The sequence below is a fragment of the Medicago sativa genome, chromosome 4 (assembly GCF_051527215.1).
Source record: "Medicago sativa cultivar Bolivia chromosome 4, Bolivia_mono, whole genome shotgun sequence".
Classification (NCBI taxonomy): domain Eukaryota; kingdom Viridiplantae; phylum Streptophyta; class Magnoliopsida; order Fabales; family Fabaceae; genus Medicago; species Medicago sativa.
Window position 1 is genome coordinate 5586382 of NC_140752.1, and position 251182 is coordinate 5837563.

Genomic DNA, 251182 nt, shown 5'->3' on the forward strand with positions numbered 1-251182 from the left:
CCATATCTGGGTGCTATAATATAATTAATTGGACGTGGACATGGTTGAGAAAAACTTGTCCATTCGTGTGAACATGCCGTGATAAATTTTAACTTCTTTGTGCTTTATATTTCTAGATTCAATTAATTCAATGGACTATCCAATAATTAGTTAGCTGAATATGCAGAGATTTTGTTATAGCTAGCTTGATTAATTTGGTCACGGTCCATCAGTGGGTCTCAATATGTTTCTGACTTTTTAATGTTGCAAAACTAAAGTCTTGTCTATTTTGCGATTTTTAAAGAGTGCTAAATGATATAATAATTTGCAGAGAAAAGAGCTGTTTTTTTTAAGTAGTCTAATAGTTAGAACTCACACATTTTAGATGTGGAGAAGTGAGGTGTCGGGGGTTCGAACCCCGACCTCTGCATATAATATGCAATATCTCTACCAACCGAGTTAAGCTCACGTACGGGGATGCAGAGAAAAGAGTTGTTATTGCTTGTTTATGTTCACAACAATGAGTTGTCGGTACATCGATCCAATTTCATGTTGATAATTGGGTTTGTTGGAAATCAAGTGTGAGTGTTAATGTCCCACATCGACTAAAAATGGAGCAAACGTTGGATATAAGAGAGGAGACTCATAAACCCACTGCCTTAGGGTTTTGGGTAAGAGTGTGGTGTCTCTATCTTTTAGCGGGTCCTAGACGTTTAGTCCATTGCCGCTCCAAGTGCTCCCCAGATTCCCCAACAGGGTTCTTTCATCAGATTTTATGAAGATCTAGTTTTGTGCTTGAAAATGGTTATACACCATTTTTTTTTCAATTTCATGTATGCGGGTTCATTGGGTTGTATCCGTGTCGAGTGTTTGTTTATTAGGGTTGATTATGGTTGTATTATCTATTAGAATGACCTACACTTTTGAGTAGATTTATTAGGTCAAGTTTACAACCTCCTTCTTTGCACTTCTTTAATTTTACTAAATCTATTTTTTCTTTTGCTTAAAAAAAGTGCTGAGAAAAACATAAGTAAAACATAATGAAAATAAAATAAGGGTTGCGAGCAAAAATATGTTTTGATCTATGAAAGATGGACTTTTTTCCTGATAAATATGAAAGATGGACTTAGACTCAGACATTTCACACGGATAATGTATAATATATAGGACACTAACACGAATACACATAATTAAATAAAATATAATATTAAAGTTGTTCACTCCAAAGAAGGGATTGCAATATGTTAGAGAAAGTATGTCTTGACCTTCTGCATGACACAAGATTGCTATGAGCCAAACTCGCTAAAAAAAACCTCTTGATCATTCTGTGAAATTTCACCAAGACTCAGAAAAACGTTTGGTGATATTGCAAGCTACAAAAGATTGGTCGGAAAATTGTTGAATCTCACAATACCCAGACAAGATATAGCTTTTGTAACACAACAATTAAGTCAATTTCTTACTACATCAACAATCATTCATTATGAAACATCTTGCAGAGTTTGCGGGAGATTTCTTCTTTTTATTTATATAAGGCTAAAATATGGTATTGGTCCATACAAAATAGGTCAGTTTTGGTTTTAGTCCCTGCAATTTTTTTTTATGGTTTTTGGTCCCTGCAAAAATAGGACAGTTTTGGTTTTAGTCCCTGCAATTTTTTTTTATAGTTTTTGGTCCCTGCAAAAAATAGGTCAGTTTTGGTTTTAGTCCCTACAATTTTTTTTTTTATAGTTTTTGGTCCCTGCAAAAATTTTTGTTTTTGAAAATAGTCCCTGACCCCAATTATGTGATGATTTGTCACTTTTGTGCATATGTGGCATATGTGCTTACTTAATAAAAAGAATATTATTTTTTATAATTTATATAACAATAATTATTTTTTAATTAAAAAATAATAATAAAACAGATACAATAATTATTTTTTAATTTATAAAAGTGACAAATCATCACATAAATGGGGTCAGGGACTATTTCCAAAAATAAATTTTTTTGCAGGGACCAAAAACTATAAAAAAAAAATTTGCAGGGACTAAAACCAAAACTGGTCTATTTTTGCAGGGACCAAAAACTATAAAAAAAATTGCAGGGACTAAAACCAAAACTGGCCTATTTTGCAGGGACCAATACCATATTTAAGCCTTTATATAATAATGATTCGTCATTAAAAAAAAACGTCTTGTAGAGTTGTGAAGTATCTCAAAGAGGTTTTTTATTTTGAAGGGATTGCACATCCCTAACTTATTGGATTATTGCATATATTGATTAATGGGGCATGTTGCATTGATTCTAGAATGTCAACCTCAAGATATTGTTTCTTTCTTGAATTCTCCTTGATCTCTTAGTGAGCCAAGAAGCAACATACAATGTCATGAATATATCTTCCGAAGCTGATTATAGGGCATTGCCATTTGCTACTTGTGAGTTATAGTGGCTACTAAAACTATTGAATAATTTGGGAGTACACTGCACTATATTGGGCAACCAAAGTGCAATACATATTGTAGCCATTAGCCAATCTTCTCTTTCATGGAAGAACAAAACATCTAGGAATCGATTGTCACTCCGTCATAAAATAACCATAACCCCAAAAAACACATCATGTGGGATTTGAACACATACAATGACACATATAAGAAGTTTCCACCACGGTTTAAGAGTGTTTAATCAATTAATCTCTTCTCTTTTTAATACATGCAAAATGCAAAACTGTCGCAAAAGTGTGTGTGTACGCGTAGGAGATACTCCTTTAATAATTATATGCAATATGCAACATGGAAAACGTTTGAAATAGTAAACGTGAAAACAAAGAAAGAGAAGGGGCCACATGCAGAAACCCACTAGCTACTTCTTAATTTGATCTATTAGTAGTATATATATGTGCTAATAAGACTAAGTTGATGTAAAAGAATTAGGCTGGAAAAGAATGACGGCAAGTGCTTTCGGTCAATATACAACTTCTAATATTGACCCAATAAGAGGAAAAGAAATTATACAAACCCTAATAAAAGTGCTAAGTTTCTAGGCACAACAAACATCATACGAATTTTTCATATATATACATATATGATGAAAAGAGACTTTTTCTATACGTGCAATTTATATATATATTAGGAAACAAATATATTTTATTACAACGATTTTTAACGAAATTAACTAGCACTTGTGAAAGTTCTTGTAAAAAAATAACTTGTGAAAGTAAAAAAGAGTTATCACCTAATTTTTTGTACAAATTTCCCAATCTTGTAAGGTGACATGTGGGTCCAATTAAGTCAAAAAGTAATAATATTGTTGTCGTTTTATATAGTTTTATAATAATCATTTGATTTAGTATTGGTTTGGAGGAGTGGTTTGACTTTGAAATTTGATTTCAATCGTTTTGTTGTATGATCAGGAATCCACCGTCGACACCAATATTCCTTTTTATATTTTATTATACTACTTTTGATTTATAAAAAAACAATACAGTCACGTTCTTCTTATCCAGCTAGCACTACTCGTCTACTAAACTAAATATGAAAATAATAGTCCATGTGTTTTACCATTTTGCCCTTCTGAGGGGCATTTTGGTAAATCGGTAAATTGTACCCCCCTGCCTATATATATGTGAGAAGCAACAAAAAAAAAAAGGGAGAGAGAAACGGAACGGGAGAAGAAACGGAACGGGAGAAGAGAAAGAAGGGGGAACGGGAACAGGAAAGGGAAAGGGAAAGGGAGGAGAATCGATTCTCCTCCGTCACAACTGCGGCGCCGGTGAGGAAGAGTAAGAGAGAGACGGTAACGGGAACGGGAGAAGAGAAAGAAGGGGGAACGGGAACGGAACGGGAAAGGGAGGAGAATCCATTCTCCTCCGTCACAGCTGCGGCGAAAAACGGCGGCGCCGGTGAGGAAGAGTAAGAGAGAGACGGTTGTATCCAATCTAAAGCCATGCATGTATAAGTCTTTCCCTCCGACCAGGTATCATTCTTCTTCTCTTTCAATCCCTAATTCCCCATTTCATTCACAGATTAGGGGTATTATATCATTCTTCTTTCAATTTTAGTTTTCTATCCCGAATCTGTTATCTGTGTTTGTTGGACATATTTGATTCTTCTCCAATTTGTGGGATTAGGGTTTCGAACCTTTGAATTGGGGTTTTCTTTTTTGATTTAGTGAAATTGAATGTTTTGTGATGGAATTACATACATTGATTTTATTTCCTTTTTTTTTTCGATTGAAGGGTTTGATGGCATGGGAGAGAGGAACTGGAGAAGCAAAACTAGAAATTGATTGAAGGGGTTGTGCGTGGGATTTGAGAATGGGTTTTAAGGGACACTAAAAATTAATTTGGGTTTTTAATTTCATTAAAAAATAAATTTTTAAAATTTAGGATTTTTTTTGTTTTGTTGGTTGAATATGGATTTGTGATGCAGGGTTTGAATCACAGGCCAAAGACCAAGATTCATGTGGTTGGAACAGGTTCTATGAATTTAGCTGAGTATGCATCTGTTGTTGATCAGAAGGATTTTGATTTGAGCATCCCACTTACAATTCCTGGTGGTTTTGCTGTTGACCCTTTTCTTTCACTCACTGTATGTTCAACAATCTCCCACAGTCAAAGTTCTAAGGAATCCAAGCCAAGCCTTCTCGGTGAGTTATTGTAATTGAACAAAGATATAAGAGTTAATCGATCAATATATAGTTGTCACTGTAGAATTTGAAGCTTCATCCCCCACAGTTTTTATTACTTTTCTCTTTTATTGATCTTCCTTTGCAAGTTGCAACTATCATTTTTGTCATGATCTACACTCATAAAGTTTGTTGACTTAACTTTTTTCATCTTTCATTTATAATAGACACATGAGAGTTTATCCCTAACCTTATTTTTACCAGCTGAAATGTCAGTTAATCAGACTAAAATTGATAGTTGCGTTTGGAGTTCCCTTTATACTATGGTAGCAATAGTATCTGCACTATATTGTTAAGCTGTTAAATCTTTATTGGTTGTATGTTCTGGTCTTCAAATACTTCCTAAGGGCTTATTTGCGCATTGATTTGCTTAGATCTGTAATTGACTTCAGAAGTTAGTGTTTTGCAGGATGGTAAGGATCGCATTTTCATTATGATTTGATTTTATAAATTGATTTTTTTTATATTTAGATGTTTTCAACCCGTGAGAAAGATGTTTCTGCCAAGGGTTTTGAGTTGTTTACAAGAGATGATAGTTATGTGAGCAAATACAAGTCTACATTATTGTTGTTGAATGTTTTAACAAATGTTTGATCTTAAATAAATTTATGACCTCTAATGTGTCTGTTTGTGATCTATTGCATTGATTGTTGTTTCTGAAAGCTTTTTCTGGGTTTGTGTTTTTGGCTCAGATAATGCAAATGATGGGTGGTATCCTCCGGTGTCTCAAAGTTCATGTAATCTTGGCTTAGTAATGGCGAATCTAAGGAGGAGATCAGCTCCTGTTCGCACATTACTTGGAATCAACGAGAATTTGGCCTAATAACAGTGAGAATCTCACATTATTGTGTTATTTATAGAATGCTTAGTTGATTTGCATAGTACAATGGACTTTCCTGTATCAGTGTTAAGTTTTTTTATATTTCCATGGCTTTTTCTTAATAGCAATTTAGAGGACTCCCATTTTTTTACATAAAAAGTGTTGATTATGTTTGTTTTTGTTTTTTTAAGCTGCTCGCGGAGGAGAAAAACTATTATTGAAGGGCCTTTATTCTGGATTGGCAGGGAACCTTGCTGGTGTCTTACCGTGAGATCCTTGTGGATAGCATGATATTTCAAACATTCTAGGTTTTGTATGTTAGTTAGAAATTTTGAAAACTCTAACTCGAAAAGAAGCCAAAAGTTATTGGCAAGCATAGGGCACGCACACACACACACAGTATACAACTTTCAGTAGGATTTGAAATATGATTTATCTAATTCTTGGTTGTGATTTGTCTGTTAACTGCACTTATCATTCTTGATACTTCTTACAATCTATGGTATGGATCATTTAGCTATATATGGTTGTCTGGATCATGTTCTATTCTAATTTTATAAAAGGGGGGTTGAGCTTGACTCAACACCAACTATTAAATTCTCGAACCCTCTCCTTATATTAAATTTTGTTTGGAACAATAGTATCTTTTATAGAAACGATTATTTATTCTAAATTAAATGTTTTATGCATACTTAAATTGAAGGAGATATATATTTCACAGATTATTTAAGCGGTTTTCAAGAATTATTGTTCTATGCATATTAATATTGATTCATGAATCATACCTAGGTTTTTTCATTAACATCTTGTGTTGTTTTATTGTTTGTAGATTTTTCTTTAACGGTCCCTTCTGAGTTGGAATCGGTTTTGAGGTTGAAGACTGTTAACTACTTTGTTACAAGGAGGCCATGGCTTGGTATGTACAACGCTGCTAGCTACCATGGTTATTTACTATTGTGCTGTATTTTTTGCTTAGTCAGATTCACTTATAGTTTTTATGTGTTTTGGTTAAAGATCTTTATGGGGTTAATGTGATACCTGTTGTGCCATTTTGAAGTGCAAGTAGAAAGCCTCATGTTGATTCTTCCCTTTTTCGCTGTTGCTTATCAGATGAGCTGCTCTTTGAGGTATTGTATTTCACATGATATATGTAACTACACTATTTGGTCATGACTTTTTGATATGGTGTGAGACCAGTTACAATGTGCGGGAGTAGTTGGTTTGTTTGCGGTTGTATGCTCCTACTTCAGATAACTCATGTGCGATATTTGGTGTGGGTCTGTTTGGTCATTTTATGAAACAACGCTAGAAGACATTAACAAAGCTCTTCGTACACTTGAAACTTAAAAGAAGGCATCATTTTTACAATATTAAATTAAAAAATCATCTTTGTCTCTCACTTGCACAACTTATTGATGGTATTTAGTGCATTATCGTTGATTCTAACGGCTTTGAGAACAGAAACTGTTCTTAAAATAAGCAACAGAAAGGTTTATGGTTAAAAAATCATTATTAAATACAAGAACAATGTCTCAGAGAAATTTATTGAATACACCTTGCAGGTATTTGCTCGAATGACTTCATATGATATGGGAAAAGCCTCTTGTGTGTGTTGAAAATGGCGGTATACAATTCGTAACCCTGTATTTTGGCGCAATGCATGCTTGAAGGGTTGGCAGGTAATGTCATTGGAGGTTTTGAATATGGATCTTCTACTGCTTATAAGTCTAATTTTTGACTACAGTCTTTTTATGAAGCTCTCTAGAGCGGTTGAAAACTATAAGATACTTCAATCAAAATACGACGGCTCATGGCGGAAAATGTGGCTCTTACGGCCAAGGTTGCGATTTGACGGTAAGCAGAACTATCTCTTATTTCATAGCCTTATTTCCTGCTCTTCATATTGACTGGTTACCTTAGTACAGTGTGTCTAACTCTATGCATAAATACGAGGTCCCACATTAGCTGAATTGTTTATGGCTACAAAGAATATAATCATTCCCTATGTAAAAAATTTGTCCAATATATGCAGGATAATATTCTGCGCTACAATGAAGAATCAATCAAGAAAATGAATGGTTCTAATCACATATTTTCTTAGTCAGTGAAATCTCAACTGTTAGATAGTTCTCAACTGTTAGATGGCTTTGTTAATAAAATGCATAAATCTGGTGAGCCACATACTCTTAGTGTTACTGCCCAGGATATAGAGATGCCCCTTCCACCTTTAGCTCTCACTCCACTATGACATGGAATCAGGTAGGTTTGATTAGTTGATTAGTGAAAATATCTCTTTCAATAATGGCATGATCTAATACCACCTTCAATGTGTATATATGTTCCATTCTGTCAATTCTGAAGTCCTATAAATTCCAATTTTGCATCAAAAATATTTTAAAAAAATATTACCTTTAGGGTATTTTCCTTTTGAGGTTTAGTTTTAGACATGTTTTTCTCTTTTCTTTAAAGTATAAACATTCAGATGATTTATGCATTTCTTATAATTTATGCATTTCTTATGCTTTTTTATTGATGTCAGGAAGACTGTGCAATTTTTCCAAAGTATTGGCAGACTTGGTTGATACAATCAAACCTCTTGCTCAGAATCAAAAACGTGTAATAGAACATAGTCTGCTCTCATCACCTTTGCTAGCTGCTGTAGAAGAACCTGCTCTGCGCCAGGCTTTCAGCAACCTTATTGAAGGTGCTTTACTCCGAGTTAAAATGTTTTTAAATCTTCTCAACATAGATTGCATAGACTAAGTTACATAGCTTCCCACCTTGATACTTGGAACTGTTAATTAAGCCTGTGTTGTTATTGTAGAACTCTTATGTTAATCATGGCCACAGCTCCGACACTCTTTGGAATATTCCCATACGCGGGTTTGAAATTCTACTTCTATGAGGAAATGAAGCGCCATGTACCTGAGGATTACAAAAAAAGCATCGTGGCGAAACTCACATGTGGATCCGTGGCAGGTTTATTGGGCCAGACATTCACATCCTCTTGAAGCTGTCAGGAGGCAAATGCAGGTAACATGCTTTATTTGGTCTCCTGGAAATTATAGATGGATATTGAGTAACATGATACAAAGTTAACCTGACAAGGTTCAAAACCTTGCGGCATCTGAAGAAGCCGAATTGAAAGGGACTATGAGATCCATGGTTTTGATTGCTCAAAAGCAAGGCTGGAAGACCCTGTTTTTAGGGCTGAGTATCAGTTGGATAGAAGAATCATAGAACATTAAAGTAATTCACATGCTAGAACTGTTATGTATAACTAATTTTTTTTTTTGCAATTCAGGTTGTTCCATCTGCGGCCATCGGCTTCACCGTGTATGATACTATGAAATCATGCCTGAGAGTACCATCAAGAGATGAAGTGGACTAAGAAAAATCTGTCAACCATCCTCACATTAGGAATAAGCTCCTAACTTCTTGCAAGCTTCAACCTGGCTTCTTCTCATTCTATTCACATTGTTTTCACATATTATTTTAGCTACACATTGCATTCTTTCGGATTGTAAATAGAGATAGAGGTTATTATGCACTATACCAACAAACAATACCCTGATTCAGATCTCATTGATTTCATTAAAGTAGGAAATAGTTTCTATGTGGTTTAGACAGGACAAACTGTGTATGTACAATTAACAAATAAATTGCACTTTTTGAATGTGCAAGTAGAGGGAATGGTATAGAATTGTTGACATATAGTCACATCCTTTCACTGTGTTCAGTTTATCTATGCAGCCACTGAAGTTCTATTACATTCCAATTATTGTTGGTTATTTTGGTTCTAAATTCAACAAGCAATGCTCAATAATATATCCACATAACTGCTTTTTGTTTTTTGCAAATCTAACAAACATGTACGGTATGACAGAAAGAAAGAAAACTATATAGGTTAATTCTTTGTTATTTGTAGTCTAACAAACATGGACGATACCACAGAAAGAAATAAATAAAGAAAGAAAAAAAAATGCTATATAGGTTAATTCATACATGAAACAAACTTTGCTTGATCTTCCCAAACAAGGATTTCAACTTCACATATTTGGGCAGCATACAAAACGATAGTGTCTACATTTGAGTACATTTTACCAACACTACAAATAATCTCCACAAGAACATTCTTCTTTTTGTTTTAGCTTCACATTGCATTAAATTTTATGTTGTTTAGACGGGACAAACTATGTATGTACAATTAAAGGATAAATTGCATTTTTTTAATGTACAAGTAGCGGGAATGTATTTGGTTTATTCTATACAACCACCATATTTCATGTATGCAAAAATCCTATTCAGGATTTAGTGTTTTGGTTAGTATATGACAATGCCAAACTCTTATAAGCCTAACGTAATAGTACTCTGCATTTTGGTGGTTCCTTCATTGGTCCTAATTAGTATCATGATAGTTATAACACTCTTTTCCTATGCTCTTTTCCTGCACCAAAGGTTTACAGTGCTCTACAATGCAACAATTCATTTATAATATATAGTTAGGAATTGTGCGGTATGAAAATTGCATTTATGAAGTTTGCATCTTCCCTAATTTTCATCATATATGTGCAATAATCCTATTATACACTTTTTCCTTAGAACAAAATTTCTATAAAATCGGCAAATTGGGATATGCCTTCAATATGCGTGATCCTTTAACAGGAGGAGGAATGACTGTGGCTTTGTCTGACATTGTTTTGCTAAGGAATCTACTTAAACCTCTGTGTAATCTGCATGATATGTGATTTTTAGAGAGAGAGCTAGAGATATGTGATTGAAGGGAGTAATTCAAATTTATTTTCAAAACCATAGTATTCTAAATGCCCATGGGTACCCGTGGGTAAAATCCGTCACGGGTATGGAGCGGGTACCCATACCCGATAATAAATTAAGTAAATTACTGAAATATCTTTATATATCATATCTTATTACTTAAAGTTGTTACCTTATTGAAGAAAATTTTACCGCCCACCTAAAAATCCTCAATAATAACCTATTTTTATTTTAAATTTTTTTAATTCATCTTATTAGGTTCACCGTTTCCACTTCATTCACATCATAAAACATATAGATTATCTAAGAATCATGAATTTCCTATGGATTATGTATGATTTATGAAATTTTGAAAGTTGATGTTTTTTGGTAATTAAAAAAGTTTTTATTTGTACCAAAAAATAAATAAATTCAAAACTCCATGGGTACCCATGGATACCTGAATACCCACGAGTACCCGTATAGTGGGTACCCACGAGGTTAGATTGACTCTGCATAGTGCATGGGTGGTGGATCAGATCAAGTACACAGTTCACAATTATTCTACTAAATTAACTTTAGAGTTATTGAGTTGTTGAAAGCCACTACTTTTCCAATGCACGTTTAGCCTTCTTAATTGTTGTCTTCGCTGCAACTTGCTTTGTATCTCTCTCTACAAAAAAAGTCCTTGAACATTTCATTTTCTAAGCCGTGATGCAGATAATTATGACTTATAATTATCTGTCATTTCGCAATCTATCCATCCGATATAATATTTTGTCAAAAAAGTAGCTAACCCCCGTGCGAAGCACGGGTTTGTAACTAGTTTGGTGTTAAAAATATGAAAAATGATTTTAACAATAAAATTTGACAACAATTTAGTATCCTCTCAATTTCTTCTATTTGAAGAGATAAAACACAATGGAGTTTGAAAAAAAATATAAATAATTAATAGTTGTGGGATACATTTAGCGGCATCTACTCTTTTTTTTTTTTTTTGTATCTATATTTTCATTAAATAACATTCTTCATTTATTTTAAACAAATGGAGAGGATACTTACTCAATAATAATAATATAGTTTAAATTTTTTTGTTATACTAAAAAAAAAATTATTATAATATGTCGTAACTTGTTAATTATCCACTCAACACATTTAATCACGATTTTGAACATCATTAACCTAATTTTCAAGCATATATTTGAACAAAAATTTTGTTTAAAGAGTATCACGTATATTTGTTTAAAATCATGATTAATTAATGATTGCACACTTTCTTATGTTTATTAACTATTTGTTAAAGTAATTAATCGTATATTTAAAATAGGCTAATCGTTTAAAATACGATCAAATCTTATATTCAAATTTATGTCAAAATAACACAACGCTTAGAATATATATATATATGGGTTATGATAGAAGACACCTTTTATGAAGGTGTCTTTTATCAAGTTACTCTATGAGCATTTGCGAAAAGACACCAACTTACTTTTAGGAAGGTGTCTTTTATCAAAGTTATAACTAAAAAGTGAAAATCACACCTTAAGGTGTGACTTGATAAAAGACACCACCAAAGGGTGGCTTGTAACATAACCATATATATATATATATATATATATATATATATATATATATATATATATAAAACCTACATTAGAAAAATAAAGAGCAACTTCCTTTTGTTAACACATTTTTCTTTAACAAACAATTGTAAACATATAATACTTGAATGCGATGGTAAGTGTGATCCCGAGTTCGAATCTAACACCATAGATGAAAGTGTGTTAAATCTTTTGAGAAAGATATTGTCGTCTATTGTAAGGTTATCTAGATGATCATATTAGTTTCTACAATCACATGTAGAAGATATTCAATCAAAAAATGACTAATTCTCGAAGCTACATGAAATTCTCAAATAAACAATAAATAATATTTTTAAGAGTTTAAATAATGTTACATTATCGTACACAAATTGAAATCCTAACTTATGATTAAATTAATGGAGAATGCTAATGAGTACCTTTGCGATATTGGTTTAAGTACTAAAAATGGTAAATTTATATCAAAAGGTGTGTAAAATTGCATTGACTAATGTGATAACTTCTAGTACTATTTTCAAGACAAAGTTTTCTTTAATGAAATTCTTAAACAATGTCGTTATGACACTCGTTATTAAAACCTTACATTATTGTACACAAACTGAAATCCTCCTAAGACGAAAGTATATATGATTTTGTCATCCAAACACCACTTCTTTCTTGATACAAGACGGGTGGCACTTTGGTGACATTAATGTCACCGTGCCATTGCATCTGGACCACACATTGTCATTGTCATTGCATCTGGACCACACAACACATCTAATGTCACTCAATGTGTGGCCCAGATTTAATGTCACCGTGACATTAATGTCACACAAGTATTTCCCATACAAGACCAAGGTCTTTGTTTAATGTTCGCGTATGACAGCTCTTGAATTAATAAATAAGCAAGTGGGATATACATTTCCCACATGTCATGTGTCTCCTTCCACTCACTTTCCTTCTTCAACTTGAGTTTCTCAACTACTAGCTATCATCTATCTATTTATATCAATATATATATGCTTTATCTTAGTTCATGCACTCTAAAATTCTAATACCTTAAGCCACTTCTCTTATCTTTAATATTCATACTTCATTTTTTGTGTGTTTTGCTTCATACAACTCTTTTGTCTTTGACCTTGAACAATATTTTTGGATTTATTTGGTAAACATGGATTGTTCATCATATATCAACACTTCCTTGGATCTCAACATTATTCCCTATAGAGCTCATGAAGAAGTTCCTGTAAGTATAAAAATTGATATATATATATATATATATATATGCACTTTCACATGCTCTTGTTTGAAATGTTTGGCTCACAATATTTTCATTGTTTGTGTTTATTTATAGAAGAAAGAGGTGGAAAGCAACTTTTTCTCCTTGGGGATGACCAACTTTGCTGTGAAAGATGAGGTTAGTTTAGTTTAACAATTGTTGAATTATGTCATGTTTGGATAGACAGCTTAATTAGATGTTTATAGTAGAACCACTTATGTATATTTCTCTATTACAAAAAGATTGAAAAAGTTCAAATTGTTTTCATAAGTTATCTTAGAGACTTAGTTTAGTTTAGCCAATTGTTGAAGTATGCACTATTTAGATAAAGATCTTAATTATGCACTATTTCTAATACTAAAGATGAAATAAAATCAAATTGTTTCCATATAAGCTATAACTTGTTTACATAAGCTATCTTGGAAAGCTTTTGAACATATATCATAAGTTGTTTTCTTAAGCTATCTAAAACAATTGCACAAGTGCTTATGTCAGTAGATAAACTCAAATAGGTCGATTCAAGCGTGCCCTTGAATTAATAATTGATGATTAATTGCACATAGCTATTTCATATTTGATACCATTAGTTTGAATGGTGATTATTTTGTTTATTAGTCCATTATGGAATGACCCTTTTGGCTAAAAACTCTTAAAATGATTCTAACATATGCTATTGATTTCAAATTTCAGTCCATCGATGAATTGGAGGAGGAATTGAGAAGGGTAACCTTAGAAAACAAGAAATTGGTGGAAATGCTCTCAGTGGTTTGTGAGAATTACAACACTTTGAGAAGTCATTTGATGGAATACATGAAGAGAAATCCTGAGAAAGAAGTAAGCACATCATCAAAGAAAAGGAAATCTGAAAGCAGCAATAATAACAATAGTAATTTGATTGGAATTAACAATGGAAATTCCGAGAGTAGCTCTACCGATGAAGAATCGTGTAAGAAACCAAGGGAAGAAGAAAATATTAAAGCCAAAATTTCAAGAGCTTATGTTAGGACTGAAGCTTCTGATACAGGCCTTGTAAGATACTTAACTTACATTTATTATTCCCTTAAATATACGCAAAAGCGATGTTTTAAAAACCAAACCGGACATCGAACCATTAAAAACTCCAAGGATGGCTTAAAACTGTTCAAATAACCGAACTGAAAACAATGTTGGTTCACGGCTCAACTGGTTGAACCGTTTGTTCGGTTTTTAAAACATTCTTGAAAATACTAAAGTTTGTATAAGTGTTGGAGTTTGACATGTTTTTTTTCTTCTGTGTTTTCAGATTGTGAAGGATGGATATCATTGGAGGAAATATGGACAAAAAGTAACCAGAGATAACCCTTGTCCAAGAGCTTATTTCAAATGCTCTTTTGCTCCAAGCTGCCCTGTCAAAAAGAAGGTAAAGCTAAGTTCTAACTTTTGATTAAGTGTGTGTTTGCTTTTACGTCTTACCAAACATGACTTTAACAAATTTGATTTTGTCTTGAGGCATCTGTTTGACTAGAAAAGATAAATAGTATCGTTTGCATTGAGTTGAAAAATTTACACTACTTTTCATATCAAAAACACATTCATTATGGAATCAAACAAGCTTAAACTACTTTACTTCAAACTCAATGATAATGAATTCAATTATATTCAAAATTGCGTTTATCAAATGCTCATCCAAACGTGCACTACGAAGATTTTTCTCATGTTTGGTTATTTATTTATTCAGGTGCAAAGAAGTGTAGATGATCAATCCATGCTTGTTGCTACTTATGAAGGGGAGCACAATCATCCTCAACCTCCTCAAATTGAGTCAACATCTGGTTCTGGCCGTAGCGTGAACCACAGTTCGGTACCTTGTTCGGCGTCCCTCACCTCACCAGCAGCACCAAAAGTGGTTACACTAGACTCAACAACTTCTAAGAATAGTAAAGATTCCAAGAGTATTGAACCAAGAAAAGATTCACCTAAGGTACCAAAGAATTTGGTGGAACAAATGGCTACTTCATTGACAACTGATCCAAATTTTAGAGCAGCACTTGTTGCAGCCATTTCAGGAAGATTGGTGCACAATAATTAAGAGGAGATTTCATGAATTTTTTAGCTTACTTAATTTCAACTATTAAGTATATTCCATAAAATGGACCAGTTTTTTTTTAGAGCAATAGGATCTCTATGTAAATACATAGAAGATTGAGATATATTTTATCAATTTGATCATTTTTGGGGCCAAAGTATCTAGGATACCTCAAATGAGATTCCAAATTGTTATTGCAAAAATTCCATGGATGAAAAAGAATTTCTCATTTCTCAAAGTATAGTACATAGTCTCATGTTACTTTAGTTTAATATTTTCTATTTTAGAAATTATATTACATATCAATTGTGCATTGTTAATGATGGAATATAATTTATTAAAGCATGGAAGGTGATATAATTTCAGATTTCAGGCTTTCTAGGGAAAAGGTTTATTAAGCATGCATTTGGTTTCACATTTGCACATGATTCAATTCATGTTCAATAAGAGAGCTACAAATTGATATAATATGGATTTGACATGCTTTGCATTAATTTAAAGGAAAATGTTAACTAGTGCCCCAGGGCTAATATGTGGAAACAAACACGTTTTTAAGATTCAGATCGTTCTTTAAATTAAAGCAAAGACTATGAATTTAAAAGCAATGATTTAAAAATAAAGTATATGAACCAAAAGTCTATTGTTCTATGTTATCTTTGATCAAGAGTGCAAGAATATTAAGACTATAATCTTAGCTGTTAACAAAAATTAATGTTTGTTAGTATTTGTGGTAATAGTAATACAAATTGATTCTACCAACGACCAATGACCAAGTAGTAATACTACTTGTTAGTTGTGTTGTTCATAGTTGACGGTGAGACTTAAACAAATAGAAAGCATGTGCCAAAGTGAATGAAAAATCTCAAGAGAGGTCTTGTTTGGTCCCCTTAACAAATTATAAAATAAAAGGAAGCAATTAAATGGCATGAACTGATAATGTGATGATTTTTTACACTGTCAATAAATCACAGCCATTGAATTATGGGAATTATTTTACTTTCATGAAATCTAACTAAAAGTCATACAAAGGACGACTTGCGATTTGTTGACAGTGTAAAAAGTTTTACGCTGACAATGCATCAAAGTTCATCTCTAAAAGGAGAAGGGTATGAGAAATTCAACAACAACTATGACTACTTTGCAGCATATCTTTTAATACACAAGAACATGAAGAATTACCAAAGGTCAATTTGGTATTCAAATACAACTGCCTTCTGGCTATTTCACTCACTCATATCTGTATGGATTTTGTACACAACCTACCCAACTTCCCTAACAACTACCAGATTAATAACAACATAGCCAATGTAACCAAGGCCATTGTGGTAATAAGAGGAGGGACCCTGATCCCCTGCAGTTGAAATTTCCTACAGTAACCGTAGTCAGCTCACCGCGATTTTGATAAATCAGAAACTCGGAATCTCAACTATACAATCTTGACCAACAGTTGAGATAACCAAGTATGACTGTATAGTGACCACTGACTGTAGCGAATCTGTTTCCTAGGAGGAGAAGCTCAACTTGTTCACAGCTAGCAACAGACCGACATTGGTTGGATCCTCATTTGACTTCTCCTTGACCTTAGAGTTGAGGGAGCTGCTCTCTTTGCCTTCTGCTTCTGCATTGGAGAAGCTACACTCCTTGAATCTGAAGCAACCGATAAGGTGGTCATTTGTTAGTCCAGCCACTTGCATGAAAGTGTAGATGACTGTCGGTCCCACGCTCCTGAATCCTCTCTTTACGAGGTCTTTACTTATGAATTCTGCTTTTGGAGATTTGGCAGGTACCTGGCGCGGGTACCGGAATTGGCTGACTATAGGCTTATTGTTCACAAAGTTCCAAATGTAGCTGTCAAAGGACCCGAACTCTTCTATTACCTGCATTGGAATGAGAAAAAATGTAGATAAAGACAATAAAAAACCTTGATGTTTGAATATTGTAGACTAGTTGAATATGTTTTTTCAACCTAGTCTTCATTTCATAACACATATGTTATGTGGGTCAGGAAGCAGGTTTCTTTCTTTCTTCTCACAAAATTTTCCATAGTAGGTAGCAGATAAGTTTGAAAATTAACATTCAAGTCTCATTCAATTCAGGTAGAGCCTTTTGATTCAGAAGAAAAACACAAAAAAAAAAAAAAAAAATTGAAACTTTTGCACATGCTAAGTATGATGTCGGAGTTTTACCTTACACATCTGACGTGCATTTTCAATTATGGATCGCAGCCTGAGTTCTGACAACAATGAGCTGGCAGGACTTCCGGGTGCAACTACTACCTCCGTTCCTTTTTAATTGTCACATTTTGACATTTTACACAAACCAAGACAATCAATAAATGTTGCTACTTTTGATACAATAATTTTTATTTTTACTATAATAACCTTATTTATTTAATGTCTCATTACATATATTTCTCTCTCTCCACATTAATAAATAAGGGTAATATTAGTAAAATAACATTTAATGTTGCATTGAACTATGTAAAGTGACACTTAAATAGGAACAAAAAAATTCTCCAAAAGTGACACTTAAAAAGGAACGGAGGGAGTATCTTTTTCTCATTCATTCTTGAAACAGCACATGGATCAAAATCCAAAAATACTTTCCTGTGTTAATGGATACATCATAGCCATTAATTCAAAGCTAGATTTTTAGGACATTTTCTACATACAACATCATCTGAATCCATCAAAAACCACATAGAAGAACATTAAAGGAAATATAACGAGTAAATTTTCTAATTTATGAATGTAAAGTGCCAACTGTATAATTATATATCGCAGAATATGTAACAGTACCGAAATAACTGCCTTTTCCCAAGAATGGTAGGCCACGAGAGTTCCGCCAAGGCTCCAGAGAAGCTGAGCAACTCAAACAGTTTCCTGCACAAAAGCCAAATTCTTGCATTGAGAGACAGTTGCAACCTGGAAGCTGAACGAAATAGGTTGTGCCAACACCATAACTAACCCACATACTTATCATCGTGAATAGGAACTCCCCACTCTTCGTCATGAAAAGCAATATAACATGGTTCTGAAACAAATGAGCACAAATTAGGAAAAATCGTAATTATAATGTAACAGAATTTTTTTTTTTTTTTTTATATATTAAAAAAACACTCCAAGCATTAAAGATTCCATCTATCCTTCTACTGTAGGCCAACAGGTATTGGAATTTCAATCATGAAAATCAAGGACTGTGAAATTATGAAGCACGTGATTATAATGTCTAGCCATTTCATTTAGAAATAATGGTTGCTAAACGTGAATATTTGCCTCAGATGGCCAAAGCCATAGAAGAATGAAAGAAAATTAGTCATGCTAAGAGGAAGTACAGTATCTTTACTAGACTTTCATCAGCAAATTTGCAAGACAAAATAGCAATGATAACTAACAACTTCAGTTACTCCACTACAACAAAATAAACTAAAGAGGGAGCGATTAAGGCAAGAAGAACCCTTGCATGCTATGAAGCTCAAACATGACACTGAAAAGAAACCGGACATGGAGTACACCAAACACTAAATATTGTAGGACATGCACAACGGACACACATTGAGATCTAGGAGGGTAGATATTGACTTACAGCTGCAAGTTAACAGATTGTTTCCAAGATTTGAACATGTAACCTCTGCTTTACAAGGCAGCAACCTTGCCACTGCGCCAAGGCTTGCACACTTTCTCACACACGCACGCGCGTGCGCGCGCACACACATACAAGTTTCATGATTGACATTTTTCGAACGGTCCTAAACGAACTTGTCATTTTAGAATTAGCCATGTGCGAGTACAACTATACCTTTTTCTTTTTCAAAATGTATATGTCCATAATGTGTATCCAGTGGCTTCTTATATGAATGTGATGATTTTTTAAATGGAAAGTTATACATGCGTTGGACATATGTCCTCAAAGTTGCATATGATTATCTGTCAACATACAGGCACAGCACCATAACAATGTGTTCATGCTTTATAGCTTGCATAGTTGAATGTAATCTACTATAACTGAAGGCACAAATTCAGGGGTAGCAAGAATTATGGGATACCGTCTGTAGAATCATAAGCCAAGTAGACTGGACTAACTGCCAAATATTGATTTCCTAATGTAGGTTGTAAGTATGAATATGCAGATGAAGTGATGCAGGTATGATAAGATGACACGAACATGGGTATGCCAAATTTTACAAGTTAAAGAGCATGAGTTGAATAGAACGTATAAAATTAATGCACAGATCTTAAATCAAAGAGAGAAACAATACTTTAAATCTGAGCATGAGTTTTTATAGACACAATAAAATGGTACTATTTCTCCAATTATTATTGGTATGTTCAAAAAGTACATGTGAAAAAAATTAGCAAATGAAGTTAGGAATATCTGAAGTTTCTGTCAAGTGTCAACACAGGTACGACACCAATATATATACTATTTTGAAGTTTTTAAGCTTCCTTAACCAGAGGTATGAACCTTCCAAGCTAACATTAAAAATGGTTGACTAATAAGCATCCGTAACATAATCAGACTCGCTGCAACCCTTGTTAAGCATATCAGTAGCAATCCCAAACTATCTAAAGTTGCAACCTTTAAATCTTAATCACTACTACGGGCAGTCACGTCGTGCAGAAAACCATTACATATGAAACAAATCGTGGATGGACATGGAACTATTTATGCATGACTAACTATGATTCAGTCTTAAAAGATATGCAGTGTATTGCCAAAGAATGATTTTTGCACTAACTATGATTCAGTCTTAAAAGATATGCAGTGTATTGCCAAAGAATGATTTTTGCTGTTTATGAATATTTAATGGTAAGCAAAAAAGTAACAAAAAAGACTTTGATGAGTGTGAAAACCAACCTTGATAAACTGGCAGATCGAGAATCCAATTGGATCAGACATTTAACTGTTTATAATGTTTAATGTTCAATTTAATTGGTACTAGAATACGCTTTGTATCAATCAAGCGACCACAATCAGTGAGTTATGTAGAAACATTAATTAACAATTATCTTGTTCTATAGAACCTAAAAATGAATTTTACAAAGACACAATCTCATATTTTGGAAGGCCTAACCTATAAAATCAAAACCAAAATAATATCTCAAGATCAAGCCATCATACTCCACTCAAACATGATATGATGTCTCCATACGGTCTGCTACAGCCAAAGTTCCACATAATTTCCATTTCAAATACTAATTAACTTATTATATTGCTAATGACAAAATGGCTCACTAAACCTAAGTACATTACATAGCGTTATGAACAATGTTGTCAAATAATGGCTATAGCAGCAATATAGCACTATAGCATAACGGAAATTGAACAAACGACTATTGTTCTACGATACGGGAGTTAGAACATTTCTGTTGTCAATAGAGGCCGCTATAGCGGAGCGTAGCAGAAAAATCAGGACCACCGCGCCAGGCCGCGTCGGCGCGTGCCATAAGTGGAATGCGGTCAAAGCGGACCTATCAATAGTAAAACGATAACTTGTACTAGTTGTATATAATTGTTATTAGCGATTTTCGATTTTGCTATCCCTTTTATTTCATATTATGAATACTTGATGAAATTTTGAGTAATGTTTAAGGTATTTTAGTATTTCTTTTTGAATAGTATGGTATTTAGTATTAAATTTATTAGTGGCCACACCACCGAAATAGCGCCCGCTACGCACCCCGCTCCCGCACCACGCCAATTTTTGCGTTGGCCACACCGCGCCGCATTTCCGCATTGAAAACATACAAAGTATTGACAAATAGCGGCCATAGTTATATGGGTGTAATGTAGTGGAATTTGAACAAACCGCTATCTTCAGTGTTCGGCGATCCGTAACACGAGTTTTAAATCTTTCTTATTTGAATAAGTTGTTTTGGATGCGGGAGGGGAACAAAATCCCTCACTTAATTTTGGCTCCCTCCAATTTTGGCGGATTTAGAGACGAGAGAATATGATTTTATAAAATCTTTTTTTTTTTTTTAGGGAATTTTTATAAAATCTTAAAAACCACGAGTAAGATATTCTTACATTAAATGTTATAAGGGTATAAAATGTAAATTAACATTTTTACTTCACAAAAATCTTTCCTCATATACCAAACAATAAAATGGTTATTAATTATTTCCCTTCTACTCTTTTCTCCTCCTCTCAACCAAACCGAATATCTCCCATCCCTTCCCTCTCCAATCTAGAACTTTCTTAAAGTTTTTCTAGTCCCCCCTGCCTTTAGTGATTTAACTACTCTCCATTTGATCTACATTCCTTACTACGAAAACTACATGCCTCATCTCTACATTCCCAAACCACATAAGTTGAGTTTCTACCATCTTTTCACGATAGGTGATACCCCAACTCTTTCTCCAATATTGTTATTTCTAATTCTATCATGTCTAGTCATACCACACATCCAAAGCAACATCTTCCATCACCGCTACGCCTATTTTCCTCTTGTTTGGTTCTTTACCACCTAACCCTCTATCCCATACAACATTGTCGATCTTATAGTTATATGATAAGATTTTCCCTTCAGATTGGGCGGTACTTTTGTATCACATAAAACAATTTTAAAATAATTTAAGTTAATCATGATTATGAAGGAATGAAGATACCTGTATTTGGTGTAACCCAAGCGCACCTTTTCTTGCCCTCTAAGCCATCAATCGATTCTACCTCAACAGGAGCAGGAACAGCAACAACAGCATCAATACTCACCTTCTCAACCTTCAAACCAACCTGCTTCTTCCCCACACGCCTCACCACCTTCCCACTCGACGACGCACCACTACTACAAGCCGAAGAATCCGTCGATGAAGCATCCGACGAACACGAAGCATTCATCGACAAATTCTTCATCCCCGCCACCCCACAATGATCCCGCCGCTTTGAAACCACCGGCGTAACCACCACACATTGCGGCGAAGTTTTCTTCTTCTCCGTTTCTGGCGTCAGCGCCGGTTTCTTCACCGTCTTCACAGGGCGAACCGCCTTGGAATCAGAATCTCCTCCAACAGTGACATTCATGGATCGAACTCTGGGTGGACCCGACATTGCAAAACCCTAGATTCTAGAATCTTCTTCTTGAAATCTCTGTTTAGAAGATCAATGCCAAATACCCAATTGAAAATTTAGAGTTTTCAGAGATGGAATTGAAGTAAAAGATGATAAAAAAGTGATTTTGAATGAAAAATAGAAGAAAGTTAGAATTGAAAATTTGAATTTGAAGTTTGAACACAAAACCCTAGAAAGAAGAATAAAGGGTTTCTTTTTTGGGAAGCATTAAGCTGAAAAAAATAAGGTAAGTTTGTGTGTGAAAAAGGTAGAAGCTTTGCTTTGTGTTGTGTGATTGTGGAGTGTGGTGAGAAAGTTGGAGTTGCAGGGAAAGAGTGAGAAAGTGAAAGTTTAAATAAAGTTTTCAAAAAAATTCTTGGTCTTATTTATAAGACTTTAAGGTATATTTATTGTTTAAAAGACTTTTCTAGCCCTCATTTAATGCTAATCTTTTCAATATTAGTGGGTATATTTAATACTTCATAAATTTTTATGAGGGTATATTTGTAAAAACATTCAAAAAATTACAACTAATAATTGTCTTGGTTTTGATGATTTTTGGTTTCTCTTCTTATAAAAAGGATCGGAGGGAATATTTCTAAATTTATCTTAGAACATTTAAAAGGGAAAGTAAAATAGCTTTTTTTTTAGTTTGATGGATAGAATAACCAATGCTAGAACATTTATTAAAGATTTAAATAAGGAAATAATTGATAAATTTTATCTAAAAGAATTTTTTTTAATGTTTTAATATTTTGAATACACAATTTTTAATATAAATTTTTTACTTTAAACTGTTTATAAACTGTTTAAGAATTTTAATATAAACTGTTTAAGGAGGAAAGAAAGATTTAACATAATTACATTTTCATGATATACGAGAGCATAACATCTGATTTATATGATCTCGTATATCATGAGAATGTTATTATGTTAAATCTTTAGAATGAAAGTTTTTTTTTTAATATTATTTACACTTCTCTTCTAACACTCTATCTTTCTACAGTATCTTTCTTTGGAAGGAATGACTTACTTCCATTTTTAAGTGTTGTATAATGAATGTGAGTTAAAAGTTTTATGTAACCTAACACGACTTTCTCTTTTTCCCACAAAAGTCCTTTATGTATATTTCATAATTATAATTATTTGAGACTAATTATTTTTGGTGAACCAAACAATATTTTATAGTATTTTATTTTGTCTGTATGTTATTATTGATAATTTTAAACTCAAGGTGTGGTGGTTGGATGATAATTTGGCAGTTACAAGTACCATTTATAGTAAAGAATTTCATGTGGCGTGCATCACGCAAATGCATCTCAACCCAAACTAGGTATGAGAAAGGGAAATGTGTTGAAACTCATTGTCCTTTTTTTTCTTTTTGTTACAACTCATTCTCCTAAAGTAACAATAGTTTCAAAACCTCGAATTTATATTTGTTTTATTTAATCTCTTTATTTATTGTCTATTTTACTAGAGAGATTATATACACAAATAATTTTTTACTTATGTTTATGTTTTACTTGTAATGTCCACTTGGATTTTTGAAATATGAGAAATGATATTTGTACAACCATTTTCTAACAACTTTTTGACAACTTTATCTCTCATACTCACATTATCTTCTTATTCGCTCTCTTCCTTTTTCTCCCTCTATTATTTTTGACCAATCAAAGAAGAGAAAACAAAAGTTGTCAAAAGAGTTGTACCAAAAAGTTGTTCAAATATCACTACTCTTGAAATATAACATGCATACTCCCTCCGGTCACTGTTATAAGCAAATTTTGATTTTTTAGGTTCATTCAATAAATGATGTGTGTGGTCTATATTGTAGGCCATATACATTATTTATTGAATGAATCTAAAAAGTAGAAATTTGTTTATAGGCTTAATTACACTTTTGGCCCCCTAAGTATCCAAAAGTTGTGATTTTGGCCCCCTAAAAAAAACAACTCTTTTCAGGCCCCCTAAGTTTACTTTTGGCTGCAATTTTGGCCCCCAAGCCAATTTTAACTTGTTCAATGCTGAATGAGGTGCCACGTGTACTTTTTTTTTTTTTACTTTAATGCCAAGCTGCCTTTTATGAAGATATTAGTCTAGCATATTCTCCCATTTCTTCTTCTCCATTTCAATCCAACAAAATTAGTTTTTATTTGTAGAAATTCATCATCATTTTGCTCCAACAACAAAGATTCATGCCCAAACACCTTTCCCTCTTCACAATCATCATATTCTTGCTGCCCAGAAAGTCATTACTGTTCCTATTCATAATCCTTCATCATCCCCAAATTCCTTCCTTTTCAACCCATCTTGGCGCCTCCATCGCTATTCATTCTTCTCCATACTTGCTGTTGTGGTCAATAAGCTTGATTTATGCAAGCACAGACCTTATAGCATGAACTTTGATGGTACAAGGTCTGTTACGGTAGCAATCCCTTAGCATAGAACTTGTTAAACTTGCTACTGTTAATGTTCATTCTTTAAATCTCAAAAAATATAGCATAAGAATCCCTATTTTCAATATATCAACAGAAGAACCAAGCAAGCAAAAATGGAAAATAAACCCAGATCCAGATACAAAAAACAAGAACAATGTAAATATGAAAATCCTTCAAAAACCACCACCTCCTCTACCTCTGCCGCCTCTTATGTCAACAAGAGTAGACATTATTACCTCATGCAATAAACATCAATTATGTTCATGTCCTCACCCTGCATGCTCTCTATTACTCTCACTACCATCACCACCACAATTACATCCAACGCCATAGCAACCGCCGCTCCGTCGCCCTCTTATTTGTTGCGACAAAAATCAGATCTGGAATTTGTGGGTATTTGTTCATAGAAGATTTGTGAAGAAGATAAACGAAGAAGAGGATTGGTGAAAGAACACGGTGGAGAAGAGGAAAAGGGGAAGAAGGGTCACGAATTGGGGGAAAATCTGAAACCCTAGTTTCAATTTCCCCCTTTCTCCTTTTATGTTTTTTTAATTAAATTAAAATAAAGTTTATTATTTTTTAAATACTAAAAATCATTTTTCTAATTAAAAAATCTATTTTTTATTTTTTAAAATAAAAATTGACACATCAGATGCCACGTGGACTTTTTTTCCACGTGGCACCTCATTCAGCGTTGAACAAGTCAAAATTGGCTTGGGGGGCCAAAATTGCAACCAAAAGTAAACTTAGGGGGCCTGAAAAGAGTTGTTTTTTTTAGGGGGCCAAAATCACAACTTTTGGATACTTAGGGGGCCAAAAATGTAATTAAGCCTTGTTTATAATAGTGACCGGAGGGAGTATGTGTTTAACGAAGTTCATAACACAAACTAGGAATTGATACTTGTGTGCATGATGAATTTGGTATATATTTATAGAGTAATGATATTTTGACATCCATTTGATGACAACTTTGTTGACAACCTTGTTTTTCTCACTTCTTATTGATCAAAAACAATGGAGAGAGAAAAAAGAATAGAGAGGATAACAAATCATGTGAGTATGAGAGAGAAAATTGTCCAAAAATAGTAAAAAGTGGTTGTCAAAATATCATTTCTCATATTTATAAGAGCCAAGATATGGTGGATGCAACCGGCGGTAAAGGTAGTTGTTGCATAGGTGTTTAGTTTATTGAAAGCAATGAAGTGGACTTAAAATTAGGAAAGAGGATTCAACAAGTTATATTTTCTATGGACGTCAAAGTGGTGGTGTGGGGGATTGTTTCAATTTCGTAGTACATGATATCATTGAGTTAGGTTCTATTATCTCGTTCGAAGGACTATTTTGCCTTTTATTTGTAACAACTCTCGTAAGATTCTTTTTCACGAACTCATGTAGAGTTTTCTATATGAAAGGTTGATATGATTGCTCATAACCTAGAAAAATGACAATGTACAATGTCGATTCTAATTTACTTTAGAAATAGATGTACCTAATGATTTTTGTATGACAAATATTATATTATCTTAACCAACACTTGAAGCTAATGGCCAAACCCAAAATGTTATCTCAACCGTCAATCTTATAGTTTTTGTCAAGAGATTCACTAAAAAATTAGTGTTATCGGTGGATTCGGATCGACTGCCTTTAAGTCGAAAAATGCATTATGTATTTATTATCCCTCTCCTACGTTATTTTATCTTTCATCTTATTCATTATCTCTTTTTTTTTTTTTTTGAAGATTTATCTCTCTTTTATCATTCTTTAATCTCATAAAATACACTTAAGTCACGGTAACTTTCTTGTCACAAAGGCAAGCAACTAGCTTCTGATGTTGAGATGACCGGTTATGCTCACTTTCAAATCAATATATGACATGACACAAATCAAAATTTGTGCATATAAAAGAGCATTACTTAGAGAAGTCAATTTTTTTATTAAATCTCAAACCTTCAAGGTTCATTCTTGACTCTTGGTCAAGAGATTCACCCAAAAATTTAGTACTTTCAAAACCTTAACTATAGTGGTAGTCATTTATGACCACAAGTGAAGATTGATCATTGATAACATTAAAGATGCTACACATAATACAAAAAGGATTAAATGGGACCCACTTATCCAACACATTTCCACACATTCTCGTTCTAGTCCTTAACATGTCTAACTTTGTAGCAAGAAAAACAGAACAATGCAAAAAAAGAACCAAATTTGAAAACCTCAAATTCAATGGCTGCAACTGCAACATATTATTTGCATACCAAAATTTCAAAACCATTTTCTCATTTCACTACAAACACATTTTCCATTCCTTCAACTTATCCAACCAATGTTTCATTGTTAACTTCATTAGACCATCCATCACATTGTTACAATTCAACTCGAAGACTAAATCTTCGCGTAAATGCCAAAAAGAACAATCCATGGCTAGACCCTTTTGACGATGGAGAAGACCCGAATATCGAATATGGTTCGTTGTTTTCAGACGGTAAACAAGACGAGGATCCAAGGCCGCCGGATAATCCAAACAACAATCCCTATGGATTCTTGAAGTTTCCAGCTGGTTATATGGTTGAGATAGCTCCTTTAGGATTGAAAGTTAGAGGTGATGTTAGGAGGTGTTGTTGTGTGGTATCAGGTGGTGTTTATGAGAATCTGCTGTTTTTTCCAATGATTCAGTTGATTAAGGATAGGTACCCTGGTGTTCAGATTGATGTTGTGGGTTCTGAGAGAGGGAAACAATGTTATGAGTTGAATAAGAATGTTAGATGGGCTAATGTTTTTGATCCGGACGATGAGTTTCCTGAGCCTGCTGAGTATACTGATTTTGTTGGTCAGCTAAAGGTTGGTTGGCAAGCATATATTTTAAATCGTTTGTGTATAGTTTCGATATTTTTCTTTAGAAATCCGAGACTGAAAATCGATTATACCTTGTAATGCACTGATACCGACGTGTGTCCGACTTCAGGACACGCCTAATCTGAGGAGTGTCTGTGCTTCATAGCTCAAAACTCTTAACAGATTTTTCCTGCTACTTTCTAAGGTACATATATTAGAAATTCTATATAGGAACTGATTTATTGTTATGTTATGCTTACAGAGTAGGTACTATGACATGATCTTGAGCACAAAATTGGCAGGAGTTGGCCATGCAGCATATTTATTCATGACAACCGCGCGAGATAGAGTTAGCTATGTCTACCCAAATGTGAATGCCGCAGGAGCAGGATTGTTTTTATCTGAAACATTCACACCTGATAGTACAAATCTTTCAGAGGGAGGATATCATATGTGAGTTTGTGAATGTTTGAAATCACGGTGTAAACAGTTTTTACACTGCCAATCAATCTTAATCGTTAAATCATTAAAAATGTTTGAAGTTTATCATAACTACTTTTAAAGTCAAACATATGATTGGTTATAATGTGTTGACAGTGTAAAACTTTTTAGCTGATAGTATTTACATTTACATTTGATAGATTTTCACGAAATTTTTCTTTAACTGAGGACCATTTCCGATGAGTTTGTCGAACTAGGTATCATCAAATGGAAGACTGGCTAGGAAGGCCGTTTCGAAGCGTTCCACGGCAGGTTGTGCCACCGCTTAAAATATCACTTTCAAGGAAGTTGAAGGAAGTTGTGGAGGAGAAATACACAAAAGCAGGTGTAAGGAAAGGAAGATATGTTGTGATTCATGGGATACAATCAGACTCAAAGGCCACAATGCAGTCTAGGGGTGACCCTGATAGCTTGCTACCCCTTGAAGTGTGGGCTGAAATTTCTGATGCTGTAAGGTATGAAATGTTGCCCTCTAATATAGAGTCTCTCTTAGCTTATTTTTATAAGTTGTCCATAATAGCTTATGAAAACAGCTTAGAACTTATTTTCAGCTTATTTTTATACATAAACTCTTGTATGATAAACATTTATGCTATAAACGTTTCATTAAGTTGTTTATCAAAATAGAGCGCAAGTAAAAAAGGTATCCTACATCGTTGTGTTCATCAAATGAGTGTTTCTCAAGCAATTTCTCCTTATATTCATTCTGTCATTGTCTGGTATGTATGTTTTGGACAATATTTTTAACAATTAACATATGAATACAGGGAATTTACACCACTTTTCGTCATTCCACATGAGAAAGAAAGGGAAAATGTTGAGGAAATAGTTGGAGAAGATTCCTCCATAATCTTCATCACCACCCCTGGACAGGTACTCAAGTATCCCATAGTTATTATGCATGCAACAAACTTGGAGAGAAAAAATAAGATAGTAAAAAATGTCAAAACATTGAACTATGATGTGCTGAAAATGAATGAACAAATCAATAAAAAAAAATGCTGTTTTAATATTGAAAAAGAAAAATAAGGGGAAAGACAACAATAAGGGACATAGGAGTAGGATTTTGAACATAACTAGTGTCTGTTTCTCATTTTGCAAGCATGGGAATGATTACAAAATGACAAGTATATCTCTCGTTGATTTTTTTTTCTTTGATCGACCGAAAATGGAAAACCACAGTGGCATAGTCTTCATGCAATCCGAATTCTGTTTGGATCTAATTTATTGTAGTTAAAATGTGAGTCTTCAAATCTTCATTTTAACAGTTTTAATTCCCTAACTGTGGTTGTATGGTTTAGTTGGCTGCTCTTATTAATGACTCGGCTGGAGTTATAGCTACCAATACAGCTGCAATTCAACTCGCAAATGCGCGCGAGAAACCTAGGTACTTTTACCGTTCACATAAATTATAATGTTTCCCTAAACAGCACATTATTAAGCTTTGCAAGACAATCACATTGATCCCATAAAACTGTTGCTCAATTTATGCAGTGTTGCACTATTTTGCTCTAAAGAGAAGGGAAACAAGTTTGTTCCGCGGGCAGAAGAGAAGAAATGCATTGTGATATCATCCAAGACGGGGAAGTTGATCGATATAGATGTTGAGGCTGTAAAAAATGCAATTCAAACTTTCAATGTTTCTCTAGCTTTTGCATAGCCTAAGAGAGGGAAGAGAGCGAGGGTTCTGGACTTCAAGTTAAGTCGTTGTGCTAACTGTGGTTAAAACTTATAGTAAAGATGGAATGTATATTATCAACTAATTCATGGTTTCCTTCGGGGATACTGATAAAAAAAGAAGGTACATGAATTAAAACGAAAGTCAAAACACGTAAAAATAAAAGTCGAGAAAGCTTTGGGATGCACAAGCATGAATCTTGTGACAAAAAAAGAAAGGTGAATCCTTTTCAGCAAAACAACAAACAAAAAATGTAAATCCTTATCACATGCACAAGATTGCATTTATTAAAGTTATCACCTAAATCAGTTTAAACTTTGACAAGCTTGTGACATACATATGTCAAGAGCAGTCTCAAGATCTCTTGGTCAATTGGACTGATCCAACGGCTGACCAGTGAATGGAAAGACTGCAGAGAATCAAAAATCCGTGTCGAGAAACAGAAATCAAATAAGTTTACACTTCGCGGTTCATTTGAAATAGTTTTGTGGAATCGGAACATATAAATAGAGATGACATTCCAATGCATTGGCAAGAAACAGAAACATAAAAAGAGTTTGGCACCTTAGATGCTACTGATTCCTCCTAGTTATATCTAATCTACTGAAACAAAATCAGTTCAGTGGCTTTGCACGAGTCGATGGATCTTCCTTTGATTCGACGCGAATCATAAACACATATCCTAAAACCCACAGGAGAATGTACTGAAAAGGAACCCATGGAAGGCATGCAATAAGACTCATGATGCTGCCAATATACTGAGGATCGCTGATGACCCCGAAAGGGAATTCGGTTACCCACGGAATAGTTTTTCCGAAGCGAACACCGTAGTATGTGCCGGCTTCACCAAGAAGCTGATAAACCCTGTCATTTGACAATATCATCATTATGATTAGGCAAGTTTCAAACCAATACAATCAAAAAAAAACGTAATATTGTGTTCAACTTTTACGAAATCATCTTATACAAAATTATGTTTTCTAGGGTCTTTGGTTACTTTGTTTGATAATATTAACAACAAAAAGAGTAGAAACGTCCCTTCTGCAATGATGACATTCTCTCGGCTAAAGGATATAATTAAATTCCTGTTTCCTTAAAACCTATGCAGCACTGATAATTCAGCTTGTGGACGTGTCTGGTACCCACACGTGTCCGTGTCCAACACCGATATATGTGGCTAATTCAATTACTTTATTTTCTTAAATTATTACTAGTTACATGTCGGTGTTGTGTCTAGTATCTTTGCTCCGCAACTTAAAACTATGGCATTCTCTTTACACCATTACACCAATTGGCATAACAAACTGTGACATTTGTTTCATAGGCAATCACAATGTCAGCAGCTTAATACAAAATCCTTTAACATCTGATTTATACACCAATAAACTAAACTAACCGCTGCAAAATCGATTCTACTCGAGAACATTCAGACATGTCAAAATCAATTCTACATCTTTGGAATCAATTTTGTTTTCTCCAAAAGTGGAATCAAGCATATACTTAATCTTGTTTTCTTATCCTAATATTCAGTAATAATGATCATAAAACTTACCTCACATTATTCAACAAATGGCACATTTTTCACCACCCTATAGTTTTATATAAAATGAAAGGAACAAACTTTATAATACCACATTGTTAGATCCACAAATTCCAGAAACCAAAAGAAAACTACCTGAAGTTAAGGAACTGTCCAAAGGCAAAAAGTGGCCAAAAGTAAAAAGGAGGAGGCCAATGAAAAGAAGAGACAGAAAAGAGTGAAATGAACTGAATTATCTTCAAGAAATGACCAGCATAAGCCATCATTTTGGTAGGGTCTCTTCCTTTACCACATAAGTCTACCCATGATTGAGGCCAATTCCATACATAATAGTAGAAAGGAAATTGTGATAACACTATAATAGCCAAAACAATTCCCATTACACTATGCTAGAAAAGAAAAAATCTTTGTTTTTTTCTTGATTGTGTTTCAATTATGGCATTTGCTTTTGATTTTGATCCTTCCTAGAAAAGAGGGTCACAGATCTTCACTTCAATCTTAAGCCACTGATTTATTGACAAAAGCATATAACATTAAATATGACATTTTTGTATAAAAAAACATTAAAAATAATATTATGTCAGTATAATTGTCACATACTACCAAATAAATATAAATGAAACATTATTAGATTTTATATAATTGCATTAACAAATGTAGATACTGTCAAAATATTAATTTTAATATTTTTTTTTTATATAAAAATATCACTTTTGTTGTTATATGTTTGTGTCGGGAAATCAATGGCTAAAGAGTGAGCTGAAGAGTTGTGACCCTCTATTCTTTGAGGGATCAAAATCAAAAGAAAATGCCATAATTAAAACACAATAAAAACAACATAATACATGTTAATTTAACATAATATTTCTTTATTTCATTAGTTTCACATATAATTCATAGTTGTCATTAAAAACCAAATAGCCGTCCCCGTGAGATTAACTCGGTTGACAGGGGCATTGCATAATATATGCAGAGGTTGAGATTCAAACACCAGACAATCCAGCTAGGGTGGTTGGATAGAAGAGGATATAGATGTTATTTGATTTTTTAGGAAACCATGGTAATTAGGATCTTTGTCAACCCTATAGCTCTACACAATATATGTACTCAACCATAGATTTTTAAGATCTGACATGTGAATAATCTGCATCGAAATACATTTAGAGCGTCTCCAATGGAGAGTCCTATTATGTTCCTTAAAATTAGCAACATCCCTTAATTGTTTTTCAATGGAGCTTGATGATGTGGCTAGTTTGATTTCTTAGTTTTTTGAAACATCAATGATAGTTTACACAACCCCTCATTTGATTTCTTAATTTTTTGAAACATCAATGATAGTTTACACAACCCCTCAAAAAAATAATGATAGTTTACACAAAAAAGGAGTTCCTTAACGCTTGAAATAATTTTATTTCATACTAGTTATATATAATCTACTGAACTTGATAGCTTGTTTGGAACCACGGCCACATTTGGCCTAAACTCGCGTCCACCAAGAAGCTACATATTGTGGCTGCTGAATTTTCACGTTCAAAGTGCCTCGGGACGCAAAAATCAAGAGGCAAACGTGCATCCAAACACATGAATCAATTGAGTGGCTTGGCCCGAGTTGATGGATCTTCCTTCGACTCCACACGCATCATAAACACATATCCTAAAATCCACAGGAGAATGTACTGAAAAGGAACCCATGAAATGCATGCAACAAGACTCATGATGCTACCAACATACTGAGGATCACTGATGACGCCGAAAGGGAATTCGGTTACCCATGGAATAGTTTTTCCAAAGCGTACACCGTAGTACGTGCCGGGTTCACCAAGCAGCTGATAAACCCTGTCATTTGACAATGTGATCATTATGATTAGGCAAAATATCCAAGCAATACAGTTAAAAATTAAGGCTCAATGAGAATATTCGGGCACATCGAAACACTTTTGAAGATACAATGACGGAGGATGCTATAATTTCATCAAAAAATACATCAAAAACATAATTTCATCAACACACATCACAGTTTCATCAAAACGGTGGTATTCATCTTGGTGATTCTTCATTTATTATTCTGGGAAAATTAATATTAATATGCAAAACATTTCATAGCTTATTTGGATACATGATTTGCAGAATGAACTGCAGGTAGCAGTCTCTTGCTGGAATACTTCCCAAATTAAAACATACTAATATTTTGTTTTTAACTTTTGTAAAATCACACATAAAAGTTATGTTTTCCAGAGTGCTTTCTTGGTAAGATTGTTTGGTAGTAATGTAGAAAGGAAAGGAGTAAGTGTTATTTTGGTCCTTAAATGTGTCGGGCACTAACCCTATAGTCCTTGAATTAACAAAAGTTATAAAAATATCTTTGAATGTATCTTCTATTAGTTGGCTTGGGTCATCATATTACTAATAGAACATACACTCAATGATGTTTTTGTAATTTCGGTATATAGGCACTACAGTAACACCACTTCATACACATAAGAACCAAAATGAGTGTTCACTCAAAAAAAAGAAAGCAAAAATGTTCCTTCTGCAATTGTGATATTCTCACAGCCAAAGGATCTAATTAAATTCGCGTTGCTTTAAAATTGTAGCATTCTCTACTCAGTATTGAGTCACCAAGAACACAGACATATCAACTCCAAACCATAAAATACGGATATCTTCAAAATGAATTCTATCTCAAATCTAAGCATTATGAATTTACACCATTGCACCAATCGGCATGTCAAATTGAGACGTTTATTTCACATGCAATCACAATGTCATCAGCTTAATACAAAATCCTTTAAGATCTGAATTATACACCACAGCAAAGTGGGGAAAGTATCAAAAAAACCTCAATACTATCATTTCATCATCCAAATAAAAAGAACAAACTTATGTGTTTAATTCTACAGTGGTGAAAATTGATTAGGTTTAATTGATTTTAGTTAATAGTGAGTCTAAAGTAAAATGATATATGTTTGGATATATTCACATGACAGTGATTTGAACAACAAAATTGAGTGTAAAATTCACAATTTGAGGTAAAAGGTAAAAGCTATAAATCCTAATTTCAAGCTGCAATCATTCTAAAGGCGAAATCAATTCGAATTAGGAACCCTGAACATACCAAAAATCAACTTAATGTCTTTGGAAGTCAAAAGTGAATTTAAATATGCACTTAACCTTCTTTTCTAATCCTAATATCATAGAAAATGAAAGGAACATACTTTACAAAACCCCATTATTCGCTACTCACTACTCACTCACACATAAAACACATGCATAGAAACTCCGTATCATGGCATCAGGATATCTTCTTCAAAATAAATTATCGCCTAAATCTCAGTTTTATGAATTTACATCATTCCACCAGTTAGCATATCGAATTGAGACAATTATTTCACAAGCAATCACAATGTCAACATCTTAATACAAAATCCTTTAAGATCTAATGTGTACACGTGCATGTTTGTATCGACGATATATTTGACAGATTCATGGTGTATCACAATGATTGTGGTAAAAACTAAAATTTTGAGCTTTAAGACAATTACAAAGTCACTATGATTTTGTCAAACTCTTTGTAATTCAAACTAAACTAACTACTGCAAAGTCGAAAGAGTACCAAATATTATAACAACAAATTTAGTTGTGTTTGGTTCAAATGTGGTGAAAATTTATTTTGATTAAGTTGACTTTCGTTAAAAGTGAGTTTAAGGCAAAATAATGTATGTTTCGATACATGCACGTGAAAGTGGATTGAACCATAATTTTGAGTAAAAAAATCATGTTTGGAGACAAATGCTACAAATCTTAACCTCAACTCAGAATCAATTGTAGCGAAAAAATCAATGACACAGTCTATCAAAATACGTTTAATTCTTGAAAAGCCAAAAGTGAATCCAAGCATTGACTTAAGCCTGTTTGGATTGGCTTATTTTTTAGCTTATGAAAAATAGCTTCTGCAAATAATAAGCTTGTATGTAATATTCATAAGCTTGTCAAAATAGTTTATGAAAAAACAACTTATTAAGATACAATTTCCGTTAGCGAGAACATATGAATTAACATAAAAGCTTATTTTATTGCATAAGCTATTTTTCATAAGCTCAAAAATATGTCAATCCAAACAGACCCTAAATCTCCTTTTCTTATCCTAATATCCAATAGGGATTATAAAACTAAACTCACATTATTCATCAAACACATTTTTGAAACAAAATTCCTCCAATTCAGCACCATATAGCATTATATAAAAATTAAATAAAAGGAATCAACTTTATAAAACCCCATTACAAGATCCACAAATTCAAACAAAACCCAGAAACCAAAAAGTACAAAAAATGAAAAAGAAAGTTACCTGAAGTTAAGGAACTGTCCAAATGCAAAAAGGGGCCAAAAGTAAAAAGGAGGAGGCCAATGAAAAGAAGAGACAGAAAAGAGTGAAATGAACTGAATTATCTTCAAGAAATGAGCAACATAAGCCATAATCTTTGAAGGGTCTCTTCCTTTACCACAGAAATCAACCCATGATTGTGGCCAATTCCAAAGGTAATAGTAGAATGGAAATGGTGATAACACTCCAATAGCAGCAAAAATACCCATCAGATTCCTCTAAAAAAATCTTTGCTTTTTTCTTCACAGAATCAATAGATCCTTCAATTCTGGCTTTGATTTTGGATTTGATCCTTTGTCGAAAAGAGGGTTACAAATCTTACTCTTTAGTTCACTCTTTGCAAACTCGAATAGACATTGATCTACTGACACAAACATATAACATTAAAAATAATGTTTTTCTATAGAGAAAAAAAGACATTAAAAAAAATGATACTGTGACAATGTAATTATCGTATACTACAAAATAATCATATACGGTTATGTATTTTTTACGAAAACATTCGTAATAATAGTAGCAATATGATTAGGAATTACTTCATACGTATTTGATGAGTTGTTTTAAAGCGCCAGATTTTAAGGGATTTTAAAAGACTTTTTTATTATAAAAAAATCTTGTGGTATTCAATCAAGACTTTTATAAAATATAAATGAATCTTATGGTATTCAATCAAGACAATCAAGACTTTTTTTACAATGCAACGAAATCCGTTGGTATTCAATTAAGATTTCTCACAACTTATAAAATGTCTTTTGGTATTCAAAAATTAATAGATTTTAATGGATTCTTTTATGTAATGGATTTTGAGAGACTTTTTAGTTAAAAATGTGAACACACTACTCATTCAACAATCTCACAAAAATGTGTGAGACTTTGTGAGACTCTCACAATTTTCTTTCCGGGTTGTCCAAGGAGATTTCAGGTTCAAAGAGGAAGGTCGTTTGTTACCAACGGTGGATTGTGAGACTACCTTCATCAAAATAATGTTGGTGGATTGTGAGGCTTCCTGTAATTTCATTCTCGTCAAGTTAAAATCCCTATCAGTACTACTTTTCTTTTTAAGGATTTATTAGTTCTACTAGTGAAAAAACACATAAAAAAGCAACAAGCAAGTGCATAGCCAGCTAACGTAAAAGAACAAAAAACCACCAAAGATTCATAGATTAGAGTCCGTATTTCCAAACAATAAACACCTTAATGGTTTGATCCTTGGATCCTGAATACAACATCTTGGTGCAATTCTATTTGTTCAATTTATCAGTTCTACTTTTCTTATTAAGGATTTATTAGTTCTACTTCAAACAAAAGTTTATTATACTGAAATTACGAAGGGTTCAAAATAGCTGTTGAGATAAAGAGTGATTTGACTTCAATTCTGTGATCAGAGGTGTTCCACACATAGAGTCGTCTTAAAAAAATTGGCAGTAATTGTTAGTAACATAATAGTGTAGTACAGTGTTGAAAAAAAAATTAATAATAGTGTAGTACAGTGTTGGAAAAAATAAAAACATCTATAAGCATCTAGGAAAAACACAATTAACTTCTTTAATATAATCCATTGAAATCTTGATAGTCTTTTAAAATCTTATAAAATCTTAAGATATAAATCCCTTGAAATCCTTGAGAATCTTTTAAAATCCTAAAAGTCATCAAAATCTTGCATAATCTTTTAAAATCCACTAGACTTTTTCATACAAAAATTGTCTTTTAAAATCCTAATCCAATACACCCCCCTAAAAGTATTTTGAGTTATTGTATTCACGTGAACTTTGCGATACTAAAGCCTTTCAACAACAAATATTGTTTTAAGTTGAGTATGGAAAGTTTCATTTTCTGTGTATATATTGGTCTTTGCAGTTAAATAGGAAAACAATGGGAGATAATATCGTCGGGATTAAATTTCATTAACTAATTGTCTAATGTTCTTCAATGATCAATTATATACTCATCATATCTCAATTATACATTCACTTATTATTCATCGTACGTTTTCATGTCTGGCAAACGATGTAGGATCCGGTATTTCTATTAACTTATTATGTCTAACTTAGTTAATAAATACAATGGAATTAAGATCCAAGAGTGGGTGTGATTGTAATGTAACCTAGTTTGATGACTCGTAACTAGCATCCACAAATGCTCTGGCCATGTCCCTCGCAGAAAAAGTCCATATCTAGCACTTCTTAAGTCAAAATATCATTTTCAATTGCACGTCAGGAAAAACTTTAAGTGCGAGAATAAAAACACCAATATATTAAAATAGAATTTATATATAATCGGTCATATAAAGTATCTACATGCATAACAACTACACCTAATCCCAATAATATAGAAGATTTCACTAGACAAACCTTACAGTACAAAACAAGAAGAAGAGAGATTTGACGTCGAAGTTGATTTCTCTATCTCTTTCGATATCTATCTATCTATCTATCTATCTCTCTCTCTCTCTCTCTCTCTCTCTCTCTCTCTCTCTCTCCCCCCCTCCCTCCTTATCTTCTCTACAACATACCTTGGTCATGTGGTATGTGATCATATCTTGAAAAGAAATGAAGACCAATATTTATAGAATTATGATAAGTGGATTTTCACATAGCGAATCTGCGTTTTCTTCAAATAGAGGGACATCGCATCTCATCTAGATATTGGACTAGATATTTTGATCAAATGTCTAAAAAATCAATTAATCAATTCAAACTATATTCATAGTTTGTAGTTACCAAACAAATAACAGAAGAGAATCAAATTGACATAATCCTTCTCCTTAATTTGATCTCATCTCTGTAATTTTTTTCTGCAAACCAAACTTATTGTCTAGTGCAACTCCCCCAATTTACACAACGTAAGAACAATTTATATTATTTAGTTGAAATTACACCATCCATGTTGAGACAAACTTTTATAAATATTATTACTTGATGATGATACAATACACTTTCTATTTTGTTCAACACACCATCCAAAGTGATAGATTTTTCTTGCAAAATACTCCTAGGTTGCATTCAAACCCGATGTAAATTGGTGCGTAGGAAAGTCTTAAATCCGGATGATAATAGACGGTGTGCATTTTGCGATAATCGAGACGAAACATTGACTCACCTATTTCTAAATTGTGAAGTTATATCACAAACCTGGTTAAAAAGTTTTTAGATGGATTGGTGTGGGGTTTATTACCCCCCCCCCCCCCTCTAAATTCTAAATTCTTTTGAACAATTGGAGTGTTTGTATGGCTTAGCAATGACTACAAAAGCTCGCAAAGGTTTTTGGCTTATTTGGCATACAGTTATTTGTCGGTCGAGGAATGAGATAACATTCAATAACAAGGTCAGAAATGTTGAAGAGATGGTAGATGAGATCAAAGTTTTATCTTGGCAATTAGACTTAAGTAGATTAAAGTCATCCACGTGTTTGTTTTATATATGAATGATGTTGGAATCCAAGAGATTTTTTTTATTAGATAATGTATTGCTCCTCTCTTGGTATTCTGTTTTGGAGGCTAGTTGTGTTTCAGTTTCTTGGGCTCGAGTCTTTTCTGTTGTAGTTTTATTTAGCACTAATATGTTTGTTGTTTCGCTTTGGATCATCCCCTTCCAATCACTCTCTATTTCTCCCTCCTTCCAAAATACATGTCCATCAATCTCTTGAGTGCGTCCCTCTCTCTTGATCTTACTTCTTTAAAGTTTCTCTCTCTTGATCTTGTCTCTAAAATTTAAAGAGAGAAAGATACAAATTATGGAAGAAGGGAGAAAAAGAGACTGAATGGAAGGAAATGATCCAAATCTGTTGGCGTATGTGTTTGAGCATTTGTTAAGGTGATAGCTTTGTTGGTGTAAAGGGTTGTTTCAGATCTTGCTAGTTGGTTTTGACTTGTTTTTAATTTGCTTGATTTTTGGTTTTTGTCCCACCATTGGGCAGTTTTTGTGTTTGTATAATTCTTTCAATGTATATATGCTAAAAGAAAGAAAAAAATAAAGTTATTTTTCGAAAGGAAAAGTTCAAGTTTTTATGAATTGTAAAACATGGAAAGATCGTAAGGTGAAAGTTGGTAAACTTAAATAGGGTTCGGACATTCCAAATCATTCATGTTTTTTTTTTATTTCTATTTTCTCTTTTGTTTTTTATTATATTTTTTGGATAAATAAAAAGTAATTCTTGTAAGAAATTTTGTGGGTTTTTTTTATAATGTTTTCAATAAATGAAAATAAATAAGGATTGACATGTTTAATCCGCAACTTGTATGGGGCCGAACTTGGATAGTAATTTTAAAGCTCATATTTAAATATTTTTTTTTCCAATTCGATAAAACTTCAAGCCCGCTATAGCTGGTCCTAAAGGGTGGAGTTGTCCGCTCTGACACCTCTAATTAAGATAAACAATAGATTAGTGGAACCTTCCTTCCAAATTTTTTTTTAGTGGAACCTTCCTTCCAAAAAAAAAAAATAGTGGAACCTATTTTAATAAGTGGATTTCAATAATGAGTCATACTAATTTTTCATCTGTGTCTATCTTTCATAAAATGACGATAAATAGAGGTAGATAAATGTAGCAAACTCGAACTATTATATTAAGTGCATTTTTTTATCAGCATTTTGGGTTGAATAATTTTTAATTTTTTTTTGCTAAAAATTAATGAGTTACAATTTTGTTGTTTCACTTTGGGTGTTTTAAATTGCACTTTGGTTTTTCAATGATAGAAGTTTGGCAAGTGCACCAAATACTATCGAAGTAGTAAAAATATCGATCCCACGGGGACTGTTTTTAACTTCAATAATTCAATTGCGTTATAGAAATAGGATGTATAAAATTTATTTTGTTTTGCCACTAGGCAGTAGATTTGGTTTGATTTTAATTAAATCAAGAAACAGAAAATAAAGATTTGTTAAGAAAATATGGAGAGAGATGAGATCAGATCCTTCGAATCCTCTAAGTTCCCCTAATTGGTCTACTGCACCTATTTGTTATGAATCCTTTTCTAATTTATGATGATTAACAAAATAGCCCTAATCAATCCCTTGAGTTATGACCCTCTTCTTAAACTACAGCCCCTAATTCCTTAGGTGGTCTAATAATTCTTGAAGGTTTTACCGAACGTTAACCTATTATCACTAACAAACGATTATCTATTCCTAGACTAACCATGTTTATTAGAACAATTCAATTAGGTCTAAGTCGAAAGCTATGGTCAGTGGTCATTCGTTCTCACGAAATCAAGTTATATGTGATCAAGATATAAAAAGCATTAAGAACAATTGAATTGAATAAACTAGAATTGAATTCATAAACAAAATAGAGTTTCACAGCAACATGTGTCAATTAGGGTTACAAAGATTCATCTCGGATCTAATCTCTAAGAGATTTAGCTACTCATAATCGAGTTTACAAATAGCATAATCAATGAAATAATTAAAACATACATGAATTGGTAAAAGGATGAAGAAATCGCACTTCTAGCCGTCTCCGATGTCTCAAAATCACACTTTGCTCTCCAAAATCGTCCCTCTTTTTCTTCTGGCTGAGTGCAGTATTTATAGAAGTCATGGGCCTGACCCGTCAAAATCGCGCCGCGCCATGTATATAGGCGTGCCGCGATTTCCCTCAAACAGGGAGGATGTAATTTTGTTTCAAAAATCGCAGCACGGCTTGAAATTGGCGTGGCGCGATTTCCTTTGAACAGACTTCAATATTTAAGCTTTTTGCACTCCAGAACAGTATAAATTGCATGAGAACTCTATCAAAATGTCACAATAAGTCCTAAAAATTACGTAATGACAGCATTTCATCACAACCCCAAACTTAAACCATTCCTTGTCCTCAAGGAATTTGCTTGCAACAGTGACTAACGACAGTAAAATAACAGTTACCTGACAAAACGATAGTACCCAAAAGTTCATTCTCCTTCTAGCTAAAGATGAGCTAGTTTGACTTGTTCGCATCCACCAATGCTCAACTCCTCGCATCAAATTGAAACAGGGTTCTACCAGTCGACATGCAGGTCTACATATTACCATACGCTTGAAAAGTTTCTAAACATCAATCAAAGTCAATATCATTACACACTTTTGAGGTCTTTAGGGTTATAACGGGGCTTAGGTGAAAGGTGGGATATATTTGGATAAGTAGGCTACACAAAATTTGAGTTAGGCATTCCTACGGAAGTTAAAGCACAAAATTCAATCATTTAATCATTCACCTTGTGGAAATACAATGCAAAGGTACTAGAGAATATTTTTATCATTTAGGGACAATCGAGTTTGAAGTTACTCGGATTTTCAATGTTTTGTCCCTTTTTCAGCATTTTTTTTCATTTTTTTTGATACACCATTTTTGTGTATATTTCAACAAGACAATTTCATAATTCTTTCATTTTTGTTCTCTTATTCTCTAGTACCCCCACCCCAAACTTAGTTGGTTGCAAATTCCAATAGCAACCCCAAACTTAATCTTTAGCAACACTCTACAATGCCTTAACTCAGAAAATACATTAAGGGACAAGTCCTAAAAGTTTCTAGGTTTGTAATGTAGTTTGTCACCGAACAAAAAGTTCTAATCCTACCGGCTCACAATTGGTTAAGAAAGGATAAATTCAACAAATAAAACAGGGTAGGCTTCAAAAAGGCTCACAGGACCAAGCACTTTTGCCTCAGTGTGTAATTAACAAAGACCAATCAATAATAGAGAAACAATGCAAGTTCTAGAAATGTAGTTGCATGGAAAACTAATCTAAATATAAGTAAATTGAAAAACAAAATTTGGCAATGAACCTTATGGCTGAGATTTCTGGGAGTATGTGACTACCTAGAAACGCCGTGAAGGTGAGAAAAACACAAGAAGGGGGGTTGAATTGTGTTTTGAAAAATTCTTCGTTTCTCCTAAAAACTGAACACACTGATCAGAAGCTAGGTGAGACAGCTTCTGAAGTGATAATCAGAATCTAAATGCAGCGGAATAAAACAGAGAGAGAGAAGAAGAACGACACAAAGCAATTATACTGGTTCCTTCCACAATCCGGAAGTAGTCCAGTCCCCCTTGCACTTCCAAGGAGATTTCACTATGAGTAATATCTGATTACAAATGCTCAAGCACACAAGCAAGAGACTTCCTTTGCTCAAGCACACAAGCTAGAGACTTCCTTTGCTCAAGAACACAATCAAGAGACTTCCTGCTCAAGCACAACTGCAAGAGACTTCCTAACTAAACAAAATTACACAGAAAATTGTTTAAGGTTGAACACTTGATATACAATCAGAGGTGCTCACAATACAAATCAGATACAGACTCAATGAACTTAAGAATTTCTAAGATATGACTTTGAGACACAGAAATTCTAAGTGAATGCAGAACAATTTCAGCAGAGGTTTGGTACTTGTGAAAATCTTGTGAGTCTTTCGTTTAGCGTTCTTGCATTTCCAATTCTCTAGGTCTTCACTCCTTTATATAGAGGTGTGAAAGAGACGTTATGAAATTGCCAGCACACCAAAGAGTCGTTAGTGAAGCTTGATCTTTCACCAATGATCTTTTGCCTGATTTGGTTGTTGTCCTATAAAGAACCAATTTGAAATCCATTCCTTATCCAAAGGAACATATATGCAGGCGAGACCGTATTCTGGAGCTGTTTTCTTGTCTTGAAGCGTGGACACAAAACAGAGTAGTGGAGAACGTGGTTGTACAATTCGTACAAAGTACAATGTCAACGCTTTCGTCCAAAATGCAAGCACAAGCCTTCAAACACCTTTGAAATGACCGTTGCAAAATTCCACTAATCCTTTGTTTGTGTTTTCGAATCCAATGGACAGCTTTTGCATTGATAATTCTTCAATTCTTGAATCTTTTGCAAATCCAGTTGAGATTCAGCTTCTGGTGAAATAGCTTCTGATGAGGCAGCTTCTGATGATGCAGCTTCTGATGATGTGGCTTCTGGACCTCTTGTCTTCAGAAGCACTATTCTTCAGGAGCAGCTTTACTTCAGGGGCGCTATTTCTTCAGGAGCAGCTTGACTTCAGGAGCGCTTTGCCTTCAGAATCATCTAAGCTTCATTTTCTTTTGCTCTTTATTTGCTCATTCAGAACCAATGATGATGTGACTTTATAATTATGGTCCTGTACACTTGAACAAATATTAGCTAGTCCAATTTACAATTTTTAATACCTTGTTATCATCAAAACTCTTTAAGGTTCATTGTTAAACACATTTTGTTCCAACAATCTCCCCCTTTTTGATGATGACAAACAAAAGTATTTAAAATTGATCAATTGTTGTTAATCTAATTAACAAGTTGACTTTGGGGTTCTAAGGTTTGTAAGCTCAGAATCTGAGGTTTGTAAGCTCAAACTCCCCCTGAGTCTGATAGTATTTAAGGTGAGGTTTGTAAGCTCCCCCTAAGTTCTATCCAGGTTAATTAAATTCATTTTTCGCACAATAAAAAATATCAGAGCTTAAAAACAAAATTGAATCATTGAAAGAATGAACTTATAGATAAGAAGAATGGTTCAATTAATTTTACTTGAATTTTGATACTCCTTCGTTCGTTCATAGCTTATACCAATAAGGTAAAAAAAATGATAGAAGTTTTTCAAAAAATTTCAAATGCCATTAATGGGGCTCAGAGCCTTTAAATACTTGTCACATATAAATGGGGCTCAGAGCCTTTAAATACTTGTCACATATACTCCCCCTTTTGTCATTATCAAAAAAGATAAAAAAAAAAAACATAAAAGACAAAAAGAGAGTATACAAGAAATTAATCAAAAGAGAGTATACAAGAAATTAATCAGATCAAAAATATATGAACATGAATATCTAAAATATCAGAAGCAGCTAAACAGTCAGAATCAGTAAGCATTCAGAAGCAAAGAGAATTAAAACAGAATGGTTTCAGAAGCAAGGACTAGGAATTCAAAACAAACAACAAACAAAAAGAAAAACACAAGGGTGTGCAACTAAGTGTTGGTTTGATGTTGTTTCTTCATCTCCTCCATTTCTTCAATCTTCTTCTGCAACAGTTCTTCAAGCTGTTGTTGCCTCTGGAGAAGAGCCTGTTCCCTTTCCTTAGCTTCTTGCTGCTGCTGTGCCATCTGTTTCTTCAGAAGCTTACACAACCTTGCTTCTCTGGTCAAGTAATCCGTTTCTAAGAAGAAAGGCTGGTTTGCCAGGAGCAGTGTAGAACTTCTTACTCTGAGACTCTGATTCAAATGCTCTATTAGTCTTCTGACTGAAGCTTGCTTGACTCTGATGCATTTAGCCTTGATATCTTCAATAAGCTCAGCTGCCCGGTTCTGAAGAGATGTCCAGGAGTCTTCATATGCACTTGTGAGATCAATTGTCCTTCGTTGATCCACAAGATTATGCAATCTACTAAGGATTGTCAGAAGCTCAGAATTAATATATCCAGATTCCAGGATGTTTGTGGGTGGTTGTTCAAGGATTTCAAGATCAGAATCAATGATTTCCAGATCTTGAACAGGGTTAGGAAGTGGAATGGTAAAGTGTGTTTGTGTGTTTGAAGATGAAGGCTGGTCAGAGGCAATGTGAGTGGTAGAGGTTGAGGCTTGAACATTGACTAGAGAGATGTCAACATCCATGGGAGTTGGTTGTGGGGAGTGTTCAATTTCAGTTGGTGGTTGTTGTGGTGAAGTTGATGTTTGAGTGTTGAGTTGGGGGTCAATGGTAGCTGTTGGTGATTGTGGGGGTGTTGTGGGTTTATGTGGTTCAGGTGTTTGTTGATGGGGGTTTTCTGAAACAACGTTTTCAGAAGCAGCTGCTTCTGGAGTTGCTTCAGAGGCCTTTTCTGAAGTAGATTTGTCTATGGGTAACTCACCTGAGTAATGGAGAGCAAGATTGTCTAAGACAGAAGTGTCTTCTATTGGTTCAGGTACAGATGGTGAAGAAGGTGAAATGGGGATAGAGGTGACTGGAATCTGAATTACCTGATCTGCAGGGCCAGCTTCAGAAGTGATCTTCTGTGGATCAGCAGCTTGAGGAACTACTTCTGAAGTTCCCTCTTCTGGAGCATTTTCAAAAATGAGCATCATATCGTCTTCCTCATTGTCTTCAGTGGGCTTACCAGCAATGGCTCTTACTTCAGCCAATTTATCTTTGTAGAACCTATCACAGTCTTCCAATCCCAAAGCCTTGAGCTTTTCATCTCTTTGATGAGTGTATTGTGCTTTTAGATCCTTTTTGTCTGCAATAAGTTCAGAAGCACGTTCATCTGCCATCCTTTTCCTTATTGGAGTCATCTCAACCATAGGACTCACAAGTTGAAGGGGAGCCTTCTTCTTCTTCAGCTTGGGATCAGCCTCTTCTTTTTCCATTTCTTCAAGAGCTTCCTCCAGCTGCTCTTGAGTGATTACCAAGTCTGCCTTACCTTTTCTTCTCTTCTGAGGAATAGAAGCAGCACCAATCTTCTGCATCTTTCCTTTATCCTTGATAGAAACAGGTTTAGCTTCAAACTTAGCAACTTTAGCAATAGCAGCTTCTGACTCAGTACTGGTTCTGGCCTTCTTTCCTTTAGTAGGAGCAGCATCAGATTCAGAACTAGTTCTGGCCCTTTTCCCTTTAGGTGCATCAGAAACAGCAGCTTCTGACACAGCAACTGCTTTGGCCTTCTTGCGTTTCCCTTTAGCAAGAGCAGCTTCCTCCTGAGACCTCGCATCTTCCTCCAAGACGTACTCAGCTACTAATCTAGCTAAATGTTCAGGATTACTTTCCTTAACTATGGAAGGAAAGTCTCTGATAATTTCAGATTCTTCTGTGGTCAACTCCAACCATTTCTCATCTTTAGGAGCTGTCTTGAAAAAGTGCATTGAATGCAAAGTCTTGCTACTGATAGTCTTCTCTGCAGTAGAAACTTCGAAGCATTTATCAGAAGCATCCCTTGTTCTTCTCAACAAATCCAGCACTTTCCCTTGATAAAAGATCTCAGAGAGCAATCTTTCCATAGGGCACTTGTTTCCTTCCTTTGACTGTGCTTTCATTAATAGCCCAGCAGAGATGATCCAATACATATCTTGGAAAGTTTATCTTTTCCAGATTGGTCATGAAATAGATTGCTAGCTTCTGTTGGTTGTTGGGTTGATCAGACCCACCTGCTCTTTGAAAGAAGCAATCATTGCTGAATTTCACCAACATTCTATTGTGAATCTCCATTTCAGAAGGCTTAGCATCTTTGTTTCCACCCAGAAGAGTGTTGTAGTAGTTTTGCAGAAGGACATCATCCTTCTTAACAATTTCTTGAAACCTTCCTTCTGCATCCATTCTACAAGCTTTAGCAACTATCTCCTCTGTGATGATTACAGGAATACCCATCACTTCAGACCTTATCTCAAGGCTACTGAAGGAAGTGGGATTCAACTCAATCTCCTTCTTTCCTTTCTTCGACCCAGCTGGTTTATCTGCTGCCTTCACAGGCTTTCTATTGACAATTTCAGCCCTTAACCAGAAATCTTTGACCAAGTTCACATATGTTGGCCCATTTAGCATGTTGAAGTAGCCAGACAGTTTCTGAGTTTCTACGTAGCCTTCCATGTCCACTTCGTACTTCTTGAGTGAAGTGAAGTCCACTGGTGATTCTACTTGGACGATTAAGGATTTCCATGGAATATCCATAGTCTTCTCTTTGTAGATGGACCCAGATTCTGATACGCTTTGCTTGTTTGATGTAGATTCTGAAACTTTTGAGCTTGATGATGCCATTTGATGATTGACGAAGATTTGAAGAAGATGAAGATTTTAGGGTTCTAAGGTTGAGAGAATGCGCTTACTTCGCAAGAGGTTTGAGAGCAAATGTGTTTGTTGTGAGTGAGTAGTGTGTGAATTGTCAAAGTGTTAAAAGTAAAACGATTGCAATTCAAAAGAGACAAACAAACATAACATTAATGACAAAATTGGGGGCGCGTGAAAAGTACTTTCAAAGCTATTAAATCATCATTGCCCTTTTAGTTATACACCAACACATACAGGCCACGTAAGAAGTTCACAGAGTGACTACCAAGTTAGTGGGCCAGAAGTTACTTTTTAAAAGGTAACTTCCAACGTTTCCACTAATTCAACTATTCAGAAGCAACAAATCCAGCTTCTGGACTTCAGATGCTGACGTCATCATCAGAAGCGAGTTTTCCTCAGAACCTCAATAAAGAGCTTCTGATGGACTACCGCTTCTGAACTAACTTCAGAACCTAAAATCCTATTCAGGAGCAAGCAAGCATTTAATCAGATACAAAGTGCATGTTCAAATTTTTCTTTATAAAATCAAATCTTTCAACAGTTAAAGGCTTAGTAAATATATCAGCCCATTGATTTTCAGTATCAATGAATTGTATATCTAAAATTCCTTTTTGAACATAATCTCTGATAAAATGGTGTTTGATTTCAATGTGCTTCGCTCTTGAATGCAAAATTGGATTTTTAGACAAACAAATAGCAGCAGTATTATCACAATAAATGGGAATACTGTTAGCAGTCATCTGATAATCTTCCAACTGATGTTTCATCCAGAGTAGTTGTGTACAACAACTTGCAGCTGAAATGTATTCTGCTTCTGCTGTAGACATAGCAATAGTTGTTTGTCTTTTGCTAGCCCAGGATATAAGATTATCACCCAGAAATTGACAGTTGCCACTGGTTGACTTTCTTTCAATCCTATCACCAGCATAATCAGCATCACAGAATCCAATTAGCTTATAATCTAAGGATTTCCTATAAAGGAGTCCAAGATTAGTTGTTCCTTTCAAATACCTGAAGATTCTCTTGACAGAAGTCATATGAGATTCTCTAGGATCTGATTGGAATCTTGCACACAAGCATACACTGAATAAAATATCTGGCCTAGATGCAGTGAGGTATAACAAAGAACCAATCATACCTCTATACAGCTTCTGATCTACTTTAGCTCCTTCATCTTCTTTGCTTAAGTTGCACGTGGGGTGCCTTGGAGTGTTCATCACTTTACAATCTTCAAGTTTGAACTTCTTCAGAAGCTCCTTTGTGTACTTTGATTGATGAACATAGACTCCATCTTTGCATTGATTGATTTGAATGCCAAGGAAGAACTTCAGCTCTCCCATCATGCTCATTTCAAATTCATCCTGCATCAACTCAGAAAATTCCTTGCAAAGAGATGCATTAGTAGAACCGAATATTATATCATCAACATATATTTGCACAACAAGAATATCTTTCCCAAGGGTCCTTCTGAAGAGTGTAGTATCAACCTGTCCTCTTTTAAAATCATTTTTGATTAAGAAATTACTTAGTCTATCATACCAAGCTCTGGGAGCTTGTTTCAAGCCATATAGTGATTTCTTCAGTTTAAAAACATGGTCAGGATATTTAATATCCTCAAATCCAGGAGGTTGCTTGACATACACTTCTTCTTCTATGACACCATTTAGAAAAGCACTCTTGACATCCATTTGATATAATATTATGCCATGATTAACTGCATAGGAAAGAAGTAACCTGATTGCTTCCAATCTTGCAACTGGAGCAAACGTTTCAGTGTAATCAATGCCTTCTTGTTGACTATACCCTTGTGCAACAAGCCTGGCTTTGTTTCTTGTTACTTCACCTTGCTCATTCAGCTTGTTTCTGAATACCCATTTTGTTCCAATAATGTTCTTGTGCTGAGGTTTGGGTACCAGATCCCACACATCATTTCTTTGAAATTGATTCAACTCTTCTTGCATAGCTAGGATCCATCCATCATCTGAAAATGCTTCATCAACTGTTGTAGGTTCAATCATTGAGATTAGTCCAATCATTGACTCCTCTTGTCTGAAATGTGATCTTGTTCTTCTTGGACTATCCTTGTTTCCAATGATTAGCTCCTCAGGATGTGAAGACTTGTGTTTGAATGTGTTTCTGGGAGGATCTGCTTGATGTGAGCCATCTTGTGCTTCATCAGAAGCAGCTTCATCTTGTGCTTCTGATGTGGGTTCAGCTTCTGGACTATCTTCAGACTCAGCTATCTGATCAGGTTCTGGAGTAGCTTCAGGAACCTGTATCTCTGCAGAACTTTCACCTTGCTTTGAAGTTTTATCTTCAAGCTCCTTGTCATCAAATTTAACGTGCATAGATTCTTCAACACAAAGTGTTTCTGAATTATACACTCTGTATGCCTTTGACCTTTCAGAGTAACCTAAAAAGATTCCCCTTTGGGCCTTGGCATCAAATTTCTTTAGGTAGAGCTTGTTGTTCAGAATGTAACATGTACATCCAAATTGATGAAAGTAAGAGATATTGGGTTTTCTTCCTTTAAAGAGTTCATATGCTGTTTTCTCCAAAATAGGTCTAATATAGATCCTGTTCTGAACATAGCATGCTGTATTCACTTCTTCTGCCCAAAAATGTTTTGGTAAATTGTTTTCATGAATCATGGTTCTGGCCATTTCTTGTAAAGTTCTATTCTTTCTCTCTACAACCCCATTTTGTTGTGGTGTTCTAGGAGAAGAGAACTCATGGAAAATTCCATGTTTTTCACAAAAAGCTTCAAATGGCTCATTTTCAAATTCTCCACCATGATCACTTCTGACTTTCAAAATTTTTGATTCTTTTTCAGATTGAATTTGAGTGCAGAAGCTACTGAATACATCACACGCAACATCTTTACTCTTTATGAATTTCACCCAAGTCCATCTGCTGTAATCATCAACAATGACTAATCCATATCTACTTCCATATAGGGATGCAGTACTCACTGGTCCAAATAAATCAATATGTAGTAATTCTAAAGGTCTTGAGGTTGAAACAATGTCTTTGGTTTTAAAAGATGATTTCACAATTTTCCCTCTCTGACATGCACCACAGAGTGCATCTGAATGATAGTCAATGTCTGGTAGCCCTTTCACAAGTTGTAACTTACTAAGCTTAGAGATTAACCTCCAGTTAGCATGTCCCAACCTTCTGTGCCACATCCATTTCTTATCATTCACTGATAGTAGGCAAACCACCTTCTGATCAGCCAGTTCAGAAAAAATGATTTTATAGACATTGTCAACTCTCTTTCCCTTGAACACAATGGATTTGTCTTTCTTGTTGATTACTGTACAGTTGGGTTTTTCAAAAAGCACATCATAACCATTATCACAAAATTGACTAATGCTCAAAAGGTTATGTTCAAGACCATCTACCAACCATACATTATTAATTGAGGTAGAGGAATTACCAATAGTTCCTGTACCTATGATCTTGCCTGACTGGTTGCCCCCAAATTTCACACTTCCTCCCTCTTTCATTGTTAGGCTGAGGAACATGGACTTGTCTCCTGTCATGTGTCTTGAGCAACCGCTGTCTAGGTACCATGATCTTTGCTTTGGCACTGCTCTTAGACATACCTGCATCATTGACATTTTTAGATTTAGGTACCCATTGTTCTATGGGTCCTGGAAGGTTAGTACTTAAGGCTTTACTCTTCACTTCTTGTACCTTGTGCTGTGAGTTGGGTTGCTTCTGATTAACCATCACCTTAGGTTTTGGTACTTCAGAAGCAGTAACTATCTTCTTCTGAAACTTAGACTTCAGAACCCCAGATTTTGGTTTCACCAGACTCTGAGGAATAGGTTCTGATCTTTTCAGGATCCTGACCTTTGAAGTCTTGGAATCAGATTTGATCATAGCCTTTGACTTAGAGTTCTTTGGCGTTGAAGTAATCTTAGCCTTAGGACTAGAAGCTTCAGGTTCTGATTGAACAACAGTTTCCAACTCAGCCCCTTCTGGTACAAAGAATGTTTTCAGACCTTCCTTGATGCATTCACAACAAGATTTTAGATTGGTTTTCTCAAGTTTCACTTCTGGAAAACCAATTCCTCTGCCATTGTTCTTGTAAATGCTATAAATCATAGAAGCTACTCTGCTTCTGTCAATGCCAGATATAATAAAATCTTCAAGAGCAATTTCATGGTTACTTAAAGGTTTTTCATTACACTTTTCTTGTAGCTTCTGACATAAGAACCTGAGCTGATCTTCATATGTTTTCAGCATATTTTTCTTTTAAATCCTTCAACTCATTGGTTCTTACTTCAAAATGTGTAAGAAGTTCTTTAAGTGACTCAACAAGTTCATCTCTGGGAATTTTGGAATATACCTCGTTTTCATCTTCTGAGTCTGAATCTGATCCAGCTTCTGAAGTTGCTGTTGCTACCAACCCAACAGCTACCTTTGCATCTTCATCAGCTTCCTCTTTATCAGATCCAGATTCACTACCCAAATCATCCCAGGTTGCCATTAAACTCTGCTTAATCTGCTTCTTGAGTTTGCTTGGTTTAAATGTAGACCTCTTTGACTTTTCCTTTGACTTTTCTCTTTGAAGATCAGGGCATTCAGCAATGAAGTGTCCAGGCTTCTTACAGTTGAAGCATCCCTTCTGATCTTCTTTCTTTGAGCTTCTGGAGTTACCCCTTCTGGAGAGAAACTTTCTGTTCTTCTTGGCCAGATATTGAAGTCTGTTTGAGAGCATGGCCATTTCAGCAGCATCTGGTTCAGAATCTGAACTTGACTGTTCTTCCTCTTCAGATTCAACTACTTTGAGAGCTTTTGATGACTTGCCTTTGGATGGAAGAGCTATTGATTTACTCTTCTTAGTAGACTCATGTTCATTAAGACTTAACTCATGAACTTTGAGAGAACTAACAAGATCTTCGACACTTAAAGTGTTTAAATCTTTAGCTTCCTCAATGGCAGTCACTTTTGGTCTCCATCTGGCAGGTAAGCTTCTGAGTATCTTGCTTACATGATCAGAAGCAACATAGCTCTTCTTTAGAATCTGTAGCCCAGAAACTAAGGTTTGAAACCTTGAGTACATCTCCTCAATAGTTTCATCATCCTTCATCTTGAATAACTCATACTGATGTACAAGCAGGAGAGCCTTTGCTTCTTTGACCTTCTTGCTCCCTTCATAATTTGAACAGAGAGAAGCAAACATAGCTTTAGCAGTGGATTTGTCACTCATCTTCATATACTCTGCTTTGGGTATGGCAGTTGTTATACCCTAATTTTGGACCTAAAAATACTACCTCAATTTTTCTTTTCTTGCATTACAAGCTATTTGAACTATCTCTGATCAGTTGCATCTTTCTCTGCATTTTATTTCAATTGTTATTTGCAAAATTCACATGTAAGGGTATTTTGGTCATTTCCTATGTCAAGTGTCTCTCAGTCTTTCAAAATTTTGTTTGAAGTCCTTTCAAGTAGTGTGAATAAGTCTTTGTTTCATTCTATGTCAAAATCCATTTCAAAATTTGCATCTGAAGTCATCTTTGAGTCAATTTTGCCCCTAAAGGGCATTTTAGTCTTTTCAAATGTCAAGTCACTGTTTAAATCCTAGAAGTTGTCTCTGAGTCTTTTAATCTTGCTTGTATAAGTCTTTGTTTCATTTTCCTTGTTAAAAATCCATTTTAATTTGCATCTGAGTCATTTTTAGTCGTTTTTAGCCCTAGGGGCATTTTGGTCATTTCACACGAAATCTCGACAGGGAGAGGTTACTTTAAAGTACCTCATTTAGGCCATTGGTTCGTTTTAGTCCGTTTTGTCAATTTTATTCGTTCCACTTTACGTTATTTTCCAATTACCAATTTTAATTCATTTTATTTTTTATTTTTAGTCCTAAAATTCCTAAAAATTGTCTTTTAGTCCTTTTGTCCAAGTCATCAGGTCTGTACACGTGTCAGTTGCTCATTTGTCCATCTGTCCAAAAGTTTGTTACAAGGTCCAGTACAGGTGGCAATATTCTATTGGTCCAGAAGCTACACTTGGCAGCCTATAAAAGGCCCCAATCATTGCAGTGCCATTCAGATTCCAACACCTCATCACAAACACTTCACAATTTCTCTCTCTGCTCAGAACAGATCAAAACCGTAACAAACTCTCAAAAAAAACTCAAGAACATGATGAACAAGTTCATCATCTTCAAACCCTAACCACTTTTCCAGAATCACAATACACACAAATCCTTTCAAATTCGCACCAATTTCCATCGATTCAGCCACAAGCAAAACGAATTCAGCAAACATTTCACCAAATCAGCCCTAATTCAACAAGTATTGAAGGTTCTCAGTGATTCTTTTCCAAGAATCATCATCATCGAACCGTTCTCTCGCAATTCAAGCATATCTGCGATCACGAGAGAAAGAGATCGAGGAAGAGAAGAAGAGGATCGCAGAAGCCAGCACAGAAGCACAACAAAATCTGAAACCCTAGGGTTTCAACACAAGAACTGAAGCATCAACGCAAGAGCGCAAAGAAGAGAAGCAGATCGAAAAGTTCACAGAAGTCAAAAGAAGAAAAACCTCCGAAGAGTTCGTCCTCTCTCTCGTTCAGGTACCAAATCTTTCTTCCCATCCTGTTTTCGCTCTTTCGTTATCAATCATAGCAACTTGTTTCATATACGTGCTTTTTCTTCGCAAATCGACGTAGAAAGGAGTGTCACAGAAAATCTTTCTTCAAAAACATCGTTTGAAAAGAGCTAAAAGCAAAAGAACATCAACGTCGTGTTTAATTTTTCCCCGATCTACGTCGATTTGCAAGTCCTTTGAAAAAATGAGCCTCGAAATCGAAGAGAGGAGGTCAGGAGCTATAGAAACATGTGTTTAAGTCTGAGTTCTGGGCGGTTTAGGGCTCCGACGCGGCGGCGCCACCGCCGGCCACCGCGTCGGAGGAAGGTTGAAGATGACCGGCCTTAGGTCGGAGAAGAGAGAGTCTGCAGACTCTCTCTCTCTCTAAGAACTTTGTAGAGAGAGAAAGAAGTGAGGATTGTGAGGGATTCCTTTGTATTTTGCTTATATACTAGCTCTGTGATTCCACGCGCGCGCGTGCACTGCAGGTCCATGTTCCCCTTGCTTTGAAGCCGTTGGATCTAGGGTTTTAGAGGTTCTGGATCGATCCAACGCCTCCAAGGCCCTTGGATGATCCAGATCCAACCTGTGTTTGGGCCTGGGTCGTTTCTTTGGGTTTTTCTGTATTTTGCTTGTTTTCTTGCTATTTGTCGCACAGTCTTGTGTTTTCACACCCTCACCAGTCCAAATTTCTTCACAAAAATTTCTAATATTTCTTCTAATGTGTTCTTGATATTTTCTTTAACATTTTTGTGATATTTTTTTTGTGCTAAAGCCTCTGAAAAATAATTGAATCTTTTTTTCTTATTTTTGTTAGAATTAATAATTTTCTTGCATTTTTTTAGTCCAAAAAAACCTTTAAAAAATTTCCTAAAAAATTCATATAGGTTTCTTGATAATTTTTTAGCATTTTGTGGTAATTTTTACATGTCAAAATTGGTTAAAAAATTAGGTGTCAATTTTCTTGCTATTTTTGTTATATTTTGTGCTAAAAATAAGTGGATCTTTGCTTGATTTTAATCCAAATTGCTTGATAAATGTTGGTGTTTTAGCTACTTGAGTTAATAGGATTTTTAGCTACTGTTTGTGTTTAATTTTGTTGCATAATTGTGAATTTTGGTAGGTTACTTAGCTTACAAGTCATTAAGTAGTTAAATAATGTAAATATGTTTCAAAACTTGTTTTAAAATGTCAAGTAGATCAAGTAGCCTTAATTCCCATTCCAAGCTTGTTTCTAAAACTTTAAAAATGTAATTGGAATGTGAGGATTATAGGTCACTTGGTTCTTGCATTTTATGAACAAATTTTGGCCATGTTTGCACTTATTTTCTACCTTTTTACATTCTAATATTTCCCTTACTTCACTTCTTTGATATTGCCTTATGCTACTAACCTTTTCCTTTCATATTTCATATCCACCATAAGCATCATCATTGCATCCCATTTTCATCTCTATTTTCTTTCTTGCAACTTAATTTGTACCAAAAGTTAGAATGTAAACACTTAGGAAATTTTGTAATATTCTTTCATGCTTTTATTTTCTTGGCAAAGAGGCCATAGAATGTATCTAGGGTATGATGTAAAGGACAATGGACTCTAAAAATGTACACCGACACAAGCACCGACACATGCACACACATCACTAAGTAGCTAGAATATGCATGTTTAGATGTATGTTTAGGATTGTATGTTTAGATGAATGCCTAGGCTTTTATACTTAGAAAAATCATTTTCCAAAAAACATGAACAAACTTCACTCAAAATCATTTTCATAATAAACCTTGGGATCAAAATCCCATTGTATTTTCCTTTCCTTCTTCTTAATCAAATTTCAATGAAAATAATCATACTTAGACCACACTTTGCAAATGATTAATTCAACCTCACAATTTCATGATCTCATGCCCTTGAGGCCTCTTTCTCTCATTCTTCAAAATTCCATTTTCAAACTTAAAATCAACCAACAAAAACAAAAACATTTTTTGAGAGAGAACTACGGTGGATTTGATCCCTTAATCGGGTACGTAGGCAAGGAATCAAAATTCCTTCAATTCAACTAAAATAAAAATTCAAAAACATTCTTCTCCCTCCAATTCTTCACTTAGAAAACCTTTAGGCTTAATATCACATTTTCAAATAGCATTTAAAAATAAAGCGCGCGCGTAGAAATTAAAGACGGTTCCTATAGGTTACTATAGTCGTTATGGGTGCCTAACACCTTCCCGTAGCGAAAACAACTCCCGGACCTCGATTCTCAAGGGTTTTGCTTACTTTTTCCCTTCCCAAGAAAAAATAAGATATCACCGGTTTAAAAGGTTCAAACGTAATCAATGTTTGACACCCGAAAACCAAGATAAAACAGCTGGCGACTTCACTGGGGAGATTCGAGAGTTACGCCTAGTCTTTATTTCCACGCTTGCGCTTGTATTTTTACTTGCTTCCTTTACTTGTTTTCCTATGTGAATAAATGTTTAAATTCTTGCAAACGTGTGGGGTGAGAATATCAAAAGTCCTGCACCCGGGCTGAGTGAACTTAGGATTTAGGAGGGATATAGTCGACAATTCATTCCGGGGGTTGCCTCGTGTTTTGGATTATGCGATCAATCCCACATAGCTGAGGCATTTTGGGGGTGATGTTGTCGGCGCGAGTTGTCGCGTTTAGGCACTTTACTTCTAATTGTTCTATGACGCTATGAACCGTAGATAACCAAACCCATCCATGGCCATTTTCTAGGACGTAGTGCGGAGGCTAAACCGAGTGTCGTCTCGAGTTTTAGTCGTCACGCGATACTACACTCAAGTTAGACCTTCCACGTATAATCATGGAGCGAGAGTTGTCTCGTGACACCATGAGATACGTCGGAGAGGTTGCAACTTGGGAACCTTCTTAGAACCCGGTTACTATTATCCTAAAGCCCTAGTTTCACCGGACACCGTGTCCACCCATGACTCCTCGACTTTGAACTTCAAACCCACCATGTTTTCTCCGAACTTGAACGTAAACATGCATTCATGCATGCATGCATTCATGCATAAACCTTTTTGTCATGCATTGTTATCGAAGGGCTTAGACAAGTTGAGTTTGTAAACATTGTAGGATGAAGATGACTAAATCCTACAAGTTCAAGGAGGTGGATTTGGCTAGTTTGAGAGATTTGGCACTCAAGATTGAGGATCCGACTGGTTTCCGACGCCGTTACGGGGCTTTACTTCCTATTCTTCATACTAGTGTGGATGAGAAGCTTGTGCACACTCTAGTGCAATTCTATGATCCGGAGTATCGGTGCTTCACTTTTCCAGACTTTCAGTTGGTACCTACTCTAGAGGCTTATTCTTCCTTGATGGGTTTATCTATTGCTAAGGGGATACCTTTCTCAGGACCTGAAGATCCTCTTCCTCCATTGGTTATTGCTAAGGATCTCTATCTCAAGACCACCGATGTCTCCAAGAATCTTGTCACTAAGGCACATATCCGAGGGTTCACTTCAGAGTATCTTCTTGGGAAAGCCAACCTTAATACCACTTGTCAGGACGCCCTCGAGGCTATTCTTGCACTTCTCATCTATGGGCTTATTCTCTTTCCGAATCTTGATGGCTTCGTGGACATGAATGCTATTATGATCTTCCACTCCAAGAATCCGGTTCCTACTTTACTAGCTGACACATACCATGCTATTCACGATCGTTCCAGCAAAGGTCGTGGATACATTCTTTGTTGTGTGCCTCTCCTCTATAGGTGGTTTATTTCGCACCTTCCGCAGTCTTTCCACGACAATCCGAGGAATTGGTCTATTTCACAAAGGATTATGGCTCTCACTCCTAATGAAGTGGTTTGGCTCACTCCCGCTTCTAGGGTCAAGGAAATCATCTTTGGTGGTGGAAAGTTTCTTAATGTACCTCTTCTTGGTACCCGGGGTGGAATCAACTATAACCCGGAGCTTGCTTTGCGACAATTTGGTTTCCCGATGAAAGATAAACCCATCAATCTTGCTACAGCTCCTTACTTCTTTCACTACTCCAATGCTCCCACCGGAATTAGAGAAGATTTCATGCAAGCTTGGACCAAGCTTCGGAAGAAAGAGGTAAAGCATATGGGTGTGAGGTCCGGTATCGCTCATGAGGCCTATACACAATGGGTGATAAACCGAGCTGAGGAGGCTGGTACGCCTTACCCCTCTATGAGATATGTGTCTGCAACTGTTCCTACCATGCCTTTGCCTCTACTCCCACCTACCCAGGAGATGTATCAGGAGCATCTAGCTATGGAGAGTCGGGAGAAGCATCAGTGGAGAGCTAGATACTATGAGGCTGAGAACTTGATCATGACTTTGGATGGAAGGGGTGAGCAGCAGACTCATGAGGTCTTGACACTGAAGAAAGAGTTAGCCGAGGCTAAGAGAGAGATTGAGGAGAAAGATAGATTGCTTATGAGTAACTCCAAGAGAGCTAGGGGGGCCCGTGACTTCTATGCACGATACTGCAGCTATGAGTCCGACTCTGAGGACGATGATTCCACTTCCTATGCTTGAGGATTGCCATTTTCTGTTGTTATTTCCATTTGTTCATGTTGAAATTGTATGTTTAGTAATGTTTACAAGTTTATAATTTGTCTAAAACCCTTCGATAACGTAAAAAGAGTCTTTTTTGCATGCATTTACACATTTCATGCATCATATGCATTCATTGACCACAAAGAACTTCTCTCGTGCTCATTGCCTCCTGGTTTTGTCCGCCGCAGTCTGAAAAGTGGCTCGTGTTCGCAAAGTGTATCAACCAGATAGAATTCATCAAACAAGATTTCACAAGAGAAGGATAATGGCTAACTTTGAAGAAGAAAATGCTCAGCTCCGTGCCGAATTGGCTGCTATGAAAGAAGACTTGGCCAAGGCTCATGATGCTATGTCTGCTATGATGGCTTCACAGGAACAACCAGCCACTTCTGTTCCAGTTACTGCTAAGGTGATTCCCTCTATCCCACTATCTACTGTGGCTACTGATGCTCGTTTTGTTATGCCCAACGGCCGTCCTTATGGCCTCTCAGCTTACTACTCTCCTAATACTGCTGCTGGTGTCTCTGGTTTTGCTGGTCAAGGACAGATTCCTGTGTCTACTGCTATGCCTCAAGTAACTACTGTTGTTACCGACCCTATTGTACACACTGTGCAACAGGTGATTGATGTTGATACTCCGCGTGGACCAGATCCCGCAATGGAAGCTATGAAGAGACAGTTAAGGGAGTTGGCTGGAGAACTCCGTGAGGTCAAGGCTAGCCGAGGAAACAATGGTGCTCCTACTAAAGCTCGTGATCTGTGCTTGGTATCCCGATTTGAAGTTCCTAAGAAATTCAAAGAGCCCGAGTTTGACAAGTATAACGGGACTTCTTGCCCACACAACCATGTTATCCGGTATGTCCGCAAGATGGCTAACTATGCCGACAATGATGCACTGATGATCCACTGCTTTCAGAGTAGCTTGACAGATGATGCAGCAGATTGGTACACTAGTCTGAGCAAAGATAACATCCATACCTTTGAGGAACTTGCTGCTGCTTTCGAAGGTCAATATGAATTCAATACCCGTCTGAGGCCAAACAGGGATTCTCTCAAAGCCCTATCTCAGAAATCAGATGAAACATTCCGTGAATATGCTCAGAGGTGGAGAGGGGCAGCTGCCCGTGTTTCTCCTCGACTTGATGAGGAAGAGTTAACACAGACATTCCTGAAGACTCTGAAGAAGGAATATAAGGAGAGAATGATAGTCTCTGCCCCAAACAACTTCTCTGATATGGTTACAATGGGCACTCGACTAGAGGAGGCTGTCCGAGATGGCATTATTGTCCTTGAGAAGGGTGAATCTTCAAACAGTGCACCAAAGAAGTACGGTAACAGTCATCACAAAAGGAAAGAATCTGACGTAGGGATGGTGTCTGGTAACCCATCTGCGGCCATGCAACTACCTCTGCCTTATCACTACATGCAATACTCTCAGCACCCATTCTTCCCACCATTCTACCAACAATATCCTCTGCCGCCGGGTCAACCACCAATGCCCGTCAATGCCATTCCTCAGCTAGCACAACAACAGCCTCCTGCCCAACAACAACGGCAGCAACAACAGGGTCCCCGATCCAAGCCTTCTTTTCCACCAATACCAATGTCGTATGGTGAGCTGCTCCCAACTCTGCTGGCCAAGGGGCACTGTGTCACCAGACCAGGCAAGCCTCCGCCTAATCCATTGCCTCCCAGGTTCCGACAGGACCTAACATGTGAATTTCATCAGGGTGCTCAAGGCCATGATATTGAAAATTGCTTTGCTCTGAAGTATATTGTGAAAGATCTGATAGAAAAGGGACGGTTGACTTTTGAGAACAGTGTTCCTCATGTCCTTGACAATCCGCTTCCAAACCATGCTGCTGTCAATATGATTGAGGCCTTTGAAAGGGTTCCTGTCCCTCAAGAGGATCCCATGTTGGATGTCCGCAATGTCGTTACTCCCTTGGTGCCATTACATGTCAAGCTCTGCCAGGCCTCTTTGTTCAAACATGATCATGATTCTTGTTCAGAATGTCTGCAAAATCCCATGGGTTGTCGTGTGGTGCAAGATGATATCCAGAGTCTGATGGATGACAAACACTTGACCGTCAGTGATGTATGTGTGATTGTGCCAGTGCTTCAGGATTCTCCGGGTCAAGCAGGGCAAGCTGCTGGCTGGGGCAAAGTGATTCAAATCTTGGAAAACAAGCGTAAAGAGGGCCTTGGATTCTCCCCGACATCTGCTGTTTCAAAGGGAACTTTCTACAGTGCTGGGTTCATCAATGCTATTACTGAAGATGCTGCTGAAGGTGGTCACGTGCCTGCATTTGTTATACCAGGAGGCACTGTGAGAAATTGGGAAGCCATTGATGTTCCTTTAGTCATGCATGCTTCCATGTAATGTGTCTTGTTGCTCATGTTTTTCTTGTTTTTAAAATAACAATCCTTTCGCTCTGCCCAAGGCGAAAGTGATATCTTTGTAAGGGCGTGTTTGTTTCGGCATTGCCGTTAATCAATAAAAAGTTGTCGTCTTTCTCACGACTCTTTGTTTTTTACTTTTAGTGCCTTTTTCTTGGAAATAATGGTAATGCCAGAAAAAACCAAAACATCTGTATTTTTCTTATTAATTTCAAAAATCTGCATAGAAAAACATTTTTCTAAAAAAATCATCCCAATCATATTATGCAGATTGAACCATAATAAACCCGTTGAACACAGTGACCCTATGGTTCCTCCAAATTTTGAATTCCCTGTATATGAAGCTGAAGATGAGGATGATGAAGAGATACCGTATGAGATCACTCGACTGCTTGAGCAAGAAAGAAGAGCCATTCAGCCTCACCAGGAAGAGATTGAACTCGTCAACCTGGGTACTGAAGAGAACAAGCAAGAGATCAAGATTGGTGCTGCACTTGAGCCAGAAGTGAAAAGGAAGATCATTCAGCTTCTCCATGATTATCCAGATGTCTTTGCATGGTCCTATGAAGATATGCCGGGTCTAGATCCCAAGATTGTGGAACATCGGATACCGACAAGACCTGAATGTCCTCCTGTCAAACAGAAATTGAGAAGGTCTCGTCCAGACATGGCTTTTAAGATCAAGGCTGAGGTACAAAAGCAAATTGATGCGGGTTTCCTCATGACAGCTGAATATCCTGAGTGGATTGCCAACATCGTGCCAGTACCAAAGAAAGATGGGAAAGTTCGAATGTGTGTTGATTACAGAGATTTGAATAAAGCTAGTCCAAAAGATAACTTTCCATTGCCTCATATTGATGTGCTTGTTGACAGTACTGCTCAATCCAAAGTGTTCTCTTTCATGGATGGTTTCTCTGGTTATAATCAGATACGAATGTCTCCTGAAGATAGAGAAAAGACGTCCTTCATCACTCCGTGGGGAACGTTCTGTTATAAAGTGATGCCGTTTGGCTTGATAAATGCTGGTGCTACCTATCAAAGGGGTATGACCACTCTGTTTCATGATATGATTCACAAAGAGATTGAAGTATATGTTGACGATATGATTGTAAAGTCAAGTGATGAAGAGCAGCATGTTGTGTATTTGAAAAAGATGTTTGAAAGATTGAGAAAGTACAAGCTGCGGTTGAATCCTAACAAGTGCACATTCGGTGTACGATCCGGAAAGTTGCTAGGCTTCATTGTCAGTCAAAAAGGCATTGAAGTTGATCCTGACAAAGTCCGAGCCATCAGAGAGATGCCGGCCCCTCAAACTGAGAAGCAAGTCAGAGGTTTCCTCGGACGTCTGAATTACATTTCAAGATTCATATCTCACATGACTACTACCTGTGGACCAATTTTCAAATTGCTCAGAAAGAATCAGCCTGTTGTATGGAATGATGAATGTCAGGAAGCTTTTGATAGCATCAAAGAATACCTGTTGGAACCACCTATCCTTGTCCCGCCAGTGGAAGGAAGGCCTTTGATCATGTATCTGTCAGTGTTAGATGATTCAGTTGGTTGTGTTCTCGGTCAACAAGATGAGACTGGTAAGAAAGAGCATGCTATCTACTATCTGAGCAAGAAGTTCACCGACTGCGAGACTCGGTATACAATGCTCGAAAAGACTAGTTGTGCTTTAGCTTGGGCTGCCAAACGCCTGCGTCATTATATGGTGAATCATACAACTTGGTTGATATCCCGAATGGATCCAATCAAGTACATCTTTGAGAAGCCTGCTGTTACTGGAAAGATCGCACGTTGGCAAATGTTATTGTCCGAATATGATATTGTGTACAAAGCTCAGAAAGCAATCAAAGGAAGTGTCCTTGCTGAGCACCTTGCTTGTCAACCTCTTGATGATTACCAGCCGATTAAGTTTGATTTCCCTGATGAGGAAGTTATGTATCTGAAAGCAAAAGACTGTGAAGAGCCACTGATCAATGAAGGGCCGGATCCCAATAGTAAATGGGGCTTAGTGTTTGATGGTGCTGTTAATGTTTATGGTAAAGGAATTGGGGCCATCATTGTAACTCCACAGGGGCACCACATTCCTTTCACCGCTCGAATAACCTTTGACTGCACAAACAATATAGCTAAATATGAAGCATGCATCTTGGGCATTGAAGAAGCCCTTGACCTGAGAATCAAACACCTTGACATCTATGGAGATTCTGCACTTGTTATTAATCAGATAAAGGGTGAATGGGAGACTCATCATGAGAAACTAATCCCATACCGTGACTATGCAAGACGTCTGTTGACATACTTTACAAAGGTGGAGCTGCACCACATCCCTCGGGATGAAAATCAGATGGCTGACGCTCTTGCTACTTTGTCTTCCATGTTTCGTGTCAATCACTGGAATGATGTGCCCATAATCAAAGTGCAGCGTCTTGATAGACCCGCTCATGTGTTTACCATTGAAAATGTGCCAGATCAAGCTGATAGAGATGTGAATGATAAAAAGCCTTGGTATTACAACATCAAGCAATTCTTGCAGAATCGTGAATATCCACCTGGTGCTTCCAACAAGGATAAAAAGACTTTGAGACGATGGGCTAGCAGATTCCTTCTGGACGGAGAAATCCTATACAAGAGGAACTATGACATGGTCTTGTTGAGATGTGTTGACAAACGAGAAGCTGAGAAATTGATGCATGACGTACATGATGGTACTTTTGGGACCCATCCTTCGGGTCACACCATGTCAAGGAAATTGTTAAGAGCCGGCTATTACTGGATAACCATGGAGCGTGATTGCCACAAACATGCTAAAAGATGCCACAAATGTCAAATTTATGCTGACAAGATTCATGTGCCTCCACATGCTCTCAATGTTATCTCTTCCCCATGGCCTTTCTCTATGTGGGGCATCGACATGATCGGAAGAATTGAGCCAAAAGCTTCCAATGGACATCGTTTCATTCTAGTGGCAATTGATTACTTCACCAAGTGGGTTGAAGCTGCTTCCTATGCTAATGTAACCAAGCAAGTGGTTGTCAAGTTTATCAAGAATAACATCATCTGTCGATATGGTGTCCCCAACAAAATTATCACTGACAATGGTTCCAATCTGAACAATAGCATGATGCAGGCTTTATGTGAAGAATTCAAAATTGAACATCACAACTCTTCTCCTTATAGACCTCAGATGAATGGTGCAGTTGAGGCCGCTAACAAGAACATCAAGAAGATTGTTCAGAAGATGGTCACTACTTACAAAGACTGGCATGAAATGCTGCCTTTTGCCTTGCATGGTTATCGTACTACAGTGCGCAGTTCAACCGGGGCAACTCCTTTCTCTCTTGTATATGGTATGGAAGCAGTTCTCCCTCTGGAAGTGGAGATTCCATCTCTTCGAGTGATCATGGAAGCAAAGTTAACTGAGGCTGAATGGTGTCAAAGTCGGTATGACCAGTTGAATCTGATTGAAGAGAAACGTATGGGTGCTATGACTCATGGACAGTTGTATCAAGTGCGAATGAAAAATGCTTTTGACAAGAAAGTCCGACCTCGAGAATTCAAGGAAGGCGAACTTGTATTGAAAAGAAGAATAAGTCAGCAACCCGACCCAAGGGGCAAGTGGACACCTAACTATGAAGGACCTTATGTTGTCAAGAAGGCTTTCTCTGGTGGTGCTTTGATTCTTACACACATGGATGGTGTTGAGCTTCCAAATCCTGTTAATGCCGATGTAGTCAAGAAATACTTTGTCTAGAAAGAAAAGAACAGCGTGGTAGGTTGAAAACCCGAAAGGGCGGCCTAGGCAAAAATGCGCTTCCCGGTGGATCGAAAACCCGAAAGGGCGATCCAGGCAAAAGTTAGGGACAAAAAAAATGAATATGAAAAAGCTCGCTGAGATTGTACGCAACTCAGGCAAGAATGAGCGCCTCGATGAGCCGAAAACCCGAAAGGGCGGTTCATGCAAAAATGAGGTTGACAATAAAAGACAAGTAACTATATCTGGCAAGTCACCATCACCCCTTGGGGCATCTGCAACTGTCAATGTTCATCTTCATCAGAAGTTTCTGTACTTGTGAATTCAAAATTTCTATGAAATGTAGCGGTCATCGTGTTCAATGTATCACCAACCAATAAAATTACCATTTTCCAAGCTTTGTAAATCCGTGAAGTCATGCCTTTGGCTGACCCTCACTCTTCTACATCAATTTGAGCCTTTCTACTGTTTGAAACTCCATTTTTCTTTCTACTTTCAATGCTTTATACACAAAACATTTTCTTTCTATTTTGATAATGTCAATATCTGAAACAAACATTTTTGAAAAATTGAAATATCTTTTTCTGTCTATTTTGAGAGCAAACCTGAGCAACAGGGTACATTTCAATGAAACATGCATGAATGAATGAGCATCAATGTCTATTACAATACATGTTACAAGCAGGTTAATCCCTAGGATGATCTGTGGTCAATGGCAAGAATGAAAAAAAAAACAAAATGAAAAATGAAAAGGAAAAGCTCGCTAAGTTGAAAACCCGAAAGGGCAGCTTAGGCAAGAATGAGCACCCCGCTGATTGACAACCTATGAAGGCAATTCAGGCAAAAATGGGGCAATGAAAAGAATCTAATTCCCCAGTGAATCGAAAACCCGAAAGGGCGGTTCAGGCAAAAGTGGGGTTTGAAAATGAAAAATGAAAAGAATGAAAAAGCATTGACCACAGATGTGAACATCCAATGTTTACCCAGCACTGACACGCCTAGCAACGGCGAACTGTGTCCAAGAACCTTCCAAGGGTCCTCCTTTACAAGTTTTATTGCCCTCAGCCATGGTTTCGATACGTCTCCCAACGACGGTCTCTCCCAAAGAGGTTTTTCCCCTGTGAATATGTTGCAGCACGAGCCACTACGTGCCCAATCTTCCAATGTCTTGTCTGCCTTTGTGAAACTTCTCCGTCAAACTGCCAATCAATCATGCATTTCAAGCATTCATACATGCATAATCATGCATTTTACGTGCTCACGCATCCAATGATCTTGCTATACCATACATACATGTTGCACATCCAACTTTCAACTGCCAAATTCAATGCAAGTTTCAACTCTCCAACTTCAATTCCAATCATGTCAACTGTCAAATTCGAAGCAATTTCCAATCTCCAATGTCAATTCCAATCTCAATTTCAATGTCAAACTGTCAAATTCAACTCAATTCCAATTGTCAAATTCAATGCAATCTCAACTTTCCAATCCCAATTTCAATTTCAAATGTCAAAGTCCGAAGCAATCTCAACGTCCATGACAATTCTAATATTGACATCCAATGACAATGTCAATGTCAATCTCCAATTCCAATGTTGACATCCAATGACAATGTCAATGTCAATCTCCAATTCTAATATTGACATCCAATGACAATGTCAATGTCAATCTCCAATTCCAATGTTGACATCCAATGACAATGTCAATGTCAATCTCCAATTCCAATGTTGACATCCAATGACAATGTCAATGTCAATCTCCAATTCCAATTCCTATGCCAATTTCCAACTCCAATGTCAATTTCAATGTCAAATTCCAATTTCAATCCAATTCCAATGTCAATTTCCAATTTCAATTCCAATTTCAATGTCAATGTCAATTTTCAATTCAATTTCAATCCAATCTCAATGTCAATTGCAACTTTCCAATATCCAATGTCAAATTCAATTCCAATTTCCATGTCAATGTCAATCTTTCAATTCCAATGTTGACATCCAATGACAATGTCAATGTCAATCTTTCAATTCCAATGTTGACATCCAATGACAATGTCAATGTCAATCTCATATTCCAGTGTTGACATCCAATGACAATGTCAATGTCAATCTCCAATTCCAATGTTGACATCCAATGACAATGTCAATGTCAATCTCCAATTCCAATGTTGACATCCAATGACAATGTCAATGTCAATCTCCAATTCCAATGTTGACATCCAATGACAATGTCAATGTCAATCTCCAATTCCAATTCCTATGCCAATTTCCAACTCCAATGACAATTTCAATGTCAAATTCCAATTTCAATCCAATTCCAATGTCAATTTCCAATTTCAATTCCAATTTCAATGTCAATGTCAATGTCAATTTTCAATTCAATTTCAATCCAATTTCAATGTCAATTGCAACTCTCCAATCCAATGTCTATGTCTATGTCTCTGCCAATGTCAATTTTCAATTCAAATCAATGTTAATTTACTCTTGGGCCAACAAAAATGGTCATGTCAATTTTTCAACTCAAATCAATGTCAATTTACTCTCAATTTACTCTTGGGCCAACAAAAATGGTCATGTCTATTTTCAAATCAAGTCAATAACAATTTACCCTCAATTGGTATCTTGTTAAGCCAGACTTTCAATTGGTATCTCATTGCTGGTCAAGTGCCAGGTTCAATCCAAAAAAGAACCACTTGTACCTGCTTATATACCTATGCTTCCGGACAAACGGCAAGTTCGATAAGAACAGTTTGTACCCAGCTTATGCTTTGTTATCGGTCAAACGGCAAGTTCGATAAGAACAGTTTGTACCCAGCTTATGCTTTGTTACCAGTCAGACGGCAAGTTCAATCTGAAGAACAGTTTGTACCCAGCTTATGCTTTGTTATCGGTCAAACGACAAGTTCGTTCTAAGAGAACAGTCTGTACTCTCCCACATGATGTGGTGATAACCCAACAAGCAAGTTCGATCCAAAGAAACAGCTTGTATCAACCCTTTTGTCTATGTCTCCAGCCAAACGGCCAGTTCAATCCAAAAGAACAGTTTGTGTCTGCCTATCTGTTTGTATCTTCAACCAAGTGTCAAGTTCGATCCAAAGAACCGCTTGTATCTGCCTATATGTCTATGTTTCCGGTCAAGTGCCAAGTTCAATCCCTAGAACAGCTTGCACCTATCCCTTGTTTTTGTATTCCTTGGTCAAGTGACTAGTTCGACCCAAAGAACAACTTGTACCCTATTTTCTACTTCCTGGCTTGTCTACCCTGTCAGTGTCTATCTGAATCCCCAGTGACATGATAGGTTCCATAGACTCCAGTTGTTTGTCTTGCATTCATAATCAAATATTGCATAACATTCATGCTTTTGAAAATCTGAAAGCGTATTTTTACGTCCAAAAACAGTGCAAATGTTAATATTTAAGTATCTTCGTCCCGTCAACTCTAAGACTTCGTCTCTTGGCTCTCCGGACAAAGAAACTTAAATAGGGGCAGCTGTTATACCCTAATTTTGGACCTAAAAATACTACCTCAATTTTTCTTTTCTTGCATTACAAGCTATTTGAACTATCTCTGATCAGTTGCATCTTTCTCTGCATTTTATTTCAATTGTTATTTGCAAAATTCACATGTAAGGGTATTTTGGTCATTTCCTATGTCAAGTGTCTCTCAGTCTTTCAAAATTTTGTTTGAAGTCCTTTCAAGTAGTGTGAATAAGTCTTTGTTTCATTCTATGTCAAAATCCATTTCAAAATTTGCATCTGAAGTCATCTTTGAGTCAATTTTGCCCCTAAAGGGCATTTTAGTCTTTTCAAATGTCAAGTCACTGTTTAAATCCTAGAAGTTGTCTCTGAGTCTTTTAATCTTGCTTGTATAAGTCTTTGTTTCATTTTCCTTGTTAAAAATCCATTTTAATTTGCATCTGAGTCATTTTTAGTCGTTTTTAGCCCTAGGGGCATTTTGGTCATTTCACATGAAATCTCGACAGGGAGAGGTTACTTTAAAGTACCTCATTTAGGCCATTGGTTCGTTTTAGTCCGTTTTGTCAATTTTATTCGTTCCACTTTACGTTATTTTCCAATTACCAATTTTAATTCATTTTATTTTTTATTTTTAGTCCTAAAATTCCTAAAAATTGTCTTTTAGTCCTTTTGTCCAAGTCATCAGGTCTGTACACGTGTCAGTTGCTCATTTGTCCATCTGTCCAAAAGTTTGTTACAAGGTCCAGTACAGGTGGCAATATTCTATTGGTCCAGAAGCTACACTTGGCAGCCTATAAAAGGCCCCAATCATTGCAGTGCCATTCAGATTCCAACACCTCATCACAAACACTTCACAATTTCTCTCTCTGCTCAGAACAGATCAAAACCGTAACAAACTCTCAAAAAAAACTCAAGAACATGATGAACAAGTTCATCATCTTCAAACCCTAACCACTTTTCCAGAATCACAATACACACAAATCCTTTCAAATTCGCACCAATTTCCATCGATTCAGCCACAAGCAAAACGAATTCAGCAAACATTTCACCAAATCAGCCCTAATTCAACAAGTATTGAAGGTTCTCAGTGATTCTTTTCCAAGAATCATCATCATCGAACCGTTCTCTCGCAATTCAAGCATATCTGCGATCACGAGAGAAAGAGATCGAGGAAGAGAAGAAGAGGATCGCAGAAGCCAGCACAGAAGCACAACAAAATCTGAAACCCTAGGGTTTCAACACAAGAACTGAAGCATCAACGCAAGAGCGCAAAGAAGAGAAGCAGATCGAAAAGTTCACAGAAGTCAAAAGAAGAAAAACCTCCGAAGAGTTCGTCCTCTCTCTCGTTCAGGTACCAAATCTTTCTTCCCATCCTGTTTTCGCTCTTTCGTTATCAATCATAGCAACTTGTTTCATATACGTGCTTTTTCTTCGCAAATCGACGTAGAAAGGAGTGTCACAGAAAATCTTTCTTCAAAAACATCGTTTGAAAAGAGCTAAAAGCAAAAGAACATCAACGTCGTGTTTAATTTTTCCCCGATCTACGTCGATTTGCAAGTCCTTTGAAAAAATGAGCCTCGAAATCGAAGAGAGGAGGTCAGGAGCTATAGAAACATGTGTTTAAGTCTGAGTTCTGGGCGGTTTAGGGCTCCGACGCGGCGGCGCCACCGCCGGCCACCGCGTCGGAGGAAGGTTGAAGATGACCGGCCTTAGGTCGGAGAAGAGAGAGTCTGCAGACTCTCTCTCTCTCTAAGAACTTTGTAGAGAGAGAAAGAAGTGAGGATTGTGAGGGATTCCTTTGTATTTTGCTTATATACTAGCTCTGTGATTCCACGCGCGCGCGTGCACTGCAGGTCCATGTTCCCCTTGCTTTGAAGCCGTTGGATCTAGGGTTTTAGAGGTTCTGGATCGATCCAACGCCTCCAAGGCCCTTGGATGATCCAGATCCAACCTGTGTTTGGGCCTGGGTCGTTTCTTTGGGTTTTTCTGTATTTTGCTTGTTTTCTTGCTATTTGTCGCACAGTCTTGTGTTTTCACACCCTCACCAGTCCAAATTTCTTCACAAAAATTTCTAATATTTCTTCTAATGTGTTCTTGATATTTTCTTTAACATTTTTGTGATATTTTTTTTGTGCTAAAGCCTCTGAAAAATAATTGAATCTTTTTTTCTTATTTTTGTTAGAATTAATAATTTTCTTGCATTTTTTTAGTCCAAAAAAACCTTTAAAAAATTTCCTAAAAAATTCATATAGGTTTCTTGATAATTTTGTAGCATTTTGTGGTAATTTTTACATGTCAAAATTGGTTAAAAAATTAGGTGTCAATTTTCTTGCTATTTTTGTTATATTTTGTGCTAAAAATAAGTGGATCTTTGCTTGATTTTAATCCAAATTGCTTGATAAATGTTGGTGTTTTAGCTACTTGAGTTAATAGGATTTTTAGCTACTGTTTGTGTTTAATTTTGTTGCATAATTGTGAATTTTGGTAGGTTACTTAGCTTACAAGTCATTAAGTAGTTAAATAATGTAAATATGTTTCAAAACTTGTTTTAAAATGTCAAGTAGATCAAGTAGCCTTAATTCCCATTCCAAGCTTGTTTCTAAAACTTTAAAAATGTAATTGGAATGTGAGGATTATAGGTCACTTGGTTCTTGCATTTTATGAACAAATTTTGGCCATGTTTGCACTTATTTTCTACCTTTTTACATTCTAATATTTCCCTTACTTCACTTCTTTGATATTGCCTTATGCTACTAACCTTTTCCTTTCATATTTCATATCCACCATAAGCATCATCATTGCATCCCATTTTCATCTCTATTTTCTTTCTTGCAACTTAATTTGTACCAAAAGTTAGAATGTAAACACTTAGGAAATTTTGTAATATTCTTTCATGCTTTTATTTTCTTGGCAAAGAGGCCATAGAATGTATCTAGGGTATGATGTAAAGGACAATGGACTCTAAAAATGTACACCGACACAAGCACCGACACATGCACACACATCACTAAGTAGCTAGAATATGCATGTTTAGATGTATGTTTAGGATTGTATGTTTAGATGAATGCCTAGGCTTTTATACTTAGAAAAATCATTTTCCAAAAAACATGAACATGAAGGTGAGAAAAAACACAAGAAGGGGGGTTGAATTGTGTTTTTGGAAAATTCTTCGTTTCTCCTAAAAACTGAACACACTGATCAGAAGCTAAGTGAGACAGCTTCTGAAGTGATAATCAGAATCTAAATGCAGCGGAATAAATCAGAGAGAGAGAAGAAGAACGACACAAAGCAATTATACTGGTTCCTTCCACAATCCGGAAGTAGTCCAGTCCCCCTTGCACTTCCAAGGAGATTTCACTATGAGTAATATCTGATTACAAATGCTCAAGCACACAAGCAAGAGACTTCCAATGCTCAAGCACACAAGCAAGAGACTTCCTTTGCTCAAGAACACAATCAAGAGACTTCCTGCTCAAGCACAACTGCAAGAGACTTCCTAACTAAACAAAATTACACAGAAAATTGTTTAAGGTTGAACACTTGATATACAATCAGAGGTGCTCACAATACAAATCAGATACAGACTCAATGGACTTAAGAATTTCTAAGATATGACTTTGAGACACAGAAATTCTAAGTGAATGCAGAACAATTTCAGCAGAGGTTTGGTACTTGTGAAAATCTTTTTGAGTCTTTCGTTCAACGTTCTTGCATTACCAATTCTCTAGGTCTTCACTCCTTTATATAGAGGTGTGAAAGAGACGTTGTGAAATTGCCAGCACACCAAAGAGTCGTTGTTGAAGCTTGATCTTTCACCAATGATCTTTTGCCTGATTTGGTTGTTGTCCTATGAAGAACCAATTTGAAATCCATTCCTTATCCAAAGGAACATCTATGCAGGCGAGACCGTATTCTGGAGCTGTTTTCTTGTCTTGAAGTGCAGACACAAAACAGAGTAGTGGAGAACGTGGTTGTACAATTCGTACAAAGTACAATGTCAACGCTTTCGTCCAAATTGCAAACACATGCCTTCAAACACCTTTGAAATGACCGTTGCAAACTCCACTAATCCTTTGTTTGTGTTTTCGAATCCAATAGACAGCTTTTGCATTGATGATTCTTCAATTCTTGATTCTTTGCAAATCCAGTTGATATTCAGCTTCTGGTGAAATGGCTTCTGATGAGGCAGCTTCTGATGATGCAGCTTCTGATGAGATGACTTCTGCAGCTTCTGATGATGCAGCTTCTGATGATGTGACTTCTGGACCTCTTGTCTTCAGGAGCACTATTCTTCAGGAGCAGCTTACTTCAGGAGCGCTATTTCTTCAGGAGCAGCTTGACTTCAGGAGCGCTTTTTCTTTAGGAGCAAGTTGCCTTCAGGAGCGTCCAAGCTTCAAATTTTTGTTGTTTCCATAGCTCTTTATTTGCTCATTCAGAACCAATGATGATGTAACTTTATAATTATGGTCCTGTACACTTGAACAAATATTAGCTAATCCAATTTACAATTTTTAATACCTTGTTATCATCAAAACTCTTTAAGGTTTATTGTTAAACACATTTTGTTCCAACAATCTCCCCCTTTTTGATGATGACAAACAAAAGTATTTAAAATTGATCAATTGTTGTTAATCTAATTAACAAGTTGACTTTGGGGTTCTGAGGTTTGTAAGCTCAGAATCTGAGGTTTGTAAGCTCAAACTCCCCCTGAGTCTGATAGTCTTTAAGGTGAGGTTTGTAAGCTCCCCCTAAGTTCTATCCAGGTTAATTAAATTCATTTTGCGCGCAATAATTATTATCAGAGCTTAAAAGCAAAACTGAATCAATGAAAGAATTTACTTATAGATAAGAAGAATGGTTCAATTAACTTTACTTGAATTTTGATACTCCTTCGTTCATTCATAGCTTATACCAATAAGGTAAAAACATAGAAGTTTTTCAAAAATTTCAAATGCCATTAATGGGGCTCAGAGCCTTTAAATACTTGTCACATATACTCCCCCTTTTGTCATTATCAAAAAAAATTAAAAAAAAATCTAAGCACAAAATACAAAAAGATATGAGAAAAACTCAAACGTGAGAGAGTATACTAAGCAATGAACTAAATAAATCAGAGCAAAAATCATGTATATTCAATTGTCAGAAGCAGCTAAACAGTCAGAATCAGTAAGCATTCAGAAGCAAAGAGAATTAAAACAGAATGGTTTCAGAAGCAAGGACTAGGAATTCAAAACAAACAACAAACAAAAAGAAAAACACAAGGGTGTGCAACTAAGTGTTGGTTTGATGTTGTTTCTTCATCTCCTCCATTTCTTCAATCTTCTTCTGCAACAGTTCTTCAAGCTGTTGTTGCCTCTGGAGAAGAGCCTGTTCCCTTTCCTTAGCTTCTTGCTGCTGCTGTGCCATCTGTTTCTTCAGAAGCTTACACAACCTTGCTTCTCTGGTCAAGTAATCCGTTTCTAAAAAGAAAGGCTGGTTTGCCAGGAGCAGTGTAGAACTTCTTATTCTGAGACTCTGATTCAGATGCTCCATTAACTTCCTGACAGAAGCTTCCTTGCTTCTGATGCACTTAGCCCTTAAGCTTTCAATTAGCTCAGTTGCCCGGTTCTGAAGTGATGCCCAGGAGTCTTCATATGCACTTGTGAGATCAATTGTCCTTCGTTGATCCACAAGATTAAGCAATTGACTAAGGATTGTCTGAAGCTCAGAATTGATATATCCAGATTCCAGGATGTTTGTGGGTGGATGTTCAAGGATTTCAAGATCAGAATCACTGATTTCTAAGTCTTGAATAGGGTTAGGAACTGGAATGGTAAGGTGTGTTTGTGTGTTAGAAGATGAGGGCTGGTCAGAATCAATGTGTGTGGTGGAGGTTGAGGCTTGAACATTGACTAGAGAGATGTCAACATCCATGGGAGTTGGTTCAGGAGAGTGTTCAGGTAAAGGTTGAAATTCAGTTTCAGATGGTGGTTGTTGTGGTGAAGTTGATGTTTGAGTGTTGAGTTGGGGGTCAATGGTAGCTGTTGGTGATTGTGGGGGTGTTGTGGGTTTATGTGGTTCAGGTGTTTGTTGATGAGGGTTTTCTGAAACAACATTTTCAGAAGCAGCTGCTTCTGGAGTTGTTTCAGAGGCTTTTTCTGAGGTGGATTTGTCTATGGGTAACTCACCTGAGTAATGGAGAGCAAGATTGTCTAAGACAGAAGTGTCTTCTATTGGTTCAGGTACAGATGTTGAAAAAGGTGAAATGGGGATAGAGGTGACTGGAATCTAAATTACCTGATCTGCAGGGCCAGCTTCAGAAGTGATCTCTTGTGGATCAGCAGCTTGAGGAACTACTTCTGAAGTTCCCTCTTCTGGAGCATTTTCAAACATGAGCATCATATCGTCTTCCTCATTGTCTTCAGTGGGCTTACCAGCAATGGCTCTTACTTCAGCCAATTTATCTTTGTAGAACCTATCACAATCTTCCAATCCCAAGGCCTTGAGCTTTTCATCTCTTTGATGAGTGTATTGTGCTTTTAGATCCTTTTTGTCTGCAATAAGTTCAGAAGCACGTTCATCTGCCATCCTTTTCCTTATTGGAGTCATCTCAACCATAGGACTCACAAGTTGAAGGGGAGCCTTCTTCTTCTTCAGCTTGGGATCAGCCTCTTCTTTTTCCATTTCTTCGAGAGCTTCCTCCAGCTGCTCTTGAGTGATTACCAAGTCTGCCTTACCTTTTCTTCTCTTCTGAGGAATAGAAGCAGCACCAATCTTCTGCATCTTTCCTTTAGTAGGAGCAGCATCAGATTCAGAACTAGTTCTGGCCCTTTTTCCTTTAGGTGCATCAGAAACAGCAGCTTCTGACACAGCAACTGCTTTGGCCTTCTTGCCTTTTCCTTTAGCAAGAGCAGCTTCCTCCTGAGACCTCGCATCTTCCTCCAAGACGTACTCAGCTACTAATCTAGCTAAGTGTTCAGGATTACTTTCCTTAACTATGGAAGGAAAGTCTCTGATAATCTCAGATTCTTCTGTGGTCAACTCCAACCATTTCTCATCTTTAGGAGCTTCTTTGAAGAACTTCATAGAGTGTAAGCTCCTGCTACTGATAGTCCTTTCAGCAGTAGAGACTTTGAAACATTTATCAGAAGCACTCCTTGTCCTTTTTAAGAACTCCAGCACCCTTCCTTGATGAAAGATTTCAGACAGCAATCTTCCATAGGGTACTTGTTTTCTTCCTCTGATAGTGCTTTCATTTATGGCCCAGCAGAGATGATCCATTACATATCTTGGGAAGTTTATCTTTTCCAAAATAGCCATGAAGTAAATTGCTAGCTTCTGTTGATTGTTGGGTTGGTCAGATCCTCCTGCTCTTTGAAAGAAGCAATCATTACTGAATTTCACCAACATCCTGTTGTGAATCTCCATTTCAGAAGGCTTTGCATCCTTCTTCCCACCCAAAAGAGTGTTGTAGTAACCTTGTAGCAGGACATCTTCCTTCCTGACTATTTCTTGGAATCTTCCCTCTGCATGCCTTCTACAAGCTTTAGCTATAACTTCCTCAGTGATGGTTATAGGAATGCCCATCACTTCAGACCTTATTTCTAAGCTGTCAAATGATGTAGGATTCATATCCATGACCATTTTCCCTTTCTTTGACCCAGCTTGTTTGCTTACAACTTTTGCAGGCTTTTCATTGTACACTTCAGCTTTTAACCAAAAGTCCTTGACCAAATTCACATATGTTGGCCCATTTAGCATTCTGAAATACTCAGACAGCTCCTGTGTTTCTATTAAGCCTTCCATGTTTACTTCGTACTTCTTGAGTGAAGTAAAATCCACTGGTGACTCTATTTGGACTATCAAGGATTCCCATGGAATATCCATAGTCTTTTCTTTGTAGATGGACCCAGATTCTGATACGCTTTGCTTGTTTGAAGTAGATTCTGAAACTTTTTGTTGCGAGCTTGATGATGCCATTTGATGATTGACGAAGATTTGAAGAAGATGAAGATTTTTAGGGTTCTAAGGTTGAGAGAATGCGCTTACTTCGCAAACGGTTTGAGAGCAAATGTGTTTGTTGTGAGTGAGTAGTGTGTGAATTGACAAAGTGTTAAAAGTAAAACGATTGCAATTCAAAAGAGACAAACAAACATAACATTAATGACAAAATTGGGGGCGCGTGAAAAGTACTTTCAAAGCTTTTAAATCATCATTGCCCTTTTAGTTATACACCAACACATACAGGCCACGTAAGAAGTTCACAGAGTAACTACCAAGTTAGTGGGCCAGAAGTTACTTTAAAAAGTAACTCCTAACGTTTCCACTAATCCAACTATTCAGAAGCAACAAATCCAGCTTCTGGACTTCAGATGCTGATGTCATCATCAGAGGCGAGTTTTCCTCAGAACCTCAATAAAGAGCTTCTGATGGACTACTGCTTCTGAACTAACTTCAGAACCTAAAATCCTATTCAGGAGCAAGCAAACATTTAATCAGACACGAAGTGCATGTTCAAATTTTTCTTAATAAAATCAAATCTTTCAACAGTTAAAGGCTTAGTAAATATATCAGCCCATTGATTTTCAGTATCAATGAATTGTATATCTAAAATTCCTTTTTGAACATAATCTCTGATAAAATGGTGTTTGATTTCAATGTGCTTAGCTCTTGAATGCAAAATTGGATTTTTAGACAAACAAATAGCAGCAGTATTATCACAATAAATGGGAATACTGTTAGCAGTTATCTGATAATCTTCCAACTGATGTTTCATCCAAAGTAGTTGTGTACAACAACTTGCAGCTGAAATGTATTCTGCTTCTGCTGTAGACATAGCAATAGTTGTTTGTCTTTTGCTAGCCCAGGATATAAGATTATCACCCAGAAATTGACAATTGCCACTGGTTGATTTTCTTTCAATCCTATCACCAGCATAATCAGCATCACAGAATCCAATTAGCTTATAATCTAAGGATTTCCTATAAAGGAGTCCAAGATTAGTTGTTCCCTTCAAATACCTGAAGATTCTCTTGACAGCTGTCATATGAGATTCTCTAGGATCTGATTGGAATCTTGCACACAAGCATACACTGAATAAAATATCTGGCCTAGATGCAGTGAGGTATAACAAAGAACCAATCATACCTCTATACAGCTTCTGATCTACTTTAGCTCCTTCATCTTCTTTGCTCAGGTTGCACGTAGGATGCATTGGAGTGTTCATCACTTTACAATCTTCAAGTTTGAACTTCTTCAGAAGCTCCTTTGTGTACTTTGATTGATGAACATAGACTCCATCTTTGCATTGATTGATTTGAATGCCAAGGAAGAACTTCAGCTCTCCCATCATGCTCATTTCAAATTCATCCTGCATTAACTCAGAAAATTCCTTGCAAAGAGATGCATTAGTAGAACCAAATATTATATCATCAACATATATTTGCACAACAAGAATATCTTTCCCAAGGGTCCTTCTGAAGAGTGTAGTGTCAACCTGTCCTCTCTTAAAATCATTTTTGATTAAGAAATTACTTAGTCTATCATACCAAGCTCTGGGAGCTTGTTTCAAGCCATATAGTGATTTCTTCAATTTAAAAACATGGTCAGGATATTTAATATCCTCAAATCCAGGAGGTTTCTTAACATACACTTCTTCTTCTATGACACCATTGAGAAATGCACTCTTGACATCCATCTGATATAATATTATGCCATGATTAACTGCATAGGAAAGAAGTAACCTGATTGCTTCCAATCTTGCAACTGGAGCAAACGTTTCAGTGTAATCAATGCCTTCTTGTTGACTATACCCTTGTGCAACAAGTCTGGCTTTGTTTCTTGTTACTTCACCTTGCTCATTCAGCTTGTTTCTGAATACCCATTTTGTTCCAATAATGTTCTTGTGCTGAGGTTTGGGTACCAGATCCCACACATCATTTCTTTGAAATTGATTCAACTCTTCTTGCATAGCTAGGATCCATCCATCATCTGAGAGTGCTTCATCAACTGTTGTAGGTTCAATCATTGAGATTAGTCCAATCATTGACTCTTCTTGTCTGAAATGTGATCTTGTTCTTCTTGGACTATCTTTGTTTCCAATGATTAGCTCCTCAGGATGTGAAGACTTGTGTTTGAATGTGTTTCTGGGAGGATCTTCTTGATGTGAGCCATCTTGTGCTTTATCAGAAGCAGTTTCATCTTGCGCTTCTGATGTGGGTTCAGCTTCTGGACTATCTTCAGACTCAGCTATCTGATCAGGTTCTGGAGTAGCTTCAGGAACCTGTATCTCTGCAAAACTTTCACCCTGCTTTGAAGTTTTATCTTCAAGCTCCTTGTCATCAAATTTAACGTGCATAGATTCTTCAACACAGAGTGTTTCTGAATTATACACTCTGTATGCCTTTGACCTTTCAGAGTAACCTAAAAAGATTCCTCTTTGGGCCTTGGCATCAAATTTCTTTAGGTAGAGCTTGTTGTTCAGAATGTAACAAGTACATCCAAATTGATGAAAGTAAGAGATATTGGGTTTTCTTCCTTTAAAGAGTTCATATGCTGTTTTCTCCAAAATAGGTCTAATATAGATCCTGTTTTGAACATAGCATGCTGTATTCACTGCTTCTGCCCAAAAATGTTTTGGTAAATGGTTTTCATGAATCATGGTTCTGGCCATTTCTTGTAAAGTTCTATTCTTTCTCTCTACAACTCCATTTTGTTGTGGTGTTCTAGGAGAAGAGAATTCATGGAAAATTCCATGTTTTTCACAAAAAGCTTCAAATGGCTCATTTTCAAATTCTCCACCATGATCACTTCTGACTTTCAAAATTTTTGATTCTTTTTCAGATTGAATTTGAGTGCAGAAGCTACTGAATACATCACACGCAACATATTTACTCTTTATGAATTTTACCCAAGTCCATCTGCTGTAATCATCAACAATGACTAATCCATATCTACTTCCATATAAGGATGCAGTACTTACTGGTCCAAATAAATCAATATGGAGTAATTCTAAAGGTCTTGAGGTTGAGACAATGTCTTTGGTTTTAAAAGATGATTTCACAATTTTCCCTCTCTGACATGCACCACAAAGTGCATCTGAATGATAGTCAATGTCTGGTAGCCCTTTCACAAGTTGTAACTTACTAAGCTTAGAGATTAACCTCCAGTTAGCATGTCCCAACCTTCTGTGCCACATCCATTTCTTATCATTTACTGATAGTAGGCAGATCACCTTCTGATCAGCCAGTTCAGAAAAATTGATTTTATAGACATTGTCAACTCTCTTTCCCTTGAACACAATGGATTTGTCTTTCTTGTTGATTACTGTACAGTTGGGTTTTTCAAAAAGCACATCATAACCATTATCACAAAATTGACTTATGCTCAAAAGGTTATGTTCAAGACCATCTACCAACCATACATTATTAATTGAGGTAGAGGAATTACCAATAGTTCCTGTACCTATGATCCTGCCTGACTGGTTGCCTCCAAATTTCACATTTCCTCCCTCTTTCATTGTTAGGCTGAGGAACATGGACTTGTCTCCTGTCATGTGTCTTGAGCAACCGCTGTCTAGGTACCATGATCTTTGCTTTGGCACTGCTCTTAGACATACCTGCATCATTGACATTTTTAGATTTAGGTACCCATTGTTCTATGGGTCCTGGAAGGTTAGTACTTAAGGCTTTACTCTTCACTTCTTGTACCTTGTGCTGTGAGTTGGGTTGCTTCTGATTAACCATCACCTTAGGTTTTGGTACTTCAGAAGCAGCAACTGTCTTCTTCTGAAACTTAGACTTCAGAACCCCAGATTTTGGTTTCACCAGACTCTGAGGAATAGGTTCTGATCTTTTCAGGATCCTAACCTTTGAAGTTTTGGAATCAGATTTGATCATAGCCTTTGACTTAGAGTTCTTTGGCTTTGAAGTAATCTTAGCCTTAAAACTGGAAGCTTCAGGTTCTGATTGAACAACAGTTTCCAACTCAGCCCCTTCTGGTACAAAGAATGTTTTCAGACCTTCCTTGATGCATTCACAACAAGACTTTAGATTGGTTTTCTCCAGTTTCACTTCTGGAAAACCAATTCCCCTGCCATTGTTCTTGTAAATGCTATAAATCATAGAAGCCACTCTGCTTCTGTCAATGCCAGATATAATGAAGTCTTCAAGAGCAATTTCATGATTACTTAAAGGTTTTTCATTACACTTTTCTTGTAGCTTCTGACATAAGAACCTGAGCTGGTCTTCATATGTTTTACACATGAAGTCAAAGCCCCTAAGTCCCTGTTCAGAAGCTTTCAGATCCAATAGAGTTGATTTTTGCTGTTGTACCAAATCAGCATATTTTTCTTTTAAATCCTTCAACTCATTGGTTCTTACTTCAAAATGTGTAAGAAGTTCTTTAAGTGACTCAACAAGTTCATCTCTGGGAATTTTGGAATATACCTCATTTTCATCTTCTGAGTCTGAATCTGATCCAGCTTCTGAAGTTGCTGTTGCTACCAACCCAACAGCTACCTTTGCATCTTCATCAGCTTCCTCTTTATCAGATCCAGATTCACTACCCAAATCATCCCAGGTTGCCATTAAACTCTGCTTAATCTGCTTCTTGAGTTTGCTTGGTTTGAAGGTAGACCTCTTTGACTTGTCCTTTGACTTTTCTCTTTGAAGATCAGGGCATTCAGCAATGAAGTGACCTGGCTTCTTACAGTTGAAGCATCCCTTCTGATCTTCTTTCCTTGAGCTTCTGGAGTTACCCCTTCTGGAGAGAAACTTTCTGTTCTTCTTGGCCAGATATTGAAGTCTGTTTGAGAGCATGGCCATTTCTGCAGCATCTGGTTCAGAATCTGAACTTGACTGTTCTTCCTCTTCAGATTCAACCACTTTGAGAGCTTTTGATGACTTGCCTTTGGATGGAAGAGCTATTGATTTACTCTTCTTAGTAGACTCATGTTCATTAAGACTTAACTCATGAACTTTGAGAGAACTAACAAGATCTTCGACACTTAAAGTGTTTAAATCTTTAGCTTCCTCAATGGCAGTCACTTTTGGTCTCCATCTGGCAGGTAAGCTTCTGAGTATCTTGCTTACATGATCAGAAGCAACATAGCTCTTCTTTAGAATCTGTAGACCAGAAACTAAGGTTTGAAACCTTGAGTACATCTCCTCAATAGTTTCATCATCCTTCATTTTGAATAACTCATACTGATGTACAAGCAGGAGAGCCTTTGCTTCTTTGACCTTCTTGCTCCCTTCATAATTTGAACAGAGAGAAGCAAACATAGCTTTAGCAGTGGATTTGTCACTCATCTTCATGTATTCTGCTTTGGGTATGGCAGTGACAAGAGCTCCTCTGATAATATGATGCTTCTTGTAAAGTTTCCTCAGTTCTGGAGTATGTTTCTTTCTATCCACAGCAGCTCCTTCTTCATCAAGGACTAAACTACCAACGCCGTCTTCCAGAATATCCCACAATTCTTCATCTAGGCTCATGATGTAACTGTAAAAATTGGTCTTCCACCAAGAGAACTCTTCAGCATCTCCATTGAACTTTGGAATTTTTCCAACACTGGTTTTCTTACTATCACTATAATCATGTGAGACATTTTTATAGCTAGTATCACCATCAGGAGGAGGAGTAGTCATGTTTTTCTCAGATCTTTGACTGTTGCACGGTTAAGTGATACACAACAGACCAAGGCTCTAGATACCAATTGAAGGTGAGAAAAAACACAAGAAGGGGGGTTGAATTGTGTTTTTGGAAAATTCTTCGTTTCTCCTAAAAACTGAACACACTGATCAGAAGCTAAGTGAGACAGCTTCTGAAGTGATAATCAGAATCTAAATGCAGCGGAATAAATCAGAGAGAGAGAAGAAGAACGACACAAAGCAATTATACTGGTTCCTTCCACAATCCGGAAGTAGTCCAGTCCCCCTTGCACTTCCAAGGAGATTTCACTATGAGTAATATCTGATTACAAATGCTCAAGCACACAAGCAAGAGACTTCCAATGCTCAAGCACACAAGCAAGAGACTTCCTTTGCTCAAGAACACAATCAAGAGACTTCCTGCTCAAGCACAACTGCAAGAGACTTCCTAACTAAACAAAATTACACAGAAAATTGTTTAAGGTTGAACACTTGATATACAATCAGAGGTGCTCACAATACAAATCAGATACAGACTCAATGGACTTAAGAATTTCTAAGATATGACTTTGAGACACAGAAATTCTAAGTGAATGCAGAACAATTTCAGCAGAGGTTTGGTACTTGTGAAAATCTTTTTGAGTCTTTCGTTCAGCGTTCTTGCATTACCAATTCTCTAGGTCTTCACTCCTTTATATAGAGGTGTGAAAGAGACGTTGTGAAATTGCCAGCACACCAAAGAGTCGTTGTTGAAGCTTGATCTTTCACCAATGATCTTTTGCCTGATTTGGTTGTTGTCCTATGAAGAACCAATTTGAAATCCATTCCTTATCCAAAGGAACATCTATGCAGGCGAGACCGTATTCTGGAGCTGTTTTCTTGTCTTGAAGTGCAGACACAAAACAGAGTAGTGGAGAACGTGGTTGTACAATTCGTACAAAGTACAATGTCAACGCTTTCGTCCAAATTGCAAACACATGCCTTCAAACACCTTTGAAATGACCGTTGCAAACTCCACTAATCCTTTGTTTGTGTTTTCGAATCCAATAGACAGCTTTTGCATTGATGATTCTTCAATTCTTGATTCTTTGCAAATCCAGTTGATATTCAGCTTCTGGTGAAATGGCTTCTGATGAGGCAGCTTCTGATGATGCAGCTTCTGATGAGATGACTTCTGCAGCTTCTGATGATGCAGCTTCTGATGATGTGACTTCTGGACCTCTTGTCTTCAGGAGCACTATTCTTCAGGAGCAGCTTACTTCAGGAGCGCTATTTCTTCAGGAGCAGCTTGACTTCAGGAGCGCTTTTTCTTTAGGAGCAAGTTGCCTTCAGGAGCGTCCAAGCTTCAAATTTTTGTTGTTTCCATAGCTCTTTATTTGCTCATTCAGAACCAATGATGATGTAACTTTATAATTATGGTCCTGTACACTTGAACAAATATTAGCTAATCCAATTTACAATTTTTAATACCTTGTTATCATCAAAACTCTTTAAGGTTTATTGTTAAACACATTTTGTTCCAACAGAACAAACTTCACTCAAAATCATTTTCATAATAAACCTTGGGATCAAAATCCCATTGTATTTTCCTTTCCTTCTTCTTAATCAAATTTCAATGAAAATAATCATACTTAGACCACACTTTGCAAATGATTAATTCAACCTCACAATTTCATGATCTCATGCCCTTGAGGCCTCTTTCTCTCATTCTTCAAAATTCCATTTTCAAACTTAAAATCAACCAACAAAAACAAAAACATTTTTTGAGAGAGAACTACGGTGGATTTGATCCCTTAATCGGGTACGTAGGCAAGGAATCAAAATTCCTTCAATTCAACTAAAATAAAAATTCAAAAACATTCTTCTCCCTCCAATTCTTCACTTAGAAAACCTTTAGGCTTAATATCACATTTTCAAATAGCATTTAAAAATAAAGCGCGCGCGTAGAAATTAAAGACGGTTCCTATAGGTTACTATAGTCGTTATGGGTGCCTAACACCTTCCCGTAGCGAAAACAACTCCCGGACCTCGATTCTCAAGGGTTTTGCTTACTTTTTCCCTTCTCAAGAAAAAATAAGATATCACCGGTTTAAAAGGTTCAAACGTAATCAATGTTTGACACCCGAAAACCAAGATAAAACAGCAGTGACAAGGGCTCCTCTGATAATATGATGCTTCTTGTAAAGTTTCCTCAGTTCTGGAGTATGTTTCTTTCTATCCACAGCAGCTCCTTCTTCATCAAGGACTAAATCACCAACACCATCTTCCAGAATATCCCATAATTCTTCATCCAGGCTCATGATGTAACTGTAAAAGTTGGTCTTCCACCAAGAGAACTCTTCAGCATCTCCATTGAACTTTGGAACTTTTCCAACACTGGTTTTCTTACTATCACTATAATCATGTGAGACATGTTTATAGCTAGTATCACTAGGACCAGTAGGAGGAGGAGTAGACATGTTTTTCTCAGATCTTTGACTGTTGCACGGTTAAGTGATACACAACAGACCAAGGCTCTAGATACCAATTGAAGGTGAGAAAAACACAAGAAGGGGGGTTGAATTGTGTTTTGAAAAATTCTTCGTTTCTCCTAAAAACTGAACACACTGATCAGAAGCTAGGTGAGACAGCTTCTGAAGTGATAATCAGAATCTAAATGCAGCGGAATAAAACAGAGAGAGAAGAAGAACGACACAAAGCAATTATACTGGTTCCTTCCACAATCCGGAAGTAGTCCAGTCCCCCTTGCACTTCCAAGGAGATTTCACTATGAGTAATATCTGATTACAAATGCTCAAGCACACAAGCAAGAGACTTCCTTTGCTCAAGCACACAAGCTAGAGACTTCCTTTGCTCAAGAACACAATCAAGAGACTTCCTGCTCAAGCACAACTGCAAGAGACTTCCTAACTAAACAAAATTACACAGAAAATTGTTTAAGGTTGAACACTTGATATACAATCAGAGGTGCTCACAATACAAATCAGATACAGACTCAATGAACTTAAGAATTTCTAAGATATGACTTTGAGACACAGAAATTCTAAGTGAATGCAGAACAATTTCAGCAGAGGTTTGGTACTTGTGAAAATCTTGTGAGTCTTTCGTTTAGCGTTCTTGCATTTCCAATTCTCTAGGTCTTCACTCCTTTATATAGAGGTGTGAAAGAGACGTTATGAAATTGCCAGCACACCAAAGAGTCGTTAGTGAAGCTTGATCTTTCACCAATGATCTTTTGCCTGATTTGGTTGTTGTCCTATGAAGAACCAATTTGAAATCCATTCCTTATCCAAAGGAACATATATGCAGGCGAGACCGTATTCTGGAGCTGTTTTCTTGTCTTGAAGCGTGGACACAAAACAGAGTAGTGGAGAACGTGGTTGTACAATTCGTACAAAGTACAATGTCAACGCTTTCGTCCAAAATGCAAGCACAAGCCTTCAAACACCTTTGAAATGACCGTTGCAAAATTCCATTAATCCTTTGTTTGTGTTTTCGAATCCAATGGACAGCTTTTGCATTGATAATTCTTCAATTCTTGAATCTTTTGCAAATCCAGTTGAGATTCAGCTTCTGGTGAAATAGCTTCTGATGAGGCAGCTTCTGATGATGCAGCTTCTGATGATGTGGCTTCTGGACCTCTTGTCTTCAGAAGCACTATTCTTCAGGAGCAGCTTTACTTCAGGGGCGCTATTTCTTCAGGAGCAGCTTGACTTCAGGAGCGCTTTGCCTTCAGAATCATCTAAGCTTCATTTTCTTTTGCTCTTTATTTGCTCATTCAGAACCAATGATGATGTGACTTTATAATTATGGTCCTGTACACTTGAACAAATATTAGCTAGTCCAATTTACAATTTTTAATACCTTGTTATCATCAAAACTCTTTAAGGTTCATTGTTAAACACATTTTGTTCCAACACGCCGTACACTTCGCCTTTGAATCAAGTCACCCCTCCTTTAGAACTTTTGGAATACCGTTTCATCAAACAACTGTTACTAAACTGGAATAGGTCACATGAAACAAAACAAATTCATTAATTAAACAAGTGCAGGAGCAATTACAATAGGGAAATAAGTTCAATGGACTTCGACATTAAAAAGAAAGTAAAGAAAATACATCAAAAGAAAAATGACTGGAAATAAAATACAAAGCAGAAAATGCTAATCCATCAGTAGATCAGCCCATGTTCACATCATCATCCGAGTGTCCAGCCCCCGGTGTCCTCAATCCTTCAAAGATGCCATCCCCTTGATCTTGCTCGGTGGCATTGAAATCATCAGTGATTTCCCTCCTCATGCGCAGACCATACTCTTCTTGATGTGTAAAATATTGCTCCATGCGCTCACGGGAGCCTCCAAACCTCTCATAAGACCCACTAATCGGACCCATATGCAATTGAGCCTCCGCAGCAAACGCAGCTGAGAACCTAGGACGGTTCACCCACAGCTGGTCCGAAGTCTCATTCATCCAATTAGCTTGCACATGCATGAATTCCTCAAGCTTTGGGTGAAGAGGAGCATAACCCCCTTGGCTACTACTCCCTCTTTGCTCCATTTGTTGTTGCCTTGCTGCCTCCCTCTCTCTCTCTCCTTCATATAGCCCTCATATTTCTTCACAAATCCATCCATTACCGAGTCGGTGATTGGCTTCATATTGCTGGTGTTGAGATCACTATCATAAGCCGGCACAAGCTCTTGCTCACACAACCAATTAATTAGACTTCCATGCCCCAATTGTGTGGTGTTTCCGGTTGCTAGATCATGAAGACTATTGGCCAAGAGGCGGCCAATATCTATAGGGTGCTCCTTGATGATGGCATAGGCAGCAAGCACCCTCTTGAGAGGAATTTCAGAAGTGCAAGATGCACTCTCAAGAGTCTGGACCAAATAGGACACCCACGCCTTGGGTATCGGCAGCATCTCTGCATAGGTAAGCATCCGAAACTTTTTCCAAGTCGACCCAGGCCTACACATGGTGGTGATGATCTCATCAAAGGTATCCTCCGTAATGCCAAATCTCTCCCTCCTCAATTTTTCAACCCAACACTCCTCCGGTGCTTGAACATTCAGCCATGCATTGAGAGCATCCAGGCTGAAATCAATGTATTTGCCTCGCACAAAAGATTGAAAGGGTGTATCGGACACCCTTGCATTTGCAAAGAATTCGACGATCACCGTTTTGTTGTTTGCTTCGTCGATCATCTCATTCAACTTCGTCCACCCCCTCCTTCGTAATTCAGACTCAAAGAAAGGATACTTCACAAGCTTTGTGAAATCAAACTTCCTCTCCCCTATAACTTCGAAACTCTTCATAGATTGATGAAACTCTTGGGCTTGGTCATTGATGAAATGGATGGCGTTTTCGGGTGGTTCGGATGCGGCACGAGGGCGTTTGGATTTGCTTGTGGATGGTTTGGGGTTGGATGTTTTCTTTGAGCGGGTGTTTCTTTGGTTGGAGGCCATTTGTGGTTTAGGAAGATGGTGAAACGGAAGTTTTGGGAAAGTTGGGAATGATGGTGGTTTGATGGTGGTTTCGATTGATGAATTGATGATAGGATTGTGGGTAGATGATGTTTAGGAAGTGAAAAAGGAGATGAAGATGAGAAAAATTCGTGAATGGAAGTTTAGGGAAGTTTTGGTAGAGAAAGGTAGGAAGAAGGGAATGAAAATGATGATGAATAGTGAGGTTTTTATAGGGCTGTTTGGGCAAAATCGTGGCACGCCAATATAGAGGCGAGGCGCGATTTTGAGTTGCAACGGTCAATAACGGGTAAATTTTGTAACGGCTAGTAACGGATGGTTCCAACGGCTATTTTTTTTTTCTCATAACAGCCAAAATCGCGCCGCGGTGGATAATAGGCGTGCCGCGATTTTGGCAAAACAGGGGGTCTTCTTTGCTGCTTGTGAAAATCGCGCTACGGCCATATATAGGCGCGGCGCGATTTTGAATGTACAGGGAGCATTCTTTGCTTCCTCAGGCCAAAAATTTTGTTTTCTTGAAAAATGCCTGAGTTCATTGAATCTTTGAAAAACTTTTGAGGAGAGAATTATGCAAGACATCAGTACCTTGCATGATTTTCTTGGCAAGAAGTATCCTTGAACAAATTTTTAAAACTTTCCTGCCGTGTATTAAAAGAAAAGAAAAAAAAATATTTTTGTGTTTTTGTTTTTGAAAGCAATAAAATCATACCTGAAAAATAAATAGTGGGTTGCCTCCCACCCAGCGCTTCTTTCCCGTCACTAGCTTGACTGATGACGATCCCTAAGGATCAGTTGATGTCACTCCCTCTTCATTGTTTGGGAGTCCTCCTTTACGGTACCGTTTCAGCCTTTGTTCCTTACCCTTGAAAGTTCCTTGTGCACCAGACTTCCTTAGATCCACAGCTTCATCAACAGGCTTGTTCCTTACCAACTTTTTGTCACAATACCTCCCAACCCTTTCTATCGTATCAGAGAGAATTGAAAGCATACACCATTGAAAAGCAGCCGGCCCATTATGCATTCCAAAGGGGATCTTCTTATAAGTAAACACACCACAAGGATTAGTGAAAGTAGTCTTAGGCATGTTGTTCCAAGTTTCCAATCCCCCATTCTTATTGTCAAGGATGTCTCCTGATGATTGTTGTTGCATTTGATCTGTTCTTACTTCAAGTTGCTTAACATGCTCTTTCACCCCAACATCTTCAACCACTTCCTTACTTTCAATAAGCTTAACAATTTCTCCTTCCATAGGTTGAATAGGTTGAGATTCAAGGGAGTTCTCTTCGACTGTTTCTTCAATAACGTCAATCCGGTAACACTTGTGGTTCTCATCTTGGTTCTTCATTGCCTCAAAGATATTGAAAACTACCTGCTCCTTATGGAACCTCAACATTAACTCTCCACGTTCAACATCAATCAAAGCACGACCAGTTGCAAGGAAAGGTCTTCCTAGATGTTATACCCTAATTTTGGACCTAAAAATACTAGTTCAATTCTTCTTTTCTTGCATTTCAAGTCATTTGAACTGTCTCTGATCAATTACATCTTTATTTGCATTTTATTTCAATATTACTTGCAAAATTCACATAAAAGGGCATTTTAGTCATTTCCTATGTTAAAATTTCTTTCAGTCTTTTAAAAATTTGGTTGAGTCCCTTCAAATAGTTTGAATAGTCTTCATTTCAATTCTATGTCAAAATCCATTTCAAAAGTTGCATTTTAAGTCATTTTGAGTCAGTTTAGCCCCTAGGGGCATTTTAGTCTTTACAAGTGTTAAAATCCTGATTAGTCCCTAAAATTTGTCTCTGAGTCTTTTAAATTGCTTGTATAAATTCTTGCTTTAATTCCCTGTCAAAAAACCATTTTAAAATTTGCATCTGAGTCATTTTTAGTCGTTTTAGCCCCAGGGGCATTTTGGTCATTTCACACAAAATTTCGGCAGAGAGAGGTTACTTTAAAGTACCTCATTTAGGTAATTGGTTCATTTTAGTCCGTTTTGTCAATTTTAATCGTTTCACTTTACGTTAATTTCAAATTACCAAATTTTAACCAAATTTTATTTTCATTTTTTATTTTAGTCCTTTTTATTTTTCAGTCCTCAAGGCTTGCAAGTTTTCCTTTTTAGTCCTTTTCACTTAATTACAAAATGGTCCCTTTAGTTTGTTATTTTGCAGAAAGGTCCTTAAAGCATTTTAAGTCCAAGTCCAAGCACAGGTGTCAAGATCCTAATGGTCCAGGTCCACATGGCAGCTCCTGATTCGTCCAGCACTTACACTTGTCAGCTATAAATCCAGTCATCACAAACCAAGTCACAACACACTATTCATTTTTCCAATTTCCCACTCCTCTTCTGCCACATCACCCCATCACCTCTAACAACTTTCTCTCTCTTTTCTCACCAAACCCCACCGTAACTGAATCTCTCTTCCCACTCCACCACCCTAACCAACCTCTAACCACCACTTCCTCTGCCCTAACTAACTCCAACCGCCGTAGCAAACCACCAAATCCACCACATTCATCACCAACTCCGCCATAATTACCAGAATTCATCACTCTTCTCGAAAATCCTCACAAAACCGATCTGTTCTCAACTACCACCATCGTCACTGATTTTTTTTCTGTCAATTCACAAACTGGAAATTCGTTCTAATCATCACTGGGATATCAAAACGTGCCTCAAGCAACTACAAGCGAATTGGAACAATGAATCAGAGCAAGGGACGAAGCTGAAGCCAAGTTCAAAGGGAACAAGTCACAAAACCGAATCGGCGAAAAAGTAGAGGAGCAAGAAGAAGCGAAGAAGTTTTTCGAAGAGCAATTTCTCCAGATCCTAACCGATCAAAAGGAGGTAACGATTGTTTTCAATTTTGTTCATTCTTGTTCTAGGAATTTCCGAAAGTTGAATGCTAGATCTAGGCTTCCCTGTCGATTATCTTTAAAAACCATGCTCATTTTTGAAACGAGGACGAAAAAGGATTTTAGAAAGTGTAAAAAGTTTTGAAAAAAGAGGAGTTTTAAAACTCCGGCACGGTGGCGCCACCACCGGCCACCGCGCCGGAAAATCTTTTCACATCGGAGAAGATGAAGTGTGGCAGCGCTGGTTTTAGAGAGAAGAGAGAGGGTTTGGTGTTAGAGAGAGGAAGATGGGGCTAAAATGAGAAGGGAACCGGTTCTTGAGGTTATATAGGCATGGGGCGGGTCGGTTCAACCCATACCTGCCCCAAACCCGATCCAGTGGCCACCAGAGGCCAAAGTTCCATGCTTTTGCTCTTTGAACCCCCCATCCCTGTGTGTTTCTTGCTATTTCTGCTGTTCATACCCCCCTGTTGTGTAGATTTTCTTGGTAAAAGCTCCTAATAATTTTTTACGTGTTCTTTAACTTTTCCTTAGTATTTTTTGTGGTTTCTTGCATGTTAAAAGATTGTGAAAAATATGTGAAGAATATTTTACAATGTGATCTAATACTTTTGTTTAATTTTGGTGCGAATTTTGTTAAAAAGATTTTTGTAGCTTTTGTGAATCTTTAGTAGTAATTTTAGCTTTTTAAAACCCATCTTTTGGGATGTGACTTCATGCTGAAATCCACTTCAAGACTATGTGCAACCTTCTTGTGCTTTTGGCTCACTTTTTCTTGTAAAACCTTGTGCAATTTTGAAATGATTTTGGCTCTTGAATTTAGCACATAATAGTGACTTTGAATATACATTTTTTTGAGTAAGTTGATCTCTTGATTTTGTATATACTTGCTGTTTGATTTGGTTTCTTATCATGGATTTTGTACTTTGGGAATAATGTGCGTTTCTTGTGTCAAATAAAGTGCAAATAGGCTTGAAAATACTATGATTGTATTGCATGCTAATGTCCCTTAATTTCTCACATCATGATGGATTTAAAACCTTTGGAATTTTACCATTAATGTGAGGATTATAGGCTTTGGTTTTGCCTTAGGATTTTAGTAGTTTTCAAGTACAATTTTCATCATGTTTTTGGTTAGTTTTTTTGCCTATTTCCTTGTTAAGTCCTAGCCACTTTACTATGCCCTTTTGCTTGTTTCTATTCCATTCTACATTTTACACTACTAACCCTTTTTGTTTCATGTTTCATAAGCATCTTATCTTGCATTTCCATTTCATTCCTTACATTTTAAATTGTCATGCTAATAGTTAGAATGTAAAGCTTAGGAATTTTGTAATATTTTACTTTATGCCTTTAAATTTCTTGCAAGACCATAGAATGTACCTAGGCCAATGATGTAATAAGGACAATGGACTCTAATAATGTACACCGACACAAGCACCGACACATGCACACACATCACTTTAGATATATGCTTAGGTTATGCATGTTTAGATGTATGTTTAGGATTGTATGTTTAGATGAATGCTTAGGATTTACACTTAGAAAAATCAATTTTTCCAAAAAAATATGAACAACATCACTCAAATATTTTTCTTAATAAACCTTGGGATCAAAATCCCATTGAATTTTCCTTTTCTTTTCTTAAACAAAAATCTTAAAGAATTTTAATCATACTTAGACCTTTTTGCAATTAACTAATTCCACCTCACTCTTTTCTAATCTCATGCCCTTGAGGCCTCTCTCCCTCATTCTTCAAATCCCAATTTTCAAACTTAAAATCAACCAACAAAAACAAAAACATGTTTTGGAAGAGAACTACGGTGGATTTGATCCCTTAAACGGGTACGTAGGCAAGGAACAAAATTCCTTCAATTCAAATAAAATAAACATTCAAACACATTCTTCTCCCTCCAATTCTCCACTTAGAAACTCTTAGACATAAATAAATACTTTCAAATAGCATTTAAAAATAAAGCGCGCGCGTAGAAATTCAAGACGGTTCCTATAGGATACTATAGTCGTTATGGGTGCCTAACACCTTCCCGTAACGAAAACAACTCCTGGACCTCGATTCTCAAGGGTTTTGCTTACTTTTTCCCTTCCCAAGAAAAAATAAGATATCACCGGTTAAAAATGTTCAAACGTAATCAATGTTTGACACCCGAAAACCAAGATAAAACACTAGAATGAGTGGCATGTCTTCATCTTCAGCCATATCTAAGACCACAAAATCTGCTGGGAACACCAAGTCATTAACCTTGACTAGTACATCTTCGAGAACACCGAAAGGATAAGAGATTGACCGATCAGCTAAAGTTATGGTCATTCTTGTTGGTTTTGGTTCCCCACACTTAAGCTTCTTCATCATTGAAAAGGGCATCAGGTTGATACTTGCTCCCAAGTCACATAAAGCTCTCCCAATGTCTACCGGTCCAATTGAACAAGGGATAGTAAATGCACCAGGATCCTTCAGCTTAGGTGGCAGCTTCTTTTGAAGAATAGCACTACAATTTTCAGAAAGTGCTATGTTCTCATCATCCTTAGGCTTCCTTCGTTTGGTTAACAAGTCTTTCATGAATTTAACATACAACGGCATTTGATCGAGAGCTTCACCGAAAGGAATATTCACCTGAAGTTGTGAGAAAAGTTGCATGAACTTTTTGAATTGACCTTCATCCTTTTCTTTCTTCTTTGAAAGGTGAGGGTATGGAAGCTTCACATATGATGGAATAACTTGTGGTTTGTCTCCATCCTTCAATATTTGACTCTTCGACTTCCTCAAGATTGAATCTTCATCAATTAACTTCTCACTTTTTTCTCCCTCTATTTTTTTCTTCCTTTCTTTTTCAACTACTCCATGATCATCTTCTTTTTCAACTACACCCTCATCATTTTTTTCAACTTCACCATTCTCCTCCACCTCAACTACATCATCAACCTTCTTTGGAGCTTTTGGAACTAAAGGTGTCAAAACCTTTTTGCTCCTCAATTCAATAGCATTACAAGACTCATTCTTAGGGTTGTCTTTAGTGTTACCTGAGAATCCGCCTTTACTTTGTTCAGCCAATTGCTTAGCTAATTGCCCCAGTTGAGTTTCAAGCATCTTCCTAGAAGCTTCATTGTTCTTTCTTTCAGCTTCTTGACTCTTCTTCATCTCTTCAAAGTTGCCTTGAGTCATCTTCATGAAGTTCATCATAGTTTCCTCAAGAGCTGATGGCTTTCTTTGTTGTTGTTGAGGAGGAGTAAGCATCTGAGAATTCAAAGCGTTGTTATTTGAGTAACTGAGATTTGGATGCTTGTTGATACCTGAATTGTAGTATTGGTTTGGCCTTTGATAGCCTCCCATGAAGTTAGCTTCCTCACTTGATCCTTCTGGTACACATTCACCATTTGGATGTTCTTCACCACATAGATCACATTTGATTGCAGCCACTTGTTGTTGCTCATAGCTGCTTGGTTAGCAAGGATAGCAGTTTGTTCACTCACCCCAAACACTCCTCTTTCTTTCTTCTTAGCTTCAGCACGATACTCATTTCCAGCCATGTTCTCGATTAAAGTTTGGACTTCATGATCAGTTTTGCTCTTGAGACTACCTCCCGCGGAAGCATCTAAGAACATCCTAGTGTTTGGTGTTACCCCCTCAGTGAAGATTTGGAGGTATTGTTTCTCGGTGAACTCATGATTAGGGCATCTCTTAAGAAGCAAATTGAATCGCTCCCAAGCATCATATAATGATTCACCTTCTCCTTGCTTGAAGTTAGAGATCTCCATCTTCTTTTCCCAATACTTAGACATAGGGAAATATTTCTCCAAGAACTTCAGCTCTAACTCTTCCCATGTTTGGACAGTCCCGTTTGGTATTGTTAGCAACCAATCTTTTGCTCTTCCCGTCAAGGTGAAAGGAAATAGCCTTAGTTTCTTTTTTGCTTCAGTCACGGTGGCTGGTTGCACACAAAACTCACAAGTTTCAGCAAAGCGGCTCAAGTGTTCATGAGGACTCATCGCTTCAGTCCCATCGAATTGCTTGTCCCTCAAACCGTTGAGGACAATTGTCTTGATGTCGAAGGCTACGGGGTTAGCTGGCTGAAAAGTATGGGTCAGTTGACCGCGATGAGTGGCTAACCCGTAGTCTCCTAGCTTAGGTCTCGGTGGTACAACTCCTTCACCTTCCATAGTTGCAGATTTAGGAGAAGAGATCGTTTCAGATTCTGTTGAGAGTGGCTCCGGTATTTGTTCTCGAACACCCGGTGGAACGGACTGAGCTAACCTTTGCGACCGGACAGCTTTCCGAAGTGCTCTAGCAGTTCTTTCAATTTCCGGATCGTACTCTAAGTCGTCTGAGCTCTGTTTACCTCGCATAAACAGCAAAATACCTTAGTAGCACTGCACAACGCAAAGTAATCAAGTGAATATGAAAACAGAAAAATAAAAATTAAAAACAGAAAATTAAATTGCAAAAACCCTAAATTATAACGTAATTGCCTTGTTGAAATAAATCAACAGTCCCCAGCAACGGCGCCAAAAACTTGATAGAAGTTTGGCAAGTGCACCAAATACTATCGAAGTAGTAAAAATATCGATCCCACGAGGACTGTTTTTAACTTCAATAATTCAATTGCGTTATAGAAATAGGATGTATAAAATTTATTTTGTTTTGCCACTAGGCAGTAGATTTGATTTGATTTTAATTAAATCAAGAAACAGAAAATAAAGATTTGTTAAGAAAATATGGAGAGAGATGAGATCAGATCCTTCGAATCCTCTAAGTTCCCCTAATCGGTCTACTGCACCTATTTGTTATGAATCCTTTTCTAATTTACGATGATTAACAAAATAGCCCTAATCAATCCCTTGAGTTAGGACCCTCTTCTTAAACTACAGCCCCTAATTCCTTAGGTGGTCTAATAATTCTTGAAGGTTTTACCGAACGTTAACCTATTATCACTAACAAACGATTATCTATTCCTAGACTAACCCTGTTTATTAGAACAATTCAATTAGGTCTAAGTCGAAAGCCATGGTCAGTGGTCATTCGTTCTCACGAAATCAAGTTATATGTGATCAAGATATAAAAAGCATTAAGAACAATTGAATTGAATAAACTAGAATTGAATTCATAAACAAAATAGAGTTTCACAGCAACATGTGTCAATTAGGGTTACAAAGATTCATCTCGGATCTAATCTCTAAGAGATTTAGCTACTCATAATCGAGTTTACAAATAGCATAATCAATGAAATAATTAAAACATACATGAATTGGTAAAAGGATGAAGAAATCGCCCTTCTAGCCGTCTCCGATGTCTCAAAATCGTACTTTGCTCTCCAAAATCGTCCCTCCTTTTCTTCTGGATGAGTGCAGTATTTATAGAAGTCATGGGCCTGACCCGTCAAAATCGCGCCGCGTCATGTATATAGGCGTGCCGCGATTTCCCTCAAACAGGGAGGATGTAATTTTGTTTCAAAAATCGTAGCACGGCTTGAAATTGGCGTGGCGCGATTTCCTTTGAACAGACTTCAATATTTAAGCTTTTTGCACTCCAGAACAGTATAAATTGCATGAGAACTCTATCAAAATGTCACAATAAGTCCTAAAAATTACGTAATGACAGCATGTCATCATTCAACTTTCACAAACCGTTGATTTTAACTTCCAAATTTTTAAAGGGTAGTGTAAACTTGTGCCCTTAGGGCACATGTTAAGAAACCTAAAAGAAGAAAAACTTTTTAAAATTTTGTGCATTCAATTAATTAAAAAGTTAAAAATTAAATGCAATGCACACATTCCAATAAATTATTTCTATATTTGAATCATTAACTTGTGCCTTGAGGGCACAAGTTAACATTTCTCATTTTTAAAATAGCAGTTTTGATTCCTCAACTTAGCCCATTTTGTAAAAGTTAAATCCTCCTTGATTTTGATTAGATCAACACATATGTGAACTCCTAATTTAACGACTCATATTCCACATGTGTAATTTATTATTTTGCTAAATTTCACTCTTTCGGCCCATAACTTACACAATCCCGGGATTTTGGCCCACAATACTAGCGTTGACCAAGTCAAAATCAATGATGGCGTCACTTTTTCAAAAGGAGCTAAGTTAAGGGGGCAAAAATACCATTTTTAATGTCGGGGGCTAAAATTGCTTATTTGTGAATTTTGGGGGGTCAAATGCAATTTATCCAAAAAAAATAATAATTTATGAATATGTTTAAAATGCCTTAAAATCTTTTTTTTTTGGGTCATTCTACCATTTTGCGCCTAGGTGCAATGGATCTGTTGAAGACATATTTTGGGTTTGTTGTTTTGCGCTTGGGTGCAAATGCGCAGCTAGGTCTATAAAAAGGCAGTTTCAACACAATTTTAGTTGTTGAGAAAGGCAAACCTAGAGAGATCAAAAGAGGTAACATTTAAGGAATCAATCAATAAGATAAATGTTAAAAGGTTTTTGGGGTAGATTCTAGGGTTTGAAAGTACCACTCAAACACCTTGGGTGTGGAACTATTGAGTCTCTTGGTCACAGGAAGATATTCAGAAAAAGGGTAGAAGTTATGGTTTATGGTTGAAAGCTAATTTCTTGTAAACATTTGGTTTCTCTTTGTAAAAAGTTCATTGATAGTGAATTAGAGAGATCTCTCTCCGCCAAACGTAGGTCAATTTCTGGCTTTGTTATTTGTGCTTGTTTAATCACTTTTGTTTTGGCTCCTGCTAATTTTTGCTCCACACATCAAAGTATTAGTGTGATTTTTTATCTGAATCCACAACAATATATGAAATTTTTTGCTCCACACATCAAAGTATTAGTGTGATTTTTTATCTGAATCCACAACAATATATGAAAGAGAGTACACCCTTTTGGACTGAATTTTTTGTTTCATTTAAACTATTTTATCATTTTTATAATATCATTTAACATATCAATTAAAAAATTAGTTAAATTCCTTTAAAATATGAAAAATCCAAACAATAAGAAGAGCAATCCACAACAATAAGAAAAATATTGAACTTTATAAGAAAAAATCTTGATTTAATTTTTTTAACATTTATTGTGAATAAAAGCATGGCCGTTCTTGGGGGAGCGCAACCTTACAGTCTACACAGTCGGGCCTCTAAAATATTAGGGCCTCAAAAAATTTATTATTTGTATATGTCCAATGACCCTCATCCTATCATTTGATGATAATTTTTCTTTAGGCACCTAGTGAATTTCTCACAAACACCTCATATTAATCCAAATATACCTTCAATGAAAATTAATTATTGTTCGTGTCATTTTCTTTCTTACATTCCAATTGCTAATTAATTCTTCTTCTTTGCTAATTTGTTAATTTAGAATTTTATTTGTTAATTTCTAATTACATCTTAATTTTATTTACTCATTCAACTTCAACTCGATGAAATTGACCAAAGCAGTCAGAAAATATTTATGTTATTGATTTGAATATGGATTTTTTTTTTGTAGTTAGTAATAAATATGACTATTTTATATGTTTATAAATGTTATTTATAATTTAAATAGAAGATTGGCCTTTTAAAAAAAAGTGTTTTTATTTTGTTTTATTAGGGGGCTCATTTTTACTAATGTTGTTGTATTTTGTCCAATTTTAAAAAAAAATACATCAATTTTTTGACACATTTTTAATTATATTTTGTTACATTAAAGTATCGCTCAATTCATTCATGTATAATATATAAGACAAATACGAAGTTACTATTATACTTGCAATTTTTTTTTTTTATAAATGAAAGAGATGCAAAGAGCACCCTTTCATGTCAATAGATAGATAAGAGAAGAAGTACAAGAAAGAATAGGGGGACTAGGTCTCAACCTTTTCAAAAGGAAATAAACCTAAAGTCATGCATTCCCAACCTATTCCTAATTGACCCCATCATTCCCCCCCCCCCCCCCCCCCCCCCCCCCCCCCCCAAAGAGATAGGGATATCAGAAAACCAAACTAAGTCTTTAGAAGGTAGAGATAATCCTATATTAGCAAGACCATCAGCACAAAATAATAATTATTCTTTATTGGCATAAAAAGACCTATAAAGTTTGAGAAACTAGATATTATATTGTAGAATAATGAGGCCCTTGTTTCTCATAATAACATTTGTTTCACCGTCATGATAGACATAAACCCTTGTAAAAGACTATTTTCACCGTTATGATAGACAAAAACCTTTATAAAAGATTAACATGTTGATGACCAGATTTTTCCTGGATCAAAAACTAGCGTGACCATCCTCATGACTAAGGAAAATGGATTTTGTTGGAAATAGTGAAAAAAATTGGGAAGAATGAAGATGTGATGGTGAGGGAAACAATGGTTCGTGTCTTTTTTATTTATAGACGAATGCATTAATTTCACACGAGAAAAGCTCACCGTCTTCATTAATTTTGGTCAATTTCGTTGAATAATATAGTCGTAATTCAAATGATATTTATAAAGTTAAATGTATCTGATCTAAAATTGAGACAAATTCTTTTGACTCTTTGAATATCTTTTTTCACATATATATTATGAAAAGTGATAAGTGAACTTGACGTGTGTATTTTATATATAAATATTTCTAAAATACCATTTTTATGAATGATTTAGCAAGTGTACTAGTTCGTCGAAAAGTAGTAAAATTTATAAAGTTCTTATGCACAAGGATTGCATAATTTCAACTTTGATAATGTACAGGGGAAATGGTTTGGTTGAATTGACTTAAAGAGGGAGATAAAGACAACTAGATAATTGTATATTACCTTCTTTAAACTGTTTGGGTAACTACAAACTATGGATACATCTTGAACTGATTACTCAATTTTAAGACATTTGAACAAAATAGTTAGGTCAATGTCTTGGTTACTGACACTTTTCAATTATCACTACTCCCTTATGTCTTAGGTGAGTCCGTAAGCCTTGAAGGTTCAAGAATGCCAAATAAGTACACAAACCATCTTAATATATAATACAAAGGTTCACAATGCATGGCTAATATGAAAACCCTAAACCTAATTCAAATCTCACAATTACCTTTGTGTCCCCCACTTTAATTAACCCTAATCCTGCCTTTTTTGAGAGGTTTAAAAAATCTTTCTGAAAAATGTCTCTGCAGGGAGTTGAAAAATCTTTCTGAAAACTACTCCCTTATGTCTTAGGTGAGTCCGTAAGCCTTGAAGGTTCAAGAATGCCAAAAAAGTACACAAATCATCTTAATATATAATACAAAGGTCCACAATGCATGGCTAATATGAAAACCCCAAACCTAATTCAAATCTCACAATTACCTTTGTGTCCCCCACTTTAATTAACCCTAATCCTGCCTTTTTTGAGAGGTTTAAAAAATCTTTCTGAAAAATGTTACCTTTGTGTCCCCCACTTTAATAACCCTAATCCTGCCTTTTTTGAGATGTTTAAAAAATCTTAAAAAATCTTTAATGTCTCTGCAGATTAACCCTAATCCTGCCTTTTTTGAGAGGTTTAAAAAATCTTTCTGAAAAATGTCTCTGCATGGAGTTGAACTCGCAACCCATTGCCTCCATCCAAGCACTTTGACCACTTGACCAGTAGCTGTTTTAGTGTTATAATATTGCTTCCACTAATGCATATCCTATACCAAACAGACATTTTAAAAGGCAATTAATCTCTTTTCCTCTCCTTCCCGACTTTAACGTTATACGGTTATGAAGTCATTTTCTCCCCTTATTCATGCAATCTCAACCCAGAAATCAGCCATTTCCATCCCTTTCTTCCCCCTTTTCCTTCGATTTCTCTGCAAAAATATGATTCTGATGCATATTTCGTCCATGATAACTTATTAATGGTATGATCACTAAACTAATTTTGATATCAATGCTATTTTATTATTTTATTCATTTTGATTTTCTGGATAGTGATTAGGGTTTCAAAATTTGGGGATTTTATGATTTTTCAATTCAATTAAAATTGTTTCTCAATCCTTGAATTTTCAAATATACAGTCTTCACGTTTTCTGATATAGGTTAGTGTCATACCCTAATTTTGGACCTAAAAATACTTGTTCAAAATGTTTTCCATCTCTGATATGTGTCTATTACTATTGAGAGATTGCCAATTTGCTATTGTTTTGCCCTGATATTTTACCATGCTTTATCTGCATATTTTACTGTCTTTGTTTTGAAAATATTTTCAACTGTATATTTGTCTGTGTTTTCTTGCATTTAAGGCCATCCAAAAGGTTTTTCTTGCACTCCAAGTCATTTGAAGTTGTCTCTGATCAATTGCATATTTTTCTGCATTTTATTTCAATATTATTTGCAAAAATTCATGAAAAAGGGTATTTTAGTCATTTCCTGCATTCAAACTCATTTTAATCCCTGAAAATTGTCTCTGAGTCATTTCAATTTGTTTGTATAAATCCTTGTTTCAATTCCATGTTAAAATCCATTTCAAAAATTGCATTTGAGTCATTTTGAGTCAGTTTAGCCCCCAGGGGCATTTTGGTCATTTCACATGAAATTTTGACAGAGAGAGGTTACTTTAAAGTACCTCATTTTGTAGTTGGTTCATTTTAGTCCTTTTTGTGTTTTTTAATTGTTTCACTTTACGTTTTTTCCATTTTACCAATTTTATTCCAATTTTATTATTATTTGCATTTTAGTCCTTCACAGTCTTAAAAATTGCATTTTAGTCCTTCACAGTCTTAAAAACTGCATTTAAGTCCTTCTGGTTTTAGAATTGTTTTTTAGTCCTTTTTCTTAATTGCAGATTAGTCCTCCAAGTTTTTAAAAGTGCAATTTTTAGTCTTTTCAAATTTTGCAGTTTAGTCCTTTGAATTTCAAAAATTGCAGAAAGGTCCCAAGTCAGAATTTCAAGTCCAAGGCCGAGCCATTTTAGTCCAGTACAGGTGTCAAGAGCTCATTGGATCAAAAATCACAGCTGGCCTATAAATACAAGCCAACTCATCACATGTGTCAGAATCAATCAATAATCAGAAGCCACATCACACAAACACATGACCATTTTCTCTCTCTGTGCGGTTAGATCAAAGTTCAACAGAATTGAAGAACATTGTTGAAGTTCATCAAGAACTTCATCAATATTCATCATCACCAGAACCCTAACCGTTTTCCAGATTCACAAAAACAAACACAAATCAACAAATTCAACACCAATTCCATCGTTTCATCACAATCCAGAACATTCATCCCCAAATCTAAACCCTAAATCTCCAGAACAAGAAATTGAAGCAGAATTAAACAAATTCATCACAGTTCTCAGAGATTCGAAAGTGAATCTTCATCATCGAACCGAAACAACTGCAATTCAAGCACAAATTCGTCACCAAAACGACGAATTTGTACTATCACAGTTGGGAAGAGTGAGAAGATGAGAGATCGAAGCAAGGTTTGAATCGGTGAAGAAGAAAAAGAAGAACACCGATTTATTATCGGTTCAACAACTTACCAGAAAGCTCACGTGGATCTTTTGTTCGAATCTCCAAAGTTCAAAGAGATAAATCTTTAAACTCACCGTTATTGTCCAGTTTTCATTCGCATGAGTGATATTCTTCACTAATCAGTGTAGATCGAACAAACACGTGAAGGCTTATTTCGAAAATTGTTGAAGACCTTGAAAAATAGTTGAAACCGTAACTTCAAATGTAGATCTACACCGATCTAGTGAGTTTTAAGAAAAAAGAGTTATATATTCTAAGAGATGAGAAGACGACGAACACAACGATGTAAAAAAATTCAGAAAAAACATTCAGGTACGGCGGCGCCACCGGCGAACCACCGTACCTGCACCGTTGTACTCGTCGGAGAAGATGAACGGAGAAGAAGAGAGAAGTTGCAGAGCTTCTCTCTCTAAAACACTTAGAGAGAGAAAGGAGAAGAGGAAATGAAACCAGACCGGTTTCAAACCTTTATATAACCAGTGGACCGGTCTGGTTCACTCTTGGTTCACTCCTGGTTCACTTTTCTTTCAATCTTCACCGTCAGATCTAGGTCTGATCCAATTGGATCAATCCAACGGTCCCTGAGCTCTCCTGTGTGATCCGAATTCGTATGTTTTGGGCTTGGGCATCCAATTTGTTTGTTTCTGCGTTTTTTCTTATTTCCTTGCTATGTGTACCACTGTTTTTGCTATGTGAACCCCCTGCCTACTTGATTTTCATGCAAAAATTCCTAAAAAATTTATTCAATGTTTTCTTGTTATTTCCAATAAATTTTGATGTGTTTTACATATTAATCTTGATAAAAAAATACATGAAACTAAGTTGTTCTTTGGTAATTCAATACTTTTGTTAATTTTGTTAAAAATCTTGCTAAAAAACTTCTAAAATTTTGTGAACAACTCTTGTGATGGATTTGGATACTTAGGACTTGTTTCTTATAATATTTTGGCATGATAAAAATGGATAAAAATATATGTGAATTTGCTTGTGATTTTTTTTTTGGGTGCCTTTTGTCTATATCTGTGAAGTTTTTTGTATGTTTTGATTCCAATATCTTGTCTCATGATGATTGATACTTGATGAATAAATTTTGTGATATGTTTGTCTTTAGTTTAGTGTATTTGGTACTGTTTGTGATGAATGGTGTTAGTTTCTTGTTTTGCAAGTCATGTAAATAATTGTTTGTGAAAATAAAGTGCCAAATGTGTCTAAAAATGTATCATAACTCTTGACTTGAATATGTTCTTATAATTCTCACATTATTGCTGTAATAAAACCTTTTGAAAAATTGTCATGATATGAGGGTTATGGGTCATATACTTGTTTTAATATTATGATAAATTTTAGGTATATTTTGCTACCTTTATGTTAAGAGTTTTGTTACTTCTTTGTCAAGTCTTTGCTACTTTGTTTAGTGTTCCTTTTGCTTATAATTTCTATTCTATTATGCCTTATGCTACTAACCCTTTCATTTCATGTTTCATTCATCCATAAGTATCTCATCCTTCATCTTATATCCTTAGCTTGTATTTTTTGCACTTTAAATTTTGCCAAGACTTAGCATGTATAACCTTAGGTTTTCTTGTACTTTATTTTAGGCAATTTAAATTCTTGCAAGACCATAGCATGTAAACTAGGGCCTATGTAAAGGACAATGGACTCTAATGATGTACACCGACACAAGCACCGACACATGCACACACATCACATGGTTACTTTAGATGTATGCTTAGGGAGTACATGCTTTAGATGTATGCTTAGGGATCACGATACCTAGAAAATTCTCTTTTCCAAAAAATGTGAACAACTTCACTCAAATAATTTTCCAAAGAAACCTTGGGATCAAAATCCCATTGAATTTTCCCTTTATTTTCTTAAACAAAAACCTTAATGAATTTTAATCATACTTAGACCTTTTTTTTGCAAAATAACTAATTCCACCTCACATTTTCCAAATCTTATGCCCTTGAGGCCTCCCTCTCTTATTCTTCAAAATTCCATTTTCAAAATTTAAATCAACCAACAAAAACAAAACATTTTTTTGAAGAGAACTACATGGAGTTTGATCCCTTAAAAGGGTATGTAGGCAAGAAGTCAAAACTTCTCCAAGTCCAATAAAACAAAAATTCAAGCACTTTCTTCTCCCTCCAATTCTTAACCTAGCAAACCCTTAGGTGTAAATAACATTTTGAAATAGCATTTAAAAATAAAGTGCGCACGTAGAAAGTAAAGACGGTTCCTATAGGATACTATAGTCGTTATGGGTGCCTAACACCTTCCCATGACGAAAACAACTCTCGGACCTCGATTCTCAAGGGTTTTTCTTATTTTTCCCTTCCCAAGAAAAAAATGAGATATCAAAGGTTAAAAAGGTTCAAACTTAATCAATGTTTGACACCCGAAAAACCAAGATAAAACAGTTAGGATTGACAATGGTTATAATTTCTAATAGTGATTTAGTCCTAAAATAGGGAAAATTGCCACCTCAACGTATTTTTGTTATTGTATCCTTAAACACTGCTTAGGTAGTTTTTTTTCAGCCTGAACACACGTGCAAATGTTGTTCCTAGAAAATAGCCACGCCAAGCATGACTGATGTGTAGTGGCCTTTCATAAATCCTTGAAAATATAGTCTTGACCCTGAACACGTACAATGTTGTTGCTTGAAAACCCTTGAAAATAGCCACTCCAACCATGACTGATGTGTAGTGGGTTTAGATAAATCCTTGAAAATAGCCACGACTCCAAGCATCGTGGGTGGTTTTTCATGATAACTTTCAAATTCTCACTATCTTCTTATAAATAGGTGTCTTTGTTGTTGCCCTTCATGTTCTGTTTTCCATAATCTCATAAATCATTGAAAATAGGTAACACTCCAAGCATAACTAATGTGTAGTGGGTGGTTTTACATAACTGACTCCCCCTTTATAATTCACTCATATGATGAATCCTTGAAAATTGTCACCACTCCAAGCATAATAACTGATATGTTGTGAATCACAATTTATTTATTTATTTGTACTCACTAATATGAAAACCCTAAACCTAATTCAAATCTCACAATTACCTTTGTGTCCCCCACTTTAATTTCTTTTTCATTTTCCAAAAACGTTACTTTATCTATGTCATCTCTTTTTTCTCAACTTTAATACACCATTTTTTTTTCATTGTTCCATCTCCCTCTCTCTCACTTCTCTGTTCACTATCACCATTCATTATCCACACCATCAGTGCAGTAACCAAACAATAAGTTATCACGCTGTATCCATCTGTCATCACTAACCAACCGACAATATATTTAATGTCAGTTTCAACAAATGAAACACCTATATCTGTTAGTATATGGTGGAGATGGTTCTCATATTTTGGATTGCGGCAAATTTTTGAATCATTCAAATCATCCTAAATACAATGTTGTTCACAAGGAAATTTTTCGTAATGTACCAGCATGATTTGTTCCCTTTTTTTAAGTTGTATTATTATTTTTAACATTGTATTTGCACAAATAGATTATGAATTAACAGTATAATTGAATATTTTGTTTGCCATCAATATGACCCGTGCGGCAGCACGGGTGCAAGATCTAGTTATTAGAATATGTTTAAAGTTAATAACAATTGAAGGATTAAATTAGGTCAAACACCAAAGTTAGGGTTGGTAATCAATGAGATTTATATCAACTTACGAACATTCGTAAACTCATAAAAAACATTAAGTATAAAATTAACCGAATAAAATACCAAATCAATTAGCTAAATTCATGTGATAATTTAAAGATACATGATCAAACAATAACATGAAACTTCATCTTTCATGACCTAACCTAGAAGGAATTAGCCACTCGTGATGCCTAAACATAAACTAATGAATTCGAACCAGAAAGCATAAGCAAAGGATCATCAGTTGATGATTCATTGGCTTATGAATGGCTCCGATCGTTTCTAATATGCCAAAATCGTGTTTCTATTGTCGTCAGGTCGTCAATAGATGTTTTCCACCGACCTAGGTGCTTGCCCTATATAGGTGAGTTAAAACTATAGATGTGAGTTAAAACAAAATGCAAACACCTCGTATTCCTTCATATCTCATGACGTGGAGCTCATATCCCGCGATGCATGATAGGAAGTAGACGATTCTTCTTATTTCATTCTGAATCCACAATGCGTGGCTCGTAACACGCATCACGATTTAAGTAGTGGCTAACTCCAATTATACTCTTCCATCTTGACTATATTTCTTCTCACCAAAATGTTCGTAACAACTATTCCCCAAGAATCACTAAGCATAAACTTGTAAAAAGCTTAACCAAGTCACAAAGTTGTATCGTTCAGGTGGGTTTCCATGGTTTTAAGGTTATTTTCCTTTTTTTTTTCTTTTCTCTTTCATGATTTTTGAATGAATCTTGTACAAAACTCAACTAAAATACATTAAGACCACTTAATTTAACTCTAAAATGACTCAAACTATATACTAAAAATCCTATATGATTTCCTGTTATCACAACCCCACACTTGATTTTGCTTGTCCTCAAGAAAATATACTTTGTTAATTAAAATTCACAGAAAAATAACACACCTCCCAAAATGATAAAAATACCATAAAATAATTTTACCTCTCCCGATAATGTATTTATTGGTGTCTTTTGCATTGTCTTGCTCAGAATAGTATGGTTCACCACATTTCAAATCAATAGGTCTAAAGTAGGGCTGGAAATGAGTCGAGTCGAGTCGAACTTGTCTGAGTTCGACTCGACTCGTTAAGATTTGGTCCGGCTCGAAACTCGACTCGAGTTCGTTACGAACTTTTATTTAAGCTCGAACTCGACTCGGCTGAAGTTCGCAAATAGTTCGGTTCAGCTCGTTAGGTTCATTTCTTTTCTCAATTCATATAATTTAAAAATCATTTTTTTTAGATATTTGACGTTTTAAGATCAAAGGTTCAATATCGATAGTGCACATGAAGATCAAAGGCTAATTGTTGTTCAACATTCATAAAATTCAAATGATTTCATTTAGTCATGTTGTCCAAGACTGACTATGTGGTTGGCTCTATTCTTTTTGTAGAAAGCATACAATTTTCTAAAATTAAATGTTACCAGTTAAAGAACAAGACCTTTTCTGATGTAGAACATAGAGATAATGTATAATAGAAAGTTACAAATCAGCTGACAAGTATTCAAGAGCCTTTCCACTTCCAATTTACCAATTCCTGAACAAACAAATGAATACCAAAACAATCATTGATAGTTGCAACAAAACACAAATTGTTACAAAGACAACCAGGCTGAGAAACAAACTGTATTTCACATAAATTTTCTTAACTAGAGACCTATTCTTGACACTTGATTCTCTATATGAAAGGAATGATTATGCTAGATCCACTAATATTTTCGTTGAGACCAAATAAAATGAGGTAGAGCAAACTTTTCCTATGAAGTTGAGTGCCAAGATAACCAAACCAACTAATGAAGAGCAAACAATGTTGAAATAAAATACAGATGGCGAGTTTCGTTGATGAATTTCTAAAGGATATGTAAATACTAGAGAGACAAAAGAGAAGGTTTTTCTTTGAAGGGAAGAGAAGGAGAGGAAAGGTTTCTCTTTTCATTGGAAAGGAGAATGAAGCCGTGAATGTGTTTTGGGAAAAGGAGAGCAAAGGTTAAAGAATTAAAGCTAGCTAGTCAAATTTTTGGTATAATACAAGTTTTAAAAAAGAATTTAATAAGTCAACAAACCAACATAGATATTTTTTTTTACGGTAAAAAAAAAAGTTAAGATAATTTTTTTAAAAGTGTGTGTGTGTGTGTGTGTGTGTGTGTGTGTGTGTGTATATATATATATATATATATATATATATATAATCGAGTCAGTTCATGAACCAAACGAGTCGAACTATATATAGTTCATGTCCGGCTCATTTAATTAACGAACTTATTTTTCCAGCTCAAGTTCGGCTCATTTGGTTCATGAACCAAGTTCAACGAGTCAATTGTCGAATCGAGTTTCGAACTAAATTCGGGTTGGTTCGGTTCATTGCCAGCCCTAGTCTAAAGGAAGTATCATAGAGAACAACTAAAACACAATCTTTTTCTACCTAAACCTACTTCCTTATCATTGAGTTAGAGTCGCCTTTTTGTCGATATGCACATGCCACTTTGCCATACAATTTGAGAGCCTGCAAACGCGAATCAAAGCGCGCGCGCGCACACACACACACTTGTAGAGTACTTTCACGGGTTATAATTTAGCTTAGGTAATAGGCGGATCATTCTGAAAAGTAGTGTTAAATTGAAGATAGGACTCTACTACTTGTTCTTGATTTATTCAACATTTCCACAATTAGCAAGAAATTGTGCGTAAATCAATTCAGAATGGGTACAAAGAGAACATTATTATTATTTTTTTGTGAAGGGACCAAATTTAAAAGTTTGTGGTATTTTTTCCTTTATTTTTTCTTTTTGAGAGACTTATTTTGATGATGTCTCTTGGTTCTTTTGTACCCAACCCCGACTTAGAATGTTGCTAATTTCATAGGCAACCCCATACTTAGTTTTCAAACTTAAGAAGGTATTTCAGTTCTTCTACGCAACTCCATAGAGGGTAAACAATTCTGAAGGTCTCAATCGACTTATATTGTGGTTTGTCATCGGAAAAAAGGGACTATGGATGAAGGCTCAATTTCAGTTTAGGAAATATATTATAACATATAATGTGGCTTGAAAAAGACTCTAGTTATCAAACAATTGTCTCTGTGTGTGTACGTACAACCAATAATCATGTAAAGAATGAACAAAAATTAAAGAAATGTACATATGGATGGAATCATTTCTCCATAAATAAAAAGTAGACAATGAAAGTAAACATTGCATTTATATATTTGGCTCAAGTATTCATTTGCACTTCTGAGTAGTGATTTTCAAAAATATTTCCACTAACTTGTTCAAAAAAAAAAAATATTTCCACTAAAGTGGAACATTTTATTTTGGCATTCATATCAATCAAACATAAGTATTAGAAAACTGAAATTTCTAATAAGCAAGCAATATCAATCAACACATCAAGTGGTGTAGCTAAAAAACAAGAAATCAAATCAACACTATCTAAGAATAAATGAAATAACAAATTGAATTGAAAAAGCAATAGAAGTCATGGGAAGACAATGTAATCCTCCCTTCTCCAACATAAATTTTTGCTTGTGATATTACTAAAGAAGGTCTTCCCAAAATATTCGGACATTCTTCAATTCCCTTCATACTCAAAAATCTCAAAGTCAACAAGAAATTATAACTTATCTAGAAGAACAAGCATGTTTTCCACTCTCTTAAAAACTTTCTTGCATGATCCATCCGCCAAGGTAGCAAAAGTTGAGATTTCACAATATCAAACCCTTCTAGTTTTCTAGACAAAGATAGTGAGATCAAGTTGATACTAGAACCAAAGTCACATAGAGCCTCCTGGAACATTGCTGATAACACATGCTATTACTAAACCCTTATCTCTTTTATTTTATTTTGTTCTCAAATAAGTAACGCAAATTGTTTGGACGAAACGACAATCCATGTAGAGACGATGCTCTACTTATCACTTTATTACTTGATAAACGATTTGATACACTTACCTAATGTTGTTTTTGGATTTCCAAACTGTTGTATTTGGATTTCCAAATTCTATTATCTACCGAAGTTGTTACTAGGTTGAGTCACGATTAGGTCGCTCTCTTTAAGACGTTTCGTGGCACTACCCAAAATTGTGCAAGGTAGACTATCAACCACGCCGCCTCCAGGATAAAACAAGCTCAGCTACAACTGTGCGGTAACTATTGCACCGTAGAAAACCGTTCGAGAATTACACCTTCAAATATGGTACTAAGACCACTCTTTAATATGATATTATTACCATTCTATTATGGTGCTAAGACCACTCAAATATGGTGTTTCCACCATTCTAACCTTTAAGTTCTCCAAACTATCAATATGGTACTATGACCACTCAAATATGGTGTTACCACCATTACTCCTCAAATAGAAAAATATTGTTATAATATTTATATACCGTTAAGATCATTCTTGATTCCGACGGGACATTATTATTCCAAATAGGGACTATGATCTTAAAAGTACTCTTTATTCCGAAGGGACATATATTACCGAAGGGACTATGTTTTTAAGACCATTCTTAATTCCGAAGGGACATTAAACAGAAAAAGGGACTATGGTCTTAATAACACTCTTAATTCCGAAGGGACAGTAAGGAGTAGAAAAAGGATAAGGACTTGTTAAACAAGTCGAAGGAGGGAGAAGAGAGGAAAGACTCGTCAACACAAGTCAAGAAAGGGAGAAGAGAGAAAGAGTTCCCGACAACTCAATGAAACTCTTTGGTGTGTGGAATGCACTGTGTGAGCTCTCTATTTATAGAAAAAATTCACAACTAATAAGTGAGAAACTTTGGGAACAAGTAATACATTATTTTGTCATTAAGTAATTCACATATTAGATCTAGTACAACAATATCTCAATTGAATAGCAAAATATATTATATTTAGTACAAAAATATATTATATTATGTACCAAAATATATTTCAGATCAAGCACTAAAATATATTAGATTGCCTACCCAAATATTTCAGATTGTGTTCCAAAATATTCTAGATTGCGTTCCAAAAATATTTTAGCAAAACTTGGGGACTAAGAAAGCACTTTCTAATAACGATTAAATTAATTATTTAATTTATCGTTTCCAAATAATAAAATATATATCAATATATATTTTTCTCTAGTGCTTATGTACCCCCATTAATTAGAGGTACACCCCCACTATATAAACACTACTAATGTGTGTGTTCCATCCGACGTGAGACTTCCACTTTTTTCAATTCACACAACACTAGTTCTACCCAACATGGGAATTTGTGTTTAGTCTTTTTACTCAATTTCCACACATGTTCCAACACCTAATCCGACCATCAGTAAACCTTAATTCCTGCCTCACATCTTGCTACCTTTGATGCTTGCTGTTTGGACTGGGCCTCCATCAACTTTTTAGTCATGGCTTCGAATTGGCTAGCCATCAAAATGTTATGAGTGTCTATCTCCAAGGTTCCTTTCTTCTATGCAACCCGGTCATTTTGGTTCTCGTACTCATTTTGTGCCATGTTTTCAACAAGGTTTTTCACTTCAACATTTGACTTTGTCTTCATGGTGCCCCCAATTGAGGTATTTAACAACATCCTTGTTTGCGCTTTAATCCCTTGTGTGAAGATTTGCATATGATAGAGTTAATCGATGGCATGGCCTGTGCATATCCCTTGAGTACTAACTTCGAGAGCTCCCATGCATCATTCTCCTTTAAGAAGCTTTACAAGAGAACTATTTCACTGTTCATTGAATTATTCTTACTAAACAAGAGCATCCATCAAACCCCTAATTCAAGTTGATGAAAATTGAAGTATCAATGGTTTGAGTCACACCATATTGTTAAACTTGGCTCTTTTTCAGATAAATTATCATCTACACCCTCCGGTCACTAATATAAGCAAAAGTTTGATTTTTAGATTCATTCATTAAATGATGTATGTAGTCTTTATTATAGATTACATACGTCCGGAGGGTGTACTTATATTATACTCCCTCCGTCCCTATATCTAAGCACTTTTTTGATTAAAAATAATATAAACCCTTTTCAAATTACTAGAAGCATTTATTATTATTTTTCCTAAACATACCCCTAATTAATACCACTAACTTATCTTGAAATATGAAAAGTCAAATTTAATATACATACAAACAAAAGACAGTTTGGTAATATTAACACACAAAATAGACACATTAATTGCACGGACAACTTTTCTTAAAAAATGTAAAAGATGCAAAGGGAGGTTAGATATAAGGACGAAGTAGTTATTTTAGTTAGTACATTTTGTGTTTGTTGCGAGACGTATTAGTCTACTAAGGTCCTAATGTTATCCTTGGAGGGAATTTGTAAATGAGTTAGGAAAGTTAAATGTCCACTTAATAATGATAAAATATCTATTACACATATATAAATAAAAACTTTTACATCATAAAATCGAAGATAATTTTTTTTTTGACCGAGCAATGTGTGGGTCTTATTCTAGTTTAGTTTATTTTATCAAATACAAATTTAATATTTTCAATAATAATATAGCAGTCTGTACAATAGTTTATCAAACCATTTTTAATAATTGTAGTCCCTTTAAAGTATATTTGTTATGAAAAGATCCCATATAAAGCAAAGCATGATAAATAATTTATAGAATAATAGTGATTTGAGCTAAATAGAAGAGTAAAGAAGAGAGTCTTTTGTAAGCGATTAATTTGTTAGGAGGAGGGATGAATTGTTAGTTAGTAGTAAATATTGATCCTAAATTCTTTCCTAATACTCTTTAACCTCTCAAAATTATATGAGGAGTGATATGGGCCTTCTCACTTTAACACTCACTCTCTTATTGAATGAAATTTATGTGGGTACCACACTTTAGAAATGGATCTCATATAAAGTGGTGAGATTCACATGGATTTCACCAAATGGAAGAGCGAGTGTTAGAAAGTGTGTCAGAAAAAGAGTGTTCCTACCATTGCTCAAATTATATTAATGATAAAGCATTTTAAATAGGACAGTGTCATCAACTTCAGACCCATACGTATGTACATACATATATGCATGAACACCTTATATAGTAGAGATGTACTCTTCAGCGATGTCCACGAAATTTTAATTAGTGGGTATGAGGATGTTTGAGTCTCGTCGAAAAATTGATTCCTCTTGTTGAAGTCAGTTCTGATTAAAGTTGTTTTGTTAGGTTATGAGGGGAATCTAGATCATCCACATTAAGATAAAATTAATTAACCCACTTGGATTGGTCTAGTGGTATTGGCCTGTGACTTGAGAGTGTGCACCTCCTCAAGGTATCAAGTTTGATTCTCTCCAAGTCTATTTAGGTGGGACAATTTAACTTCTTCAAAAAAAAGATAAAAGTAATTACATAAACGACTTTTTTAATTAATGTATCAAAACATAAACTACGTTACATTCAATTCATTCTTAATTAAAATCAATTCTTCAAAATCAAGTTTCACCATCACAAAACTAAACAATCACAAAATTGTTTGAGTAGCTTCCTTTACTGCTCCTTTGCATGCCAGCCGAACAATGTTACTCTCAAAGTGTACCTCTTTTTCTATTATTTAGTCTTTTAATAAACAAACCATGGGAATACTTTGATATCTGTTGTTTGAATGATTATGATAAATATGGTTTAGCCATCCTTTTTCAAATTTTGAGAGTGATGCAGGACCACATTGTTCATGTGATCCCAAACGGCTCAACATAAAGGAAAATGACTTTTATTAAATTACAATATAAATAATTTAATGTATTTCACTAACTTGATCAAAGAAGCTAGCTAGATGCATTCCTATCTCTAATTTGGAATGTTACTTTAAGTAGTGTGCCACATTCTTTGAACATGCACCCCTCTTGCATAATTCCTTTGTCAAGTTTTGTTATATGAAAGATTTGATTCACTCATGTAGTCTATACACTTGACCTACGTACGGTTAGGCTTAGGTTAATTGGAAAAATCCTACAACAACTTAAGATTTGATTCCTTTTTTGGTATGTAGATTGTAGTCACCTTCTACTATCTCCTAAAACCTACGTACGGTTAGGCTTAGGTTAATTGGAAAAATCCTACAACAACTTAAGATTTGATTCCTTTTTTGGTATGTAGATTGTAGTCACCTTCTACTATCTCCTAAAATAACGAAATTATAAAAAAGAAAGAAGCTACTAGAGGATAATTGATTTTTATTTTAATTGCTGAAAAAGTAAAATGAATTAATATATATAAACTAACCCATGCACAAGTGATGCAAAGATTAGGCTATAAAATAATTGAATGAAAATCTCAAGAACAAAATAATGTATTATATTTGGGAATGACCTATGGGTTGGATAGTTCTTTTAGTTAGTTCAGTGGGAAGTCTCTATTAGGGGTGTTCGTGGTGCGGTTTGGTTCGGTTTTGAGGGTAAAAGTCACCCGAACTGCAAGATAAAAAAGCTTGCGGTTTGGTTCGGTTCGGTTTACTTTAAAAATAAAATCCGAACCGAAACAAACCAAACCAAACCAAACCAATGTGGTTTGGGTTGGATCGGTTTGTGCGGTTTTTTTAGACAATACAATCTTTTGTTTCCAACATTAAAATCAAGTTAAAAAGCGTAAACACAACATATTTTCTGCAATGTTTTAAATTTCATCAAATATTACAATTTCATTTTCATTTTACAATGTTTCCAACAACATAAACCAAGTTAAAAACATGGACGAAACATAATCCTATTTAGTAAGAAATGCAAAAGACTAAGATTTAATCTTTCTCTAAAATTTCAAATAGCACATAAATACATTTTTAAATAAAAAGCAAAGAAAGAATCTAACAAGAGAAAAAATATGTCATTTTATAAAGTTTCCATTTAGTTTCTATGAGTATTGGTCTAGGTGAGATATGTTTAATCAACATTTTTCTTATGTTGCGGTTTGGTTTGGTTTGGTTCGGTTGGTAAAATGAAAACCGCAAACCAAACCAAACTATGCGGTTGAGCAAGAAAATGACCCGATTACATCCGAACCAAATGCGGTTTTTTGCGGTTTTGGTTTGGATTGGTTCGTTTTGCGGTTTTTTTTATTGGATTGGTTCGGTTTTGAACACCCCTAGTCTCTATCCTTATCCGGTGGATATATATATATATATATATATATATATATATATATATGCTGACCAGAGGAGTGCTATGTACATTTTCTTTTTAACACTCATTTTAATACTCATTCTTTTATCAGGTGAAATGCATATATGTATCACGTTTTGAAAATAAATTTCATATAAATTAGTGAGACCTGAGGCTTTGTTTGGGAGTTTGAAGGGGAGAGTCTTGGAAAAAAGGAAGGAGCAATTGGAAGAAATAGAAGACATTGGGAGGAGAGGACTTTGGAGGTTAATTTTTTACTCATAATAAAAAATCCCTCTCATTTGGGTGAACTCAAAAATTGCATTGGGGGAGGGTTTTGGGGGGATATGGAGGGTTTATATGAATTTTTCAAATTCAATCTATGTTGTTATAATATTCTTAAAATTAAAAGTATATTAATCATAAATATTAGTTTATCATTCTCTAAAGAACTGTTCTTTCAAAAAATGTGAATTTTTTGACCATTTTTCTATATATTTCCAACCCTCCAAAGCCATCCCCTCCCTTCTCCTCCAAACTCCCAAACAAAGCCTAAATGAGTTTGACCTAGTAAAAATATGGATGTTAAAGAGAACTAGAAATAGAGGTTCTTAACATTTGTCATGGTGACTATCGTGAGTTTAACCTAACAAACACATTCATCGGTAAGATGAAGTAGACTTCTCACAACCTTTCTTCAACCAACGTGAACTACAATGGATTCAACCATGATAGACACACATTTATTGATCAATATGTTTATTATTAGGGTCATGTTAACTTGTGTCCTAAGGGCACAAGTTAAGAAACTAAAAATAAAATTAAAAAGTAACTTTTGTATTGAAAAGACAAAATTCACAACTTTTAATATATTGAATGCACAATTTTTAAGAAGAAGTTTCTATGTTTAGTTTCTAAACTTGTGCCCCAAGGGCACAAATTAACATTTCACATATTATTATAATATGTTATACTCTCTATCTATGATTTTTATCCACCGTTAAAGTCCAACATTTTGTAGATTCATATAAATGCATTGAAAATATATGTATTTACATGTAATAATTGATTTTGTTTATGAATTATTTTATTTTCACTAATTATATTTAAATAATTTACACAATATTAAATGCACTAAAAATACATGTATTTACATGTATTTAAATATATTTGCAAGGATTAAAAATAAAAAAATTGTATATGTATAGAGAAGAAAAGCATATTTAGGGCCTTTGGCCCTCTTTTGTACAAAAAAAAAGCATATTTAAACCTTTAATATTAATATTTAATAAGGAGTGTGGAAAATTCTTATTTCTTATGAGCGGAGGGTGGAAAATTCTTATTTCTTATGAGCATGTGAAAAGCACATATAAAACTATTCCCATTTCCATTTCTAAATGTTGGTAAATGTCAGTTTACTTTTACCCTTGTGATTAATTTAGTATAAAGGGAAGTTACTAGTACTTAGTACCAAAGACTTGGCAGGCTGGTCATATGCAACGGAGAAATGATATTTTGACAACCACTTTTGGACAACTTTCTCTCTCATACTCATATGATATTGTTATCCTCTCTCTTTCTTTTTCTCTCTCCATTGTTTTTGACCAATAAGAAGTGAGAAAAACAAAGTTGTCAACAAAGTTGTCATCAAATGGATGTCAAAATATCATTACTCTACGCAACATTATCACTTCCATTAATGCAGTCACATCATTTTTCCTTTGTTCTGTAGACATCAAGTTTCTGCAAAAGATTGGCATTAAAACTTAAGGATAAATACGTGTGGCTTTGATAATTAGACCATTTTGGTTTATTTTATAGATTACTACTTTTTATGTTCACCATTTGCCTATATTGTTTTTAAAGAGAAAAAATCAACCAAACAATAATGTAACATATTTGAAAGTTACAAGAAAAAATAGTTCATTAACCATAAGATTTTTATGTGTTAAAATATCATATGGTTGTTATGATCAAATAATATATATTGACTGCAATTTGGATCATATAACTCTTTGAGAAATGCTCTTTAATACTAGATAACTCAAATCAAAAGAAAAAAAAAATCTACATTTTTTCCTTCAACAAAAATTAACTTAGGGTCATATAATTTAAATTAGGCCCAATGATCAATTTTCATAGAGAAATGATATTTGTAGAACCATTTTCTAACAACTTTTTGACAACTTTCTCTCTCATACTCACATTATTTTCTTATCCTCTCTCTTCCTTTTTCTCTCTCTACTCCCTCCGTCCCATATTACTTGACCTAGTTGACTCTGTCACGTATGTCAATGCACAATTTTAAACTTAAATTTCTTTAATAATCTAGTAGAAAAAATTACGAAAATTTGATATTTTAAAAATATTAATCGAGACGAATCTAACAACATCTTATATGCTATATTTTGTTTTTATATATTAGTAGAAAAATAGAGTCAAAACATGTTACATGAATAGTGCAAATATTCTAAATAGGTCAAGTAATATGGGACGGAGGGAGTATTATTTTTGACCAATCAAAAGAGAGAAAACCAAAGTTGTCATGAAAGTTGTACAAATATCACCACTCATTTTCATAGATCACAAAATTTCTCAATTTCACAATGAAAAAAATACAAAGGCTATGAGATCAATTGTTATTTCTTACTCCCATGTTTTCTTCCAAGATGACTATTTGAGATAATACTCAAAGTGAGATTGCATCAACCATATGTTATTATTTTCGTAGTTACAAATCTTAGACATTTTTGTAGTATGAGGTCAAAATAACACAGTTTCCTCATATTGAAAGTATGAAAATCATCATAAGCATGGGATAAATCATTAATATGGAAAATCAAAGTTTGCAACTTAGTCTTGACTAGCTTCACATTTTGGTTATAGTTATTGGTATATTTCTTTTTTGCTTTTGTACCATTTGTATGTATCGTTTGAAGCAAGTAGTTCTAGAGATAATTCTTAAAGTGTTCAAAATTTTGGATCAAATTTTCTATTCCCAAATAGGTAAGTTATAGTACATTAGGACCACAATATTGGAGATATAAAAAAACAGAAGTCATCTCAATTTAGAAAAAGAAGACACATCAACTTAATTAATTATATGATATGGGGGGTGGCATGAAAGTTCTAGGGAAGTGCATAGACATTTGAAAACTTGCTTTCTTTATAACACTTGGCACCATCAATTGAAAACAATAAACAAACACTAGAGTAGTGCGATTTTTTTTTTTTAGTTGACAAAACCCTAGAGTAGTACGATTAACAATTGAAAAATGTGACTTAATATGTGTATATGATGATGGTGTGATCGACAACACACTCCGCCACTCTGAATTAATCCTCACATTACCATCCCACATGTTCACCAAAAACGTGGTGAAAGCATGCTTTTCACAACTTAGCTCAATAATTGGTGAAGCAAAGTAATAAGATAAGGGGGGTTTTGTACTTCTCTAAGGGTAAGGGTTGTGATTTTCAAACACTTGTCATCATGATCCTAAGTGTGTTTTGGTTAACACATTTGTTAAACATGATTTCTAATGAATTGTATTTTGTAAAATTGATTAATTATATGATTGGATTCACTTTCTATGAGAGGTAAACATGATTTTAGAATTCTAAAAATGATTTTGTCATATGTGTGAGTATTCACTTTCCACAAATCATAAACGTATAGCTCTTTTTTACCATGGTACGAAGTTTTTACCGTTGGTTAACAATGATTAATCTCTATTAGAAGATATGTGAGATACATAAAATGAGTACTCCCATCTTAACCGATTTTTTTCATATGCAAGAGCTGGGGATGCAACCCTAACTGCTTGTTTAAGAAGCAGAGTTTTAGAGCTTCTCTGAAGACAAATCAATTTTATACTTAAATTTATTGTTCATTTCACTTGCAAATGCAATTAAATGTATCAACACCCAAACCTTCTTGTGTCCGAATTAACTTCAAGAGCATGACTTTCATGTACGGTACTAACCTTGAAATAAACAACTTTTAAACATACACTTCTTACGTTCAACTCACCTTTAAATAAAATTTAATTTTACTAAATCATTTCAATCATAATGAATTTTCACCACCCTATAGTCAAACACATTAACTTTGAGTTAAATTGAAATGATTTAGGGGATAATTTCATTATGAAATCATGTGTGATGTAAAACTTGACATGTGTTTGGAGCCACATGATTAGTGCATATTTAAAACCAAATAAAAGTTATATTTATTCACTTTTAGACAAACAACTTAATGTTCTCGTGAGCTTAGCTCAGTTGATAAGGACAATATATAATATATGCAAGGTCCGAGGTTCAAACCCCGACCACCAAAAAAAGACAAATGACTTTTTTTTTTTGAAGGAAAGACAAACGACTTAATGTTTGAATTGATCAATATTATTAATTTTACCAAGACACTACTAACTATTCACCGTGATAATCTCAAAGTGATAAATTGGCAAGCTAACCATATTTATTTATTTTTACTAAAACCATACATTTGACAATGAAAATTAACTATACACTAAAGACCATTCATGACACCCCACCTACACATGCTCTTTCAATTACTAAATGAGTAAATTTTGATCTCATGTAGTTTTATTTCCAAGTTGAATAAAGCCTCACTCATTTCAAACCTGGAAAAAAAAATTCATTTCATACCTTGAAATTTTAGATAAGGATATAACTAGTCATCTATCATTAGGATAAAAGGACAATTAATTACATAGCTAGCCTACTACTTTGACTGTCGATAAGTTTACCTTAAATTGTTATATTTCTGTCATTGTTGTTATTGTCATTATAAAGACATCACATTCCTTTTGTGGCCATTCCACATTGTGAACATGAAGACTAAAGTAGTGTAACTATTTTTGCTATTTCACTTCCTTATGCACATTTAATGTGAACAAAAATGTTAAATTTGCAATTTCATAATTAATTAATAATAACCAAAGATAATATATGGCATAAGTTGTATTACTAAGCGTGTAGACAGAAGTGATTGAGTTCAAGTGACTAACAAACTTCAGTTAAGGACGGATCGTTCGGAAGAATCCAAGTTTAAATTCTTACTGAAAAACAATCATTGATCAAATTTTATTTACTTTTCGATCGAACGTCATATTACAATAACTCCTTTTCTCTAACGAATCGGAGGGTTAAGATAAAAAAAAAATGCTCGCATATTCAGCAGTAAATGTTTAGTTTCCATATGTATATGTTGTATTGAAATTTGGATCACTCACTATAAACAAAAGACACGAACATGAGCATGATGTAACATTTACTATGTAATAGAAAAACATAATCCAAGCTAAGATTTCTTTCCCTTTTAATTTATTTTCTTCATTATTTTGCCAAAAGAAAAATGTGCACTAAACTTTGGGGATGTGCCACGTCTTCATATTCTTGAGTGTCCTAAATTCTAATATATGTGTGTATATATAGCAACAAGAAGAAGAAGAAGCATTGAAAGTTCATAGAAGCAAATCACTACCAACAAGAACAAATTCATACATCATAAATATTTTTTTTCATACATCATAAATATTAAACACAATATTATTTTGCTAACTATTATTTTAAACTTTATATTATACACAATGTCTTTGAAGATAGCAGCTGAAACTTGGCAAAAACCATCAACAAAGAAGGTTGAAGAAGCAAAGATAGTGATAAGAAGTTATGATGAAGAGAAACACAAAGTGGCAGTAGAAAAATTGGAAAGGCTTTGTGAGGTTGGACAAAGAGGAAAACCTTCTCTTGTTACTGACCTATTGGGTGATCCTATATGCAGAATTCGTCACTTTCAATTACATGTTATGCTGGTAACTATATCTACATGTTTCTTATTATACTCATAACTGTTTTTCATTTTCTTGATTTTTTTATTTTTTTAAAGTTGATCGAAGAGTCCTCGAAGATATTTGAATTTTTTTCTTACTGAGTCAAGCTCTTACCACGAGCTGATATCTCGTAAACACGTTATCTTGAAGTTGACTCATATAACAACGAAAAGATTATATTGACATATAAATGTGCACACTAAGAGTTGACACACCATATTGATGTATACCTAATGCGACATTATGATTTAGTGTTGAATATCGTAGTTGAACACAACAAATTGTAAATTGTAATGAATATATATTTTTTTCCGATGATTTTCTCCCCGTGTCTTGAGTCATAAATACTACTAGTTTCACAGTTTGATATTGGACTAATCAATGTTATATTTGTTCCAAACAGGTTGCAGAATATGGAGAAGAAGGAGAAGTTGTAGGAGTGATAAGGGGTTGTGTGAAAACAGTTACAAGAGGGAATTCAGCTTATGTAAAACTTGCTTATGTTTTAGGACTCAGAGTCTCTCCCAAACACAGGTTCTATTTTCAACTCTCATAAGTTTTTTGTACATTACCTAACTAAAAGCATAAAAAAATAATTAATAGTTTAGGATGTTAAATTTGCATGAGTTTTATTTTTGAGATAAAAATATCAAAAGCATGAGTCAAAGTATATATTTTTTCTCTCTATCTTAATCCACACAAGTCATTTCAAAACTTTTGCTTCTATTCTGTTTGTCAAGTTGTTATGTGCATTCTTGGCTCTAAAAAATGTCATTATGAACCTTATAAAAACTAAGGGATATTAAAACAATAGAGAAAGAAGTGGTGGGGGATTAGATTCTTTGTAAGAAAAATAAAAGGTTAATGTTTCTCGTATCATAGAAAGATGAAAAAAGTATAGTTAAGCATGCTACTCTGTCATTGACACATGTATATGATGTATCCACTATGATTACTTTACTAAGAAACTATAGTAAATGGATAGGATGTCTTATTCTTATTTGCAACTTTCTCATACTTCATTTGGTACCAAGTTCTTCATCTAGACAATAAGGTCCACAAAAAACCTTACTTTAGGCATCATCCTATTCTTACTTCTAATTCTTGTTTGATTTTTATTTTTTTAATCTATAAATCCACTTCTATGAATAAATAAATGTTTTTTTGTCTTAACCTCTATTTTATAGAGGAAGAGACTCTTGATAATCTTGAATTCAACCGTAAAATAAGAAAAGTCTTGACCGAACTATTTCAACCATGATTCAAACTCGAATTCTCTCGTATGATAAATAAATGTTTTCGTATATTTTTATAGACAAATATTAGTTGTCAGCATGTTAGGTTAATAGTTAGAGTTTGGACTCTAAACCTTCTTTTTGAACAACTTTGGAGGCAACAATAAACTAATAACTAAAAGATTGTCTTTGGCACATACAGGAGATTTGGCATTGGCACAAAATTAGTTGAACATTTAGAAGAGTGGTGCAAACAAAAAGGGGCTAAGTATGCATATATGGCAACTGATTGTACAAATGAGCCATCAATCAATTTGTTCACAAAAAAATGTGAGTACTCAAAATTCAGGACTCTAACAATGCTAGTCCAGCCTGTTCATGCTCACTACAAGCCAATCAGCACAAACATTGCTGTCCTTCGCCTACCATCGCGCTTGGCCGGGCCGACATACAACCATATGTTTGCCAATGCAGAATTTTTCCCAAGAGACATAGATTTGATTTTGTCAAACAAACTTAATTTGGGCACATTTATGGCCATACCTAAAAAAGACCTAACAAAATGTGATCCAAAAAATGGTATTTTCCCTCCAAGCTATGCAATATTAAGTGTGTGGAACACAAAAGAAGTGTTCAAATTGCAAGTTAAAGGAGCTTCACCATTTGTACATGCATGTTGTGTAGGTACAAGATTATTAGATGAATGTATGCCATGGCTAAGGTTACCTTCATTTCCTAATGTTTTTAGGCCATTTGGGATTTATCTAATGTATGGATTACACATGGAGGGTAAATGTGGAAAACAACTTATGAAGTCATTATGTGGATTTGTACATAATATGGCTAGAGATGATGGTGGTTGTGGGGCCATTGTGACTGAAGTGAGTCAAAGGGACCCAGTTAGAGAAGTGATCCCACATTGGAGGAAATTATCTTGGGCTGAGGACATGTGGTGCATTAAGAGTCTTGAGCACATGAAGAAGGATAGTATACATGAAAAATGTGGACCCTCAGATTGGTACAATTATAGATCCTCTTCATCAGTAATTTTTGTTGATCCTCGTGATTTTTAACCCTAGCTCATGTCATTTTATGTGTATGTACATCTATATCTATAGAGAGAAAGAGGGTCTTGGTTGCTACTAATTACTAATTTGGAATGTATCGTTCTTGAATGGCCAAAATGCAAATGTTTGTAAAATATTTTCTTTTTGCCATTGTTAAATGTAAAGCAAGTAACTATCTCATCAAGTGTTAATGAATTATGATTAATTAAGTTGAATGTCTCTTTTTTATTTTATTTTATGGGAATTAGGAATCCATAAGTCTTTTTATCAATTCCAATTATATTTGAAAAGTTGTCAAATGATAAATATAAACACATTGTTGGATCGTGAAAATTTGAATTGTGGTTTGTAATAATAGAGTAATTAAGCTAATAATAATAATGTTTTAATCAATTCTTTTAAATTTTTATGCTAATGATTGAAATACATAGAAGCCCATTTTTCTTTTTTGACCAAAGGATAGAGTTATTTTAGTTCAGAAAGACCCTTATTTTTATTTTTTTAAGAATAAAGATGAAAACTGAAAATACTTTGTAATATATTATTGTAAAGTATAAAAAAATGTTTTTCTTTCCCTCCAAACCTCTCGGCGTTCTACGATTTAACCATTTACCTTTGTTCGGATTTCAAAATTTGAAGCGAGTTTTAATGTTTTAGATTTTATAAACCGAATCTACCATGTATATCATTTGAACCCATCCTTTGCCAATTTAATTTTTTTTTTGTTGACAAAATTCACCATTTCAAATTCCATCTATTGAAATGTGTCTTGTGGTTTCGACTTCTTTAATTCGAAACACCTTAATATTTATGCATGAGCATGTTTCCCATAATTGTAAGAAAAATTTCTAAAATATAAATTTGAAAAGTTACAATGGTTAAATAGAGATTTTTCAATCACGTTCTCTATACTTCTTCAAAAAAAAAAATCATGTTCTCTATGTTTGGTTAGTATAGTTTGAAGGGACTGATCAAGTTAGACGATTCTTTGATGGGATATTTTCATGATATTCGGTAAAGTTTGATCCGGACCCGGACATACGAAAGAATCAAGCCATACATGAAGGAACAATATAAAGTTTGTTTAGTTGATCCACAATGTTGTTTGTTTTTAATTATGTTGTTACGGTTATTATTGTTGTTATTTTACGTTGTTGTTGTATTATGTTGAAAAAAGTTATATTGTTAAAATTATTTTGGTTAAATTATGTCGTTGTTTATCTTTTAAGGAAATTATGTCGTTGTTGTTGGTGAGGTATAATGTAATTTAATTTTTTTCTCTTCTATATTATGAACATTTTCAGATTATATAGTTCAAAATATCCAAAAACTTATTCGGATATTTTGGAGGGAGCTCTAGAGACAAGTAGGATGGAAAAAAATTTCTTGTAAATAATTACTTCATCAAAATATCTTTATTTTGAGAAATATATACCCTTTTCAACAGGTGGAAGTATCAAGTAAAGTTGAATTTTTCGTGGTTGTTATAAACAGTTGAAAATATAGTCATTCGAATCAAACAAACAAAAGAATCTATCTTTTCTTACTTTTAATTATTTTTTGTCACATATGTATATTATAATTTTATTAAAATAAGTAAATAATTAAATATAGGACTTTTTAAATATGAGGTGTGAGGAGGGGAGGGAAGAAGTTAACATGACATGAAGATAAATACAAAGAGGATTTGAGATCATTAAAGTAAATAACATTTCTCCTCCCTAAAAGACTAACTACTAACATTTACTAAAAAATTATAAGCAAAAATTTATAGGCTAGGTTCTTATTCTATTGTCACTTTAGAGAGCTAGATGAGATGATAAAGATCTATTTCAACTTAATTAATAGTCATGAGTTCTAATTCGTGGTTAAACATGCAACAACATTAGACTTTTAAAAGGAGAGATTTGCCGCCTTATGAGCAACTCCAACGACTATATTTCAAATTGTGTATGCCAATGTGTAACCAGAAAAAATATATGGTATGCTACAAATATTACCTTTGGAGTTTGTCATCGTGTAGTTACACTGCGTTCAAACAATAACAGTTACTTTAGATAAAAAAGTTATGCTAACGATTTCCATAACGATATTTGTTAAGGAAACCAAAAGTAGTAGTTTTGCATTGGATTCAACAATATTTTAATTTTTAAAAAGTTAAATTCATAACTTTTCATCATTTTCCAATGCAATATTTTTATTTTCATCCCCTTAATCAATGTCCTAAGAGCACTCTTTAACATTTTCCAATAAAAAATCGTTACTGTTCCGGAAAGTTTGTAGAACATCTCCATTTTCTTTACTATTTTTTATTACTTTGAAATTCTTCTGTCTATATATTGTGTTAATTTAAAAATTACACTCAAATTTTTTCACAATTTCATCTCCTTACTCTTATTTTTACACACAATTTTTGTCTCATAAATTAACTTCACAATTTCATCTCTTTGGTCTTCATTTTATTTTTAATTTTTTTGCATATTAATATTAATTTAAAATAATTAAATTAATATTTTAAGTTGTAATAAAATTAAATATGAATAGAATATTAATATGTGAGATAAAGTTGTGTGACTTAATAAAAATTCTTTAGAAAACACCATTTGTAGTTAGCCCTAAAAGTTTTTTTTTTTTTTAACTGTGATAAGGTTTATCGACTTTATTCCTACTTGTCATGTAGGTATAGTTACTAGGGGTCTAGTTACGGTGCATAAGGATTTTCCTTATGCACCCTGCATAAGGATTGCTAATATGGCCCATTAATCTATAGTCCACAAATTTGCTTCCTACACCCCCCAAATTGGCAAAACAAAATTTCTCAAAAGCCATTTCTTAAAAGTCACCGTCATTTCTCAAACTTCCACCACCGAAATCACATCGGAAACAACCTCCACCACCGGAAACAACAGAATCGACGTCGTTCTTCATCATCAACGTTGTCTTTCTTCATCATCAACACCGTCCTTCTTCACCACCAGAAACAACATATTTTACTGAAACCCTTTCAAGGTCCTTCACCACATTGATTCGGTGGCATATGAGTTGGACTTTCCCTTTCAACTTGTATTCATACTGTAGTGCACGTTTTTCTCTCACGCCATTTTATGGTGAAAATCTAAGAGAACATTTTACCTATTTTTTTAGGATTTGACCGAAAATATGTTAACTGTGAAAGAAATGAAGATACGTAGTTTAGGGAAAAAAAGAGATGAAGATATTGAGGAATTGTTTGAGAGAGGAACTGAAGTCTTTGATGAAGTCTATGAGAAATATCTTGTGCAAATTTTATGTTTCTTCTTCCTTATCAACTCTAATTTTATGTTAGTGACAGTAGAATAGACTATCAATAAGACTCTTATTTATAGAGTTGTTCTCTTAGTTTGGGGAAATATATATGTCAATTTGAGATTATGCCAATTGTAAAAAATGTGTCGTATCCCAATTTTTTCATGTTAATTTAAAATAAAATAAAAATAAGAGAACAATAGTTTAATTTTATGATGCTTACCATCATTTTAAATTTTCTTAAAAAAAAACTAAAAATTTACACAATAAAGACCAGTTCATTTAACCATAAACTTATGAGCGAACTTTTGGGTGATTTTCTCAACTCCTTCCCTACAATCACCAGAAACTCGCTTTGTACCTTTTTTTTTACAGTTAATCCAAATTCGACGGCACTATGATGTAACTCGTTGGCTGACTTGACTGCCTTTGAGATGGCAACTTCTCCAAATTCTTCAGCCTGTAATTTTGTTTTGGTGGCCCATTCTTTCAATTTTGATATAAGTTGGGAAACCATGAGGATGATCTTGTCAATTGTTTCTCTGCATTTTCCTCTGACATCTGCACCCATTCGTTTGAGCTTCTCCAATAAGCTTTCCTCTGACATCTGCTTAATTTCTGGAAATGGTTTCATAATGTTTAATTTCGAATTGGTTTAATTTCTGGAAAATCAACTCAAATAGTTTAATTTCAGGAAATGGTTTCATACTGTTGATTTGTTTCTTATTATAGTATGTTTTGTTTAAAAATCATATAGAAAACCATTTTACTCTGAAAACCAATATGTTGTGTAAATGGTTTTAGCAAGTTTTACTCTAAAACCATTTTGCTGTGGAAATGGTTTCAGAGCGTTGATTTGCTTTGGAACTCTTTTTAACAATTTCTTTGTTTGGTTTAGAATCTACGACTTGATATGAATCAGTTTAATTGCGAAACCAAACTAATTGTCTAATGATTTTAGTTATCACCAGTGGCTCGATTCTAGGAAACCATAAGTATGGTTTAATGGTTTTGATAGTCATGTATGTGAAACCAAAATAATTGTGTAATGGTTTTTAATGAAATTATTATTGTTAGATGATTTTGAATAATGATTAAGATGTTATACACTGAAATTATTACTGAAATCATAATTATGGTTTAATAGTTTTGATAGTCTTCTATGAGAAACCAAAATAATTGTCTAATGATTTTGCTATAGGTATGGTTTCTGTGAGTTGTACTCCAAAACCATTTTGCTGTGGAAATGGTTTCTGCGAGTTGTACTCCAAAACCATTTTGCTGAAGAAATGGTTTCTGTAAGTTGTACTCCAAAACCATTAGATGTACTTAATGGTTTTGAATTTTCTTTTTCATCAATTCGCAGCAATTGAATAATTCAAGAAATGAATTGAAGTTAAATTTGAAGCTTTTTATTTTAAAATTGATTTTTATACAAAATTTTATAATTCAACTCATTTTTATATGAATACATACATTTAAAGACAAATTATTTTATCTTCAATCCATTTTTAATCATAATCAAATGAATCAAAACCAATTAAACCAAACATACACTTGATACGATACCAAAGTCATGTCAAGTATTAAGCATTAACCATAAAGTACTCAGCCATTTACAAGGTTCCAATACTTCAAAAATGAAAAATCAAAAGTTCCTTTGCACTAATTTGTCTGACGTGGCAGTAATCTGAAAATGCAAAGCTCATTGCAGTTTTAATGAAACGCTTATCTCTTCACCGTTTCTGTCAAGTTCCTCAAACCTGCGAACTAAGATGCAATAAAATTTAGCATTTCTTAAAACAGAAATGATGAAAACGATACCTGTTGAAGAGAATTGGAAACTGATCCAATGAGACCAATATAGAAGATAACTCTGTCACATCATCGACATTTTCGAACCTCACAATTGGAGCTACAACCTTATCTCTCCCAGGATCTAACAAATTACAATCAATCAACAAGCTTAATAATCGTAAATAACACTTCAAATTACGATTAATTAACCACTAAAAACACAATGAATTGTGAAATTGGGGCTTACTTGAACAACCGATGGTTCCAGAGAGACTTAGCAGGCGAACACAAGGAAAACCATCAACGTCGGTGTACATGGTTGATTGAAGATCGGGAACCGATTCCATGGAGGTGGATTGTGCTGAGATGGAAGAGAGAAGGTGAAAGGTGAAGAAGAGGAAGATGATGAAGATTATAACACGTGTCCCTGATCTGACGGTTGTGATATGTTTATGTATGGTGCATAAGGAAAGGACTTATGCACCATAACTTTTGCCTAGTTACTAGTAGTGAAAATGTCACTTAGATTTAACAAAATATATCTTTTAAATTTCAACGAAAAGTAAAAGCCATTTTATGAACCAAAATTCATGCCCCACATCTAAGTTATCCTCCAATGGTACATAAAATGTTAGAGCTTTGTTATTGAATCCAATTTAGAGCTTTGTGTTAATAATATATTCTTTTTTTTTTTTTTTTATGGTACAATGTTAATAATATATTCTACTTTGCACTTCAACACTTTCTGGTCTCTCTGCTTCATTAACTCTAGGACTTGGAATCTCCAGTTATTGAAAAGTGGTGGCCAAAACTTTCATTCATGCCCTCACCATAAATACAGTATTTTATTTTTTTGAGAGAATAAATACAGTATTTTATATGAAGAGAATATTATGATATAGTAACCAAATATCAGCAGCATTTAAAGTTGAAAATAATTTTATGTAAGTAATAGACAAATGTAACTTTACAATCATATATCCCTGTTAATTCAGTTTTATGATTTTAATGCATTCCAGTTATTCTTCATTTCTCCTCCCAATGAAACAATGAATGCAAACATTCACCAATCCATGGTGGTGTTATACTCCAAAAGAAAATATAATGTCATGCACATTGTTGAAATCAAAAGAGATGCCCTTCAAAAACTGGATTCCTCAGTTGCCGGACGCCTCAAGAAATATCTCAAGCTGTTGGCAAGAACCTGCAACATGGTAAATATGAAGTAAAATCAGTTCAGAAACTCTTTCTGACAGCATGTAAAGTTCACCACTAGATGCTTGCGCAATAAGGACCTACTTGCCTACTTCAATGTACTATGAGTTATGATACAATCTTGATTTTTTATCATTTAGGATATGTTTGGTAAATTGTAATGGACAATGAATAAGCTAGCTATAAGCTATAAACTATACGCTATAAGGGTAAAAATGATACGATATAAGCTAGTGAAAAAATGATTTATACTTGTGAAAGAGACCATTACCGTTTACCAGACAAATCTACTTTAATCATTCGAGTTTATACGCTATATGTTATTCGTTGTAAGCTAATGGTTTGATCTTACCAAAGAGTACTTGACGATTAAAGCTTTTTTCTTTCAAAAATGAAAAATTAGAAGATTAAAGTTACCTGCTGCAGGGGCTTGCTGATTGCTTTGCCTTTGTAGCTAACATGAAACTTTGCTTTAGCCAAGAGCCCCTAGGTTCAAACAAAGCTTTTTCATCAGATTGGTACAAAATCCCCTTCTTTTTTTTTTGAAGCTCAATAATTAAATTGATTGTTAGAATAGAAAATCTGGTTCTAACGTAAGAAAACGCATCAGAGTGACTTCGTATTTTCCTACTATTCAATGAATTAGGGTTAGAGAGTACAAAGTTTTGCTCAAATACTATGAATCTATGATCCAGTTCACAAGCTTATCCGTAAACCGTAACGCAGGTGGCGAAGCCCCCCTCACCCCTAGCCCTCATAGTTGTAACCCAACAAATGAATAAGCCACGCCCAAACGGAAGGCGCTTTCATTACACTTTCAGCTATGCTCGAGCGTCTGCCCTCTTATCAGCGATTATGAGCCATACTCAACATTGATACATTCATTTTGAGTAATGGCCACGTCAGAACTTAGAAGGTTTATTTATTTAGTTTGAGCATAAGTTGTATAATGATATCTGTATACCTCAGTGTCAAATTCTCCAGATTCAACAGCAATGTCAATGTCAGTAATACTTTTTACAAGATCGACAAGTAATCCAGGCCGATCAGCTGTCTCCACATAGAACAAACTACAAAATTGAAAACAAATAATTAACAACATACAAATATAACCGAAATTAGAAAGCATGAGTATTCTTCTAAGACCTTATATATCATGACTTTAACAATGTCATTTCTTGATTCGATGATAATATCTGTACTGCTACGCAAGAAACAAACGAATGCATTACCTTCGATCTGGACCATCATCGGATATGTTTATGTGAGTTGCAATGTCCACATCAACCTGAATGACAATTGGTAATGAACTTTTCTTTCTATTTGTGATAGAGGGAGGATAAAAGCTAACTAGAGAGAATACATTTCTTGAAACGTCGACAACAATATTTTGTCATTTAATAGATTTTTCAGAAATATTCAATAGATTTTCAAAATTCAATTTTAAAAACTTCCATAATGTCTTCTGTAATGTATATTTTATTGGTGAAAAATGAAACAGGAAACATCTGAAGTAAACGTACCCTTATCTTTTCAATTTACAGAACTCTATGTGTTACCAGAGAGAATGAAAAATTCACAAGTTATAACTGAAACCGAGAAGTAAAGAGATTCATCACCTGCTCTTTTGGAGGTAGAAGTCCAAAAGCTGCTCCCATTGCTAACTGAGAACTTGATTCCTGAATCATCGATTTGAAAATTCTAATTAGTTGAGAAGTGAGAATTGCCTGTTGGCATATATTACAACCAAATCACCCTCCAATGAGAAAGGAGGATAGTTGGTAAAGCATACCGGGTGATACTGAATCAGATTATTTATAATTGTCAAACGAATTGCCTCTAACAACTCTGGATCTTCCACTTTTCGGCCAGTATCACTGCAAAAAGCTCCACCAGCATACCCAAGGAATTACTAAAGAAGCGAGTTAAAACCTCATCCAAGATATTTGTTGCTTAAAAGGAGAAATCAAACCTAAGTTGCGCAACAAGTTTCAATGTTCTAGATTGAATTTCTAATACTGTTTAGGTAGGACAGTTCTGAAGTCTGACTACGTATACTTGTGCATGTGCTAACATGTGTTTAGCTCGCATAAAGAAAGGCCTATTTGGATTGACTTATTTGAGTTTGTCTATTAGCAAAAACACTTGTAGTCTGTTTCAGAGAGCCAATGGAAACAACTTATGATATATCTATAAGTTCTCCACGATGGCTCATGAAAATAGCTTATATGAAAACAATTTGACTTTTTTTTTGGTAGAACTGTTAGACTTTATTTTACCTTTTATTATAGAAATAGCTTAAACATAAGCACTTATATGATAAGCGCTTAATTAAGTTGTTTATCCAAACAGGGCTTTTTAGAGTAGATGGTGCAATTAGGAGCAAGAGCACAAGGAATGACTAGTGCGGGCCAGTGGTGGAGTAAATAAAATAAAGAATATCTGAGAGTTTCAGTTGGGTTCCAATGCTGGCCTAAACTGAAGAGATACTCGGTTTGAGCAACATAATCATTATTAACAGTCATTTAGCATAGATCAGTTATAATACAAAATTAATAACAAGATCGAACAGCTAAACATACTTGTAACTATTATACGCAAAGTGCACAAATCAAGTAACACTTACGCTTTTGTGATGGAAAACTTGTTGTGCTTGCCAGAAGAATCCAGAAAAACATTTGCCTTAACAACATTGAGGCCTAAGTCTTTTAATGCACTCATCTACAACAAATGAAAATATTACCCTCTAAGAAAAAGCAACAGATAAGCAAGCACAAGCATAGATTTACTCAAAGAATGACATACTGTGTCAAGAAGAGCTCCAAGCCGATCACCGAAAGTTATCTCCACCACAGTTGCATCTGGATCCAAGTCTTGGTCAATTATGACTATTGGGGTCGGAACGGTATCAGTCTCACCTTGATTTCCACCCTGATATCCACATAAAAGAAACAAAAATAAGTTTTTTACCGATCAACAAACACCGTCGACAAGCATTATAGAGATGAACTATGGGTCTTGGCTGTTTCACACGCAAATAACGACAATCACATAGGTTGATCACACCGAGTACCTGCACATCAGTAACAGGTGCTGCCGCTCGAGGGATAATAGTAGTTCCAGAAGACAACAACCTGACAAAAGGGTACATAGTACATACAATTAACACACAGAAATGGACATATTACTTAGGTGCAGTAGCTGAAAGTAACATTCAATACCCAAGTTTCAAACGTTTACTATTCTTCCAAACGAAAGAAAGAGCAGTAAATATTTTCTGTACTTATCCAACCTAATCTACTAACTTAATTAATCACACCAAATCCGTGTCCTGCAGGCGTTCTTCATGAAAATATGACAAGGTATATGCTAACAATACAAAATCTGAATAAATCACTAGCCATAATTAACATAAGCAATACAAGCAAAGGAAGGAACCAAATATAAGTAAATGAGTTCCACTACAATTTTGTAAAAAAATATATATTCAAAAGTGGGTATAATTGGATTCAATCAACAACAAACAAGTCATATACCACTGGGTGGGGTTGGCTACATGGATCAGAGCACGATTACCAATATCTTCGGTACATACGAGTCAATCCAATTGATAGTGCGTATCCATTTTGCACATGAATCTTTTCTCAGTTGATTTATGACTTAAATCTTGAATTATTTTGAGGTGTATTTTCGAAATATCGGCTTATAATTTTTTTATGTCACTTGATTTTACTTAAAAATCTCATATTTTTACAAGTAAAATAATATCTACTACATTCATAATAAACTTCGATTCACAATTCGCAAAATAGTTCTTCTGATTCACGGTATGAATCTCGATTTGACAATCATCGATCAAACAACGTCATAATACATACTCGGTCATAAATCATATCTATGAATGGATTCAATTAATTAAATCTTAAAGTGAATCACTAAAACAACTATATTAAAAGCATAATAACACAAACAATAATAACTACCAACTAAAAGCTCAAATTCTAATAACTCAATAACAACAATTTCAATTTCAAAAAACCAACATAATCAAATCATCTTATCCAAAATCAACCAATGATCATAGCTAATTTACCTTCTTTTGTGAAGAAAGTAACATGGCTTAGTAGAAACAAACCCAGAACAAGAAGCATTCAAAAAAGGGACACAGAAAATGGGTTTTTCCAAAACTCTCAAACTATTATCAGTAGCAGCACTGAAGTGAAATCCAAGTCTCAAAGCACTCATAGCCATAGCCATTTTTTTAGTTCAAAATGATGATTTCAACAAAGAAAAGAGAAAAAGTTAGGATTTTGAGAAATGGGTGAGAGAGAAAAGATGTCAAATTTGTAAGAATTAGGAAAGTAGCCACATTCATATGAATGAAACAAAACGGTTGTTTCTGTTTTTTGGTAAAAAAATATGATGTTTTATTTCTATTTTTTAAAATTAAAAATAATAAAGTAAAATAAGAGACAGGAATGGATTATATGAAAACAAATCAGAGACGACCATGTATAATCTGTTAGATTGTGTGGATATTTTGGTGTCCATTTGGAGATTTTCATTCCAACGTCCAATAATGATTACTTACCGGTTACCCTTTCTTTTACATTTCTGGTAACAAGTTTTCGTGTCTAGTTAACTAAACCACCAAACTACTTCATAGTTTGTCTTTATGTTTTTGTCTCGTGATAAGGGACCTAATTAAAAAACTTTTGATAAATATAAAGATTAATTTAAAATATTAATAAATAGTTAAAGATTAATTTGAGAATAACTTACCAATACAAGGATCAATTTGATGATTTACTCATTTAACAATGTTCAATCTTCGATACATGGGGTGTGTGTCTCTCTCTATATATATAATTGAGTTCTTTCTTCTTAATTGAACATCTTACACTTGTTTTAAAGATCAAAATTTCTTGCAACTTAAACTAATTCTAGGTAATAGTCACTTTGGTTACTGAATATGTAATGAGTAGTCATAATAGTCCCTCAATATATTAAAATTTTATAATAGTCTTTGATTGTGCACTTCGTTAGTCAAAGTAGTATCTGATATTAATGTTTCATTTATATTGTCATATTATTCCTTCAATATACTTACTTATTGTAATATCAGTCCTTATAAGTATTTATTATCATTTCAATCGCTATATGAAAAGAGTGATTGTGAGCATTGAGATATTATTTTAGCGTCACGAGGCTATTTTAACTATCAGAGTGCACAATAAGAACTATTTTGAAATTTTAATACATTGAAGAACTATAATGATTAATCATTATACATTCAGAAACCAGGGTCGGCCCTTAGGGCATAGGCCGCGAGTGCGACGGCCTAGGGCCCTTGTCGGTAAGGGGCCCACAATTTTGTTTAAGGTTGGGGGTGTATATAGAAATATTTGGATTTTCGGGGGTATATATAGCAAACTTCTCTGAAAAGGCCCAAACTTTGACATGAGAATTCTGCTCTTTACCCAAACTGTTTCGCTCATACCCAAAGTAAATGTCTAAAATACCCCTACGCATGTTAACTCACGCTAGTGTTAAATTTACGCATGTTAACTCACGCTGCGTGACTTAAGTTACGCGGCGTGACTTAAGTTACGCAAAAAAAAATACACTGAAACCCAACGTGAGTTAACTCACGCTAGTTATAAGTTTGCAAAAATCACATTGAATCCCAACGTGAGTTAACTCACGTTGGTTTCTTTCATTGCTACTAGTACATCCATTCATGGTAGTGGTAGTAGTAGTACATTCATTCATGGTAGGGACCGCATGATTGAAATCATTTGATAAAATCATGTCATGGTTAGTGGGCAACAGATGTCATGGGTAGTGGGCAACAACAAGATATACTCCTATTCGGCCATACACTTTCATTGGTAGTAGTTTGTCATAACAATATATACTACTATTCGGCCATACACTTTATCAAAATCCATTTAAGATATAAACATATATAAGATAAGATGTAAACCTACCCCTCTAGCATAGCCAGAAGACAGTGATTGCAAGACTGAATCATGTAAGAAAATTAAGGGATTCAAACTGTTAATCTAATTGTGCCGCTTAATGCAATATCACTGTCTTATATTTGTTGCCCACTAGCCATGAAAACCAACGTGAGTTAACTCACGTTGGGATTTCAATGTGATTTTTGCAGACTTATAACTAGCGTGGGTTAACTCACGTTGGGTTTTAGTGTTTTTTTTTTTTGCGTAACTTAAGTCACGCAGCGTGAATTAACTCACGCAAATTTAACACTAGCGCAAGTTAACTTATGTTGCGTGAGTTAACATGCGTAGGGGTATTTTGGACATTTACTTTGGGAATGAGCGAAACAGTTTGGGTAAAGAGCAGAATTCTTGACATGATTTAGAAATGGGCTGAAATCTGTTAATGTTTTTGGCCCTTTTAGTGAGATTTGCTATATATATCCCATGCAGCACAGAAATTTCTATATACACCCTCCAATAATTTTTTTTGGTTGTTTTTAATAATATGCTCGAAAATTTATTATCGAAGAAATTGGTGATATTTTTTTGGGCCCTTTGTTCGTAATAATGTGCTTCAGTAATATTAAAAATATTAACGATATTTATTATCCAAGAAATTGGGATAATTTTCATAACAAAGCAAATTCTATTTTAGTTGAAAATGGGGTGCTAAAATTTCAGTCTACTTCGCATCTGCTATTTTTCTCTACTTCTACGATATTTTATTTTGTTTTGGTGTATATAGAGTATTTAATTTATTTTCCGATGTTGTCTAAAATACATTTATTTGGTAGTAAAAAGCGAAATAAAAAAAAAACGAGATGAAGAGCTAAAAAAACACAACAATGAGCTAAAAAAAATTATGATGTATTATGTAATGGCCCTTTTCATATTATGCTTAAGGCCCGTAAAACTCTAGGAACGGCCGTGTCAGAAACCAAAGTGACTATTACTCCACCTCTCTATTGGTCACTCTCTCCGTCTATATTTTTGTGTGAAACTTTTTTTTTTTTGACAAAAATAAAATGATATTCATTCATTCAAATCGAGAGATTACATCATTCAACACCGCTAAAAACGTAAAGGATGAATCTGCGAACAAACTCACATCATCCAAGTTAATAGCATATAACGACATAATGCCTACAAAAATATATGATAAAATTAAAGTGACCGGAATATCCATGGACTCCAGATCTGCAACGTTGACGCCCAAATCTTTGATTGAATAATCGATCTTTCAAGATGAATCAAATGAACACCGCAAGAAGACGGAAAATCAAACAGCGCCGCACAAGACGACGAACAACAAACCACCACACTTAGATGATGAAATCACAAAGAAAAAACCTAGATCTATGTGAAAATCACTTATTTAGATTGAAATAGAGAGGAAAAGATGAAGAGGGGGTGATTTCGGGTCAAAATTGACCCAAAACCGCCCTTCAATGAAGAAACTTGAAGAGAAAACCTGGAGAGAAAGAGAAAACTAGGGCTCACTTGTTGGAGAGGGAGGAGAAGAGTAATTGTGTGTGAAACTTAAAGATACCTTTATAGAATCGTAAATAACGACGTCTAAGTTTTGTAGAATTACTCATGTTAATTGTTGTAGTTTAAAGAAACAATTTTGAATATATTTCTATATTTTGTAGCCTTATTTCACTATTGAAAAAAAATCAAAATCTCCCCCTCAATAAAAACGTGCCAAAAATAAATAAGTATAATGGACCACTTACATTTAATGTTTGTCCCATTATAAATTGATGGATAAGTGAAGTAGAAATGTGATAAAATAATAAATAAAAAATAAAATAGACTAGTGATATACTTCTTTTTTGTTATATTTATAAGGAAAAAAAATAACTTTTTAAATTCATTGAATAACTAACGTATCTAACGTATAGATCGAATACATTAGTTTCTGAAGTTGAATTTTTCCAAAAATATTAAAGAAATTAATATAATGTATCGCAATAAAAGAAATTATACAAAGTGTAACATAAAAGAAAAAAAAATGATTGAAAAGGAATAGTCCAAACTTCAGAAATCTCTTAGATTATGGTATGAGGGGGAAAACAATAACACTAGTTACAGTTAAAAACACATAAATTAGTCCCTTTGAAGTATGATCTGGGACATTCACATGATTGCATTTTATATTATATTCTTAAGTTAAACATCAACATAACTTAGTTAAACAACTACTACATATTAAAAAGTTATTGGACGTCTCTTGTAGATTGTTGTATTCTGGAACTTTGAAAAGATTGATTGTTTGTCTCTACTCCTGTCATTTTGTCCAAAGATATAAAAATTAAAACTGAACATGTTCAATTACAGCTTCTGGTTTGTATGGTCTGTAACCGATGCAAAGGACAATTGTTAGCTATAGCAGAGGAATATCGAAGGTGAAACGAGTAAATTTACCTTTCAGTTCCAACGTTGGATTAGATTCTATGATGACAATGACAGTGAACCTAATAACACTTTCGGCCTTTGGTTTGTGACACGACAGGCTTGATTTTCTATGTGTTGGTATGGTCTAATATAGTTCAACTCCTTCAGTATAATCTTGTTCAACGTATAACACATCAGAAGACACATCCTACAATTCAACATAAAACAAACAAGATAAATTAATGCCTCATGTGAAAATCAATCTCATCTGTACATCTGAAATACAATCTTGTTCAGCACAACTAAAAAGCAAGCATAAAAGCAATATCTAACTCAATAGTATGCACAAATAGGAACTCTAGTAGGCAACTATAACCTGCCTCTGAATGTTTAAAAATTAAAAAAACAATAACCAGATTTTCGTATACCTCATTAACAGCTCGACGATTTTCATATTCCTTTGCGACTGAATCTCCTGGTTCCTTTCGTCAAAGACACACATTGAAGTCCTTGCCAAAATAGACCGGTTTGATGCAAAACTCCTATATTCCTTGAGGCTGAAGTAGTAGTTCAGTGAGTGTAGCATACTTTTTGGCATGGTTAACAGTTCTGTCATGCAAAATTACCTTCTCAATAAAGAAGTAGACAGACTTCAGATGGTAAAAAAAAGAGAAAATTTAAAACAACAAACCTCGTGATGTCGACTTCCTGAGCAAACTCTATCTGCATTTCTGAACTTACATGCTCAGCCTTGAGAACTTTGATGTCTCTCCCTTGCTTCCATAGGCCAGCTCAGAAGGGACAATTAACAGTTTCTGCATAAAACTAACTAAATTGAGGTTTATGGAGCATATTATCCAATCCAAATCTAAATCTAAACAATTTTCTCCCATTTTATCAAAAGTATAGGTGCAAATGCTAATAGTGTACTGAATTTTTTTTGTCTAGGTTATAAAGGTAAAATAATTGAATGATTATATGGCAGTTAACTAAACGAAATGAAGTAAAACAAAACAAAAATCTTGAGTAAGATAAGTTCCAATTCAATGCAGTTGCCGATTAGTATCGCAAGTGAAGAAGCTTCCATTTACTAATTGTAACGATTTCAATTAAATTTGTAACAGAACAGATAGATATACTTGCTGCTAGAATCACTTCTCACCTGGCCTCCAACTCGCATGCCTCCTACTCCTAAATCCAAACCTTTTAGGACATTTACTCTCTCAGATTGGCCTACATCAAATCCATATGGCTACAATAATATAAGAATGTCCTCAGTAATCAATCAACAACAAAATTTTAGTTAATTGAGACTACCTTTGAAAAGAAAATATATGGAAAGTACTAGTGTTATATTTATCAAAGTTTGTCCTAATTATTAGCCTCTCGACCTCAAGAATTCCAAAGAGATATTAATATAATTGAAAAGCAGATATATGGAAAGTACTAGTGTTATAGAAGAGATGAGTCAAAAATCTTCAGATCCACCGCAACATGAAATGTAAAGGATAAGTAACTATAAGACAAACAATAAGGGGTAGCAACACAGGATATAGGAAGACACAAGCACTACAACAAGATTTATTATTAGCTGGAAAATAATAATATTTATCCCTCCTCGCAGAAAAAAAATACAAATTAAGAATATAAGACGTGATAAGTGATAACCAGTACCAGTTTGTGGATAGATTGCCAAGTTTAAAGATATAGGAATTGAATGAACCTTTCAATCAGATGTCGGCCACAACATAGTAACAATAAGAGCTCAACAAACTGACATAGCTACATCTGAAATATCTTCAGAACTGGAGTTGCATTCTGTATCAACTTCAGCATAATGTTAATAATTTGCATTTACACTTTCAGCATGCAACGCCTTGGAAGATAATAAACCCAAATCTCCCATATCAATCAACAAATTCCAATTGCATTGAAATTTACGCAAGTTGAAGAAATTTCTGTCACTCAACTTGATCCTTGAATCAATCATATATTTCGGCAACTGTTTAACCATTTGAAGGTCTTTTACTTCAAATGAACTTCCAGACCATTGTTCTTCATCTGGTGATACAATGTTCGGGCCTCTAAAGTTCTTCCACTTCTAAGATATGCATTGATGCCAACACCATATGCTACACTGTCAAGAGGATATTTCTTAAGTGCTTTGGATATAAAAACATCAGAAGCCTGTTGATAATGACCAGCCTTTTTAAGCTCATTCGATATCACAGTATGGATGTGAGGATCATTCGCGTGATCCATCGTAACAACACGACACACTTTAACTGCTTCATCATTTCTGTTTTCAGCACAAAGTGCACTTAGTAGCCCAGCAAAAGTATATTTATCCGGCTTAAAACCTTCAGAAATCATACGTTCGTAGAGTTCAAGAGCACTACCCAGCCTTAACATCGGAGATTAAAAGAGCATTGCAGAACACTAAATCACGACGTATATGTTCGCAGCGTTGAACTAATTCAGGTAAGAGATTAAACTGTTTAGACTGGCAGATTACAGACAACAATGAAGTAAATGTATACAAATCGGGTTTAAAGTTTTTTTGCTCCAACAACAACCGAAATTCTCTAACCGCCTCCTCATGCTTTCCGGACTTTGAAAGACAATCAATTAACATGTTAGAAAAAACTAAATCAGGAACTATACCAACAGACTTCATGTCATTAAACAAACGTAAGGCATCATTCACCTTGTTGGATTCCATAGGCGTCTTAATTAAAGGGGTATAAGTAACAGAATTAGGAGAACAATTGCTTCGAATCATTTTGTTGAACAAATCGGTAGCAACCTTAAGCCTACCGAATTTACAAAACTGATGAATACGTACAGTCCAAACATTAACAGACAATTCAATCCTTAAACCAAGCATTACACCCAAAATCTGATAAACTTGCCGAAACACATTCATTTTACAAAACACATTCAGAACCGCGCTAAAGTGGACGCGTTAGGATAATAACGCAACCTCAACATTTCTCTAAGAACATACGTAACATTAACAATGTCACGGAAATTAGAAAGGTGGAAAAGCGCAATGTTGAAAGTGAGGAAATTAGGTGATTTCGTTAGTCCGAAAACCTTAAAAGCGTTCTTCGGTTGAGAAGCTTTAAACAGAGATTCCATGAGTAAATTCGAAGCGAAGGTTTTGTGAGAAATTTGAAAATTGTGAAACTCAACCATGTGCCTCCAAGTTTTGATGAGTAATTCGTGGTTACCTGAACGCGAGAAAATTCTTAACAAGTTTATAAATGGATTAGGGTTAGTGTTTATGGTAGAGAGGTTTATTGAGCCAATGGATTCTAACTCAGAGAGAATTGTTTGAGGGGTTTTATAATGATCAATGAAACGGGCGAGGACTAAAAGCATTTGATTGATGGTGAGTGAGTCGGGTTTCGATGAACGAAGGAAACCGATGGCGTTGCCAGGACCCTGGATCAGGTGGTTCAAAATTTTTATAAAAATTGTCCATATTCTCCTACATCAGCAAAATAACTGTTATGCAGACCCAACCCCTAATGAATTGCAAATGGTTCAACATACAAAATCAGAGAAGGCTACAAGGGTTTATATCTGATAATAGTCATAATGTTTAAAGAACAACACAGAAAAACAGAGAAGTCTACAAAATTATTATACATATAGAGAAAATTGTTTTACTGCTACAATGGCTTAAATTTTAAAAATATATCAACTTATGAGCCTTGAGAATGAGACCAAACTTATCTTGGAAGGAAATAAGGAATTTTCAGACCCTTCAAAAATTGAAACCTGAATATATTTAGGACTAATTGGTTTATTTGAGATCTATTTTCCAAATTCTGAGTGTTCAATTGACCATTACTTGTTTTCTTGTTTAGATCAAACATAACATCATCTTAGGCTGCTATCCTTATTCCTCAATTCACAACTAGAATATCACAGTAAAACTTGAGAATAGAGTTAGGTTTTAGTAGACATAATAAATAAATGACACTTGAACACAGAAAACAAATGATTGGATTGAGGTTACACAATATCATGCATGATTTGGTTTTGGATATTACCATTATTTCTTTATCTAAAGACAAGAAAAGCTTCATCCAATTTGTCCAAATCAACAACAATGAGTAAAAGTAAATTGACAGACAAAAATTTCTAGGAGGTTCGGTTCTGTTCTGTTGGGCGAGGGGTGCAAAAAAGTAATTTCAGAAGTTCATTTTGCAAAAACATAGGGATATGTCGCTCGCACTACAGTGTGAAACCTTTATCTCCACAATATTCATTCATTCTGTTTGAATCACTGATGCGATTTCCCATCCAATTGAGTTTCTCCCATCAACGATTCTGAGTCGATCAGCGATTCACTTTCACCCCACACCCAATCCAGTGGCTTGCCCGATACAACTAAACTAACTTCACAATATCTTTTCCTCTTTCTTTCACTCAAAGCAGCAAAGGTAACTAACTAACGCTTCTCCTCGCTTTCAATTTTGATACTGTTATTCTAATGTTTTTAACAAGAAACCATAAACTAATATTTGAAGCATTTCATCAAACATGAGGAGGACCACAAAAATCACATTCACATTCCTAATTACTATTCATTTACATTCACATCCAACTTGCTTCCTAAGCTACATTCACATTATATACAAACTCTAACAATTTGATAGTGTAACAATTTGTAATGATTTTCCTCTCTTTTTTTTGTAAACTCAATCATTCTTTTAATATAGGAGGTCTATTTGTATTAAATTGATTGATCAATGACTGATTTTGAAATTTTGAGCAGAATTGTTCTGATGAGTTTTCTTACTTTAAAATGCAGTAGATGGTAAATTTTGCATGTTCAATTGAATTTCGAGCATTTGGTGATTGGGATGAATAAGGGTAAGCATTCTATGAAATGGGTTCTTTTGGATTTCATTCAGAGGTGCAATGATTTGAGATCCTTCAAACAAATCCATGCACAACTTTTGAGATCTTCCCTTGTTGACAATGACTTGGTTGTAACCAAAGCTGCAAACTTTTTTGGGAAACATGTCACTGATATTCGTTACCCTTGCAATTTCTTGAAGCAGTTTGATTGGAGCTTGAGCTCTTTCCCTTGCAATTTGATAATTTCTGGCTATGGAACTGGCCACTTACCTTGGGCTGCAATTCAGATTTATAGATGGGTTGTCGGTAACGGGTTTGTGCCTGATGTGTACACTGTCCCAGCAGTTTTGAAATCATGTGCTAGGTTTTCTGGTATTGCAGAGGTTAAACAAATTCATACGTTGGCTGTTAAGACTGACTTGTGGTGTGACATGTTTGTGCAAAACTCTTTCGTTCATGTTTATAGCATTTGCGGGGACACAGTTGGTGCTAGTAAGGTATTTGATTTTATGTCGGTGAGAGATGTAGTCTCTTGGACTGGTTTGATATCCGGGTATATGAAGGCAGGTTTGTTCAATGATGCGGTTGCATTGTTTTTGAGAATGGATGTGACGCCTAATGCAGCAACATTTGTTAGCATTCTTGGGGCATGTGGGAAATTGGGTTGTTTGAATTTGGGGAAGGGGATTCATGGGTTGGTTTCTAAATATCCGCATGGAAAGGAGTTAGTGGTGAGCAATACTTTGATGGATATGTATGTGAAATGTGAGTCTGTGACTGATGCGAAGAGATTGTTTGATGAGATCCCTGAAAAAGACATTGTTTCTTGGACTAGTATGATAAGTGGATTAGTGCAATACCAGTGTCCACAAGAATCACTTGATTTGTTCTATGAAATGTTGGGTTCAGGTTTTGAGCCTGACAGGATTATACTAACCAGTGTGCTTTCTGCTTGTGCTAGTCTTGGGCTTCTTGATTATGGAAGATGGGTTCATGAATACATTGATCATAGCCGTATCAAATGGGATGTTCACATAGGAACATCATTGGTTGACATGTATGCTAAATGCGGCTGTATAGAGATGGCCCAACAAATTTTTAATTTGTTGCCTTCTAAGAATATCCGTACTTGGAATGCCTATATAGGTGGTCTAGCAATAAATGGGCATGGGCAAGAAGCATTAAAACAATTTGGATATTTGGTTGAATCTGGTACAAGGCCTAATGAGATTACATTTCTGGCTGTTTTTACAGCTTGCTGTCATTCTGGCTTGGTTGATGAAGGCCGTAGCTATTTCAAACAGATGACAAGTCCCCCCTATAATCTTTCTCCCTGGTTAGAGCACTACGGGTGTATGGTTGATTTGCTCTGCAGGGCTGAATTGGCGGGGGAAGCTATGGAGATGATAAATAAAATGCCTATGCCACCTGATGTGCAGATCCTAGGAGCTCTTTTGAGTGCCTCCAATACATATGGAAATGTCGAATTAACTCCAGAATTGTTAAAAACACTTCCAAATTTTGAATGTCAAGAGAGTGGCGTATATGTGCTTCTCTCTAATTGGTATGCAAATAATAAGAAATGGACTGAAGTAAGAAGCATTAGGAGATTGATGAAGGAGAAAGGAATATCCAAGGCTCCAGGTTCTAGCCTTATAACGGTGGATGGTAAGAGTCATAAATTCGTAGTTGGAGATAACCACCATCCTCAAAGTGAGGATATTCACGTTTTATTAAACATCCTTGCCAATCAAAGCTACCTTGAGGGTCATACTGATACCCTTTCATGACCAAACAGCCATGCATGAGCCTAACATAATCAATCATCTGAACTCCGATGAGACGAGAGTAGCTACTTTTCCTCAAATCTGGAATAGAGTTCATATAAAAAAATAAGATGCTTGGATTAAATTGCAGCTACGGAATGCATCAATTTATCACCGATTGATGTGATCATTATAGCAAAGATTCATTCTCACTCCATGTAATGCAATGATGTTTGTTTTCTTGGTATACAACTTTGGAGATCAATTTATGTACAAAATCAAATCTCAAAGGAGATCTTCACAACATAATTTTAGGATATCTTGCTGCAGCTTTGGCATTCTAAATATTTTCCAATGGCATTTTATTATCTTAAAGATTGGAATTTTTATGTATGAATTTAGCCTATAGAAGCTGTGTAAACTAAATCCATTACATATTGACCTTAAATCAGGTATTCTTCAAGCTCTAAACAAAGTCTATTGGTCTCTGAATCTTTTTTTCCCCCAACCCCCTCTTTTTTGTTGTCCTCAGTCAAATATATCATATATAAGTACATGGTTAAGAATGTGTGAATAGGAGAATTATCACGAACAATACTATTTAAAATTAATTTTGGTATAGAAACCAATTCATAATGATCAATTCTGTTATTTGAGCAGTGCCATCGTGCTATTGACTAATAACGATGAAGGGGAATACATGCTGTGGTATAGTCTTTATCATCGAGAGTGTTAACATGAAGAAACAAATTCTACAGTTGGGTAATTGTATAGCTGAAAATGGTAAGGTCTACTCAATAGTCAGAAGTATCTTTGATAAAAATTTAGATTGAATAGATTAATATATTAGAAGATTAAATCTGAAATCTCTTGGTACACTCTCTCTTTGTTTCATTCATTCCTTTTTGTTTATTTTGTGGTTTTGTAGTGTAATATCAATTCCGGGTTTGTTATTTATTTGTTCAAAATTTGTTTCTAACTCACTTATGTTGTTGCTTCCCGAACTGGCAATTTTTACTTCTGATGCAGGTTGATTCTGTTCTGTTTTATGTTTTCAATTGTTTGAATGAGAGGTCTATACATTGACCATAAGATGCAGAGCAAGGAGGGCAAATTCATCGGGCTATACATTCCAAGGCAAAGTTTTCTTCTTTCGTTTTTCCGAATCGCCGGTTTGGTTATCTTATGAGATTGATCATATGTCCAAATTGATTGCAGCTCTGCCACTAACAGACTGATAACCGCCAGCGAACATGCCTCTTTTCAAATCATTATTGGCCATTTGGAAGAGAGTGGTGTCTACCCTGGTCATTTTTCCATTTTCGCCCTTTGGTTTTGTCCGAGCACAGGTATGTATCACTATTATTTGTTTGATTGTTTTCTTAATGTATTGCTGAATTGCATGATGGTCATTTCTCCACTACATGAGGAACTAATGCTATGGGAACTCGGTTCCCTAAATCTTGGTTATTTTGCTTTCTGTTCTGTTCCTTGTCTTCATGATTATCTTTTGTAACACAAAAAATGTTGGCTACTTACTTAGCCAATATAAACTGTCTAATGCTCCCTTAGTTAAGTAGTAACTAGTAAACGTCGTTAACAAATTGCCGGTAACAATATTTTGGGTTCAAATTGCTGCAATAGCAGCATCAAGCCATGATCTGGATAAATATTTCTGATAACCATTGCATATCCACACTCAAAAATGAAAGAATCAACGTCAAACTCAATTGATTGTGAGTTTATACGGCCATCTTGATCTATTGGTGGAGATGGGCTGTGCAGAGACGGGATGGGGTCTACGAATATTTGATGTCCTTTGATGATTTGTTATATGTCATCTATAGGCGTCTGTTTTATTTAGATGAATCTAGGATATTGTGATAGGATCAACAACTCAATAGATTTTGTCGGGTTTCTGGTTGTTCCATATCGATGTTGGAATTTTGGTTTGATTTATATTCTGATCCCTCTCAAACTTTTGGCACATGCTTAGATGTTTGAATATGCACCTGTGTGATTTACTCTCCCATTGCATTTTTATTTATCTAAGATTGCTTGTTTTTCTGTTCAGAGCAGGGGCGGATACAGTGTGAAACATGGTGTGGCAGATGGCATTACAGATTATTTCCCATTTAAGTATATATATAGTATAAGTCATCAATGTATCAAAGTTTCTTCTTTAGCCTAGCGGTTACGTTTGGTGGTGGTGGCTTGCAGGTCCTCTGTTCAACTCTCAGCGAGTTCCAGTTTTGATTTTTTTTAAATTATTCAACTCTCAGCGAGTTCCAGTTTTTATTTTTTTTAAATTATTAATATCAAAGTTTCTTCTTTAGCCTAGCGGTTACGTTTGGTGGTGGTGGCTTGCTGGTGTTGCAGGGAATCGAACCTGTAACTCCATGGTATAATGCTCTCACCCAAACCACTTTGCTGTAGTTTTTAAGTTGTCAAAGCTTTTCTCTGTTAATATATATAGTTTCTTTGCAAATTTTGCCACACCAATATCTATTGTCTAGATCCGCCCATGGTTCAGAGCAATGCTGAAAACTGAAGTCAAGCAATGTTAGACGCGATGCCAATTTGTCTTGATGGTTTACTAGGACTACTATTTGGAGATATTTCTGTCTTCTGCAACATTTGTTTTTCTTTTTATCTTAAAACTTTTTGACTGTGCTTTCATTGTTTCCTCCAATTCCATGCCTTGATTGTTAAAGGCACAAGATGAGGCTTAAAAGAATGTTTAACCCTAATACTGCTTTTCTCATCTTGACCCAGTGGCTGTAATTATTGAAGAAAAAAGATGAGGCAAAAAGATTGTTTTTTTTAATTGATTTACTACAATGCAAGCATGTTCAAACTTCACAGCAGGTTGTGTGCACACATGATACAAGCCAACTAGTTACAAGAAATCCATAAGAAACTACCCAAACAAAAATGCACAGCAAATATTTAACACTAAAAATTTGGAGAAAAAAATAAATCAATAATATCTAGGTTTAGTTGAGCTTTTCTTGGACAGATTTAACTTCAATATTTCAGTTATTTTTAAAATTTAAATTTGGATTTAAATTTAAATTACTATTTCATAAATGTTTATGTTGACGTTTAATGTTAAGTTGGTAATGGTATATCCAAATTCATTGCTCTCAAAACTAAGGTTCATGGGCGTATTATTCAGTCTTTGATTTGAAACAAAATTGATCGATTACTTGATTTATAATATTGTTAATGAAATGTTTATCCATATAAAATAAGCTTGAATTCATAAACAAGAATAATAAGATGTGTGTAAGTAATCAAGTTTGATGTTATAAACACTTTTGGACCTACCACTCAATGTTAAATGATCCATAAACACTTTTTAATGAATTTGACTAAAAAAATGGATAACATTGTAAATATTATAGGACAAAAAGATCAATATGTAACATTTTTTTAAAGGACCAATTTATAACAAAAAAAACTTAAAGAGTTAATTTGCTATAAACATCTAATTTAAATGATCGTAGAACTTGTATTACATTTGAAAGAATTTGGTTCAAATTTTGACTAAACAATTATTGATTAGATTTTGTTTACCTTTCAAAAACCTAAAGATTAAAACAAATTTAAAGAATTGTTTTAAAATATTTTTTGAGGAGGAATTTTTTTTTTAAAGATTTTTTTTTTGTGAACTGAGTATCCTTTATGCGCAATTGCATGACTAATCCTTTAAGTTGGGTAAGACTACAATGACTTAACAAACCGTTTCTTATTTATTATCTCTTCACCATCTATTTGATCACAATCTGAACCAAATTCTTTCAAATAATTTGTCTTTAAATAAAGCTTATTAATATTTTGTGCCGATCTGACATTTTTTTTTGTAGTGATAATTGAAAGCAGAATAATTATTGACAAATGACAATAAAAATAGAAAACAAAAAAGAAATCACCCATCAATTATTCTATAATCTAGTAAAAAAAATTAAATTATTCTAGAAAAGTAAAAATAAAATTCATGTAGTATATCACTTGAAAACATAAGGATATTTTTAATATCAAATAATTTTATCCCTCAAAGTAAGACCTTATCCCCATTGAAAAATAGCTGATCCCCAAGTAAGACCAGCACCAAAGCCAGAAGCAGCAATAATTTGTCCTTCCTTAATCTTACCACTTCTAACTGATTCATCTAAAGCCAATGGAATGGAAGCTGCACTTGTATTACCATAATCAGCCACATTTGATATCACTTTTTCTGGAGGGAATTCTAATTTGTTTGCCACTACATCAATAATTCTTTGGTTTGCCTACATTTATCAACAAGTAAATACTGAATTATTAGCATGGTGTAACCAACCTTTTTCCCTAATCAAATATATTACTATATGGTATATCACTTTTAGGTTTTAATCATAAAAAAAAGTTTTGGTCACTTAAATTTAGAGAAATTTATTTTTGGTCCTTACCTGATGGAGAAGTAACCAATCAATGCTGGATGCAGGTAGACCAGCCTTTTGAAGTGCTGACTCAATTGACTTTGGCACACTCTGTATAGCAAATTTAAACACTACTTTGCCATTCATATGTATGCATGAATATGAATACTTCTTTGGAGGAAAGTCCAACTCACCCTTAATTGAGTCTGATGCATTATTAGCCCCTTCTTCTTTATATGCTGCATTCAGATGCCTACATGAAGTGAAACTATGGTTTATCACATAACACGTAACAATGTGCATGTCTGTGTAAGAAATCACATAACACGTAACAATGTGCATGTCTGTGTAAGAAACTACGAAGCACTGACACATATACATTGGACGCAACACTTACACGTTGACACTGATAAAAAAATTAAAAAAAATTAACTAATTTAATGTAATCACATATCACCGGACACGCCTTCGATTAGAAATGTCGATACTGCAAAGGTAAGGAGTACATACATATATCCATCACCATCACTATTCAAATCAAAACTAAATAAACAATCTTCCTCGTAGTTGCACGCCTGCAATGTAAACATATATAACATCAGAACAATGCTACAAATTTATACAAAATCAGTTCCATTTAAATCTCAATGAAAATAAATCAAATTTTTTTCACTATGTTAAAACCCTATTTACTATGATGAAAACCATAAACATAGTTAGCCACTTTTGTTTGTCAACACTGAGGAAGGTAAAGAGTTACCTGTACTAGAACAGCACCAGCAGCATCTCCAAACAAAATACATGAACTTCTGTCGGTCCAATCGATATATCTCGAAAGAGCATCAGTTCCGATTACAAGAACATTTTGAAATGCTGCTCCTGCATTCATAAAATGAAAAAAATATTTACAACATTTAGGAGATATTATAACCTTAATTCAACAAAAAGTAACTGATTCATACCCCTAATGTGACTAGCAGCTGATATTAAACCAAAGATAAATCCACTACATGCAGCTGTAATGTTATAAGCTGCTGGATTTTTTTTGCAGCCAAGCTGTTTTGAAATCTGAAATTCATAATGAAAATTACATGTCGTGCATACAAAAGAGCATGTGAACTATAGAGATGCATTAATGACAAAGAAAGAAACATTAACATATAAATCAACAGTTTCTGCAATGTACTTCCTGGTTTTTTATATAAGCAAAAAGGTGCATTGGACCAGATATATGTACTTTTTACTTATATAAAAATTGGAGTGATATAATCTAAATAAAATGTTATTATACACCTATAACCAATACTAACCTGAGGACCAGTGCCAAAAAGATCATCTGAAGTAGATGAACACACCAAGATTAGGTCAACATCACCTGGATCAACCTTTGCCATCTCAAGAGCTTTCCTTGCTGCTTCTACTGATAAAGTGGTCAAGTTTTCTCCACCTGCAACCATAAACATCAAGCAAAATCAAGTCAAACCTTGTTAGGGAAGAGAGAAACTAAAACACCAAAGAATCATAACACTGGGGCTATGAGCAACTATTTACCACATTTTTACCTGAAACCTTATAAGACATTGGATATATAGTTCGTCTCATCTCTATATTATTCAACATTCACATTTTCATCTAATATGGGACTTCTTACTCACATTTATTACTAGGATTGTTAAAAAACCCGAAAACTAAACTGAACTATTAAACCGAACCAAATCGCATGAAAGAGCCGAACTATGACCGATAGTTCACGAACTGATCAACTAATTATCAGTTGATAATATAAGTTTGGTACATTTCCGTTCACATAGAATCATTTCAGTTCGAAGAAAAAAAAATGTAGTTTGGTTTTCTCTAAATATAGTTCTGGTTCAGGGCCGGCCATTAACGATTTGGTTCAATTTTACCAAACCATTGTAACAGTTCGGTTTTCTTTCTTGGACCGAATCATGAACAATCCTCATTATTACACTAATAGGCCCATCAACAATTGAAAACAGAATACAACTTCCAACAATATCTCAAAACAATTTCTTCTACATACTTATGGAAACATGGATGAGATTTCTAAACTATCACCACTCCATAAAAGCCAAATTCAATTCAGCTGTAACCATTCTATTTATGATGTTTATGTAGCAAATTAGCAATAAACTAACCTGAAAGAACTCGACGTTTACGAATCCCGGTGCGAACACTTATCCATTCATCAGAAGTATCAACTATTTTTGCAAGCTCGTCATTAGTAATCTCAAGAGTTGGCACAGCTGAACCACATCCTACCAGCTTGCAGCCTTGACTAACAAGTCTGCAAAGATTTGAATTACTATAACAAACTCTAAAATATGGTTCCAAGTTATGGCACTGAGAGTAAGAGTCCAAATTCAACAAGGATGCAGGAACTATTACACAAATTATAACCATCATGATTTGATTTTAATTTTTTTTAATCATAAATATTTGTCTAATATGATAATATGAAGTTGTCACAATATGCTTGTGTAATAAAAAAATTGCACAGGAGGAAGGCCAGCGGGCAACAAGATGCAGTTGCATTGCGATCATCAAAATTTAACATAATAGTCGCCTTGGCTTTAAATTGTCGTCAAATGAATGCAAATGCGACCTCAATATTAAGGTTTTTGAGGTCTTCAAAATTGTATACCAACCACAATTTTATTTACATGCATCAACCACATTTGTTTATAATGAATAGAGTATAGTGAATAAACCATAGTTAGTTGATAACTAAACTATGGTTAGTTGGTAGGTTAGGTGGTTAGGAGTTAGTTAGACTAACCATAGTTAGTTGATAACTAAACCATTGTACTTCCTATTAATCTTTTATCAATATATGTTCACTTTACTATGAGTCTTTATGGATATCTCCCACATGAATACTCTTATGCACTCTTTCTTGTTGATCATTATGACATTTATCCCTGGGATTCCATGATTTGTAACAGTTATCAACAATAATAATGACAACTTTTACAAATTACAAGATCAAAGAGATGAAAATTCGTCTCATAGGTAAAATAAGCTTGATAGAGAGAAAACTCATTCGAGGTCATGTTGATTATTTGTTATAAGATGTAAGGTGTGGGTTGATTACATATTAGGCAACTTTTATGCCTAGTGATGACGATTGTGATTGACATTTGAGTCAACATTTGATCATGAAATAATATCAAGAATTACTACGTGAGTGCAACCATAACTTATTAAAACCTAGTGTATGATATAAAATGAAAGAGTGATGATGTGAGACAATAGAGAAATTCTAAGACATACCTTGGCAAAGGAGGTTGGGAATCATGGTTGTGAGCACTAAAGCAAACAAGTTTTGAGGAAATGGAAGGTGATAAGAGGGGAAGATGAAGGAGTGAAGTTGGTAGATACATTGACCATGGAAAAATGTTGGACTAATTAACAAAAAGGTACTAAGAAAACGAACATGAAAGTAAAAATCACCGAAGTGTTATGCTAAACTATGCTTTTATAACACTAGAAATTTGCTAATTCTCAAAACCAACCAACTACATCCGTACAACTAAATTAAGTTGCCTATTATGTAATGCAAGTACATATGCAATAATGCAAGCAACCTGCAACCATTATGTCATAGAACAGACGGTAAGTTTGAATAATAACTTCTATAAGCTAGGTGGGTCAATTCCTATGTCATCTAAATTCATCAAAGATGGTCCACAGACATAAATTATGATAGGGAAATTGCATATATGCTTAAATGATGCATTCCTTTTCCTTCTTTCACGTGGAAGAAGATACATGAACCTCTCCTAACAAATTTCTCTATCACTTTTCACTTATATTATGAAAACGTTGTTAGCATGGTTAATGTGAATAATTTGTGTATAATTACCTCCTCCCCAAATTATAAGACACTTTTACAATTTCACACAAATTAATAAATTAGCGAATATTGTATGAAAAAGAGAGAGTAATAAAAAAGGAGTGTTAAATAGTAAATGGTATAATTCAAAAAAGAAACATTAATATTAATGATTCTATTGATATTGTAAAATAGTAAGTTTTACCCTCTACCCCTACATTTATACTTTTACCTTACAAATTAACAAAATTTCCAATTTTACCCTTTTTTGGCTTTTAACTTTTTCCACGGTTTTTTCTTTTTTTTCACCATCACTTTCGCCTTTTCCATTTGGATTTCACCCCACATGACATTCCAGATACATGTTTCTCGGAAAATTATGTTAATTCACAAAGAAATTAACAAATAAAGATTAGCCCTTAATCATCCTACATATATCAAAACCTAAATTAAAAAGAATGCAATTTGACAATCTTAACTCTAATTTATCTTATCAATTATCAGATTACAAACTCTGAAATTGCATCCTAGAGAATTAAAAAAGAATCAATGGATGGAGTTCATGACACGGAGGACATTACTTCGCGACTACAAGCTTTTATTAAGTTTTAATTCATTCTTAAAATTGTGTTTGTTTTTGTCTGCAGTGAATGTTGATGGTGACGCCCCTCTTCAAAACCAAAGGGAACATATTTGAATTAAATTAGATTCATCTCTTCCTTTTATCTGAAATCCCTAATTATAATATATGATTGCAGTTAGAAGAGGGAGGGTGAACCAGCAACTTTTGGACAAAAGTAAAAAAAATAAATAATGGTGTTTTAAATTTATATTGAAGGGTAAAATAGACAATTCAAGTAAAATATAGGGGTGAAGGTATAAATGTAGGGGTATAAGGCAAAATTTCCTGTAAAATAATGTACTTCTTCCGTCTCAAATTATATGACATTTGGGCATTTCACATGTATTAAGAAGTATAATTAATTGTGTATGGAAAAGAGATATTATGAGTTGTTTTACAAAATTGTCCTTAATAAACGGTATGAGAAAGATAAATTATAAAATTGGAAAAAATAGAGTAATAAATAATTAAAGGTATAATAGGAAAAATAACATTAATGCTTCAATGATATTGTAAAGCTACTTATAATTTGGGAGAAAATTTTCATTGGGTTTCCTTGATAAGGGTTTTAACAAGACAATTGTTTGTATATGTCTTTTCCTTTGTATTTTGGTCTAGTATCCCCAGGATGTTTGCTCTAGGTTGCAATTTTTAATAACATTTTACTTTTAAGGTATTGCTTTAGGTGGTTAGATGTACCTAGTTGGGATGTTTCCTCTCTATCTTTTACACCTCATTGATTTATAAAAAAAATGTATAACTTACTCTCATCGTCCCACAATGAGTGATCAATTTAACTATTTCACACATATTAAATGATTATTCATCATTTTCATATTGATTTATATTAGTTTTAGACTTTGTTTTAATTAGTTTTCTTAGTTATTAATTAGTTTTAGTTTCTTTATAGTAGAAATCATGATTATTTGATATCTAGAGAAAATAATTTGATTTGTGTTGATCTTTCCATAACCAGACAATCCTCGGAGCATTTCGTCTATTTTTGTGTTTTATCAGATTTACATTAAATTTTAAAAGTGGTAAGGTGTCTACGAAGTTTTGAAAAGTCAATCATAAAAGTTATTTCAAAGTATGCAAACTTTTAAGAAGAAAGGTCGAGGCTGCCATTTTACACAGTTCAGAAGACCAGTGTTGTTGCCATTTTACGCCTAGGCGCAAAACAACTATGTTTGGGCGCAACCAAATGAGTTCAAGACTTGTTTGCTGCTACCATTTTGCACTTGGATGCAAAACTGTTGCACGATACCAGAAGCCATTTACATTGCCACGTCATCTGCGCCTAGGCGCAAAACGGGTGTAAGTTCACTTTTCAAATTGTCTATGTAAGCCCAAACAACAGATTTTGAAGGGGGGTTCATAGCTTTATACATATAAATCGGAAAAAAAAAATACTTAGGAAGGTTCCGAGAAGGTGTTGTTCGACCTAGGATGCGGGAGTTGAAGCTTCTCATCCTCTACCTTTATGTGAATTCCCTAAATCCTTTTTATTCTCTATAGTTAAGCCATGAGTGACTAATTTCTCGATTGTTACATATGAGATTATCTAGATGACAACTTTTGTCCTATGACTTTATTTTGATTATTGAAGAGGTTCATTGAATCATTTTTCTTAACTTTGTTCTTAATGCTTTTATTGCTTGGCCGCCTTTAAATTGATTTATATTGCGAAAAGGAAGTTGAATTTATTAATGCTTTGAGATAAGAAATTCTTGCTTTGTAGTCTAGGAATAGATGCAAATTAACCCTTGAAACCAATTGAAAATTCTTATTCATTCATGCTTAATTCTAATCTTAATTCACTAAGGAATTATGAGTTATTTTAGAATTAACATTTTGTCACTAAGGAATTAAGGCAAAAATAATTCAGAGAATTCGATGAATTAAGGCAAAAATAATTTAGAGAATTCGATAATGATTTGATAAGTTGATTCAATAGTCACATTAAGTTGATAACTCAAGTGAGTCATCTAGTAAAACTCATCTCTGAAAATTTAATTGTTATAAATTTCAAAAAAAAAAAATTTATTTTGCTTACTTTTCATTATTGCTATCAAACAAACGAAAACTTTTTGTTCAATTAAGTTATGTAAATAATATTTGACAGTATAACGTGATCCTTGAGTTCGACACTCAATCTTACTGTTTTAATTTTACTAGTTGCACGATTTCGTATACCGGCAAAAATCACTATCATTAAACTAGTTTATAAGTGAAAAGAGAGAATAACATTTTTAACTAGTTTATCAGTATAAAAAATGAGTAAACTATCAAACTAATCTCTATAAATCACTTTCAAATTAGTCATGACTCTATCTTTGTTGAAAGTTTCTCATTTAAGTCTTTATTTTATGTTTTTTTCTCATGATAAAATATACGATTGAGAAACTTTTAACGATAATTTAAGAGTGAATATGACCAATTTAGGAGTTTATTTCACGGAAAATATTGGGTTAATACCCCTTTTGGTCCCTGTAATTTGGGCACTTTCCGGTTTTGGTCCCTGTAAAAAAAAGTTTAGATTCTGTCCCTGTCATTTGAGATTCTTCCACTTTTGGTCCCTCACTAAAACCAGTCAGCAGAATCTGCTGACGTGGCAGGGCGTGGCAGGGTGACTGTGTATTTATTTTTGTTTTCAATTTTTTTTAACAAAAAAAAGTTGCCACTTGGATTATTATTATTATTATTATTATTTCAAATTGAATTATTATTATATCAAAATTAAAAAAAACTTAATTATTTGTAAATGAATAAATCAATTTCAGCTTCCATCCTCTTCTCATCCTCCTTCTTCTTCTTCTCCCCATCGACATTCAATCCTTCAAACCAGATCCTTCAAACCAGATCCTTCAAACACAAAGTCGATTTGCCTTTCCTTCACCATTTCAATTGAGTTCGTTTGCAGAAACTCGGATTTGAATTATTGTTTCTGCGTTTGGTAGGTTTAGCGTCAGATTCGAATGGGTGGGAGCGAGATCTCGAGCGTTGGCAACTCAAGTGGAGGAAATCTTCCACTTCCAGTTTGTGGGTGTAATGCAGTTATGAAGTTGTGGTTATCAAACACTGATGAGAACCCCAAGAGAAAATTCTGGAAATGTCGGTATTCAAGGACGAATGTGCAAAGTTGTGAACTTTTAATATGGGATGATGAATTGGAAATGTTTTTTTGCTAGAAACGGATATCCCCAGAAGAAGATTGACAATGGTTCCCTCAAGAAGATTGAAAGTGGCTGCAATGGGTGTGAGATGACAACAGAGTTTTTGAAGAAATTTGGGAAGGATTTTGGGAAAGAATGCGGACAAGAAATAGGCCAGGTGCTTGAGTCGAAGAAGGTACTGAAGTTGAAGAGGAAATGCGAGGTTGAGAAGAAGAAGAACAACTGGTTGTTCATGGCATTGTTAATGTCCTGGATTTTCTTTGCAGTAGCTTTCAAACTAGCTTAATAGACATCTTTGGGTCCTAGTGTTTTGTTGTTTAGAGGTTGTATTTTGGTTCAATTGTTGGAACAAATTTGATGTCTATGTAATGCCTTAACTTTGTATGGTGCTTCACTGAGTATGAATGAATTGATTATGTATTTTGTATATGTAATGCCTTAAATTTCTCCATTTGTATGGTGCTTTGTATTTTGTTAGTTGTATATGAATTTGAAGAAAAGTGTCATTGCTAATTCAAACTTGTTTGAAGTAAACATAGCAAAGATAGTTATAGCATAATAAAGCACATTATGTGCATTTGTCTCATTACAAATTAAAGCACATCAAGTGCATGTAATGTAGCATAAAACCGAAGTTAAAATGCAAGCATCTAGTTCCAAAACATAATGCACACCAAGTGCATATTACAGACCAGCAAGTGCATATTACAGACCACAAAATAACTGCATAGTAGCACATCTAGTGAATAAGTCAGACCAAAAAAGTACATGAAAATGCAAATCACAGTCAATACAACTACTGTGTTGATCTTGTAGATAGTTCTCCCCAAGGCTTCATATAGTTAAGGCAGGCACCAAGTCTTGCAATAGCAGGTACTTTAGCAGGAACAACAGCAGCACTTTCTTGGGTCATAACAGCACCTTCTTCCTCATTATCAATTGTCATAGGTTTATCAGCAGAACATCCAGGTCCATCATTATTCTTAAGCCTCTTCACTTTCTTCAATCTTTGACTGCATCTTGTGGGAGAATTCACTGTGGTAGCAGGCTTTACCTTTGGCTGCTTTGGCTTTGGCTGCTTTGGCTTTGGCTGCTTTGTCTGGTTTGACACATTGCTTGACTTATACACATTGCTTGGCATAGACACACTGCTTGACTGAGAAGCATTACTTGCATATGACACAGCATTCTTGACAACATCATCTAGTTGGGCAACATTGTTGATAATAACTTGATCAAAAAATGCATCATCATCAGCATAAAATGTTTCTTCTGCAGCAGCACCAATTTCTTCTGCAGCAGCAGTTTGTTCTGCTGCACCAGTTTCTTCTGTAGCACCAGAAACATGTACTTCTGTAGCAGATTTTCTCTGGATAAATCATGGATACAAATCAGAACATCAGAACATGTATGTAATCAATTAAAATGAATTTGTAAACATATGCATATACCTTTCTTTTCAGTGCAGCAGGGTTCTGGTTTTCTTTACATCTCCTAGCATTGTGCCCAAATTTGTCACAAGTAGTGCATCTATAAGCTACTCCTGGTCTCCTAAATCTACCACCACCTTCACCAAGTTCCCTGAACCTCAGCTTTTTAGGTCTACCTGGACCCTGTTTAAACTCAGGAGGGAGCATGTCTTCAACTTCCACATGTGGCCACATGTCTTCCCCATTGATGGGAGAAACATTAAAACTATAACAGAGTGCATATGTTTTTCTTGTGTAACAGTTATCAACATAGTTTTCAGGATTCATTTGTTTATACCCAAGTGATGCCACAGCATGCCTACAAGGAATTCCAACTAGCTCCCAGAAGTTACAGGAACATTGTCTCTTACCAACATCAACAATGAAACCTTGACCATTAAAGACATGATTGACCTGATATTGCTCATCTATACTCCAGGTTGGTACCCAATGAGCACTAAATTCTATTTCCTTATCTAGCCTTTTTCTAGGATTTGGCATGACATTATGTTGCCACCTATCAAGTTTACTACAAGCAGTTGCCATCCTATTCATTAGATAGTTTCTTATCCATTCACACATGGTCAGAACAGGTTGGTCCCTAGCAACTAGGATTGTGCTATTAAAAGACTCACTAATGTTATTCATTATCACATCACATTTGGGATAAAAACTGAAAGCATGTTTACACCAACCTTTAGTTGGATGCTGCATCAACCATTCCCATGCATCTTTGTCTACCTTCTTAAGCTCATTCATCTTCTGCTCCCAGCCTTGGTAATATGTAGCCTTGGCAGCACCCATCATCAAGTCTCTAATCAATGCTCCTCCTCCAAACTTCTTCTTAAAATTAGCATACAAATGCCTTAAACACAACCTATGGTCCATGGTCTGAGCATTTTCTTCAAGCACTTGAATGAGTCCCTGTAATACACACATCTACTATATCACAGATCTAGTCTATTAAGAAAAGAATCATACTCACAGATGTAGTGTACTCACAGATCTAGTCTATTAAGAAAAGAATCATACTCACAGATCTACTCTATTAAGAAAATAATCATACTCATAGATCTACTCTATTGAAGCATAGATCTATAATCAAATCTATAGAAATTAATACCTTTTGTTGGTCTGAGATAAAGACATATCTTTTTTCTTGTCCTACATCCTGTAGCAGCAATTGAAGAAACCAACTCCATGAATCCTTTGTTTCTGTCTCAACAACACCAAATGCTAAAGGAAAGTATTGATCATTTGGATCTCTCCCTACAGCAACCAACAATTGACCTCCATACCTTGTCTTCAGGTGACATCCATCAACACCAATAAATGGTCTACATGCAGAAGTGAATCCCTTTTTACACCCATCAAAGCAGAAGTAGAAACGACTAAACCTTGGTTGCAGTGTAGGGGCTGGCCTCTCCATGTTAATTTTGCAATTGTTTCCTGGACAAACCCTTTTCAACTCTGCAGCATACCTCCACAGCATAGAGTACTGTCTTGATGCATCACCTTCAACCACTGCTTTTGCAATTTGCTTTGCCTTCCATGCCCTGCCTTTAGTTATGCCCACCGCATGCTCTCTCCTCATATCTTTCATAATGGTAGGGATGTTTATCTTCTTATTAGACTGTAGTTTTTTAATGACATCTTTGGCAACCCACTTGGATGAGGCAGACTTGTTTTTAGTTACTCTTGCACACGTGTGGTCTTTGTTGTATGTTTTAATTTGGTATGTGTGGCTGGCACCCACTTTACTACAAAATACCAAATACCCACATTCTTCCCTACATACTGCCCTCACCCTTTTGTTATCATTTTTAAGAAACTTGATGTGGTGCCCATTTAATACATTCCATTCCCTAATGGCATCCTTAAAATCATCCAGAGAATTGAACTCCATACCCAACCTGAACTCATAACTCTTGCCCAACTGCTCCTTCCTATATTTCACATAACTTGGACCCTTTTCATCATCTGAAGCATCAGGGTCAGAGCTGCCCAATTCATCAGACACATACTCATCTTCTGGATCAAGCATAGAAACAGGAACTTTCACTTTCAGCTTGCCTTTCAACTTATCAGCACCACCTTTCTTCCCTGGAGACTTGTTAGCAACAGTCTTCACCCTAAAAGATTGGCCTCCTATCTCCACCCTATTGGTTCCATTTGGAGGTTGCTCAACTTCAAAAACACCAAAACCATCATCCAACCCCAATGCCCTTTCCTCTTCACTGTCATCCAACCTTTCCCTTCTAGCTTCATCATCACTGCTGTAATCATCATCATCATCTCCAGATCCCATCAATTCAATGCACTTAGGATCAGATACATACTCACAGTTACTACTCACATTGTGCTCAACATACATGTGTCCATCCATTCCTGTCTTCATTGCTTCTATCCCAACAGCTTTAATATCACCATCAAGTAAGACATGCTTGAAACCCTCATCAACTCCCTCTATCTTCCTCCACAACCTAAAGGTCGATTTATCATACTTCCATTCCTTCACCAAATCCACAGCTTCAAAATACGACCATGTGTCTGAGTCTTGCCCATTAATCACAGTTTCCATCCCACCCCTGTAAAACATTGTGTCTTCTTTTACAAACTCACCACCATGGTGAAAAACAACGTTGAATAGTCCCATACCTGTAAATGAGAATAGTGTATGGGTATATTATTGTTTGTTCAAAAACCCTAAAAAAAACAAGAATAAAAGCAAAGAAACTAAGAAAGATGCATGAATAGTGACAGTTTCTTCGAAAATCAAAAGCGTGGGAACAAACTTACCTTCAATCTTCACCGTTCGTTTTCCCTTTCGAAGTGATTCGTGACCGTCGATTTAAGGATGGAAACGAATCTTAGCCGTTGATTTCCAAACCAAATTCGTAAATCTGAAACTTGATTTTCTTTCTTCAATCGACTTCCAGTCGTTACCACGCCTTCTTCTTTGATTCACGTTTCTGGAATTTGCAGGTTTATGGAAGAAGAAGAGAGAATGCGAAGAAGATGGAATTTAGAGGGACTAAAAATGAACCTAGGGTTTTGACATACTTTTTATAATTTCAATTTCAATTTTTATTTTTGAAATAATAATTAATTTTGTAATTTAATGAAATAATAATAATAATAATCCAAGTGGCAACTTTTTTTTGTTAAAAAAAATTGAAAACAAAAATAAATACACAGTCACCCTGCCACGCCCTGCCACGTCAGCAGATTCTGCTGACTGGTTTTAGTGAGGGACCAAAAGTGGAAGAATCTCAAATGACAGGGACAGAATCTAAACTTTTTTTTTTACAGGGACCAAAACCGAAAAGTGCCCAAATTACAGGGACCAAAAGGGGTATTAACCCGAAAATATTTTACACAAAAAATGATTTAAATGTTGGTATATCTCTATTCCATATTTGTGCTGAGCCAATTTCAGTGCCACACAACACAACACAATGCTACTATCCATGGCTATGGCTATGTCATCTCTACCTCACAACCTCACTTTTCTTCCTTCACATCTTTCTCCACTATCTTCTTCACCTTCTTCAATTTCTACTACTAAATCTCTTCGAAACACTTCTTTATTCAAAATCAAATGCATTAAAACCGAAAAAGAAGCTTCTTCATCAGAGCCAAATCGTGGTTTCGATCCTAAATCAGGTGTATCTGTTTACAAACCTAAGTCTTATGAAGTTCTCGCTACTGATGCTGCTAATTCACTCAATTTTGCTCTTCAAGATGGAAAACTGAGACTCGAAATCGATTTCCCGTACGTTTAATTTTCATTCTCTTTTTCAGTTACTATATTGAGTTTACTTGAGTGTAAGTAGTTTATGTTTGGATACATTTATGTAAGAATTTAATTAGTCTATTCTGCATGTGTCGCCACGTCAATTAATGAATATGAAAACACGTGAATTGTGTAATAATTGTACACTAAGTGAGACACCGACATGTAGACACCGAAAATTTGAGAAAATAGCAATGATTGAACGTAATCACATGTGTCAGTGTCTTATTACTCAGTGTAGTGGCACATACACATCTTGAACCGTAAATGTCCGTGATATGTACTACATAGAACTAGTCTTATCACTGGTTGCATTCTTGATATTGTGAAAATTTATGGATAAATGGAGAGCTAGTTGTTGATGAGTCTGTCAAAATCTTTATGTTGCGGTTGTTGAGTGTGTGGATCAAGATTCCTTGTATTCATGCATTAGCTTGGAGCCAATTGATCAATATTTTAATTCTGATTTTAAGTTCAATAAATCAGCTTTAAAAGCAAATTTAAAATCGGAAATGTTGGGTATTGATTCTATGGCTTCGAGCTATTGACTATGTGAACGTGGATTCTTTGACTGTAGTAGGTAATCAAAATTTGCTTATAGTTGCTTTGCTATTATTATGGATGCATGGTTTGAATGTTTTTAATTGAGAGCTAATATTGATTGAGAAACTGTATTCCAAATTACTTGTTTGGATCCTACACAAAAATAGATTCTCTACCGTTGATATTTGGTGACTTTAGTGTACTTAGGGGACATAATAGTAATTAAAAGGAGATTATTTGGTTGAGAGATAATATTTGGTTAAGACAGAGATAGAGAGAAAGTTACCAAAATGTAGACAATCGAAAGGGAGAGAATCCCTCTCTGTCCTAAACTCAACGTTCATGCTCTCGATATTTAATATTATTCAATATTTATCTATGGAAAGGTAAACATGATTGACCTACATTTTCAACATTTTTTCTTCTTTCAAATCTTTATAACTCAAGCTTAGTGTAAGTTAATCTACACATAATAACAATATTTTGCTTGCGGCTTTTATGTGCTGGGATTCCATTCCTGATCTTTTTTGTTCCCGGGGTTATGTATGCAGGCCCTTGCCCAGCAACATTTCTTCATATAAGGTACTATTCTTTGCTCTGGTGATGCATGCTTTCTCAAGTGAAGTGAGTTATTTGTTTCAGTTTTAGTCCTTCATTGTATATAGGTCTATGTTTTTGGAGAGAGTAATAACTAATAATTACAAAGTTCCAAATATTAGTAGGATAAATTATACATTTTCAAATTATTGATGATCTTGTCGCATGCCTTTGTTTACCATGGATTTTAACAAATTTTCATTATGGCTCTTTATGCCTCGGTTCATCTCTGCCTACTTCTGATTAGCAAAATATTTCAAGTTAGTTATTTAGTTGATATTTGTAGCTAAGCTAATATGATGGGCTTAGATGATTTCATTTTCATGCTTAAAGAAACTGTTCTGGTTGACAGTTGACGTTTTTGAGGCATGCTTGTCTCTGAATACATTGCACATAATTTTCTCAAATTCCTAAATATTTCAAGGGATCTTCAGATGATTTCATCGATGCCAACATTCAACTTGTCTTGGCTGTTGTAAAAAAGCTACAGGAGAAAAAAGAGACCAGAGCTTGCATAGTAAGAAAATACAACTTTTTTTTTCCTTTCAAAGCAACAAATACTTCTTTTCACAGATAAATTTTATAATGTTTCTCCGAGATGTCACTAGATTTGGGACTTTTTTGTAGGTATTCCCTGATAAACCAGAAAAGCTTCGAGCCTCTCAGTTGTTCAAAGCAGCTCTGGATTCAGTAATGAAAAATTTATTATGAATATTCTTATTTACTATGAGGCTTTTCTAAAGAAAATGCCATAAAATGATCACACTATTGGAAAATTCTAAAGTATTTAAACTATGTACCATAAAGAATGAAGATATCATAGTCATATTGAAGCCTGTCATATTCTGAAGTTTCATCTTTATTTTGTTTCAAGGTTGATGGCCTTACTATAGGCTCCTTAGATGATATCCCTGCAGGACCTGTGGCTTCATTTTTCAGATCTGTTAGAAACACCCTTGATTTTGACTTTGAAGATGAGAATGAAGGTTAGCTCTTGCGGGAAAATGGATTTTTAAGTAATAATAACTTTTTTACTCTAGTTACCATGTTTGAAACTTATGCGTTACAGTATCAAATTTTTCTTGAGTCATATTGGTTAAGCTTTGTTTCTATGTAAAACACGCATGATAAAAACAATATTTTGACAATTAAATTTCTTAGAAGTGCAGGTCGTTGGCAGTCAAGTGAACCTCCATCGCTCTACATATTCATTAATAGCAGTACACGTGAACTTGGTTATATTGAGAAGTATGTGGTATGGTGCCTCTGCCATTAGAAGGTTTCATGATTTTTTATCTGTTCGGTATCAAATCTTTGACGTGCAAATGAAATTTCATTCTTATCTGTATTAGCTTGGTCTTTGATTCTTTGGTAGGAGACGTTTATTTTTTCTCCATTGGTGATAAATAATGTGCAATAATACACGACTTGAGTTCTTTCATTTGTTTTTTTTGGTCAGCATGCAAAATTCTGCAATTTGTTGAGTTTAGCTTCTCTGTCTATTGTTACAACTCACTCTTAGCTCCTGATTGGGGTGTACAAGCTAATACTGATTTAATGCTAATTTATACGGTCAAACCCAAGGGAATATAATCATACTAAGAACACTTGAGGAACAAAAGAGGGAGCTACCGGAAAATTGATAGAGGTGTGCCCCTATATTTCTAATTCCAGAATGACAAACACTCACCATTACCAATAGCACAATATAAACCAAAAGAAAGAATAATCCCTATCCCTACAGCTGTATTATACTGAAGACAACAAAGATCACCAATTGACCACACAACTTGATCCCTATCCCAGTGACCGCATTAAATGGTAAAACTTGATGTAGGCTCTGGTTTTGACTTTTGATAGCCTTTGTTGGTGAAATGTGAGTTTCTTAATATGGATAGATAATCAATTTATTTGATTGAACACGTTAATTATGTGCACTGGCTTCGCCTAGTTATTTAATTTGATGTATATATCTTCTATTACTACTATTTTGCAGGAAAAATTTGCTCCATCAACCCCAACACTTTTATTTAATCTTGAGCTAGATACACTACGGTATATGTTGTACTCTTTTTTGTTTATTGGAATTTTCATGCATGTCTAAGTCCTTAACTACGTCGGACACTTATGTTTGACAAATATTAAATACTGAATTCGCAGTGCTGATTTAGGCCTTCTAGGCTTCCCACCCAAAGATTTGCAATACCGCTTTCTTTCTCAATTTACTCCAGTGTTCTACATTCGGATCAGAGATTATTCAAAGGTACCCCCTTCTCTATTGAATAGTCCCTAGATATTTATCATTATCTGAGTAAAAAAATAATATTTTCTCAAATAATATGAGGCATTGACTGTACTTTTGCTGTTTTCTAGACAGTTGCAGTAGCACCTTATATTGTCAATTACAGTGGAGCTGTGTTTCGCCAGTACCCTGGTACAGCTATATATTTATATGCTATATTTACATACATGCATGTATTTGAGCAACACACTCTTATCAAATGTTTTCTACCTAATAATCTGTGATACATGATCTATAAATTAAATATTAACGTTATTAAAACTAAAGCTAAACTGAAATACAATGCTGAGAGAAGTTGTGTTAAAAGAAAGGTCGTATTTGTACTAATGCTTCTTACCACCAGTTATCTAATATTAACACCAGATATTGCAAGGAAGATTTTCAGTATATGTAACAACAATAGGTGATGTTCTATAAAAGAATGTGCTTACATACTTCCCTTTTTGGCATGGGGGTAATTTTTGTTTTTTACCCTAACACAACACCTAATTAGTAAGGGAAAGAGGAATATGGCCATATTTCCTCTATTTCTCATTTGACGTGGCTAAATTCCTTTGACTTGAAGTAAGTCACAAAGAATTATCAAAATCTGGCTTTGTTGTCCTTTACCTTATTGCATATTACATGATAACTAATGGCAAGATATCTGTATCACCTGAAAAAAGCAGGGCATAGATGTCAAATTGTCAATAAGAAAAAGGGAGGATATCAATATTCATTTGTGTAATGAATTTGGAAAAGCACATTTAACCAGCAGTTAACACCAGATAGCTAGTTTTTTTTTATTTTTATTGTACAACCAATATGCTTTTATTTGCCAATTATATGAATGATGCCCTAAATTTTTTTCATAAATTGTTCAGGTCCCTGGCAGGTGATGCTTAAGCAAACCGATGGTTCTTATGCTTGTGTAGCAGAAAGTGCAACTCGCTTCACCCTTGGTGAAGTAAGTTCATGAACTTCACCTTATTTTCTTACTAACTGTGAATATTTGTGTATACCTTATCTAATATCTATTGGCTTGTCTAGGCCAAAGAAGAACTGTTGAGGGTCCTTGGACTTCAAGAAGAAGAGGGAAGCTCTCTAGAATTTCTACGAAGAGGCTATAGGGTATTCTTGTTTACTAAATCCGTTTGCGTTGCTTTTATGCATGCTTGTGTCCTTTTTGCTATGGTTGAAATAATTATTTTTACTGTTATTTTTCCTCTTATGTAAAATTTACACATTCCCGTGGTTCTGCACTGCATCTTTATAATGCTATTCCCAATTATATTCCCTAATGTGCATAAATACCAACCTTCTTAAAATATTTATACAAGTGAAATGAGCCAAATTTTCATTATAGTGGGTTATTATGGGATCATAAATCATATTTGGCCATGTCTCTAGTCCAGTTTTAAATCTGTTACCAACATCTTGTGATATTGCAGTCAAGCACGTGGTGGGAAGAAGATTCTGATTTGGAAGTATCATCTGCATGGCGGACCTGAGTAGAACATTGCTAGAGGAGGTTCTGTGCTTTATTGTCCATCCACACGCAATGGTCATCGAATGCTCATATGCAGAGAAAGAAGGCATTGCCTACATAGTTTTTTCTTTTAAAGTGATTTGATGTGATACTTTTGCCAAAGAAATACGAGGACAAAGCAAACACACTGTTGTAACTATGTCAATTGTAACTTATATTATCAAAAAATATTGTAACTTGTATGATGCCTTAGGCTGTCTTGAATTGCAAGATATCAGTTGAGTTACACCAAATATGTATGATTATAATGATAGCAATTCAACAGTAAAATGTTCAAACTCTAGCAGCTCTGCCCCATGCACAGTTTAATTAATGTACACTGTTAACGAGTAAAATGTTATGTTTATCAGCAAGTATTTTGAAAAATTTACACAAATCATGACAGCTGTCACTAGCAAGTAAGCAAGCATGTAGATGTGTTACACTTGGCATATAAGCAGCTATATTATCTAAATTTCAAATGCCTATCGAAATTCAACAAGCCTAGAGCCATGTATTTATAGGCTAACCACACCAAAATGTTTGTCACACTGTATAAGCCAACACTGCAGCTGACAAATACATATACTTTACAAGTACAAATAGTGTCATGCTGAAGGACAATCGCAGCGGCAGCAGTGGAAATGAAGATAACACAGTCCTCATAAGCAAGAACTTCTTCACTCTTCATCATTGAGAGCACTGAAATCAGGTTCTGAGGGCTTTGGGATATTCACCAGCTCTCTTGAACTTGGTACTCGAAGTCTATGACCACGAAGATTAGCAGCAAACCGAGAAGCATAGACTGTTGTATTAAGTCCAAATTTTGACGAACTTTGAGGACCCGGAACCAACGCCCTTGCAGAATCATCACTTCCCGGGTAATCAGATTCGTAGTATTCTTCTTCCTCCTTCCTTCGCCTTCGCCTTAAATGCTTCCTCCATGCAGCTTGAATATAGATTGCAGCCCATGTTCTCCATTGTTGCGAATAGAAACGGAATGTATGCTGAACCTGTCTACTATGTATGTGTCTAAACTGTGATGCAACAAACTTCAATTCCTCTGCTTCTAAAGCAAATGCCTCTACCTCACTCATAGCTTTCACGGTTCTTGTTGATGATGGCAAGCTTGCTGCAGATTTTGGATCCAATGCCCATGTTAGCAACTCTTCACCACAAAAATCACCTTCCTTCAAAACTCCTCTGTTGAAGAAGCCACTTCTTCCACCATCTGTAGTAACACTCTCTAGACGACCACGAATGATGAACAACATCTCATCAACTGGATCACCTTCCCTAACTATGTAAGTCTTCTCTGTATATAAACTCGGTTTCAATCGCTCACATATCGCGTCAAGCAAGCGTTCGTCCATGTTAGCAAAGAGAGGAACCTGAATAATATATGTCATACACAGAATGCTAATGAGAAAATAAAGAGTTAGAAGGAACACTTTTCTGTTGCAATGAGAAATCTCAGAAAGGACAAATTAGTTTGCTCAGTACTCACCCTTCTGACTAAATTCAAACAAAGATGACGTTTGATATCTCTTCTAAGATCTTTTGGAAGACTCTGAACCAAATTTTCTTCATCGACCCCTCGGGTGTTCAACCACTTGTATTGGTCGTAGCGTCTGACTCTTTCCCTTAGGTCCGGAGGAAGCAAGCGATGATGCATCCACTGCTCGGAGTCACGCCTTTTGATCCTCATTTCCTCCAGACGAACCGACATTGATTGAAGGTAGGTCTGTCCAATTGCATTTATAACACAAGGATTAAAGTATAATAGTAATCAAGATGCAATAAATCAATGTTTACAGTAAAAACTTTCGGTTTACCTGCATGTTTCCAATCAGAAGAGCAAAGAGCACAAGCCCCATAATAGCTATTACTATGGAAAACAAAACCTCTCCAGGGTAGGTACTAGTCAGAAGCCCCTGACCAAGTGTACTGTGAAAAGCAAAACAGAATGATATTTGGTCAAAGTGTGAACATGTTATCATCTTATGTGTTCATATTTTGAATCAATAAGAATCAAAGCATATTTATAAAGGATGATATAGGTTAACCCAACATCAAGTGAATCTACAATCTAAAATTCTATAAATTATAGATTTAAGACATATGAAGCACCGACTTTGATATGAAGACCAGACACACATATGGGCACATGCACCTCTACATGGCTAATGTGAAAAACATAGGACACCGACACTAATACATATATATTTATTAATTATAATTACATTTATAAACCAAGTGTTTTATAGGTGTTATAAAGAGGACTCATGTAGATAATATATAGTTCTAAAGAATCATAGAAAGAACATACCTTAAATTCTGAAGTCCCCACCATAGACAGTAACAAAATTTGGGGAAAACTTCTATGGAAGCAACAATATGAGATTCTATAGCTTGAGAAAAGATTCCATAGTTAAAAGCTGAGTTATCATCTTCAACAAAGCATTTACTTTTGAGCACAGATTGACTGACATTTCTCCAACTGTCATACCCTGGTATATGCTTACTTGAACTTCCACAATACAAGAAATGTGAATTACATCCCTCAACTTCTTTACATGCTTTCTTCCAGCATGTGTCGTTACGTTCTATCGCTAGCAAGTACCACACAGAACCCGTTATCTACAAAATAATAGTTAGAAAGAAACATTGATCATTCGTGTCGGTAACAAGAATGCTAGAGCTTCCGCCTATAGCGTAATCTATTCTAACCTCTATGTCAGAATATCTACAAAAGCATCATAATTAAAACTCAAAAAATTGAATATAAATAAATTTTGGTGTCCAATCGGGAAGTATCAAGAAGTGTATGAGGAGTATCAATTTTAATGGGAAGTTTCCATAGAAAAATTGGATGCTTTTTGGACATGTATCGAGAAATATCCAAAGAGAATATGTGAATGATAGTGATACAGATACGACACCAACACTTTTTCTTTTATGGAGTATCCGAGCTTCATAAGTGATACAGAAGCAATGGAGAATTAAAACAGAAGAATTGTCTTAAGAAATGAACTTACATGGCTAGCAAGCATATACCAGATCAAATAGTACATGGCACCAAGCAATGCATTTTCAGAAAAAACACCAGCTGTCTTTTTAACTTCTGAAGCCAAAGGTATGAACCGTACCATTCTCGGAAAATATTGCATGATAACATGTCTCAATAGTGATGTTTTTGTATCCAATACCTCCATGCGTCTTGCGCTATAAAGATACCTCCACACTACAATCTACAACAAACATTAAGACATATTGGCAAAAAAAAAAAAAAAAATAGAGATGAGACATTACGTAGTACGCAAAACATATTGAGCATGGATGGTATCTCAAACCTGTGGCAGTGGCAGTACAGACCAGAAGTCAATAATGAAATATCGTTGTAAATATCGCTTTGCGATCAATCCAGGATCTATGACAAGTTCACCTCTTCCAAATACTCGAGATGAAGGTGCAATGAAGGCGGTGCGGAATTGGAAACTTATGCGAATGAGATAAATACAATCACATATTGTTCTCAATGTAACAGTAAAACTTGCTAGCTTGTTATCTATGGCTAAACAATATGATTTGTGGTTGAAATAAGGAAGATAAAAAAAGAAAGGATCACAAGCTACAGAAAGGATGCATAGAATCTCGAAAAACTTGTTCCAATACAGAAGATTCTTATCTTGAGGATCAAATACTTTTTTCTGTGACACTTTAAGATCTTCTGGAAAAACTCCCCAAGTGACTCCACTTTTGAGTGATCTTCCAATATTCATTAGTCCATCTGATCCCTTTTTCACTCCGACTCGAAACGATTTCGACGAATTTTTTTTCCCGCGGCCGGGAATAGGAAAAGGCAAACAATCTAAATTAAATCTTAACTTCTTCATCCCACTTGAGCTAGATGGCATTGACGAATTGGAATCCAAATCATCCAACCTACATCATCCACTGTATATTAGTCTGAAAGATGCTTATGTTAACAAATTGGACATTGCATACCCTAAACTTAAAGTGGAATATAACAAAAAAAAAATGCAAGTAAAATCAAAATTTAGTCCATGTTCTTAAATTAACCAATAGAACCAAGTGGTTAATGAACTTCCGTTAATGACAAATCTATCGAGAGTATATCCAGGTTCGGATCTTGACTGGAACAATCATTGATCAAACTTTACTTGCATCCTAACCAAAATCCAGATTAATAGAGTCTCTTTCCCCCGAGAACCAGAGAGTTAAGATAACGGAAAAAAAAAAGTAACCAATCACATTGATATGTTATACCCAAAAATAAAAATACCTCACAAATTTCTCCTTCTGACCTTCAATATACTGTGACTTGTAACCAGAATCAAACATTGTGAAGAAAATAACATAGAGATCTACCAGAAATACTAGATATGTCTAGCAATTTCCTGTCATAAGAAATTCATACAATGCATAAGCTCTAGTAGAATATGAAATTCAAACAGTTATAATGTAGAATGAAAAAATAGTGAAATTTAAAATAATCGTTACAAAATAAAAGGATTAAAAAATCACACACAAAGGAACCTAATGAATTATATGATGAAGCATGGACACTCTTCGGATTAAACGTGTCCAGTGTCGTGTCCGACACCGACACATATAATTACAATGAATTATATGATTTACTCAAATTATTAGCGGTGTCAGCGTGTTAGTGTCCGTCCTGTGCTTCATATATCACAAGGAAACCTTGAAATAATAATTTTGATCAAACATGTCTCTTTTTAGATTTGAACAACCTATGTTCTTATAAACCATTTTTGTTCATAAAAATGATTTCAAACACAATTCTTAGAATAATTTATTTATAATGATTTTCAACAATCCAATTCCCAGGTATAAATTAAGAAACAAAATCATCTTCAGGGTTGTTCATATCCAATGGAAAATAATATATTTTCTATTTCTAATCTATGAAAGATGAAAATTGGATTTAAAAAGTTTCTCTAAATAAATAAAAAATGAAGAGAAAATATATGCAGAAACTTACTGTGAGAATGTTTGAAGGCATTGATTATACCAAAATATGGTACATTGAGTTTTCTGGAGAGGAAAAAGAGAAAGAGAATGCATGGGAGAGGGAGAAACCTTTGTCACCATGTTTTTCGACTTGATTTAGGAACATTATAAGACCGTTATGACAGTTACATGTGTAGCCCCCACATTTCAGACACGTTTCAGATTGCTTTTTTTGGAGTTTTTCTACTATTTTTATACCAGAAAAAACAAGGCCTATATAATTCCATTTTTGCCCCCATTTTAGACACTTTAGGGGTATTGAGGTCATTTCCTTATTGGTAAAATTTCTTTGTTGACACCTCATCATTTTTTCACTATATATACTCACTTTTGGGCTCTCATTTCATCAGTAGTTAGATATATATTGTGTTATTAAGATTGTTCACGCGTTTGAAAAACCAGGAGAAAGAAAGGGAAGAAGAAACAACCACTGCTCCTTCCTCCAATCGATGTTGGCTTCAGAAACAACCCTCAATTATTTTTGATTTTCAATTAGGATTCACTTTCTTTTCTTTTCTTCTTTCTCAAATTTTCGTTTTGGTCTTCATCATAGGTAAGTTCCTCTTCCTTTGATCAATTGAAAATCATGATTAGATTAATTTTTATGTTATTTCCTTAATCGCTGTTATGTATGTTCCATTGCATGTTGAAGTTCTTCTTTTTCCAAAATATTTTGGTGTTTCAGTTTAAATTTGGCTTGCATGTCTCCAGGAAATTGTTTTAGTGATTTTATGGTTTGATTTATTGGTTTAGGGTTTGATTTTAGGGTTTGATTTCTTGGTTTTGGGTTTGATTGTTTTTTTTATGTATGTGTGTAATTGTATGCGTGTGTGTGTAATTGTGCATGTTTGTGTATTTGTAGGAAGAAATTTTTATGAATGCTGAATTTGTGATGATTTTTTATTTATGGCTGAAATATATGTTGTTTTGTAAATAGGGAACTTCTACAGTTCTTAAGGAACCTATTGGAGTTGTGTATACAAACGAGGATTCAATTAACAGAAAGAATTTGGCTCGAGGTATTTTATTTGTGATTTCTTCTGTTGTTTAGTTAGATTTGCGGTTCATGGTTGTTAAAGTTTTGTTCATGTGTAACATTAATGTTATGTTATGTTGACCCGGGTCTGCAATTGGCGAAAACAAGGGAGCACGTGTCTGCAAGGGTATTGTCAGCCACAACCAAGGAAGATGAAGCTGAAAAGGATGCCACCATCAAACTTGCGATAGATTCAATTATGCAAGGAAATCAAGGCGGCGAGGGTACCTTGGAGAAAGCCGACGCAACTGGTGAAAATGTAAACGGGGAAGATGATATTGATGTTGACGATAATGATGGGAAACTCGCTAAATCGTCTCATGATTCTATCCAAGAGCCTTTAGTTAAGGTAGGTGATATATTCTCCTCTTGGTTTGTATGTTGTTTCTCTGTTCAGTTTGTATCATTTACTGCTGCGTTCAAGTAGGATTAGGAGCATTGCTACTTCTCCTGTATAAGCTGTTTTTGCTGGCTCTCCTACATAACCTAACCTGCGCATAACTTTGCTTGCCTGCAATTTGAATGTATCTGTTTCTATTTTCTATTAACAGAAGTGTCTTGTCTTCTGAATCTTCTAGCTTTGCTATTGACTTTGTAGCTTTGAGCAGAAAACTGATAGGTTTTGGAAGTTTAGTGAAGTAGATGATAGATGGATTGAAGTGAAACTACCATGTGATTTGGTGCCTTGTGTTAATAGTGAAGGTAGTAGTGAAGTGAATAGAAGGGAAGAAAGATTGGAAGAGGAACATGAGTTGGATGAGAAAAGGATGATTTTGGATATTGTTTTGCCTTTGAGAAAGAGAATTTCATTGACAAAAATGTCTGAGACTTTTGTGTGGATCATTGGTGAAAGTGGTTGTATCTATAAATGGTTTTGGAATGGACTTGAATGGGTGATTGCTCCTCATGATTTACCAGTTGCTGTTTTTATCATTAGTCAAAAAATTCTTGCTCTATCTGAATCAGGAAATCTTTATCAGGTTACAACTATATCACTTCTCTTAATATTGATATAGCTTGGCAAATTGGCATGTAAAACTGTTAGCGTTAATTGTTCAATAAAACAATTATCGCGTTAGTTATATTGGGTTAACAATTTTTTGCACTTCCAGTTGAGGAAAAACAGAAATATGCACGGGCTGTGAATGAATCTGAAGGGTATGGAAATGACTGAATAGTATCAGATAAGCAAGTCCTTGACTGGTCTTATCGCCTTACTCTTCAGCCAGAAAATCCTATTGATTTCAGGTACTACTACCCTTTTCTTATGGTGAATTCAAATGTGTATAATCATCTTTTAAGCATGATCCTATTGACAAAACCTCATGTACCTCAGCTGCTCATTGAATGTCCTGAAAAAGAGAGGTGTTATTTTGCCACACAAATTTAACTACATATTTGAATTGTGTCAATTAACATTCTAATTTGATATCAAAATTTTATTTCGATGTAACTACTATTAAACTGAACAATTCCTCTACTATTATGAGGATTTCTTAAGGGTCACATTTCAAATCCTGCTTTGTGTTTAGTCCCCCGAAACTCCTTTTGTTTTATGAAGGTAACTTGGTGCCTCAGTGTATAAGGTTACAAGTCTACAATACAGTTAGTTTGCATGATTTTTTTAGCTTGCAAAATGCTTAGATGCATTGTAATATAACATGTATTTAGTACGAAAAGAACCACTTTTCGAAGCTGAAAGTGATGCAAATCAAGAGAAAAAAAATGAAGAATCTACATTTTTTTTATTCATCTAAAGGGTTATTTTGGTATTGTCTAACAGACTAACACTGAACATAAATTATGATCCTCACTTTTTCTTTTTATGTTGCTTTCTGACCTGTTACCTGGGTCAATCATTTGCAGCATAATTAAGGGAAATAGCTGCATTTTTCACCGACTGAGTTTTATGCAGTGTTTCTCATATCATCTACGTAAAAAAAAAGTGTGGATTCAAATACATTATTTATAGCTTATAAGTTTATTTGACAGTCGAGATTAGAGGAGCATCCGAGTATGATAAGATAAGTTATCATATTCATATACAATCACTTATTGGATGAATTAATTCATTTGCAATTTTTGGTGATCTTTGCAATAGTTTGGCCCGCTGCCAAATGCACGACCTGTTATGCCACTTCCTATGCCAGACCAAAGAATTGGAAACAACTCTTTCCGACCTTTACCTCCAGCTGGCCCACATGCTCTACTCCAGATTCTACCTCATCCGAATCCTGGTCCTAATGCGTCAAGCCAACAGCCAACTGTTGGATATTCTAATTTGATTAGTTCGCTCATGGCCCAAGGTGTTATCTCATTGGCTAATCAAGCCCCTGCGGAGGTAACTAAATCAATCGTTAGTTCAGTTTTTATATCACATTTTCCTTCCATTTTGCTCCATTGCGTACCAATTTTGTTATTGTATTCTGTTTGTAGGATTTTATTGGCCTTGAGTTTGATCCAAATATTCTCAAGGTTCGTCATGAATCTGTAATTTGTGCCTTATATGGTGATTTTCCTAGACAGTGCACAACTTATGGCCACTGATTCAAATCCAAAGATGAGAACAACAGTCACATGGATTGGCATGTGAGAAAGAACCGTATGTCTAAAAACTGTAAGCAAAAGTCCTCTCGCAAATGGTTTGTGAGTGAGACGATGTGGCTAAAAGGTGCAGAGACGTTGGGAGTTAAGTCAGCTCCAGGTTTTTTGCCAACCGAGACCACCGAAGAAAATAAAGATGAAGAGTTGGCAGTTCCGTCCGACGAGGATCAAAATACATGTGCATTATGTGGAAAACCTTTTGACGTGTTTTACAGTGATGAAACGGAGGATTGGATGTGCAGAGGAGCTGTATACCTTAGTGCGCCTAATGGAATAACAACAGGCATGGACAGGTGGCATGGACAGGTCGCTGTTAGGCCCCATTATTCATGCTAAATGCAGATCTTAATCTACCCCGTGTGATGATTTTGCGGTATATGAAGGGGTATGTGTGTCTATTTAATCGCTGCTAACTTCGCATGATGTTATTATTGCAAGTGGACTTTTGCATGTGCTGGTGTTCTTCAAGCCGGAAATATTTATTCTTTTGTTTTCATCATTATATGCAGGGCACCTATGAAGAAGGCAGTCAAAGAAAACGAACGCGGAGCTGACTATAGTACTCCACTTTTGTTCGTTGTAACTTACGAGTTCCGGATTAATGTATGATTTTACATTTTTTTAGAGTAGAGCACAATCTTCTGAAATACATGGACTCTTGCCTAAATTATGTACATGTTTGCAAACCTGTAGCACTTCTCTTTTTTCTTTTTGGAAAGTTGTCAAATATAGCTCTATACCTACTTGGTCTTTTATTAAAGATAGTGAAAACAGTTTGGTTTTGCTAGAGGTAGGTGGTGAGAACCCTCTTGATAGCCCGTAAATTGGCATTCCCCAGTTTTGTTTTAGACTTCTTTTTGTGTTTGAGTCTTTAATTATGATTGTCTTTTTAATCATGAGTATTTTTGTCAATGTAAAGTGTGTACTTCTCATAGAGCACATAGTAGATTTTATAGGAAAAGTGGGTTATGATTTATCAAGCTAGATTTTATAGGAAAAGTGGGTTATGATTTATCAAGCTTAAAAACAAGAGAAATGATATTTTGACAACCACTTTTTTGACAACTTTTGAACAACTTTCTCTCTCATACTCACATGGTGTTGTTATCCTCTCTCTTCCTTTTTCTCTCTCAATTGTTTTTGACCAATAAGAAGTTAGAAAAACAAGGTTGTCAACAAAGTTGTCATCAAATGGATGTCAAAATATCATTACTCTAAAAACATAGCTTAAGCAAATACTCCCTCCGGTCACATTTATAAGCAAAAAACAACTTTTTAAGTACATTGAATAACTAATGTATCTAGTTTATAAACGTGGTTAGATACATTAGTTATTCAATGTACCTAAAAAGTTGTTTTTTGTTTATAAATGTGACCGGAGGGAGTATCATTTTTTTTGTGTGTGTTGAAAGTGACACCGAATCTTCTTTTTGTATGCTTAATGGCAAACTCCAAGTTTTGATTGATTGTTACTAATTATTATATTGAATTGTTGTATAAATTTTAGTACATCTTATTCAAACCCCACATTTTCATGAAGCTGCAAGTGCCCCTGGTAGCAGCAGCAAATTAAAAAATAGTCCCAAACCAAGGTACTGTGCAGCTATAATATTGGGTTATGTGGACCTATTGCGTATTGTTTTTAAATCATTTTTAAGTAGGTGACTAATTATCTTCTATCATTAGTTTTTGTAAGACCCAAACCTGCGGACAATTTTATGAGTCCTGATACACATACACCCTAACGTGGCAATACCACTCCTACACCCACATAAAAAAATGACATGTGGCAATGTGGGCCCCACACTCACTAATTGTCTCTCTTTTCCTTTTTCCTCATCCCTCACTTCTCTTTTCCTTCTCTCATCCTCCATCTCTCTGTCGCGGCTGGATGCGCCGTCATCATCACCACCACATCCAAAACTTATCACCATCGCCGCCGTCTTCAAATCTGTCACCACCGTCACCTAACATCCTCCTCAGAACCGCCGTTCTCTCAGCCATCGTCCTGGCCGCTAATCCACCGACCTCCCACCACCACCATCATCTTCGCCCTCTTCACAATCTCTTCATCGGTGGCCATCCTCTTTTCCCTCAAAACGTCAGATCTGTTCGTCCTCACGACCACCACCTCGCCATCCTCTTTCTGCATCGATCTATGATTCTTCTTCATTTCTATCCATCTCTATCACAAACCCTAACTGAGTAAGTGTAAAATGTTTTTGTTTGGTAATGATAACTGAGTAAGTTGCAAATTGTTTGTCTGGTCCATGTTTGACGTCAAGGTCTTAACTTTGCCAGAGTCCTTAGAGGTCTATTGTTTGCATTCGAGTATTTAAACAAGTTTCTAGTGCTTTGATCATGGGTATATACTGGTACTTCAAGCATGGATTGTTGTGTGAATATACGAATATCTGGTGACTACTGCCTAGATATCTTATTCCGGAAATCCCATATGATTTGGCTGATGAAGTCATTTGAAATAAGGTGTGCATTTGAATTACTAGGTCAGTAGCGGAAGTTCCGTTGGCTGTGGAAATCTGAGTAAATTATTACAGAAATCTTAAGGGCCCATTTAGTTCCTATGCGTCCTGTTTTCATTATTTTTTAATATACATTCTTTCTATTCTGTTTTCAGTCTTCTCTTTATCACAATTATTACCACATTAGTCTTCTATCTCCTTGTAAACGGTAGTGTTGATTCAAATCTATTTTGCTTCTCAATTGTAATATTGATTTATAATGGTTTTGAACTGTTTGCTCTGAGTAATACAAAAGAAAGGGTAATAATATATTTGAATGAAACAATTAAGATAACTTGCCATATAGACCTGTAGAATGTTGATATATACATCTTTTAATCAAAAGCTTTGTTAGGTAGTTAGGCTGATGGAATCCGAGGGAGTGCCATAAATAAGTTATTAGATAAGAGCTATGAAAATTGGGAGATGACAGTAGTTTTTTTGGAACTGTTATGATATTGTTGCGACTGCTAGGAACCTACTATAGGTGAAGTGTATTATTAAAGACGCATCAGTCCATTCTCTCAGCAGATGTTTCTTTATGTCAAATGGAATCAGATTCTTGTATCAGAAGTGTTTATTCAACATTTCATTGCAGTTCAGGAGAGTTTTATAATTTTCTTTCTAGCTTCAAGGCGTTTTCAATCCATATAGCTGGACCAAGGTATGAATTTTTTAAAAATCAGTTGAATTTTGAAAGGGAAGGATGATTTCTTCTCATAGTTTGGTTTTGGGTAGAGACTCTATAGGGTTGTTTGTATTGACTTATTTAAATTTATGTATAATAAGCACCTGCGAGACTGTTTGAGAGCTTTTGAAAAGAATGAGCTCTTCATGATAGCTTATGAATGCAGCTTGGAACTTATATGTAAACTGTTTGACCTTATCTTATGTTATAGAAATAACTTATATGTAAGCCCTTACATGATAGACGTTTATGCTATAAGTAAGTAGTTAAGTTGTTTATCCAAACAAGAGTTGTGTAATTCAACAATCACTAGTTATTTTTTCTTGTTATCAAATGGTATATGATTCTGATTTTGCATTACAGGTTTCCAGTATTATATATTTAGACTCTCCTGCTGGTGTTGGGTTTTCATACTCTGAGAACGAAACTGATTATGTAACCGGAGACATAAAGATTGCGGCTGATACACATGCCTTTCTCCTTAAGGTAGTTAAGGAAACAACTAGTAGATTTTGATGTATTATTGGAATCAACAACTCTGTATTCTCATCAATTTTCTTACATATCTTTCTTTTGATAGACATAACATAACTACTCCTTTGCTATACGTTTAGGTGCAGTTCATTGTTCCAATTGATTGTATGAAATATGTGATAAAAGTTGGATGTTCAATCTTTTATTTTTTGTGGTATTTTAGAAAGCGGGATTTACTACTTTTTCCATTTGCATCAATGCAACTGTCTTGGATCTTTTTTGTGACTACTGAAAAAGTAAATACAGAACATACATAACCACTGGAGAAATTGAAAGTTTCATGTTTCTTGCAGCGGTGATCATGACATGTGTGTTCCATTTACGGGGAGTCAAGCATGGACAAGATCAATTGGGTACAAGATTGTTGATGAATGGAGGCCATGGTTATCCAATGGTCAAGTTGTTGGGTACTCATTCCTTCTTATCTTACCTTACTTAATGAATTTTCAAATATTTTGGTCTCTTATATGAAAGGACTTTGCTACAGTTGTTTTGAATGATCAGTCACTAGTGTTTCGATTTTTTGAATGTTTAAACTTGGTGCTTTATCTTTTGTTTTAGTTAAGTTGATGTATGGATCAAACTTACTCTTGAATTATGTAAATTTTTTGAATGCAGTTTTTCTTGTAGTGTTGAAAGGGAGGTGGCAAATGTATCATATGATGAAGCACATCATGCATCAAATCTGTTGACTAGAATTAAGAACAAGCCAAGACACCGTGTAAAATGTGGGGTTCTGCTTTCCCCATGGGTGAAGGATGGACGCAAAAAGAAGAAGATTTAAATTAATGTAGTGTTTTGATATGATTGTAATGTAGATGTTTTCTGATGATATTTTTAATTGGTAGGACAATGTCACACCTATAATATTAAAGGAAACACCATATGTTGTTAGTTACTAACATTGTTGAACTATCGTACAGTTTAATGAGTCAGTTTTTTTTGTTATTTTTGGTTCTTTGATATAAAAGATGATTGTGTCTTTATTGACAAGTGAAATCTTCGCATGTATATATTTTGCCTAAAACGATATTATTGACTCCTGGGAAAGATAACTAGCCAAATATATGGTCTGTATGACCACATTTTTACACATGTGTGACCACTATTTTTTCATAAATTAGAACTTGTCCGTCCTTAGGCGTGATAAACTAGCCGATTGTAAAACATGTTATTTATGGTTGGAAAGGCTTTTAGTGCAGTGATCAAATGAGATCATGCGTTCGATTCGCCTTAAACGAGATTATTTACATCTGGGAAATATAAACTAGCCAAATATATGGTCAGTATGACCACATTTTTAAAAATACGTGACCACTATTTTTTCATAAATTAGAACTTGTCCGTCTTTAGGCGTGATAAACTCGCGGATTGTAAAACAGGTTATTTATGGTTGGAAATGCTTTTAGTGCAGTGATCAAATGAGATTATGCGTTCGATTCGCCTAAAACGAAATTATTTACATCTGGGAAATATAAACTAGCCAAATATATGGTCTGTATGACCACATTTTTACAAATACGTGACCACTATTTTTTCATAAATTAGAACTTGTCCGTCTTTAGGCGTGATAAACTTGCCGATTGTAAAACAGTTTATTTATGGTTGGAAATGCTTTTAGTGCAGTGATCAACTGAGATTATGCGTTCGATTCGCCTAAAACGAAATTATTTACATCTGGGAAATATAAACTAGCCAAATATATGGTCTGTATGACCACATTTTTACAAATACGTGACCACTATTTTTTCATAAATTAGAACTTGTCCGTCTTTAGGCGTGATAAACTTGCCGATTGTAAAACAGTTTATTTATGGTTGGAAATGCTTTTAGTGCAGTGATCAACTGAGATTATGCGTTCGATTCGCCTAAAACGAAATTATTTACATCTGGGAAATATAAACTAGCCAAATATATGGTCTGTATGACCACATTTTTACAAATACGTGACCACTATTTTTTCATAAATTAGAACTTGTCCGTCTTTAGGCGTGATAAACTCGCCGATTGTAAATCAGGTTATTTATGGTTGGAAAGGCTGTTAGTGCAGTGATCAAATGAGATCATGCGTTCGATTCACCTAATACGATATTATTTACACCTGGGAAAGAAAAACTAGCCAAATATATGGTCTGTATGACCACATTTTTACATATGCGTGACCACTATTTTTTCATAAATTAGAATGTCTCACTGACAATTGGCTCGAATTGTTTTTTTTTTTTTTTGCACATGTAAGTTACAGATAACTAAATAAACGAACAATATAACCATAATTTTAGAATGTCTTTCATTAGTTTTCTATTGTGAGGCATGCAAACTTAGAGACGACTAGTTTTAAACACATGAAAGAAAAAAAAAACATGGTTACACCTTTGTAAAATTGTGGTTACACACTTCAAATATTTGGTTATACATAATTTTCCTGTGAAAACAATATTATTTTAAGGCGAGTTATCACTGAAATATCAAAAGTGATAATATGTAGTACATCAAACAATAGAAAATACATTGTGGAATAAGTGCTTCAAACAATAAAACTAAAACTAAATAAGTTAGCCATATCATATACATGGCCGAATTAGTACATCACATAATAAAATAAAATTCAAAAAATTGAACGTAGTTGGTTGAAGTTGATTCTTCTGAGCTTGACTCGGATTTTTTATTGACTTCTATCAATGATTTCGTTTCAAAAACATGCCTTAACTGTACCTGAAAATGAACCATTTACACATCTATGGCTTTAGTCTAGGACAATTATACAAACTTTGAAACCAAATCTAAGTGTACTTACATTACTTTCATTTGCCACATGAATTTTTTGTGTTTCAGATGGTCCATCTTGCGTCATTCATGTATGTCCTGTATACAAATGTATAAGAAAAGCAACATAGAGAGAAATATTTGCAACAAAGGCAATCTTTCAAAAGTTACAAACAATAAATAATTAAGAATAGAAAGACACACCTCAGGCTTGCCATAATTGTTCTTCCTAAATTTCAAGGATTTTGGATCAATTTGACAATTTGTCTGGTCTAACAGCAAAAAAAAATTGTTTAAATACATGACCTTTGTTGCGATATAGAAAGAATCAAAACCAAATGATACAAGAACAATATACAAATAACAAATGTTCCACCAAACAAGTAGGCTATATGTCTATCAGAGAAAACATAAGCAAACCAATTATGTTAAAAGCTGTAACAAACAAAAATTAACATTAATCATCAGTTTGCATAACAATCACATCCCATCAGTGGAAAGATGTTTAAACATGCTGAAACAAAATGACTCAAACCTTGGGCAAATTTAAATTAAATACACAATATTCTCAACACCTCAATTTGATGGATCAAAGGTGAATGAGAGGCTGCACAAGTCTTCACTATTCTTATCTCAAGATAACCCTCCACCAAAATTCAAGGTATGGTTGTATTCAATTCATCTTGATGGTGGTGCATGGCAATGCCACACCGTAGTTATATGATGTCCAACTTTAATATCATCCTATATTGGCCACGAGATATCAGATGTTCTATTGAATTTTGGCGACAAGCAAGAAGATTCACTATTATTTTGATTGAATTGAATCGAGCTGCAATAGACGTAAACCATCCCTAAACACTTGATCCTCAATTATACTTCCAACACCATTCAACCAAACCAACATTATCTAAAGCTTAAGTGATTCCCAAAATTCTTCATCATCTTTATCAAGTCTAGTATTATCAGCAAATTAAATACTAAAAACCTAGAAAACTATCATGATAAGTGCTTATAACATTAAACCTAATTCATTAAATGCAAAAAATTAACTTTGATTTTGAAAAACTAATTTCAAAATCAGTGTTTACTAATTTCGAAACTAAGAAGAGTTTATCAGTGTTTAACAATTTCAAAACTAAAGTTGTTTTTCAATTATTAACATTATTCAATGTAATTTTTCAAAACCATTTTCAAAACACAAAATCCCTAAATTACAACCCTCAAACCCACAAATTGAAGGAAAAATTTGAGATAGATCTCACCTTCAACAAAGATGGAGAATCAGCAATAGAGGCAGTCCGACAATAGAGAGTGGTACATCTGTAGATGCAGTCCAACAATGAGCCCAACACAATAAAAAGGGTCCAGCAATGAGGTAGTCCGACGAAATAAGAATATGGATGGGAGAGAGATGAGAAAAGTGAGGATGAAGGTTGGACCTTTGGTCGTCGCCGTCGTCGTCGCCGGAAACAGAATAGGGTCGGTGGGGGTTGTGGAGATGGTGGAGGGTTTGAGAGAAGAGAAAGAAGGACAGAAAAAGTGAGGGTGAAGGAAGAGAGATAGGGTTTGTTTTGGACAAAATCACCCCTTATTTTTTACAAATGGACAAAATTGCCCCATGCCACATAAGGAGTGGTAGGAGGTGTATCACCAAAAGGGTGTTCACCAATCTTTTTCCCAATTTTATGAAGGAAAAAGATTGGTGAACCACTCTTTTGGTACACCCTTTTGGTACACTCGCTGATGTGGCAGGGGTGGTTTGGTAAATTCACGTGATAAGGGGTAGTTTGGTAGTTTCCTTCACAACCACATAATCTTCACCTCTTACTATCTCTCTAAACTCATTCTTCCATCTCTCCTTTTCCCTCAACAACTACGACCTCCTCCCACCGCCGCCTCTCTCTCCTCTCCTCTCACGCCCATTTTTCTCTAATCTGAGAAATTTATCTTCCATTTTTAGTCCCTCTTCTCTCTCACTCCAGTCCCCATTCTCTCTCACTCCAGTTACCCTTCAAAGGAATTGATTTGTGGTTCTTGCTCAGTTCCTATCCCATTGATTAATTTCGTCAGCTTTGGTCATTACCTGCTCAATTCACCATGTGATTCCGGCAACAGAGTTGTTCTTCTCGACACACGCTATTTTTTTTTAAGGTAAGACTAAGAGATGACCACCATTTTTCAATTTCTTTCGGGTTCTTACTTGATATTTTTTATTCATCTATTTCTACTCTTCACATTCTGAGCGCATACCATGTGTTTGATCAGGGTTGTCTTTGATGCTCGCACTCCTGCTACTAAAAAACAAAGAATGGCAAGAGCAACTTCCCGTTGTTGTTCTCAAAGCTGAAGAAATCATGTATTCCAAAGATAATTATGATGTTTTTATAAACCCTTTTGTTAGTTTGGGTTTTAACGTGGATTTTTGTATAAACCAACTCACTAGAAATTAATGTTTCAAAGTTAACTATGTCATTTGTGTGTTTCATAATTTAAAGGGAGGGACTATTCATGCTGCAGTTAAAAGAAGCCTTCTGTACGTCTTCTATGTTAATACTCCTATGTTGAATAATGAACTTTGCTTTTTGCAAATATCCACTAAAGCCCAATTGAATTGATTTTTTTCTCTGTTTTTGATTTTGTTTAAATTTGTGAATTTTGATTAGAATTTTTTTGGGACAGATATTAGTGTTTTCGTTGCATTGGGTTTCATGTATCTTACTGTTGATATATTGTTCTTCTAGGTTCACTTTCGATTCTATTGCGTGCAGCAAATTCTTATGGAGATTGAGAGCGTAGAGTAGAAATTAGAGTCAAGATAATTAAACACACCATGAGGTAATTGTATCTTCTGTTTTTTAGATATGTTTTTGATCTATAATATTTATTTCATCTAATATGATTATCACTAACAAACCGTATCTGATAATAGGCAATGATGATCACTTTTTACTTTTATTAAAATTGTAATAAATCATATCTGTCAACATTTCACAATGTAATACTAGAATTGTAACTTTTGTTAGTAGCACTTGCCACTTTCGGAAATTTCTGCATTTGGAAATTGCTTCAAGGGCCAAGGAATTGAGTTACTCTGTTTGCAGTTTTTCATGAGAAAGGTTTACTATTTCTTTAATAGTGATGTCGTTGTTACTGCATTGTTAAATTTAATTTTGATTTTAGCTTTTTTGGTTTTGGTACAATTGACTAGAATTGGCACTAATATGTTCACCTTTGCATAACAATATTAGTTTGGCTTTCAATGGATTAGCTTTGGTTTTCAATAGATTTGGCATTAATATTGAGATGGTTTTTGTGTCCCAATTTTTCTTATAATCATTCCTTTGGGTTCTTATAATCATTCCTTTTCAATGGTTTTTGTGTCCCAATTTGTTCTTATAATCAATGTTTTTGTCTTTCCAAAGTATTGAGTACCAATAGACTCTGTCATAACTATCTATCTATCTATCTATCTATCTATCTATATATATATATATATATATATATATATATATATATATATATATATATATATATATATTCTTCAAAAAAAAATAATATATACCATCATTCCTTTGGTATTTTTCGCATCTGTTTCTATAATATTTGCCTTCGAATTCTTATGCCTTATACAAGGCTGTCCTTATGGACTCTTTCACTGTGTTGAATTTTTCTGTTGAACATATGTTGTATGCCATATAAACTGATACTACTATACCAGTTAAGACATGTAGTAATTTTTGTTGTTATTTTTCTGTTTCAAACAAATTCTTTATGTGCCTTATATATTGTTTTTGTTCTAATGGGTTGTTTTCCTAATCTGCTAATATATACTAATATCATTTTGTGCATACAGAAATTCTATACTGAACATGCCTTCATGATTTTCCTGTTATAATGTAGTGCTTTTATAATTCTTTTTCTTCAGCGTATTTGCGATTATGGTTTTATGAGCTTCTGCGGTTATTTATTTTTCTCTATTTCTGTTCATGTTATTCTTCTTCTGCAACTTTAATTTTTTTTTTAATTCATTATACTGCTATCATTCAAATACATCTTATAAACCTATCATCATATTTCCTTTAAGTTCGTTTGCTCTTTCAATTATGCTGAGTTACCAAAAAAAAAATTCAAAAAAACCACACATTCCATTGTTTGTTTGATAGAAATCTTTTTATTTTTATGCTACCATGATAGAACAATATATTGACTGTGTGAAGGAATGGTGATAAAGACTGGTGCTCCGTCCCTTGGAAACAATGAAGTTCTCTTTATCACATTGAAATATTAAGGATTGTGTTGGTGCTGATTCGGGTGTACTGACGTTGTGGTGTTGTTGTTGTTTGTTTTTGGTGTGTAGCCGGAGGGTCCCCTTTTTGCTTAAGACTTGCTGGCAGGCTACTGGTTCGGTTCTATTTTCTGTGGTTCGAGTCTGCAGTACTCCCTTTTTGCTGGTTGTTGGCCTGCGGGGGCTGTTTTGTGTTTTATAGGGTCCTTATGTTGTTTATCAGAATGATTTTTCTAATTTTATTTGTGACATTTACTACGAGGACACTTATCCCTTTGAGAACCCCATTCAAGAATCCAATATGTCTAACAAAATGAATGATGCACGAGTTACAGGAGTGAACTTAGCTGCTGAAGTTATCAATTTCCTTTAACTAATAAATCATTGCTGGTTAAAGTTGGTTTCAAGGTAAGGAAAGTTCAAATCTTAAGTGATTTATCTTTCAACTACTTAAGCATTTGAATATTTTAACCATTTATAAGCTTTCTGTGTTGCATTCTGAATTTTATATATGGTCTCATGTTAATTGCCTTGAAGAATTCCTAGCTATTGTGGAATTGAAAACATAAGGTGAGAGTCCTTATTAAGTGATTGAAGTTGGCGGTCTGCTATGGATTGCTTCAGCAGACTCCACGAAATTGGTTTTCAAATTACTCATTTAGTGACATGTTGGGATTGACTTAGTACACTTGCATTGCATCTTAGGACACTTGATTTCATTAGTCTTATATAGTGGCATAATCTGATCTAAATGTGTTTTTGGTTTCCCTTTTGAATTTGTTGGTAGTCATATGATGCACTTAGTTGAGACTTCATAAATATATTGCATTGAATTGAAGGGAATAAAAATTCAAAAGCTGTGAGTGTTCATATTCTCAAGTTATTGTCTTTTTTATATTCTTTTTTTGTTATCATTCATTTACAGGTTCCATGAGATCAAGGACACCACTATATCATTTGAGTTATGAATTAACCAATGGAATAACTCTACTTCGTTGTATATGGAATCCAAAGGAGTGTTTACAAAGGGGATGACAGTTGAGAGGGCAAGCCTCAGGTCTGTTGCAAATGTTAGGTGCTTTTTTCCTGTCAGTTTTTTCACTGTCTGCTGCTCTGGTGTGTATAATATTACCCCTTGATCTGGAAGTACAAACTGAAAAGAAGCTTCAATTTAGGTTGTTGTCAATTGTCATGACTTGATATACCCAAGGTGAAAGATAAGAAAGATCTTGGAATCATGAAAGTCAAGGTCTTGTATTACCAGTTTAACAAAGAGGAGGGATTGGTTGTACTAGAAGAAAAGATGAAAAGTGTATGGGAAGGACCATAACATGATATAGTGGCTCAAGAAAGAATGAATGATTCTTTGATAATTGACAGATTTCTTTGTAATGTTTTGACTTGGATGTGTAATATTAAGGTATTGTAAACATTCCTTATTTATTGTAAATCAATGGGAAATTTATCACTGAAATATCAAAAGATATAGATTCTATGTTTCTTGAACTCTTAATATCATGTGAAATAGTGATAAAGAGAATTTGGTCATGAAAATAAAATGTGGTTACACCTTTGTTAAAAAATGGTTAAACGCATATCATTTTTGGATAGTTTTCCTAAAGTCTGTCAAACAATGAAGATCATTCACCTCACTTTATTATCATCAAACAATGAGTAAATAGTTTAAACTCGAATACATATATCGCCTTAAAATGCCTTAAATTGATATTGTTTTCACTACATTTTATCACTTTTGATATTTCAGTGATAACTCGCCTTAAAATAATATTGTTTTCACAGGAAAATTATGTATAACCAAATATTTGAAGTGTGTAACCACAATTATACAAAGGCGTAACCATGCTTTTTTTTTTCTTTCATGTGTTTAAAACTAGTCGTGAGACATTCTAATTTACGAAAAAATGGTTACGCCTTTAATAAATTATGGTTATATTGTTCGTTTATTTGGTTATCTGTAACTTACATTTGCAAAAAAAAAAAAAAAAAATTCAAGCCAATTGTCAGTGAGACATTCTAATTTACGAAAAAATAGTGGTCACGCATATGTAAAAATGTGGTCATACAGACCATATATTTGGCTAGCTTTTCTTTCCGATGTGTAATAATATCGTTTTAGGCGAATCGAACGCATAATCTCATTTGATCACTGCACTAAAAGCATTCCCAACCATAAATAACCTGTTTTACAATCGGCAAGTTTATCACGCCTAAGGACGGACAAGTTCTAATTTATGAAAAAAATAGTGGTCACGTATTTGTAAAAATGTGGTCATACAGACCATATATTTGGCTAGTTTATATTTCGCAGATGTAAATAATTTTGTTTTAGGCGAATAGAACACATGATCTCATTTGATCACTGCATTAAAAGCCTTTCAAACGATAAATAACTTCTTTTACAATCTGCAAGTTTATCACGCCTAAAGACGGACAAGTTCTAATTTCTGAAAAAATAGTGGTCACGCACCTTAAAATATGTGGTCACACAAAACATATATTTGGCTAGTTTATATTTCCCATGTATAAATAATCTTGTTTTATGCGAATCAAACACATAATCTAATTTGATCACTACACTAAAAGCAATTCCAACAATAAATAACTTATTTTACAATTTACGAGTTTATCACGCCTAAAGACGGACAAGTTCTAATTTCTGAAAAAATAGTGGTCACGTATTTGTAAAAATGTGGTCATACAGACCATATATTTGGCTAGTTTATATTTCCCAGATGTAAATAATCTCGTTTTAGGCGAATCGAACGCATGATCTCATTTGATCACTGCACTAAAAGCATTTCCAACCATAAATAACCTGTTTTACAATCGGCAAGTTTATCACGCCTAAGGACGGACAAGTTCTAATTTATGAAAAAATAGTGGTCACGCATGTGTAAAAATGTGGTCATACAGACCATATATTTGGCTAGTTATCTTTCCCAGGAGTAAATAATATCGTTTTAGGCAAAATATATACATGCAAAGATTTCACCTGTCAATAAAGACACAATTTAGACTCCAGGAAACATGGAGGGCCATAAGTTTTACGATTCCCTGTTTGTGTGGCACAAAATTAAGTTTTTCTGTAGTAGTTACACCAATTAAAAGGATATAACATTGGCTAAAAACATATTATGTTTCACCAATACTATCACCTTGATAGGGTCCTAGGAAATTCAAAACATTTAAAAATAATTTACTTAACCATTTCATCATGGCACTTCGCTATCTTTATTCCTCGTCTTCATATCACCCTTCACCCATGGTGTCCGCATAAGCCCACTCTCCACACGGTTGCTTGGCTTATCTTTATTTCGAGTGATCAAGGTTGATGCTTGCAGATGTTCATTACAAGAAAAATCATCCGCTGCCATGGTGTTAACTTGCATCCAATTGACACCTTGTATACAGCAAAACCAGACCCAACATCATAGTGAGAAAATTAAGAGCTCATAGGAAAAATACATATAACCAAAAAATTGAAGCATATAACCACAAATTTTCAAAGGCGTAACCAAATTGTTGTTCTGCATTCAAAGATGGTCACCTATAAGTTTATCAACCTCACAACATAAATTTTTATTGAATCATTTTATTGAATCATCTTATTGTGAAATCTAATATGCATTACACCTCTATCATTAACTAAGAAACTAACTCAATCTCCATAAAAACGTTATTAAGAGACTAATCCAGTCTCTAAAGACTTTATCGATCAAACTCAAACACTGATAAGAAAGTATAGATGAGGCAACGACAAGTTATCACAACCGTAGTTTTGATATCAACAACGAGAAATGAAATTTATGTGCTCCCCAATTTTGGATTTAGGATTCAAAACTAATTTTTAATTTTGGATAACTAATTTTAAAATTAGTGTTTAGGGTTCTTCAATTTTTATGTGCACATATCAGAATTGATTACAAAACTAAACTTATATTCCAATTTCTAAGCTTCACTCAAGTGTTTACCAATTTCTGAAAACAAACATCAAGGAGGTCACTGTTATTAGACAGGGACTTTAGGAGAGAAAACTAACCTTGAATCTGTAAATCCATCTTCCAGGCACCACACGAGTGGGTCACTGTTATTTGAAATTGATGAAGAAGGAGGCCGAGAACAGCTTACTACAGCGGCGATGACGGCGGATTCAGACCGGCAGAGACATGAGAAGGCCAAGAACAGCTTACTACGGCGGCAGTGATGGTGGATTCATGAGCTTACTACGGTGGATTCATGACGGTGGATTAGAGCAATTTTTCTGGTGACAAACATGATGAGATGAGATGAGAGAGAGAGCAAACAAAATAATTCATTTTTTTTTTCAATTTTTTTTGTTGACAAGACATAGGCTTATTATTTTATAATTAATTGTGACAAGTGGAAGGGTGTAGGAGTGGTACGTCCACCTAAGGTGGTTCACGTATCAGCGCTCTTTTATGAATATACAGTTAGAAATTGTGCAGTATTAAAATTGCATTTATGAAGTTTTCATTTTCCCTAATCTTCATCATATGTGTGCAATAATCTTATTCTACTCTTTTTCTTAGTTTGCTAGAATGTAAAAAAGCCGGCTATTTCTTTGAAGAATACAACTATTCCCCTTAGTTTGCTCATTATTCATATATAATAAAGTCTTTCGAAAACGCAATATTTCAAAGTTTTGGTAATGAACCTTAAATTGGTTGTACACTATGTCATGTCTCAGACCTTGCATCACAAATATTCGGGTTATGCGACCGTCGTTCTCAAATTTAGGAAGAATGACAATGTTTCGTAATTTGAACATCTCTTCTTTAGAACAATTTTGTTAAAAAGCATGTAATTCAACCCGTGCGAAGCACGGGTTTGTAACTAGTTTTAAATAAAATGTAGCTACCATATACTTAATATAATTTTTTTAAATCAAAATATCACCGCTTACAACCAACCTCAATGTAATTTTTTTCCTCTTAACAACAACCAAAGTTGAGTTACAAACAAATGAAATTGTACCACAGTTGTTTTCAAAGAGGAGATGAAGAATGACAAAGGGTGTTCATCAAAGGTGTGTCAGAGATGCATCCATTTAATTTACTTTCATTTTCATCCTTGGGCCACCTCATCATGCCACCTGTCTAAAAAAAAGATAGAAGAACTTTTTTTTAAGACTTATCGTCTAAAACGAACGTCAAGAATGAATTGACTAACAAATTTACGAGTAAGGAGTTATTGTGTTTTTGTGTGAGTCACAGACTACTATGACAACGAGGTGCAAATCGAAAAACCAAATTGATGATTTGTTCATTTTCTTACTTAACAACTTTGTCATTTTCATCCATAAGGTTTGGAGTTGAATTATTGTCTACATCTAATTTTGCATATTCACTAATTTTATACTTTAACAGTGTAAAACTTGTTTACATGTGCATCCAATCAAATCACACTAAAAATATAATTTAAAAGATATTTTAAGAACTAGCTTAAAAAGGTGGCATAATGATGTGATTTGATTAGACGCATATGTAAAACAGTTTTACACCGTCAACGTATACAAAGTAAAATCTTCATCTTAATACTAAAATACACACCATTTAATTTAAAATGTATACCTTGTTTAAGATTAAGGACGTTTACCCAGTAATTGTGTTCAAGTGGTTAACAAGCTTCACCAAATGATAAATTGTTCCAAAGAACTTTAGTTTGATTTATAGATCAATTCTTAGTCAGACATTACTTACCTTTTGACCGAACTTTGGATCACGCCTCCTTCCCCTAGGAATGGAAAGTTACCACGCAAAAAAAAATATGGATGTCAACCATGCACACAGTCGGATAACAGTATTTCTCTTTACATTTTCATTATATTATTTCTCGTATTAAATTAACTTTATATTTAGCTCTTCAAAATATTACTACATGAGTCCAACAAGCCGACCTTAGTTCTCTCTTTTAGTTCTCTCTTTCATTATCTTCATTGAGGGGGTGATTTTGGATCAATATTTGATCTGAAATCACCTATCTTTATCTTTTTCTTTCAATTTAAATAAGTGATTTTCACATAAATTCGTTTTTTTCTGCGTGATTTCGTCGTCTTATGCAACGTTGTTTGCGGTGTTCATTTGATTCATATTGAAGATCGACTATTCAATGATTTTGACCTCAATGTTGCATATCTTGGGCCATAGGTATATTGGTCACCTTAGAACAAAAATCACTTTTTTTGCATAAAAATGAACTAAATATGGACTAAAATTTAACAAATTTTATATAGGAAAAAAGTTTATTCCTTAAAATAATTGAGAATAACCTATGGTTTCAACTTTCAAGTGACTAATTAAGCACATGTCCTTATATCATACTAGTAATAATTCATTTATTCAAAGTCGACTGCGTAAGAGAAATCCCAGTAATTGAAGCAAGTTGACCAATGTGATTATTGTTAATCAATTGCATGATTTTGTGTTTACTGGCACTGCCTCATTGGGATAGGGAAGTCAGAACAACGTTTAAGGAACGACATCTATGCCACCTAAGTTTTAATTTTTTTTCTAAAGCAAAACACATTTTAAAAGACTATTTGTGTTCCAATGAGAAGCAAAACACATTTTAAAAGACTATTTGTGTTCCAATGAGAATTCACTCAATTAGTGTAAATTATGAAGAAAAAAAGTAAAAGAATTCAATGAAAAGTTTCACAAAACAATGTTGACTTTCATCGTTTTTTTTAACCACAAATTGATAGACTGATTATATCTTCTAGGTGTTGGATTTGCTTACCTTCTACTTCAATTTCGTACATGTTTAGATTGATGATGAATTGACAAAATCATCATAATTAGTGTAATTTTGACAAAAACTACACTTTACAGCTTCTACAAAATTACGGTGTAGATTATGTTTCGTTCAAGTTGTGATAAAAAGTTTACATACATATAATTAAAGAATCTGAACATTTTTATAAAAATATGGAAGTTCAAAATTTAATTGGACCAAGTTGATTTCTAAAAGAGATGTCTCCACTCCAACCACCATCAATAATTTGTTTCTCTCTAATTTGACACTATTCAGGATAATAGGGAAGATTTCAAAAAATACTATATTTATATTTATTCAAATATGTAACTTTATAAACAATTAATAGATTTAATGTCATTTTTAAATTAATATTTCTATTTTTTTATTCCTTTATCAGCTTGGATTGTGAACTTCACTTTGACCTTTAATACATGATTTCTTGTTAATGACGGAATCATGTATATGAATTATTGTTTTTGTTTTTTTCTTGTTAATAACGAATCATGTGTATGAATTATTATTTTTGTTTTATTTTATTTTTATCCTTACGTAACGTCATGATAGTGCTATATCATTATGACATCTTGTCCTTTCCTATAATTAACCTAAAGTATAAGATTTACATAAACACAACCAAACACAACCAAACTCTTGTTCACATTATTTTTGTTTCATTGAATAAACTCTCCTCTCTAATTAATTTGCTCACATCACATGAATTGAATTAATTCTTATCTTATAAACTCTCTTCGATCTTCCTTACCACATAAACTCTTCTCAATATATCATGGAAATCCTTCAAGTCACTAAGGATAGGATAGGGCAGAGTTCCAAGAGATTTACAACATTCTTTGTTGTAATTTTCATAGCATTTCCTGTTGTAATCATTGTTAACTTGATGTACTCAAACACAAGCTTCTCTCTCTTTGAGGACTTTACAAAAGGCAAGGTACTACTTGTTGGAGAAATTGAAAATGTTCAGAACATTACAAATGTCACAACCAATGGAGGAAGAGTTCATAAAATATCAGATGGTGCCAACATAAAAGGAGACTTTAATAATACTATGTCAAAGGTATGTAACTATATATGTCTTATTTCATCGTTCTCGTGAGCTTACCTCAGTTGGTAAAACAATACATAATATATGTAAGGTCCAAGGTTCAAAGCCCCCAAAAAAAAATGTCTTATTTCATCAATCTGCAAAATTTATCTTGTGAACCAATCATAGCACAAAACTGATTGTCTCCAAATCTGTTGTAGCATTAATATCTCTACATTTATCTTCACATAATCTACATATATATGATTATGTTGTAGCACAAAACAGATTGTCTCCAAATTTATTATTTTTGACAAATTCAAAGACTCACTCAAATTATTTTTTCTAGTTTAAGAACCAATTAAAAATTATCAAATTGTTCAAAGCCCCATAGAGTAATTAAAAGTTGTATAGATTAAACATACTTTTGTTAGTTAATTAAATAAAACTTATTTTTGTTCTATTTTGTCAAAAACTCACTATTTTCTTAATGTACTTGTCAAATTCAAGGTGCAGGAGGAAATTCAAAATGCTACTAAAACAACTGAAGAAAGACCAGCTACAACAACAGGTTTGTAAATCAAAACTATGATATTTCTATTCAGCTCGCAATCATAGATATTTTTTTAAAAAAAATCTTGATGATTAGTATAATAATTTTTGGGACTTTTTCTATCTCTCTCAAATCTACAGGTTTGAAGAACGACTCAATGACAAGTTCCACAAATGATCCAACTCTACATACTCCGATCCATAATGACAAAGAAAAATTGCTTGATGGACTCTTAGCTTCTGAATTTGATGATGCCTCATGCATAAGCAGGTTACAATCTCATTTATATCGCAAAGTTTCACCTCATAAACCTTCTTCATATTTAATATCGAAACTACGCAACTATGAAAAAATTCATAGAAGGTGTGGACCTAATGGTAAGGATTACCACAAAAGCATGAGAAATATTCTAAATTCTAAGAACATTAAGGGTCATGTTTCAAAGTGCAAATACCTTATCTGGACACCGGCTAATGGTTTAGGAAACCAAATGGTTAGCATGGCTGCAACATTTCTTTATGCTCTCCTCACAAACCGTGTTATGCTCGTAAGATTCAGGAAAGACAAACAAGGTATATTTTGTGAGCCGTTTTTGAATTCAACTTGGTTGTTACCAGAAAAGTCTCCTTTTTGGAATGAAAATCATGTTGAAACATATCAAAGTTTGATAGAGAAGGAAAAAGCTAACAATAATTCAAAATTGGAATTGCCATCATCATTATTTCTCAATCTACAATACCGACCAAATTTACCTGAGAAATTTTTTCACTGTGATGATAGTCAAGCTCTTATCATTAAGTTTCCTTTGTTAATTTTGCAATCAGATCAATATTTTGTACCTTCTCTTTTCATGACACCTTTTTTCAGCAAGGAACTTGAAAAAATGTTTGTTGAAAAGGAGACCGTTTTTCACCATTTAGGACGCTACCTTTTCCACCCTTCGAATGAAGCGTGGAGACTAATCACAAATTTCTATCAAGCACACTTGGCTAAAGCAGATGAGAAAATAGGCCTTCAAATAAGAGTGTTCAATCCTACTTTAACTCCACAAGAAGCAATTATGAATCTAGTTTTAAATTGCACCATTCACAATAAGTTACTACCAAAAGTACTTGGTATGAAAGATTCAATGTCTACTTCTAGCAACAAAAACAAAGCGATTGTGAAGGTTGTTCTTGTTGCGTCTTTATATCCAGAATACGGTGATAATTTAAAGACGATGTATACGAATAAATCAACTTCTTCAGGGGAAGTAATAGAAGTTTATCAAGCAAGTGGTGAAGAGCAACAAAAATTTAATGATAATAAGCATAATATGAAAGCTTGGGTTGATATGTATCTACTAAGTTTATCTGATGTGTTGGTTACTACTTCTTTGTCTACTTTTGGATATGTTGCTCAAGGCTTGGGAAATTTGAGGCCATGGCTTCTATACAAGATAATAAGTAATGACACTCATTTTCCAGCTTGTGAAAGAGAGTTCTCAATGGAGCCATGTTATCATGCTCCTCCTAAGCATTACTGTAGTGGAAAGCCAATAAAAGATTTTGCTTCTTCTTTCATTTACACGAGGAAATGTAAGGATTTTTGGTCCGGTGTAAAGCTGGTTAGTGATACAAATAGTTAGAGATGTTTCATGGGAATTGTAGTTATCTTTTAGTTAGTTTCTTTGGATTAAAAGTGTGTGTAAGAATTTCTATTAATTATATAATTCAATTGAAGTATATGCGAAGACTTTATAGCTTATATATCATATAACTTTCTTACACTTTATCGATAAGATATTTAAAATACACACTAATATTCAAATACACCTTCGTCTTTTAAATAAATGTCTATGATAGCCTCGTTTTAGCAATATAATAGTCGAATTTCAACTCCTATTTACTAACCATTAATCATGATTGATTTTTTTTTTTTTACAAATTTAATCATGATTGATTGAATTTTTTTTTATTAATATTAATAACTTTCCAAATATAGTATAACTTTTTAACAATAGTTTATGCTGAAACATTATTAATTTTCTAAAGCAAGAGTTCTAAATTTTTTTACATTTTTTTATCAATATTACAAATTCTATAACAATATTTTAAAATACTTCATTATTGCTTTCAGCTCCGACATGCTTCAGAAGGTCAGAATTATTTAGCCACATTTATTTAATCAAAGTTTACTTAATGTTTTGGTTTTATGTGGTGAGTCGGAAATCTATAGGTGGGGTTCCAAATAATGTTTTGGTTTGGGCTTGATGATTTACGGTTTACTAACATAGGCTCATTGCTCATATTGTGTTTATAGCCTCTCAAATAAAATAAGATTTAACCAGGGACGGAGCCAGAAAAATTGAGTCGGGGTGGCAAAAAAAATTACGGCAATTTTTCTACGACAAAAAAATAAGTGATAAGGCAACTACAATCGAAAAAAAACAGCATCACAATTTCAAATTGTTCGGCGACATTAGCTTTGTTTTGTTGTTTCCATCGTTTCAAATGAGTTGTGGTGTTGAATTTGAGGATTTTGATTCTTTTTTAATTAGTTATTTTCTAAGTTTCTCATTGCTTCCCTTCGTCGAAGATAGTCCTATTTGAGACGTGTGATGCACTAACATTAATTTTTCACATTCTATGAGTCTTATCCCTTCCGATGAGTCCAGTCTTTATTGGTTTTCTAATAGTTACTTTTTCTATACGACAATTGAGGTGTTAGTTCATTGGTAAGAATTTGGTCTTGAACCTCTAAGCGTTGAGTTTGAATCCCCTTAAGAAAGAATATAAAATGGTTATAAATGTCAATTTACTAAAAATTTCTATCTTCCCTAATTTTATAAATATCAATTTTTATGTAACCAAAAAAAGAAAATCAAATTTTATATAATTTTTGGAAAAACTCGTATTTTTTTATAATGGTGAGTAATGGTGCTAATGAGCACGTTAAAAATAAATAAATAAGAGAGAGAGGTGTTTACATTGAAATTTAAGTATTATATAACATGATTTTAGGGGGGCGGCTGTGTTATACATACAGGGGATCTTTCATTACTACCTATAAATTCAGGGTGGCGACTGCCCCATTTCTCTTGTACCTAGTTCCGTCCCTGGATTTAACCTATATAATGCGAGGACACAATCACTACTACAGAAATGACATTTCACATCAGTGGAAATCGACATTTCACATCGGGTCCCAACCGATGTAACTAAAGGTGAGGTTGTATGTATGTGACATTTAACATCGGGTAAAGAGCCGATGTGAAAAGTCGTTTTCCACATCAGTTTTTGATTCAACTGAAGCGAAACCGCTTTTTTTCCAAATCTGAAGATGCATTTCACAACGGCATATTTGACATCCCCGAAGTGAAATCTACATATTCCACATCATCTTTAATTGAACCCGATGTGAAATCCATTTTATTTAAAAAATTATAAATTTTTATTCATTAACTTCATTTTCCTGATGCGACAAATTCATATAACAAAAAAACTTAATAAATTCAATGAAAAACAAGAAAATTGTCTTATATACATACACTCACAAATGCAAACTGCTAAAGAGTTTTTGTTCAATAAAAAAACTCCTAATGAGTTCATATCACAAATGTCAGCAAATATCATAATTTTGAAATTCAAGTATTCTATTTCTACAGTTCCAATCTCTACATAAGAATAAGCAGACACAACCTGATTTCCATTAACATACTGGGAAACCAAAGAGGAACTATTTTTCCTCTTTTGACATTCTTTAATATCTTAATTAACACTGTTAACACGAGGCTTCGTCAAACACACCTTATCAAAGCCCTCACTCTTCCTCTCAGTAGCAGGAGTAGTATTGAGATCCTTAAGTGCCGTCACTGACATCCCTGCCAACTATCGTCTGAAATAAAACAGGAAGACAACTAATCAAACTCTCAAGTCAAGATCTGCAGTCAACAACAAAGACCATATCTCTCCAAATTACGATTACAAGATATTGCACATATACTGGATTTACAATAAAATCAAGGACCGCAAAAGCCAATTCAAATTAAAACTGAGCCTCCAATTCAAAGACAACAATCTTAAGTCAAGATTTGAATTCAACAACAAAGAAACAATCCCGAAAATAATTTTTACTAGCCACAAAACAAAAAATACGCTACTCACTCATGGTTTTCTATATCTCACCAAATCACAATTATACTACCATTGCTCTTATTTCCTAGTTCATAATCTCAGATATCGCAAACACAAAGATATATTGAACTTCTAATAAAATCAATAATTTCAAAAGCCAGTTCCAATCTTAGAATTGAACTTCCGCTTCAAACACAACACTAAAACCAATAGACTTCAAATCACTGCACACAACTCTCAAGCAACAAAAATAATGAAGCAAAATCACAAGCATTATTACACATGATCAACATAATTTCAACTCAAAAAAAAAAAAAAAATCAAAGTGATTCAATCACAAAGTAAAGAGTCTAGTTATTAACAAAGTGATTCTGAATTTAGATCTTTTATAAATAATAGTATTAATATTTTATTTAATTATTATAAATTAAATTAATGTGTGTAGCGGTGTCGGTGTCCAAAGTTTTTTACATTAACAATGTCGATGTGTCCGTATCAATGTCGTGTCAGGTATGCATGTTGGAGTTCTGCTTCATAGCATATAACAGAAGATGATGAAACAGTTGATACTTGATAATATTGCTATTACATTAAAATTTTAAAATATAGCAATCATGACAGTTCCATACCTTTAGTGAGGGTTCCTCCAAATTGCCATTTCTACATTTTCCATGATCATTTTCTGCATATCTGCCACATCAAATGTGTAGAAGTGAGTGATAGTAGGCCAGCCCCAAATTGCTCAAAAACTTTTAATATATCCAAGTAGCCATGAGCAAACTACATGAGATGCATTGTAATGTCTCCAAATTCACAATACCATCAAGGATAAAAAATGCTTCTGATGAGACAATTGCTAACTGAAGAAGATCTAGAATTGAAAGAACGTGGGACTGAAAAGAATGAAAAACCATATTATGGGACTATAGGAACTATTTTCTTTTAAACCATACAATGAATGAAGCATAAGAGTGGATAACACACTACTTGCCCAAGCCACAGAGACATACAAGGAATAATTGCAACGTGGAAAAGTCTAACTAATACACACTCTACAAATAAAAAATAAAAAAAAAAGAACATGAGTGGTGTTGGGAATATAGCAAAGCTGCTACATGGACCTCCACCAAGCAAGGAACAAACAAAAGATAAAATTCAAAGTGAGTCCTCAAGCTGCACAGGCATTTGACTCGCTACTTTTTGATCAATTGCTATTCAATTTTACACAATCAACGACACCAAAATCATATTACCAAAGTCCAAAGGTATAGCTTACAATAACTATAAGATATTAAGTCTACAGCTAGAACGAACTCAAGGGAGTTAATAGCCAGGATAAATTAAACCTTATAGCAGTACAGCACCAGGCAAACATAGTACTAACATAGCAAAAAAACATATATAAGGGTGGCCATTATAATTTAATCTAAGAAAACCAAACGTTATGAAAATGACTACCATAAAGGCACTTGTAACCTTGAACTCTACATTATCAATGGTTAAGATTTACCTGTAACCTTGACCATTATTAATGTGGAGATCAATAGTCAAGATCTTCATATTATTTCCTCAATTTTTTTTCTCAATTGAGACAATCCATTTCCATAATAATAATAATAATAAAAAAAAAAAATTGTCCAGAATCATACCTTTAACCTTATCCTAAAGCGTGTATCACATGGTGGAGTATTTAGTCTTGCCTTCCAATATTGTGAACTACAATACAAAATTAATTTAGAATAAAATTGAAAGACATTCATTCATAAGTCATTTGACAGGAAGCAAAGATTAGAGAAATCTCAAGTCTATTTCTAAAAGAAAGAACCACATTAGTTCAACAACTACCTAAGACATATACACTAAACTAATTATTAACCAATTTTAAGCTATATAAATTCAAATTAATAACTAGTTTCTCTTTTGTCCCGTAGAAAACAGGGTAAAATGAGAACTTCATAGAAAAAAGCTTAAGACAGGGCAACAACATCAAATTTGTTTCACTGAACAATAAAAAAAGCTGCAAACATACCTAAAACATCAGTTCAATCCCAAAGATCATTAGACACAAAATTCACCGACATAGTGACAACTCTTGGTAGACTTGTGCAACTCACTCACACACATCACATGACAATGCAAGCATTAGGATTCTCATCAGTAAACATTTGTGGTGGTTGTGATTGCATATGAATATTTAACATCTCTTGGTAGACTTGTGCATTATACCCTTCAACATTTACATTTCCATAACCAAAACCAAAGGGTTGTTGAACCATATATTCTATTATCTTAACTTCTCATCCTTCATTGTTATTACTATCTCCACCCTCCTTATTCTTTTTCTTACCTCCCCCACCTCATCCTTCATTTTCTTCCTTCTCTCCACCACCTTCCTTGTCTTTCTTAGATTGAACTACCTCAACCTTCCTCTTAAGTTTCTGTGATAAATTCTTAACTAGCTTTTTCACATCCATTGTACTCTTCACAATCACCTTATCCTTCTCTTTATCAACTTTCATTTCAAGCACTCCTGAACACATCAAAATCATAGAGAAAAAAATAAAATCATTTTTTTTATATTAAAAAATAAAAAACCCACCTTTAGTTTTCATAACAATTTTCCCAATCTTGTCAATACATCCTTGACAGTGTAGTACCATTTTCAAAACATAAGTGGTAATTGACTATTACATTAACAAAAGTTAATCTAAAAACCAAAAAATTTAAATAAAAATGAAACAAATTAGAAAAATATATAACAAAAAATAGAAAAACAGAACCTCTTGTTTGTCTTCATTTTTCTTCTCATCAGATTTTTTGTTATAATCGGAAAAAACAAAAAAATAAACATTAAAAAACTAAAAATGAAATAAAATTAAAAGGGTTTCAAGAGAAACCGTGAGTGGAAAAGAGGAATTGAGAAACGTACATATCAATCGATTCTGGCACCTTCACCATTGCAGAGAAGAAAACATCTTGTGGCCATAGATCCAAACTATTAACTATCGACATCTTCAAAACAACCCACAAGGAAAAGAACAAAAATAAACTTCCGATAACATTTCAATATTCTTGTATGTACCCCTTATTATAATGAGATTGAGAGAAGACCAGAGATTTGGGACCAAATTAGATTAAGCCTTCTAGATCTAGGGTTTTGGTCCAACAAGAGGGAAGGGAACTCAATCGATCATTCTAACCTTGTTGAACGCAATTGAAAATAAACTCAGTTTAAGGATACTTGTGGTGGTGGCTGATTAAAGGAATTTAGTGGTGGAGAATTTAGGGTTTTGGTGAAGAGGGAAAGAGATGAAAGCGTACGCTATCTGAAGAAAGAGAAGAAACGTGATTTGAAGAAAGAGAAAAGGGAAAGTTTTAAGTTAAAAGTGTGATAGATTTCCCCTCAGGTATTATATCTGCTGATGTCAAAATTCATTGATAATTATTTTCCCCTTCAGGTATTTCTCAACTGATGGGAAAACCCTTTGCAGAATTCACTTTAATTACAAAAATGCCACCGCATTGCTTTTGCCATCAAGTAATTGGTCCACTGATGTGGAATCTCTGATGTTAAATGTCTTTTTTCTAGTAGTGAATATTTGTATATTTTTTAAAACAAAAAGTTAACGATAGGTAGCAGGTAACCCATCTCAACCCTTCAAAAAAAAAAAAGGTTGTTGGAACAAAATGTGTTTAACAATGAACCTTAAAGGGTTTTGATGATAACAAGGTATTAAAAATTGTAAATTGGACTAGCTAATATTTGTTCAAGTGTACAGGACCATAATTATAAAGTTACATCATCATTGGTTCTGAATGAGCAAATAAAGAGCTATGGAAACAACAAAAATTTGAAGCTTGGACGCTCCTGAAGGCAACTTGCTACTGAAGAGAAAAAGCGCTCCTGAAGTCAAGCTGCTCCTGAAGAAATAGCGCTCCTGAAGTAAGCTGCTCCTGAAGAATAGTGCTTCTGAAGACAAGAGGTCCAGAAGCCACATCATCAGAAGCTGCGTCATCAGAAGCTGCAGAAGTCATATCATCAGAAGCTGCATCATCAGAAGCTGCCTCATCAGAAGCCATTTCACCAGAAGCTGAATATCAACTGGATTTGCAAAGAATCAAGAATTGAAGAATTATCAATGCAAAAGCTGTCTATTGGATTCGAAAACACAAACAAAGGATTAGTGGAGTTTGCAACGGTCATTTCAAAGGTGTTTGAAGGCGTGTGTTTGCAATTTGGACGAAAGCGTTGACATTGTACTTTGTACGAATTGTACAACCACGTTCTCCACTACTCTGTTTTGTGTCCACGCTACAGGACAAGAAAACAGCTCCAGAATACGGTTTCGCCTGCATAGATGTTCCTTTGGATAAGGAATGGATTTCAAATTTGTTCTTCATAGGACAACAACCAAATCAGGCAATATATCATTGGTGAAAGATCAAGCTTCAACAACGACTCTTTGGTGCGCTGGCAATTTCACAACGTCTCTTTCACACCTCTATATAAAGGAGTGAAGACCTAGAGATTTGGTAATGCAAGAACGCTGAACGAAAGACTCACAAGATTTTCACAAGTACCAAACCTCTGCTGAAATTGTTCTGCATTCACTTAGAATTTCTGTGTCTCAAGTCATATCTTAGAAATTCTTAAGTCCATTGAGTCTGTATCTGATTTGTATTGTGAGCACCTCTGATTGTATATCAAGTGTTCAACCTTAAACAATTTTCTGTGTAATTTTGTTTAGTTAAGAAGTCTCTTGCAGTTGTGCTTGAGCAGGAAGTCTCTTGATTGTGTTCTTGAGCAAAGGAAGTCTCTTGCTTGTGTGCTTGAGCATTGGAAGTCTCTTGCTTGTGTGCTTGAGCATTTGTAATCAGATATTACTCATAGTGAAATCTCCTTGGAAGTGCAAGGGGGACTGGACTACTTCCGGATTGTGGAAGGAACCAGTATAATTGCTTTGTGTCGTTCTTCTTCTCTCTCTCTCTGTTTTATTCCGCTGCATTTAGATTCTGATTATCACTTCAGAAGCTGTCTCACTTAGCTTCTGATCAGTGTGTTCAGTTTTTAGGAGAAACGAAGAATTTTTCTAAAACACAATTCAACCCCCCTTCTTGTGTTTTTCTCACCTTCAATTGGTATCTAGAGCCTTGGTCTGTTGTGTAACACTTAACCGTGCAACAGTCAAAGATCTGAGAAAAACATGTCTACTCCTCCTCCTACTGGTTCTAGTGATACTAGCTATAAACATGTCTCACATGATTATAGTGATAGTAAGAAAACCAGTGTTGGAAAAGTTCCAAAGTTCAATGGAGATGCTGAAGAGTTCTCTTGGTGGAAGACCAACTTTTACAGTTACATCATGAGCCTGGATGAAGAATTATGGGATATTCTGGAAGATGGTGTTGGTGATTTAGTCCTTGATGAAGAAGGAGCTGCTGTGGATAGAAAGAAACATACTCCAGAACTGAGGAAACTTTACAAGAAGCATCATATTATCAGAGGAGCTCTTGTCACTGCCATACCCAAAGCAGAATACATGAAGATGAGTGACAAATCCACTGCTAAAGCTATGTTTGCTTCTCTCTGTTCAAATTATGAAGGGAGCAAGAAGGTCAAAGAAGCAAAGGCTCTCCTGCTTGTACATCAGTATGAGTTATTCAAGATGAAGGATGATGAAACTATTGAGGAAATGTACTCAAGGTTTCAAACCTTAGTTTCTGGGCTACAGATTCTAAAGAAGAGCTATGTTGCTTCTGATCATGTAAGCAAGATACTCAGAAGCTTACCTGCCAGATGGAGACCAAAGGTGACTGCCATTGAGGAAGCTAAAGATTTAAACACTTTAAGTGTCGAAGATCTTGTTAGTTCTCTCAAAGTTCATGAGTTAAGTCTTAATGAACATGAGTCTACTAAGAAGAGTAAATCAATAGCTCTTCCATCCAAAGGCAAGTCATCAAAAGCTCTCAAAGTAGTTGAATCTGAAGAGGAAGAACAGTCAAGTTCAGATTCTGAACCAGATGCTGCTGAAATGGCCATGCTCTCAAACAGACTTCAATATTTGGCCAAGAAGAACAGAAAGTTTCTCTCCAGAAGGGGTAACTCCAGAAGCTCAAAGAAAGAAGATCAGAAGGGATGCTTCAACTGTAAGAAGCCTGGACACTTCATTGCTGAATGCCCTGATCTTCAAAGAGAAAAGTCAAAGGACAAGTCAAAGAGGTCTACATTCAAACCAAGCAAATTCAAGAAGCAGATTAAGCAGAGTTTAATGGCAACCTGGGATGATTTGGGTAGTGAATCTGGATCTGATAAAGAGGAAGCTGATGAAGATGAAAAGGTAGCTGTTGGGTTGGTAGCAACAGCAACTTCAGAAGCTGGATCAGATTCAGACTCAGAAGATGAAAACGAGGTATATTCCAAAATTCCCAGAGATGAACTTGTTGAGTCACTTAAAGAACTTCTTACACATTTTGAAGTAAGAACCAATGAGTTGAAGGATTTAAAAGAAAAATATGTTGATTTGGTACAACAGCAAAAATCAACTCTATTGGATCTGAAAGCTTCTGAACAAGGACTTAGGGGCTTTGACTTCATGTGTAAAACATATGAAGATCAGCTCAGGTTCTTATGTCAGAAGCTACAAGAAAAGTGTAATGAAAAACCTTTAAGTAACCATGAAATTGCTCTTGAAGATTTTATTATATCTGGCATTGACAGAAGCAGAGTAGCTTCTATGATTTATAGCATTTACAAGAACAATGGCAGAGGAATTGGTTTTCCAGAAGTGAAACTTGAGAAAACCAATCTAAAATCTTGTTGTGAATGCATCAAGGACCGTCTGAAAACATTCTTTGTACCAGAAGGGGCTGAGTTGGAAACTGTTGTTCAATCAGAACCTGAAGCTTCTAGTCCTAAGGCTAAGATTACTTCAACGCCAAAGAACTCTAAGTCAAAGGCTATGATCAAATCTGATTCCAAGACTTCAAAGGTCAGGATCCTGAAAAGATCAGAACCTATTCCTCAGAGTCTGGTGAAACCAAAATCTGGGGTTCTGAAGTCTAAGTTTCAGAAGAAGATAGTTACTGCTTCTGAAGTACCAAAACCTAAGGTGATGGTTAATCAGAAGCAACCCAACTCACAGCACAAGGTACAAGAAGTGAAGAGTAAAGCCTTAAGTACTAACCTTCCAGGACCCATAGAACAATGGGTACCTAAATCTAAAAATGTCAATGATGCAGGTATGTCTAAGAGCAGTGCCAAAGCAAAGATCATGGTACCTAGACAGCGGTTGCTCAAGACACATGACAGGAGACAAGTCCATGTTCCTCAGCCTAACAATGAAAGAGGGAGGAAATGTGAAATTTGGAGGCAACCAGTCAGGCAAGATCATAGGTACAGGAACTATTGGTAATTCCTCTACCTCAATTAATAATGTATGGTTGGTAGATGGTCTTGAACATAACCTTTTGAGCATTAGTCAATTTTGTGATAATGGTTATGATGTGCTTTTTGAAAAACCCAACTGTACAGTAATCAACAAGGAAGACAAATCCATTGTGTTCAAAGGAAAGAGAGTTGACAATGTCTATAAAATCAATTTTTCTGAACTGGCTGATCAGAAGGTGATGTGCCTACTATCAGTGAATGATAAGAAATGGATGTGGCACAGAAGGTTGGGACATGCTAACTGGAGGTTAATCTCTAAGCTTAGTAAGTTACAACTTGTGAAAGGGCTACCAGACATTGACTATCATTCAGATGCACTCTGTGGTGCATGTCAGAGAGGGAAAATTGTGAAATCATCTTTTAAAACCAAAGACATTGTTTCAACCTCAAGACCTTTAGAATTACTCCATATTGATTTATTTGGACCAGTGAGTACTGCATCCCTATATGGAAGTAGATATGGATTAGTCATTGTTGATGATTACAGCAGATGGACTTGGGTGAAATTCATAAAGAGTAAAGATGTTGCGTGTGATGTATTCAGTAGCTTCTGCACTCAAATTCAATCTGAAAAAGAATCAAAAATTTTGAAAGTCAGAAGTGATCATGGTGGAGAATTTGAAAATGAGCCATTTGAAGCTTTTTGTGAAAAACATGGAATTTTCCATGAATTCTCTTCTCCTAGAACACCACAACAAAATGGGGTTGTAGAGAGAAAGAATAGAACTTTACAAGAAATGGCCAGAACCATGATTCATGAAAACAATTTACCAAAACATTTTTGGGCAGAAGCAGTGAATACAGCATGCTATGTTCAAAACAGGATCTATATTAGACCTATTTTGGAGAAAACAGCATATGAACTCTTTAAAGGAAGAAAACCCAATATCTCTTACTTTCATCAATTTGGATGTACATGTTACATTCTGAACAACAAGCTCTACCTAAAGAAATTTGATGCCAAGGCCCAAAGAGGAATCTTTTTAGGTTACTCTGAAAGGTCAAAGGCATACAGAGTGTATAATTCAGAAACACTTTGTGTTGAAGAATCTATGCACGTTAAATTTGATGACAAGGAGCTTGAAGATAAAACTTCAAAGCAAGGTGAAAGTTCTGCAGAGATACAGGTTCCTGAAGCTACTCAGAACCTGATCAGATAGCTGAATCTGAAGATAGTTCAGAAGCTGAACCCACATCAGAAGCACAAGATGAAGCTGCTTCTGATGAAGCACAAGATGGCTCACATCAAGCAGATCCTCCCAGAAACACATTCAAACACAAGTCTTCACATCCTGAAGAGCTAATCATTGGAAACAAAGATAGTCCAAGAAGAACAAGATCACATTTCAGACAAGAAGAGTCAATGATTGGACTAATCTCAATGATTGAACCTACAACAGTTGATGAAGCACTTTCAGATGATGGATGGATCCTAGCTATGCAAGAAGAGTTGAATCAATTTCAAAGAAATGATGTGTGGGATCTGGTACCCAAACCTCAGCACAAGAACATTATTGGAACAAAATGGGTATTTAGAAACAAGCTGAATGAGCAAGGTGAAGTAACAAGAAACAAAGCCAGACTTGTTGCACAAGGGTATAGTCAACAAGAAGGCATTGATTACACTGAAACGTTTGCTCCAGTTGCAAGATTGGAAGCAATCAGGTTACTTCTTTCCTATGCAGTTAATCATGGCATAATATTATATCAAATGGATGTCAAGAGTGCATTTCTAAATGGTGTCATAGAAGAAGAAGTGTATGTCAAGCAACCTCCTGGATTTGAGGATATTAAATATCCTGACCATGTTTTTAAACTGAAGAAATCACTATATGGCTTGAAACAAGCTCCCAGAGCTTGGTATGATAGACTAAGTAATTTCTTAATCAAAAATGATTTTAAAAGAGGACAGGTTGATACTACACTCTTCAGAAGGACCCTTGAGAAAGATATTCTTGTTGTGCAAATATATGTTGATGATATAATATTTGGTTCTACTAATGCATCTCTTTGCAAGGAATTTTCTGAGTTAATGCAGGATGAATTTGAAATGAGCATGATGGGAGAGCTGAAGTTCTTCCTGGGCATTCAAATCAATCAATGCAAAGATGGAGTCTATGTTCATCAATCAAAGTACACAAAGGAGCTTCTGAAGAAGTTCAAACTTGAAGATTGTAAAGTGATGAACACTCCAATGCACCCTACGTGCACCTTAAGCAAAGAAGATGAAGGAGCTAAAGTAGATCAGAAGCTGTATAGAGGTATGATTGGTTCTTTGTTATACCTCACTGCATCTAGGCCAGATATTTTATTCAGTGTATGCTTGTGTGCAAGATTCCAATCAGATCCTAGAGAATCTCATATGACTGCTGTCAAGAGAATCTTCAGGTATTTGAAAGGAACGACCAATCTTGGACTCCTTTATAGGAAATCCTTAGATTATAAGCTAATTGGATTCTGTGATGCTGATTATGCTGGTGATAGGATTGAAAGAAAGTCAACCAGTGGCAATTGTCAATTTCTGGGTGATAATCTTATATCCTGGGCTAGCAAAAGACAAACAACTATTGCTATGTCTACAGCAGAAGCAGAATACATTTCAGCTGCAAGTTGTTGTACACAACTACTTTGGATGAAACATCAGTTGGAAGATTATCAGATAACTGCTAACAGTATTCCCATTTATTGTGATAATACTGCTGCTATTTGTTTGTCTAAAAATCCAATTTTGCATTCAAGAGCGAAGCACATTGAAATCAAACACCATTTTATCAGAGATTATGTTCAAAAAGGAATTTTAGATATACAATTCATTGATACTGAAAATCAATGGGCTGATATATTTACTAAGCCTTTAACTGTTGAAAGATTTGATTTTATAAAGAAAAATTTGAACATGCACTTTGTATCTGATTAAATGCTTGCTTGCTCCTGAATAGGATTTTAGGTTCTGAAGTTAGTTCAGAAGCGGTAGTCCATCAGAAGCTCTTTATTGAGGTTCTGAGGAAAACTCGCTTCTGATGATGACGTCAGCATCTGAAGTCCAGAAGCTGGATTTGTTGCTTCTGAATAGTTGAATTAGTGGAAACGTTGGAAGTTACCTTTTAAAAAGTAACTTCTGGCCCACTAACTTGGTAGTTACTCTGTGAACTTCTTACGTGGCCTGTATGTGTTGGTGTATAACTAAAAGGGCAATGATGATTTAATAGCTTTGAAAGTACTTTTCACGCGCCCCCAATTTTGTCATTAATGTTATGTTTGTTTGTCTCTTTTGAATTGCAATCGTTTTACTTTTAACACTTTGTCAATTCACACAGTACTCACTCACAACAAACACATTTGCTCTCAAACCTCTTGCGAAGTAAGCGCATTCTCTCAACCTTAGAACCCTAAAATCTTCATCTTCTTCAAATCTTCGTCAATCATCAAATGGCATCATCAAGCTCAAAAGTTTCAGAATCTACATCAAACAAGCAAAGCGTATCAGAATCTGGGTCCATCTACAAAGAGAAGACTATGGATATTCCATGGAAATCCTTAATCGTCCAAGTAGAATCACCAGTGGACTTCACTTCACTCAAGAAGTACGAAGTGGACATGGAAGGCTACGTAGAAACTCAGAAACTGTCTGGCTACTTCAACATGCTAAATGGGCCAACATATGTGAACTTGGTCAAAGATTTCTGGTTAAGGGCTGAAATTGTCAATAGAAAGTCTGTGAAGGCAGCAGATAAACCAGCTGGGTCGAAGAAAGGAAAGAAGGAGATTGAGTTGAATCCCACTTCCTTCAGTAGCCTTGAGATAAGGTCTGAAGTGATGGGTATTCCCGTAATCATCACAGAGGAGATTGTTGCTAAAGCTTGTAGAATGGATGCAGAAGGGAGGTTTCAAGAAATTGTTAAGAAGGATGATGTCCTGCTGCAAAACTACTACAACACTCTTCTGGGTGGTAACAAAGATGCTAAGCCTTCTGAAATGGAGATTCACAATAGAATGTTGGTGAAATTCAGCAACGATTGCTTCTTTCAAAGAGCAGGTGGGTCTGATCAACCCAACAACCAACAGAAGCTAGCAATCTACTTCATGACCAATCTGGAAAAGATAAACTTTCCAAGATATGTATTGGATCATCTCTGCTGGGCTATTAATGAAAGCACAGTCAAAGGAAGGAAACAAGTGCCCTATGGAAGATTGCTCTCTGAGATCTTTTATCAAGGGAAGGTGCTGGATTTGTTGAGAAGAACAAGGGATGCTTCTGATAAATGCTTCGAAGTTTCTACTGCAGAGAAGACTATCAGTAGCAAGACTTTGCATTCAATGCACTTTTTCAAGACAGCTCTTAAAGATGAGAAATGGTTGGAGTTGACCACAGAAGAATCTGAGATTATCAGGGACTTTCCTTCCATAGTTAAGGAAAGTAATCCTGAACACTTAGCTAGATTAGTAGCTGAGTACGTCTTGGAGGAAGATGCGAGGTCTCAGGAGGAAGCTGCTCTTGCTAAAGGGAAAGGCAAGAAGGCCAAAGCAGTTGCTATGTCAGAAGCTGCTGTTTCTGATGCACCTAAAGGGAAAAGGGCCAGAACTAGTTCTGAATCTGATGCTGCTCCTACTAAAGGAAAGAAGGCCAGAACTAGTACTGAGTCAGAAGCTGCTAAACCTGTTTCTATCAAGGAAAAAGGAAAGATGCAGAAGGTTGGTGCTGCCTCTATTCCTCAGAAAAGAAGAAAAGGTAAGGCAGATTTGGTAATCACCCAAGAGCAGCTGGAGGAAGCTCTTGAAGAAATGGAGAAAGAAGAGGCTGATCCCAAGCTGAAGAAGAAGAAGGCTCCCCTTCAACTTGTGAGTCCTATGGTTGAGATGACTCCAATAAGGAAAAGGATGGCAGATGAACGTGCTTCTGATCTTATATCAGACAGAAAGGAACAAAAAGCACAATACATTCATCAAAGAGATGAAAAGCTCAAGGCCTTGGGATTGGAAGATTGTGATAGGTTCTACAAAGATAAATTGGCTGAAGTAAGAGCCATTGCTGGTAAGCCTACTGAAGACAATGAGGAAGACGATATGATGCTCATTTTTGAAAATGCTCCAGAAGAGGGAACTTCAGAAGTAGTTCCTCAAGCTGCTGATCCACAAAAGATCACTTCTGAAGCTGGCCCTGCAGATCAGGTAATTCAGATTCCAGTCACCTCTCTCCCCATTTCACCCTCTTCACCATCAGCACCTGAACCAATAGAAGACACTTCTGTCTTAGACAGTCTTGCTCTCCACTACTCAGGTGAGTTACCCATAGAAAAATTTACTTCAGAAAAGGCCTCTGAAGCAACTCCAGAAGCAGCTGCTTCTGAAAATGTTGTTTCAGAAAACCCCCATCAACAAACACCTGAACCACATAAACCCACAACACCCCCACAATCACCAACAGCTACCATTGACCCCCAACTCAACACTCAAACATCATCTTCACCACAACAACCACCAACTGAAACTGAATTTCAACCTTTACCTGAACACTCCCCAGAACCAACTCCCATGGATGTTGACATCTCTCTAGTCAATGTTCAAGCCTCAACCTCTACCACTCACATTGCCTCTGACCAGCCTTCATCTTCAAACACACAAACACACTTTACCATTCCAGTTCCTAACCCTGTTCAAGATTTGGAAATCAGTGATTCTGATCTTGAAATCCTTGAACAACCACCCTCAAACATCCTGGAATCTAGATATATTAATTCTGAGCTTCTCTCAATCCTGAGTCAGTTGCATAATCTTGTGGATCAACGAAGGACAATTGATCTCACAAGTGCATATGATGACTCTTGGGCATCTCTTCAGAACCGGGCAACTGAGCTAATTGAAAGCATAAGGGCTAAGTGCATCAGAAGCAAGGAAGCTTCTGTCAGGAAGTTAATGGAGCATCTGAATCAGAGTCTCAGAGTAAGAAGTTCTACACTGCTCCTGGCAAACCAGCCTTTCTTCTCAGAAACGGACTACTTGACCAGAGAAGCCAGGTTGTGTAAGCTTCTGAAGAAACAGATGGCACAGCAGCAGCAAGAAGCTAAGGAAAGGGAACAGGCTCTTCTCCAGAGGCAACAACAGCTTGAAGAACTGTTGCAGAAGAAGATTGAAGAAATGGAGGAGATGAAGAAACAACATCAAACCAACCCTTAGTTGCACACCCTTGTGTTTTTCTTTTTGTTTGTTGTTTGTTTTAAATTCCTAGTCCTTGCTTCTGAAACCATTCTGTTTTAATTCTCTTTGCTTCTGAATGCTTACTGATTCTGACTGTTTAGCTGCTTCTGATATTTTAGATATTCATGTTCATTTATTTTTGATCTGATTAATTTCTTGTATACTCTCTTTTGTTTGAGTTTTTCTCAAATCTTTTTGTCTTTTATGCTTATTTTAATTTTTTTTGATAATGACAAAAGGGGGAGTATATGTGACAAGTATTTAAAGGCTCTGAGCCCCATTAATGGCATTTGAAATTTTTGAAAAACTTCTATCATTCTTACCTTATTGGTATAAGCTATGAACGAACGAAGGAGTATCAAAATTCAAGTAAAATTAATTGAACCATTCTTCTTATCTATAAGTTAATTCTTTCAATGATTCAATTTTGTTTTTAAGCTCTGATATTTTTTTATTGTGCGAAAAATGAATTTAATTAACCTGGATAGAACTTAGGGGGAGCTTACAAACCTCACCTTAAAGACTATCAGACTCAGGGGGAGTTTGAGCTTACAAACCTCAGATTCTGAGCTTACAAACCTCAGAACCCCAAAGTCAACTTGTTAATTAGATTAACAACAATTGATCAATTTTAAATACTTTTGTTTGTCATCATCAAAAAGGGGGAGATTGTTGGAACAAAATGTGTTTAACAATGAACCTTAAAGGGTTTTGATGATAACAAGGTATTAAAAATTGTAAATTGGACTAGCTAATATTTGTTCAAGTGTACAGGACCATAATTATAAAGTTACATCATCATTGGTTCTGAATGAGCAAATAAAGAGCTATGGAAACAACAAAAATTTGAAGCTTGGACGCTCCTGAAGGCAACTTGCTACTGAAGAGAAAAAGCGCTCCTGAAGTCAAGCTGCTCCTGAAGAAATAGCGCTCCTGAAGTAAGCTGCTCCTGAAGAATAGTGCTTCTGAAGACAAGAGGTCCAGAAGCCACATCATCAGAAGCTGCGTCATCAGAAGCTGCAGAAGTCATATCATCAGAAGCTGCATCATCAGAAGCTGCCTCATCAGAAGCCATTTCACCAGAAGCTGAATATCAACTGGATTTGCAAAGAATCAAGAATTGAAGAATTATCAATGCAAAAGCTGTCTATTGGATTCGAAAACACAAACAAAGGATTAGTGGAGTTTGCAACGGTCATTTCAAAGGTGTTTGAAGGCGTGTGTTTGCAATTTGGACGAAAGCGTTGACATTGTACTTTGTACGAATTGTACAACCACGTTCTCCACTACTCTGTTTTGTGTCCACGCTACAGGACAAGAAAACAGCTCCAGAATACGGTTTCGCCTGCATAGATGTTCCTTTGGATAAGGAATGGATTTCAAATTTGTTCTTCATAGGACAACAACCAAATCAGGCAATATATCATTGGTGAAAGATCAAGCTTCAACAACGACTCTTTGGTGCGCTGGCAATTTCACAACGTCTCTTTCACACCTCTATATAAAGGAGTGAAGACCTAGAGATTTGGTAATGCAAGAACGCTGAACGAAAGACTCACAAGATTTTCACAAGTACCAAACCTCTGCTGAAATTGTTCTGCATTCACTTAGAATTTCTGTGTCTCAAGTCATATCTTAGAAATTCTTAAGTCCATTGAGTCTGTATCTGATTTGTATTGTGAGCACCTCTGATTGTATATCAAGTGTTCAACCTTAAACAATTTTCTGTGTAATTTTGTTTAGTTAAGAAGTCTCTTGCAGTTGTGCTTGAGCAGGAAGTCTCTTGATTGTGTTCTTGAGCAAAGGAAGTCTCTTGCTTGTGTGCTTGAGCATTGGAAGTCTCTTGCTTGTGTGCTTGAGCATTTGTAATCAGATATTACTCATAGTGAAATCTCCTTGGAAGTGCAAGGGGGACTGGACTACTTCCGGATTGTGGAAGGAACCAGTATAATTGCTTTGTGTCGTTCTTCTTCTCTCTCTCTCTGTTTTATTCCGCTGCATTTAGATTCTGATTATCACTTCAGAAGCTGTCTCACTTAGCTTCTGATCAGTGTGTTCAGTTTTTAGGAGAAACGAAGAATTTTTCTAAAACACAATTCAACCCCCCTTCTTGTGTTTTTCTCACCTTCAAAGGTAACACATCTCAACTATTGGATTTTTTTTATTAATATATAAATGTTCAAAACATCACATTTTCCATGGTAGAAAAGGATTCACATTTCCCATGTTAAACTCCACCCATTGTCCTTTTCTATAATTAGCCAAAAATACAAGACTTAATAAACACAACCAAACTCTTCTTCACATTATTTATGTTTCATTGAGAATATAAACTCTCCTCTCTTACTTACCACTTAAACTCTTCTCAATATACCATGGAAATCCTTCGATTCACAACATTCTTTGTTGTAATTTTCATAGTATTTCCTGTTGTAATCATTGTTAACTTGATGTACTCAAACACAAGCTTCTCTCTCTTTGAGGACTTTACAAAAGGCAAGGTGCTATTTGTTGGAGAAATTGAAAATGTTAAGAACATTACAAATGTCACAACCAATGGAGGAAGAGTCCATAAAATTTCAGATGGTGGCAACATAAAAGGAGACTTTAATAATACCATGTCAAAGGTATGTAATCTTGTGAATCAATCATAGCACAAAATTGATTATTTCCAAATCTGTTGTAGTACTATGTCTACATTTATCATCACATTAATATCTCAAATGGGTTCCTCAAATATACAAAGACTCAAAAAAAAATTAATTTAAGAACTAATTTAAAAATTATCAAATAGTTCAAGGACCAATAGAGTAATTAAAACTTTTATGTATTAAAGTTTTTTTTGTTCTATTTTGTATGTTTTGTTTTGTCCAAAACTTACTATTATCTTAATGTACTTGTCAAATTCAAGGTACAGGGGAAAACTCAAAATGCTACTACAACAACTGAAGGAAGACCAACAGCTACAACAACAGGTTTGTAAATCAAAACCATGATATTTCCATTCAGCTCGCAAATCGCAATCATAGACCTCTTTTTAAAAAATCTTGATTAATAGTATAATAATTTTTGGGACTTTTTCTATCTCTCTCAAATCCAAAGGTTTGATGAATGACTCAATATCAAGTTTCACAAATGATCCAACTCTACATACTCCAATCCATAATGGCGAAGAAAAACTGCTTGATGGACTTTTTCCAATCCATAATGACGAAGAAAAACTGCTTGATGGACTTTTAGCTTCTGGATTTGATGATACATCATGCATAAGCAGGTTACAATCTCATTTCTACCGCAAAGCTTCATCTCATAAACCTTCTTCGTATTTAATATTGAAACTACGCGGCTATGAAGAAATTCATAGAAGGTGCGGACCTAATGGTAAAGATTACCACAAAAGCATGACAAAAATTTCACATTCTAAGAGCATTAAGGGTGATGTTTCAATGTGCAAATACCTTATTTGGACACCGGATAATGGTTTAGGGAACCAAATTGTTAGCATGGCTGCAACATTTCTTTATGCTCTCCTCACAAACCGTGTGATGCTTGTAAGATTCGGGAAAGACAAACAAGGTATATTTTGTGAGCCATTTTTGAATTCAACTTGGTTGTTACCAGAGACGTCTCCTTTTTGGAATGAAAATCATGTTGAAACATATCAAAGTTTGATAGAGAAGGAAAAAGCTAACAATAATTCAAAATTGGAATTGCCATCATCATTATTTCTCAATCTACAATACCGACCGCATTTACCTGAGAAATTTTTTCACTGTGATGGTAGTCAAGCTCTTATCATTAAGGTTCCTTTGTTAATTTTGCAATCAGATCAATATTTTGTACCTTCTCTTTTCATGACACCTTTTTTCAGCAAGGAACTTGAAAAAATCTTCGTTGAAAAAGACACGGTTTTTCATCATCTGGGACGCTACCTTTTCCACCCTTCGAATGAAGCATGGGGACTAATCAAAAATTTCTATCAAGCACACTTGGCTAAAGCAGATGAGAAAATAGGCCTTCAAGTAAGAGTGTTCAATCCTCTTTCAACTCCCCAAGAAGTGATTATGAATCTAGTTTTAAATTGCACCATTCACAATAATTTACTACCAAAAGTACTTGGTAGGAAAAATTCATTGTCTACTTCTGGCGACAAAAACAAGACGATTATGAAGGTTGTTCTTGTTACATCTTTACATCCACAATACGGTGAGAATTTAAAGACGATGTATATGAATAAATCAACTGTTACCGGGGAAATTATAGAGGTTCATCGACCAAGTGGTGAAGAGAAACAAAAATTTAATGACAATAAGCATAATATGAAAGCATGGATTGATATGTATCTACTAAGTTATCTGATGTGTTGGTAACTACTTCTTTGTCTACTTTTGGATATGTTGCTCAAGGCTTGGGAAATTTGAGGCCATGGCTTCTATACAAGCTAATAAACAATGAGACTCATTTTCCAGCTTGTGAAAGAGAGTTCTCGATGGAGCCTTGTTATCATGCTCCTCCTAAGCATTATTGTAGTGGAAAGCCTATAAAAGATTTTGCTTCTTCTTTCATTTATATGAGGAAATGTAAGGATTTTTGGTTTGGTGTAAAGTTGGTTAGTGATATAAATAGTATGTTTCATGGGCAATGTAGTTATCTTTTAGTTAGTTTGCTTGGGATTAAAAGTGAGTGTAAGAAGTTTCTATTAATTATAATTCGATTGAAGTAGATGTGAAGACTTTATAATTTATATATCATATAACTTTCTCACACTTTATTGATAAGATATTTAAAATATACACCAATATTCAAATACACGTTCGTCTTTTAAATAAATATCTATGATAGCCTCATTTTACTAATGTGTCACCCATAAATATTTAAGTAGTGTATAGAAGTAAATTCCACATCGGAAGATTATACAGTAAATTATAAATAATTTATGTGTTATGATCCTTTTTTTTTTTTGAAAGATGGAATGATCTATCTTATTATCTAAAAGAAAACAAGATGCATGCTAACAATAAAAAAAACTTGCATTTTCTTTCGTTTATAGTCTTTGTTTAGAAACTTACTTTGAATTCCATACAATACTAATAAGCGGCTCATAACGTTATATCATACTTATACAACTCATATATATTTTGCTCTAAGGGTAAAACAAATAAGGTACCTCATATTATTAATGATGATAGAACCAAAAATAATAATAATGATGGCATACTTTATTATGCAATCAAACATTAACGATGATACCATACTTTTATTTAAGCTATTTCAACAATTTTTAAGCTACCCATTTTACAATGTTAAGTTCAGAAAGAAAGGTTAAAAAAACAAATTCAATCTTCTTTAAAATTCACTCAAATGCCCTCATTTGAGATTTTTAGTTGGCTAGTGTGGTACTTTTATGCAACTCTGTCCATATTAATTGCTTATAATAAAAGATCCAAAATTGAGTCAACTTTGAAGCAGTCCCATGTTCCAACAAACTCTGCCACATCCTTATCCATCCCATTGGAATGTTCTAAAACATGTAAATGCAATAGATGGTAATTGAAATCTTTTTGTATACAACTCTAGGAGCTTGATAACTCATATTTCTAATTTTTTATACGGTTTGTTTTACTTGTTATTTTGGTCACCATGTTGAGTTTTTAGGATCTTTTTACTACTATTTGTTTATTTTCTGTCTATCGGAATGATCATTGAGCCAAGATTTAGAGCTAAAAGTGATGCGTTCTAAACCTAGATTGTCATGAGTGAGTGAGTAATCCATAGTAGTCTTGAGGTTTAGGGGAATTCGATGATTGAATCCTTCTAAACCTACATTCACTCTACTTGTTATATTTTTGAGTTTTCAATTCAATATTTGTGTTTCACACAATGTAGAGATTTTTTTTGAATATAGAGATATACATCGTAGATTTCATAATCTTAGATATTGATTAGTTAATGAAAATAAAGATTATTATCCAACTTATAAGATTGAACAAAATAATCGACACATGAGAATAGTATAGGTTCTTTTAAGATGTTTTAGGATGATTATTTTTAATGGATCTCGACAATGGATCCGCAAAGAGAATAGGAAGGGTTGTTGAATCAAGTTATGATTATGTATTTTTAAAAAGAATAATTGAACATCAATGTTCGTTTGATCTTATAATTTGGGATTGCGATAAACTCTAAATAGCATGCTACGTTCATATCATTGCATATTTTCTATCAAAATAAATCTCTTCTCACTATAAAATTGTAGTATTTGATAATAAAACCTTAGAAAATTTAATCAATATTAAATTTAGTTGATTGGTGTTTTATGACGACGATAAACCCATACACTTCCGGGCGTATCAGAGCTTCTCACCTCCATCAAAGGATCTAAAGAACACTTTCATTATGGAAAACAAGTACTCCCTTCGGTCTCAAATATAAAAAAATATTCCTCTTTTAGGTTCATTGAGTAGCTAATGTATATGGTTTACATTGTAAAGCAGATACATTAATTATTCAATGAATCTAAAAAATGAATTTTTTCTTATAGTTGAGACCGGAGGGAGTAAGTACTATATATTTTGATAGGTGGCTAGTTCGAATTACCTAACATACCGACCATGCTTTAACATCGATATGACTCAGTCAAAACAAATTCTGAAGCAATTTTTTTTAAATAAACGGTATTAAAAATAGCAAAGCTGAATGTTGAACATGCGACCCTTAACCTGCAAAATACTCACTTTACAACCGAATTATTTGCTTCATTTACAAACCGTGTGATACTCGTAAGATTTGGGAAAGACAAAAAATAAACTCGCATTTTCCGTTTGGAGCATTTTCAATGGTCGTTGTTTTGAAACTTATTTTGAATTATAATAAACGGTCCATATACAACATTATATCATACTTGTACAACTCACACATATTTTGCTTCATGGATAAAATGATGATATGACCAAAAGTAATAATAATGATAGAATATATACAACATTATATCATACTTGTACAAGTCACACATATTTTGCTTCATGGATAAAATGATGATATGACCAAAAGTAATAATAATGATAGAATATCTTATTTAAGTTATTTCTACAATTTTTATTTTTATGCTATCCATTTTACAATGTTAAGTTTGGAAAAGATAAAAAAAGGTTAAAAACAAATTCATTCTTCTCTAAAATTCACTTAAATGGCTCATGATAAAAGATCCAAAAGTGAGTCAACTTTGAAGCAGTCCTCATGTTCCAATAAACTCGGCCACATTCCCTTTGTCTTGCTGTAGATACTAACTGTCTTCCAAATGAGGAAAACAATTATACGGCTCAATTAAAGTGTATAAGGTTGTTTCACCAAAAGGATAAAATTCCCAATTTTTCCTACCATCTAACTCTTATACCTCTTTATTGCTATCATACTCGGTTTGAACTTTGAACCAATACGTGTGGTGTTTTATTGAACCACATTAATCTTAATTCACATTCTTAAACATAATATATTTCTACAAAAAAGAAAAAGAAATTATATATGAAACTTGTGGACCATATCTATAATGTTATTTTAAATAATCCCACTATATATATATATATATATGAGTAAATTTTGTAATAATAATAAAGATGATGATGATGTCATCAACTTCATATATATAGCCGAGGTAGTACAACCGTCCTAAGCCTTAAAAATTAAGCACGAAATTTGGGCCCTAACAAAAAAATTAGGGGTTCATTAGAGAAAACAAATTACTTAAATTTATTGAAAGTATTTTTGATTTTTTTTAAAATGCAAGAATGATGAAATCATTGGATAATGATAAATTAAAAATATTTCACAACTTTTAAGGGTGTGTTTTCTCACAGAGATTTGTCATGTTGATGCAAATGAACTTTATTTTTAATTGAATGTGTTGCAAATATCTTTGTCAAATATTACAATATCAGCATTTAAAATTATTGAGTTTGTCAAAACTGTAAATTATTATCTCAATCTTTCAATTGTTTATAGAATTCCCTTAGAGTGTTGTTATATATCGCGAGAGGTATTATCACAAAGTACTTTTTAGGGTATTTTGGTCTTTTCATCCACTCAAATATCATCACTTTCTTTAAATATTTATTTCATTGTAGGTATTTTGGTCTGATCAGACTCTTAAAAGTAGTCAAATTCATTAAGCTTCATCATCCATCATAAGACTAGCAAGAGCAGAAAACCCAACAGAACAAGCAAGCCAACACACACAAAAATACATCCTGAACAGGTTACAGAGCAGGAAAAAGAACCGGCACTGCAGGGCCTTAAAACAAGGATGCACTGAGACAAAGCCACATGCCATATATAGCACGACACTCCTTCAAAAAAAAAAAAATATATAGCACGACACGAGGGGTTCCTAAAATTACAAGACAACAACATTCGAAATGCCATGTGGAGCATATGAATGGATAAATAATGAATTTAGTGCGTCTATGGTCTTAATATCATTAATGATTGATCCCTTTAAGAACTAAAATGATGATACAAAACTAACTTAAGAACCTAAAACCAAATATAAAAATAATTTAAGGGACTAAAACTATAATTTGGCATGAATTGATTATCCATTCATCAAGTGTTGTTGGAGATCAAACTTAAGTTACTTAATCATACGTATTGAAGAGCTTTTAGTTCCTTTTGAAGCCGTGCGTTAACCACTCAGCACCCAACCATTGGGTTACCAACGTATCATTTTTTGGTTTAGGAGAGTTAAATATGTACCCGTTTCAAAGTTGAACTTAACTTTTTTCTAGTAATTTTAAAGATCCACCCTACACAATTTGTAAAGGTCAATATTAGATGCATCCTTTACTTTAAATAAATCCATAGAACCTAAAGAAAAAAAATTACCCCCATAAAACATTAAATAGCACCTATGAAGCATGAACATAGACACTAACATTAAACACGACACTGACACATCGAAGTCGATAAAATTTTATTAAAATTTGTGTATTCAATACATTGGAAATTAGAGTATTTGACTTTTTTAATAAATAATTTCTTAATTTATACTGTTTTTGTCTCAAAATAATAGTCGTTTAAGGTTTGTACACATTTTTAAGAAATTGATTAGTTGCGTTTATTTCAATGGTAAAATTAGTATAATTTACTAAAATACTTGTATTAATTGTAGTTAGTAGAGTAGTTGAATTAGATAAAATTAAATAAATAAATTAAAGGTATAATAATGAAAAAAATTACAATACCGCATTGGTCTTTTAAAGTAACAATTATTTTAGAAAGAAAAAATGCTATAAAAACAATTATTTTAATAAGGAGAGAGTAAACTTTAAAGAGGATTGGAGCAGTCGTTAGCAAACCTCATGTTAGCATTTTTTTAAGTTAATATGCTTAGTGTTTTCTAAATCAATTAAGAAGAGTGACTATTAAAGGCTCTATATATCATCGCAACATCTTTCAAATTATATGTATTCCCTCAACTTATTACTTCTGGTTAATAAAGGTGTGATGATTCCGTGCTAGTCTATGTTGCACCGACAATTGTGATCAAATGTATTTTGTGGTATCCGATACGATATTGACATTTGTGATTAAACTATATATATTATATACTTTTCTTAAAATTTTATCGATTTTGATGTGTGAGTGTTGTGTTTGATGTCTGTGTCTATGTAAATATTTCATAGGTGCTAGTTGATGCTTTATGGGTTAATTTTTCTTTCTTTCCGTGGATTTATTTAAACTAAATGATGCATCTAATATTGACCTTTACAAATTGTGTAGGTTTGATCTTTAAAATTTACTATCAAGTAGTTTAGTAACCCGTGCCAAGCACGGGAAAATAAAAAACTTTTTTGATCAAATGTATATATTTTATATTATGTTATAAGTTATAAGTGTGATTATAATTTAAATTTGACATGGAAAAAAATATCATCTTAATTTTGTATATATTTTGAAATATCTAAACATTGCACATAACGATTAAAGTATTTGAAATTATACTTATACTAATTATTTGTAGTATAAAATGTAATCATTGTTAAACTTAGCATATGTAATATTTTTGCAAAAATACGCCGACGTACTGTATATTATTATTTGTTGACATAATGTATTTTATTAATCATAAAAACTAAAAAATTTATATTTTTTTATATAATAGTCAGTGTCAGATGTATACACCTAGTCTGTGAATGCAACCGTTAAAGTTTTTACGGGTGTTATAACCATAGTTTGGGCTACAGAAACGCCGATTGTTATTTGTTTTTATTTTTACAAAACTGATGGTCTAATGTAAATATTGTATTTTAGGGTAACAACGATGTAAAAAAAAAGTTATGTGTATTGTTATACCTGTAAAGTGCATCAATTTAAAGTCAATGACATGAGTATATGTTTATATAGAAATTGCATGTCATGTAATGACCAGTACGCCTTACAAGGAAATTAAAAAAAGCAACTTCCAAACAATACACAACTTTAGTTTTCTAAATTATAGCAACAACAATTCTAAAACATAACCAATTATAAAAATTAATAAAATAATTATTTTAAATTAAATTGAAAATTAGTTTACATGAAAAAAATGCATCTCACACAAAATTTTTATATTTATGTTATTGACATATAAATCGTCATAAATTTAATGTAATTTTAGTATGAATTGTAAAGTTTTGGTTATGCCGGCTCTCGACGGCCATTGTGCTGGTGGGTTTTGATTTTTTAAATTTTGAATCTGGTTACGACACTGCTTGCTTTCGTTGTGGTTCGATCTGAATTGTTTCAAGATAAATCTCATTGTTGCTGTTCGTTTTTGTGCCGGTGATTCCTTAAGATCTAGTTTTTGTTGCATAGATCGGCAACGACCGCTTTGTTGGTCGTCGTCATCGGTTTTGTTGTAAACATGTTCTCGTGTTCTGCGTTGTTTGTTTTGAAACCCAAAGGGATATGTTGTTTGTTACTCATTCCATATCTGATGTGATTGGTTTTATTTTGCGCGGTTCCAATTTGTTTTGAGCTCTAATCACTTTGTCATTTTAGATTAATCTCACAATTTGGGTTCATCCTGTGTTCTAGAGCTTATTGGTCATTTGGCTATAAATTGTTATGAGTTTGCTATTTTTTTTATTGGTGATCTATGGGTTTGTGGATTTGTTTTTTGTTGGCAGCCAGATACTTTTTTTGTAATCAAAATATTAGACCGGTGCTAGTGAGCTCACACACCTTTTTTTTTTTTTGTGTAATTTGCTTTCCAGTGTGTACGCGTATTCACAGAATTGTGTGATTGGTGTGTGCTTGATTTTTCTTGTTTAAGATTTTTGTGGTTATTTTACCCATTATAGTTATTATATATTTACTCACTTGGGTTCTTTGCTTAACACTATGTTTCATGCAATATTTTCGGTCTGACAACTGTCCGATAGAAATTTTCCATATACTTTGTCTTTCTTCCACTCACGCGAAAGTCATATGCTTCTAAGACTTTTAATGACACATACTGACGATATATATTTTTCAAACTAATTACAATTATCATTCACTCAAATATGTAACTTTTGAACATTAATTTAGAGTCATATTAAGATAATATACGTAATTTTTGTGTGATAATAATCTAAGCAATTTGATTGTTATGATTCATTGTTATTGTTAATGTATAAAAATAAAAAATTAAGATCATGTAAATAAAATAACCTATTTTTTTTTTAAGATGCCAAAATATAAGGTTCAGAAGTTACATATTTGAGTCATATTAAGATATATACGTAATTTAAGATGTCATCCATTAGATTAAATATAAGGTTTAGATTATATCATGTAAATAAAATCTTCTCTCACCTCTCATTTTAAAATCTCCTCTCATTTGAAACATCCCATATATATATACACATACTCATACATACATACATACATAGATACATATATATATATATATATATATATATATATATATATATATATATGAACAAACCTCACTCTGAACCACAAGGTGTGTCAAAAAGAGATTAAAAAGTATTAAAAATACAAAATCAAGGAAAACACAAAGGCTGAGAAAAAAAATACAAAATGGAGAATACCAAAATTGTAGTTCCACTTTTCTTAATATCACGTGATTTTTTTATTTTTTTTATCAAAACAAAAGGATATTCATTCATTTAAATTGATAGAATACATCAGAGACGATAACATGATCAATATCGCTAAAAACGTAAAGCATGAATCTGCGAACAAACTTACAACATCCAAGTTAATAGCATACACCCAAGTTAACTTTTTTTCTAGTAATTTTAAAGATCCACCCTACACAATTTGTAAAGGTCAATATTAGATGCATTAAACACGACACTAAATAGCATCTATGAATAGCATCTATGAAGCATGAACATAGACACGAACATTAAATAGCATCTATGAAGCATGAACATAGACACCCTACACATTAAATAGCATCTATGAAGCATGAACATAGACACGAACATTAAACACGACACTAACACATCGAAGTCGATAAAATTTTATTAAAATTTGTGTATTCAATACATTGGAAATTAGAGTATTTGACTTTTTTAATAAATAATTTCTTAATTTATACTGTTTTTGTCTCAAAATAATAGTCGTTTAAGGTTTGTACACATTTTTAAGAAATTGATTAGTTGCGTTTATTTCAATGGTAAAATTAGTATAATTTACTAAAATACTTGTATTAATTGTAGTTAGTAGAGTAGTTGAATTGGATAAAATTAAATAAATAAATTAAAGGTATAATAATGAAAAAAATTACAATACCCCATTGGTCTTTTAAAGTAACAATTATTTTAGAACGAAAAAATGCTATAAAAACAATTATTTTAATAAGGAGAGAGTAAACTTTAAAGAGGATTGGAGCAGTCGTTAGCAAACCTCATGTTAGCATTTTTTAAGTTAATATGCTTAGTGTTTTCTAAATCAATTAAGAAGAGTGACTATTAAAGGCTCTATATATCATCGCAACATCTTTCAAATTATATGTATTCCCTCAACTTATTACTTCTGGTTAATAAAGGTGTGATGATTCCGTGCTAGTCTATGTTGCACCGACAATTGTGATCGAATGTATTTTGTGGTATCCGATACGATATTGACATTTGTGATTAATCTACTATATTATATACTTTTCTTAAAATTTTATCGATTTTGATGTGTCAGTGTTATGTTTGATGTCTGTGTCTATGTAAATATTTCATAGGTATATACTTTTCTTAAAATTTTATCGATTTTGATGTGTCAGTGTTATGTTTGATGTCTGTGTCTATGTAAATATTTCATAGGTGCTAGTTGATGCTTTATGGGTTAATTTTTCTTTCTTTCCGTGGATTTATTTAAACTAAATGATGCATCTAATATTGACCTTTACAAATTGTGTAGGTTTGATCTTTAAAATTTACTATCAATAATTAAGTTCAACTTTGAAACAGGTCCATATTTAACTCTCCTAAACCTAAAAACGATATGTTGGTAACCCAATGGTTGGGTGTTGAGTGGTTAACACACCCCTTCTAAAGGAACTAGGTATTCAATGCATATGATTAAGTTTGATCTCCAATAACACTTAATGAATGGATGATCAATTTAAGCCAAATTTATAGTTCTAGTCCATAAGTTATTTTTATGTTTTGTTTTGATCCGTTAAGTTAATTTTGCATCATTTTAGTTCTCTCCGTTCTACAATAATAAGTGAGTCATTTGTAAAAAAAAAATGTATTAAAAAAATTGATTATTTTAATTTTCTATACAATATTAATTAATTTTTTACAATTATAAATAATTATTATTAATAATTCTTTCATCACTCTAAATTCAATATATTTTAATTTTTTCATCACTCTAAATTCAATATATTTTAATTTTTTCGTTTATGATAATAGAGAATGCATCAATACTTAACACGACACTTAAATTCATTTTTCTTTCTCTTTTACCTATACACTTTTTTTAATATATTTAAAATGAATAAAAGAATAACTTGTAATGGGATGAGGGGAATAATTTGATCCCTTAAGTTGTTTTTGTTTCATTTTAGTTCCTAAAGGGATCAAAATTACAAAAATAAAAACAATTATGCGACAAAACGAAAGGAGCAGAGGAATTCTATCACATCACTAGCAGGCAAGATCAAGAAAATATTTTGACAGGTTAACGTTAGTCACTATCACATTGAATTCTATCAAATATCAATCAACAAAAATACAAATCAAAGGGAGCAGCGCAGCAGAGCAGAGGAACTCCCTCTCCGTCTCTAGTCTCTAGACTCTAGGTATCTTTTGATCTCTGCTCTAACCTTTGACTAACGTGGCAGAACAAACAACAAAACGTGTCACACTCACCATTGCATTCTTTTATTGACACTCATGTCACTATCGTCCCATATACATGGAATACGAGGATTTCCTAATTCTACAAAATTACAAGACAACTAGCGCTGGACATCGGTCGGTTTCGGCCGGAAATCGGGTGAAAATCTCCCATCCGAAGTAAACCATGGGTGACAATATCACACCCAATCTCGTCCGTTTATGTAATCGGTTTGATCGGGTTCGGTCATAGCGGTTTGTCGGAAGTTCGGGTGGTTTGTTCGGTTTGTCGACATAAAAATGTCTTCAAAGAATCGTGAACATAAAAAAAAGTCTAGAAAAAAAAACTCATTAAATGGTTGAACTATATTAAGACATCGATGTTTAACATTACAAAAATCAGGAAGCATAATCATGTTGTGTTTTTATTATGTTTACATGAAATTGGACATTGAATAGATCTAGAGCACATTGGACAGATCTGAAATAGCAGTAACTTATTATTTGAAGTTCCCAGAATGAACTTGATGCGAGAGGTTGTGGCTGGACGTAGTTGATGGTAGAAGCTTCATCATGTGGAGAAGAAGGGTTGGGTGTGGTTTATTTGGAGAGAAAAACAAAAGTAAGAACAAGATTCATGAACTGGATGAAAAACAAAGGACTGTTTCGAATCATAATAGATGAAGGATGAATATTTAGCTCTGTATTGTTCATCAAAAATCAAGATCTGAGTCTAAAACTTAGAGAGAGGAGACGAGTAGTAGAGAGAGAAGGAAATAACAACACTGACGGCGGCTAGGGTTAATTTTGGTATACATATTGTTGAAAGAAGATATGAAAAAGATAGAAATGCATCTGTTAAATGAAGAAGAAGCAGAAACAAGCTAGAGTTGAATAAACTGCTGTTCAGAAGCTGTACTTCAGAAGCACATGTTCAGAAGTTGTACTTCAGAAGCAGTACTTCAGAAGCACATGATCAGAAGCTGCTGTACTCCAGAAGCTGCTGTTCAATAACTTGCAGCTCAAGTTACCAGCCTTGTTAGCTCAAGTCACTAGCTTATATGGCTAACTTGTAGCCCAAGTTTCTTGTAACTAACTTGCTTAGCTGTCAATTAGTTAGTTATAATCCTGTGCGAGATGGTTCATAGTAGCTTATAGTATAGCTTCATTTTATAAACCTATATAAGGCTGTTGTATCACTGATTCAAAGCTAATGAGAATTATTCTTCATTCTTCATATTTTTCTCTTTTTTCTCTGAATTTCATCTTCTCAATATGGTATCATTGAGCCTTCAGATCTAAACACGTTTCTTCCGCAAGCTTTTCAAGCTTTTCAAGCTCTTCATCAATGGCGCCACGCAACAAAGACGTTGGTACTTCTTCTACTTTCGAGGAGGATCCCACAAATCATTCAAGTCCTTATTTTGTTCATCCAAGCGATGGTCCTTCTTCAGTTTCTGTTTCTCCGGTTCTTGACGGATCAAATTATCATTCTTGGGCTCGTTCAATGCGAAGAGCTTTGGGCGGGAAAATGAAGTTTGAATTCGTTGATGGATCAATCTCTCCAATTCTTGATGAATTCGATCCTCTTTTTCGCGCTTGGAATCGCTGTAACATGCTCGTTCATTCTTGGATTGTGAATTCGGTTTCTCCTTCAATTGCTCAATCCATTGTGTTTATGGAAAATGCATGTGATGTTTGGGTGGATTTGAAGGAACGATTTGCACAAGGTGACTTGGTAAGGATCTCTGAACTAATGCAAGAAATTTACTCCTTACAACAAGATTCCAAAACAGTTACCACTTTCTACTCTGAATTGAAGATTCTTTGGGATGAATTGGAGATTTACATGCCTATACCAAACTGCACTTGTAGAGTACGTTGTTCTTGTGAATTCATGAGAAATGCACGACGTAATCATACTTTACTCTACGCTATTCGTTTTCTTACTGGTTTGAATGAAAGCTTTAGTATGGTGAAATCTCAAATTCTGTTAATGGATCCTCTTCCCTCTATGAACAAGATTTTCTCCATGGTTTTACAATATGAAAGACAATATAATCCTTCTCCTACTGTTGATGACTCTGTTTTAATCAACTCTGTTGATTCCAAGAAGTTTAAAGGCAACAACTTTTTTGGTAAATCATCATTTCAAGGATCAAATTCTAAAGGTACTTCTCGTGTTTGCACCTTTTGTGGAAAGAGCAATCACACCGTTGAAACATGTTGGAAGAAGCATGGAGTTCCACCACATCTTCAGAAACAATTCAATTCTGCTTATGCCAATCATGCTGCACCTGAGGGAGATAATAATGTTGCAGAATCCCCAACTAGTGTTGATAGCAAGGGTAGTGCTCCAGCTATTACACATGAGCAGTATGAAAGGTTAATGACTCTTCTTCAAGGTTCATCTCTTAATCAAAGTTCAGGAACTGTGCATGCTTCCAATCAGGTTACTTCTATGTCTGTTGGTCATTCACCATCAGATAGGCAAGGTACAAGTTTCATTAATTCTTTGGCAAATTACAATTTCACTCAAAACTCCTGGATCATAGATTCAGGAGCTTCTCATCATATTTGTTGCAATCTGAAGTGGTTTCATTCTTACAATGAAATTGCTCCCATGTCCATAAAGTTACCTACAGGTCATATTAGTATGGCAATATATTCAGGAACTGTTAAATTTTCTTCCATTCTTATTCTTTATGATGTTCTTTATGTCCCTGATTTTAATTACAATTTGCTTTCTGTGTCCAAAATGAATAGCTCCCTGAATACTATTGTCAGTTTTAATGGTTTTCAATGTTTGATTCAGGACAAGAAAACCATGAGGATGATTGGTTCTGGTGATAAGAGAGAAGACCTGTACTACTTGAATCTGGATAATAAGTTGGCTTGTTCTGCAAGCAAGACCATTCACTCAACCATCCCTTTACCTGACAGTGCCCTTTGGCATTTCAGACTTGGCCATCTTTCATTTTCTAGAATGAATTTGTTGCAATCTAGTTTCCCTTTTGTTCATGTTGATTCTAAGGCAACATGTGATGTATGCCATTTTTCTAAGCATAGAAAACTCCCTTTCCCTATCAGTTGTAATAAAGCTTCAAAACCATTTGATCTAATACATTTTGATATTTGGGGCCCCATTTCTGTTCCTTCTGTTCATAATCATGTTTATTTCCTCACTGCAGTTGATGATTATAGTAGATATACTTGGTTAACCCTAATGAAAACAAAAAGTGAAACCAGACAACATGTCATTGCTTTTATAACCCTCATTGAAAATCATTTCAACTGTAATGTGAAAACTGTCAGAAGTGATAATGGTCCTGAATTTAACATCCCTTCATTTTATGCATCCAAAGGAATTTTACACCAAACTAGTTGTGTTGAAACACCTCAGCAAAATGCTAGAGTTGAGAGAAAACATCAGCACATTTTAAACATTACTAGAGCATTACTTTTTCAATCTCATTTACCTAAACAATTTTGGTCCTATGCTGCAGTTCATGCAGTTTTTATCATGAATAGAGTGCCTAGCCCCATTTTACAAAATCAATCACCCTATTTTCTATTGCATAACATGCAACCTGATTTACATCAACTTAAAGTTTTTGGCTCCTTAGCCTATGCCTCTACTTTACAAGCTCAAAGAAGCAAACTTGATTCTAGAGCAAGAAAGTGCATCTTTCTTGGCTACAAAAGTGGCATGAAAGGTGTTGTGCTTTTAGACATACACTCAAAACAAATATTTGTTTCTAGAAATGTCACACATCATGAAACTATTCTTCCTTATCAGTCCAATCCTTCACATATTCCTTGGACCTATCATACCAACATACAACCTGTTTCTGACATTTCTTTTTCCCCTAGTACTGAACCTGTTTCTGATACTTCACCTTTATCCATTGAATTCTCTCTTCCCACTACCAATGACACATCCACATCAACATCCCCATCCACCACTTCCATTATTCATTCACCCAAACCCACAAGACTTAGGTCTCAACCAGCTTATTTGAAAGATTTTGTATGCAGCTCATCTGCTCAATCACCATCATCAGTCAACTCAGGTATACCATATCCACTCTCCTCTTTTCATTCTTTTTCTCATTTATCATCTTCACATAAAGCTTTTTCTACTTCTGTCACACAAAGTACTGAGCCAAAAACCTATAAAGAAGCATGTCAGTCTGATCATTGGTTAAAAGCAATGAATGTTGAATTGGAGGCATTAGCCAATAATGGCACCTGGTGCATTGTTGATACACCACCAAATGTGAAACCTATTGGTTGTAAATGGGTGTATAGAATCAAGTACCAAGCTGATGGTTCTATTGAAAGATACAAAGCAAGATTGGTGGCTAAAGGATATAATCAAATAGAGGGTCTTGATTATTTTGATACATTTTCACCAGTAGCCAAATTAACCACTGTGAGGACCCTTCTTGCTATTGCATCTATTCAAAATTGGCATTTGCACCAGCTAGATGTGAACAATGCTTTTCTTCACGGGGAGCTACAAGAAACTGTTTACATGACAATTCCAGAAGGTGTCTCATGTTCATCTGGCAAAGTCTGTAAATTGAAGAAAAGCCTCTATGGTTTGAAGCAAGCTAGTAGAAAATGGTATGAGAAACTAACTACATTGCTTTTAGCTGAAGGATACAATCAATCCACTGCTGACTACTCTTTGTTTACCCTTCAACATGGTAGTGATTTCACAGCACTTCTAGTGTATGTGGATGACATTATACTAGCTGGCACTTCACTTGATGAGTTTCAGAGAATCAAGAATATTCTTGATAATCAATTCAAAATCAAGGATTTAGGGATTCTTAAATACTTTTTGGGATTAGAGGTAGCTCATTCCAAGGAAGGAATCTCTATTTCACAGAGAAAATACTGTCTTGATTTGCTTGATTCATCAGGTCTTTTAGGTGCCAAACCTGCTCCTACACCTTTAGACACTTCAGTCAAATTGCATCAAGACACAAGTAAACCTTTTACAGATGTGTCTTGCTACAGGAGGCTTATTGGAAGACTGTTGTATTTAAACACTACAAGACCTGATATTTCATTGGCCACTCAACAACTGAGTCAGTTTCTCAATGCTCCTACCACTACTCATTATAAAGCTGCGTGTAGAATTCTAAGATACCTCAAAAATGCTCCTGGCCTTGGTCTTCTGTTTCCAAGAAAGTCAGAAGTACAAATATTGGGGTATGTTGATGCAGATTGGGCAGGTTGTGTGGACACTAGAAGGTCAACTACTGGCTTCTGTTTCTTTTTGGGTTCTTCACTCATATCTTGGAAGGCAAAGAAACAGCCAACTATCTCCAGGTCCTCTTCAGAAGCTGAATATAGGGCTCTATCAGTGGCAACTTGTGAGCTTCAATGGATACTGTACTTGTTGAAGGATCTCAACATTAAATGTGTCAAGCAGCCAGTTCTTTATTGTGATAGTCAAAGTGCTATTCACATAGCATCAAATCCAGTCTTTCATGAGAGAACAAAACATCTTGAAATTGACTGTCATCTAGTTAGAGAAAAATTACATAAGGGTGTTCTTAAGCTCCTACCCATTTCAACCAATGAGCAGCTGGCAGATTTCTTAACAAAAGCACTTCCACCTCCAAAGTTTAATTCTTTCATATGCAAGCTGGGAATGATCAACATATATCATGCTCCAGCTTGTGGGAGGCTGTTGAAAGAAGATATGAAAAAGATAGAAATGCATCTGTTAAATGAAGAAGAAGCAGAAACAAGCTAGAGTTGAATAAACTGCTGTTCAGAAGCTGTACTTCAGAAGCACATGTTCAGAAGTTGTACTTCAGAAGCAGTACTTCAGAAGCACATGATCAGAAGCTGCTGTACTCCAGAAGCTGCTGTTCAATAACTTGCAGCTCAAGTTACCAGCCTTGTTAGCTCAAGTCACTAGCTTATATGGCTAACTTGTAGCCCAAGTTTCTTGTAACTAACTTGCTTAGCTGTCAATTAGTTAGTTATAATCCTGTGCGAGATGGTTCATAGTAGCTTATAGTATAGCTTCATTTTATAAACCTATATAAGGCTGTTGTATCACTGATTCAAAGCTAATGAGAATTATTCTTCATTCTTCATATTTTTCTCTTTTTTCTCTGAATTTCATCTTCTCAATACATATTAAGTGTAATATGGGCCTTGTAAATTTGGATATAGTAATATCGGACGGGCTCGGTTTTCGGTGGGCTGGATTGACCCATCCGAAACCGCCCACCACTATCCAAACAAACCCAGTTTTTGCAAACCGCTGGACCCGGGTTACCCGCTTAGACCGCCCGTTGCACAACGGGCCATTCGGACCGGGCGGATTGGGTCGGTTTGGGCCATTTCTGTCCAGCCCTAAAGACAACATTGGCAATGCCAATGGAGCTTATGAATGAATAAATAAATAATGAATTTAGTGTGTCTATAGTCTTAATAATCATTAAAGTGTTATTGCAAAAAAAATCATTAAAGTGTTATTCAATCAAAATAATACTATTAAATTTGAGAGATCTTAATGCTACTAAATTGATGGTTAAATTAATTCTATAAATAAAAATTTGGTTTCGTTTGGTCCTTAATTGTTTTTCGTTTTTATTTTGATCCTTTTAAGAACTAAAATGATACAAAACTAACTTAAGAAACTAAAACGAAATATAAAAATAATTTAAAGGACTAAAACTATAATTTGGCTTGAATTGATTATCCATTCATTAAGTATTGTTGGAGATCAAACTCAATCATACGTATTGAATAGTATCTAGTTCCTTTAGAAGGGGTGTGTTAACCACTCAGCACCCAACCATTGGGTTACCAACATTTCATTTTTGGGTTTAGGAGAGTTAAATATATATGGACCTGTTTCAAAGTTGAGCTTAATTATTGATAGTAAATTTTAAAGATCAACCCTACACAATTTGTAAAGGTCAATATTACATGCATCCTTTAGTTTAAATAAATCCAGAGAACCTAGAGAAAGAAAAATTATCTCATAAAACATTAACTAGCACCTATAAAACGTAGACATAGACACGAAAATTAGACACGACACTAACACATCAACATTCATAAAGTTTTAAGAGAATTATATAATATAATGCAATTATAAATATCAATGTCGTGTCGGATATTAGGACACACATTCGATCAATATCGTCGGTGCAATATAGACTAGCACAAAACCATCACACTTTAATTAACTAGTAGAAGTATAGTAAGATGATATATATATATAATTTCCAAACAGACGCGGAACAGAAGAGGGAAGAGTGTATTGCAAATGGATAAGTGTAAAAAGGTACATGGATGGAGAATGTAAAATTTTATTGCTAATTAGTCATTTGAAAAAGGACAAATTTATTGTTATTTTATATTCATTTATTATCAAGAAAAGGAAACCAATAGGAAGTAAATAACTAGTAAGATACTTCCCCAAAAAAACTAGTAAGATACTAGTATGTGATTCACTCCTTTTGGTCCAAAACCAAATCCTAACCCTTCAAAAAATAATTCAAAGGTACCCATTTCGGAATCCAAGATTAGAAACATGGATTTTGTTTTTTTGTGGACAGAAAAAAAAAAATTGTAGATTGATGGCATAGGAGGTACAAAACACATTTGGAAAAATTGGGAAGGTTTAAAAAGAGTAAAAATCATATGTTGCGTTGAAAGATAAACTTTATACAAAACTGCACCGGTATCACAGTTACACTAATTACACATTCACAGGTTTTGAAAAAGTAAAGAGAAAATTTTATTAAATACAAGATATTTTTTTTTTGAAAGGATTAAATAACAAGATATAAGGCACAAGACATGCCAATTAGACTCACAAAAATATATATACATGCTATAAAAACATCAATTATACTACATGGATAAGAGATGCAATTCGATAACACAATGTGGCAGACAGACAGACAGACCACACACATATCTCTAGCAACAATTAAAGAAAAAGTCCACAAATACCTCTGCTAACCTTGGACTTGTACCTTTAATACTACTATTGAATTAGGTTCTAGCAACATTAATGCTGGCACTAATTCTTCATGGAAATCACCCTCTAGAGATTTTGCCTTTGGATTCTACCCTCTTATTAATTCTCACTATTTTGTTGGAATTTGGTTTCATAAAATTCTACCAAAAACATTGGTTTGGTTTAATATATAATTCATCATGGAAATCAATTTCACAGTAAAATAATGGCCAATCTTTAACTACAACATGCAAACAAAACTTCAGTTCTAATCTACAATGGTGCGAATGGAACTTCTTCTATGATGCAAAATAACGGAAATTTGGTATAAGCAATTCGGTATTCGGATCCCGGTTACTACTATACTTTATGATGTCAATGACACACATCAACAGATTTAACCTGGCCACATAATCATGCAAAAATAGATAAAATGAAACAACTTGAAATCATCAACATCAGAATTCCAAACTCAAACACACAAGAAGCTAAACAATAAGTTGCAACACATCAAATAAACCCTAAACAACATGAACATAGTCTATTACATCCAAATAACATCAGTGGCTGAAATCCAAAAACAAATGCGAAGAAAAACATCGTCTCAACATAAACCCTAATGCCCAAATTAGAAATTTGATAATAAACCAAAACTAGTACCGATTTTCGCCGAAATGAAGGTAGAAACAGCTAGGTTTTCAACTTGTAAATCGCTCAAGGTTGCAACCTCCCATGGCCTTCCACCAAGATCCCTTGGAACAATGTTTTTCTTCAAAACCTTTCTTGCCAAAGAACTCAAAGTAGCCTTAGGCATATCCGGACGATTGAAGGAGGGATGTGCATAGCAAGAACGAACATCAACTGCCTTCACCTCTTCCATGTTGAAGCGAAAATGAGGTTGAAGTTTCTCAATCTCCTTCACTACTCCCCTTCCCACAAACACATTTTCCTTGGAACCAAAGAATGAATAAAACTGAAGTGGAAGTGAAAGGCTTATTCGTTCTGAAGTAGATAGAGTAAGAAACTGATAAATGATGCATTTAGTGCCATAACACAGAGCAAGAACTGAGGGCAGTGTCTTGTCTCGCACCACAACTTGAGCAGCATCTTCATTTTGCACCGTACCATCTCCTTGAACTGGATCTTGAGCAGCAACTTCCACAATAGCTTCATCTTGCACCGAATCCTCTCCTTGAGCAGTAACTTCCACCATAGCCCCATCTTGCACCGTATCCTCTCCTTCAACCGAATCTTGAGCAGCACCTTCCACCATAGCTTCATCTTGCACGGAATCCTCTCCTTGAGCAGCAACTTCCACCATAGCCCCATCTTGCACTGTATCCTCTTCTTTTGCTTCATCATCAAACTGATCTTCTTCACTATTGTAGGAAAAATATGACATGGAATTATTATAAGGTAATAAACAACAAGAAATATTAGCATCAAAATAATAGAACACTAAATACAATAGAATAGAGAATAAGTAAACTTATCGATTATTGACTGAGGCGTGCACGAAGCACTGGGCTTAAGAGTATTTCGCCACCCCGGATAGGTTACCCGATGCGATAGGTCTCATAGCTAATACTCCCCAGGATACAACAGTCACATCTTGCTAGCACCGCACGTGAATTAGCAAGGTCTCAGGAACTACTTTTTGGATGCTAATGGGAACTTAATTATTATAATTCTTATGATGGAATTTGCTGATAGAACTAATGGAAAGAAAATATATAAGAATTCATGTTTTTCTCCTCTCCCACGTTAGTTCCCAAACCCACATATATTTCCTTATCAAGAATGATTTTATCAAGAAAGATTCAAGAATGACATGGCAGAATAACCACCTTTAGATTTCAATCTTATTTATTGACCTTTCATAAAAAAAAAATACATAACACCCACCACCCCCATGATTTCCGGCCAGCCTGAGATTTTATTGGCTAACATTAATTTCGGGACAATTTCTTGATAAAATCTAAGGCTGATTATTCTGTCATGTCATTCTTGAATCTTTCTTGATAAAATCTTTCTTGATAAATAGCATTGCTCATCCTCTAAATACACATAACAATTAACTCCTATTTATGTGGAAAAATTGAAACCGAAGATGGGAAGTAATAATAGAGAGTTAAGCTGAAACGGTTTAAAGCCATAAAAATAGGAGTCAATGAAAAACGTTTTAGGCAACATAAGTAACAGTGGATTATACCAAGTCAACAAAAACTTAGTAATTAGATAAATAAATAAATAAATAATAATTAACTTTAAAATAAATTAATTAAACAAAATTCCAACAATCCCCCACAATTTATTTTAAAGTTTTAGGTGTTCCCAAGAGCGTGAAAAATCAATGCATAAGCACTAGTGTCTTTTGGACTATGAACTAGCACGTAGAGCAAATGAAATTTGATCCACTAGAATGTCGGTGAGATTATAACCTCTATGAACCTCATTCCGTATGTGAACCAGTGACCTCATCACTCACATTGATCTCTCGTCCAAAGTTGTTCAACGCGGTGTGGTGCATTTTGGCCTTGCACCTATGCCTGGATTTCATGAGTGGCTCTAGAAAGTCAGCCCAAGCTTTCATAGAGGCGGCCCCACCTCCAACACTCATATAGGTAAATCTATCAAGTGTACACTACAGTCAAACACACCACTCAAATGTATGAGCTATAGATTTATTAAGAGTATGAACTCAACCTACAACGCTGTAGTATACACTATCCGACACCATAGGGATGAATTCTCAAAAATAAAATGGATAGTGTCCCATCAAATTGACAAGTGACTTGTTCTTACCCATATGAACATAACCTTGCGAATTTTCACAATTTATGTTGGGTTGCCATCACTCTCAATTTTTGTATTGGACATAATCCACCCCCCTTCGATGTATATATATTTTTCACTATACAGCTGTATCACAAATAATACATTGACCAAGACGTCTCTCAGTCAGTATCTCATATATATTATCAAATAATCATCCATGATATATTATCATAGGTTTGCTTAAATAAATTCTAAGCCACAACACCCCCACGTCGGAGGAATTAAATCTGCTTTTAGATTTATTATACAGGTCTACTTGAAAATACTTTCAAGCGACAACACCCCCACATTGGGTAAATATAAATTCATGTGTGAATTTTATGCAAGTCTGCTTGAATTATTTTTCAAGTGACGACACCCCACATTGGGAAAAATAAATCCACACATAGATAAATTAAACATCATTGCATTATTTTAATACAACGGATAGTCCACAATATTAAACCAATATTTTACGGAGAATCTCAATGTATATATCTCATGAGTTTAACGAGTGCCACAAAATATATTCAGGTCTGCTTAAATTAATTTTAAGCGACAACATGACATCTTTATTTCACTTGTTTCATTCATGCATGTCTATATGTATCTTCATAAGTTTCTCAAATTTGCTGCCAATAATTATTCACAATAATATAAAATTATCTCAAAATATATAAAATAAGAACCACAGTATTATAAAGGCAATACACAAGGTAATATTGATTTGACAGCACAAGGTCTATAAAAACAATACTGCCATAGACCAAACGAGAAGCTAGCTTAAAGGATATATATCCACACAAACTCATTTCTAAAAAGCTTCTCACATTCAAAAATAAGCATTTCACTAAAATAATAATTCATCAACTAGAACATTAAAATATAACATGCTTTATAGTAGTTGTTAATCATAAAGTTGAAGACATAGAACATGGAGAAAACATGTGAAGCCATGAGTACCAACTAAATACAAACAACTCTACACAAAACTCTCCACATTCTGAGATTTGCATAAATTAGATCATTAGTAAAAACAAGCACATTCGATGTGATATTCACATAAAAAACATAATAGGTTATATACAAGTGTTGATTCAAATAAAGCTAAGACCCAGAAAGTTATCAAATAAATCATATAAATTTCAACATGCTTCAATTTCATTGTAAAAGTTATAACACTCAAACAAAAATTAACAAGAAATACCAATTATATCAATTAATTAGTTTCCCCTTTCTCTCTCGAATCTCAAATCCACAAAACCAATTAAGGGAGATTACATGACACCAATGTCAGATATGTTTATTATGGAACAGTTTTTTATTTGGAATCGAATCCGATGTCAGATCCGGTTTATGAAGGGCGCTCAACCATATGATATGAAATTATGAGTTACATAGAGGGTTGAGATTCAGAGGCAGATTCAGTGTTTGCAGGTTTCTGAAGATGAGTAGTTTCTATCGCAGAAGTGGAGATGGCATCACCAGAGGTTACGCCGTGGCCGCTCTAATTCGCCGGTAACAGTTCATAATCCTGCAGTTACTGGCCGGAAAAGCAATTCTCCGGCGACAGTTTTCCATTGATGGGGGATCAGTATGTTTACATGATACCGGCGCCGGCGATATTATATCAGACAATTTTTAGTGTTTTGTTGTAATATTAGGTTCAAATTGTTGAATAATAGATTTATGGGGTGGATGCAGTAAGGGGTCGTGCTGGTTGTGTTTGTGTAGTTGATATTGTTGGTGGGTGAGTGGGAACATGGAAGAGAGAAAAAGGTGGTGGAATAATGTAAAAATAATGTAGTGTTGAGTTTGTTGCACATGGGTGAAGAAAAATAGAAGAAGAGTAGGATGGTGGTGGAAGATGGTGTGAAAAATGATAGTGTTGAAAAATTATTTTTCTGATCTGGGCCACCATGAATATTTGTAGAGCATGCTGCAAAAACCAATTTTAAATGCCATGAACTTGTTCATCAAGATGTTGAGCAAGTAAGATAATGGTACCCTTAATGCCGTTTCAAAAAAAAAAAATAATGGTACCCTTAATTTGAGATGTTGATGAAGATTATTGGACTTGTGTGGTTCTTGTTGATGTTTCATGTTGTTCTTCACTTCTTCTCCATTGAAATAAAATTCCATAGGCAGAGGTTGAAGACAATGAAAGTGAAAGAAAACAAATCTAGTGTGGACAGACCATGGTACTCCTTTTTAATCTAATGGTAAAAATCAAATGACTCATGGTGGAAAAGTTTTAGACCTTCCCATGTGATCCTTCACCAATGGGAAGCATAAAAAAAAATACTGTTCTTTCTTTCGTACAACTTTATTCTTCCAGCTGGCGCGTGAAAAAATACACAGAAAGAGTTTGTTGCAAGGTGGCATTTAGGGTGGGTAGCAACAATACTTTCCCACCATGACAAAATTCCACTTTCTACCATTGATATATTATTATTTTAAATGAATGGTTCAGATCCACTCAATATTTTTACCTGCGACATGTTGACAACTTTTTGGAACAGTACCTTTAACAAAAATGATGACCCCACAAGTAATACTTTTTTATTATAATTCAATCTGGGCTTAACATGGGCTTTATGTGTTTGATTTTGGGCCATAAATTTTTTTGTGCTAATAATGGGCTACATAAATAATTTCCAACCAACCAACCTTAATTAATTTACTAAATTTCTTTAAACCACTTGCTTAATCAAATTTTTTTCTTTAATTAAAAGGCTCATTTAAAAAAAATGGTTAAGCTCTTTACGGTTTTAAATTGCAATTGGAAAATGCAGTGTTAATAGTTGAGATCCATTTTTTCAAAGTTAAGGTTGTGAATGCAAATATCAATTATTTTTTGGTATAATTGAAAACATCGTTAATTATATTTTGGCTAAATTACACTTTTAGTCCTTTAATTTAATTTCAGGTAACAGTTTGGTCCTTTATCTTTTTTAATATTAGTACATAATACTCCATAAGTACATTTGTGTGGCCCAGATTTAATGTCACGGTGACATTATGTCACCTAAGTGTTGTCCGTGTGTCTTCTACTAGCGTGCTTTCAAAACGTGGACAGTCAAAAGTTCTGAAAAGTCTTTGAAAAAATAAAGTGCAGTACTTTTAAGCTTGTCCTATTACTGTTGTTCTGCTATTGATGGAACAGTTGTCTGGAATGGAAAGGCTATTGTATTTAGAAAAGTGATATTTATAGCTCATGTGTTGAAGTGAAAATTTGTCTTCTTTTTTTAAAAAATATTCTGTTGTATTTATTTATATTTTTCAGACGAATATTTTATTTTAAAAAATATTTTACATAAAAAAAACATTTTTCGAATACTTTTTTTACCAACCGTATTAATTTAAAAGAAAATTAAAAAGAAAAACATGTAATGCAAAATTTCATTTGGTGTTAATGAAATACACCCCCCGGTCACTATTATAAGCAAAACTTTGTATTTTAGATTCATTCAATTAATAATGTATATGATTTTTATTATAGACCACATACATTACTTAATGGGTGAATCTAAAAAAAAAAAATGTTGCTTATAATAGTGACCGGAGGGTGGGTGTAAATAACAACAAAATTAGGTTTTAGAGAATAACAATAGAATAATAATTCATACTCCCCCGGTCACTAATATAAGCAAAATTTAACTTTTTAGATACATTGAATAATTAATGACGATTTTTTGCAGGCATGTTAGGGACTTAAAAACAACATCTTCCACAAAAAAATAGAATTTTGCTTATATTAGTGACCGAATGGAGTATTCAGATGATGCCATTTGGAAACGTGGCACGAGTACCGTAAAAAACTTTGGAAAATGTTAACCGATGCCCCCGGGGAACCGGTTAAGGAATTATAAAGGGAAATATTTTCTCGTAATTTGTGTATTTTACTTTTTGAAACTTGAAAAAGTGTTACTTTTAATGTTGACTTTGTTTTTTTTGGTTCAGATAAATTCGGATGACTTTTGCACTGAACTGCGCGGTTCGGTTTGGTTTGCGGTTTACATCTCAGCAACCGAACCAAACCAAACCGCAAGAATAATGAATATCACTTAAACATGTACTCCATCCGGTCACATTTATAAGCAAAAAACAACTTTTTAGATACATTGAATAACTAATGTATTTGACCTATAATTATGACCTGATACATTAGTTATTCAATGTACCAAAAAAGTTGATTTTTGCTTATAAATGTGACCAGATGGAGTAATTGTTTAACTAGTGCCCCGGAGATACCGGTTAACAAAACCCAAAAACTTTTTACTTTTGTTGTTTTTTTTATTGCATTTTAGTGTTGGAATTCACAATTTGAAAATGTCAGATTTTGTCATTTGCACAATGATGGCTTGCGCAAAGTTTCTTCAGTAAATTATTTTGACAAGATCTTTTCTTTAATAGTTTTTTCAATAATTATTAAAATCTATATTTTAATGTGTATAAAAAAATTAAAAATTAAAAATTAAATTAGAAGAAGATGAACAACATGGATGAACTTCATGAACACCATGAAAGCTTGGATATTACGAATCCAGAAAAAACAACGAAAAAAACAAGATTCAACAAAAAATATTAATCGATTAAGCAACAACAACATTAAGATGGAGAAACTAAATGGATTGAACAACAACATGGAGTTGTGACAAATTGTCTCAAATAACAGCAAGAACAACAAAATAATACATTAAATCTCATTGTTAAATGATTAATACAAACCTAAATGAAATTGTGCTAACTAACACTAATACCATATTGGTTACTTCATTATAACTACAAAAAGAGTTAATGAAATTAACAGAGCCATAAAAAATGTCATTGCCTTGAAAAATCTTAGTGTGATCTTCATGTCATGAACTTCGTGTTTGGTTTCTCTCAGTTCATGCAGAATGGATAGGATTTGTGATTGTTCAAACATTCCATTTTCGTTGGGTGTGGCTCTCAATGTGCAATTTCCATATGGTTGATGAAGAACACAATAGTTCATAGGATGTGCCCAAGTCCACAAACTACAGTCACCTTCTCGACATTGATAATAAAGTTTGTTTGGATTCTAGGTAGTTTCATATGACTGTGGTTTTGTTGTTGAAGAACAATGGCTGTTCTATGTTTTACACAAATGAAATAAACAAGGTTGCTAACTGAAGGAAAAAAAACGAGATAAAAAAGGGTATAAGGGTCAATTGAAAGTCCAAGTAAATGTGGGTGCATAACAGGAACAGAAAGCAAATGGGAGGTGTAGAAGCAATGTATTAAAATAATCTAATTGATTTTATTATTTTTTTAGTTCTGACCTGCCAAAACAGCCACCTGTCCACTACAAATGGACTTTCCCATGGTGGGAAAGTATTGTTGCTACCCACCCTAAATGCCACCTTGTTGCAAATGGGAATTTGTGCAAAACTTACATGGATTAAGATTTTGTCTTTTTTGTGGAGAGAGAAAAACTTTGATGATTGGTAAACACGTTGGGAATTTCAAAGGGAAAACTTTGTGGGTGTAAGAGGGTGGCATTTAGGGTGGGTAGGGGGAAGATTTCCCCACCATAGGAAAGTAATTTTTAACCATTAGATTAGAGTGGAGTACTGATCTTATCATGATCTGCTTATATTATATTTTTTTCTTTCTCTTTCCTATTGTGTTTTACCCCATGAATACGGACTTTTTTCCCAGTTCTGGAATTCATGAATTTTGTCCTGCTAAATCCTCCCAGTCCTCACCAACATTTAACTTTTGGTACATCTTATTTCAAATAAAAAAGTGAAATGAACTAGACAACGCTTGCAGTAGGACTCTCGGGAATAAGATGAAACTCCATAAATTTTGTGTAGTTATAACAAATCAAACACTTCAAGAACACAAGCATGTAGTAAATGAAATTGGATCTGGAAAATGAAAATATACTAGAGAAAAAGTTTTTCATCTGGAAACAATTTGATAATTTGAGTTTCTTTTTTGAAAGAGATAGTTTGAGAGTTGTCAATCTGGAAACAAAAGAGTTGTTCCTTATTGGAAATCTAATTTAACAATAGATTACTGCTGTTATGAATTTAATTCAATGGTTTGAGAGTTGTTTCTATGAATTTAAGTGCGTGTGTGTATATATATATATATAAGATGCAAATCACATTGTTCAATTGATTTTAGAACAAGAAAGGTTGAAGAATATGAGTGGTAGGATTATGGTAAAAGCTTGAGGTGAATGATAAAAAAGATGAAGTATAGAAGAACCCAGGTGACAATGAGAGAGACAATGGTCCACCGAAAATTAGTTTAAATTTTCTTTTTGTTTTTGTTTTTTGTTTAAAAGAAAAAAAATATAGTGTAGGCAGTCCATGATAAAATCAATACACTTCTTTAATCTAAAGGCTAAAATTAACTGAGCCATGGTGGGAAAATCTTTCCCTCACCCACCCTAAGGGTTTGTTTGGATGCACAAAGAAAGTGAAAGGAAAGAAAGAGAAAGGAAAGATTGTGTAAGGAAAGAAAGAGAATAGAAAGTAAGAGGATTGTTTTGGTTGTTTGGTACAAGAGAAAGTGGAATAGAAAGTTAGAGGAAAGAAAGACCTAAATTTAATAATTACCATTGATACCCTTAAACAAAAATAATATGTTAAGAATATATTATAAACTAATTGTCTATAGTTTTAGTAGAAAAATAAAATGTGGCATAAAATAACATATAACAAAACGTTAGGCAATAAATTATTTCAAAAAAAGAAGTTTGAATTGAATAAAAAAAATGAAAAAAGACAACAACCAAAATAGTAAAATCAATAAAGAATAAATAATACAAATAGGGGCATTTTGGACATTTTCAGCAAAACACTTGCATTCCTCCAGCTTTCCGTTCACAAGTGTGGGGAAAACTTTCTGACGTGGGCCCCACATCAATTCTTTCTTTCCTCCCTCTTTTTAGGTTGTTCCAAACAATAGAAAGGCTTTCTTTCCTTAGCCTTTCTTTCCTCATCACTTTCTTTCCCTTAAAACAAACACATAAATGCCACCGTGTAAGAGAGTGAAAATAACACATGTCGTGTGAGAAAAATTGTGAATTACAGTAACTTTCTTTTATTAGGAGAATTTATCCCTATAGGTTCTTGAAATTTTTATTTTTTTACAAAGTTCTTGAAAATAATTAAAAATTCTTGAAAATAGTTAAAAAGCGATGATTAAAATTCTGGAAATATTTTAAAAAATACACAATATATTATTCAAAAGAGATAATATGGTTCCTGTAACAAAACATTTTTTTTGAAGGAGAGTGAAATAGAGATTAAAAATTCTTGGATTAATTTATTTTAAGAACTACAATGTACTTTTGTTTTCCTTAGATACTGCATTTGGTCTAAATGTTATTCTTACGGATTAAATTTTTCTATAAAAGATAACAACTAATGTTACAACACCTTTTCTTATAAAACTGATAGACTAATATAAAAATAAAAATATTATAGGAACTAAAACAACACAATTTTATAAAAACTTAAAACATGTTATTTTATTATTAAATGGGTTTATATGATAACTTAACGTTGCAAGAAGCATTCTATGACAATTTTTTGAGCATCACGAAAAGAAATCCACAACACATCAACTTTATATACAAATTGTTGTGAGGATTTGAACATGTAGTTGAAATTCAATATCATGAAGAAAAGTTCAACGACTTTAAAATCAAGGGACATCAAAATGAAAGGGATTCACATCATCTTTAACGGGTTTTTTTAATAAAAAATTAATGAAAGAGAAATATGTAGTATTAGGTTTCACAAATAATATTTTTTGGAACAGTTTCATAAATATTTTAGAAAAAGGTTTAGTAAATAGTAGTACAAAATGTAGATATTGATTCTTGGAGAAGGAATCAAGAAAATATTTTTTTGCAGGTTAGTCACTATCACATTGAAATCTCTAGGTCTCCCTTTGCCTAAAATGGTAGAACAACAAAAAAACGTGTCTTACTCGCCATTGCATTAATTTATTGACACTAGGGTGGAAGTGGGTCTCTCATTCCTTACATGCATTTTGTCTTTTGTGGAGAGAGAGAGAAATTTGTAGATTGGTATTGGTGACTTGGCATAAGAGGCGCAAATCATACTTGGAAAATTTGGGTTGGTTTAAAAAGAGTAAAAATACATGTTGTGTTGAGAGATATACTACTTTATACAGAATCACATCGGTATGAAAAAAATTTGTCCCTTCGTGTGCAGAGAAAAAATTTGTAGACTGGTGGCTTGGTGGTACAATGGAGTATATAGAGAAAGTGATATTTGAGTTGGTGAAAATACAAAAAGACCCTAAAAAAATACACGACTACACATGCAAGAACGTACTTATAAGTTGTATTCATTTTCTTACTTTCTTATTTCAAAGTCGCATGATTTAAATTTTAAATGCTTTTCTTTATCACAAAAAAGAAAAGAAGAAACCCAATATGCTTTCATTAAATACTAAAACAAACTTCATCAAAAAAATTGATACAAGATATTTATAAAATTTAATCAAGTTATTTGACTCATGTGTAAATAAAAGATAATCCAAAACATTTTTAGTATTTATCCATTTTTTTAGAGGATCCATTATTGTTGATCAAATAGTCTAATAATTAAAAATTCACATTTTTATTCTGAATAGGTAGGATGATCAAAGTTCGAACCTCAATGTCTACATATATTATGAAACTGTCAATGACATTATTATTATTATTATTATTATTATTATTATTATTATTATTATTATTATTATTATTATTATTGTTACAAAAATGGATTTATCGTGGCCTGATATCAAACAAAATTCACACACACACACACATAAAGTGTGGTTATTTAAAATAACATTACACTTATGCTCCACAAGTTTCATATATTATTTTCTTTTTAATTTTTATGTAAATATAGTGACTTAAGATTAGTGTTGTTCACTAGACCACATGTTAATAAATATTATTGGTCCAAACCGAGTACCATAGCTATAAAGAGGTACAAGAGTTAGATGGTAGGAAAAAACTTAGAAATTTGTCTTTTTGGTGAAACTAGCTTGTGCACCCTAATTGAGGGGTATAATTCTTTTTCTCATTTGAAAGAGCTAGTAGCCGGTGCGGAGCCGCACTGGAATCCCTTAAACTTGAAATTTAAACCAATAATGGTGTCTTGATTTAATTTGAATCCCCTCAACTTTAGGTTGCACCGTTATGTCAACTCATACTACAAAGAGTGTATGTAGTAATTATTGAAATTCAAAATAATTTTAATTAAAAATTGGCTTTTGGGTATCGAACCAAGTATGAATCATAAGAGGATGAGCTATGGGTGAATATTTAACATGCTATAGAGGAGATAATGTGAGGGTAGTTACTATGTCTTCCATTGTTCAAAGAAAAGTTTAAGACCATGGGTTTGTCCCTAAGCAAGACTTTCACTTCAATTTGATATGCTTTCGCTAATAAATATCAAAATACTATCACCTAGTTTTTGTTCTATTTCCTTGTTTCATGATTTAACAAAAGCATTGGAAACAAGATTCTCCACCGTTAAAAAATCTTCAAAACAGTAGTCAAAATTCAAATAAATAATGAGCGAAAACTTATATCAACTGAAAATGAAAACATAAAATGAAACAGACACCAGTTTTTCCTTTTGTTGGAAGGTTTGCAATATGGGAATTATGTTATTTGTGCTCTGATAGCAAAATTTGTAAACAATTTATTAAAATAAGATCGAGATATTATATGAAGTTAGAACACACTTACTTGGAAACCATCATTACCGGATTCGCCAAGACTTGAGACAAAGTCTTCCTTTGCCTTTCACATGCTCCAAACTTAGGGTTTTCGATGGGGCAAACCGCTAATGAGCAGAATTGTCAGAGTGATGGCAAAGGGGACCTAGCCTTTCTATTTATAACCGTGCAACCCTAGGCACCACCCATCATGGGCCTAACGTTTGGGCCTACACTATGTTTCTACACAAATCAGATTAAGTGCCCAAAAGCCCATTATTAATTGATCACTTTTATTAGGGCCTAAGCATCATCAAATGGATCACAACATCAGTCCATTTTTATTAAAACCAAAACCAACAATTGATTGTAGCCCACAAAATATTAGAAGAAATTCTAACATTCTCCCACTTGGGCAAAATCAATTGTGTATTTTAAAAATAAAATAAAAATAAAAATTTAAAAAATAATTTTTGAAAACGACTCTCGGATTGATAACAAACTTCCTAACGTGGCCACTACATGATCCCATGATGCAACACTTAATAAAGACTCCGTCCAACTAAGAACTGAATGATATCGAATCATGGCGGTAGTTATATCCTTAATTGATACAACACCTTCCATGGTTACAAATATCACCAATTCCGTCGACTAGTCATCTGTGTAGAGTGTAGCAAGAAATGATATGTCAACGTGATCATCGACCATACTATCATTTTCATTGTCGGTCCTCAATTTCTCTCAATGCCTTAAAGCCAGAGAAATTATGTGATTTCTCTCAAATGCTTAAAGCCAAAGAAATTATGCGATTTCTCTCAAATGCCTTAAAGCCAAAGAAATTATGCGATTTCTCTCAAATGCCTTAAAGCCAGAGAAATTATGTGGTCCACGGAAAACCACATTGCCTCAGCTCCAAAATAGTGTCAATCACCGGCATAGTGATCCCAACGACACTGAGCTCTAATTTTCACACATAATACATCAGCTCCAAAATAATGTTAACAGCCGGCATAAAGATCCTGTCAACATTGAGCTCAAATTTTTTTACATGTAATGCCTCAGCTCCAAAATAGTGTCGATCACCGACATAGTGATCCCTTCAACACTGAGCTATAATTTTTCACATTTGATATTTGATATATACAAGAATTCATCTCATCATCAATAATTAAATTGAATGGAAATTCACATCAATATATCAAAGAAAATAAGTGAAAGAAAAATTCATCATCAAAAAATTGATAATACAAAATTCAAACTCCCACTAACCAAATGCATCAAAAGAATTCACAGTATTTATGTTATTCAAAATGACGCTTGAAAACAATGAACCTAAGTCATTTGGTTAAAAAAACAATTAATGTCAAAATTTGGGAGCCAATCAATGTAATAAATAATTTATTACCATAAAATATAGGAGTTGGGAGCCACTAATTTCAATTTCGACAATTTCTAAGGGTTCATAAATGCTAGTTGTAACCTTTGATTTTAGTAAATTTGCTTCTAATGCAATCTACACAAGTACCTGGATCATCAAACGTTAAGAAAGGTAGAATATTTACTTTGATTAATTTCTCAGCCCTTTCCCCAATAAATATGATCCAAGTGCTTATGTCATAAAGTAAAGGATGTCTTCCTCAACATTAGACCTTATAGCAACAAAAGTTTTGACAATGAAAGACGAAGCAAGGTTATGTGAAGTCAAAGACAACTTAAATAAACGATCAACAAAAGATCCAGGGAGTCATGAACCATCTACTAGAGACAATTCATATAGATGAATAAAGGATGAAGCAAGGTTATGTGAGTTTACTCTCAAACTTAGTTTTCTACCTCCTAGAGTAAAACTAAAATAAAGTTGCTCCAACAAGAAAACACAAATAGGATTCATCCTAAATGAAGGTTACGTGAAAGATATTTTTCAAAACAAGTTAAAAACTAGAAAACAAGTTAAATCATGGTGACAACTCCCACTGACTTCACAATTACTCCTAGATCATATTAATTTGAAATTAAGTTGACATCTCCCACTGACCAAAAGGTTATTTCAGTTCATGCATGTTCTCCTAGAGGCAACTCCAAATCTTACTACCATTTCTTACAGTTTGACTTGTTCAACATCTCAATGGAAGTAGAATCACAAAGAAAATCATTGGTTCAAAACATGAATTCATTAAAATATGACATAAGACAAGATTTAGCTCAAAGTAAATAAGCTATTATAACGAGGCCAATATAATTGTACAATCACCTTTGGGCAAAATGCACAAACTAAGGTCAAAACCCAAGCCAAAACCCCAAAAGAGTTAATCAATGAGGATACATTGAACTTGGGAAATTGTCACCTTTGGGCAGACAAATTCATTGGTTCAACATATACTCCAATAACTCCATCTTATATAAGTTAATCAATGATCATGCATAATAAAAGCATAACAATTATCCATTGAAGAAATATATGAGACAAAACATGAATGCATCAAAATATATCTTTTGACAAGATATAGCTCAAAATAAACAAGCTATCACAATGAGGCCAATATAATTGTACAATCACCTTTGGGCAGAATGTACAAACTAAGGTTATAACCCTAGTCAAAACCTCAGGTAAGTTAATCAATGAGCATGTATTGAATTCAGAAATTTGTCACCTTTGGGCAGACAAATTCCTTAGTTCAAAACATTCTCCAATAACTTATCCCAAATAAATTTTTAATTGTAAAATGCAATAACCACCTTTGGGCAGGAAACTACATGTTACAATTAAAAACATTCCTCAAACTACAAAAGGAAATTTCATAAATCAATCAATAGAGGCGGTCCCACTTTGGTGGTAACGACCTATATCAACGCAAGAAAATCTTTTTGCATAGGAATCAACAACTCTTGTCAAAATGAGACACAGAAAAAATATGCATTATTTAAATGCATCTAAACTGGTCAATATCGTTTCAATTTGCATTCATCGTAATTTTGTTTGATACGATGCGGTAGAATAGTACGTTAAAAGCACATAAAAGAAAATCAACATATAATTATGTGCTATCTTTTGTAAGAGTACTATTACCGCTAAACTCATAATCTCATTAACGAGTAATGATTTAAATCAATTACATACGCAGCGGAAATATACGAGACTTAAATTTCACCACTATTGAGGATAAAAGACAAAATAGTCACAAAAAAAAAATTAAGAAAAGACTATAATATCCTCAATGTAAGTCTCTATGATAAACAAAAGAGTATTCATAAACAAACGATATTTGTTTCTCATTTGTTTCTCACTTATATAGAATTGACATGTAATATTCTCCCACTTGATAGAGAATGATAGTTGGATATCAATCCAAGATTTTTTAAAATATTTAAACAAACATTCAACTATATTCTCTATCACACAATGGTCATGTCAATTAATATTACACCAATATGATATGTTCATCCCCTTTATAATAAGAGAACAAGTGTAATCAAATTCAATAAAAAGAATTTTAATTAATCAAAATATGACTAACCTCGAAAAGTGTAATTAATTCTCCTTGTATGTAGAATCATTAAGCTTCGATGACTTAAAGAAAATTCCGCACAACTTGGCATATTGTCATCTCAATTGGTTCATAATTCAACAACAACCAATAAAGCAAGAGAAAGACTCAAATCAATAAAATACAAGGATAATAGTTTTTTTTTTTTTTTTATTGCCTTTAGAATTGCTCAAAATTATCCTTTATGACATTTCATAAGTGAGCATATAAACAACAACAAGGCAACATGAAATTTATGCAATCATATACTTAATATTTGGTGCTATGATTGACAAAATTGAGTGTAAAGTAATTTCACAAATACAAATCCTTTTGAAAATGCAAAATTTGATCCATAAAATATTAATCATGGTGTTTCCTTCCGGATTTGAGATAAAATAAAACTATGCACGATGGAATATTCATATAATAATCATGCCAATGTTTATTCACATTAGATGCACATGCACAATGAATCACAACATGTGAAATTTGTTTCAAAAACCACAAACCTTATGTCAACAGAAACAAATATAACATCAATTTTTAGAGACAAAAAACAACATCAAAAGGAGTAGCACAAAATACATGGTCTTAATTTGAACATGACTACTCAAAATTGTCTCTGGATCCACACATGAAATTGTAATTCAATAACGATAAACATATTTTTAAAGCAATTTCAATCTATGCATTAACCAAATCTCAAATCCACTCAAATAATAGAATAGAAACTATAGTCATATATAAAGGAAACTATCCATAAACTTAACAGAAGAAGAAGTCATACAAAAATGGATCAATTTACCAATTTCACATGTATTAATACATCTTTGACACATATAAAAATAATAATAATTGAGCAAACAATTATTAAACTCAAACCATCTTTCATATTGATCAAGAAAATTTTCCAAAATTCCACAAAGAAAACAATCAAAACTCTTGTTCAAGTAATTTCAATGAAAATTGTTTGCCAGATATTCAAAGACCGAACACATACAACAATATGAAATATTTTATTTTAGTATGAGCCACATAATTTTGAACATGAAAAACCAAAACTTTTCAATTCAAAGCTTCAAACTGAATGCTCAAAACAAGAACAAATTCTTGAAACAAAG

The 251182-nt window shown here is 34.5% G+C and overlaps 17 protein-coding genes, 3 long non-coding RNA genes, 1 other non-coding gene and 3 pseudogenes across 84 annotated transcripts; 13 read left to right on the forward strand and 11 right to left on the reverse strand.

Annotated features, from left to right (window-relative positions):
* The first annotated feature begins 3607 nt into the window (after nt 1-3607).
* On the forward strand, nt 3608-9184 carry LOC146925734 (uncharacterized). 50 transcript variants are annotated; one of them, XR_015033920.1, is made up of 12 exons: nt 3608-3933; nt 4196-4605; nt 5337-5472; nt 5656-5777; nt 6294-6380; nt 6479-6591; nt 7027-7143; nt 7209-7318; nt 7497-7723; nt 8004-8168; nt 8289-8497; nt 8769-9184. XR_015033920.1 is itself a non-coding variant. In XM_085758161.1 (12 exons), the coding sequence occupies exons 2-3, from the start codon at nt 4383-4385 to the stop codon at nt 5465-5467; spliced, it is 354 nt and encodes a 117-aa protein (XP_085614287.1). In that variant the 5' UTR covers nt 3608-3933; nt 4196-4382; the 3' UTR covers nt 5468-5472; nt 5656-5777; nt 6294-6380; nt 6479-6591; nt 7027-7143; nt 7209-7318; nt 7497-7723; nt 8008-8168; nt 8289-8497; nt 8769-9184. The 50 variants fall into 50 exon arrangements, 49 of the variants coding, with proteins under 49 accessions (XP_085614287.1, XP_085614271.1, XP_085614278.1 ...); XM_085758161.1 differs by having other exon boundaries at nt 8008-8168; XM_085758145.1 differs by having other exon boundaries at nt 7222-7318.
* A 3649-nt stretch (nt 9185-12833) lies between these two features.
* On the forward strand, nt 12834-15384 carry LOC146925735 (putative WRKY transcription factor 40). Its single transcript, XM_085758192.1, has 5 exons — nt 12834-13048; nt 13157-13219; nt 13772-14110; nt 14364-14480; nt 14799-15384. The coding sequence occupies exons 1-5, from the start codon at nt 12974-12976 to the stop codon at nt 15147-15149; spliced, it is 945 nt and encodes a 314-aa protein (XP_085614318.1). The 5' UTR covers nt 12834-12973; the 3' UTR covers nt 15150-15384.
* Nucleotides 15385-16255: 871 nt separating this feature from the next.
* Nucleotides 16256-22520, reverse strand: LOC146925736 (uncharacterized). Its single transcript, XM_085758191.1, has 6 exons — nt 21758-22520; nt 18122-18179; nt 17945-18028; nt 17695-17752; nt 17333-17416; nt 16256-17023 (listed from the first exon to the last, which is right to left on the reverse strand). Exons 1-6 carry the CDS (start codon nt 22194-22196, stop codon nt 16649-16651), a joined length of 1098 nt encoding a protein of 365 aa, XP_085614317.1. The 5' UTR covers nt 22197-22520; the 3' UTR covers nt 16256-16648.
* A 4293-nt stretch (nt 22521-26813) lies between these two features.
* Nucleotides 26814-29720, forward strand: PNSB1 (NDH-dependent cyclic electron flow 1). Its single transcript, XM_085758193.1, has 6 exons — nt 26814-27472; nt 27729-27919; nt 28165-28422; nt 28735-28840; nt 29269-29354; nt 29462-29720. Exons 1-6 carry the CDS (start codon nt 26858-26860, stop codon nt 29625-29627), a joined length of 1422 nt encoding a protein of 473 aa, XP_085614319.1. The 5' UTR covers nt 26814-26857; the 3' UTR covers nt 29628-29720.
* Nucleotides 29721-29879: 159 nt separating this feature from the next.
* On the reverse strand, nt 29880-31808 carry LOC146925738 (phosphatidyl-N-methylethanolamine N-methyltransferase-like). The gene is made up of 2 exons (XM_085758196.1): nt 31321-31808; nt 29880-30509 (listed from the first exon to the last, which is right to left on the reverse strand). The coding sequence occupies exons 1-2, from the start codon at nt 31563-31565 to the stop codon at nt 30260-30262; spliced, it is 495 nt and encodes a 164-aa protein (XP_085614322.1). The 5' UTR covers nt 31566-31808; the 3' UTR covers nt 29880-30259.
* Nucleotides 31809-32303: 495 nt separating this feature from the next.
* LOC146925739 (phosphatidyl-N-methylethanolamine N-methyltransferase-like) lies at nt 32304-36162 on the reverse strand. Its single transcript, XM_085758194.1, has 2 exons — nt 35534-36162; nt 32304-33021 (listed from the first exon to the last, which is right to left on the reverse strand). Exons 1-2 carry the CDS (start codon nt 35776-35778, stop codon nt 32772-32774), a joined length of 495 nt encoding a protein of 164 aa, XP_085614320.1. The 5' UTR covers nt 35779-36162; the 3' UTR covers nt 32304-32771.
* A 57556-nt stretch (nt 36163-93718) lies between these two features.
* On the forward strand, nt 93719-93824 carry LOC146925740 (small nucleolar RNA R71). Its single transcript, XR_015009226.1, has one exon. It is a non-coding gene; the product is annotated as a small nucleolar RNA R71 (small nucleolar RNA).
* Nucleotides 93825-119477: 25653 nt separating this feature from the next.
* Nucleotides 119478-122587, forward strand: LOC146925741 (putative N-acetyltransferase HLS1). Its single transcript, XM_085758197.1, has 3 exons — nt 119478-120058; nt 120480-120610; nt 121514-122587. The coding sequence occupies exons 1-3, from the start codon at nt 119834-119836 to the stop codon at nt 122382-122384; spliced, it is 1227 nt and encodes a 408-aa protein (XP_085614323.1). The 5' UTR covers nt 119478-119833; the 3' UTR covers nt 122385-122587.
* A 5794-nt stretch (nt 122588-128381) lies between these two features.
* On the reverse strand, nt 128382-133076 carry LOC146925742 (ACT domain-containing protein ACR11-like). The gene is made up of 10 exons (XM_085758198.1): nt 132769-133076; nt 131749-131809; nt 131481-131606; nt 131302-131396; nt 130468-130552; nt 130295-130354; nt 129908-129963; nt 129640-129745; nt 129093-129161; nt 128382-128664 (listed from the first exon to the last, which is right to left on the reverse strand). Exons 1-10 carry the CDS (start codon nt 132930-132932, stop codon nt 128602-128604), a joined length of 885 nt encoding a protein of 294 aa, XP_085614324.1. The 5' UTR covers nt 132933-133076; the 3' UTR covers nt 128382-128601.
* Nucleotides 133077-138704: 5628 nt separating this feature from the next.
* LOC146925743 (uncharacterized) lies at nt 138705-140679 on the reverse strand (annotated as a pseudogene).
* Nucleotides 140680-141389: 710 nt separating this feature from the next.
* On the forward strand, nt 141390-146559 carry LOC146925744 (Pentatricopeptide repeat (PPR-like) superfamily protein). Of its 5 annotated transcripts, XM_085758201.1 has the most exons (6): nt 141390-141531; nt 141903-144170; nt 144379-144501; nt 144748-144855; nt 144937-145067; nt 146252-146559. In XM_085758201.1, exon 2 carries the CDS (start codon nt 141955-141957, stop codon nt 143740-143742), a length of 1788 nt encoding a protein of 595 aa, XP_085614327.1. In that variant the 5' UTR covers nt 141390-141531; nt 141903-141954; the 3' UTR covers nt 143743-144170; nt 144379-144501; nt 144748-144855; nt 144937-145067; nt 146252-146559. The 5 variants fall into 5 exon arrangements, with proteins under 5 accessions (XP_085614327.1, XP_085614326.1, XP_085614329.1 ...); XM_085758200.1 differs by having other exon boundaries at nt 144748-145067; XM_085758203.1 differs by lacking the exon at nt 146252-146559 and adding an exon at nt 145798-146058 and having other exon boundaries at nt 144379-144855.
* A 1073-nt stretch (nt 146560-147632) lies between these two features.
* On the reverse strand, nt 147633-151783 carry LOC146925745 (beta-ketoacyl-[acyl-carrier-protein] synthase III, chloroplastic-like). The gene is made up of 8 exons (XM_085758204.1): nt 151434-151783; nt 150299-150447; nt 149450-149586; nt 149102-149207; nt 148900-149018; nt 148650-148714; nt 148170-148392; nt 147633-148010 (listed from the first exon to the last, which is right to left on the reverse strand). The coding sequence occupies exons 1-8, from the start codon at nt 151541-151543 to the stop codon at nt 147789-147791; spliced, it is 1131 nt and encodes a 376-aa protein (XP_085614330.1). The 5' UTR covers nt 151544-151783; the 3' UTR covers nt 147633-147788.
* A 4579-nt stretch (nt 151784-156362) lies between these two features.
* Nucleotides 156363-160523, reverse strand: LOC146925746 (uncharacterized). The gene is made up of 3 exons (XM_085708045.1): nt 158386-160523; nt 157245-158186; nt 156363-157162 (listed from the first exon to the last, which is right to left on the reverse strand). Exons 1-3 carry the CDS (start codon nt 159916-159918, stop codon nt 156590-156592), a joined length of 3048 nt encoding a protein of 1015 aa, XP_085564171.1. The 5' UTR covers nt 159919-160523; the 3' UTR covers nt 156363-156589.
* Nucleotides 160524-160683: 160 nt separating this feature from the next.
* Nucleotides 160684-166314, forward strand: LPA3 (Low PSII Accumulation 3). Of its 3 annotated transcripts, XM_085758209.1 has the most exons (12): nt 160684-161037; nt 162153-162183; nt 162623-162715; nt 162826-162888; nt 163073-163184; nt 163368-163453; nt 164195-164253; nt 164359-164461; nt 164572-164632; nt 165364-165446; nt 165530-165610; nt 165931-166314. In XM_085758209.1, the coding sequence occupies exons 1-12, from the start codon at nt 160721-160723 to the stop codon at nt 165988-165990; spliced, it is 1149 nt and encodes a 382-aa protein (XP_085614335.1). In that variant the 5' UTR covers nt 160684-160720; the 3' UTR covers nt 165991-166314. The 3 variants fall into 3 exon arrangements, with proteins under 3 accessions (XP_085614335.1, XP_085614336.1, XP_085614337.1); XM_085758210.1 differs by lacking the exon at nt 162826-162888; XM_085758211.1 differs by lacking the exons at nt 162623-162715; nt 162826-162888.
* A 36-nt stretch (nt 166315-166350) lies between these two features.
* Nucleotides 166351-171154, reverse strand: LOC146925748 (putative cyclic nucleotide-gated ion channel 7). Of its 3 annotated transcripts, XM_085758206.1 has the most exons (8): nt 171034-171143; nt 170314-170428; nt 169361-169952; nt 169046-169258; nt 168337-168647; nt 167843-167954; nt 167515-167751; nt 166351-167398 (listed from the first exon to the last, which is right to left on the reverse strand). In XM_085758206.1, the coding sequence occupies exons 2-8, from the start codon at nt 170370-170372 to the stop codon at nt 166688-166690; spliced, it is 2235 nt and encodes a 744-aa protein (XP_085614332.1). In that variant the 5' UTR covers nt 170373-170428; nt 171034-171143; the 3' UTR covers nt 166351-166687. The 3 variants fall into 3 exon arrangements, with proteins under 3 accessions (XP_085614332.1, XP_085614331.1, XP_085614334.1); XM_085758205.1 differs by lacking the exon at nt 170314-170428 and having other exon boundaries at nt 171034-171154; XM_085758208.1 differs by lacking the exon at nt 171034-171143 and having other exon boundaries at nt 169361-169964; nt 170314-170420.
* Nucleotides 171155-171410: 256 nt separating this feature from the next.
* LOC146925749 (uncharacterized) lies at nt 171411-175473 on the forward strand. Of its 2 annotated transcripts, XM_085758212.1 has the most exons (8): nt 171411-171615; nt 172000-172081; nt 172207-172447; nt 172707-173078; nt 173211-173346; nt 174200-174439; nt 174535-175087; nt 175212-175473. In XM_085758212.1, the coding sequence occupies exons 3-5, from the start codon at nt 172298-172300 to the stop codon at nt 173241-173243; spliced, it is 555 nt and encodes a 184-aa protein (XP_085614338.1). In that variant the 5' UTR covers nt 171411-171615; nt 172000-172081; nt 172207-172297; the 3' UTR covers nt 173244-173346; nt 174200-174439; nt 174535-175087; nt 175212-175473. The 2 variants fall into 2 exon arrangements, with proteins under 2 accessions (XP_085614338.1, XP_085614339.1); XM_085758213.1 differs by lacking the exons at nt 174200-174439; nt 174535-175087; nt 175212-175473 and adding an exon at nt 173965-174100.
* A 1094-nt stretch (nt 175474-176567) lies between these two features.
* On the forward strand, nt 176568-179344 carry LOC146925750 (serine carboxypeptidase-like 21). Of its 2 annotated transcripts, XM_085758214.1 has the most exons (5): nt 176568-176907; nt 177823-177888; nt 178276-178398; nt 178740-178853; nt 179065-179344. In XM_085758214.1, exons 3-5 carry the CDS (start codon nt 178382-178384, stop codon nt 179228-179230), a joined length of 297 nt encoding a protein of 98 aa, XP_085614340.1. In that variant the 5' UTR covers nt 176568-176907; nt 177823-177888; nt 178276-178381; the 3' UTR covers nt 179231-179344. The 2 variants fall into 2 exon arrangements, with proteins under 2 accessions (XP_085614340.1, XP_085614341.1); XM_085758215.1 differs by lacking the exon at nt 177823-177888 and having other exon boundaries at nt 176769-176907.
* A 1476-nt stretch (nt 179345-180820) lies between these two features.
* Nucleotides 180821-182906, reverse strand: LOC146925751 (uncharacterized). Of its 3 annotated transcripts, none has more exons than XR_015033923.1 (3): nt 181417-182906; nt 181244-181311; nt 180821-181161 (listed from the first exon to the last, which is right to left on the reverse strand). It is a non-coding gene; the product is annotated as an uncharacterized LOC146925751 (long non-coding RNA). The 3 variants fall into 3 exon arrangements; XR_015033924.1 differs by having other exon boundaries at nt 181244-181484; nt 182478-182900; XR_015033922.1 differs by having other exon boundaries at nt 181244-181966.
* A 2853-nt stretch (nt 182907-185759) lies between these two features.
* Nucleotides 185760-187006, forward strand: LOC146925752 (uncharacterized). The gene is made up of 2 exons (XR_015033921.1): nt 185760-185908; nt 186426-187006. It is a non-coding gene; the product is annotated as an uncharacterized LOC146925752 (long non-coding RNA).
* Nucleotides 187007-188531: 1525 nt separating this feature from the next.
* Nucleotides 188532-189955, reverse strand: LOC146925753 (uncharacterized). Its single transcript, XR_015033925.1, has 2 exons — nt 189561-189955; nt 188532-188921 (listed from the first exon to the last, which is right to left on the reverse strand). It is a non-coding gene; the product is annotated as an uncharacterized LOC146925753 (long non-coding RNA).
* A 2984-nt stretch (nt 189956-192939) lies between these two features.
* On the forward strand, nt 192940-195617 carry LOC146925754 (putative fucosyltransferase 7). The gene is made up of 3 exons (XM_085758216.1): nt 192940-193373; nt 193851-193911; nt 194034-195617. Exons 1-3 carry the CDS (start codon nt 193086-193088, stop codon nt 195518-195520), a joined length of 1836 nt encoding a protein of 611 aa, XP_085614342.1. The 5' UTR covers nt 192940-193085; the 3' UTR covers nt 195521-195617.
* Nucleotides 195618-197364: 1747 nt separating this feature from the next.
* Nucleotides 197365-201020, reverse strand: LOC146925755 (heavy metal-associated isoprenylated plant protein 3 pseudogene; annotated as a pseudogene). The gene is made up of 5 exons (XR_015006162.1): nt 200958-201020; nt 200608-200692; nt 200038-200538; nt 198638-198698; nt 197365-197769 (listed from the first exon to the last, which is right to left on the reverse strand). The product of XR_015006162.1 is annotated as a heavy metal-associated isoprenylated plant protein 3 pseudogene (transcript).
* A 12930-nt stretch (nt 201021-213950) lies between these two features.
* LOC146925756 (putative fucosyltransferase 7) lies at nt 213951-216390 on the forward strand (annotated as a pseudogene). The gene is made up of 3 exons (XR_015033927.1): nt 213951-214277; nt 214562-214625; nt 214753-216390. The product of XR_015033927.1 is annotated as a putative fucosyltransferase 7 (transcript).
* A 10403-nt stretch (nt 216391-226793) lies between these two features.
* On the forward strand, nt 226794-229120 carry LOC146925757 (uncharacterized). Its single transcript, XM_085758217.1, has 2 exons — nt 226794-228469; nt 228790-229120. Exons 1-2 carry the CDS (start codon nt 227323-227325, stop codon nt 228822-228824), a joined length of 1182 nt encoding a protein of 393 aa, XP_085614343.1. The 5' UTR covers nt 226794-227322; the 3' UTR covers nt 228825-229120.
* The last annotated feature ends 22062 nt before the right edge of the window (nt 229121-251182 follow it).

Excerpts from the sequence above, each read along its gene's own strand:
- LOC146925734 (XM_085758161.1), top strand. The coding sequence starts at position 4,383 with ATGCAGGGTTTGAATCACAGGCCAAAGACCAAGATTCATGTGGTTGGA. Across the intron at positions 4,606-5,336 it reads ATCCAAGCCAAGCCTTCTCG|ATAATGCAAATGATGGGTGG; the intron begins GTGAGTTATTGT and ends TTTTTGGCTCAG.
- LOC146925735 (XM_085758192.1), top strand. The coding sequence starts at position 12,974 with ATGGATTGTTCATCATATATCAACACTTCCTTGGATCTCAACATTATT. Across the intron at positions 13,049-13,156 it reads GAGCTCATGAAGAAGTTCCT|AAGAAAGAGGTGGAAAGCAA; the intron begins GTAAGTATAAAA and ends GTTTATTTATAG. Across the intron at positions 14,481-14,798 it reads GCTGCCCTGTCAAAAAGAAG|GTGCAAAGAAGTGTAGATGA; the intron begins GTAAAGCTAAGT and ends TTATTTATTCAG.
- LOC146925736 (XM_085758191.1), bottom strand. The coding sequence starts at position 22,196 with ATGTCGGGTCCACCCAGAGTTCGATCCATGAATGTCACTGTTGGAGGA. Across the intron at positions 18,029-18,121 it reads GTTCCTATTCACGATGATAA|GAAACTGTTTGAGTTGCTCA; the intron begins GTATGTGGGTTA and ends GCTTTTGTGCAG. Across the intron at positions 17,753-17,944 it reads GGGAAAAGGCAGTTATTTCG|GAAAGTATTTTTGGATTTTG; the intron begins GTACTGTTACAT and ends CCATTAACACAG.
- PNSB1 (XM_085758193.1), top strand. The coding sequence starts at position 26,858 with ATGGCTGCAACTGCAACATATTATTTGCATACCAAAATTTCAAAACCA. Across the intron at positions 27,473-27,728 it reads ATTTTGTTGGTCAGCTAAAG|AGTAGGTACTATGACATGAT; the intron begins GTTGGTTGGCAA and ends TTATGCTTACAG. Across the intron at positions 28,423-28,734 it reads GAAATTTCTGATGCTGTAAG|GGAATTTACACCACTTTTCG; the intron begins GTATGAAATGTT and ends ATATGAATACAG.
- LOC146925738 (XM_085758196.1), bottom strand. The coding sequence starts at position 31,565 with ATGGGAATTGTTTTGGCTATTATAGTGTTATCACAATTTCCTTTCTAC. Across the intron at positions 30,510-31,320 it reads GGACAGTTCCTTAACTTCAG|GGTTTATCAGCTTCTTGGTG; the intron begins GTAGTTTTCTTT and ends GTCAAATGACAG.
- LOC146925739 (XM_085758194.1), bottom strand. The coding sequence starts at position 35,778 with ATGGGTATTTTTGCTGCTATTGGAGTGTTATCACCATTTCCATTCTAC. Across the intron at positions 33,022-35,533 it reads GGACAGTTCCTTAACTTCAG|GGTTTATCAGCTGCTTGGTG; the intron begins GTAACTTTCTTT and ends GTCAAATGACAG.
- LOC146925741 (XM_085758197.1), top strand. The coding sequence starts at position 119,834 with ATGTCTTTGAAGATAGCAGCTGAAACTTGGCAAAAACCATCAACAAAG. Across the intron at positions 120,059-120,479 it reads TTCAATTACATGTTATGCTG|GTTGCAGAATATGGAGAAGA; the intron begins GTAACTATATCT and ends TGTTCCAAACAG. Across the intron at positions 120,611-121,513 it reads AGAGTCTCTCCCAAACACAG|GAGATTTGGCATTGGCACAA; the intron begins GTTCTATTTTCA and ends TGGCACATACAG.
- LOC146925742 (XM_085758198.1), bottom strand. The coding sequence starts at position 132,932 with ATGGCTATGGCTATGAGTGCTTTGAGACTTGGATTTCACTTCAGTGCT. Across the intron at positions 131,397-131,480 it reads TTGGAGCTCTTCTTGACACA|ATGAGTGCATTAAAAGACTT; the intron begins GTATGTCATTCT and ends CATTTGTTGTAG. Across the intron at positions 128,665-129,092 it reads TCAGCAAGCCCCTGCAGCAG|GTTCTTGCCAACAGCTTGAG; the intron begins GTAACTTTAATC and ends ACCATGTTGCAG.
- LOC146925744 (XM_085758199.1), top strand. The coding sequence starts at position 141,955 with ATGAATAAGGGTAAGCATTCTATGAAATGGGTTCTTTTGGATTTCATT.
- LOC146925745 (XM_085758204.1), bottom strand. The coding sequence starts at position 151,543 with ATGTATCTACCAACTTCACTCCTTCATCTTCCCCTCTTATCACCTTCC. Across the intron at positions 149,587-150,298 it reads TAAACGTCGAGTTCTTTCAG|GTGGAGAAAACTTGACCACT; the intron begins GTTAGTTTATTG and ends TTATGGTTGCAG. Across the intron at positions 148,011-148,169 it reads ATTGGTTACTTCTCCATCAG|GCAAACCAAAGAATTATTGA; the intron begins GTAAGGACCAAA and ends TGATAAATGTAG.
- LOC146925746 (XM_085708045.1), bottom strand. The coding sequence starts at position 159,918 with ATGGGACTATTCAACGTTGTTTTTCACCATGGTGGTGAGTTTGTAAAA. Across the intron at positions 158,187-158,385 it reads TTATCTCAGACCAACAAAAG|GGACTCATTCAAGTGCTTGA; the intron begins GTATTAATTTCT and ends TGTGTATTACAG. Across the intron at positions 157,163-157,244 it reads CTGCTGCACTGAAAAGAAAG|AGAAAATCTGCTACAGAAGT; the intron begins GTATATGCATAT and ends TGATTTATCCAG.
- LPA3 (XM_085758209.1), top strand. The coding sequence starts at position 160,721 with ATGCTACTATCCATGGCTATGGCTATGTCATCTCTACCTCACAACCTC. Across the intron at positions 161,038-162,152 it reads AGACTCGAAATCGATTTCCC|GCCCTTGCCCAGCAACATTT; the intron begins GTACGTTTAATT and ends TTATGTATGCAG. Across the intron at positions 164,462-164,571 it reads GGATCAGAGATTATTCAAAG|ACAGTTGCAGTAGCACCTTA; the intron begins GTACCCCCTTCT and ends GCTGTTTTCTAG.
- LOC146925748 (XM_085758205.1), bottom strand. The coding sequence starts at position 171,143 with ATGGTGACAAAGGTTTCTCCCTCTCCCATGCATTCTCTTTCTCTTTTT. Across the intron at positions 169,259-169,360 it reads CTGTACTGCCACTGCCACAG|ATTGTAGTGTGGAGGTATCT; the intron begins GTTTGAGATACC and ends TGTTTGTTGTAG. Across the intron at positions 167,955-168,336 it reads TGGGGACTTCAGAATTTAAG|TACACTTGGTCAGGGGCTTC; the intron begins GTATGTTCTTTC and ends TGCTTTTCACAG.
- LOC146925749 (XM_085758212.1), top strand. The coding sequence starts at position 172,298 with ATGCAAGGAAATCAAGGCGGCGAGGGTACCTTGGAGAAAGCCGACGCA. Across the intron at positions 172,448-172,706 it reads TCCAAGAGCCTTTAGTTAAG|AAAACTGATAGGTTTTGGAA; the intron begins GTAGGTGATATA and ends AGCTTTGAGCAG. Across the intron at positions 173,079-173,210 it reads AATCAGGAAATCTTTATCAG|TTGAGGAAAAACAGAAATAT; the intron begins GTTACAACTATA and ends TTGCACTTCCAG.
- LOC146925750 (XM_085758214.1), top strand. Across the intron at positions 178,854-179,064 it reads TCCAATGGTCAAGTTGTTGG|TTTTTCTTGTAGTGTTGAAA; the intron begins GTACTCATTCCT and ends TTTTGAATGCAG.
- LOC146925754 (XM_085758216.1), top strand. The coding sequence starts at position 193,086 with ATGGAAATCCTTCAAGTCACTAAGGATAGGATAGGGCAGAGTTCCAAG. Across the intron at positions 193,374-193,850 it reads TTAATAATACTATGTCAAAG|GTGCAGGAGGAAATTCAAAA; the intron begins GTATGTAACTAT and ends GTCAAATTCAAG. Across the intron at positions 193,912-194,033 it reads AAGACCAGCTACAACAACAG|GTTTGAAGAACGACTCAATG; the intron begins GTTTGTAAATCA and ends TCAAATCTACAG.
- LOC146925757 (XM_085758217.1), top strand. The coding sequence starts at position 227,323 with ATGGCGCCACGCAACAAAGACGTTGGTACTTCTTCTACTTTCGAGGAG. Across the intron at positions 228,470-228,789 it reads TTCACCATCAGATAGGCAAG|GACAAGAAAACCATGAGGAT; the intron begins GTACAAGTTTCA and ends TGTTTGATTCAG.